This window comes from Thamnophis elegans, chromosome 2 (genome assembly GCF_009769535.1).
Source record: "Thamnophis elegans isolate rThaEle1 chromosome 2, rThaEle1.pri, whole genome shotgun sequence".
NCBI classification, from domain to species: Eukaryota; Metazoa; Chordata; class Lepidosauria; order Squamata; family Colubridae; genus Thamnophis; species Thamnophis elegans.
The window spans coordinates 11,075,228-11,334,787 of NC_045542.1; the positions used below are offsets into that span (position 1 = coordinate 11,075,228).

General features: G+C 43.4%; 4 protein-coding genes across 5 annotated transcripts; 1 reads left to right on the top strand and 3 right to left on the bottom strand.

Annotated features, from left to right (window-relative positions):
* Nucleotides 1-27,945: 27,945 nt before the first annotated feature.
* Nucleotides 27,946-117,849, bottom strand: GRIPAP1 (GRIP1 associated protein 1). The gene is made up of 25 exons (XM_032210288.1): nt 117,411-117,849; nt 114,125-114,191; nt 112,889-112,950; nt 111,688-111,714; nt 110,864-110,971; nt 109,036-109,192; nt 105,438-105,676; nt 101,923-101,970; nt 101,788-101,819; nt 100,266-100,313; nt 98,317-98,416; nt 97,295-97,372; nt 83,972-84,106; nt 83,134-83,229; nt 81,976-82,188; nt 80,848-80,961; nt 80,581-80,658; nt 77,101-77,196; nt 72,624-72,680; nt 70,320-70,419; nt 54,208-54,335; nt 51,243-51,371; nt 50,471-50,564; nt 37,583-37,737; nt 27,946-31,294 (listed from the first exon to the last, which is right to left on the bottom strand). The coding sequence occupies exons 1-25, from the start codon at nt 117,450-117,452 to the stop codon at nt 31,202-31,204; spliced, it is 2,496 nt and encodes an 831-aa protein (XP_032066179.1). The 5' UTR covers nt 117,453-117,849; the 3' UTR covers nt 27,946-31,201.
* A 2,526-nt stretch (nt 117,850-120,375) lies between these two features.
* Nucleotides 120,376-170,257, bottom strand: TFE3 (transcription factor binding to IGHM enhancer 3). Its single transcript, XM_032209575.1, is given in 11 exon segments — nt 120,376-122,181; nt 122,183-122,431; nt 122,514-122,661; nt 123,271-123,346; nt 128,895-128,951; nt 129,294-129,411; nt 131,672-131,761; nt 131,920-132,195; nt 134,053-134,266; nt 140,184-140,297; nt 169,858-170,257. Coding segments are annotated over 11 exon segments (1,626 nt in total). The 5' UTR covers nt 169,968-170,257; the 3' UTR covers nt 120,376-122,007.
* Nucleotides 170,258-222,790: 52,533 nt separating this feature from the next.
* Nucleotides 222,791-245,964, top strand: CCDC120 (coiled-coil domain containing 120). Of its 2 annotated transcripts, none has more exons than XM_032211253.1 (10): nt 222,791-222,900; nt 231,586-231,732; nt 231,839-231,972; nt 232,322-232,435; nt 233,799-234,021; nt 236,350-236,406; nt 238,016-238,214; nt 240,747-240,851; nt 242,242-242,940; nt 244,400-245,964. In XM_032211253.1, exons 2-10 carry the CDS (start codon nt 231,684-231,686, stop codon nt 244,488-244,490), a joined length of 1,671 nt encoding a protein of 556 aa, XP_032067144.1. In that variant the 5' UTR covers nt 222,791-222,900; nt 231,586-231,683; the 3' UTR covers nt 244,491-245,964. The 2 variants fall into 2 exon arrangements, with proteins under 2 accessions (XP_032067144.1, XP_032067145.1); XM_032211254.1 differs by having other exon boundaries at nt 231,611-231,732.
* Nucleotides 245,965-247,980: 2,016 nt separating this feature from the next.
* Nucleotides 247,981-258,855, bottom strand: PRAF2 (PRA1 domain family member 2). The gene is made up of 3 exons (XM_032209392.1): nt 258,623-258,855; nt 252,633-252,850; nt 247,981-250,452 (listed from the first exon to the last, which is right to left on the bottom strand). The coding sequence occupies exons 1-3, from the start codon at nt 258,844-258,846 to the stop codon at nt 250,313-250,315; spliced, it is 582 nt and encodes a 193-aa protein (XP_032065283.1). The 5' UTR covers nt 258,847-258,855; the 3' UTR covers nt 247,981-250,312.
* Nucleotides 258,856-259,560: the final 705 nt, after the last annotated feature.

Below are 259,560 nucleotides of genomic sequence, written 5' to 3' on the forward strand. Positions count from 1 at the left end.
AAACTACAACATGCGTCTACATCTTTATAAACAGTTTGAATTAAAAAAAAAAACCCCAACAAATTAAGGTGCAGGCAGGGGGACACTGGAAGGAGAGGGATGGGAATCAAGAAAAGAACATGACAAGACTTGGGACAAGAGGAAAAGGAAGAATAAGGCAAGTTTGAAAATGGGGGAAAAAAAACCTAGATCCTTGTGGGAAGGAAAGGAGGAAAGAAGGAAGGAAGGAAGGAAGGAAGGAAGGAAGGAAGGAAGGAAGGAAGGAAGGAAGGAAGGAAGGGCAAATTTAGAGAAGGCAGTGATCCTTGATGGAATGGTGGCAACTCGGAGTAAAGCATCAAATCTAAGATGCTGAAGGCGTGAAGAAGCCCAACCTAACTGGTATGTGGAGTAATTGGGGAGGGTTGCGGGTGGGGTGGGGAGGCTAACGCAAGGCTCTTACCCCGGAGACTGTCCGAGAAGCAGGCAGTAGCCTGACCACCGCAAACCCCGGTGTGTGGTAATGGGATTCGGGTCAGGAGGTGCCGAGCCGCCCCCGAGGACGCAAGCGACAAGGCTCCGGTTGCCCTCGGCGGTGCCGATCCTCATCGCTCCCTTCGGCTCGCCCGTCTGACTGTGCCGCGCTCCCACCCTCCGGGCGCCGCGTGTGTGTGTGTGTGTGCGCGCGTGTGTGTTTGTGTATCTGAGAGTGTGTGCGCGAGTGTGGGTGAGCTGCATTCGGCAGGGAGGGGGCAGAGCGAGCGGTTGGCAGCAGCGAGTGGCTGCATCGCAGGCGGCGGAGGCGCGCACCCCAGGCAAAGCTCGGGCCGGCCGGGGACCAGCAGGAGCAGGGAAGGGAAGACGCAGCCTGGGGAGGGGGGGCGGCAAGAGGCTGGAAAGACGAAGGCGGGTGGAAAGGAATGGGATGAATGGCCCGGAATGGAGGGAAGAATAGGAACAGGCATAGACGGAGGAGTTCAACAGGAGAATAAAGCAAAAAAAAAAAAAAAAAAGCCAGGATGGATATCGAGGAGAAGCTGGCGTTGAGAGAGAAAAAAGACCAGAAAAAGAAGCTTGCTGCGATCGTGTAGGAAATAAAACAAAATAAAATAAACTGGACATCTTAAGAGTGCATCGAGGGAGACCGGAATGAGTGTAAGAACTGGTTAGGACAGTGTTTCTCAACCTTGGCAACTTGAAGATGTCCGGACTTCAACTCCCAGAATTCCCCAGCCAGCGAATGCTGGCTGGGGAATTCTGGGAGTTGAAGTCCGGACATCTTCAAGTTGCCAAGGTTGAGAAACACTGGGTTACAAACTAGAGATGGGCAGCTGCAGGAGACAGGAAAGGGCGGGGGGGGGAGCTGGAGAAGTGCCCGATCAACAGATAGCACCTTCAAGCCACAGAAAAGTGCTTAGAGACCGGATGGCGGAAGGAGGCAGAAGGCCGGCATGGGCTAACAAGCAGGGCTGAAAGAAGCCTGGAGATCTGGCAAGCAGAAAGGACGCCCGGGGCCCCTTCAAACGCCTTGAGGAATCAGGCACCCCGTCCACTACCGAGGGACTCCCCCACGCGTCCTTCTCTTTCCCTACCCGCCTTTCCCCTTTCGCTTCTGCAGGAAGCCGTTTAGAGACCCGGGCCGTACATTCCCTTTTCCGACCGCAGCTGAGAGATCTTGGGCTGCTGTGCGCCAATGCTGCCCGCCTTAACGTTGATGAGCCTGCCTAGGAATTTCAAATTTGGTGCCATGCAGGGTAAGTACAAAGAGGAGGAGGAGGATCAGGGAAAGAGAGGACATAATCGCTACAGGGCGGGAGGGGCGAGCGTCTCTCAATGAATGCGGGCTGCCGCTCCTCCTTCCCATCACGCACGGAATCATCTCGGGCTCCTCCTCACAGCGCCCCCTCTGGAGATCCCGGGGAGCGTTGCTTGCCGGGTGCGCCGACCCTCTGAGCCCCCAGCTCTCTTGTAGAGCGCACCCCAGTCTGGCTGTTGGGTTCATACAGATTCCGCAAAATCGAAACGGGGTGACAAGAGCCCAAGAGGGAATGTTCTCCCTCTTAAGACTGATACCCTCCCCCCCCAAAAAAAACCCCTTCCCTGGGGAATGCTGGGAAAGGCTAGGTGTGTTTCAATATCCAAATTTCTTTTCTGGTATGGGAACAAAAGTACCAGTAAGGCCTAAACTGGCACAAATCAGGGACCTTCATGGTATTGGACCTGCGTACTTGAGGGACCGCCTGCTGCCAATTACCTCCACTAGACCGATTAGATCCCACAGATTAGGCCTCCTCCGAATTCCATCCGCCGGCCAGTGTCAACTGGCGACTGCCCGGAGGAGAGCCTTCTCTGTGGCTGCTCCGACCCTCTGGAACGAACTCCCCGTGGAGATTCGAACCCTCACCACCCTCCAGGCCTTCCGCAAAGCCCTTAAAACCTGGCTGTTCCAACAGGCCTGGGGCTAAAGAATTGTTGCCCCCCTCCCTGGTCTCGAATCGGTATGACTGTTGTGTTTTAATTATGCATTGTTTCTTATGTCGTTTTAAATTCTTTGTTTGTATCCCCCTTCCCTGGTTGAGTTGTGAGCCACCCTGAGTCCCCTTCGGGGGAAAAAGGGCAGCATATAAATAAAATCAACATTCAACATTCAAAATCAACTCTACATTTGTTTAAGTTCTTGATCCTGAATGATCAAGAATGAAATGAATGTTGAGAGGGTTTTTTTTTTAAATTTCTCTTCATCTGAACTAATACATACAGGCCTGGAGATTAACAATAAGTACAGAACACAGAGAAGGCAATTTTTTTTTATTAAGTTAATGTCAGGGTTGTTGTGGTGTTTTTATGATTTCTAACTTTTGCTGTTTTATTGATTTTTTTTTGTTTTTAATTGATATATGTTTCTCTGAGTGCCTCTTGGCAGAAACAGTTACTTGCAAGTGCAATAAATCAATGATATCTCTTCATCAATCTACATCATGCGGTATAAAATAGCAAAATAAAAAATAAAAAATAACCAAACAACTCTTGCAGTCAAGCAGTTGCAACTTTTACCACTCTCAGTTCTTCACGCTCTTTGACTAGGATGGACTCTCATTCCCCCCCCCCCCCATCACTTCTGAAGCCAACCCAACACACCCAATATGAAGATCATCATCTTCTCCTCCTGCTTAGTTCTCTGTGCTTGATAATGGCAAGCCTGTAACATAAATGAAAGGGAGAATTATTGCTTTATCTGCATGATAGGAAACGTGCTCTATTTATCGCAGGAATTCCTAGCAGGGCAACCATGGGCTATAAGATGCACGTAGAAATCTTTTTTTTGCATTGCAACATAAAAATGTTATAATGCAAAGGTGGCCTATAGCAAACCATCAGCATCATCTTTATTCTGAGGATTTCCCCGGGGCCCCACATGGGCCTCTTAAACTTTCATAGAATTAAAATGAAAGCTACAAGTATCCCAAACCATAGTTTGGAAAGTTGTTCATGTGGCAAGAAAATGGACAATATGAAGAAGTAGAAGGGGAAAGTCCTGCAAAAGTGTATGTGTGGGTGTGGAGGTGGGGGAGTAGAAGGGGCAGATGAGTAGGATGCTTTGTAGTCTATTTCGTTCCCTGGACAAAATCAGTGGCAAACTCCCTAGCAACTCTTTTGTTACCATATTCACTGTCAGGCCTGCAGTTGTATTCCTGTTAGGATCTTTGGCCTGCCACACTTTCTCTTATTTCATTATGCTGTTTCATTAGTATAGTTGATGGTAGGGAGGAATAGACAGGAGTAGGATTGTGGAATGTATTGTTGTCATTCTTTACTAGAAGCCAAGGTCATCTTTTGTCTCTGCACTTTTACACCTGACCGGAAGCAGCTGGGTGGAGATGCCAGCGTGGAAGAAGAAGATTGGACCATGTGATGGATTTGTGGGTGTGGGGACAAGATCATGAACTTTTAACTGGGTGGGATTCTGATGTAATTTCCAGAATTGGGATTAACACAGATGTGCTAAGATGTCTGCTTTATTAAATTGGAACTTTAAGGATCATTTTGCCTTGGACTCTGATTTAATTCTACATGATACTTGGAACGCTGACATTCACAACCTTTTCCCCATATTCCTAATATCCTTCTGTCTCCATCCCAAGGTTAGGGTTAGGGTTAGATGCTGCCTTTCACCATACTCTATTTCACATGCAATTCCCTGTCATCACAACAACACAATAGCTAGCATCCTCTCTTCCCCTGCCCCCATTCAAGGTGCTTGAATCTAGCTCCTTGTTGACCTGAGAAAATCCCAGCTGGCAGATGCCCATGAAGACATATGGCCTCTCCAGGAGAGGATAATAGCTTGCTTGGACTTTAGTTTCCTTTAACAGAAAGCTAAAATGTGAATTGGCTAGAACAAGGAAGGGAAGGGAAGCCTGGTGGATTAGGCTGGACAGATAGTTCATCATGCCAGCCGAAAGCCAGAACCACATTACCAACCTCAGAAGCAAAGAAATCCAATTTTAATGGCAAAGATATGGTCGAAGGAATTTGTCAGCAAAAACTGATGCGCAGAACTGTGTGTCCTGTCATTGTCTTGCTGTATTCTGTTAGAATGTGTCCTGATATCAACATCCCAAATATTCCTGTATGTTCAATTTATTTTACATATATTCCTCAATAGGGCTTACACCAAATCTACAAACGAAGTCAGTATTCTGCTCCCTCAGCTTCCTCAGAGAAAATAGAATATTTGCAGATGAGTTGCCTGCACCTCACTTCAAACCAAGAGGGAAATAGTATACAAGGAAAATAGCCGTATTAACTTTAATTGCATTTAATTTGATGATCTAAATCACTCACTCTTCATCTTGGTCTTGTTCAATTGATATGATATGTGTGCTTCTTTAAGTATGCCTAAGATTGCTACCTGTACAGTGGTGAGATTCAAATAATTTAACAACCGGTTCTCTGCTCTAATGATTTCTTCCAACAACCAGTTCACCAAACTGCTCAGAAAGTTAACAACTTGTTTCTCCCAAAATGGTTCAAACTGGCTGAATCCCACCACTGTAACCTGTGCCTTATTATTACAGCATAGCATGTTAGATGGAGGTAAGGAGAGGGAAGTGTGTAAACTTCAAAAAAAATGGGCCTATTTAGCTAATACAAGATATGGTTATATTGTTATGGATTATGAGACATCATGTCACATGTCCAAAAGAAACTACGTAAGAGCAAATAAAGATACTGGTGCTTATTAAGTAGCAGAAACAGGGGGAAGAAGAATGATCTAAAATTCCAAATAATGCACAAGGCTGTTCTTAGACTGTCTGTTTATACATCTTCTAGGTCGCTTCCCAAACATTTAAACTCTCTCCTTTAGGCTGGGAGAACCAGCATAAACACAATTACAATAGCAGGAGAAACAGTAGGAAAGCTTTCCTTTGTACATGATACCATCTCCTGTCCCCAAAGGGGTGGGGAGTTTTACACGCTTGAACGCTATTCCCCGTCGCCATCTCCTGACACCCAGAGATGTTTCACGCCTGCGTTGGTTCTCTCAGATCAAAAGATCTCTGAGCGTTTCACCTGGCCCTTATTTTTCTCTACCAGTTTAAAGCAATAGAACACAACATAATAAGTGCTGGAAAGGACCTTGGAGGTCTTCTAGTCCAACCCTCAATTCCCCCCCCAACCCTGGCTCCAGCAGAAGACCCTATATGGGCCGAGGTGGCGCGGTGGTTAAATGCAGCACTGCAGGCTACTTCAGCTGACTGCTAGATCAGCAGTTCAGCGGTTCAAATCTCACCGGCTCAGGGTTGACTCAGCCTTCCATCCTTACGAGGTGGGTAAAATGAGGACCCAGATTGTTGTTGGGGGCAATATGCTGACTCTGTAAACCGCTTAGAGAGGGCTGAAAGCCCTATGAAGCGGTATATAAGTCTACTGCTATTGCTATTGCTATATCATTTCAGACAAATAGCTCTCCAGTCCCATTTTTTTGAAAGCCTTCAGTGATGGGGCACCCACAACTTCTGAAGGAAAGTTCTTCCATTGGTTAATTGCTCTCAAGGTAGGAAATGTCTCCTTAATTCTAGGTTGCTTCTTTCCTTGGTTAGTTTCCAACCATCGTTTCTTGTCTTGCTTGTTGCTTTGGAAAATAGTTTCACACACACACACACTCACACTTGTCTTTGAAGGGGCCTCTCAAATATTGGAACAGTGTTATCACATCTCTCCTAGTCCTTCTTTTCATTAGACTAGACCAGTGTTTCTCAACCTTGGCAACTTGAAGATGTCCGGACTTCAACTCCCAGAATTCCCCAGCCAGCGAATGCTGGCTGGGGAATTCTGGGAGTTGAAGTCCGGATATCTTCAAGTTGCCAAGGTTGAGAAACACTGGACTAGACATACCCGATTCCTGTAACTGTTTTTCGTACGTTTTAGCCTCCAAACCCCCTAGCCAACTCTGCCTGAAATCAGGGGAAAGCGGCAGCCGCTGAATCATCGGCAAGTCGGGTATTGCCCTTAGCACGATGGGCCCGGCTAGAGAAGGGAAGGAAGGTGGGAGGAACGAGGAAACGCAGGACGCCCCGCGGCAGGGAGAGAAGGCGCCGCGATCGCGCGGTTCTTTCATCCCGATCGCTATAATAATCCGTTCCCCGCTCTGTCCTGACCCTGCGAGTCAGGCTACTTCAGGACCTACCAGAACAGCCCGACTGTAAAGGTCCCAACCGCGTTTAGGAAGAGAGGGTTCACCCTTCCGAACGAAGGCGTGGATGAGGATAAGCAAACCCGGTGACCCGCGGTGTGGAGGGGGGGGGGAACTGAGGTCTGAGGCCGCTTTCTGACGTGGTCGTAGCCACGTGGCGGGCCAAGAACTCCCTTAGGCTGCGGGGATGCCGAGGTTGCGTCGCATCTTTCGCTCCTCCAGTTGCAAGAAAGAAAGAAAGAAAGAAAGAAAGAAAGAAAGAAAGAAAGAAAGAAAGAAAGAAAGAAAGAAAGAAAGAAAGAAAGAAAGAAGAAGGAAGAAGGAAGGGGAGGGGAGGGGAGGGGAGGGGAGGGGAGGAAGGAAGAAAGAAAGAAAGAAAGAAAGAAAGAAAGAAAGAAAGAAAGAAAGAAAGAAAGAAAGAAAGAAAGAACCAACCAACCAACCAACCAACCAACCAACCAACCAACCAACCAACCAACCAACCAACCAACCAACCAACCAACCATTAGAGGCTGGTACCCAGCGCAGGCGCTTGAGACAGTTTGTAAATCAAGCGGAACGGGTTATTGTTTTTTTTGCACTTCGTCGTATCTGGGTGGTAAGACTTCCTATTTTCTTTTTTTAATCTCCTGGGATATTTTTCAGCCCAGAGATAGTAAATGCATCGAGACAGGAAGTCTTTACAAGTTTCCTCTTCCCCTTCCAGAAGGCCTTAAAAATAATAATGACAACCTTGCATTCTTATCTTCCAGACGTGCATTTCTGTATTTGTGGTTTACGGCCTGCTGGTTTCAAAATATAGTAAATAAATAATATCTCAGTAACTTCCCACAATACATTGCCCAGAGAGGAAAAGATCCCAATCACACATGGCTTCAAGCCACAGTTTGATTTGTCTTAATTTGGCTAAGCTAATCAGCCAAAGACAACTGTCGCTCTACAAGTCAGGGAGCCGAGGTGGTGCAGTGGTTAAATGCAGCATTGCAGGCTACTTCAGCTGACTGCAGTTCTGCAGTTCGGCTGTTCAAATCTCACCGGCTCAAGGTTGACTCAGCCTTCCATCCTTCCGAGGTGGGTGAAATGAGGACCCAGACTGTGGGGGCGATATGCTAACTCTGTAAACCGCTTAGAGAGGGCTGAAAGCCCTATGAAGCGGTATATAAGTCGAACTGCTATTGCTAAGTCAAGGGTGTGCAATTTTGGGGGGTCCTGAGGCCCACTGGTGGCACAGCCCATTAGCAAACTTACCTGCATTTCCACCACTTATACATCTTCCTTTTCCTGCCAGATAATCTTATCACAGTTTTTGACGGGATAAACATAAGCAGCTCTGGCTCTCAGTAACTTGCCTGCAAATCACTGTTTTCCTTTACACACATGATTATAGCTTGAGATTTAAATATTACCGTCTGTGCAATTTGAAAGCAAACATACATTGGTAGTCAGGAACGTGCTTTGGATGCAGAAAGATCCCAGTAGCGCATTCCCTGATACCTCCACATGAAAGCGTGAGGTAACAACTGATAGAAAAGGCCTCTAGGGAGGATCCGGGAGAATTGCTTTAATCAGGAAGTACAGTGCTGAAGTAGAGAAGCATACTTTGGGCTGTAAAAATGAAGATGATATCCAGATCATAGCAAAGAACTTGGAGAATTCTTGGTGTGGCCATCTAATGGTCTTTTAGATTTGTATAGCCCAGATATGGCTTCCTGGTAGATGGACACACTTGCTAGTGTGGGAAGTTATCATCCAGCCCTCTCCCAGAAAAATGAAATATCCTAGGAAATATTGAAAAGGCAGAATATTTCTCTGGATATCAAAAGAAAGAAACATGTTTTAAAAGACAGAATAGCTGCCTGTAGCTTCCTGCCCATCCCAACTGTTAATGGGCCATTAAATAAAATAAAATAAATAAATAAGAAGGCCAAGCTAGTCCATTTTATTTATTTATTTATTTATTTATTTATTTATTTATTTATTTATTTATTTATTTATTTATTTATTAGACTTATATACCGCTTCATAGGGCTTTCAGCCCTCGCTAAGCAGTTTACAAATTTTTTAGCAAATTGAGTCAGCAACTTGCCCCCACAGTCCAGGTCCTCATTTCACCCACCTCGGAAAGATGGAAGGTTGAATCGACCTTGAGCCGGTGAGATTTGAACCGCTGAACTGCAGATCACAGTCAACTAAAGTGGCCTGCAGTACTGCACCTTAACCACTGCGCCACCTCGGCTCTTTTACATAATAAAGACTTCTCCACTGCAGCTTCAGGGGGGATGGGAGTAATATTGGCCCTTTACTCAACTGACCACATGGCATCTGAGAACTCAACCAAACCTGGATTCAAAACACAGCCTAGAGAGTAGCCCCTGCATGGCCCCATGGGAGTCTGACAACCAATCAGAATACATTTCTTACACATTAACAGGAAAGAGAAAGGTGGGACTAAACAGGGTATAAAAAGCCTAGCAAGCCCCTCCTTCAGCCCTTCTCTTCTTCTCCACCAACATTGAAGCACGTGATCACCTTTTCTGTTCAGGGCTCAAGCCATGTGGCCCTGTCCAACAATAAACCATCTTTCCAAGCAGCCTCCATGTCTCCAGTGTCATTTTCCCCACTTGGAGCCAAACCCAGAAGGACATTTCTTTCATCACTAGGTTTGCATGTATGCAACCGCAGTTTGCTTTAGCCTTTTTTTAAGAGAGTGTGTCTAGTTCACACACAGTGTTAAGCCAAGTTAAAAATAAATGCCATCCACATTATGATTTAGCATTAGGTGTGAACCCTGGTTTATGATAAAGCAGCTTCCTGTCTTTTTCTTTCCTGGGTGTCTAGACTATATGTTGATTTTTACAGCTATGTGACCTTCAGATATCAATAGGTACAGGATTTTTTGCTTTATTGGACCTGTTAACTTCTATCTGGTGCAAAGCTGTGAAAGAAACGGAGCACCCTTAAAACATCTTATCCATTGTATGATTGTCAAATGATCAGGACTATAAATCCTACTAATTTTCCACATTGGGTACCTTTTTTCAAAGTCTGTCCTGCCGAAACCTGCATAGGAATAGTTCTCATTTAGAGAAATGAATGTAACTACTTGCATACAATTGCAAATTGTTGTATTGCTGTTACAGGTATAATAATAAAGTGACAAGACATGATGGTGTGGGAAGTTATCATCCAGCCCTCTCCCAGAAAAATGAAATATCCTAGGAAATATTGAAAAGGCAGAATATTTCTCTGGTTATGAAAAGAAAGAAACATGTTCTAAAAGACAGAATAGTTGCCTGTAGTTTCCTGCCCATCCCCACTGTTAATAGGCCATTAAGACGGCCAAGCTAGTCCCTTTTACATAATAAAGATTTTTCCACTGCAGCCCTAGGGGGGATGGGAGTAAAGGCATGATAATATTGGCCCTTTACTCAACTGACCACATGGCATCTGAGAACTCAACCAAACCTGGATTCAAAATGCAGCCTAGAGAGTTGCCCCTGCATGGCCCCATGGGAGTCTGACAACCAATCAGAATACATTTCTTACACAGGAACAGGAAACAGAGAGGTGGGACTGAACAGGTTATAAAAAGCCTAGCAAGCCCCTCCCTCAGCCCTTCTCTTCTTCTCCACCAACATTGAAGCATGTGATCACCTTTTCTGTTCAGGGCTCAAGCCATGCGGTCCTGTCCAACAATAAACCATCTTTCCAAGCAGCCTCCATGTCTCCAGTGTCTTTTTCCCCACTTGGAGCCGAACCCAGAAGGACATTTCTTTCATCAATGGGACAATGTATGTCATGTCAAAGAAGCAAGTCAACAAAGCAAAATAAGGGAAGTAATTGTCCCAGAAGAATTGAAATCCTTGGTTAGATGGAAACACCCAATCCCCCATTCCTCTACAAAGCTATAGTACTGCGGTGAACTGTTATAAAGTGCAGAGAATGCACTGAACTTTAAGAAATATCTTTAGTATGCCCTAACAATATGCGAGAAAGCCTTGGTTATTTTTGATTCCATACAAATAAACTAAGGAACCTGGGGTGACTTCATTTGATTCAGTAAAGGCCACGTTTGTTGATGGCTGATGAATAGCCAGGCATGCGGCCTGTTCATCTTTCCATAAAATCTGGGACCTAGTTGTAAGTAAATCTTTGCAGCCTCTAAAAATATTGTGTGTTGTTTCCATTTCAGAAAGGGCAAGAGAAATACGCTGATTTTGGAAAGTAGAGAGAGATTCACACGTAGCAAAAAGGAAAGAATGTAATGAGGCTCTTATTAACAATTGTATGAAAAGTATGACGCTTCCTTGATGCTTCTGCATCAGTTTTTTGGGTTGACAGACTACAGTACTCTTTCTAGGCTGCAGAAGTCCAAACCACCATTAAAAGACAAGATACTGAAAACACTAACTCCTTACCGCCATCTAGAAGGTATTTCATCACTGAGATACAGCAGCCCTATCAGTATCCAAAGCTATTATTTAAAGAACTGTTTATACTTCAACATACAGAATTTTGGGGAAAACCAATCTAATTTGAAAATGATTCATAAACCGGGGAGAATGTCCCCCCCCCCGAACGCCATCACTCTGCTAAACAAATAATTCCCTCAACACTGTCAAACTGTTTACTACGTCTGCATTACTATTAGTCTTAATCTTCTCATCCTTCCTATCACCCATCTCCTCCCACTTATGACTGTATGACTGTAACTTTGTTGCTTGTATCCTTACGGTTTATATTGTTTCCTAGTCAGTGGTGGGTTTCAAAAATTGTTGGAATCTACTCTGTGGGTGTGGCCTCCTTTGTGGGAGTGGCTTGCCACCCATGTGACCGGGTGGGAGTGGCTTGCCGCCCATGTGACCGGATATGAAGATGCCGACGACACTTGTCAGAACCACCTTAAATTACCTCTCACACAGCACTGGCATGCATAAGAATATGATGTAAACTTGTTTTTTAAAAGGCATCTTTGGTTTGCGTTAGAACAACTTCAACACACGCAATGTTCTGATTGCACCACAAACGCAGTAGTCATCCTTACCTTTCACAGAGGCACTGAGTTTTATAAATATGAGCATGATAGTGTAGAATAATCATATCCAAGGACCAATGGTGGGTTTCAAAAAGTTTTGGAACCTCTTCTGTAGGTGTGGCCTGCTTTCCAGGTCCACTGGTGGAACCTCTTCTAACCGGTTCGGTAGATTTGACAAACCGGTTCTACCAAATAGGTGCGAACTGGTAGGAACCCACCTCTGTTTCTAGTATAATTTGATTGCTTATTTGTACCCTATGACTATCATTAAGTGTTGTACCTTATGATTTGTGATGAATGTATCTTTTCTTTTATGTACACTGAGAGCATATGCACCAAAGATAAATTCCTTGTGTGTCCAATCACATTTGGCCAATAAAGAATTCTATTCTATTATAAAAAAGAACTAAGACATTATATTGCTTAAATGAGAGATGGGAAGGAGTTGAGCATAGTCAGAAAGTCAAGCTAAGAAGGGTTTTCTTCATTTGATGTATTAGGAACATAAAATATAAAATTGTTTTATCCCAGGGAAAACATTCCAGAGGGGAAGACAGCCAGTTGTAGGAATCACATGGTTGTGGTGAGTTCATTGTGAGCTTTATGTTATGGTTCTTTACCTGCTACTATCAAAATTTTCCTCTTCTGAAACATACAAATTCTTATGAAGAACCCATGTGCAGCTTTGAAATACGTCTGCAATGGTTCAAACCAGTGGCAAGAGCAACTATACCAAATATGAATTTCTCCTAAGGTGATCTTTTTCCCAGCCCATTCTTCTTCCTTAATAAACCTTAAATCAGCTGTTAAGTTTTTCACATTTATTTCTGTTGTTCAAGGCTTTTGGATTTACTAACTGGCATGGTGGGCAGAACTCAACGTGAAGAGTTTGTTAACATATGGTAGATAAGGAATTATTTCCTTACTTTCTAGGCTTCAAGACCAGATCTGGAAAAGCTAGATTTTTACGTACTCCCATCAAGAAACCAGGTTTACCTGTTGCTTTTCCTTGAAAGTGAAAAGTAGCCAATTGCTTGCAATCTATACTGAGAAATGTGCAGCTGCATCTCATTGACTTGAAAACCATGGTGTGTGTGTGTGTGTGTGTGTGTGTGTGTGTGTGTGTGTGAATAATACATGTGCAGCTTTTTAATAGGACAACCTTGCATGAAATCATCACCTCTTAACCTTTTCAAATCCCTCACTGCTGGAGTAGGGACAGAACTCTTAAAAATCTCCTGCATTGGAATGATTCAGCAGTTACACAACTTCCAAGCTTTTGCTCTCTGTGTACAGAACATTAAGCAAAAGGCACATGTAGAAGAAGGGGTGTTTCGGCTACCCACTAAAAAGCCATTGTGCAGCATGCCAACAAATGGAAGGAGCAGCACAACGCACCATGGGGCTAAGCCACTCAGTTAATTCCCAAGGAGGACGGGGAACAATCTAATGGGAATTCAGTATTAAGGTTGATCATTGGAATTTGCTATGGAAATGCATGTCTTCTTTGGGAAAGAGAAGTAGTGATAGAATTCTCCTTACTTGGCAGGCAAGGATGGTGGTGCCTGATCCAAATAAAGGCCAGTCTTTCTTAGGGAGCCCCAAGTTTGCCATTGAAGTCATCATGCTACACCGAGATAATAGATTCATTGGCTTTTTCCACTAAGCCCAGGCAATGGGCTACCTCACTCCAGGACCAGTAGTCCTTTTTAGTCTTCTCCTTCCCCCCACTGCCTTTTGATTGGACACTCCTGCATGAATCAACCTCTGAATCAGCACAGAGGGAACAACCAGCACTTAGCAGCAATCAATACCAGCTCTGCTCTAGCTAAGAGCTGTTCATTACATTGGCTAAAAGCCAAACTCTCCCTCCCAATTGTAAGGCAGGCAGGCAACCAAAAGTATCCCCAAAAGGACCTGTTTGGGATACTGGGCTGAGGCGGGGAAGGTGATCTCATTGGTTCCACCACAAAACCGCGGTAGACTAAAGCGCGCTCGATGAAAGCGCGTACGTGACGTCATCACAGCGTGACGAAAACAGCATGCTGTGAGCGGTAAACTTAAAATTAACGTGTAAATCTAAACATAACCCCCCCAAACCTAAGCCTAACCCTAACCCTAACGCTTAACGTAACCCTAAACCTAACCCTAACCATTAACCTAACCCTAACCCTAACCCTAACCCTTTATGTGAATCGGCTTGCTTTAATTTTATTTTAATTTAAATTTAATTTATTTTTAATTTTTTTTGTCGCGCTGCTGATGACGTCAGGTACGCGCTTTAATCGGGCGCGCTTTAGTGGACCGCAGTTTTGACGGGTCACGATCTCATTAGGATGGGAGAAGCATGAATCTACATGTTACACCCATCCTCCGCGAGCTGCACTGGCTCCCTGTTGGTCTCCGCTTCAAGGTGCTAGTCATTACTTTTAAAGCCCTACATGGTTTAGGACCTGGCTACCTGAGAGGCCGCCTCCTGCCACATACCTCCCAACAACCAACAAGATCACACAGGTTAGGCCTCCTCCGGGTGCCGTTGGCCGGACAATGCCGGCTGGCGGCCCCTCAAGGGAGGCCTTCTCTGTAGCTGCGCTGGCCCTGTGGAACGATCTACCCATAGAGATCCGGACCCTTACCACTCTCCCGGCCTTCCGAAAAGCCACCAAGACCTGGCTGTTCCGGCAGGCCTGGGGCTGTTGATTAATGTCCAGCCCCACCTAGACAGCATGGATGGTGTGTAATTTTAATAACTGTATTTTTACTCTTAAATTTTTAAATGTTTTTTATCTTGTTTCTGTAAGCCGCCCAGAGTCCTACGGGATTGGGCAGCATACAAATTTTATTACATTTCAAATTTCAAAATTAGTATTCTGGTTTACCTTCTGGCTCAAACAAGACTGCCCACTGTGGGTTAAAGACACAAGCATAGGACCAAAGTGATATGTTGGCTGTAGAAAAGGAATACTTGGACTTTGGCTTTTCCATCCTGAGTATATAAGATGGTATGAGACACTCAACTAATTTATGCTATTTCACTTTTAAAATAAATATTAGAGAAACTCCAGGAAAAGATGCTTACTCTCAATTATTATCAGGATGGCCAAACAGAAAATTCATATCAAGTAGCAATGTTCAGTCTGTATGTAGGCAGATGAGCAATACTTTGGCCTGATCAAGAAGAGCTCTGCTTATGTTCTTACATGGAAGCATAAACACTACATCTCTTCTGAACGCAGGGCCCCGTTCTTTGCAGTCACTCACAATATAGTATTAAAGAACTGAGTTTGAAAAATAAAATATATCATGCATAAACTGTCAAAAGATGGTGGGCTGCAAAGAAGGATCTGATCCAGTTCCTGTATGTTTGATAATACTGTAGAAGATTTAGAGCCATAAGTAGATTGAAAAATCCTAACTTGTCTCTACTATCTCCAGTTGAGGCTGGGAAATGTCTGAGAGAGTCACTATCAGCAGTGTAAATCAACTTTCCCCAACCTTGTGCCTTCCAGATGTATTGAACAACTGCTATCTGATACAGGAGCAATGGGTGATGTGATCTAAATTTGAAGGAAAATTTCTCAACTGGGAAATTTCATTTAAGTAGTACTGAACTTGACGAATCAGTGCTTTACCTCAATAAAAATGCAGTTCAATTGTTTGATAGCATAGCAGGCATGAAGGCTTTGCAAAAGGTGTTCAAACACCACATTGTGACTACATTATACCTACAAAGATCAGAAATGTGCAAGCAGTGGTGTCTCCAACACTGGAAGTCTTTAAGAAGATGTTGGATAGCCATTTGTCTGAAATGGTATAGGGTTTCCTGCCTAGGCAGGGGGTTGGACTAGAAGATCTCCAAGGTCCCTTCCAACTCTGCTATTGTATTGTATTATTGTATTGTGTTTCCTGTGGTTGTGGACGGAAGGGTTGGACTTGAAGAAACAGTATAGGAAGAGTGTTGACACTTGAACTTTGAGGTAAGAAAAGATTCCTGAGAATGAGCTGTGGTGGTGCAGTGATTGGAATGCAGTATTGCAGGCTAATTCTGCTGACTGCTGGCAGTTCGGCAGTTCGATCCTGACCAACTCAAAGTTGACTTAGCCTTGAGCCGGTGGGTAAAATGAGGGCACAGATTGTTGGGGAAAATATGGTGACTCTGTAAACTGCTTAGAGAGGGCTGTAAAGCACTGTGAAGCGGTATATAGATCTAAGCGTTAGTGCTAGAATACCATGGACAGCCAGGAAAACTAGCAAATAGCTCATCAAACATATTTACCCAAAGTTCTACTTGAGGCACAAATGCTCAAATTGTTCTACAGGTAGTCCTCACTCAATGACTGGTTTTACTACCATTCAAAGTTACAACGGCCATGAAACAGGTGCTTTCCCAGCTGTCATAAATTATAGATTGTCATGAAGAAAATGTATGTGGTCATTAAGAATTGACAATGACTTGATAGCATATGATCAATCAAATCACCCCATAAGTATCTCCAATTGAGACTTACAGTGTATTAATTATGCAATTATATTGGTGCCAAAATAATTGTAATGAGGTCAGACTTCATCTCAGCAATGGTTGGATAAAGTTGAACAATGCAATAAGTCAAATGTGGACCTTGCCTACTAATTTCTAGATTGAAATTAGCAGTTTCTGTTAACACTAAACCAAAACAATGTATATTTCAACCATTATATTCCAAATACCGTATTTTTCGGAATATAAGACACACCGGTAATAAAAAAGAAAGGTTATCTTATTATCCTTCAAGAACATTTTGAGAAGACCGTGATTTGGAAAAAATGGCCAATAAAAAGAGCCTTACAGAAACCAAGATGGCTGAAAGCTATCAGAGATGCCATGGATATGACTTTATAACACCTCAGAGAAAGCAGTTGCTGCCCAATTAATTTGGTAAACTGTAGTCCATTGGATCAAGAAGAGTTGGAAGTAACTGAACAATGACAGCTCTGTCCCAATTTTCTGCAATAAATCATACTCCAAATAGCTTATACAGTCGAAAAGTGCTGATTCAATTTTTATTTATTTATTTGTATCCCACCTTCATTTATGGGAATAAAATAGTCACTAGCATCGAGGCCCAGGAGACAAGGAGCGACTGGTGGAAGCTGGTTAGAAGGCAATCCCATCTGGAAATAAGGAGGAATTTCCACCCAGTGAGAAGAATTTGCCAATGGATTAGCTTGCCCTCTGGAATTGTGGATGTCCATTGCAGGAGATTTTCAAGAAAAGATTGGACAACGATTTTTCTGGGATGGAAGAAGGGCTCTTGCCTTAGGCAGGGAGTTGAACTAAAAGACCTACAAGTTCCCTTCCATCCCTATGACTCTATGAGGTCATCTTCCAGTTAAAGGGAAGCTGAGAAACTTCCTTGGGGAAGCTGCTCCCCCCCTTTGCGGTTTATACGTTTTATGCCATACCAGCAGAGGTGGGTTCCTACCAATTCACACCTATTTGGTAGCACCGGTTCGTCAAATCTACCGAACCAGTTAGAAAAGGTTCCACCAGTGGACCCAGAAAGCAGGCCACACCTACAGAAGAGGTTCCAAAATTTTTTGAAACCTACCACTGATCCTTGGATATGATTATTCTACACTATCATGCTCATGTTTATAAAACTCAGTGCCTCTGTGAAAGGTAAGGATGACTACTGCGTTTGTGGTGCAATCAGAACATTGCGTGTGTTGAAGTTGTTTTAACGCAAACCAAAGATGCCTTTTAAAAAACAAGTTTACATCCTATTCTTATGCATCCCAGTGCTGTGTGTGAGATAATTTAAGGTGGTTCTGACAAGTGTTGTCGGCATCTTCATATCCGGTCACATGGGCAGCAAGCCACTCCCACAAAGGAGGCCACACCCTCATAGTAGGTTCAAACAATTTTTGAAACCCACCACTGCATACCAGCCATATGGTTTATTGGCACTTCTGAAGAGAAAATGAAGAGGAATACAAAATCAGGATGCAGGTCTTGAACCCTTCACAGTATGCTTTTGGTCCAGCTCATTGATCTCCAACCACTGATAGAGGTGTGCTGGGAATTGTAGCTCAGTAGCCTGTCAGGCCTGGAAGCCATCTTTTGCATTGGGCCTTCCAGCCTTCTACATTTAATACTATGGGAAAATGGAGGGGGGTTATATGGTGTATGGGAGATAGTCATAATAACATTCCTTTCTCAGAGAGTCAAGGACATCTTGCCCTGCACCTGGAGGAGTGCCTGATTGGGCAGTGTGATGGACATGTGGGTGCTGGGCAGGGTCTTGGACTTTCATTTGGGTGGGGGAAACCTGGAAGCTTTCAGATTCGGGTTTTCCCAGATGTGCCAATATGGCATCTGTAATAAAATGGAACCTTGAGGAACTTCAAGCTTCGGAGTCTTCTTTCGTTGGGGGGTGTCACTTGGAACCCTCTGGGAACTGCACTTGTCTCTCTTTGATTAGGATTTCAAAGGACAGAAAGTGACCTTTGAACTAACCAATTGGTTGCCAATGAAATGAAAATGCTGTCAGCATGAAGCAGTTGATCCTTTTGACAACAGAATATTTATTCTACCATTACAATTGATTGAAGATCCTGGACTGTCTGTTTAAGGAAAATCGCAGCATAGTGTTTGATAGTAATCCAACTGGAAATGCCATTGGCATTTGGACAAGGAAGACTTGAGACTAGAACTGATTCTCCTATATAGTAAAGCATTTTTATGACATCCCAGCCAAAATCTGGGCATGGCTTTTTCTAGCAATTTCCGGTAGGCATTAAATACCACAGAGAGGAGCTGGAATCCTGTGTCAGAGGTCCCAGGGGAGAATAGTAAACCAGCAGCGCCTCCTCTGGGATTTCCTTTTCAGAGAAGACCAACATTATTGGAAAATTGTGCCTCTTACAGCTTTTCCTGGCAGAGCCCCTCAGGGAGATATTTCGTTCAACTGTGTCAAAAGCTGTTGAAAGATTAAGGAGAATTGTTGGTTTGCATTATCTCCATTTATCTTTCGGTATAGATTCTCCACAGTCAAGATAATTTCAGTCACATAGCTGTGCCAGATATTAGCCTGGTCAATTTTTTATCTTAACTTTGTTCAGAAAAGTCTAAATCATCCATAACTTTGGCTGAGTCCTCCGACCTTGACGCAAGAGATTTAATACAACTCCACTCTTCTTGTTCAGAACATCTCACATTCCTCAAGAGCTTCTGCACATGCACCCCCACACATCTTCTGAGGCCACATACCTCCTTTCAGTTGGTTCAGACTCTGTGACAACTTCCATTCTTTGATCTGATCCTTCAGAAGCAGCTCAATGTCAGGCTGATTATCCTGACTTTGATATGTCAGTTCTTGGGATTGCAGGCATCAAAACAACTGGCACAGGAAGAAGCCTCGTTCCCACCCCAAATCCTTCTCCATAAAGGTGGAAATAATGGAAGATGAGCCAAACTAGGAGAGAATAGAAAGGATCTAATCCAATGATATAGTAAAGGCTTACATGTGGAATAACAGTGAGTGCGTGGCTAGTCATTTAGAACAGTGTTTCTCAACCTTGGCCACTTGAAGATGTCCGGACTTCAACTTCCAGAATTCCCCAGCCAGCATTCGCTGTTGAAGTTGAAGTCCGGACATCTTCAAGTGGCCAAGGTTGAGAAACACTGATTTAGAAGACCCAGTATTAAATTTGTGGAATCTACATTTAAAATAATTTCTAGTAGCAATATAGGGAAATAGCCTGCAGGGTGACGGCAGACACTGCAGGAACATTATTTCAATAGAAAGGAGTGATAAGAGTTTAGGCAGGCAGATTTCTCAGCGGAAACATTCATTGAAGAGAACACTGCAAATAGGTATGGCTGTCATCTCCTGTTTAGAAATTCTTCGGTAGCAAGATGGTCAAATCATATCAAAACATCATTTTATTAAATCAAAGATTTGGTTTCTTTTAATACGAATTGCTGGCACACAGGTCATATCTAATAGTCCCTTGAGACACAGCATCTATGAGAATTGGCCAGAGAAAAGAACAATGATTCAAGTTCAAACTATAAGGATGGGGAAAGATTCATGAAACGGAGGCTGCTTTAGCTAAACATTCAGTGCATGGTGCCAGTCCTGGTTCCACCACAAAACCGCGTTCGACTAAACCACGCTCGACGAAACCGCGTAGCTGACGTCATCAACAGCGCGACAACAGCGCGGAGACAGAGGCACGCTGTAAACGCTAAACCTAAAATTAACCCCTAAACCTAACCCTAACCCTTAACCTAACCCTTAACCTAACCCTAAACCTAATCCTAACCCTTAACCTAACCCTAAACCTAATCCTAACCCTTAACCTAACCCTAAACCTAACCCTTAACCTAACCCTAACCCTTAACCTAACCCTAAACCTAACTCTAACCCTTAACCTAACCCTAAACCTAACCCTAAACCTAACTCGAACCCTAAACCTAACTCGAACCCTTAACCTAACCCTTAACCTAACCCTAAACCTAATCCTAACCCTTAACCTAACCCTAAACCTAACCCTTAACCTAACCCTAACCCTTAACCTAACCCTAAACCTAACTCTAACCCTTAACCTAACCCTAAAGCTAACCCTAAAGCTAACCCTAAACCTAACCCTTACCTTAAGTTGAATCGGCTTGCTTTCAAAGCGCTATTTAAAGCGCCTTTCTTTCTCCGTGCTCGCTGTTGTCGCCCTGTTGATGACGTCAGCGACGCGGTTTAATCGGGCGCGGCTTAGTCGAGCGCGGTTTTGTCGTGCCACGGCCGGTCCTATGCATCTGGGAACATCCAATGACTATTTATACAGAGAGATTCTTCAAAGTATTCCTTATGACCCTTATCTTAGTCATTATCAAAAGAATTGCTCCCATTTTGAAACTGCAGATTTGTGTCTTTAACGGCTGCCAGAAATTAGTAAATACAGCTTCTTCGCTATGACATAGAGAAAGAATTGTTTGTTATTCTGGTCTATTTTGCAGCTCCTTCAGGTATATTGGTAAAGTTATCTGTAAATAAATTAACACCAATCACAATCCTTGAACTACAGTATATTGCTGAAGACCATATTAAAGGCTCAGTAACTGATTTGGAGAAATGATGGCTTGACTTGGATTTGTGCCAGGTTTACAAAGAACTTGATCTGTAGAAGACCTTGGCATGTAGTAATTTGCCTGTTTTAAGCTTAGTATGCTTATTCCGGTTTATTCAATAAATAGGGTTAAACTATGGCATTAGCATGGCTGCAAATCAGCCCAGAGGGCAAAGAGTCTTCATTTAAGAACAGGGTCTGCAAGATAAACTGAACCACCAACTAGCCAACCACATTTTAGCCTAACGTGTTGTGCAATTTTTAGTTACTTAATAATTCAGTTAAGGAGTTTGCACAGCATTCATAGTAGGGGGTGGCTAGTTCATGATCCATGATTTTATGCGAGTTCAGTCCTTCTGTCTCTCCTTTAAGGGTGACTCTCTGAGGATGGCATTGTCCTGCTGCTGTTGTTTTCCCATAGCAGGCATGCAGATGTAGGTTGCAACCGAGCCTTGAGATTGTACGGATCCTGGTTGGAAACTCTGGGATTTGTCGTGCCATGTTAGAGCAGATGCGGTCATAAAATAACAACCATTAGTGAGTTTCTATGATCTCCTTTTTCAATCACCTTCGGTTGCTGCTGTTCTTTTGTTGTTGAAATGCCTCTTCTCATCACAAGTTTCTTTTTCCAGCAAATTGAACTAGGCATCACTAGGATTATAGTTATTGATTTCATCCTGGCCTGTTTTGAAACATTGATAAATGGCAAGCAGGGTAAAGAAGCCCAAAAAATAAATAAAATACAATGCCCCATTTAAACTACCAATCAGGGCTACCCTGCTTTGAGAGAAAGCCCAAAGTGAAGGTTTATTCTTGTTCTAAAAACTGGATTTCCTCTGATTTCTATCAAAGAATTCCTTGGCTAAAGGACATTTGTGGTTTGAATATTTCCTCTCTAGACTCAGTTCAAAGAGTTTCCCAATCAGGAATTTGTTTCCTATTACAAATATTTTAAAATGTAATTGAAGGGGAGGGCTGAGACTAGGACTGGAGAGAAATTTATCCAATTAGCCCTGTTGAAACATGCATAGAAACTCAACTCGGAGGACTCTATCCCTATTTTCTAAGAATTGCAATTTTATTCACGTTCAAAGTATATAACATCGATTTGAAAGAATTGCTAAAGTCTCAGTGTCCCTTCCTTGGTGAGGGAGAGAGGAAGCTTAAACTGTAATTAGTAGTTGATGAGGGAACTTTAAAATCATTTTTGTGATTCGTAAATGAAATATGTCAACAATGTCTCGCGCTGAGTCCCCGGTCTGCTTTCATCTATTCCTTATTGTGTGAATTTGTTTGGTAATACATCATATAACTGAAGCTTCTTCCTTTGTCATCTCTTTATCTTGATGCCCCAAAAAAGCCACAACACCTGCCGTTAGACAGAAGGGAATCGGATCTAATAAGGAAGAGGGGAAGGGGAATAAAAGGAGGCAGGGGCAAGGCCCACCGCCATCACATTATACATTCCAAAGCTGTGAAAACTAGGAATGTAGAAAGTCACCACTTTCCCTCTGGCTTATATGGATTTAGCTTCCATAAAAGTGATGAGTTCAATCTTCATTCAGTGATAAACTCTGCTGCAAATGAGTAAGAGTGATAACAATCATATGCAGATTGCCTTTCTTATCTCGCTGAACAAATGCAGCTCAACACTGAAATTGAACATTGAAAATGAAAAGACTAGGCCCAACTACCTGTGGAAGAAATTTTCAGAATTTAATTTTCAGAAATTAAATCTCACATCCCTGGTTGGGCTTTAAAACTTGGGAGCAGAAAGAATGAGGCCCCCCACAACTACCTATTCACTTTTTCAAACTTACACAGTCCAGTGCATTGCAATCTCCAGGGGAATCTGCCTTCATCAGCCTGGATAAGAGGCTCTCTGGAGTGCAGCAGCATATAAGCACCCCCTCCTCTCCACCCAAAAACTGAACTCTGCCATGAGGGTTAGCCAGTCTGTGGTATAACATGAACCAAGTCTTAGGTTTGGCTTCTAGTTTGACATAGGGCCATGTATAAAAATACTAGCAAGAATCAGATCTATATAGAGGCACCTCTGAACACTTGCACACACAAAATGTGCATCTGTTTAGGTGCTCATTTTCTTGCCAGCCACACAGCACTGCTTTGAAGACATCAGCCATTAATCCTAATTCTCCGAAAGTTGGGACCCAACTGGGTATTTCCCCTAGAAAATATGTAAGAGTGCATGCAAGTTAGCAAAAGGTTGCTTCGTTTTCAGCAGATTCCTGAGCTTGGCTTTAGCAGTTAGTAGATCTGGAAAAGTTTCAGCTGTTAATTCGTGCAAATCAAAATGCTAAGGTCACAAGAGCAGGTCAAAGCACCATTTTTTTTGTTTGTTTGTCCCTGACCAGTTGCCAATCTAAATGCACTCTATCAGAACAATTTTTTGTGTATGAAAATTGCACCCTCCAGACATGTTCGATTTCAACTCCCACAATCCTTAACTAAACAGGAGCCGAGGTGCACATCAGGCAAAAGTAATCACAGTTTGTGTGTTTGTGGCTCAGCTGTTGTATAAAGCCAAGCAGGCTTTATGGCTCATTGGGGGCAAATTATGATTGATTCATATAAATCATGGGTTATATGAAGTGTAGAATATACTGACTGTTGTAATACCATCAGCATTTTTCTTTCTTTTTCTTAAGCCAGGGTGGATAACCTTCAGGAGCTGCTGTGGTTGGGTGCTGAAGAAAGATAATTCGAACAATTAATCAGTGGAACAGAAGTTGCCTCCAGAAGTTGTGAATGCCCCAACACTGGAAGTCTTTAAGAAGATGTTGGATAGCCATTTGTCTGAAACGGTATAGGGTTTCCTGCCTAGGCAGGGGGTTGGACTAGAAGATCTCCAAGGTCCCTTCCAATTCTGCTATTGTATTGTATTGCAATTCAATGCTCGGTTTGTTGGGAAGGGGGGTTTCCTGGTATTTGGGGGGGGCTGTCATCCTTCCTTAGCAGGGATACCCGAAGATTGTGGGCTGAGGATTTCACTTGAATTTTGAGTAGCATGTGATATGCAGCTCTTCGAAAAGAACTGCATGGATTCAGAAAAAAAGAATGATTTACATTAACTGCAATTAAGAAAACCTCCAATCCATTGGGAGTCTCTGCAATCCATACTTCAAGGCTACATGCAGATTTAGGACTTCAAGGTCTGCACCTCTGCATCTCACTTTGCATCTGGGTTTTGTTTTTGCCTTAATGGGGCATTTGCTGATCATGGATGTCTGGTTAGAGGCAGCTCTAGGAACTGCAAAGCAACCTTGGGAGGCCACCTGTAGTCTTGGGGGGGGGGGGGATGTAAGCCATGACTTTTTTTAGCCAGAATTGCCAGCAGAAAGAAGTAAGTAACAAGACCTGAAAGTTGGCCAATGATGGTGCTGCAAATTGATCTATGCAGTCCAAGCTTTTTTCACAGCATAAAACCTGTGTTGCAGTTACTGGCTAAGATCAGCACTGCAAGCTGCTCTGAAAGCTTTGCTATAACCAGCAAAATATTGGGTGTCAAACAGGAGATCACAAAGCTAACTACCCCACCTGCCAAGCAGTGCGCTGGAGCAAGCAGAGAGAAGGGGCAGGAAACATGGACCCCAATTGTTATTTTCACTGTAAGTTTTTGGTTGACCCTGATCCAGCCATTGTTTTCCACAGCTGGATTGCCAACACCTAGTATGTTTTTGCATGCACCCCCCGCCCTTGTTTCAACAGAATTGTACCATCCCACCTTATCCCCGTGGCAGCTCCAGACCCCAGGCTCAAATATGTGAATATTTTTTTTTTCTCTCTCTCTCTCCATGGTCTGGATCAGAGGTTTTCTCCTGTAGCACACAAGTCAGTTTTCTCATCCTACCTCCCTTGACAGGTTGACGAACGTTCTGGCAGAGACTATCTGCAAGCAAAGAAAGGCAGGCCTGGTGACTGCCTTTACAGGCACTTAGCAGACTTGGGAGCAGAAAAATGGTTGGGTTTGCACAACACCCTAAATCACAAACTTGCCAATATCATTTTTGCCTAGAGGATTGTACAAATCCAGCTTCCATGTTTAATTTGTGGGTTCCTGTATTGCGGAACCCAGAAACTTAGACTGAGTAAAACATAAGCCAGCAATGAAGAGCAAAAATATAAATGTGTAATCTTTTCTTTGTCATTAATTATGTAATTACTCAGCTCTGGGGATTACAAACCCTCTGTAATGCTCAAGTTCAAAGGTCAGTTTTGTCAAAGAAATTCACACCTGGCACATCTCCCTTCCTTCCGGTACAATATATAGAATTGTACAACATAATAGTAGCTGCATCAAAAGATACAGCTACTATTAGGTCATGCCTGTATTAGAAAAAGCTTCATGTTAGTTTCAGTCTAGTTAGTGCTTTTATTCCCCTCCCTGACTGGTGGGTGTTACTTCTTTAGGGTGATACCCTTTGTACAGCAGCCCGATGCATAGAAATTAAGCACTATCTTCTCTGTGCAAGGAAAACACCCCCATTTCACTTTCTGTTCTGGCAGCACTGTGGTTAGAATGCCGTATTGCAAGCTAACGCTGCCCACTGCCAGGAGTTTGATCCTGACTGGGTCAAGGTTGACTTAGCCTTCCATCCTTCCGTGGTTGGTAAAATGAAGACCCAGATTGTTGGGGGGCAATATGCTGATTCTGCCAACTGCTTAGAGCAAGCTGTAAAACGGTATATAAGTCTAAGTGCTATTGCTATTCTGTTAAAAATGCAGGAAGGCTGAGAAAAAAATAACAAAGCATTTAAAATGAACAGCAGTGCCAACTTTTACTGTCTCCTCTGGCTAAATTATCAGATGAGGGCTTTCATGGCACTAAACTGCAGATCAAGCTCCTGATAAAAGGCATTGGTGGTGGATGAGGGCAGAACATGCTAATCAGTAGGATCCTTTGAGTTCAACCTGATTGGTGTGTGAATTTGCTATGAAAGTAACAACCCACCTGAAATATTAAGATTGGATTATACTGTTTACATGTCTACTAATGCTCACTATGACAAGTGGGTGGTGTGGACGGTTGCTATTTTAACTTTAGCTTACCACTGTGCCTAAAAATAAAAGAATTTAAATACAGTATACAATTTCCCACTAGACCTCAGACTGCTGAAATCTCTGGTTATATCAAAATGGGCATCCGTTTTTGTAAATTAAGACTCATCAGTGTTTACCAAGCACCTGCCCTAGTTTTAAGTCTCCCTGTGCAGAGCCTGTGAGTCCTTTTATCCACTTCTTGCTGCACCTTTCTCCTGTCATCTTCCTCATTTACTGTGCAGAGTGAGAGAGCTGGGGGGAAATTGTGTCCGATGAAGTAGGACATCATTGCATTTTTGGATTCATTAGTGTAGAGAACAAGAACTGATGGTGCTTCTGGTTTCTGTGGATGGCGCTGCTTATATATTCCAGCATGCATCAGCTACTTCCTTCACTCATAGAGCTTTTTGGGACAGAGTCAAGATTATAGCCGGTATTAAGTAACACATTTTGACATTCACCACATTCCAAGTCTTGCATTCCCCAAAGAATCTTGTCGCTGAAATCCTTACAATCTCCCCAGTGGGGTAGGCATTATCATCCCCATTATTATAGACAAAAGTGGGGAAAGGGACCGGATGTCAGAGTGCTTAGTGGAAAAACCACTCAGTGGAATCACGACTGAGAAGATATAAGGAAGGATGAGCAGGACGATGAAAAATGCTTCTGCCAAACAGCCAGCAATGCCATTACCAATTACACAGTTCTAAGGCCAAAGTTACTATCAGTGTCATAGACTTTCCGTTGGCAATTTTCCTCCAAGGATACTGTATTTCGTTTCTCCTAGAAGTGAGCAGCAATTCTTTTTTTCTGTCTCACAGAATTCAGTGTGAGAATCGTGGAGAATTGATTCATCTCCACCTGCATAGCCTTCCTTAACCCAAGTTGGGGTTGTTGTGAGCCTTTTTGCTATTATAGAATCTTCATTCTTTTTAAAAAGAGCACGACAACAGAGAATGTTAGGGAGAGACTATTTATATGTGCAAATCTCTATTTTAATCAGACCCCAATAGTTACATGAGGAGGGGGCACATTAGCAGGGGGGGGGAGGAAAGCATGCAACCAGGACTGATGACTACAATTTGCATCTTCACCGCAGCTGGCAACACCCACTCATTGGAATGTCACTGAGTTCCTGATGCATGGATAAATATTTCATTGTTGTTGTTCCCCCAGATCAAAGACCCAGTTTTATTTAGATACTCGGGGGCGTTGGAAGCAATGGGGGGAAAAAAGATGAGGAAATGCTTCTCAGAGAAATTCAGGCTTCTCAATTTCATCATCTGAAAAATCAACATTTATGGCTCGAAAAAGCCTGAAATATACAGGTTAATTTAATGACCGTGCTAAATGGGATTGGCAACTCTGGTCAGTGACATGGTTGTTAAGTGAGACATCACATGTCTTGCGATTTCACACCACTACCGTCGTTTGTCAAAAAGGGTAAAGGTATTTCAAATGTATGTTGGAAATGTCAATGTAAGGAGGGTCACCTTATCTCGTTTGGTAGACGTGCAAAAAAGCTAGAAAATCCTGGGTTCAAAGACAGCAATTCAGAAGATTTCGAAGATTAGCATTCAGTTGAAATCAGAACTTTTCTTCTTGGGACTGAGGGGTAACCAGTTGGAGAAAAGTCATGGAACATTGTTTTTATATATGAGAACTCCAGCAAGATTGTTGTGTTACAAAAATTTGAATAATTGGCAAGGCCTATGACAGAGGAATGCTAGTTGAAAATGATATAATTTGGCCAAATTGAATTGTTTTGATTAGAGAAAAGACAATAGCTACATTTATTGGTGAATTGAAACCCCTCATGGACATTTTGTGTAAAAAATAAAAAAAATAAACTTATAATTCATGGTTTTATGATTAGATATAAGAACCATGATTTATCTTTAAAGAGAGGTCAATTTATAATTGTCCTTATTCTGCTATAAATATTGGAAGCCATTCTTATATCTTTTTGCTTTCTTTTCTATTTTTCTGTTAACACTTTCTTTTTGCAATTTTAATTTTTCTTTACTTTTGTTTTTTTTTCTTTTCCACTCTTCCAGAAAAAGTATGTATGTATGTATGTATGTATGTATGTATGTATGTATATATACACACACACACACACACACACACACACACACACTTTTTAGCATATGTATCAAAATGGCTATCATGTGACAATGGGTTACTGCAACAATCATAAATGCACACTGATTGCAAAGCACCCAAATTGTGATCATGTGACTGTGGAAGGGGGGGAGATGCTGCAACACTTGTAAGTCACTCTGTCATAAGTCTGAGAACCAGTCATAAGGTTACTTTACAAGCATCATTTCTATGTCATAAAGTTACTTTTCTAGGACCATTGTAGCTTTAAGCAGTTGTTAAACAGGATAGTTAACAGAGGATTGCCTGTACTGTAAGAACAAGTTGCACTTGGGTTTGGAGTACATAGGCAGGTAGGAGAATATATGTTTTAGTTCATTCAAAAAATGGCTCATTTTGTTTCACCACTCCAGATTGAGCAAAGATTCTATTGCCCAGAAGCATTGAGAATAATTATTATAATTTCAAAAAAATAAAATCTTCAGTCAAGGATATATAGCTTCGTGAACCTCTTTCCTTCTCCCTAAATTGCTACTTTCTTGAGTCCTTCATTTGTGATCTGGTAAGTGGAAGAAAAAGCTCATGGAAAGCAAAAAATAATAATTTTCTTTTCTAAAACTAGATGTAAGGATGGGTTTGGGCACAACCTTCCATACAGGCAGAGAGTTTTGATTCATAGCCTTGGTCTTTGGGTTTCAAATTCAAGACCTTTCTGATAAGAAAATGACCCTGTGTTCCTTTAAGCCTCATGCCACTTGTCCCCCAGCTTTTGAATAAATATAAAAAGGTGAATTTGAAAAATGCTGAGATGAAATAAACTAATATTTCCTTATAGCAGAATTACTGAGTGTGATCCCTTCATGCACATTGGTGAGTACTTGGATCTTCTCCACGATCAAACTTTCAGCAGCCTCTGCCAGCATGTCTAATAGCGAGGGATGCTGGGGGCTGTAGTTAACAACAGCAGGAAGGTCACAGATTGCTTCTCCCCCTCCCCAAATTAAAGGCCCAAGAACCTAAGGGGAAAATCCTGGGCAAACCATTTCTTTAGATGTTTGGATTGATTTGCTTATTGCAATGAAGTCTGACAGATTCTAAGTTTCTTCTTAAATAAATGCTGATAAAATGAATCCATGTCATTTACTGCAGCCACAGGAAGGAGGGATTCACCTCCCCACCAGCTGTCCTCCTGAGTACCATCAAAGCTTCCTTTGTATGGAGCTCCCAGGGATGAGAAACTGCACAGGAAAGCCTTTTTTTGCCAATTCCCAAAAAGAAAGGCCCAATGTTATTTCCTAAGCTATCCTCTCCCCCTCCAAAATGCTGGATTAGCACTGAGTAGTATGTCCAAGGACTGGCCAAACAGCACAACAAGGACCCCAATCTTTTCTGAAATGCTCTACCAGCAAGCAGAGACACACTTTCCGAGCCCCAAACACCAATAGTCCTCTTTTGCCACAGAGCCATAGGTGACTAGGGCAGAGCTAAGAGCTACAATGAGCAGAGGATGGCAGAGACTCTACGGCTAAATCTGATCCGTGACCCGACAAATGCGCGCTGACAAAACCGTGGCGACAAAAGCGCACCCACAACAGCGTGCCGACAAAACCGCGCCCACAAAACCGTGATTAGGGTTTTTATGTTAGGGTTATGGTTATGGTTATGGTTATAACGTCGTTTTCGTGTCCCAATATGTTGTTTGTGGATGGCGCGCTTTTGTCGGCGCGCATTTGTTGACGCGCTGTTGTGGGCGCGCTTTTGACGTCACGGTGTTGTCGCCGCGGTTTTGTCGTGCGCGCATTTGTCACGCGCGCATTTGTCGGTGAACCAATCTGATCAAGGACCCAGAGTGGGGGATGGGCAGTCTTTTACCCACTGAGGTAAATCGGCATGTCTTTATTAGGCCTAGTCTTTGGTGGGTCATAATGGAAGCCTAAGGCCAGCTCAAGTCAGAGACCCAAATGGGTGGAAGCTCCGTTCTCTCTCTCTCCCCACACTGAATACCTCTTTTTCTTCCCATCCAGCGAGCTACCAAACAAGGAGCATCATCACATCTGCCCGAGCTCTGAACTGTCTGGTTTGAAATTAGGCCCAGGGCTACCCTTTGCCTACCCTGGGCTTAGGAAAAGGATGGGAAGATGGAACATGACCTTGGCCTGGGGAAAGACCTCTCCAATGTATGTCTACTAGAATAGTACCTATCAATTCAGATCTTTAAGCCCATTTCAAAACAAGGTTCACACAGAGTAAAAGCCACTCCCTTCCAAAAACAAAAAAACCCCAACCCACTATTCTTTGCATTATCAGTTACTCAACAGTTACTCGACTTGTACAAGTCACTGATGTGTTAAATAAACACAGGTTGCCTTTGCTCCACCTCTATGATAGGAAAAAGGGGCACAGTTGCAACCGTGTAAAAGTGCTTTTGGGCTGTATCACTTGGGCTGTCCGCCTCGCCTGCTGTCGAGAGGGAGGGAATCTTATATATATATATGAAACAGGGAGTTTCAGAACTGACCAGACATGCAAAATGAGGGAAGTGGTATGACTATGACTCAGAAGAAGCTACAGAATCAGAAATGCAGCTTGCAGAGTAGAAGGCAGGGAGAGAGGCTTTTAAGGAAAGGGAACTTTACTCCCAGGACTGCTATACGTTGAGAATGGATTATGGAGCTTTATTATGGCAGGAACACCACCACCACCTCCTCCTCCTCCTCCTCCTCCTCCTCCTCCTCCTCCTCCATGGGGCAACTCCTCAGGACCAGGGATGACAACCTTGGAAGGAGGGAGGCAGTTTCAAAACTGGCAACCTCGAAAAGAGAGCTGCAATGGGCCATGCAACTTTTTTAAAAAAGTGCCAACTGCAGAGAGGCTACTGCTGCCAGGGGTTCTTACGGGGCAGCAAAGGCAGGTCCACGAAGAGGCAGGCAGCGTAATCAGTAGGTGCATGATTCGAAAGAAATCAATCTGTTTGGGGGGGGGGAAGGCCTGAGTAGAACAGTGATGAAGGGAGAAGCTGCTGTTTGTGCTCCGCTAAGGGGGAAAGAGTAGCGGGGTTTAAATGCCTGCCCCCTCCGATAACAGTTGAAAGGAATGGTCCGACCAGAGAGAGGGGAGGCGGAAAGTTCCAATATCTCTACCCCTCCCCACCCACCCCTGCACACACCAGCAGCGCAGCCAAGGGCCAAGCACGGAGGACGGCATCACAGGTGGAACTGGGCTCAGACAGCATCATCCAGGCCAGGTTCAGCATCGGGGGACGGGACACACTCTTTGCTAAGACGGACAATCTCCTGGGAAAGGACCTCCAAATCCTGGAAGAAAGGGGGAAATTACATGTGAGGGAGCCGGAAAAGGAGACCAGGGCAAGAACAGGCATGATATCCAAGCGGGAGACCAATACATGTCCTGCCAAGCAAAATACGGGACGTCCCTTTCCAGCTATGCCCATTCGGCACAAATTCATCCTCCCAATTAAAAACTGCTCATTGATCGTCGTTGAGCTTGAATTCAAAATAAGTCTGGAGAGCAGCAAACCCAAACCAACACAGAGATAAAGAACCAATGGCAATCAATGTGTTTTATTAAGAGAAGAAAAGGGCGATTTGGATTGCAAAAAAAGCAACTTCTCTTAAAAGACCCTGAAAACAAGACCTTTCTTCCCCTTTTAGCACTATGGTGGCTCAGAAGCCTGGATCGTATGCATCTCCGATCGCATTCTCTCTTTCAGAGCGTTGGACACCAGGAGAGCTAGACCCACCTCCATGCCCTAGCTGGCATCTTCTACCATCCACTCTACCTGCCCTCAGCTTCTTTCCCAAATGCACAGTGCCCCCTACGGGCCATCACTGGGATCGCCCACACTACTATCTCTGTCATGTACCACCTTGTCCTTTCCCACCTATTCAGTATTTCCCTGCATGGCTGGCTTATCTGAAGGCTTCCTCCCAGACTAGCCTCTTGATCCTCAGTGACAGTGCCAAGATAGCATCCTTGTTCTGCCCCACACTGACTGCTCCACCAAAGCCCCAACCTTGAAACAGCCTGTCCTCTGAGGATGCTCACACCCCCCTCATCCCTCCCCATTTAGACACGGCTATAAATAGCCTCTTCTTTCCGCTGACATCATTCTTTCGTCCCCTTGTTCCATTAGGACATTGGAAAGATCAGATTCTACATCAAGCTCGTGCTGAAGGTTGGGGGTGGGGGGGGGGAACACCCCAATATGCTGCAAAGTCTTTCACTGGGGCGGGCTCTCTCTTTCTCTTGCCTCAGCACGTGCTTTCGGGATGAAAGCAGGCAAGCAGAAGACTCACCTTGCTAGATCTGATAGGAGCCTCTTTAACCCAGCAATCTGTTTCTAGCTACTGGAGGCAAGGAAAACTCTCTCAAACACAGAGGAAGAGCAATTGATTTTTCCCTGCCATCTGATCCTAGAAACTGATATTCGGAAGTATACTTCTTTTGAATATGGAGTATCCTTTGAGATGCCGTGGCTAACAGGAATGTTCTAAGCCACCTTGCATAAATCTGTCTGGTCCTTTGAAAAGACTTTCTCTGTAAATTTTACAAACTGCATGAATACTGTACGTGGGTCGGGTTTTTCTTGTCACTGCTCTTTTGGTGGTGGTGGTGTGTGTGTGTGTTTGTGTGTGTGTGTGTGTGTGTAAGCACATTCAAAGGGGATCTGAGTGCTCTTCTACCCAGACTCTTGCCTACCTATCTGAAAATCCACAGCAGACCACTTATATCATTGGGGGTGGGAGAAACAAAACAGACGGCTGAGCACTCTTTATAATCTGGCCTAGCCCAGCGGTGGGCGTTAAGTGACAAACAGCCAGGAAGTAGCACTCCTGCTATACCATCACCACTATGGCCAGAATGCAGATATCTCTCCTGCATCCCCATACATACTTCCAAGCTCCAAAAATTCCTCGCCCCCCCTTAAGCTACTCTTTCCAAAGGCAACTGCATCACCCAAGATCTCCTCTCTGAATGTGGGTGGTCACCCATCTGTGACACCGAGAGAAAGAAGGCTGGAGAAAATGCAGATTGCGGGTAGGAAGATAAAGAGTTCTTCATTCAAGGTCGCCAAAGTGTTCAGGCAGAAGGAAATTTGCTACTCCCTTAGCTTCCCTTTGGTGCCAAAGCTGGGCTCTTGCTGCCTCTCCTCCACATCAGTCACCTTGATCTGCAGCCTGAGAAACAAGATGAATTGCCAGGCAGCTACAGCAGCTGTGTATATATACTTGCTCAGGATGAAGAACATACAATCTCAGAAGCCAACTAGCAGAGAGTCTCTCTGTTCTTATTCACTTACCACAGTAGCCTGTTCCTCCCGTTAAGAGTTCTCCCCAAAGCTTCATTTTTCAAGAGTTACAGGCTGATGAGGATTTGTCCAACAAGCCCTCTGCCTCATAACAAGTATCTTCTCCCTCTCTGGTTCCTGGTCTTAACCCCTTTCCCAACCATGGATTTCTTGATAGTGTTGGATCAGAACTCCTACTGTTGCAGGAATCATGGGAGCCATCATCCAACATCACGGAGGAATTGATGTTTGGCAAAGGCTGCTGTAGCTGCCTTCAGCGTTTCTAGATTGGTTGTTTTTAGTGGTCCCTTGAATGTAGCCTGCTGGTTCCTCTTTGGATAAGTATTGTTCTACCCAGCCGCTTCTGTATTTTGTTTATGAGGAGTTGCTCCCGATCATTTGGGTTTGCCAACTTTATTTATTTTTTTTTGGTTTGGCAATTCTGTTTTTCTGAACGTGCAGAGCATTTGCTTTTAATCAGAAGGATCAGAAAATAGTTGCGGTATTAGCACTAGTGAAAGCCAGTATGATGTCGTGGTTAAGGTAGAAAACCTGAAAACTTTTGAGTTCTAGTTCTGCCTTAGGCACAAAGCCACCTGGATGACTATTAGGGCCAGGCACTCTCTCTTTCTCCATGGCACGACAAAACCGCGGTCCACTAAAGCGCGCCCGATTAAAGCGCGTCGCTGATGTCATCAGCAGCATGACAACAACGACCGCGGAGAAAAAAGGGCGCTTTAAAAAGCGCTTTTACAGCAAGCCGATTCACGTAAAGGTAAGGGTTAGGTTTAGGGTTAGGGTTAGGGTTAGGGTTAGGTTAAGGGTTAGGGTTAGGTTTAGGGTTACGTTAAGTGTTAGGGTTAGGTTTAGGGTTAGGTTAAGGGTTAGCGTTAGGTTTAGGGTTAGGTTAAGGGTTAGGTTTAGGGTTAGGTTAAGGGTTAGGTTTAGGGTTAGGTTTGGGGGGGTTAGGTTTAGGTTTACGCGTTAATTTTAGCTTTACCGCTCACAGCGTGCTTTTTTTGTCGCACTGTGATGACGTCAGGTACGCGGTTTCGTCGAGCGCGCTTTAGTCGACTGCGGTTTTGTGGTGGAACCCTCTTTCTCAGCCCTCGGATAAAAAGCAAAGGCAAACCACTGTATTTCTGAAAACGTCACCAAGAAAACTGCACAGGGTAGTTCTATGACAGGATGTCATAATACATAGGTCAGCCAACGGATATACATAGCTCGTATTTTGAGGAACTAACAATATGTGTCTACTAAACAGATTAACAGCCAAGCCAGCAAATGGGCTAAAATAGATGCTTCGCTTCAGCATATTTCATGTGCAGACTTCCTTCTAACCCGTGTCTACCCGTACTATGTCTTAAGAGCAAACTTTGCAATTTCTATATGAACAGTTAAAGCTTAATATCATGGAACCCTAGTTTGGTTCAGGCTTGAGGCCTACTTTGGTTCAGCCTGCCACCTTAGTTCAAGACTAATTCAAGGGCAGACGCGCACAAAATTATTATAATACAACCATCATGGCTCTAAGGCAGTGTTTCTCAACCTTGGCAACTTGAAGATGTCTGGACTTCAACTCCCAGAATTCCCCAGCCAGCATTTGGTCCTGAAAGATAGGCGAGCGCCATTCCAAAGGGACGGGTGATGGCCTCTGTTGCCCTCGGCCGATCGAAAGGGAGTCGGGTTCAGATCCCCAAATCCGGAGTGGCGGAGACGGGCGCCGTGAGACGTCCAGTGCGGTAATGCGACCGATCCCGGAGAAGCCAGCGGGAGCCCCTGGGAGAGTTCTCTTTTCTTTGTGAAGGGCAGGGCGCCCTGGAATGGGTTCGCCCCGCGAGAGGGGCCTGCGCCTTGGAAAGCGTCGTGGTTCCGGCGGCGTCCGGTGAGCTCTCGCTGGCCCTTGAAAATCCGGGGGAGAGGGTGTAAATCCGGGGGAGAGGGTGTAAATTCACTGGCTGGGGAATTCTGGGAGTTGAAGTCTGGACATCTTCAAGTTGCCAAGGTTGAGAAACACTGCTCTAAGGGAAGGGTGCCACTGATTATGTATAGAGCAGCTTCAGAATATTTTCCTATTATGGATGTTGGCACCAGGCATCTAGTTTAGGATTGCAATCATCTAGCTGAAAGGCAAAACGATAGGTACTTATAAAACCGAGCCTGCGAGGATTGGGCCTTCCTCTAGGTAAGCTGACACTGCAGTAGGAGCTTCTGTTCACAGCATGACCTTTGCTATCAAGGGCACTGTCTCCTTCTGAAGGTAATCATGCGGATCCCAACCAAAGGCAACCCCTCTCTGCATGTTTCCTTAAGACCGCAGGAGTGTCTTAGCTCACACTTTTTATTCCAAAGGAATTGTTCCAAATAACCCCACCTCCCCACCACAACCTTCCGCATTTTGGTTACTTTGCAAAGCCATTTAGCTTTCCTCACTACGACTTCCAGACGTCTTCAAATTGGTTCCACCACAAAACCGCGTTCGACTAAAGCGCGCTCGACGAAACCGCGTACCTGACGTCATCACAGCGCGACGAAAAAAGCATGCTGTGAGCGCTAAAGCTAAAATTAACCCCTAACCCTAAACCTAACCCCCTGAAACCTAACCCTAACCCTAACCCTAACCCTAACCCTAACCCTTAACCTAACCCTAAACCTAACGCTAAACCTAACCCTTAACCTAACGCTAAACCTAACCCTAACCCTTAACCTAACCCTAAACCTAACCCTAACCCTAACCCTTAACCTAACCCTAACCCTAAACCTAACCCTAACCCTAACCCTAACCCTAACCCTAACCCTTAACCTAACCCTAACCCTAACCCTTACCTTAACTTGAATCGGCTTGCTTTCAAAGCACTTTTTAAAGCGCCCTTTTTTCTCCGCGGTCGCTGTTGTCGCGCTGCTGATGACGTCAGCGACGCGCTTTAATCGACCGCGGTTTTGTCGTGCCACGTTCAAATTACCATTCCCAGAACTCCATGCCAGCCTGTTCAAAGGCAGGAATTAAGCCACCCAATATTCTTCAATTGTTCGCTTTACAACTCCTACGGGCTTTAGCCAGCATGGACAATAGCAAGTGTTTGCATAGGCTGAATTTCCCAAATCCCCAGACAGCACCATCCTGGGGAAGACCGTGCACTGCCCGAGGCCCCAGCGTGATGTATAAATGCCCGAAAGCTGTGAATGAGATCCCCAGGGACCTCCACACGTTTATCCCAAGTGATCATCTCTAATGAATAAGAAAATGGTTAAATACACGATTGGCGAGTGGCCATATGAATTATTTATAATTTTACCTACATTTGAATATGGTTAAAAGGAAATAAAACCCAAGGTTAGTTTCTATCCCAGCCTCATCCATAATATTTTGGAGTGTGGTCCCCAGCATGAATTGTCCATCTTTGCCTTGCCATAGAAAAGCTGCAGGTGTTTAATGTAGAACACTGTCGTTTGGGGGAAAATACACTCTTTGCTCTAACATTCCTACCCCAAATCCCGGGGTTTTCCAAATGAATAAATCGGAGCAATAAGTTCCTAGGGAGTTCTTCTCTAATGTCTCCCCTTTGGGAAAAGAACATTATATAGATACGAGAGAAGGCGTTCTTGGCTGTGGAAACCTACTTAGAAAATGCCTTCCTTGCAGAGTGCAGACCAACATTTGATTTCAGTCTTACTAAAGCCGAGGTGGCGCAGTGGTTAAATGCAGCACTGCAGGCCACTTCAGCTGACTGCAGTTCTGCAGTTCGGCTGTTCAAATCTCACCGGCTCAGGGTTGACTCAGCCTTCCATCCTTCAGAGGTGGGTAAAATGAGGACCCGGATTGTTGTTGGGGGCGATATGCTGACTCTGTAAACCGCTTAGAGAGGGCTGAAAGCCCTATGAAGCGGTATATAAGTCTAACTGCTATTGCTATTGCTAAAGCCTGTCTATTTATTCACCCAAAATGTTGGGTTGTTGTAGCTACAGCATGACCTTGATTCACCCTTTGCTTCTATGGGATTGTGGAGTTTGCTCTTAAATGATGTTGCTTATTTTACTGACTAAAGTCCCCCCGTCCTTGTTTGTATCACAATCAGCATTCATAAGAACCAGTTAGGCATCTTTCAGATAAATAAAATGAAATGTCCTGCATAAATGGCCATTTCCATTTCAGGGTTCCTGTCCCTTTATGTCTTTTGCTTGGTCCTCCTAGGTAGAATTCCTCTCTTCTTCCCCTTGCAGTTAGGTGGCTGACTCTGCCCAGTTCCTGTTTCACCCCCAAAGCCTTTATCTCCGGGGTCCACCTACAAACCTTCTGTAAGTGCATGTTTTTGGTGAGCTGCTCCTCCAGCATGTTCTGTAGCTTCTTGTTCATCTCCCGCAGGTTCTCATCTCCTGGCTTCACCAGATCTCGCAGGACGCTGCTTAGGCTACTTCGATCGACCTGCCCATGAGCCCCAGACACATCTGTCAAAGGGGAAAAGGGCAGGGAGGGAAAAAAAGGCAGTGACAAAGAAGTTACAAATGAATGTGTGTATGAAAGTAGTGGAAACGGCGCATCTGGGCTACCCCATTTGAAGAGCAAAAACAGAGGTCGTGTATCGTATTATCCTTCCTATGAATAACTACATTGCTTTCCTTTGTAAAAACCACTTCTTCCTCTTGAGAAGTAGTTTTTGAAGAACACTCCTTAGAATGAAGAAGATCATGACTCTTCATGAGTTTGTCATCCCCGGGAGAAACCAGCCTAATAATGCTATGGGAACAAGTTACCTCACGTACATCTTCAAAATTCTGCTTATGAAAATTCCCTTTTCATAAAGTATTAAAATTTAATATTCAGAGGGACAGAATCAAGATCACGTGAAGTGTTAATACCATTTTACAATGCCTTGGTAAGGCCACACTTGGAATACTGCATCCAGTTTTGGTCGTCAAGATGTAAAAAAGATAGTTGAGACTCTAGAAAGAGTGCAGAGAAGAGCAACAGAGAGATTAGGGGACTGGAGGCTAAAACATACGAAGAACGGTTGCAGGAACTGGGTATGTCTAGTTTAATGAAAAGAAGGACTAGCAGAGACATGATAGCAGCGTTCCAATATCTCAGGGGTTTCCACAAAAAAGAGGGAGTCAAACTATTCTCCAAAGCACCTGAGGGCAGAACAAGAAGCAATGGGTGGAAACTAATCAAGAAGAGAAGCAACTTAGAATTGGGGAGAAATTTCCTGACAGCTAAAACAATTAATCAGTGGAACAACTTGCCTCCAGAAGTTTTAAATGCTCCAAAACTGGAAATTTTTAAGAAGATGTTGGATAACCATTTATCTGACGTGGTGTAGGGTTTCCTACCCAAGCAGGGGGTTGAACTAGAAGACCTCCAAGGTATCTTCCAACTCTGTTATTCTATTCTATTCTATTCTATTCTAAATTGTATTGTATTGTATTTGGTTTATTTGTATGCCGCCCTTCTCCAGGAGGGACTCAGGGCGGCGAACAACTCAGGGGGGAAAGGGAACATAAACAACAGTACACATAATTAAAATACATGAAAATCACACAGCCATACCAGTTGAGAGGGGAGGGGAACTCATCAACCCCAGGCCTGCCGGCACAGCCAGGTTTTGACGGCTTTCCGGAAGGCCTGGAGAGAGGTGAGGGTCCGGATCTCCGCGGGGAGTTCATTCCAAAGGGCCGGAGCTGCTACAGAGAAGGCCCTCCTCCGGGTAGTAGCCAGATGGCATTGGCTGGTGGACGGAACCCGGAGGAGGCCGACCCTGTGAGATCTGACGGGTCTTTGCGAGGTAAATTTGTGTCTACCCACTGGATAGGGCAATCTTTCCCAGTTTGGTGATTTTTAGAAGTGTTGGATAACGGAGAACCTGCGAGTCCATGTCCATCCCATCCAGAGGATACCAAATTGGGAAGGACTCCCCAGTTATCCACCAGAGCTCTTTCCTTGGTGACCTTCCAGAAGTGCATAACCAGAGGTTTATTTTAAATGACCTTTGAAAAGAGGAAGATAGATGACCAACAAAGGGTTGGTTCTTTTTCCCCAAGCTTCTGAACTAAATGGATTGGTTTTTAGAGTTCTTTTATTCCTCTGAACTTGCAATGGTATGCAGGGATGACCTTGAAGGGCAGGGGGGAGATCAACTGCCTAGAGTCTAGACAATGGTCTGATAAATGAAATCTGAGTCTGAAGGAGGAGTGGTAGCAAAAGTGGCTCATAAAGGGACCCTTCCTAGTTTTCAGGAAAGTCAAAGTGAGTAAAAGGAGGAAGGACTTTTAGACTTGCAAGATTCCGTTATTGTAACCTTACAGTAAAGAGAGAGCTAGTACTCCTAATTGTGCTTCTTGTCTGGACTACCCCACAAGACTGAGGGGACTGTACATGGATGCATTTAGTTTATCGTTATCGAGAATGAGGATCAGAATCATGAGGAGCAAATAAAATCTGCTTGAGTAGTATCATTTAATTCCACAGCCAATTAAGAGTTGGTTCTATGATTCTAGAGCTGAGGTGGCGCAGTGGTTAAATGCAGCACTGCAGGCTACTTCAGCTGACTGCAGTTCAGCAGTTCGGCTGTTCAAATCTCACCGGCTCAGGGTTGACTCAGCCTTCCATCCTTCCGAGGTGGGTAAAATGAGGACCCGGATTGTTGTTGGGGGCAATATGCTGACTCTGTAAACCACTTAGAGAGGGCTGAAAGCCCTATGAAGCGGTATATAAGTCTAACTGCTATTGCTATTGCTATGATGATGTTGGGGAACCAATTCAGAGTGAGGCCACGAAAAATTACTCTTAGTTTAAGCAAGAACAAGTGAGGGAAAGAGGTAAAGTGTTTCATCTTTATTCTCAGTCCTGTTGACTTTCAGAAATGCAGCCAAAACGGAGAACTTGCAAGCAGGGGGCCAGCAATACTGTGGAATCCCCCCCCCCTCAACCTCCCACTGCCAATATTAAATGCTGCAATAGTAAATAAAACAGCAACAACTGTGATATCCATCTTTCAATTCCCCCTTTTGGAAGGCGCACTTATCTTCCAGTCGCCACCTCCCTGCGCCTCTAACCGTTACTCACAGCTCTCCTTCCTGGAGTTTGGGAGTTTGGATCTAATCTCATCAGGGATCTGACATGAATGTGGGGTCTTTCCATGTAGGAAAGCTGAAAGTTGTTCAACCATGAAATTAGCAAAGCAGCAGGAAAGAAATAAACAGCAGTCGACCAACCTCCTTCCCGCCCTAAGAAGCTAGCATGAAAAAAAAGGGCACGGGAATTAAATTGGGTGCAGGGTGGAGGGAGCCAACACATTTGCTTGCAATTTCACTGCTTTCGAGAGCCAAGAGACAGATAACTCAAAACAAAAGGGAAGTCTGTATGGCTCCATGACAGCCTAGCCCCGTGATGGCACGCATGGAACAGGTGGCAGGCAGAGCCCTCTCTGCAGGCATGCCAGCCGTCACCCCAGCCTAGCTCCACGGTGCATGCGCGCATGCCTCCCACTGGTCAGCTGGTCTTCCGGTCTCTGCCGTGCATGCAAAGGGGCGGGGCCTTCACCTATCTCCGCAGGTTCCCCCCCTACTTCATTTCTGCTGCCCGCATCAACCTGGAAGCCAAAACGAGGTGCAGGGGTACCGCATGAGGCCGCCCCATGCCCCGCTTTGGGCCTGGAAAGCCTCCTGCACACTGGAAGCTAAAACAAGGCATGGGGGGGGGGGGGGCTTGAGAGACCGCCTGCTGCCAATTACCTCCCAAAGACCCGTTGGTGCTCCTGTTTCCTTTCTTCCAAGACCAGTGGGTAAAGGCCTGCATGTTGCACCCTCCCTCCCAAGGCTGTAGAATACAATTTGCTGCCTTGATTTCCAAGACTGATGCTGGACTAAAGCAACCCTGACATCCAGATCAATTCTGCCTGTTCTCCCTTTCAGCCTTCATTAATCCAGCTGTCTCTCAATACCAAAATCCTTCCTGTCCCTTGGCTATGCTAGTAAGTGTTGCCATAAAGGTAAAGGTTCCCCTCACACATATGTGCTAGTCGTTCCCAACTCTAGGGGGCGGTGCTCATCTCCGTTTCAAAGCCGAAGAGCCAGCGCTGTCCAAAAACATCTCCGTTGTTATGTGGCCGGCATGACTAAACACCAAAGGCACACAGAACACTGTTACCTTCCCACCAAAGTGGTCCCTATTTTTCTACTTGCATTTTTACGTGCTCTTGAACTGCTAGGTTGGCACAAGCTGGGACAAGTAACGGGAGCTCACTCTGTTACGCGACACTAGGGATTCAAACTGCTGAACTGCCGACCTTTCTGATCGCAAGCTTAGCATCTTAGCCACTGAGCCACCGTGTCCCTCTACATTCACACAAAGTATGTATGTATAGTGTGTATGTATGCCATACATACACACAAAGCCTCAAAGAAGACATGGTGGCTATGAATCCTAGGTTTGAACCTAGCTTCCGTATCAAGTTCAATTCTCCTACTCGGCTTAGTGCCCATTGCACTTCCTGCTCTTCCATTTGTTCACTGGGTAACAATCATCGATGCAAGTTACAATCCACATGTTGCCATTTAACAGAGGCAAGCGCACACTTTTTAAAAATTAGTATTTGGTTCTCCAAAAGCTGAACTCTGAAATCCACAAAAACTATACATTCCTCTTTGGGTTTCTTACTCTGCACATAGACAAGAATCCCTACTTTAATGCCAATACCAACACCACCAACACCAACAATTACATTTTCTCTCCCTATTGTCCTTGCAGCTCATCACGTAGTAGCTACGTAGCAGCGTGCCTTCATTTTAAGAAGAGGAAAATCACACTTCTTAAAATGTCAAATTTGGCACCCATTAGTCCCTTTTGTGGGCCACGCTCATGAGCATTCAATGAAAGGGTAAGGCAATACCCATAATTTGCCATCCTCATCTGGAATATGCTGTGATACTTAAAAAGTTCTGCCAGCGTGTTAGGAAGCCTACTAGCAGGACTTCCTAAAATGTTCTTTAGGAGCATTTTTGTTCAAACCTCTCTTCTGTCAAATGTTCACTCACGGGAATGCAGGAGAGAAGGAAGGGGGAAAGGAAGGAGAGAAGGAGAGAAGAAAGGAGGGAAGGAAGGAGGGAAGGAGGGAAGAAGAAAGGAGGGAGGGAAGAAGGGAGGGAAGGAAGGAGGGAAGGAGAGAAGGAGAGAAGAAAGGAGGGAAGGAAGGAGGGAAGGAAGGAAGAAGAAGTAGGATTGTTGTAAGATAAGATGGATTTATGGAATGGTAAGAAAGCAATTTCAAGTATATTGTCAACTGTAGGGGAGAAAAATTGTTACAAATACATATTATTAATAACAGTTATGAGATCATATAATTGTGAATGTATATATGAGAAATAAAATTTTTTTTAAAAAATGTTCACTCACTTTATTGTGATCTTAACGGAAAAGGGCACACTTTGAACCGCTATACTCCAAGAGGACTATAGGATAAGATCGAATGGACTTACGCAATAAGGAGATAGATAGCTGCCATTAGACCAGTGTTTCTCAACCTTGGCAACTTGAAGATGTCCGGACTTTAACTCCCAGAATTCCCCAGCCAGCGAATGCTGGCTGGGGAATTCTGGGAGTTGAAGTCCGGACATCTTCAAGTTGCCAAGGTTGAGAAACACTGCATGAGACTATTGTGCTCTTATACTGCCACAAGTTTCCCTTTCCTCTTGCTGGCATTTGGTTTCAATGTACAAAATCTACAGTATCCATTATTTCCTCGCGTTGGCACAGCACATTGGGGCAAAGATCTGAAAGTGTTACAGGAGTAGGAGTAGTTGCATTTTAAGAAAAGACAAAAAAAAAAACCCATGCTGAAGCCTCTGGGGCACTGAAATCAAGTAATTAGAATATGGGGCTAGATTCCATTACAAAGATTTGAAGGGCAAATCAGGCTGCAAATGACCGTCCGATCAGGCAAAAGGGAAAGAAGCTGAAGGAGGAGGAGGAGGAGGAGGTGAAGGAGGAGGAGGTGGTTTGTATTTTTAGCATTCATGAAATATTCACTGGCTGAGTTGTGTGTTGCCAAGCTGAGGCAAAGGCGACCCTGCACAAGCTATTTATAGCTGACTTCTGTTTCATGCCCATAGCACAATTCAATGTGGATGTACAAAAAAACGTGCCCAAAGGATGCCCCCCCCCCCACAACACCATCACTTGACTATGTACTTGCACGGCTCTTCACCTGGGCATGCAGACTTTTTCTAAGCCCCCCCCCTTCTCCCTTGTGATCCCACTCCCACTCCTTTGCAGTTGTGATCCGCGCAAGCGATTGTGGGTGCACCTAGGTACACCCACGTTACACCTATCCTCCGCGAGCTGCACTGGCTTCCTATTGGTCTCCGAACACGCTTCAAAGTGCTAGTCGTTACTTTTAAAGCCCTACATGGCATCGGACCTGGCTACCTGAGAGACCGCCTCTTGCCTATTACCTCCCATAGACTGATTAGATCGCACAGACTAGGCCTCCTCCGGATTCCATCGGACGGTCAATGTCGGCTGGCGACCCCCCCGGGGGAGGGCCTTCTCTGTAGTTGCTCTGGCCCTCTGGAACGATCTCCCCGCTGAGATCCGGACCCTTACTACCCTTCCGGCCTTCTGCAAAGTGACTAAGACCTGGCTGTTCCGGCAGGCCTGGGGCTGTTGAATTGTCCAGCCCCATTTTAGGTTGTGAATGTTGCTGCAATTTTAAACTGTTGTTTTATCTTTTATATCCCCCCCTCCATTTTTATTGTAAGCTGCCCTGAGTCTTCTGAGAGTGGGCACACAAAACTAATACATAATAATAATAATAATAATAATAATAAATTATTAATAATTAATAATTAATAATAATATTAATAATAATAGTAATAATAATTAATAATAATTACATTTAAAACAGTTAAAAATTGACAAAATCACCATCAGTCAAATGCAAAAAGCCGCACTGCTTGGATCTGCACGCATATTAAGAAAATACGTTACGACGTCCTAGGCCCCTGGGTGGGGCCCGACTAGTAACCAATGCCAAATCCGGTGAAACAACTGGCCGCTGTGATACAATTGTATAATAATAATAATAATAATAATAATAATAATACTGTATCCATAAAAAGGGGCAAAATCACTGCATGTGAGGGAATTGAAATGCCCAATGGCCAATTAATTAAATGCAAAGAAAATGAAGCCTACAAATACTTAGGCATTCTGCAGTTGGATAACATCAAGCATGGAGAAGTAAAAACTATTGTCAGGTGAGAGTACACCAACAGAGTTAGGAAAATTTTGAAATCTAAATTGAATGGTGGAAATACAATCAAGGCCATAAATACCTGGGCAATACCAGTTATAAGATACACAGCTGGTATAGTTAACTGGACACAAGCTGATTTGGACCTTTTGGACCGAAAAACCAGGAAACTAATGACAATGCACTACAGTTTACATCCACGTGGTGATACTGATAGACTGTACCTGCCCCGAAAATCAGGTGGCAGAGGATTATTACAAGTGAAGCAAACAGTTGAAGAAGAAAAACATGCACTGGCTGATTATTTAAAAGAAAGTCAAGAACATCTATTAATCGAAGTAAAGAACAAAAATCTACTGAAGGCCCAACAGACAAAACAAGAATACAGAAAAGATGTGATAAAATCAAGAATGGAGAGTTGGCAGAACAAAGCACTGCATGGCCAATTTCTGGAAAAAATAAAAGATAAAGTGGACAGTGAAAAAACTTGGTTATGGTTAATAACAGGTACATTAAAGAAAGAAACAGAGTCACTAATCCTGGCTGCGCAAGAACAAGCTATCCGCACAAATGCCATTAAGGCCAAAATCGAAAAATCCTCTGATGATGCCAAATGCAGACTTTGCAAAGAAGCTGATGAAACTGTTGATCACATACTCAGCTGCTGTAAAAAAATCGCGCAGACTGACTATAAATTGCGGCACAATTCAGTAGCACAAATCATCCATTGGAATTTGTGCAAAAATTATAATATTAAAACAGCAACAAACTGGTGGGAACATCAGCCTGAAAAAGTCACAGAAAATCAGATGGTCAAGATCTTGTGGGATTTCCGTATACAAACCGACAAAATACTGGCGCATAATACACCAGACATCACACTGGTTGAGAAAAATAAGGTCACAATCATAGACATCGCAATACCAGGTGATAGCAGGGTCGCTGAGAAGGAACATGAAAAAATCGCAAGATACCAGGACTTAAAAATCGAAATTCAACGACTATGGCACAAACCAGCAGTGGTAATTCCAGTGGTAATTGGCACACTGGGTGCTATTCCAAAAGCACTGGAATTACATTTAAAACAGTTAAAAATTGACAAAATCACCATCAGTCAAATGCAAAAAGCCACACTGCTTGGATCTGCACGCATATTAAGAAAATACGTTACGACGTCCTAGGCCCCTGGGTGGGGCCCGACTAGTAACCAATGCCAAATCCGGTGAAACAACTGGCCGCTGTGATACAATTGTATAATAATAATAATAATAATAATAATAATAATAATAATAATAATAATAATAATAATAATCCACCAGTGGAACAGCAGGAAGAGCCTACGTGGCAAAGGTGCTCTCTAAGGGCAGTGGAACCTGTAGAGGAGGGGCTGACAGAGGCAAGAGACAATCAACCCACTGTGGAGCTAAACTGGGGGAAAACTGCAGGGCACACCCAGCAGGGGGAGCCCCAGGAAAGCAAGCTGTCAGGACAACATGCTGGTTTTGTGACTCGGTTTCCCAAATGATTTCCTGAATGATTTGCTGAATCCAACATTTTTTAAAAAGTTGGCTGCTGACTTCACATCCATTTTCGTGCATCATTCTTGGGCAGGAAACAGTTTCCTTTGGAGCACAACACCAACCACAAACCAAGGGAACTCTAAAAACCATCCTAGTGAGAACTCCTCCCCCGCCACACACACAAACACATATTTCCTTCCCTGGCTGTTTCATTCTTGATAGGAAGAAAAAATTATGTCTACAATGGCATCCCCTTAACCTTGTAAACAGCTTAGGTTCTCCACCTCTACCGACTTGATGCCGGAAGCATTATGGCCGCTAATCCTGATTTCTTCAGTTTCTGAACCTGTAAAATTCCTATTTTGTTAATAAGATAAATAGATCTCAATGGAGCAGGGCATTTTGGACAGTCCATTGATGCGGGTCAAATATTTTGTAATTGTACCCACTCAAGTGTGTGGAATATGGCATTAACCGAAACTGAAATTTAATGGATTGAGAGTATTAGCTTTGGCTTGGAAAAAAAGAGAGAGTAAAAAGCAGCTTCTAATCCTGCCAGCACGTTTGTGTGATTTTGAGCGACAGCACAGAATTGACAAGTTAAGAAAAGGAAGGAGGACTATTCAGCAGGATGGATTTACTTTGGTTAGGAAATGGGGCTTGTTAAGTCTCTCACAATAGCAGAGAACTATTGAAAGCCAAGCATCTATTGAAGGTCAAAGTGGCCACCTTTTCCTGATGATCATTCAAGATCATTGATCACCCTTAAATCTGTTTAAACTGTAATGCTCCAGAAAGGAAAACTCCGGCAGGGAGTGGATGGAAGAGAAGCAAATCAAATCTGGAAAATATCTGCAATTTTGTAAAAGAGAGTGTTCTGACCCCCACCTTGTCCGTTGAAAAACGAAAGCCAAACAGAACGTTCAAAGGAATATTTTTTATCAGTCCCGGCTCTTGCTGGCTGCGAGCCCAAAATAAACACAGATAAATGCTCTGGCAAAAGTCCTAACTCATAAACTGCTACAAAACAGGATTATATCAATCAAGTCACTTATCCAAGTGCTTTTCTCGATGGTTGCACACAAACGAAGAACGTTGACTAGAACAGAAATGGAACGTTGACTTCTGCAACCAGGGCGTGGCACCATCAGTCTTTTATCCGCAGGAGGAGATCCTAACGAGCCACAGCTGCTCGTTATCATCTCCTGTGAGTCCTCAATTGTTCCTTACGGTCAGCCCTTCTCCTGCGTGCATCCCGAAACAACTCACAGGAGGTTTCTGTGTCAGCCTCTCTCACTGATCCAAGGCTCAATCATTACCTGGGGACCAACTAGTCTCTCTGAGCCCTGCTCGGAGTCAGTACCCTGTCCAGGGTCCTCCGCCTCCTCCAGGCTTGACTCATAGGGCCCCTCGCTGTCAGAGTTTGATAGCAGCTCAAAGGCTCCTGCCGAGCCACAACAAGAGAGGTAGACTTCTCTATGGAGCTACTTCTCAATCAGTTAAGGTGTTTGCATACCAATGGGAGATTATGTCTATGTCATGTTTTTTATACGAATGCAGAACCAGTACATTAGCTATACTCATTCTAAAGCTTGTACTTTTCTCATCCGGTCTCATCAGAATCATAAATGAAAGTAGCATCAACCCAAATGCTTCAGAAACCAAAATCCTGTATCCTGAAAGACACATCACAAAAAACTAACTATCAATAACACTAAACAACTATCAGAAATAGCTTATTTAACCCAGCAGAATGATTGGAGTGAATGGCCTCCCTAAACATTCTCTGCACAGTATGTGGGTAACAGGTTCCTTTGTGCACTGTAATATCAACCACACATCAAGCTAAGCTACATATTTGATCACCAAATAAGAATATTTTTCAAAGAAGTCTGTGATATAAGAGGGCAGCAGAAATTAAGCAGATTTTTCCAGTCCTATTCATATAAGGATATCCAGGCAATGTGGCCCAGTGATCAAATCTGCAGAGTTCCATCGCTCACTTTCCAATGATTGTGGAACAAAGAGTTGTCGTAGGAAAAACGACATTTCCCAGGGAAGTTCTAAGCTTCAGAAATCCTGCGGAACTGACTACCCTTCCAAGTTTGCCATTGTGCTATAAAGGTTAGAGAGTTAAGAAAAAAATAAAACCTGTGGCTCTAACCCTCTGAATCATAGCATGCAGATGAGCAGGATAGGTCCCCCTTTCTCCCAAGCAGCTTCTTTTCCCCGCCACCCAACGCTTTGAAAACTTAAGAGCATCCTGAAGAAGGTCAAAGGAAATAATATTAGCTAAATATATGTCTTGGAACCAGCAAGTGCTGTTTGGATATCAAGCTACAGCCAGGCCATGCAAACAAAGAAGGGAAGTGTTAAAACATCTGAGTGTGCTTTTCCTTTTATACTACAAGATGGTTGAGTGGGAACAGCTCCTTTCCTCCTCACTTTGTCCGGGCCTTTGATGATGAACTAGGTTCCACCACAAATCCGCGAAGCCCTTATCCGCGGAGACATAAGCGCGAAGACTAATTCGCGCCGTTCGAAGCGCTAAGGAAAAACGCGACCCTACCGCGATGACATAATCGCGGAGGGCAAATCCGCGCATTCCCAAGCACTCAGTACCCTAAACCTAACGCCAAACCTAACCCTAAACCTAACCCTAATCCTAACCCTAAACCTAACACTAAACCTAACACTAAAACAAACCCCTAAACCTAATCCTAATCCTTACCTTAATTGAAATCAGCTTTCTGCGGCGGCGCCGTTTTAAAGCGCCCTTCTGTTGCCGTGCTGTTGTCGCGGCAGTGATGACGCACGGTGATGACGTCGCGGCTTTAGCAACACGATTTTATCACCGCTATTTTGAAGAGCGCGGTTTTGTCGTGCCACGGATGAACTAATATGTTTTGATAGCAGATGTTGCAGGCCTTGTCACTGCTGCAAAAGAAGGTCCCTAACCACTTGGCATCATCAAGTACACATTAAGACACACGAAAAAAATCTCTTTGGTGGGGCCACGTCGGGTGTGGAAGCAGCATCAGATGAATTAAACAATCTGAATCATTTATTTATCTTCTTGAGTCTACAGGCTTCTTTTCACCTCTCCTCTAGAAATAAAAAATTGTTGGATTTTCCTGGCACTAGTACTCAAGCACTGATTCTAGAAATCTAGAAATCTCTTTCAATAAATGTGGATGCTGGCAGAAGAAGATAGCATGCAAGATGGAAGAGAGCACAGTTAAGGTTGCTCTCCAAGGTCCTTCCCCTCCCGCCCCAGATTTATCTAGCATTATACACTCCATTCCAGATTTTTTTTCCTCTGCAGTCGTAATCTTTTTGAATTTAAACCTGCCAGATTCTTGCTTAATCAATTGGAGAGAAAGTGGAGGGATGAGGTATTCTTGATGACCCTGCATTTTTATTTTGAATTTCAGTGTTTTTATGTATTTTTATCAGTTCTGATGTATTTCATCAGTTCTGTGCCCAAGAGATAGAGTAGAACTATGCTTGCTTCATTTAATCCCTTGGGAATAGACTCTTTCTTCCTTACAGTTTAATTCTTCTAACGTTCACTTTCTAATTTTATGGGAATCTTAACCATTTTTAGAAAATACACTACAGACAGTTGTGAGATGCAAAGCTCCCATGTCACATTCCCCCTCAGCCATGATCAAGCCACAATGACCTAAGAATTTACAATGTCCTAGGGACTTCATAGGATGCAATCCTGTTGTGGCCCAGCAGGAGCCGTTGGAGCTGCCACCTGACTCCGACAGCGAGGGGCCCTATGAGTCGGCCCTGGAGGATGTGGAGGACCCTGGACAGGGTTCTGACTCCGAGCAGGGCACAGAGAGACTGGTTGGCCACCAGGTGGTGCCTGAGCCTTGGACCAGTGGGGAGGAGAAAAGGAAGAGTGATCCAGAAACCAACAGTGAGTTGTTCCTGGATGCACGCCATCGAAGAGCTACTCAGCGTCAAGAACAATTATGCAATTACAGGAGGTAATTGTGCTCAGCTGATGGTCATTAGGCTCCTCTCGAGGCTATAAAAAAGACTGCTTGTGACACGCCCTTCTTGCAGAAGTCAACGCTTTGACTAAAGAGAACGTAACTACCTTGGCAGGCTGGATTGCTGCCAAGGTCCTTCTCTGTTTGTTTTGCTTGGCTTTCAGCCACCGAGATTCTGGTCTTGCTAATTAAAGTGCATTCTAGTTAAGCTTGTCTCGGTTTTCGTTACTGAACGGAGGAGGGGGTCAGAACACAATCCTAAAATGGAACAAGAAGACCTTCACAGAAGCTCAACCAGACTGATATTACACAGGGAACATCACCTCTGCTTTCAGCCTCTACTCCCTCCTTTTTTCCTGCAACCTCAAATTTCTGGTTGCTTCCTCCTGAAGACTACAGTTCTCACCAATGCGGCTGTCCATCACATAGGTCTCAATAACGGCACTCTTCCGGCATAGGTCCTCAGCCATGGAGGCACTACTGACTTCAAGGTGCTTCACCTAGCAGAAAAAGATTGCATTACTTGTTACTGCCAAGCCTGCTACCCACAAGGCCAATGCTATTCTAAGAGCCGAGGTGGCGCAGTGGTTAAATGCAGCACTGCAGGCTACTGCTAGATCAGCAGTTCAGCGGTTCAAATCTCACCGGCTCAGGGTTGACTCAGCCTTCCATCCTTCCGAGGTGGGTAAAATGAGGACCCGGATTGTTGGGGGCAATATGCTGACTCTCTGTAAACCGCTTAGAGAGGGCTGAAAGCCCTATGAAGCGGTATATAAGTCTACTGCTATTGCTATTGCTATTCTTAGACTTGGGAATCATCTAGCTTCAAGCAATGTCTCTTAAATGTGGCAGACCAACATCTTTTCCCAATCTGCTCTCTTTATCCCGGACCTGCAAGGGTTGTCCATGTGTCTGACTTAGTCCCCCTAAGTTCAGAATTGGTATCTGTACTGACATTCTTTCAGAATCAGCTCCCCAGCCACAACCCTAAAAATCAAGGTCAGGCAACTCTTATCAGGCTTAGAAGACAAAGTTGGTGGACTCCTACAAGGGTCCTTGGGAAGGCAACTGTGTGCCTGCTTCCAAACTAGGTGGTCTATACTGTGGGAAGTCGAGGAAATACTGAATGGCCCAAGGGTCTCACAAAATCCAAACCTAAAACCCAGGTGATTTTATACCTTCTCCTCCAAGAGCCACTTCTCCTGCTGAACTTCAGCCAGCCGCTGGAAGAGTTCTGAGATCTCCTCGTCTGAAAGGTCGGCTGGCCGTGGAGGTTGCGACTGTGACTGTGGGCTTCCTGTGGTGGACTGCAAGTAGAAGAGGTAAAAGGCAGGTGTATCACTGCTCACATTCAGGCCTTTTACTACAGGCACAATTCAGTACATTTGCAGAACAACTCAACTTCCATCAAGCAGGCAAATCATTTATCTCGTGTTTCCTCTATACATAAACATCAGTGCTGTATATAAAAATAATTTTATAGTAATACACATGAAACATCCGGCTCCTACTACCAACTATCCTTTTCCATCTAAAGCATTTGAAAGCAGATTCTCAAGCGGTGGAGTAACTGGAAATTATGGACATTTATCATGTCTGGAAACTGCCAATTGAAAAAGGTTGTGATCTAAAGTTAAAGGGATAAGAACATGCAGTTTATTTTCCTAGTGGAGCTGTTATGCACACCTTTGGGAAAACATCATTAAGCTATTTGTCTATTTTTTCCAGATGAGAACAGAAAATAAATTCACTAGTAAGCTTATGGGGGGCTCACACGTTATACTTGTTGCAGTCAGTGAATTAAATTGGATGTAGGTGAGGTAGTGGAACTGCTGAACCGATGCCCGTGTTGTCGTAATGGACTGGGTCATTACCAATAATCCAAAATTCACCAGAAACACAGAGATGCTTTGTCTGTCTGGTGAATAAAGTTCTACATATTCTGAAGGGAGTTGCCCTCATCTTAAAAGTTTCAGGGTCGTAGCTTTCGAACTCTTCTGGACTGAAACATCTTTCTCTTGCTATGGTTCAATCTGATAAAGACACTCTCATCACAGTAATCCATGCCCTGGTAACTTCTCATTTAATTAGTGCAATGCATTATACGTTGGGTTGCCCTTAAGGACATTTGAGGCATTTCAATTAGAAGAAAATGCTGGTTAGAAGATTACCGAGTGAAACTGGGCAATATGAACATACCATGCCTGTACTTTATGGAGTGGCTTCCAATTAGTTTCTGCTCCCAAGTCAGGGTGCTGCTTAATCTATAAAGGGCTTCACCCTTAGATCTCCAGGATCTGAAGGAACTCTTCATCCCCCTATTTCTATTTGTATCCTAACATTCTTTCTTGGCAAGGCGGTTCTGGCTGCCCTTCTACCCTGTGGTGCAATAAAGGCTTACTAGCCTTTTCAGTGGTAGCTCCTCAGTTATGGAATTCCCTCCCCAGCTAGGTCCTTAAATATGCCAAAGATTTAATCCATAACCACATGCTGACATTTCATTTACTTGTTTGTAAAATCCTCTATTAACATCAAATCCTCATATCCTGTTTTAGCTGAACATCCATTAATATTTAATACCAAAAATTCCATCTTCCATGCAGTATAGTTTATTATCATTCTCCCTTCTTTATGTAATTATATCGTATATCGTAACATTTTCCCCATATTAGTTAACATTTAACTGTATATATTTTATTCTATTTTTTAATAGTGATAATTATTGTGATTAATAACCTTTGTATATGGTCCAAAAATATTTCCAACCTTCCCTTCTCATATCCAATTATTATTTATCATATCAACTCCACATTATATACATTACTATCAATATCAATTATTATTCAGCTATGTCTATTACAAATAAGAGTAATTAGATTTAGCTAATTTTAAATTGTATTCTTCAATCTATCAGCCTATGTCTCTCCAATAACAAAACCTTCTTAGTCCTATTACCATTCGCAGTTATGGAATTCCCTCCCCAGCTAGGTATGGGTGAGGCCGTGAGTGGGGCCATTTTTCATAATCTTATTTGCACTGCCATACAAAAATATTTTTATGCTCCCAAGCCATTTAACAGTGTGTAATTCCCGTTGAAGCTTTTAATGTTTTCACAGATTTTATTTCCTTTTATTGTTTTAATTATTCTTTTGTTGATTTCACTTTTTAATGTCATGGGTTTTATAAAATGTTTAAATATATGCTATTATTACTTAGCCTATTGCTCTTAACTGTTAATATAACTTTAATTATAAAGTGTCAACATTTCCCAGTTTCCAAATCTATTTGCAATCTTAGTGTTTCTCTGCTATGTTTAAAAATGATTAATTCCGTATATTTGCTATACACATTTAGGCCCTGATTCACGTTAAAGGCAGTTTAACAAAATGAGTCACGCATAGGATGGGAACTAGGAATCCTTCAATCAGCCTCCATCCTGCTTTTTTATTCAGGCTTCATTAACTTCTTTGCACTGACATAATGTTTCAGTAAAGTTTTGCTCTGATTTACTATTAGTGATTTTTGGTACCAGGTTTTTGCAGACAATACAAATTATGAATATCGGTAATTAAGCAACGTGTGAATTGCTCTAAACATCTGTGAAAGCATTAAATTTAGATTACACAAGAACAGATTTGAAAACAGGTGTGTTATTCCGATAGGGAGCACAGACTCCTGAAGCAAGCGTATACCCAAAACCATCCTATTCCTTAAATATTTAGGCTGAGTTTTTGTCCACTCGTGCCAGTATTTCGCATCTGGCTTCAGCTGGCTGACCTTGGGTCCTAGAAAAAAGAAAAGAAAAAAGAAAGAAAGAAAAATCCCTAAAAGCTTGAAGACGGCAACCCTGGTACTGCAGCGTCAAATGAAACTTGCTTGGGTAAATTACAACCTCACGCTTCACCGATGCAAGAAACGATGCGGCGCAGGAGCGACAGGGAAAAAAAAACCACTTGCCCTTCATGGAGAAAAGGAAAGAACTAGACAGAAAGGACCATTTCGGGAAACGTTGTTATTTTCTGTTGGGAAAGAGAAAATTCTCCTTATTTATGGGAATGAGACTCATCCCAGATGAAACAAGGCTACACCATTCAAAAACTCTGGTTTCTGTGGCTTAGAAAGCTGGGCTTCTGGACCTCTCACCTTGTTACTGCCAGCCACGGATCCTTCCTTCATGATTTCACGGTAGCTGAAGGATGAGATGCTGCTACTGTCTCCCGTCTGAGTCCGGCTGGGGGAACTGATGTCTGCCAGGACAAGATCCTCGATCCCTGGAAGGCAAAGAGGATGCTATGAAGGGAGATCTTTCTAGAGTCCAAGCTGCCCATGCCTGCAATTAGACCATTTGACCAGGAGAGAAAACATATCTAGATAATAGCATCTTCAAGAAAATTAACTCCATTCTGAATATTCTATGGCAGAACGTAGTTTCGCTTTTAAAAAGGCATCAACCAGCTTTGACTCTTTTTTAAGAATAATTTTTATTAAAGTTTAAAAATGCAAACGTAACTAATACAATTAAAATATATAAAAAGGAAAGAAATGAAAATGTTAAGAAAATATAAGAAAAAGAAAACATTAAAAAATATAAAGAAATGATTTCCCCTTCATAAGACAAGTAAAGACAATTTCAGGACTTTCCCTAACATTTCAACAAAAGATCTCTCCTTCCATATCTTATATTTTATCTATAGACAAATTATAAAGTCTTGTCATTCAGTCCTAATCAGCAAAAGTCCATTCAGAATTACTAGAAATAACAACATATGTTTTAACCTTAATCAAACAAATCATTCATATTTCCTTTCCTTTTAACATCATATTGTTTCTAAAAATGCAGTAAAAAAACTTCTTCCCATATCTCTTATCTATCAACAATCATTCAGACCTAGTATAAAAATCTATTAAGAAACAACAGAAACAATATATTAAAATTTTAATCTTTAATCTCTTCAAATAGTGTGCTGCAAGTTTATCATTTTCTCTATTTCTCCTCTCAGAAAGTCCTTCACAAATTCAACATGGACTAGAAATAATATCTACATTTTAATCAAATAAACCAACTTTGTAACCCATTATTTTAACCCCATAGCTTATCTCTTTTATACTAATACAATAAAAATATCTTCTTCCCATATCTTTATATATGGGAATATGTTTAAAGCCTCATCAGTGTTGGTTTAGAAAAACTCATTAAAATTACTAGAAAAACATATATATATATATATATATATATATATATATATATATATATATATATATATATATATATATATTAATCAGATAAGCCATGTTATATTTATGCTTTTAAAAATCTTGATGTTAATTCCCCTTAAAAGGTGTCTCAAAAGCTGATTTCTTTTCATTTTCTCCTTTCTCCTTATAACATCTTTTATAATACATCTCTTTTCTAAGTCCAAGGTAAGAAAATTGTTCAAGTCACTCTTTCTGGTTTGTTATTTGTGTGTCTCTTTTAGTTATTAAGATATCAGCCAGTTTCATTAGATTCTGAGTAACATCATTTTTCATATTATTTTTGTAACTTGTCATTACAAAATATCCTTGAATTTTTCCAAAGTCAAAATACTTTCCTCCATTCTGTATTAGTGGATCTCTTCTCCTTTAATTATAATCTTAACTTCTTTCTGGTTGGCCCAAATGCCTGATCTTCAAAATCTCTTACCATGTTTTTTTTTTCCTAGTCCACAACTTTTTCTCATGGGAAAATGTCTTACACTTAGATTCAAAATCTTTGTGTGTTTTAAATAGGATTTTAAATAAGCTGCAGAAAGGATTCATATAATTAATTTCAAAATCCAACCCATCTGGCTTCTTAGTCTGCTAATAAATTTCCACAGTCAACATTCTAATAACCTTTATTTCAGAACATAATTTTTTTTTCCGAGCCGGGGTGGCGCAGTGGTTAGGGTGCAGCACTGCAGGCCACTTCAGCTGACTGTTATCTGCAGTTCAGCAGTTCTAATCTCACCGGCTCAGGTTGACTCAGCCTTCCATCCTTCCGAGGTGGGTGAAATGAGGACCCAGACTGTGGGGGCAATATGCTGACTCTGTAAACCGCTTAGAGAGGGCTGAAAGCCCTATGAAGCGGTATATAAGTCTAACTGCTATTGCTATCTTAAATTTACATGAAATCTCTTTCACAGAGGATTAAAGAAAAATCATTTGGGGTGATGAAACTTGCCATTCTGAAAGTTCTTAACTTCCAAAAATATATTTCCTGAAGTGATTAAGAAAGGAAGTGATTGAGAACGGAAGTGGGCAAACCCAACGTTTGTTTGAAGGCTCTGTACCGCAAATTTGACTTTTCCTTGGCTCCCAGAGCTCTAAAACCCACTGGAGACCATTGCTTTATGGTCTCCTTGTGAAATGCTTATAGGTCCTTCCCTTTGTCCAAAAAGGTATTCTGAGGCATTGATTCTCCCAAGCCCTTGTTCTGCGGTGGTTATCAGTTTTGTAGTCTTATGTAGCCATCTTCAATAGGCCATTGCTTCCCCAGAGGTCAACCAGCATCAACTCTAAGATGCGATCATAAGGTCGCACAGACTAGGCCTCCTCCGGATTCCATCTGCCGGTCAATGTCAGCTGGCGACTCCCCGGGGGAGGGCCTTCTCTGTAGCTGCTCTGGCCCTATGGAACGATCTTCCCATGGAGATCCGGAGCCTTACTACCCTTCTGGCCTTCCGCAAAGCGACCAAGACCTGGCTGTTCCGGCAGGCCTGGGGCTGTTGATTTATCCAGCCCCATCCTAAGTTATGAATGTTGTTGAATTTTAATGTTGTTTTTTAATTTTTTGTATGTTCCCCCTTCCTTTTTATCTGTAAGCCGCCCTGAGTCTCTCGAGAGTAGGCGGCATACAAACCCTATAAATAAGTAAAATAAACTCTGATTAAATTGTCATTTTGGCTTTTTCATTTTTCCAGGTTTTGAAACAGAACTAGCTGGATAGAATAGTTTGTGGACATGTAAGAAATGAGATTAGCAGATTCTCATTCCGCAGCTTCAGGTACCACATGTGTCCTAGAAACAGTGAGAGTCTTCTAGATCTAATTACTAGGAATATGCAGAGTTCTGACTAGGGGGTTGTGATAGTATGTGGGAATCCCTTTGAGAGACGGAACGGAGAGCTAGAGACCGAAGAACTGGCACGTAAAAAATGTCTCTGCCTGTAGAAGGGGAGGATGACATGAGAAGAATTTCAGAAGGAAAGGAGGGGAGAAACACTTCCAGTCTTGCAAGATTCTGTTAATGTAAGCTTACAATAAAGACAGGACTAGTACTCCTGACTCTGCTTCCTGGGTGAATTACTTTGCAAGGGTAATGAGGTGATGCTCTAAATCCAGTCGTACACAGGCAAAGGATAACAACAGCTTTTGGGCCTCATGCTTCCACAACCCCCCAAGAAGTCTTCATACTCCCTCTACTGGTCTAAAATCCCAGTTCATACAAGCCAGGATGCTGTCTTCTTAAATATGCCATGTAGGAGTTAGTGGGCACAGGTTAGCATTAATTGTACTTAAGGCCAGCATTAAGATAGCTTGCATCTAATGCAGTATTTCTCAACCTTGGCAACTTGAAGATGTCCGGACTTTAACTCCCAGAATTCCCCAGCCAGCATTTGCTGGCTGGGGAATTCTGGGAGTTGAAGTCCAGACATCTTCAAGTTGCCAAGGTTGAGAAACACTGATCTAATGCAAAGGTTGCTAAAGAGAGTTGTGAATGGAGGCAATGTGTAGAGAAGTAACTCAGCCTGAATCCTTTCTGCTGCCCTCCCCTCCCTCCCATAAAGATTTCAGAAGTTTTGAACTGCAAGGCCCAAATTACTTTTTGTATGAAGACAACAAATTCTTTGTTCCCAGTCTCAGTTTGTGCATGTGTTGAACGTTCTACTTTAAAGCTTTCAATTTACACTTCTTTTTTTGAAAGCAACGTAAAATAAAGTAAAAATTAAAGTAGCAATTAAAAAGAAAAGAAAATAAACCAGGCAATCTCATTTGGAATCTCCCCTCTTTATAATTTTTTTTTAAATTGTTACTCTGGTACATCTAGATGAGCAGATCAGCAAAAAATAGTTTCAAGACAGATGATCATGTACCATCATATGATGTGCCATCATGTGGGGATGAAGTGTAACAAGGAAGTGAGTGAGACTATTTTTAAATGAGGAATCCTTAACATACTAAATGTATTATAATGTACTACCATGATCTAAATATACCCTGTTTCCCTGAAAATAAGACCTCCCCTGATAATACGCCCAATCAGGCTTCTGAGCGCATGGGCTAAAATAAGCCCTTTTCCAAAAATAAGCCCTCCCCGAAAATATTGCAACACAGCAGCAGCCATGAGGTGACCACGCTTGCCACCTCCTGCACCTCAAAAATAATAAGACCTCCCAGAAAATAAGGTCAAGCGCTTATTTCGGAGGTCTAGGAAAATAAGACACTGTCTTATTTGGGGGGGAAGAGGGTAGTTAAAGCTGACCTGCATCTAGTTTATCCCACCTTCTTATGAAAATCACTAGAATCCAAAAGAAATTGACCAGTAGCTGTTAGCTGAGCAGGTTTTTGCTATCCAACAGTTAAGATTTCCATTCAGTTAAGTTTGGATAATTTTGAGCTACCTGTCTCTAGACTTCACAATAAACTCGCCAACAAAAGCCTGCAGATGTACAGTATAAGAAAACAAACCCCAGAATTCTCATAGTTGATAATTCTGGAGGTTACAATCCAACATACTCAGAGGATATCAGGAGGACGTCTTAGATGGGAAATGAGCCTCCCTCTTGATTAGATTTATGTGCTTCTCCTCTCTTCAACTGGGGAAGTTCTGAGGAGAAATTCAATAGCTTCCACTTTTCTTTTAGACTAATTATGGTTGTCACATTACCTGAAATGGGCACTTTGTGATTAATCTTACGTACGTTTTGCCTGAAAACAGGAAGAATCAATCCATTGGCTGAGAAACCAAAGTTAAGCATAGCTCATTGTTCAGGAAAATACAGAATGAAAGCGGCGTAAATGGACCTGGATGGGATATTAAATTTATCCTGAGGTCCATAGACAGCCATTCGCCACCTCTTCACCACAAAATAACAAAGCAACAAGCATGCTACTAACAGTCTGGTGTCTTCACGCTCCTCCTATTACCATTTTCAATCCATTGTCAAGTGCCGTAGCTTGGGAGTTTCTGATACCTTTGAAATCTGAAAAGATGTTGCATGCTCTTTCATAAAACAACTGCCAAGAGAGGGAGGTGCTTATGCATTCACAAGGAGACTGCCATAGTGTACATAGCACACCACAAGACACAACTGATCGGGCAGCAAACAAGTGAGATTTATCACTTCTTTTCTCCTCTCACAATGCTTATTTGTTCCCTACAGTAGATGTGCATCTTGCCTCAAGACAGCTCCTGAATAGCAGTTCCTCTTCCTATTTTTCCCTAGAATAGCAATCTGTGAGGTTCACTAGCCTAAGAGAGAATGAGTGGCCTAAAATCACCCAGTTATCATCCCTGCTGGGGAGTGAAATAGAACTCCATACTCCTAGTTTAACCTTTTTGCCATTGTATCACACATGGGCTCTCTGTTCTTGCCTTGACAGCCCCCAGCTTAGCTTTGTCTGGCCAAGTTATCTAACTCTCCTGAACCAAGCCGCCAATATTATTTTTGTTTTCTATAAAAAGCATCCGGGACCTCTGTGGGGCCCAGAGATATGTCTGAAAACCCAATTTCTGACAATTTCCCCCATGGGCTTGTATTTCCTGGTTGCTGAGCACCTAACAGGTGCGTGCAAAACCTATAGTTCCAGGAAAAATATATTTTCCCCACACATTGCTAATGCAAAAGAGATGATAAAGGGACCGAGGGAAGAATTTCTTGGGCTCTGGAAGGAGGCAAAACGTAAAACTATTTCAGGGACGATACTACTTGGCTGTTACTTGGCTTTTGCCTAAAAAGTAAGGATACCTGTTAAAATACTTGGGTGAGCCTACTAGCCTTAAGGCACCATGTAGTAGCAGTAGTAGCAGTAGCAGTTAGACTTATATACCGCTTCATAGGGCTTTCAGCCCTCTCTAAGCAGGTTGCAGAGTCAGCATATTGCCCCCAACAACAATCCGGGTCCTCATTTTACCCACCTCGGAAGGATGGAAGGCTGAGTCAACCTTGAGCCGGTGAGATTTGAACAGCTGAACTGCAGAATTGCAGTCAGCCTCTAGCTAACTCTGTTATTCCACTGCAGGGGAGAGCTAATCTCCATCATTCTTCAAACCCATAAACCAAATTACCACAATTCATGGGTGGACTGTGTGATGTGCAGTGACTGTAACCAGCATGCATCCTGAATTTGGGTGTCAGGCTTAATCATAACCTACTGTGGTTAGGGAGATGGCAAACTTCCTTCTCCAATCTTCTTCAGAGAAGGCAGATGGCATGTGTGGCACACTGGCACATGGTACAGTTAATGTATTGTGCAAACCAACCTGCTATGTTATAGTGTAACCCATCTTATCCATCATACAAGAATGCTACGTGGATAAAAAGGAGAACAATTACTGCCAGTTTGAAATCAGGTGGGGGGGGGGAATGAGAACATGAATCTACCTCAGAAAATTGTACACATATATACACCGAAAAAGCAAAGGACGCTTTTTAAAAAGCAGATTGCAGAATGTGGCTTCCAATACAGACCATCTGGTGCATCACCCATCCACTGAAACAACTGAGCGAGCTTTCTTTTGCTTTTGAAAGGGGTGGTATTAGCAGAAAACAAGGAGGAAGCATCAAAAAGGGGCTTACGATAAGCAAGGTTAAAACAGGCTACTAAGGAGACCTGCAAGGGGAAAATCTGCAACCTTTGCTACCTATTCTGTTTCATACTGCTTAAGACTCTTCAAACAAGTGGTTTTTAAGTGTCTTGACTGCCAGCTCCCATCAGCCCCAGCCAGCATGATCTCTTTGCAGAAATATAGGCACATAAGCACATAAAGTACCAGGAAGACAAGAGCAGAAGCAGAACTCAGCAGCAGATCCTGATGACTCTTTACAGCGATAAAGAATGAGAGTTATGAAGGCCCTGATCCCATTCTATCCTTTTACCAGGCTTTTCTGAGGTGGCTTTAGGTAAGCTGGATTTCTTTTGCGGTATTAAGGAGGAATGGCTTCCCTTAAAGGCCTCACTTTGTGGGAGCACCACACACGCTCCCACAGGGACACCATCTCTGCAAGCTGGGTCATACAGCTTCAAGGAGAACAAAGGCAGGTTTGTGATTTAATCCCAGCCATGAATCCAAGCTATATGTTTTCTATTCTTTCCTAAACATCATGATAATAATGATAATAATCATAATCATAATCATAATCATAATCATCATCCTGGCTGCGCAAGAACAAGCTATCCACACAAATGCCATTAAGGCCAAAATTGAAAAATCCTCTGATGATGCCAAATGCAGACTTTGCAAAGAAGCTGATGAAACTGTTGATCACATACTCAGCTGCTGTAAAAAAATCATGCAGACTGATTATAAATTGCGGCACAATTCAGTAGCACAAATGATCCACTGGAATTTGTGCAAAAACTATAATATTAAAAGAACAACAAATTGGTGGGAACATAAGCCTGAAAAAGTCACCGAAAATCAGATGGTCAAGATCTTATGGGATTTTCGTATACAAACAGACAAAATACTGGCGCATAATACACCAGACATCACACTGGTTGAGAAAAATAAGGTTATAATCATAGACATCGCAATACTAGGTGATAGCAGAGTTGATGAGAAGGAACATGAAAAAAATCACGAAATACCAGGACTTAAAAATCGAAATTCAACGATTATGGCATAAACCAGCAGTGGTAATTCTAGTGGTAATCGGCACACTGGGTGCTATTCCAAAAGCACTGGAATTACATTTAAAAGTTAAAAATTGACAAAATCACCATCAGTCAAATGCAAAAAGCTGCACTGCTTGGATCTGCACGCATATTACGAAAATACGTTACAACGTCCTAGGCCCCTGGGTAGGGCCCGACTAGTAATCAATGCCAAATCCGGCGAAACAACTGGCTACTGTGATACAATTCTGTTGTTGCGATAATAATAATAATAAAAAGAACTAAGTTAGATACAATTAAAGTTTTGATTATTAGGGGGAAAATGTTATGATACAGGATATAGTCAAATAAAGGAGGGATAAGAATAACAATGTATATATAGATATGGGTATAACGTAAGGAAACTGGATGTAAACTTTAAACAGTGATTTGGAAAGGAGGATTAGAAAACTTTGTTATTAAATATTATGGATGTTTAGCTAGAATAGGACATAAGGATTTAGTGTTGGTGGAGGATTTTAGAAATAGTAATTGAAAGGCCAGTATGTGGTTATGTATTAAATTTTGGTATATTTTATGATGAAGGACGCTTAAACAATTATAGTCAAATGAAAATGGAGATATGATGATGGTGACATGTATAAATATTTGAGTTAAAATACTTAAGTTAATATGAATTATGTTTGTTGACTGTGGAAGAGATGCACGAAAGTCTTTTTGTAACCAACTGATACACTTTCTATAGCATGTAAAGAAGGATGTTGTATTTTTTAAATTAAAAATTAAAAAAAATATTTAAAAAAATTTAAAAAAGAATGACAACCATTTAAAGATAGAACATCAGACTAAACCTCACCCTCTCCTTATATCCCATCCCAGACAATCAACAGAAGCCTATGGCCATCTTTGTAGCTTCCTCCCTGCTTTTGGGTCATGTTCCATTGTGATATGTTTTGTATAAATTCTCCCAAACTTTGATAAGTATTGAAAAAGAAAGGAAAGGAAAGGAGAGCAGAGAGCAGGCAGCAGAGTCTAAATTTGATAGCATTTCAGCAAACAGAGATCCATTTTCTTCCCCCATGGCTCAATTAATAAGAAAGGCAAGGTCGAGGATGGAAAAGGTACTATTTCTTCTTTTCCACACTGACATCTACATCTGCCTGTAGAGACAGATATCCTATTACAATGAAGGGCACTGTGACTTCCCATCTAGACCACCAACCAGGTTGATACTGCATTGTTTCAGAAATTCTCTGCACCTCGTGTTCCTGGACCATCCTCTGATGGCCAGAAATGGGATTTTTAGCAGTTTTTCCAACCATCCAACACAACTTCAAGAGTTTCTTAAAAGAAGAGTTGCTGGGTGCGTAGGAAGTGAAAGATCCTACAGCAAACACAGCAGCTGCTTAGACTGGATGGTTCCTTTTTAATTCAGTCACAAAAATAAGAGACCTCTTTGGTGCTGGCAACCTGAAGCAGGCAATCACAGGCATCTCCCTAACTCTGACCCAGGCCTCAAACCACTGGTGGGTTCCTACCAGTTCGGACCAGTTCAGCTGAACTGGTAGTAGTTTGTTGGCCTGGGTCGCTGGAACTAGCAGCGACCCAGGCCTGCCACGCCATGAACCGCTTCGTCTTGTTTTTGGCTTCTGCGCATGCACAGAGCAATTTTTGTTGTACTGCGCATGCACACGCAGTGCACACATGCAGGGTGTGTCTTTGAGCGAACTGGCAGTATCGGCTGCCGGAACCCACCACTGCTTTAAACCACTTGTTCATTCAAGTACCATTCTTGGTTACTGATGCTGCAAAGGCCTGTCTTTCGCCACAGCTTAAGCTTTTCTTTTAGCAACAGGCTAAGCTGGAAGTCACTGTTATGTTGCCAAAGAGAGAAAAAGTCAATTTTATGCTGGAAAACTGGCCTGCCGAGGATGAGAAACATTTTCTGCTTTGTGCAGGCGCACCACACAAGAACAACAAAGAAGACATTCAGAATATTAAGAAAACCTTTCTTGAACTAGGAGCCCTAGAGGAAAAACAGCAAGGTTAAAAAAAACAAAACACCTTTAGTTTGTAAGTTGCCTGGAGTTCAGGAAAACTGTTTGCTTCAGCCTTACTTTAAAGAGGGAGAATTATACAGGCTGTTTTATACAACCAGCAATCCCTTTTGTAAAGCTGAGGGCAGAGCAATTTAGAATGGATTGATTTTTTTTTTTGTCTTTTAATGACCCCATAATTACATCAGGGTGGAGTTAGGGCAACTGAATGGAGCGAGTGTTTACTGGCCGGATGCCCTTCCTGTCGCCAATGCAGAGTTTACAGCTAATATTTACTCATTGTGCCCAGAAAGAGAAAATCTGCCACTACCTAGGATCGAACTGACAGCCTCTTGATTTGTGAGGCGAGAGCTCCACCTCAAGGCCACTGCACCAATCCTTTAGAATGGATTGATTGTGCTTTTAAAAATCATATTTTACAGTTCCAAGATCAATGTGCCCTGAAAACAGTTTTACCACCTTTCCCAGAAGACCCAATGACAAGATTAACACCGATGTTCCTCCAGCTGTTTCATAAGTATAAGCAGCAGGACCAATAAGCATGGCAAAGACAAAGATCGAAGGGCGTGTAGTTCAACGACAGCAAGAGGGCCCTGGTACACATAAATGATTTACTTCATGGATGTGGCCATGTGCAATGCAGTACAGGAGACACAGGTTTGGGCAAGAGGAACCCTTGGGAATGACTTGACTCTCTGGGTTGTGATTTTAAAAATCCTCTGCCACTTGCAAAGGCAGTCAAGAAACATGGCGTCTGGGCCATATCTGACGGAACCAGAGGTGGGTTCCTGCCAGTTCGCATCAGTTCGGTAGAACCGGTTCGTCAAATCTACCGAACCGGTTAGAAGAGGTTCCACCAGTGGACACGGAAAGCAGGCCACACCTACAGAAGAGGTTCCAAAAATTTTTGAAACCCAACACACACACACAGACTCACACAGAGAGAGAAAGAGAAAGAAAGGAAGAAAGAAAGAAAGAAAAAAAGAAAAAGTGAGAGAGAGATGAAAGAAAAAAAGGAAAAAGGGACAGAGAGACAAAAGGAAGGAGAGAGAGAGAGAGAGAAAAAACACATGGCCGGCAAGCCACTCCCACCAGGTCACATGGCTGGCCACTCCCACAAAGGAGGCCACACCCACAGAGTAGGTTCAAAAAAAAATTGAAACCCACCACTGGACGGAACTCTCTCCAAAGTTCTGAATACTGAGGTTGATTCTCCACGTTTTGAAACCTAACCATATCATTCATATATTACCAGTGGGCAGAGATGCCCAAATAAAGGGCTGCCCTACAGTGGTGGGATTCAGTTTTTTTTACTACCAGTTCTGTGGGCGTGGCTTGGTGGGCGTGGCAGGGGAAGGATACTGTAAAATCTCCATTCCCAACCCACTCCAGGGGAAGGTGACTGCAAAATCCCATTCCCTCTCGATCAGCTGGGACTTGGGAGGCAGAGCATAGATGGGGGTGGGGCCAGTGAGTATTTACCGGTTCTCCGAATTACTCAAAATTTCCGCTACTGGTTCTCCAGAACGGGTGAGAACCTGCTGAATACCATCTCTGCTACCCTAAGGAAATAGTCTCTTCCCCACCTTTGTTCATTCTACTTCAGCTATTATCCTGACTAGGCAGCCCGGCTCTGCTCCAATCCAAACCCATCATATCCTCTTTCCCCATTCAAAAAAGTGCAACATGGACAGATACAATAATTGCCCTTTCCAGCATTCTCTCTCTTCCCAGAAGACTCGCTGAGCTGATCTAATGTTTTAATGCTTAAGTTCCCTGGGAGCAATTTCAACTTGCCTGGTTCCCCTCCCTTCAGACCACGCACAGCTGGGACAGCCAGGTGTGTGACTGGCCGCTATACAAGCCGGACAGCTGGCTTCCTATTCCTGCGGTGTCTGGCAATTGGAGACAGCGTCATTTCTCCCCCCCGGAGTACAGCTTATATTCATGACGATGCTGATCTAGGAGTTCTCAAAACTTGCTTGCCGGTGCAAGTTCTGGAAATAGATGTGTATTTTGCTTCAAATATTTCATTTGTTCCCAGGATTGAATTCACGTCTTAAAAGCGATGTTATAACAGATGCCGATAGAAATCTACAAACTTGGACACGCTTTCAGGGAGGTTCACAGCTACAGGTGATCAGAGGACAAATCAGAATATCTGGTAGACTTTTAAATGCTTTGAGGAGGTCGGTCTGGATTTTCCCCTGACAGACAAAACAATTGTCTTCTCTCAAGGTTGTTGGAAAAAAACACTTGTGGAAAAACCAGAAGAGGATCTTTGCACGAAAAGACTCATGAATCCGATTCCTGATACGGATCACATATTCCTGGGCTGATTTTTTTTTAAAACCAACCTGTAAGGATGTATCCATGAGATTATTTTATAGACAGCCTTTGATCTATGAATCTCAGGGTTCTAAGAGAAAGAGAAATTTGACCCAGTGACCCTGCGATCTGCTTGCTCCTTTTCTACCCCATCTTACCCCAGTTTGGATCAACTTCTAGACTTAAGTCAAGGAAGTCCTCTAAAAACCAAGGTGGACTAAGCTACATGTTTTACCTGTTGAAATGCAACGGTTAATTTAATACCAACACGAACTAGTTTTTCGTTTACATTAGCTTGCAAAAATCTTACCTCCTATTCTTGGTTCCTGTACCTATGGCACACTTTGAAAGTGCTCATGAGATTCAAAAAGAAAAGTACCTGTTGTGGCCCAGCAGGTGCCGTTGGAGCTGCCACCAGACTCCGACAGCGAGGGGCCCTATGACGGCTCTGGAGGAGGTGGATGACCCTGGATAGGGTTCCGACTCTGAGCAGGGCACAGAGAGGCTGGTTGGCCACCAGGAGGCACCTGAGCCTTGGACCAGTGGGGAGGAGACAAGGGAGAGTGAGCCGGAGGCCAGTAGTGAGTTGTTCCTGGATGCACGCCATCGAAGAGCTACTAGGCGTCAGGAACAATTACGCAATTACAGAAGGTGACTGTACTCAGCTGGTGGTCATTAGGCTCCTCTCCAGACTATAAAAAGCTACTTGTGTACACAGCCCTCTTTGCAGAAGTCAACACAGGATTGAATGTCAGAGGACAGTACTGGGAGCTTGGCAGGCTAGATTGCTGCCAACCTTATCTGTGTTTATTGCTGCCTGAGTTTGTCTGAGTTGCTGCCAAGGTCCTTATCTGTTTGTTCTGCTTGGCTTTCAGCCACCGAGGTTTTGGTGTCTTGCTATTAAAATACAATCCAGTTAAGCCTGTCTCGGCATTCGTTACTGGACGGAGGAGGGGGTCAGAACAGGTACCTACTCTCCACATTACATGGTCATGGTTATATGTACACACTATGCTTCTCCAGTAACCCAGGGCAAAAAAAGTTTACAATATGATAGGAAGCACAGCATTCTTCTCCCGGAGAAGGTCAGGCCACGTGTTTGTGTACTTATTTGTTGTTGGTTTTTTGCAATGTTTCTGTACTGCCACAACCCAACACAATTCCTGGTGGCTTACATAAGAGCAATTAGAACAGTCAAAACAGAATCAATACTGAATTTAAAAAAAATACACCAGATCAGATAATACTACTCAACGATGTGACTAGCCTTCCAACAGCAATTGCAAACTGAGCCCTGTATGAAGCAACCGTGTTTTTACCGCCTTTCTAAAGGACTTCATGGTAGGCACCAAATACATCTCTAGGCAACGGCTAATGCACAGTGAAATTGTATCATAGAGAAACTCTGCTTCTGGATCCCTAGCTCACCAACCTCAGGCAGGAGGTGGGGGGGAGAGGAGGAGTGGGGAAACAGACCCTCCTTTCTTAGAAGATACGAGGCAGTCCTAGAGATACCAGGTAGCCAAGCCACATAGGGCTTTACAGCTTACAATTAGCCCTTTTGAATTACACCCAAAAACATATCAGAAGCCAATGCAGGACCAGCAAGAAGACCCTCAACACGGATATGATGGCTTACACATACTAATAAACAGCCAGCTGCATTTTGCACCAATTTCATTTCCCAGATAGTCTTCACTGGTGGCCCTAGGTAAAAACCATTGCAGTAGTCTAATTTCTAGTTGATGAGGGTGTGAGTTGCCTTCACCAAGCTCTCCCTCTCCAATTAGGGCCACAGCTTGCACACCAGCTGAAACTGGGCAAAGGTTCCTTTGATCGCAGCTTCTAACTGCAGGTCTAGTCTAACAGCAGCTAAGAATCCAGGGAAACCCACAAGCCATGGACCTGCTTCTTCGAAGTGAGTACAACCCAGGATAATAATAGGAGCTAAATAAGAGTCAGATTTTTAAAAATAAATAAACAGCCTTCTGTTGTGCCAGAATTCTGTTTGTTTCACTCCATTCAGCTCTGCACCAGGATCAAGAACGCCATCATATTTCCTGCTTGGTCTGAGATGGATATATATGTATATAACTGAGGCATCAGCAGCATATTAATGCATCACCCCAAATTAATAAGATAACCCCCTCTCATCTGCTTTTTTAAAAAATATGCGAAACGGTTAGATTTTCAAAATTAGGAGAAAGAAGAGGAAATGTTGCAGCGCCCAACAAGGAAGCAACCAGCTGGCCAGCCTCTCTTTCTCTACTGATTGGAAACACCCACCCAGGAAAGAGCAGAAACACCATACAGTGCCTCCCTCCTCCAGTCCTTGCAGATAATTCAGAAGTATATCATGGTCATTGGTACTACATGCTAAAGGAACCAAGAAGGACGCACTCTTCTTATCTAACAAAGCCAACAAAAGTCATTCATCAGAGTTAACCTGTTACATTTTTCCATTCTGTTTCCAGGCCTGAATCAAGACTAAAAAAAATATGTCAAGATAATCTACTTCTCTTAAAGTCTGCAGCTGATGCCTCCTCTACCTCCTCCCTACAAAAAGGAAGGTTGGAGATGCAGTGGAGGTTTTCCAATGCTTGGATCCAAGAAAGGCTTCTTTAACAAGAAATACGCTGCAGCTACATGGCAACTGGTACAACCCCTTCTCCCAGTGCTGATCGTCTCGTGAACTCAACTAGTAGAGTTTGCCCCACAAGTGGTGGATCTCCGTGACCCGTCAAAACCGCGTTCCACAAAAGCGCGGTCGACGAAATCGCGTATGTGACGTCATCACAATGCGACGAAAAAGATCAAAAAATTGAAATAAAAATTAAATTACAGCAAGCCGATTCACATAAAGGTAAGGGTTAGGTTAAGGGTTAGGGTTAGGGTTAGGTTAAGGGTTAGGGTTAGGTATAGAGCGTTAGGGTTACGTTTGGCGTTAGGTTAAGGGTTAGCGTTAGGTTTTTTGTTAGGTTAAGGGTTAGGTTTAGGGTTAGGTTTAGGGTTACGTTTAGGGTTAGGTTTGGGGGAGTTAGGGTAAGGTTTTCGCTTTATTTTTACATTTTTCGATCTTTTTCGTCGCGCTGTGATGACGTCACATACGCGCTTTCGTCGACCGCGATTTTGTCGTCCGCGGTTTTGTGGTGGAACCGTGGATCTCATGCCTCAGCACATCCTATATCCATCCCTTGTAGTTTAGAAGCCAAAATGAATCCCAGATAGCATTACAGAATATTAGCCAATCAACCTCTCCTATTCTGCCCACAGAGAGCTCAGATTTTTGCATATATGAGCAATTTTATTGGCAAACCATTGCAAAAGTAACTCATAGCAGCTGCAAATGGATCGTTGTGCCTGCTCTTTCTCCACAGGGAGCAAAGATAGAGAAAAGCTGGCATTTGGCTGCCTTTACCACAAAAGTCTGGGCTTTATGTGTAAATGTGTCTTTCAAAGCGAATTTCTACAAGTTCCCAAAATACATTTGGAAAAAAAAACCTGAATTAGTCATCCTGTTGAAACAAAAGGAATGCTTTTAAGGTCGTTGAATTGGAATTGGAATTTATCGCACTTATATGCCGCCCTTTTCCCTGGAGGGGACTCAGGGCGGCTCACAATCCAAGTCAGGGAAGGGGATACAGATAAGGGATAAAAGACAAACAAAACAATACACAAAACAATACGTTGAGTTTTGTTTTGAAGGCAAAATGACTTAAAAATAGGAATATTTCTGAAATGAGCAAATTGTAAACCCACTAAAACTATTCAGTAGTAAAGGGATTCTAGACAAGGGGTTGAAGTTACTCAAACAAAAACGTGCTTTCCGATACCAAAATTCAGAAGAAGAAGACAGCTTTGCATTTGAGAGTTAATGGCCCCAATGGCTTTCTGGACTACCGGCTGAATGACAACACTGAATATAGTGGTGATGGGGGGAAAAACCCAAACTCCTATATACACAAAGCCATTGTCCCCTCTCCCCTCTGCAGGCATGATGGTCCCCTCTTACCTGTCCTACTCTTGCTGTTGGTCAAGATTTCCTGCAGGCGCTCCTGAAGTTTATCTGCTCGCTTCCTTTCTAGATGAAGCTGTCTTTTGAGGTCCTTCAACTGTTCGGGGGAAGAGAGAGACGTGGAGGATATCAAGGTTGGATTCGCTGATGCTTAGTCCCACCACTGGCTGACCCATCCCCAATTTAGCCCTCTTTGTACAAGCTAAGCAAAGAAGCCTGCTATCCAGCACATGCATAATATAGGAAGTCCTCAGTTAGCTAACGTAATTGGGGCCAGGAACTCATTCGCTAACCGACACGGTCATAAAGCATAACGCCAACTTACAATAGTAGTTCTGGCCGTGCCAGTTGCAGTTATTAAGTGAATTATGCACAGTCATTAAGCGCAATATCACATGACTGACTTGTGACTTGCTGCTGGCTTCCCCACTGAACTTTCTTTGTTGGAAGGAAGCAGTGAAGATCACAAATAGCAATCATGTGACTGCAAGACACCACAACTGTCATAACTGTGCATCAATTGCCAAGTGTACTGCCACATGCCCATGATTGTGGAGGCACTACAAGAACTTTGAGGAACAGCCATAAGACCCCACATTCAGTGCCACTGTAACTCTGAATGATCACTGAATGAGGGGCCATTAAGCTCTACCTGTACTTCTCTTTCATTAGTATTAGACTACAATCACCTGTTCTACACAAAAAGATAATAGCAATAGCAATACCAATAGCAGTTAGACTTATATACCGCTTCATAGGGCTTTCAGCCCTCTCTAAGCGGTTTACAGAGTCAGCATATTGCCCCCAACAACAATCCGGGCCCTCATTTTACCCACCTCGGAAGGATGGGAGGCTGAGTCAACCCTGAGCCGGTGAGATTTGAACAGCCGAACTGCAGAACTGCAGTCAGCTGAAGTAGCCTGCAGTGCTGCATTTAAACACTGCGCCACCTCGGCTCTTAACTATAAGGCTTGTGAAGGTGTCATTTGACATTTCTGTAGGTACTACATTCATATTGGCGGACATGAGGAAATCTTGGAATCGCAACACTGCAATTAAGGTCAGAAAATACAACCGAGGCAGTTTTGAAGAGTTTGGAATTAGGCATTGGCTAGACATCTGCATGATTTAGCAATCTGCAATTGGTGGCCTGTACTGGATGGAAGGAAGAGTTTTCCAGTAGTGTCAGGACCATGAGGATATCATCCATCAGGGGAACCATCTCCAGCTTCTGGAATAATCTTTATTCAGGCAACTCATATTATTCTTTCTGGTTACTTAAACCAGCAACAGTGAGAAGAAGCCAGACCAGTAGGGCGTAAGAGAAGTGGGGATGACTCCATTGCAATTTAATGTGCTTAAGGTGAAAGGGTGTTGTGGCTCGGCAGGAGCCGTTGGAGCTGCCACCAAACTCCGACAGTGAGGGGCCCTATGAGTCGGCTCTGGAGGATGCGGAGGACCCTGGACAGGGTTCCGAATCCAAGCACGGCGCAGAGAGACTAGTTGGTCACCAGGTGACGCCTGAGCCTTGGATCAGTGGGGAGGAGACAAGAGAAAATGATATAGAAACCACCTGTGAGTTGTTCCGGGATGCATGCCATTGAAGGGCTACTCGGCGTTAAGAACAACTGCGTAATCATCAGAGGTGATTACGCTCAGCTGATGCTCATTAAGATCCTCTCCTGATTATAAAAGAGACTGCTTGTGCCAAGCCTTTCTGCAGAAGTCAACGTTAAGGATTAACAGGAAACAAACTTGGTAGGCTGGATTGCTGCCAGAGTTTGTTTGCATTGCTGCCAAGTTTTGTAGGACTTGCTGCCGGAGTGCTTATCTCTTTGTTTATGTGGCTTGCAGCCAACGAGAGTCTGGACTGATTAAAAAACATTCTCATTTAAGTTGGTTTCGGCATTCGTTCCTGGACGGAGAAGGGGGGGGTCAGAACAAGTTTGTTTTATTACCCTAGTAACAATAAAAATATTTCCAGAAAACCAAATAGTTCCTGTTTGCCAGGTTCAGAGGGCCTGATGTTTCCAACCTTCTCTTTTAACTGTGGTGGTAGACTGGAATTTAGCAGGCTTGTCTTAAACTCTGCCAGCAATTCTCAACCTCACATTTTCTTCAGATGTCACAAAGAGGATGGAACAAAAATGTCCTGTCCTGATAAAGTAATCTCAACGGTTAATTAGAAAGAGACAAAGGACAGCAAGCTGAGTGTCACAATAGCTCAACCAGCAAGACCAAGTATGATGTCCATATTCCTATACCCCCTCCCAATTTCCATAAAGAATCTCCCCAACTTACTGCTGCACTTCCTTTCTTCTCCAGGATCCGTTGCCCATCTACTGTGTCCTTCACTTCCTGCCAGAGAGACATGGACTTCATAAGTCAAAATGGTACATCTCATCTTTACAATGGCCCAGAGGTGGGTTCCTACCAGTTCGCACCTATTCGGTAGAACCGGTTCGTCAAATCTACCGAACCGGTTAGAAGAGGTTCCACCAGCGGACCCGGAAAGCAGGCCACACCTACAGAAGAGGTTCCAAAATTTTTTGAAACCCACCACTGGTCCTTGGATATGATTATTCTACACTATCATGCTCATATTTATAAAACTCAGTGCCTCTGTGAAAGGTAAGGATGACGACTGCGTTTGTGGTGCAATCAGAACATTCCGTGTGTTGAAGTTGTTTTAACGCAAACCAAAGTTGCCTTTTAAAAAACAGGTTTACGTCATATTCTTATGCAGGCCAGTGCTGTATGTGAGGTAATTTACGGTGGTTCTGACAAGTGTCGGCGGCATCTTCATATTCGGTCACATGGGTGGCAAGCCACTTCCATCCGGTCACATGGGTGGCAAGCCACTCCCACAAAGGAGGCCACACCCACAGAGTAGGTTCGAACAATTTTTGAAACCCACCACTGCAATGGCCCCTCTTTGTAAAGCAGGACCGCTGAGCTGCAAGTGATGGGATCTCTTTATCACTTTCATATACCAGGGCTGGGATAGAAGTTTCCACTATTCTGAAAATGTCATACTATGAAAGGGGAAAAAATGTGCCAAAGCTGCTTCCCCTAGCTTTATCTCCAATCCCAGTCACATTCTAGGAATTCCTTTTTCCTTTCCCTTAGCTGTTCTTATATTTTACAATTAGCCCATCTACCACAAAAAAGGGTACAATCACAAACTGTAGAAAGGCACAGAGGTGACTTTTGAGACGTGTGTGGCAACTTAATAAAGCAGAAGCTTAGCCTGGGAAAACATGAGAAAAAAAGCTAATTTCTATATGATGTTACTTCTTTTGGCAAGGACTCGAAAATAAATAACTGCACAACTTCTCTCAATTTGCCATTATTAGTTTGGAATTTTGTTCTAATAGTATTTTATCTGGATTTATTTTAGTATCTTTGTTCTTATTCTTAGATTTTACTATACAGGTAGTCCTCGGCTTATGACCACAGTGGAGCCTAAATTTCTGTTGCTAAGTAAGTCATTGGTTAAGTGAGCTTTGCCCCATTTTACAACTTTTCTTGCCACGGTTGTTAAGTGGATCACTGCAGGTGTTAAGTTAGTAAAACGGTTGTTAAGTGAGTCTGGCTTCTCCCTTGACTTTGTTTGTCAGAAGGTCACAAAAGGTGATCACATGACCCCGGAACACTGTGATCGTCATAAATATGAACCACTTGTCAAGCATCTGAATTTTGATCACATAAGCATGAGGCGGCTGCAATGGTCGTAAGTGTGAAAAATAAGTCATTTTTTCCAGTGCCATTGTAACTTTGGTCACTAAATGAACTATTGTAAGGACTACCTGTACTTCTTGTTCTTCTATTATAGACACATATAGAAGAATGTATTATTTCTATGGTATTATTAATATAATTATTTAATGTACTATTTCTCATCCGAACTAGACTGTTGTTTCTCTATATCATAATATATGCAGGTATACGCATAATTTAATATTTAATTATTTTATCATGTTTATGTAGTGTATATTGGAGGTGGTAACCCTTTGAGAGCTGTATGCAACAAAATTTCATTTTAATGAATGCCGATTACATTCAAAGTGACAAAATTAATCTATTATTATTATTATTCGCAACAACAGAATTGTATCACAGCGGCCAGTTGTTTCGCTGGATTTGGCATTGATTACTAGTCGGACCCCACCCAGGGGCCTAGGACGTCATAACGTATTTTCGTAATATGCGTGCAGATCCAAGCAGTGCGGTTTTTTGCATTTGACTGATGGTGATTTTGTCAATTTTTAACTGTTTTAAATGTAATTTGAGTGCTTTTGGAATAACACCCAGTGTGCCAATTACCACTGGAATTACCACTGCTGGTTTGTGCCATAATCGTTGAACTTCGATTTTCAAGTCCCAGTATTTTGCGATTTTTTCATGTTCCTTCTCGGCGCCCCTGCTATCACCTGGTATTGCGATGTCTATGATTGTGACCTTATTTTTCTCAACCAGTGTGTTGTCTGGTGTATTATGCGACAGTATTTTAGTGGTTTAGTGGTTTAGTGGTTTATTAGCATTTGTAGGCCGCCCTTTTCCCTGAGGGGACTCAGGGCGGCTCACAGAAAACCAGGGAGAGGGGAATACAATATTAAGACAACAACATATAATAAAAATAGTAAGCAACATTCATTCATCATTCGGGCTTCATTTTCATCATTTTGTCTGTTTGTATGCGAAAATCCCACAAGATCTTGACCATCTGATTTTCGGTGACTTTTTCAGGCTGATGTTCCCACCAGTTTGTTGCTGTTTCAATATTATAATTTTTGCACAAGTTCCAATGGATCATTTGTGCTACTGAATTGTGCCGCAATTTATAATCAGTCTGCCCAATTTTTTTACAGCAGCTGAGTATGTGATCAACAGTTTCATCAGCTTCTTTGCAAAGTCTGCATTTGGCATCATCAGAGGATTTTTCGATTTTGGCCTTAATGGCATTTGTGCAGATAGCTTGTTCTTGCGCAGCCAGGATTAGTGACTCTGTTTCTTTCTTTAATGTACCTGTTAACCATAACCAAGTTTGTTCACTGTCCACTTTATCTTTTATTTTTTCCAGAAATTGGCCATGCAGTGCTTTGTTCTGCCAACTCTCCATTCTTGATTTTATCACATCTTTTCTGTATTCTTGTTTCGTCTGTTGGGCCTTCAGTAGATTTTTGTTCTTTACTTTGATTAATAGATGTTCTTGACTTTCTTTTAAATAATCAGCCAGTGCATGTTTTTCTTCTTCAACTGTTTGCTTCACTTGTAATAATCCTCTGCCACCTGATTTCCGGGGCAGGTATAATCTATCAGTATCACCACGTGGATGTAAACTGTAGTGCATTGTCATTAGTTTCCTGGTTTTTCGGTCCAAAATGTCCAAATCAGCTTGTGTCCAGTTAACTATTCCAGCTGTGTATCTTATAACTGGTATTGCCCAGGTATTTATGGCCTTGATTGTATTTCCACCATTCAATTTAGATTTCAAAATTTTCCTAACTCTGTTGGTATATTCTCCCCTGACAATAGTTTTTACTTTTCCATGCAGAATGCCTAAGTATTTGTAGGCTTCATTTTCATTGCATTTAATTAGTTGGCCATTGGGCATTTCAATTCCCTCACATGCAGTGATTTTGCCCCTTTTTATGGATACAGTGGCGCATTTTTCCATGCCAAACTGCATTGAAATATCGGTGCTGAATACTCGGACTGTGTTTGTCAATGATTGGATTTCTATTTCTGACTTTCCATAGAGTTTCAAATCATCCATATATAGTAAATGCGAAATTTTTTCAACTTCTTTGGCTGTTTGGTAGCCTAATTTCATTTTTTTTTAAGATTACTGATAGTGGGATCATTGCGATGATGAAGAGAAGAGGTGAAAGTGAATCGCCCTGGAAAATTCCTCGCTTGATATTAACCATTCCGTAGATCTCATTCCCTACTGCCAACTCAGTTCTCCATTGTTTCATCGCCTTTTCAGTAAAGGATGTAATATTTTTGCTAATGCCAGTTGTTTCTAAGCATTTTATGATCCAATTATCATCATCATCATCATCATCATTATTATTATTATGTGTTTTGTTTAGATTCGGCTTTAAATGTGTAATAAATTTGATTGGTGGAGAAAGAAACTAAAGATTGCCTCAATTTCATTTTCCTTGGCATAAGACGGAAGGAAAGAGAAATGTGATTGGGCTTTCAAGATTTTGTTATTTTAGCCCATAATAATGAAGAGAGTTCTAGTGTTTCTTGTGGTGTCTGTTTCCTAACCTGGCCTACCTTGAAGAGCTGACAATAATCCTGTTGTCTAAACTGGGATAAGGGAATTCCTGAATATTTTTTCCTGATTATAGACGCGGCTACAATAGTGAATTCCCGCAGTAGGCGAAGGGTTAGATGATCTCCAAGATTCCTTCCAAACCTTGCGCTCTATGATTCAATCATTCTCCTGAATATGATGAGCTGTTCTACACTCAGAGGTAGCGGGCATCAGTTTCCTTCTCGCCAAAACCAGGAGTTTGGAAGCCTGAGTTCTTATCTCTCCAGGAACTACTGCAAAAACCTTAGTTTGAACACATGAATTGAAGAGGGACAGCAGCACTATCTGTCTATCCATGCCAGTGTACTGCAACCACACTGGAGGAGGAGACATAATTCAGCAGGTGGGCAAGTCCTGGCAGGAAGAGAGGGAACAGATGGTCGAAGGAAGTGCGTCCTGCCAAGCACTGGTTCCTGCAGGAAACTGGCAGGCTCTGGGCATACACACCTGCTTCAGCCGGTTGACTGTGTCCATGTGCTCATCCCTGGCTTTTTCAATCTCTCTCAGTTTTTCCTTAGTTGCCTCCACCTCTTGGTCTTTTAGCTGCAGAGGAAACAACCCAGTTGGAGCAGGAGAGATACGAGTAAGATAATTAAAAGGCAGAGGAAGAGTCCCATATTACTCCTCTTACATGAAAAACATCAGTGGCTGAGAAAGGACATTTTCAGGGGAAAAGCACAAACTGCATGACTAAAATCTGCTGTGTAAGCTGCTCTTCATCACTGCAGGAAAAAAGCAGCTAACATGTGAAAGGAGCCCAAGTGGCAGCAATGAAGAAAACTGGAGAAGCGTAAAGAAGGAGAAAGACTGTTGACATACTGCTCGCTCATTCATTCATTCAATTTCTATAGCCACCCATCTCAATAATTGTCCTTTCCAAGGGCTATGATCTGCTGCTCTGCACATTAGCTGCAAATACCCCATTCAGTTCCACAGCAAGAACTACTGTTAGAGCTGCTGATCATGGCATTTCAAGCTATATTTTCATTTATAATCTAAAGAAGTTTCAGGGAATCTTTTAGGAACTCTGACGGATGTTTAGTTAGTATGGTATGATTTTTATTAAAACAGTCCTGGTTATGTTCCATTCCTATCTCCACCCCTTGCCACCATAAACATGTGGAGAAGTGCAGGGATCATAGTGGGGAAACTCACCATAGCTAAACAGATTTCAATTTGTCAAGTAGCACCTCTCTTTCTGGAGCCAAAAGACCGATAATATGAGGCTGGTTCTGGGAGATAGGAGAATCAGCACCATGGTTTACACCAGTGGTAGTCAACCTGGTCCCTACCGCCCACTAGTGGGCGTTCCAGCTTTCATGATGGGCGGTAGGGATTTGCTGTAACTCTGCTTTATAAATTTTATTAAGTAAAGTTACTTCCCTACTTTATATATCACCATTACTGTGGAACCGGTGGGCGGTTAGAAAATTTTACTACTAACAGAAATACAAAAGTGGGCGGTAGGTATAACTACCCCTGGTTTACACAAATGTAACATTCAAGTTTAAGGTAAGCTCCCAAGTCCCCTTTAAATTATAATAACACTTAACAATAACACTTAGACATATCTAAGGAATTTACAGCCATCTCTAAGCGGTTTACAAAGAAAAATTATAGGCGATTCACTGCCTTTGCCAAAGGCTGTGTGCTGGCTGGGAATCCTGGGGACTGTAGTACTAAACATGTCTGAGGAAGACTGACATTAATCTACCTACCCGTTCCCCTATAGAACATACAAATGAAACACCAATAAAAAGTAGATTAAAATTCCTCCTCAGTGTTAGTTCAAAACAGTGGTGGGATTCAGCCAGTTCGCACCTATTCGGGAGAACCAGTTGGTATAACATTCTAAGCAGTACGGAGAACCGGTTGTTGGAAGAAATCTCATTTTGTTTTTTTTCCACTTTACAAGGCTAATCCTGTAAGGAAGGCAGGAAGGAAACATTCTGGTGTTGTTTCTAGCCTCATCTTTATTGCCCTGCTTACAGAAACTGCCTCTCCGGTTAACCCTTATTACATTGTAACAGCTAAGGTGAAGCGCCCATCAACGTGAGTGATGTTGCGTTGGCCACGCCCACCCAGTCACATGACTGCCAAGCCCCACCTACCCTGCTGGTCATTAGGGCAGAGAACCAGTTGTTAAATTATTTGAATCCCATCACTGGTTCAAAAGCACTTGAGCGTTTGTCACCAGTTGCCTCAGGAATACCACTTTTTAATTAAAGAAAAAGGCAAAGGCTAGTTGGAAGAACTGCACTTTCATAGTTACTGTTGCTGTTTTACCGATTTGAAAAGCTTGAACAAGAGAAGAACAGCAGGGAGTAGCAACTCAGAAGGCTTTTCCCCCCTAGACGATACTTGCCTCACCAAGGACGATCAGGGCATCTACCAGAGTTTTCCCAGGACAGAAATCTTACTTTAAATATGGACGTTTCCTCGCCCTTCTGACATTTGCTCAGGCCTAATCCCAGAGCAGTCCAGCCTCAGCCAGGTTGGAATATAAGATACAATTAACAGATAAATACTCACATCCTGCCTATTTTGAAAGGGTTTCAATGACAAAGTGCTTGGACTTGTGTTTACTGTGAAAGTCTTGAGCAGTTTGTCACTTTCCAGCCTTCCTCTCAGTGACTGTTTAATCAAAGGAAAGATTGATATCAAGGACAAGGATAACGTTTCTCCCTACATCCATCCAGTCATGGAATTCCTCCCCCCCAAACAAAGTCTATCTAAATTTGTGCTCTCAGACACCAAGCAAAAAACTTTTTATTTAAAACTCAAGCCATATTATGTACTAGTTCGATTTTTTTAATATGCTCTTTTAATTTTGATTTTTTTTTGACTGCAGTTGTAAACTCAGTCAGGAATCCAATTTGATAAAAACTAGTGTAAAAAGATTTCAGGGGAAAAAAATCACTTTCACATTAACGAAAGAGTGGTTCTTGAGCATTGCAGAAAAGCTCCATGGTGTAATTTTTAGAATTGGTATGTGTGGAGAACCTGTGGCCCTCCGGATTTTATGAATTACAATTCCCAGAATCCCTCACATCAGTCTCGCTGGCTGAGATTGCTGGGAAGTGAAGATCACCAACACTGAGGGCTGCAGATCCCCCAGCCATGTCGTACACTAGCCATGTCCAGAGAGGACCAGAAATCCATTAGACCCAGCAGCCAATCAACTGTAGGTGAAAGCAGGCTGCTCTTCACACCAGCCCCATATCAACCGATTGGTTGCAATAAGTGATACCTAAAGAGCAGAACAGACAAAACTCCTTAACTGAGAATTTGGCAGTGTTATGCCAGATGGCATGGAGGGAAACTTAACAGATTTAAGACAAGGAAATTTAACAGATTAACAGAGTTGGAAGGGACCTTGTAGGTCTTCTAATCCAACCCCCCGCCCAAGCAGGAGACCGTACACCATTTCTGACAGATAGTAGTCTAGTCTCTTCTTGAAAGCTTCCAGTGATGAAAGCTCCCACAACATCTGAAGGCAAGCTGTTCCATTGGTTGATTGTTCTCACTGTTGAAAATTTCTCCTTATTTCCAGGTTGAATGTCTCCTTGTTCAGTTTCCATCTATTATTCCTTGTCTGGCCTTCAGGTGCTTTGGAAAATAGCTTGACCCCCTCCTCTCCGTGGCAGCCCCTCAAATATTGGAGCACTGCTATCATGTCTCCCCTGGTGCTTCTCTTCACTAGACTAGCCATGCCCAGTTCCTGCAACCATTCATCGTATGTTTTAGACTCCAGTCCCCTAATCAACTTTGTTGCTCTTCTCTACATTCTTTCTAGAGTCTCAACAACTTTTTTTATAGTGTGGTGACCAAAACTAGATGCAGTACTCTAGGTATGGTCTTAAAGGAAATAAATAGCTGTCATTTCTCAAGCCTGGGGAGAAACAGACAATTCGCAGCCCCCAATACCTGTAAATCAGCTGCATGCTGCTCCTTACAGATTCTCAGGGCTTCCATGTGTTCCTGCTGGTGCTTCTCTATCGACTCCTGGGGAAGAGGAAGAAAACCAGAGGCTCAATAAAAGGCTAGAAAGGGAATCTGACAGGCCTATCCAGAGAATGCCACTTCTAATTTATGTCCCACTACCCAGGTGTAAAGCTGAATCAATAGACGCACAAAAACTGGATTTCTACAACTGGAAAGGAATTGCTATCCGTTTCTCTTCCAAATCAGTACCTCTGCCTCTTTAAGGCGCCGTTCGAACCAGCCCTTGGTGCCATCCATGGATTGGATCTGGAGCCGTAGCTCTTCCACAGTTTGTTGCATGGATTCCAGTTCTTGACTACGAGCCTAATGAAGAAGAGGAAGGAAAAGACTGCAGACAATCCCAAAAGCAGAGGAAATTAAAGACACCTAGAATGTCCTTTGTTCCCGGACCGGGAGGGGGGGGGGGGGACGGACATAACAAAGTTTCACTCTTTTAGCGTGAGAGCCAGGGGTGGGTTTCAACCACTCCGCGGCGGTCCGTGTGGACTGGTTGGTCAGTGAACCTGGAAGTAAGTAACTTCCGGGAATGCTGAAGGGCCCGCCCGCGCTCCTTACCGGTCTTTGAAGGCTTCTGCGCTTCCACGCAGGGACATGGCACATACAGCGCCTGTGCGATTCTCCGCGAGCAGCTGGAGCATCGTGCAGACGCTAAGATGCATGCGTGAACTGCGCGCGTGCACGAGGATGCCGCCGGCCCCGTTCCAACCGAACCGGTTGGAACGGGATAAGCAACCCACCACTGGTGAGAGCCAAAGCTCCCTTGATGGTTCTTCCTAGCAAAGTCTTACCAGTGATTTCATTTCTTGGCCCCAGTGTAAATGTGAATGTTAACAATCATAACCTAGGAAGCAGCTTACCTAGAATTTATACCTAGATCAATTTTAGGCAACCTTTTGCTGCTTGCTCCTTCTCATAAAGTTAGGGAGTTCTTCCTCCCTTAGAGCAGTGGTCCCCAACCCCCAGTCCGCAGAGTACCTGGCACCGGGCCGCGCAGCGGCCGGGGGCCATGATCGCTGCAGCGGCCGGGGGCCATGATCGCTGCAGCGCAAAGGCTCCTGGGCCGTGCGCAAAGGCTCCAGGGAAGAGAGCCCCGCGCTGGTACGCACGTGATATATAAACAATCAATGTGTCGTCGCGAACAACGCCCCCCCACCCCTGCGCGCGCTCAGCGGGCCACGGTAAAATTATCAAAGGCTGACTGGTCCGCGGCGATAAAAAGGTTGGGGACCACTGCCTTAGAGGATGTGAAATGCTCAATTTTCCTTAGGAAGACAGACCAAATTTCTGACCCTTAAACCTTGAATGTGGCCCCGGTACCTTCTCCTCCTTGAGCTGGCCACGCAGCTCGTCCTCCTGCCGTTTCTTGTGCTCGTGCAGCTCCCGCAGCTCCCGCTCATAGCGTGCCCTCACAGCCAGCATCTCTTTCTCGTGCTGCAGACGGAGGTTACCGAGCTCTTCCTTGTGGCGTCCCTTTTCTTGCTGGGTCTCAATGGCCATCTCATCCAGCATGGCCTTGCGTTTCTCTGCTGTCTGTGGAAAGGAGAAGGCACAGCTCAGCCCTATATCCCACTTCCAATACTTCCGCCTTCCAGGAAGTTTGCCTGTTTAGAAAGTTTGCATTGTGAGACTAAAATCCTTGGCTCCTTTAAAAAGACTAAGCACTAATTTCTGGTCTTCAGAGTTGCACTGAGAAATTGAAAGTCTATGGGCTCTTTCTGGAGAAGGTCAGGAAATCAGGTAAAAAATGGAACAGCTTTCTTAGCCAGCAGATACCATTTTAACAGGGACATGGTAGCTCAGTGGGTAAGATGCTGAGCTTGTCGCTCAGAAAGGTTGGCAGTTCAGCGCTTCGAATCCCTAGCGCCAGGTAATGGCGTTACTTGTCCCAGCCTCTGCCAACCTAGCAGTTTGAAAGCAGGTAAAAAATGCAAGTAGAAAAATAGGGACCACCTTTGGTGGGAAGATAATAAGTGTTCTGTGAGCCTTCAGCATTTAGTCAGGGCAGCCACATGACCATGGAGAACGTCTTCGGACAGTGCTTCGGCTTTGAAACGGAGATAAGCTCCGCCCCCTAGAGTTGTGAACGACTAGCATATGTGTGCGAGGGGAACCTTTACCGTTTTATCATCTTGCAATGTTCCCTTAGCTACTATTCTTCCTCCAATGCCCTTATCCCATTCCTCCTTGTCCTTTCCTCTATTCTATTTTGCTTCTAATTTTATAAACTTCATAATGAATCATAGTTCATTCAGAGTAGAAACTCATCAACTCTTTCTTGACATCCTCATTTAAGGGATTTTTTTTGCCAAACGGTAGTGTGCTTTGAAGACAAATGGGATCAGTTTAGAAACCTCGATGCAGAAAGGGAGAAAGAAGCAGGCCATGGCATGGCAATTCTTCTGCTCATATACAAGCATCAAGCCATGATTGAAGTTGTCTGAATGAGCCACAATGTATAACTCCACTCTAGCTTACCTTCCGTACTTCATCAAGCTCTTGTAATAATCTCTCCTTTTCCTGCCTGAGTTCTTGAACTTGCTCCATAAGACGAGTATTGCCTCGGAGTGACTCCTACAATAAAAGGTGAAGATAATGAAAAATGCTATCTTCTAAGACATCCCTTTTGTTTTATCGGCACCAGGGTTTTGTCAGAGGTGGTACACTGCCTCTGGCAGAAGACAATGACACACCAATAAACAAAGAAGATCCCCCACCAAGCAGCCCTAGCCTGATTCCATATTACTGGACTATCAACAGGATGATAGTAACCAGCTACATAAAACACTTCATCCCACTTCAATTCTACATCTAAGCCCTTGAAAGTAAGAGTGAAAACTTTTTCAGCTTGGGAATTTGTCGGGTGAATTACCCAGCCTCCTTTCACACTGACAAATTTAAAATAAGGTTCAGGATTAAAATACCAGTCATTTGAAATGAAAATATGTGGGATATTGGGGAGAATTTTGCTAACACACCCAAATGGGGGCCAGAAGTCAGGTAGCAGTTGGAAGACTAACAGGAGTAGGAGAAAGAGATCAGTAAACAATCAGAAGGCGAGTGTAAAAAATGCAATCATAGGCAAAAGGGCATGAGAGGTAGCAAAACAGTCCTCTCATGCTATATATATATTTAACTTCTTACTGCTTCTTTTCTCTGTGCCATAAAGGTTCAGAATTGGGGCATTTTGCATATTGTGCTCAAGAGTGATAGAAGGAAGGAAATACAGAATATGCAAATAGCTGGCTGGGCCATGTAAGCTGCAGCAGGATGCTTGGGCCAACAGGGCCTGTATGGGCCAAATGCCTTTGCCCACCTGCAATTGTGTGTTGAAGTCATCCCGCTGGGCAGCCAATGCCTCCTTCTCATTCTGACGCTGCTGCAGCTCATCTTCCAAAGCTGCCACCTGTTCTCGCATCAGATTCATTTCTTGAGTCTTAGATGTCTGGATCTACAGGGCAAGAATGCAGCAGGACGAGAGAGGGAGGAGAAAGTTTACAGACCTTTCAGAAAATCACATAGCACTATGACCTACCCTCCTGGCAACACTGTGGGTTCTCCTTTTCCTTAAAAAAGAAATACAACCATAGATTTCCGCCCCCCCTCCTCCTAACCCAAGCACATTTCCACACGCCACTGAGCTTTCATGCATTTTCTTCATTTTTTTTAATTTCACAAGAATATTTTTAATTCACTGTACGTGTAAAAATGAAGGGTGCTTCTTTGACGTTACCCCTTGCAGACAATCATCTGACTTTCCGCTTAATTGAAGTTTACAAACCAGCTTCAAATTCCACTGACAATAAGAATTATTATGATTAATTATAATGGGTGCACACACATTTCTTAACAACAGAACAATAAAATGAAATGAGAAACTGCATGGTTTTGCCACTGACTCCTAGTCTCCTAATCTTGGACAAGATTGTTATCTCATCTGTAATCAAACTCATTAGTTTAATCTCTATGAAAACCCACTGAAAATTATTTTGGATGCAGATGAATTTTTAAATATTTTTGAAGTGCAAATTAGCTTGACTTTTTCACTTTTTTTTCTTTTTCTGTTACTTAGCCTACATTCCAGAATGAGGCACTATGAAATTTATATAAATTATGCTAATTTGTAGTTGAATAAGAATTCTTAGCACCAGCACATTTTTATCGAGTTCGCATAGGATTATCAAAATATTCAGAAATACTGAGTGATTTCTGACTAAACAGGTTTCATTTTAAAAAGGTAATTTATAGATTTTATAATTGTGTTATCATGTATAACTTGCCTTTAAAATCTAAAACTTGGCTAATCAGAAATTGCTCTGAGCTTTTGGCCTATCGAAAAGAAAGAGTTCTTAAAGAGGTTTGTAGTACTTTTAAGCAGGAAATCTAGTGTAGTCCTTGCAATGTCATAGATTCCAAGGGTTTATGCCCATTTTTCTTTAAAAAGTAATTATTACCCAAAAGGTGCTTAAATACAGGTCACTTTCATTTGTGCAATAGCATCATACAATATTCTAACAATCTTTTCTCCACATTCTCTTAAACCAGCCTTGTCCAATCTACAGCTTTCCAGATGTGGCAGGAGTACAACTCTCATTATTTCCAACTAACATGTCTTACATCTAGAGTTTCGGAAGGATCAAAGTGCTGGAAGAAGTGACAGGTCTAAGGTAATGTGCCAATAATGGCAGGTTTTCATACAGCAGATGTGATTGTTGGCACAATCTATCCATGTCTTAAGCTAGGAAGAAAGGAATCTTGTCCTGTCATGAATGACAAATCTAGCATCTGGGATATTTTCATCTTCCTTATCATCATAGCTCCTAATCCCCAAGGATAGACGCAGACAACACAGAGAGAGAACGAGAGAGAATTACAATGCAATCTCAGTCACTTTCTCCGAAAGTGACACAGGCCACTTCACAGCAGGACAACACAACTCACTTTCCCCTCAAACACTTAGATGCTTCTTATTTTGAACAAGCCAGGAATTCCTTTTGTTTAAAGGCACAAAACAAGTAAAATTTGCAGGCTTCATATAGGCTTAACCTAGTTTGTTTGTTTGGGTTTTGTTTTTTTTAAAGAACAACAACTCTTCCATAGCCTAAAAAAAAGAAATCTGGGTCCCAAATCTTTCTGTGACTCAGTCCTGGGTTGTGTTACTGCCACTTTGATTGCAACTCTTAGCCACTCAAAAAAGATGCATGTTCCTGGGCTTAAATAGCTGCTTACCCTTGCTAAAGAGAATCACTGTGGTTGTGCACTGATGAAGTGAGGTGAATAAGTTCCTTGAACCAGAGTCAGTGTGATATGGAGTTAAAATACCAGACCAGGCTTGGAGATGCTAACATTTGAATTCCCAGTTATCCATGAAACTTAGAAGATAATTTGGAACCTGTCTATTCTTACCCTATCTTAACAGGAAATGTTGAAAATCCATGCACATCTCACACATACAGTATACTGCAGAGGTGGGTTCCTACCAGTTCACTAGAACCAGTTCGTCAAATCAACCGAACCGGTTAGAAGAGGTTCCACCAGTGGACCTGGAAAGCAGGTCACACCTACAGAAGAGGTTCCAAACTTTTTTGAAACCCACCACTGGTCCTTGGATATGATTATTCTACACTATCATGCTCATATTTATAAAACTCAGGCCCTCTATGAAAGATAAGAATGACTACTGCGTTTGTGGTGCAATCAGAACATTGCGTGTGTTGAAGTTGTTTTAACGCAAACCAAAGATGCCTTTTTAAAAAACAAGTTTACATCATATTCTTATGCATGCCAGTGCTGTGTGTGAGGTAATTTAAGGTGGTTCTGACAAGTGTCATCGGCATCTTGATATCCGGTCACATGGGTGGCAAGCCACTCCCATCCATCACATGGGCGGCAAGCCACTCCCACAAAGGAGGCCACACCCACAGAGTAGGTTCGAACAATTTTTGAAACCCACCACTGTTATACTGGATGAAGGGAGGAATGTAAATGCAATAAATAAAATAGGAATTCTTCACACCGCATTGTTGCTGGTCATTTAGTCTCCCTTATGCTGTAAAAATAGTATACATAACCCTCCCCCTCGTAAAAATGAATATTCACAGCTTTCAATTTCATCACCCTCACCACCACCTTCTACGTCCCCTTGACCACTTGGCTCAGAAGGCAGAACCTGGTACCTGTTCTAAGGCTGCAAGGTTGGTTCTCAGAGCATCGTTTTCAGACAGAATGGTCTCAACCTGTTCCTGGCTCTCCGCACTTTGGCACGCAACCTGAGGGCCCATGAAGGACAGGATGGGCGACAGAAAGGAAAGAAGGAAAGAAAGAATGAGAGGCGGGAGGGGAGGGGAGAGCAAAAGCAGGAGGGGAGGAGAAAATAAGGATTAAAAATAGAGCAAAACATGGAACTAGCAGCCTTGGGCAAGGGTTGCGATTGGTTTTTATTTTGTTTTTAGAGAAAGCAAGCTTGGAAACCAAATTTTAAAAAGAGACACATCAATTGCTATGAAAATAAAACAACGAAATGACCACATTTAATTTACACTTACAAGGACAAGGCACAGTTATTAGAGACTCAGCATAATCACCAAACCTGTTTGAGAGAAGAAGGAGGTTAAAAATAAAGAAAGCAAATTAAGAGCAGGGAAAAGTCCATGGGAGGACAGGAATCAAAGAGAAGAAATTGGAGAATTAAATAGAAAGGAAGAGAGTCATTTCAGTGTTACGTTCCTAATAGTAAGAGCTATGATGTATCAGGACAGGCCTCCTGGGTAGAAACACTCCCCCCCTTCAAACAAATAAGGGGAGACACCCCAAATTTAGCCAACAACTTACTGTATATTATGAGTGAAGCAATGTGTGCATTACTGTATTTGAAGGAAAAGGATTTCCAGAAAGTATTTAGATAAACTGTTGGGCCTTCATTAGGCCCTTCCACCCAAAAATTGACCCTCATTGTCTGTAATTTCTAAAGCAATGTTAAATTGCAGTGGGCCTGAATATTAAAGTATTGTACTATTAAATAAGGGAGGCTTAGTCAGGCTTAGTCAGGCGTACAAAGTATAAAGAGTAGTCAGGAGTGTGTAGTGGTGCTCAAGCCAAGAACAAAGTAGAACCAAGGTCTGTGATTGACAGGGGGTTAATGTTAGTGTTGAGGACTCGGGAAGTCCTCGACTTACGACCTGGTGGCTAACAACCAGCCAAGCCGCGCCCTGATTGACTAGGGCTTGGCTTGGCTGAGCGTGGGCCGCCAGGGGCGCGCTCATTGGCTTTCCCTGCTTGACAGCTCCGTATAAATAGCTGTCAAGCAGGGAAGGTGCTGAATCGCCTGTAAATAGTTACCTTGAATAAACCGTTCTCATTCTGGCAGTTCTGGCTCCAGTCTCGTCCTTCCGCCGATCCACTAAAGTTAGGAGCTCTGTATGTTACACTTTGACGCACAATGTCATTTTAAGTACACATTACTTTCCTCCGGCATGATCTTTTTCTATATATTTTCTACTCCCTCAAATATTCCACACACCCACATTTCAGACCACACTTGCTAAGAACCGGTGTGTTCCACCATTATGAAGTAGACAAATCGTAATCAAAGGAGCTAAATATGCTAACAGAGTTTTAACAGACTTGAAGAAAATCCCCAAATCCAATTCAAGAACTAGAGTAGGGAGGCAGTAATTGCTGCAAAAGGGGCCCAAACCAAGTACATATGCATGCTTATACTTTTCAGAGGTCCGATATTGTTCTATGTATCACATTGATTGCATGTGATATTCTAATTTTCTGAGATGGTGAATTTGGGGTTTTCATGAGCTGCATGCCATAATCATCACAATTATGACAAATCACAGCTTGAACTATCTTGCTTTGCATGTAATGAGTCTTATCTCATATATTAGTTTCACCTTTTAAGTTGCATTACTGAAATAAATGAACTTTTGCACAATATTCTAATTTTTCGAGTCTAATTTTTTGAGTCTAGTCTTTTTAATTATTTATCATCCTGATGATCTTTTTTGTTCCGTTTCCTAAAAATCTGATATTTCTGAAAACAATGAAATTCTCTATCTAACGATACATCCATTTTTCATCAATAATGCTGTTTTCATTACTATGTATATTTGGAAAATTAAACTAATATGAATGCACTGAATTGGGATTGACAGTCCATCCTGGCCAGAGGTGTATACTACAGAATGAATATGTTTTTGAATTAGAAGTTTGGACCAGTGAGAAAATACTAGAAATGGAGCCAAATATGAAGAACAAAGGTGCAAAAGAAAGAAGTGGAAAGAGAAGGATTCAGAAGGAATAAAACTCTTGGTAATGTATCTGATTATAATCCTGAACTAAGGAAGTCAGAAATTCTGATGTTTAGCTTTATTTATAACTTAAAAAATAATTATGTTATCAATAAGGAATAAATGGCAAAGAGGGATTTAACCACACATGAGCATGTCTCAAAAGAGCTTTTTCGAGAGGCAACTAGACATTAATAATAATAATAATAATAATAATAATAATAATAATAAGAAGAAGAAGAAGAAGAAGAAGAAGAAGAAGTGAGGAAAGCATTGGCAACAAGTGAGAAAAGCATTGGCAACAAGCAAATGCAAATATTAGAAATAACAACTGAGATGGTCAAAAATCGAGTTTAAAAAGTAAAGAATTGGACATCACCTGGAAATGACCAATTGCATGGTTTATGGCTCAAATATCTGACCGGTTTACATGCAATATTGGCCAGGCAACTGAATGAAATTTTACAAAATGGTCAAATTGATGAATGGTTGACAACTGGAAAAACATACTTAATTCAGAAGGATGCAACTAAAGGAACAATACCTGAAAACTACAGACCAATAACATACTTGCCAACAACCTTCAAATTACTCACAGGCATTATTGCAGATAACATTAGGGATTATTTGGAAACAAATAACATCTTGCCAGTAGAGCAAAAAGGCAACAAAAGAAGGAGCAGGGGCATAAAAGATCAGCTCCTAAATGATAAAATGATATTAGAAAATTGTAAGAACAGAAAACGAACTTGAATATGGTCTGGATTGATTACAAAAAGGTATTCGACTCATTGCCACATAGTTGGATTATAAAATGCTTAGAAACAACTGGCATTAGCAAAAATATTACATCCTTTACTGAAAAGGCGATGAAACAATGGAGAACTGAGTTGGCAGTAGGGAATGAGAACTACGGAATGGTTAATATCAAGCGAGGAATTTTCCAGGGTGATTCACTTTCACCTCTTCTCTTCATCATCGTGATGATCCCACTATCAGTAATCTTAAAAAAAAATGAAATTAGTCTACCAAACAGCCAAAGAAGCTGAAAAAATTTCTCATTTATTATATATGGATGATTTGAATCTCTATGGAAAGTCAGAAATAGAAATCCAATCACTGACAAACACAGTCCGAGTACTCAGCACTGATGTTTCAATGCAGTTTGGCATGGAAAAATATGCCACTGTATCCATAAAAAGGAACAAAATCACTACATGTGAGGGAATTGAAATGCCCAATGGGCAAATAATTAAATGCAATGAAAATGAAGCCTACAAATATTTAGGCATTTTGCAGTTGGATAACATCAAGCATGGAGAAGTAAAAATTATAATCAGGGAAGAGTACACCAACAGAGTTAGGAGAATTTTGAAATCTAAACTGAATGGTGGAAATACAATCAAGGCCATAAATATCTGGACAATACCAGTTATAAGATACACAGCTGGTATAGTTAACTGGACACAAGCTGATTTTGACATTTTGGACCGAAAAACCAGGAAACTAATGACAATGCACTACAGTTTACATCCACGTGGTGATACTGATAGACTATATCTGCCCCGAAAATCAGGTGGCAGAGGATTATTACAAGTGAAGCAAATAGTTGAAGACGAAAAACATGCACTGGCTGATTATTTAAAAGAAAGTCAAGAACATCTATTAATTGACGAAACAAGAATACAGAAAAGATGTGATAAAATCAAGAATGGAGAGTTGGCAGAACAAAGCACTGCATGGCCAATTTCTGAAAAAATAAAAGATAAAGTGGACAGTGAACAAACTTGGTTATGGTTAACAACAGGTACATTAAAGAAAGAAACAGAGTCACTAATCCTGGCTGCGCAAGAACAAGCTATCCGCACAAATGCAATTAAGACCAAAATCGAAAAATCCTCTGATGATGCCAAATGCAGACTTTGCAAAGAAGCTGATGAAACTGTTGATCACATACTCAGTTGCTGTAAAAAAATCACGCAGACTGATTATAAATTGCGGCACAATTCAGTAGCACAAATGATCCATTGGAATTTGTGCAAAAATTATAATATTAAAACAGCAACAAACTGGTGGGAACATAAGCCTGAAAAAGTCACTGAAAATCAGATGGTCAAGATCTTGTGGGATTTCCGTATACAAACGGACAAAATACACCAGACATCACACTGGTTGAGAAAAATAGAATAACGATAGATGAAATATCCAATTCATGGCTGATATGTATTTTTTCCCCACAAAAGTGTTTACTTAAAAAATAATAGTGTAAAATGGAATACTGCTTACTTCACTTGAAGTAGAACAGCACTTCCATCACAATGGCATAAAACACAAAACTGTCTTTACATCATCCAAGATGAAATGCCTTAGGGAAAGAATAAACAAAGAGGTAAAATAGATTTTACCCAATACCAAATTGGAAGAAGCCACAGTCAGTCTATGAAATCCCATTTGCGTACCAAAGCACATGGCAAAGAAGATGTAAGACCCCCAAAAAGTATCACTGGCAACATCTTACAATTGGTTTCCCATAGCAACTCATTGTGAGGACAAAGTTAAGTGAAACTGTGCCCAAAGAAACAGCATAGACTTAGGCAACATGTGAATCTTTAAAAGGGAATCAAAGAATATGGCTTTCAAGAGTAGAACTTGAATTATCAGGAGCCAACCTTTCGCCCCACCAACCCAGGGGCACACTGAATTTTGGTGGTATATTGGGGGGGGGGGGCTGGGGGTCATTTCCGTCCTACATATACCCATAGATATATAATTTTTATTAAGAATGTTCATTGGAATAGTAAAATCTAATACAATCTGAAGTTAAGGAAAGAAAAGAGAATAAAATAGAGTGCAAGGAAAAAGAAAAAAGAAAAGTAGAAATATAATAAAGAAACAGCAAAGATTCTTTAATTCTTAACATTATGATTAAATTATCTTCAGCTCAGGATTAAAAGGCAGATTCATCTGTCATTTTCAAACTTGTTATTTCAAAGATCTCTAAGAGCTTATAAATAGTTAATGATCAATTTCCAAAAGTGATTAGAAAATGAGGTTTGCTCCTTAGTTATTTTTGTTAGGTATAATTACTGATTGTATAGTTGTAGAGATTAATATGATTTTGCATTTAATAACTGCAGCTAGACTGTTGGTGGCGCAATACTGGAAGAAGGAAGATTTGCCTACTATTCAAGAATGGACATTGAAAGTAACAAATCTAGCTGAGATGGCTAAAATATCTGGATATCTTAAGGACCATTCAAACGAGAGATATAAACTGGAGTGGAAAAGATGGATTGATTATATTCAAAACAAATATGGGACTAAGAAATTTCAGATAGCTTATGACTAAAAAAACCAGGAATGATATAAGTTTTTTAGAGCTAGCCTAGCAAGGAGGAGTTAAAGCTCAAGTGAAAGATGTTATTCACTTTTTTTAAGTTTATTTTAGAATTTTTTGTTAAAGATTTATACCGTGAATTAGTTCTGGGAAGCCGGTCCATTCACCAGAGATAAATTACCTTTCAGAACAAAAAGTTGTAACTAGGTCTTTGTTGATCAAATATTAAATCAAAAATCAATGGGGGGGTCGGATGAGTCACTTTTATAGTAAGGAATAAGCCTGAAGCATTGCTCAAGAAATATTGGGGAGAGGAGGAACAAAAGGAGAACATCATAACATTTCTCAAGAAATTGAATAGCAAAATGGAAAGGAAAACAAAGAAATATTAAGACTATTTCATATTAAATAGCATCTGGGTTAAATAAGTGGTCTGAACTGTCTATTTTCAAAAAGAAAGAGGTTATCCAATACATATACTTTTACATAGGAAATTCAACATTTTACACCATTTAATGAAATTAAACCTAAGGTAGCAAGTTGTGTAAAAGAAATGAAGATTCTGATACAACATTCTCAAAATAGCATGGTCTCCAAATCTACATGTAAAACATGTTGAATGAATATCGTCTCTGGAGACACTTACAATGTGAATTTGATATATGAAGTTAATACTAACAAAGGAAACATACGAAAGAGAGAATGCACATCAAAATTCTTTTAAAAATGCATAGATGGTTTTGCATACATCTCTCTCTCTCCTATCTCTTTCCATCCCTCTATTTGAGCAGAGCAGTGGTGTTTTCCTAATGCCGACTTTTTCCAAAAGATTTAAGCCAATTGGATGGATTTTAATTGTTTTTATTTGCCATAGGTTGAGAGTGGAAAAAATCAGAATTTAATTCTTCTCCACAACCTTTGAGATAAGAAACATTTCTTCCCCTACCAGCATGACTTCAAAACCTGAAATTACTTCCCCTTTTCATTCAGAGATATCAAGAATGACTCCATTTAGAAAAAAAAAGAAGGAGATTATGAATGGAGAATCTTGCACTATAAAATAATTAAGTCCATCGAATTAAAGTTATTCCCATGTATCATGGGAATCATTTCATTAAAAGGGAAGGTACTAGCAGTGCTCTCCAGATTATTTGGATTATTCTCCCATCACTCAACCATGGCCAAAAATGAGGGATTATACAAGTATATTGTTACACTTCAACTCAGTACAACAATAAATTTGGCTTCTCTGCTCTCTCTATACTGGAATTAGTTTCTTCTTGTGCTGATAGAATATATATATATACAGCAAGCAGAACCTACATATATATCAATACTGTACTTTAAATTCTAGGGAGCTGGGATTTGTTCAGATAACAACTCTCATTAATTGCTACACTAGCTTCACTTTGCTTTTTAACTACTTAACAGCATTATAGATTTTTCCTGCGTTTTGCGGCCTGTAGGATGGTTCGCTGTTCAGCTCTGCTACTGATTCTGCAATAATGGATTTATCCGATTTGTATGCTGCTGAATCTATCCATCAGCATACAAATATGATGTCCATTCTCACATTAGTTTACATAATAACAGTGATTAAAATTTCTATGGTAAACAATGTAACTCCACAATAACATATTCAATGCTAAACAAAATAAAGAACAATAAGTCCCAATGACATTGCAATAGCTAAAATAGATGCTGGTTGATTGTAATCTCATTGCCATGTATAAACTCAGACAATATCACAATGTACAACTGTTAACTACACATACAATTTATATTCAACCAAGACACATACAAGAGAATCATCCACAAAGACCTTTCAGTTCTGATTCTCTTACAGGGGGTTCCACCACAAAACCGCGCTCGACTAAACCGCGTCCGACTAAACCGCGTCGCTGACGTCATCAAAAGGGCGACAACAGCGCGGAGACAGAAGCACGCTGTAAACCCTAAACCTAAAATTAACTCCTAAACCTAAACCTAACCCCCCTAAACCTAATCCTAAACCTAACCCTTAACCTAACCCTAAACCTAACCCTTAACCTAACCCTAAACCTAATCCTAACCCTTAACCTAACCCTAACCCTTAACGTAACCCTAAACCTAACCCTAACCCTTAACCTAACCCTAAAGCTAACCCTAAAGCTAACCCTAAAGCTAACCCTTACCTTAAGTTGAATCGGCTTGCTTTCAAAGCGCTATTTAAAGTGCCCTTCTTTCTCCGTGCTGGCTGTTGTCGCCCTGTTGATGATGTCAGCGACGCGGTTTAATCGGGCGCGGCTTAGTCGAGCGCAGTTTTGATGGGTCACGCTTACAGGGAGCATTGTAGAAAGACATTGCAGGGGAACAAACTTGGTGTTGGGGGGGGAATATGTGAATTCAGGTGCATAGCAGATAACTGTCTTCTACAATCTTCTGACATTTTAGCACATTAGCACAATTTTACATTTATATATGCTTATGACTGAACACAAAGGCATCATTCAAATGAAGAAAGGATAGCTAAGAGGAGTTCATTCAATAAAGCAATACATGGCCTTGTCTGAAATTGCATCAGTTTCAATATGGGGCAAGTGAATGATATAAACCAATTGGATACAGCATCTGTCTCCCCACTGAGGTTCCCCACTGAGACTCACAGGGCAGTGATACAACAGCCTCCTTGAGATGGAGAAGGAGTAGTTTTACAGCAACTTTCCATTAATTATATTTAATTCTTTTGGAGCATTACTTCAGCAACTGCCATTAATAGTGTTCATATTTTAAGTCCCAGGTTTCTATTTTTTTAGCTGTTGACTTCCATACATAGAGAAACATTACAATGTAATTTCATATTTAGGTTTTATTAGGTTCAGTTGGATTTACTGACAAGGAAGTATCTAGAGAAAGATAACCTCAACCCCATCAGCAAATCAAGATTTCTTTTATAAAGTACCAAGGAGACATTGCATGCTCTGCATTCAAAAATATACTTAGGACAGACAGACAGATATAAAATCATACTGGATCAACATAATTCACACACCCACACAGAAGAGTGTGGCAAAAATAGGAACAGAATGCCAATGTGCAACTTATTAAATTAAATGGAAAGAATAGCAGGCAAATAATTTGATGGAAAGTAAGATCACAGTGCCAAAAAACAACAGACGACTCTCTACTGAAGTGACTCCTTGAACAAATAGGGGCAGGTTGTATCAATATTGCAGCTAGCCAACCCATTTGCCAGTCAGCCCATATGGCTTGTTTTATTTATTTATTACCCACATCCTTATATGTGACTTATCACCACATGTCTTGGAGTGCACGGTCTAAAAAGAGCCATAAGATCACTACGGTGATTTTGAATGCCTGCAAGCAATCCCTGCCCCAGCCCTCCCCGCATCTCCTGTGGGGTCAGCACTTGAAGCAACCTCTGTCTACTTCGCACAGATTCTACCTGGAGGAAAGGAGCCCAGAAGTAGCAAGAGTTCAAGTCAGAGGTGGGTTCCTACCAGTTCGCACCTATTCGGTAGAACCGGTTCGTCAAATCTACTGAACGGGTTAGAAGAGGTTCCACCAGTGGACCCGGAAAGCAGGCCACACCTACAAAAGAGGTTCCAAAAATTTTTGAAACCCACCACTGGTCCTTGGATAGGATTATTCTACACTATCATGCTCATATTTATAAACCTCAGTGCCTCTGTGAAAGGTAAGGATGACTACTGCGTTTGTGGTGCAATCAGAACATTGCGTGTGTTGAAGTTGTTTTAACGCAAACCAAAGATGCCTTTTAAAAAACAAGTTGACATCATATTCTTATGCAGGCCAGTGCTGTGTGTGAGGTAATTTAAGGTGGTTCTGACAAGTGTCGTCGGCATCTTCATATCCGGTCACATGGGCGGCAAGCCACTCCCATCCAGTCACATGGGCGGCAAGCCACTCCCACAAAGGAGGCCACACCCACAGAGTAGGTTCGAACAATTTTTGAAACCCACCACTGGTTCAAATGTACAGAGCTTATATATGATAATCAGCACTCTGAATTGGGCCAGAAGCCAATAGCAACCAGGGTAACTCAAATAGGAGTTATCCTCTGAACTGGCTTATACTAGAAAGCAAGAAGGCACTTTGGAATCACTTCCCAGGGCAGCCCTATGTAAAGTAAAGGAGAGAAGTCTAGCTGAGCGATAAGGCACTGCCTTTGTTACCTCCTGATCCAATCAGTCAATCTGCCAGGAGCCAAGGCCTCCTTTTTTTTTTTTTTACATTTCAGGCTTCACTTAAGATGATTCATTCTAAACGTTTTAGATTCCTGTTAGCCTCAATCTCTTGGCCAATGATCAGGGATGATTAACAATTAGGGAAGTTTGGTTCAACCATCTACATAACTTTGGGCTGACCTTGGCCACAGTAGCATAGGAAAAAAACTACAAAACATAATAACAAACACAGATTATTTTTTTAAACTTCAAAAGGTCGCACATCTCCAGCTTTTATGACTTGAGAACATGTTAGAAACATTAGAAACATAAATCTTTGTCCATGCCTACAAAAGCAAAATCAGAGTTTCATACTGTCTAGAATTCCTAATGCCAAATGTACTCTAATAGCACAATTTATACAGGCCATATAATTCTGCTTCTTTGGTGGCAAATCTGAATCGCCTTATAATAAACTTTGAAACCATACAGCTCTGTGGCCAAAACCAGAATCCATTCAGGGAGCTCCCTGGGTATTTGTTACTTCTAATGCAATACACTTATCATCTTATTTCAAGAACAGGCACATATGCCTTTCATATGCCATTAGTTCCAGCAACTCAGTACTGCTTGAGACTGATGGGAGCTATAAACTCACCCCCACCCCCCAAAGCAAAAACAGAGATTAAATCCTCCACAAAGGACTACAATATCAGAAAGTAAACTTCTTGCCAAAAGTACAGTTTGAGGCAGATCAGAGATTCTTAACACATGGGCGGGGGGAGGGGGGGTGGCAGACAGGTAGAAGGCTCACTCACCTGGTCCTGCAGAGTCTGAAGAGCCAGTTCATGTTCTTTTTGACCACTCTGCAATTGGCCCTTTAATTCCAAGAAGCCCTGAGAAAGAAGGAAGGCATTTACCAGAGAAATAACATAAAGGGAAGATTTCACTGTTGCATTAAATTCCACTAGGATCACATCCTGGATGGAGACAGCCATGCCCATAAAAATTATCAGGTGGAATCAATAAACCTCAGAACCACTAAAAAGACAAAAGCACAGGAAGAACGGAGGGGGAGAATCCTATTTTCTAAAGCAGGAAACAAATGGCCCACTATTGTTAGCTATATTTGTGCTTTATCCACTTTAACAAGTCTGTGGCATTTCCTCCAAGAAATTTCAGGAATGGGAGTTCCATGAGATAGTAGAAATCTATCCGGTGAGTAGAACAATCTTATACATATGATTTATAAACAAGCAAACAACCCATCATATTTCTCAAGCTTCATTGGGGAAAATTGTGGCCCCCAAAAAGACATTCACACTTTATATACCAGTGTTTCTCAACCTTAAGAGGTGTGGTCTCACTGGCTGGGGAATTTTGGGAGTTGAAGTCCACATATCTTAACATTGCCAAGGTTCACAATCCCTGCTTTAGACACTGAAAAGCCAGAATTACTGTACAGATTAGAGCACCACCGCCAATCTTTTGGGCACCAGGGACTGGTTCCACGGAGAGAGAGAGGTTTTTCCACGGACCGGAGGGGGTGTGGTTTTGTGTGATGCCTGTATCCCGTGGATGGAGCTTCACTTGTTTCCATGGCCCGGTTTCTGGCATGTTGAGGACCAGTGCTTGTCCACGGAGAGAGCCAAAGCTGAAAAGAACTGGGCAAATACACAGCTAGGCTTTGCCTCAAGACCTCTCAACGGATAAAACTAAACCCTTTCAATGAAGAGGTTTTCTAGCTGATGCTTTCTAAATCCGACCAATCAGGTCTCCTTAGCCATGCCTTAAATGTGACTCAATCTGAATTACAGGAGAAGGAAAAAATGTCTTTTACCTGATTTGTGGACTGGAGTTCTTGCTGCAGCTTCTGGTTATGGAGTTTCAGAGATTTGAGCTCCTCTTCCTTCCGTTGTTGGATCTCCTCAATTTTGGTCCTGAACCGTGGAAGGGGAAATTTGTTTAGAGGGGAGAGAGAACTCAGAGACAATGTTTTCTTCTCCATAAGCTGCTCTGTTGCCTTTGGGTCATTCTGCCCGTCATTTCATTGTCCCTCCCTGCACCTCTCTACTCTTGCGGGAAATGCCTTTTTCATTCCCATCTCATCCACTCATCCCCATTTCCAGCTTCATTGTTTGTCTTCCCAGGCATGTGCTTCTTTTGCCACTTTCTCTTCAGCACCCATGACTGCAGCAAAAGCACTCGAACACCATGACTGCCTAATGCTCCAGCCCCGTATCCAGTTTCACTTTCGGTTAAAACCTGCACCCGGCTGATGGAAATTCCAACCCAAAAACATGAAGCAAGAACCTCCACTTTTCAGCAATGCTCAACTCTGGGGACTTTCATGCAGGGGTGAAATGCTCTGAAGTCTGCTACTGGTTTGCTTGCGCGCGCATGCACGCTGTTCACCTGAACTAGTAGTAAAAACATGCTACCTGTTCGGGCAAAGCGGTAGTTCCGACGACCAGCTGTGCGACAAGCACGATTTCTAATCACACGGCACAGCTGATCGTCAGGAGCTACCGGTTTGCCCGAACCAGTAGCATTTTTTACTACCGGTTCAGGCGAACCGGTCCGAACCGATAGCATTTCACCCCTGCTTTCATGGACACAGCCATGCTTTCTAAGCAGCGTAAGGAAAGTGGTTTGCCACTGCCTTCTTCTAGAGTACTCTTATTAATTCAGTGCTGAAATCTGGCCAACAGCTCTGAGCTTCCCAGATGGTCCCCATCCAAACTGTAATTAAGGCTAAGTTTGCATAGCACTCAAGACCAGCCAAGGTTAGCTAAGAGGCACAACACTGGAACTAAATTATGCACAGGTGTCTAATCTATTCTGTAGCGGGGTCTGCTTTACACAGATCATTTGTTTTTGCTAAATGGGTTAGAGAGATACACCAGCATTCTTGGACTTAGAGGCCCTGCCTCACCTACCCACACAGTATTAGATAGCTTTCTTCGGCTAGAATGTAATCTGCTATTTTATTATGAATGTAATTTGTTATATCATTATAGTATCTGAAAGCCGTACTGCATGGCTTTAGTAAATGCCATGAAAATGGGGCCAATGATCACTCAAGAGGCTGGAAGAAGGGGGAAGAGTCCCAAGGCTTTCTGCTTACTTAGCTGGGCCCACTTCAAACCTGTCAGGCATGAGTGCAATTCATTCCACGCCATCAACTGGCTTGCTCAGCGGAGTCCCATGGGGATCACTTTATGTAATGCTTTCACACTGCAGTGATTTCCTGATGATCTGGATTGTAATACTGGCGGCTGTTTCTCCCCCGCCCTCCCTCCCTCCCAACACCTTGGCTTCAAATGCCCTTTGGAAAGCTCTATTCCAGGGGTGACAAACTCAATTTCATTGAGGAAGGCATCAGGGTTGTGTTCGACTTCAGGGGGGGGGGGGCATGGATGGGGGGGGGCATGGACGGCTTGACGTCACTTGTGTCGGGGGGCGCCTGTGGTGCCTGAGCCCTCTGCCAGCGAAAACAGGCTCCCAAGCTCCATTTTTCGCTGGGACGGCCTCCTGCAACCCTCTGCAGAGGTTTTTTGGGGGGGAGGCGGTCCTCATGAGCTCCGTTTTCTCTGGCAAAGGCACCACGGGCCAGTCCTTTGCTGTTTCCACGGGCAAGCTCTAAGTACCCCGCAGGATGGATCCGACCCGCGGGCCTGGAGTTTGACACCCCTGCTCTACTCCAATCACTTGGTGCTTCTCAAACATGTGAAAAGTTCATTGTTGCACGGGCACAGAAGGTGAAATTCCAGATTGTTCAGCCCATACCTGCTATCATTGTAGAGAGCTTCTTTTTCTGTCTGAAGGCGCACAAAGCTAAAAGGGAGAGGAAGGGAGGCCAAGATAGGGGGAAGTTAAAACACAGAACAACAGAACAACAGAGTTTGAAGGGACCTTGGAGGTCTTCTAGTCCAGCCCCCTGCAACCTCACTAGGCAGGAAACCCTAATAAAAGAGAGGCCAAAGTTGATTCTCAAAGGGAAGCCGCCCTGCAGAACATATTAACATTCTCTCGGCAGTGGAGGAAGGAGCATTCTTCAAACTTCTTGAGATGATGGCAAACTTTCACTTGTAACAGGAACAGCAATCAAGCAGGTAAAAGCCTGGCTAGCTAATTCTGTCCTGTAATTCTGTTCTAATTGCGTTGCTCCCCTCTGGGAGGAGGTTTCCAAATATTTCTAGCAGGACTATGAGATTCTGTAACACCTTTGTTCCCTTTGCCATCTGTCTGGTAAACTCTCAAGATTCATTTTTCTCACCATCTTCATGTATATATACGAACTGGACTGTAATGTAACGCTTCTCTGCGTCATATAATATATGTATGTGGGTATATGCATAATTTTGTATTTATTTATTTAGTCACGTTAAGGCAATGCATATTAGAGGTGGAGACCCTTTGAGAGCTGTATGCAATGAAATTTCATTTTAATGTATGCCGATTAGTGTACATTCAAAGTGACAATAAAGCTATCTATCTATCTATCTATCTATCTATCTATCTATCTATCTATCTATCTATCTATCATCTATCTATCTATCCATCCATCCATCCATCCATCCATCTAGCTATCTATCATCTATCTATCATCTATCTATCATCTATCTATCATCTATCTATCTATCTATCTATCTATCTATCTATCTATCTATCTATCATCTATCTATCTATCCATCCATCCATCCATCCATCCATCTAGCTATCTATCATCTATCTATCATCTATCTATCATCTATCTATCATCTATCTATCATCTATCTATCTATCTATCTATCTATCTATCTATCTATCTATCTATCTATCTATCTATCATCTATCCATCCATCCCACCATCCATCCATTGATCCATATCTATCTATCATTTATCTATCTATCTGTCTATCTATCATCTATCCATCCATCCCACCATCCATTGATCCATTACCTACCTACCTACCTACCTATATATATATATCATCTATCCATCCACCACACCCTCCATCCATTGATCCATATCTATCTATCTATCTATCTATCTATCTATCTATCTATCTATCTATCTATCTATCTATCCATCTATCCATCTATCCATCTATCTATCATCTATCCATCCATCCCACCATCCATCCATTGTTCCATATCTATCTATCTATCTATCTATCTGTCTGTCTGTCTGTCTGTCTGTCTGTCTGTCTGTCTGTCTGTCTGTCTGTCTCTCTCTCTGTCTCTCTCTCTCTATCATCTAATAAGGAGTAAGCTCCATTCCTTATCCCAATATGACCAAGCTCCCCTCCCCACCCCCAAAACATACCTCTCTTGTTTCTTCTTAAGCTTCTCCATAAACTGCGTAAGAGAGAAAAAGCGGTAAGTTCCCACCAGCAAACCTCACCCTCTCACCACCTACTGTCTCCTGAGAAGGTTGACCAGCCATACAAATCTCTCTTACCTTGGAGAGCTCTTGCTGCAGGCGGGAGGTCTCTGTTGTCTTGTATGCCTATAGGACAGGAAGGAGAGGCAAACACAATGACCTGCCTCAAGCATTCAAAGTCTTTCATTGATCTGAAAGACTGTTTTCAACAACTCCCCACCAGGTGGTTCCATCAGACAACATCCATTTTAGGGCAGTGGTGAGATAAGGAAGAGGCAACGTCTAGGCCCGTGATGGCGAACCTATGGCACATGTGCCACAGGTGGCAAACGGAGCCATTTGTCAGGGCATGCAAGATGTTGCCCAGCCTTCTTTTGAGGTCATTTGTCACCCTCCGGGGGTTTCCCTAAAGCCTCTGGAGTGCGAAAAACCAGCCCTACGGGCAAACCGGAAATTCAGGAATGGACTTCCGGTTTGTTCATAGGACTGGTTTTCGGCCACCAGAGCCTTCAGGGAAACCTCCTGAAAACTCCGGAGGGCAAAAAACAGACCTATGGGAAACCTGGAAGTTTGGGAATGATGACTTCCGGTTTGGCCGTTGGTCCATTTTTTGCTCTCTGGAGCCTTCAGGGATGTGGGGGAGGCTGTTTTTGCCCTCCCCATGATTCTAGAAAGTCTCTGGAGCCTGGGGTGGGTGAAAAGAGGGGGGGGGGTGTTTGTCGCTGGTCGTGCAAATCTGCATAGGGTGGTGGTGGTTGCACGCATAGCATTATGGGTGTGGCACACCGGTGCACGACCACCCCCCCCCCGTGCTCCCCTCCCCCCCTTTGGCATGTCAGCCAAAAAAGGTTCTCCATCAGTGGTCTAGGCAGCTTTCTAGTTCAGAAAACTAGCATGCTGGGGATCATTTATTTTATCTTAAGCAACCAAAAGTTCACCTTCCCTCCTCTGGGGAAAAAATAAATAAAAATAAAGGCCTGCACTTGGGGACAAAGGACAAATCACAATGATCCAGAGTTTCCAGAATCCTCTCCTGCTTTCAAGTCTGTATATTATTCTTTACTGAAACATTCCCTGCCATGCTAACACTGGTGACTTTGCTAGCAACAGTTATATTAGATCAGCACCTTTCTAATTCAATGTAATTTAGCTATATTGTTAGAAAATGCATATGGCTGCTTATCTTACACGTTACAATAGTGGACAGTTCACACCAGCATTCCATAAAAACAGATAAATATAAATCCACAGATCTGCTTCCCCAAAAAGAATCATATATCCTGTCATAGTATCACAATATCCCATGATATCCAGATCTACTGGTCTCACTACCACCCTAGCCCAATGCCTGAGTGAAGAGCCAAGTCACAGTTCTCCAGAAGGCTAATAATTTTGGGGGCCCCATATTCCAGGGAAGAGGCCAGAGTCGGCTGCTATGGGTACAGGCTTCCCACCCCTCCCAGGAGTCTCCACGTGGCCTGTTTTGGATGCGAAGTAAGTGCAGGGCCCACACGGAGGCTCGGGGAGGGGGAAAATGGGCTTCCGGAGTCCGGGGGAGGCAGTTTTCACCCACCCAGAGGCTCGAAGAAAGCCTCTACAACCTGGGGAAGGTGAAAACACCCCCCGTCCCTGCCGTGGTGCAGGAGGCCAATTAGGCCATGCCAACTATGGTCGCGCCCACCCAGCAATCGGGCAGAGAACCCGTTGCTGAAATTTTTGAAGCCCACCCCTGGAAGAGGCTGTTCCAAAGGGCCATGCCAGCCACAAAAGAGAAGTGCCTCCAAGATCCCTCCATTTAAAGGAAGGGATCTGGAAATGGCCACCTTATTTGTCCCGTGACCTGACAAATGCGCGCACGACAAAAGTGCGCCGACGAAACCGTGATGTCAGAAACGCGCCCACAACAACGTGCCGACAAAACAGCAATTTCAGTTAAGGTAAGGGTTAGATTCAGGGTTAGGTTTAGGTTTAGGTTTAAGGTTAGGGTTAGGTTTAGAACTTGCGGTTATTACTTGTTCATTGAAGGTGCGCTTTTGTCGGCGCGCTTTTGTGCTCATTCGTCGGCGCGATTTAGAACTTGCGGTTTTCTTGCCGCAGTTTCGGCGGCACGCTTTTGTCGAGCACGCATTTGTCGGTCAACCTATTTGTCCTACAGATAACCTGGCCCTGTGCCATCAGGGCCATCTTTAAACATGATAACCAGCACCCTGAACTGCATCTGGAAGCCAATGAAGCTCATATAGCAGCAGTGTTAATATAGGTGAATTGCAAGCTCTTCAGAACTGTGCACTGCTGCATGCTGAACCAGGTACAACTTCTGGATGATCTTCAAGGGCAGCCCCAAGGTAGCACATTATAGAAATCCAACTGAGACGTGACTAACATCCAAACATGATATGGATATCCAGTTAGTATGAGCCATGGCAACTGGGTGACAAGCACTTCTCTGGTACTGTTGTGGTCTGTCAGCCCCATTCGCCCCTCCAACAGCCAATTCAGATGAGGAGGCGGAGTTGGGGGCCAGCTTCAAGGCAATCTGAGAGCTCCGAGGGGGAAGAGGGAATAGTGCTGTCCGAGATAGAGAGGGAGGTGGAGCCTAGGCTATCCATTAGTCTCCAGATGGAGAGTCAACAGCCCACAGGTCCAGAGGTGGCTGATGAGGAAGAGAAGGAACAGCGGTATCCCATGCCTGACACCCGGATGCGCAGAAGGCAGAGGAGAGGAGAGCAGCGGGACTCTATGGGCCGGTCCTCAGGATGGAAAAGCCATTGTTTCTAGCTAAGTCCTACCCTAGCTCTGGAGATAAAAGGCAGGGGGTGGAGACAAATAGGAATGGCAGACAACTATTCCATCTCCTGTCACGTGTGTGTGTGTGTGTTTGTGTTTGTGTGTGTGTGTGTGTGTGTGTGTGTGTATGTCTCCGCTGCTGAGAAAAGAGTGAATGCACCTTCCAGGACTTCTGTCATGAATGTGGTGAGAGAGAAAGAGACTCCTGGCTCTTGGTTGGAGCCATTTCAGGGGGGAAAGGAGCGAGCTTCACTTTCCACAGGCACTTAGATATTTTGTTAGCCTGCTGTGTGTGTGAGAGAGAGAGACTGTTTGATGGTGTTGCTGGTGCTTCCTATAAAGGGAACGTTTAGTTAAAAACAGTGTCCTTGTCGTGTTGGGTAGCTAGGTCAGAACAGATACTTGGAAGATAGGGCAGGTATATGGAGATGGAGAAATTCAATCTGGAGGAAGGATCCTATGATCCACTAAGATGCCATTGAATTGCCAGTCACGGGAACCCCAACCAGCCTAGCCTGTGGTGAGAAGTGCAGAGGGTAGACAATGTTTGACCACATCCCATGGACCACAGCCTCCTCAATCTGTGCAAGGGATTTCTTCTCATATCCTGAAGGCCAATACTAAGGTCAGAACACTCTGCCTTTCTTCCCCTTCCTTGAGCGCTTCCTTTGAAATAGCTGCATTTTATGCGCGGTGAGGAATGGCTCCCCGTTCCCTACGAACTACTTCCCAATAGCCGCAGCCTCCAGCTGAGGCAGAGATCAACATTAGCAAAAGGAGAGCAAGTATCAAGGAGTCCTCCTTACCTCGAGGCTCTGCAGCTGCTCCTTCAGCAGTATTTTCTCCTCCCTCTCGGTCTGCAGTTTCAATTCCACCTCCGAGAGAAGCTGCTGTGAAATGGCACTGCTACCGCCACTGTCAACGGCCGGCCGTTCTGAAGTCGTCTCTGGCACGGAGGGGCAAGGCTCCGGAGAACCATCACCTTTCCCGCCACCTCGGTTTTCTGCTTGCCGGGCCACTTCCTTCTCGTAGCGCTCCTGTAAAGCTGCAGAACAAGGGTCACCCATTCTGAGCAGACCACAGATTCCTTCTTCTGAATCCCTTTCAAATCTGTTTTTTTTTTTCAAACTTGGCAACTTTTAAGATGATAATAATAATAATAACAACAACAACAACAACAACAACAACAACAACAACAACAGATGCCATTAAGGCCAAAATCGAAAAATCCTCTGATGATGCCAAATGCAGACTTTGCAAAGAAGCTGATGAAACTGTTGATCACATACTCAGCTGCTGTAAAAAAATTGTGCAGACTGATTATAAATTGCGGCACAATTCAGTAGCACAAATGATCCATTGGAATTTGTGCAAAAATTATAATATTAAAACAGCAACAAACTGATGGGAACATCAGCCTGAAAAAGTCACCGAAAATCAGATGGTCAAGATCTTGTGGGATTTTCGCATACAAACAGACAAAATACTGGCGCATAATACACCAGACATCACACTGTTTGAGAAAAATAAGGTCACAATCATAGACATCGCAATACCAGGTGATAGCAGGGTCGCTGAGAAGGAACATGAAAAAATTGCAAAATACCAGGACTTAAAAATTGAAATTCAACGACTATGGCACAAACCAGCAGTGGTAATTCCAGTGGTAATTGGCACACTGGGTACTATTCCAAAAGCACTGGAATTACATTTAAAACAGTTAAAAATTGACAAAATCACCATCAGTCAAATGCAAAAAGCCGCACTGCTTGGATCTGCACGCATATTACGAAAATACGTTACGACGTCCTAGGCCCCTGGGTGGGGCCCGACTAGTAACCAATGCCAAATCCGGTGAAACAACTGGCCGCTGTGATACAATTGTATAATAATAATAATAATAATAATAATAATAATAATAATAATAGTCTTTATTGTCATTGTACATCATGTATACAATGAAATTGGTTTAGCCCAGCGGTGGCGAACCTATACGCAGAACCCTCTCTGTGGGCATGTGCGCCGTTGCCCCAGCTCTGTTTCAGCTTTCTGCTGTGCATGCGCAGAGTGCGTGGGGGCACACAAGTGCATACGGGGGCACATGTGTGGGGGCACGAGGGCATGGGCACATGCAAAAGGGCATGGGGCGCATTTGTGGGGTGCATGTGCCCACACCTTGCATATTGGGTAGGATGTGCAGACTTGTGCAGGGTGCACACGCACATGTGCCCATCCTTTGCCCTTTGGGTGCGCACATGCACTTTGGGCACCCAGTGCCTAAAAGGTTCGCCATCACTGTTTTAGCCTCTACTGGTGCAATCCATAGCAGAAAATACAAGACAATACAATTCCCAGTTTATACAAGTAATTGGGGAAAGAAAAAGAAACAAGTCATACATTTCCATATGTACGTGGAGTGATTGCGATTGTGTTTAGGAATCTGACAGCCCATGGGTAGAAGCTGTTTTTAAACCTGTTTGTTCGGCTGGCTATACTTCAGTGTCTTCTGCCCGATGGTAAAAGTGAAAAGAGACACTGGCCAGGGTGTGAATCATCCCTAAATATCTTCCTTACTCTGCTGAAACAGCGAGACCAGGCGATGTCATTCAGTGGTGTTAGAAGGCAACCAATGGTTTCCTGTGCCGAATCGATCACTCTCTGTAGTGCCTTCCGGTCCGCAGCTGTTAAACCAGTGTGTCATTCTGTTATACAGTATGCGAGATCACTTTCTATCGTGGACCGATGGAAAGAAGTCATCAGCCATTGTTTTAAAATGTATGGACCCACAATTCTTGAGGGCTGGAAAATTCAAGGAGTGAAGTCCACTCAAAGTTGCCAAGTTTGAAAAATACTGATTTTAAATCAAGGGCAGGCACTTTAAGGCGAATAGATCAACTTTGCCTCCCAAACTCTTTTTCCCAGCCCAGAACAGCCCTCCTTTTTTTCAAATCTGCTGATGAAATCCTGCGATAAAGCACCCAGTGATAGTCATATGATATTCAGTAGCTTTCATCAAAATTAGAAATAAAATGGCATAATAGCGGAGTTTCCAATATACTTATTGCAGCCATTTTTGTTGTTTTTAAATTTAGAAGAGATATAATTTTCTCTCCTATAATACTGCAACCTTTCATTTTACTATGAGCCCTTGAGGAAAAAAGGGAAACAAAAGTATGGGCCACAGTCACAAAAACATTATCTACTCTGGTTATAAGTCATACTTTATTCTGCAAAAAAAATATTTTCCCAGTCCTCACATGACTGATGAAGGCTCATTGAATCCTCCACATCATCGGTGAGTGATTATTGGGGAAATTCACTGCAGTCTTCATTGTTTTATGTTATTTCCTTTTTATGTTGTATCAGAAACAGAGGTGGGTTCCTACCAGTTCGCACCTATTCGGTAGAACCAGTTCGTCAAATCTAACGAACCGGTTAGAAGAGGTTCCACCAGTGGACCCGGAAAGCAGGCCACACCTACAGAAGAGGTTCCAAAACTTTTTGAAACCCACCTCTGGTCCTTGGATATGATTATTCTACACTATCATGCTCATATTTATAAAACTCAGTGCCTCTGTGAAAGGTAAGGATGACTACTGCGTTTGTGGTGCAATCAGAACATTGCGTGTGTTGAAGTTGTTTTAACGCAAACCAAAGATGCCTTTTAAAAAACAAGTTTACATCATATTCTTATGCATGCCAGTGCTGTGTGAGAGGTAATTTAAGTGTCGCCGCCATCTTCATATCCGGTCACATGGGCAGCAAGCCTATCCGGTCACATGGGTGGCAAGCCACTCCCACAAAGGAGGCCGCACCCACAGAGTAGGTTCGAACAATTTTTGAAACCCACCACTGATCAGAAAGTATTTGTTAGAAGATGCTTCCCAGATTCCAGCTCTTCTCAATTAAAAAATAAACAATTGGCTGATTGCCAATTGTTAGCAAATTGGCAATCAGCCCTAATTAAGACTCTTACAAGAACAAAGGCAAAGACTCCAGCCTCTTGGATTTCCTGCTCTTTCTTGCTTTTTCAGCAATTACCTTTCTTGAACTTACGCCTCCACTGCCTCCTTCCATGACTTGGCTGTAGATCTAAGCTTTGTCCCCTACTCAGTTCCAACATTTGCACATTCTGGCCTATTCATGGCATGCAGAGGTGGGGCCATAAAGCAGGCACCCCTTCAGAACAATTGCCAGGCTGAAGGATCAGATCAGCTCCCCGGCAATCTTCCCCACTGTGCTGTGTGGACTTGGATGCCGAGAGGTCTCAGCAGAGGTCAGCAGAACCTTTGGGGAAGGTTGCCCTAGAGTGCTCCACCTTGCCAACCTTCGCCCTGTCCAACTCCTTGGACTCTCCAAACTTCAATTTGAGCCCATACACTTGTATGTCAGTAAGAATGCTACCTGCCATGTTCTTCTGCAGGGCAGAATTCTCTGCCTGTAGCCTTAACAGCTCGCCATCCACGGAGCTGGCTGGGAACGTTTCTTCGCTGGCTACTGCTGTCTTCCCTTCCCGAAGAATCTGATTATCCTTCTCCAACTGCTCAATCTGCGAGCACAGCTGCATTTGAAAAACCAAAGGACTGCATGTCAGAGAGTGGATACATTTCCCAGCGCACTGAACAAAAAGCACAGATGATCCACCTGAGGAAAATTGGTCTGCAGCTGATCCCTGATCTTCATGGCAAGAAAAAGCCTTTGTTATGCCAGCTCCCCATAATAAGTCCCAAGACTGTGCTCTAAAGTGGGGGAGGGGGGGCAACCACCAGGATGCGGCCCATTACTGGGATGCGGCCTGTTTGAAACTGGGTCACCTGAGCGATAGGCACTTGAGTGGAGGGTGCTTGTGCTTGCACGTGAAGCTCCACTTGTGCAAATGGAGGGTGCTTGTACATGAAGCTCCATTCATACAAATGGAGCTTTGAGCACAAACACTCTCCATTCGCGCGAGTGGAACTTTGCACGCAAGCACCAACGCCCTCCATTCGTGAAAGTGGAGCTTCGCATGGAAGCACAAGTGCTCATCGCTCGTGTGAGTGGAGTTTTGCATGCAAGTGCTCCCCACTCATATGTGAAGCTCCATTAGTATGAATGGTGGAGCTGTGCGCACACGCATGCACCTGCCACACACACAAACACACACACACTTTGGGCTGGGAGACCAAAGTGGGAAGTTTGGGGACCAATTCTCTTTAGAGTTGACTCTAAAGGATGTAGTAATCTTTTCCTTTTTCAATGGCTTTGATTTAATGGACTAGAAGTAATCTAATAATGACAAGAAATGCATGGGAAGATTCCACCCCCCCCCCTGCTGATTAGCCTGCACTTTTCCAAATTCAATAAGCATGCAAACAGCGGTTGCTAAGAAAAGCTTCCCACTCAGAATGTCTTTTTTAATACCACACAAATGACTCAAATACCACATCGTGAGAGTGGAAGGAAAAAGAAAGAAAGGGGGGGGGGAAAAAACATTTGCAGCAACTAGACTTGTCAACCTGATAGGCAAACTACGATGAAAGATAAGGAAAAATAATTCTTCACATGCATGAAGAAGTTTGTTGGGGAGCTGAAGGGTGTATTCCTCCCACCCAGACTTTATATTTAGTATCTGCTTTGGGCCAGCTGTGGTAAGAAACAAAAGCAAAGATTAGAAAAGATAAGATTAACCATGGAGGCAAAGAACCTCTGAGACGTGAGCTGAAGATGCCAGATTAAAAATATTAAATTATATATGTAGTTAAATATCTTGTTCAACATTTTAGGGTCAATGTGCAAAATGTGTTTTGAAGGACGTAGGAGAGTGAACTTAGCACCTTTACAAGGTGTTTTCTCAGAACCAATCCTGGGGAAGCAAGTAGCTGCTTTAAGGGTCTCAGGATGGGCTACATTTGCACACCTGTGCCCTCCCATAAACTGTTTGGAGACTGAATCTGAAGCACTGCACAATCCTAATTTAATCTGCTTTGATTTTGAATGTAGATCCTGCACTTTCATAACCATGAAGATTTGTTTTCAAACTGAGGCTAGATAGCCATTTGTTAAGGTATTAGGCTCTGGATTTCTTCACTAGCCAGATGGTTGAATGTATCTGCCAAAATGATTCCTTCCAACTCTATGGTTCTTTGGAACTCTTTAAGAATTCTGCGTGGTTAATCAGCAGTGCTATTTCGTGTCACACAGCACCCCCTGGCATGACCCAGGTGGCATTGCATGGAGAACATGAATCCAGTACCTTGGAGAGCTCCTGCATGAGAGTGCTATTTTGCAGCCTGAAGTCATCCTCTTGGCTATGCAGTTTTCCCTGAAGCATTTCATTTTCACTAAGCAGTGCATCCACCTCCTACAAAGTCAACAAAATTGCATGAGATCCCACACACATAATCACTGCAAGGTTCACTTCCTTCCACTAGATGGCAGGCCCAAATCTTCAAGCAGATTGGGCCTCCTTTGCCCATCTCCTAACAATATTAGGAAATGTTCTCACCTACTACCTTCCTGCCATTTTTGCTATTCAAATTCTAGATGGTCCATATTATGCCATGGCCCTTAGTTCCTGATGGAATGCCAGCAGTTATGCAGTGGTTAACAGAGAAATTGGTTGCAAAATGTACCCAAGAGGAAGAACGGGTAAAAAAGAAGTGGAAATCATATTTTCTATTGCTTCTAGATCACTGTCAACTGTTTCTCTCTTGCATTTCCCAGACCAACTAAGAGGCATGTGCATATGAAAAGTCTTTTTTTTTTAATTTGGGGGCTTCTGAATATCTGCATTAAAATTTATTTGTTTATTTAGGAAATTCATCTGTCACCCATCTTGTATCCAATAACTCTAAATCATAGCTTAACAAAACCTGAGAACTAAGATTGCCCTGTTTGGTTTAGATTGCTTAAATTCTGTTTCGTCAGAAAGTTAAATTCATCTGGGAGAAGGAAAGGAAGACTTGCAGAGAAGTGAGAGGCAAAACAAAAATATTAGAAACAAGTGATGGCAGATAGTCTCGGTCCAGGGAGGACCGAGCTTAACATGGCAATTGATACTATATACTGACACCTTACCTGAGCTTTTTTACTCTTATTCAGAGCCTGTGAAAGAGAGAAAGTTGTTAATAAAGCACCAATAAGATTCAGGCACAGCGTCAATTGTACAACATTCTGATTTTTAATCCTGTTTATTGTTTACACTCCCAAATCCTATGAAGAATGAATACAAACTCCTGTAATTATAGATTTTGAATTTGGTTAACTCTTTTAAAATCCCAGTTGTGTCCTTTCACCGTTTAGGAATGGGAATGCAATATGAGAGAAGATTGTCCACAAGTATTATTGTACAACATTTTAAAACTCAAAATATTTGGGGTTTTTTTTCACCAATTAATGAAATATTTATTGTGCAAGAGAGTAAAGTAAATAAACTTCCCACTGCTTTCTAATCGGGATCTGATAAGTAAGCCTCTCACTTCTGCATGAAAAACAGAATAAGGGACATAATGCATAAACAATGCCAAATTCCTCCTATCCCAAACACTGGATCCAGGAAAATTTATGAGTTGCATATCTTCTTGGGGGAAGAAGTTCCTCCACGTAGGCTTCCTCGATGCTCTTGTTAAAATGTGGACAGGCATTTTGGTCCGGTCAACAACCTTTCAAGGATCCTAGTAGGCTCAACTGCATACACTCCAGAAGAGCCTGGCTCACATTAAGCCTGCCAGCAACTGTGTAACATTTCACTTACACCTTCCGTTATGAGATCCTCAGTCTCTCAAGACATTTGGAGAAGGCATGTTAGGAAAAGAAGGAATCAACAGGCCAGGCCATTTCAGGAGGCAAAGTGCAGATCATCTTCCTCTCTGTTCTCTCTCCCCCCCTTCAACCATTCCACATATAGAATGACCTCCTGCTTTCCATTTGCAGAAACATCTGGATCGGTGTGTTGTTTGCTAGAAATTTCCTGTTTCCAAGATCTGGTATAATCACATCTGCAAAATCTGCAGCTGGCCGCCATTTGAAACCAAAACTCAAAATATTTGAATGTAAAAGAGAATAGTAAGGAAGAGTTTGGTATCACAATTTTTCATTTTAAGTTATATGAGTTTTTTAGCCAGTTTTATCCAGAGTACAGTATAAAAAAACAAGAAATGTCCACTAATGCTCTGTGATACCTTGGTGATATTACCCTCAAAGGAAAATTACATTTTATACTAATGTACACCAACATGCATTTATACACCCATTGTTCCATTTAAGAGTCTCACTTTACCTTCTGAGCCTTAGCAAAGTCCTTATCTAAACAGGAGACCCGTTGTCGGAGCCCATTTATTTCTAAAAAAATCAAGATAAAAACAAATCACAATTAGGAAAATATTGTAGAAACAGAACACCTGTCTTTTGCCATCCTGAACATGTAGAATAAGATATAAAATATAGTATCTGACCCTAAATTTAAAAAAAAAAAACATTCTGAGCACTTATAAAATCTGTTACTAGCCCTCAGTTCTATCAGTCTCCCAAATGTAAAAGAATTTATGCAGCAATGCATACTTGCTTGGCCTTGTGAGCACCAAAATAAAAGACACATCAGACTTAGAGCAATAGCAATAGCAGTTAGACTTATATACCACTTCATAGGGCTTTCAGCCCTCTCTAAGCAGTTTACAGAGTCAGCATATTGCTCCCAACAATCCGGCTCCTCATTTTACCCACCTCGGAAGGATGGAAGGCTGAGTCAACCCTGAGCCGGTGAGATTTGAACAGCCGAACTGCAGAACTGCAGTCAGCTGAAGAGGCCTGAGAAGTATTGCAGCAAGATACACAAGGGATCGTTTTAATTATAAATTGATTTTAATTGATTTTTAAACACTTCAAAATGATACAGAACCATAGTCATATTAAATATGGGAAAATCAATAAAGGAATAACAAGAAGAAACAAAAAACTAAATGAAATCTTATTTTCTCTCCAAGAACCAGAGAAGATACAAGGAAGGGGGAAAGAGGTGAATGTTCTCACAGTAGTTTTCTGAGCACAGAATAAATATGTGTTTGCCAAATTCCTGAGAACTTTATTCTGCATGGAAGGATGTGGTACTGAATAGGCACCGAAGCCTTATTCTCAAACCATAGGAAATCTGTCTGCTCCTAAGATTTCATCATACATTGTCTGTGCATCTTCAGACATAACTTCACAATCAAATCGCTGAGAAAGCCATTTCTTTTAAATAGAAACTGAATTCTATGGCCAGTATTGCATTCTAGCTATTTCTTGTAACTTTTCATAGCTATTCGTTCCACTGCTTTCTTTCTACTACGCCTTTCCTCTGAATTCCAGATGTTGCAAGAATCATGCTAAACCAGCATGACTGAACCAGCACAACCATATGCAAATGTAAGCATATATGAATAGGTGCAGACAGTTTGATGCTTTCACACTGGGTACAAAATGTAATGGCTCAGATCATAGTGTCACTCAGGAAGTAGAATTGAGGAGAAAGTCTTACCAACTGCGTTCTTGCGGAGTTCATCAGAGAGCTGGTAATTCTGTGTTCGAAGTTCTAGTAACTGGGCCTACCGAGAGGGGGAGGGGGAAACAATTTTAATAAAAACCAACCTTACCGGGAAACGTCATATAGATGACTAGGCAGGATTAAGGCCAGCTTGGTTTTTAATGAAGATTAAGGCAGGAGCCAGCAGCCTCTTCGACAGAGATGCCTGCTTAGCTTCATGACCATTGTGGGGTGTGCCACATATCCATTAATTCAGATGTTGTACGTACAAACGTACATCTTTCCACTGAGAGTGACGGGGGGCAACGTCAGTTCTGCATGCTTTACTCCTGATTACAAAAAAGGATTCTAATCTAGTCTGAACCAAGTCTGGGAATCACTGCCAAGTCAAGCCAAGGAATTGAACTAAAGCCATGATGCATTGGGAGATTTATGCTTGAGATCAGGAAACCCAACAATTCATTTCAAAGCTTGGGCTCTGAACATATATTGTTTGAGATGCAGTGCATATGAGCCTTTTGCAAATTGTGAGCAACATTGCTACTAATTCTTAACTACTTTTAAAATAACTCTGTATTATTCCTGACTGACAAAACGAGATAAATATTAGTCCAGAAGTGCCATTACTGAGGAGGCTTTGAACCCAGTTATCCAAAATTCATCCAGTGAATCAGACTGGCTTTTAAGAGTTGGAGAAAGAGGATGCAAAGAAAATGGAAAGGCTTCTATTGCCCTGTATTATGATCTATAAAACTTAGTCTTATAAATTTGGTAGGGGGGCGGTATTTTCCCCACTTATTCTTCTACCCTTATAAGGCCTTGAAAACTACACTCCAAGTGAGTCTTCTATCAAACCTATCGCAGCATACGTCGTACTTCTAATTCTGGGCTGGCAATCACAAAGGTTAGCTGTTGCAATAACTAAGATAGCTAATATCTCTGCTCTAATTCTGCACCCTCCTCAGAACACCAGAAATTCTCAAGTTGTGCTGAACATATGAGGAAAAAATCCACATTAACCTGCTTTTCCCCTCTAGGAAGATATTTGTACTTCAGCACCAAACAAAAATTAAGTATTAACCGAGAAGTCTATGGAGATTCTCAGTCATCCAGGTCATGGTTGTCCCAAAGGTGCTTTTTCAAGAGGTAATTGGACTTTCAGAAAGTCCTATTAGCAGAGAGTTGCAAAGAACTCTGCAGGTATCAAAAACTAAAGGTAAAATATTTGTTTGAGCCAATAATAAGAAAACAAATAATTGGCCAAGTTCCACATGGCATTGCAAAAAATGTAGTGTCCACATATGCTGAATTTTTTAAAAAAATATATTATTAAACCTCTGTGCTGACTATCTCACCAAGACTGGTTACAAAACTGATCGACTCTTTCACTTGTAGAATTTTCTACCAGGCGCAAAAGATTAAATAAGGATCAGTAGACATTTATACTCTGCAGTTTTATCTGTGATCGCAAGACAAGAAATAAAAAGGAGGGATGGAACATATGCTCTCGCTGTATTCAATAGAACAGTGTTTCTCAACCTTGGCGACTTTAAGTCCTGTGGACTTCAACTCCCAGAATCCCCCAGCCAGCACAGTACAGCTGGCTGGGGGATTCTGGGAATTGAAGTCCACAGGACTTAAAATCACCAAGGTTGAGAAACACTGCAATAGAACATCTTGAACTGGGAACACTCTTCACTTTTTATCATGTTACAACTGGAAAAGGTGCAAAGGCAAGAGGAAAAAAGAAAGAAAGGACACTGCTTCCCTTGCAGAAAAGAGCTGAAATGGGTTCTCAGTCAGCCTTGAAAACAAGCAATGCACAGTAATGCAACTTGGGGCAGTGGGGTGGGTGTGTCTGTAAGCCTTAACTCTGTAAACGCAAAGACGCACAACGTAGTGCACACCCAATATGTTCAACTTCTATCACTGTGGTTCTGTAACTGGGATTCGTAATCTGAAACACCCAGACATTATACCAGGTTGGTATACAATTGAAAGAGCAGAGCTTCTTTAACACTTTTGCAAAAGGAGGGATGCTGAATAAGCAGTTTGTAATGTCGGGGATGGGGTGGGGTGGGGTTAAATGTCTCTGGAAAGATTCCTTCTCTTATACAGTCTCCCTAAAGCAGTGTTTCTCAACCTTGGCCACTTGAAGACGTCTGGACTTCAACTCCCAGAATTCCCCAGCCAGCATTCGCTGGCTGGGGAATTCTGGGAGTTGAAGTCCAGACGTCTTCAAGTGGCCAAGGTTGAGAAACACTGTTCTAATGTCAAGTTTCAATGAGTTCCTTTGTTTCACCTCTGGATCTCATATCTATTTCACGTTGCTTGCTTCTCTGTGAGCCACAAACTATCGCAATCTGTGAGCCACAAACTATCCAAGCATCTTTTTATCCTAGCTCAGTGTTTCTCAACCTTGGCAACTTGAAGACGTCTGGACTTCAACTCCCAGAATTCCCCAGCCAGCATTCGCTGGCTGGGGAATTCTGGGAGTTGAAGTCCAGACGTCTTCAAGTTGCCAAGGTTGAGAAACACTGCCCTAAAGAGACACCAGCCTCAGTTTCCTACCCCAGTAGAGTGATGACTAGCCAGTTCCGCATCTGTGGGGGTGGAGAGCAAAAATGAAACAATGCAATACCAACCAAGGGCTCAATGCCGGTCTCAAGTGAAGGAGGGGCGCGGCGGCTCTGTTCCAAGCCAACCTGATTTAACTAAGCCAGCCACCCCGACCTCTTAATGAATGAATGCAATTCCCAAAGGCAGCCTCCCACCGCCTCTGTCCTCCAGATGTGCTCAGCTGCTACAACTTCCAGAGGTTGCCCTGCGGAGGGATCCTGGGAAGTGTAGTCCAGACAGACCAGCTGGGGGCAAGGCTGGCTTCGGGCGCTTTAAACGAGCCTCGAGGTGTCCCCATAAGGTTCCAAGCGCGACTGCGGGGAATGTGCGCAAGGGACCCGGGGAAGCAGCTGCGGAGGGCTCTCCGCTCCTTACTCGGTTTTGCTCTAGTTCGTATGGGGGGGGGGGGGGAAGACGTATCCTCCAATGCAGAGCTCTTAGGATATGGCGCCCCCTCCTCCTCTCGCCTTTGCACCCCCGACCCTTCGCCCCACTCTCCGCTGGAAGAGCTTCCCGGGACCGGAGCCCACTCTTCCAAGGCGCGTCCCTTGCCCCACTCGCGCCCCTTTGCTCCGAGGATGCTTCACGGGTCCCCGCCGGCATCTCTCGTTTTGCCGCCACCCCACCCCACCCCCTTACCTCCCCAGCCAGCCAGACGCACCTGCATGCGCTCGAACTCCTCTTCGGACAAGGCCTGCGCCATCTTCCCTCCCCCGCCGCCGCCCCCCCGGCTCGGCTCCAGCTTGGTACGATCCAAAAGAGAGAGAGGAAGAAGGAATCGCCAGCCTGCCCCTGCCCACTCGTGGAGGAGGATGACGAGATAGCTTTAAGAAGATATCATAGAGGGAACAGGAGAGAGGACGGATGTTCGGAGAGACGTTCTCTCTCTTTTTTTTTTCTGCACCGGAGAGCGAGCGAGAGAGAGAGGAACAAGCGGAGCCGGCGGATTGGAGCTTGGAGACCGGAAGTGAAGAGGCATAGAGATGTGAGAGGGCACTAATGAAGGATGATTCACAAGCGGAGCTTTGGCGCCCGAGGAAGGAGGGAGGGAGGGAGAGACGGGGGTGGGTGTGAGTAAGAGGTGAAAGTGTAGTACTGCGGTTCGGATGCTCCCATAGAAAACAGAAGCCTAGAAAGGATCCAAATGTTTTCCCGTCGGGATCATAGAGTTGCCGGAAGTAGCTGTGATTGAGCTCATAGAAATAAGGGGCGCAGCCGCCCGCTGTGCCATATAGATGAAAGCGAAATGGCCGAGGAGGTGGGCGAAGGAGGCGACTTCGGAAGTGATCGAGAACAATTGAAAAACGCGCCTCCTCCTTCCTGGTGTGACGTCACAGTTATGCTCTCCTGCATTAGATGTAAAGTCGCCAGGAGGGGTGACAAGAGTCTCTTCTGCCTCCACTGGGGGTGGATCACATCTCGAGTTCTGTCTGGATCCTTTTAGGAGGAACTTCTGGCGTGGAAGCGCTTTAATTGGCAGGGTGCGCCTAATCGTATCGCCTTCAGCAGCCCCTCGCGATCTTCCTGGAGATCGGGAGGATGGAGGCGAAATCTTTTGCCTAGAAAACGGGGTGTTTCAAGAACTGCTCCCCCAAAACGAAAATGCTAACGGCTAAAAAGCCGCGCAGTGGCACTTCTTGCAGGAAAGAAAGCTGCAATCCTGTACCAACTAAATTGCGATCGAGGCCTCTTTCCTTCAATAACATTGCAAATGATGTAGAGTAGACCAGTGTTTCTCAACCTTGGCCACTTGAAGATGTCCGGACTTCAACTCCCAGAATCCCCCAGCCAGCATTCGCTTCTTCACATCTTCAAGTGGCCAAGGTTGAGAAACACTGGAGTAGACGAATGTGCTGCGAGGGTGATAATCCTAAATATATATACCAAACCAAATATTCTTCATGTTGTGCAAATGTTCACAGGGAAATAAAGTCTCTTCGGAAGATTCCTAGGTCTTATTTGATTTATACAAGACAATTACATCTGTTAAAGCTATTCATGCCTCATACTAAACCAGATAGACTTGTTTCACACAATATAAAATAAAGCAGGTGAAATACTATTTTATTTTTCAGTGAACAAATTAAATGGAAGCTTTATCCATGTAACAAGTCCCATTCTGCAGCTGTTCCCTCCCTCATTTTTGCCTTGTGATTGAACGTTTGAGGCCCACTCACTAATCCTATTAAGTGGATGATTATAGAGTTTGAATTTAATCTACTAAATTTTCCATCATTATCTTCTATTTTATCCATGTAATCAGTTTGGACTTTTCTAACTTTCCAAATTATAAACAATACATTGTGAACTCAAAATCTGCATTTTTTTTCTGTAAAGAATTCATCTATTTAGACTTTAGTCTAATAAATCCCTCTGGGAGGGCCACCACTATCTGAAATAATAGCCAATATTGGGAAGTCAATACAATATTGAGCAATGGCTTCTTCTAGTTATAATTTTGAATGGGTACCACTGCAAATAAGATTACCAGCCTTGAAAGCTATCTGATCCAGCCATTAGCAGCTTCTCAAAATGCATGAAACATACTTGCCATAAACATTATGCTCTCAAGGCAGAGAGATTCCTAATTTCTCAAGTGATACAAGAGTTTCAATGTAACTCTATTCCAAATTAGGACTTGCCTGTCCTTTGAAAACTTGCTACTAGAAGTTAATTTTATTAGCTTTATCATTCATTGAGTATATGGCAAACCATGCATCCATTAAATATGCATCCATTAAATATGCATATTTAATCCATTTAAACACAAAGTTATTCCTTGTAAACAGATAGTTTCATTTTGCCATATGTACCTTTCCTGCGACTTAACGGTTTCTTTTGTAAATAAAATATTTGACTCCTTGAAAGCCTGCTGACTCACAACATGTTGTCACATGACATATCACGATTTTTTTCCCTTTCGTGGAGGTGGTGTGGGCATGGCCCACAGGCTGCCAGTTTGACACTCCTGTGCTAAGGTCTAAAAATCAGGTCCCTAACCCTCAGTAAATAAAAACAAACAAACATGTTGTTTATGAAACATGCTTAATCCTTAATGGCTGGCGACAAAGCTTAATTTATATAATTTCTCTTGCACAGACTGTATTCATGAACTTTGATGAATGTATCCCTTATTTGTGAGAGTTTGAAGAGATAACGGACTTCATAAATGATCAGAAATTGATGCACTCAGCATTCTAGAATCACAAATGTGCATTTGAATGCCAAGTGTGACCTAAATGTGACACTGTGTGACTTAGTGACCCTGATTTTATTGAGTCTTTAATAAAAGCCTGGACAAAACACATCAGTTACAAAGATTGCATCTGAATTTTTTTGTTGTTCTGTTGCTGACTTCAGAACAGAATCTAAAATAATTGGGGTCAATTGGAAACCCAGAGATCAAATCACATTATTATCAAAGTGTGGAACAAATGTTTTCTCAGCCATCCTTTACGTAAAATAAGGTTCATAAATATAAGTCTTCACCAGCTTGAATTCAGATCCTTTTTTCCAGCATCAGAAATCTTAATTATTTTGAACACCAACCAGATACGGCTTTTAAAAAAAAATAAACTGAGACACCTTAAATTTTGCAAGACACAGTGATGAAACAAGTGGCATAATTGGCTGTAGAAAATGGTTGTTGTTCATTTATTTGTTTAGAAGCCTCTATTGGTAATTATTGGTAATTGGAAATGTTTAAACATACAAAATAAAACAATAGAAAGTGGTGTCTGGGTCATTAAGGATGTAGAATCCACAAAAGAAGAAAAATATTTTCCTCAAATTTGCAATTCTCCCCTTCTTTCATACCCTGAACAGTCCAACTCCATTCCTGTTAAGAAGCAAAACCACTTGTCCAACCTAATACTGTATTTCCAAGCTGATCTGTCCTCTGCCATCTTTTTTCTTGCCAACATGCTAAAATACCACTGTGCAACATCTCACTTACATTGACCACCTAATCCCATTTCCTTGTCTCCTGCTCAAGAAGATCTCAGATGAGAAGCTGGCCAGATACTCATAATTCTCCTTCCCAAATTGCTACCTACATTATCACATCCTCCTCTAAAGTTCAGTCTACATCCCGTGCATCTTCGGATTCCACCCCTCTTAGGAAGCTCCTCCCAGATTCAGTGATCCTTCCTGAAAAACAGAAGTGCCAAGCAACTATTTAAATCTAGACATTCAATAATATTGGAGGTCCAAGAGTTTGTGTGTTCAGATAACCTTTTGGAACAGTGTCATCATATCTTCTTAAGAGCATTCATACACATGGCAGTGACGAAGTTTCCAGTGAAGCCCAAATGATTGTCTTTGCAACAATTTTTGCCCATTCTTTTCAACACCCAGAGAACAGGGCATAGATCTGCTTCCAGTATTTTTAGTCTAACAAATCAGCAAACAGTTCTATTTGCTGGGTTTCTGCTAACATCAATCTGGTAAGCAAGAAATTAGTTTTAAAAAACCTGATTACAATTTAATTTATCTTACAAAAAACAGGGAAGGTGGCAATTAATTCATACTGAGTAGCCATGACTCTTCCATAATTACATGTGCAATTCCAAGAATGTTATTTACTTTTCCTTGCCCTGCACCATTGTCCAGTGAAGTTCCAAGAAGCAGTGTTGCCCCTCCACATGGGCTAGCCGCAGCATGAAGTAGAGTGCCAAGCAACTCAAATATTAAATGCGAAGTAGAAAGTGGCAGTTTAGTAAAACTTGGGAAACAATGACAGGAAAAGACTGAGATGTACAACTAAAGAAGTCCAATATCTATATAAAATAAAGCTCTCTCTTATTTAAAAAAAAAATGTTAGTGGCTCTCTGCTTTCCAAAAATGTTACGAAAGAAGTTCACTTTCCTCCTCTCCTCCTTTCCCAATTCTTCCCAAATTATATGCAGGAAAGATGCTAGAGTAAAAGGTTAAAGTGAAGGAATTAAGGTTTGCGATTTCATGCTCCTTCCACAGCATTAAAGCAACACCCTATCAAAATTTAGATAGGTACAGGAGATGCACAAGTTTATCACACTGCGCTTCTGAGCCTTAATGGGTGCAGTTAACATACAAATTGTCCTACAATTTGTAACAAAATTCTGCTTCTACCGCATTAAGAAGAAAGTTTGGTACTACACGATTTGAGCCCATCTTCTATAGGAAGAAAGCTTAACATGAGCCCCCTCCTTTTTGTTAAAGGGACACCTTTAAAAATACAGAATATTATGTAAGGAATGGTATTTCCAGAGGGTTCTAGCCTACAGCAGCTCCAAGATTTGAAGCTGATGAGTGTAAGCGACAGTCTGCAATGGGTCAGAACAAAACATGTAAAATGGTGAAGCCGTTTCCAGCTCTTCCATCCAAGGGCTGCCATCATGAATCATCTTCCATGCTAAAGCTGGAACGGCGGCTGCTGCCCTTTGAGGCACCAGGAGAGACAGAGGAAAGGAGTGGATCAGAGGCACCCAGTGGGGACAGTGCAGTCCCATCGTCCATGAGAACATCTTGCAGGGCTCCCCCATCAGATCCCAGTGCAAGACCCAGACCCAGCTCTTCAGCTGAAAAGGGGAGATCCAAGGACTCCGCAAATGGTGGAATTGGATCTCCTCCCAAGGACTGTGCCAGAAGGCCCTGGGTGGAAGTCAAAGGCAACCCATGCATCTGGACCTGAAGTTCCAGCTCCTGCGGAGGAAGTTACAGAGGCTTATGAGACTCTGGCCTGAGCTGCCCTGTCTCCATCCCATCCCCTCAGCAGCTCTCCTACCTGTACTCGTAGCTGCAAGCTGCGGTTAGCTTGCTCCAATTTACGCTGCCTCAGCTCCATCTCCTTGGAGCGTTGCTGTTCCTTCTGCAATTTGCGGATATAATCTACTGAGGCCTTCAGGATGGTCCCTTTATTCCAGCGCATTTCCCTAAAATTTGCAGCAGGGGGGAGATAAGAGGTCAGGGATTAAGCATCCTTAGATCTTACTCTCATTTGATTCTGTAAAGGTAATTTCTTTCAACTGGGCCCTACAAATGTGTTGTACTGCTAAACCTCCAATGTTCCCAGTCGGGCAAAAGACAACATTCAATCCTGAATAAACCTTTCATTTATATCAGCAGTGGGAACTGAACCATAGTCACTGTCTGACTGAAACAACACAGGCTTCTCAAGGTAATGAAAGTACAGCTACACTTTCTATATATATATTGTTTCTCACACCATTTTATTGCATTCATGCATTCAGTGTTATATATCACTAATTACTGAAGTGTTCACAAGATAATTTCTACACTTACTGAGTTGTGTTTAGTTAAATGGTTGTTAAATAAATTACAACTGGCTATGATTATTATTGTACTGTATAAATATAACATAGTTGACTTTATATCAAAATCAAATCACCTTTTAAAACATGTTACATACATCACTTAGAGAAACTCAGCAGAATACACAATGAAGCCTACACAAGCTTGTGTCCCTTTTGTAGATAAAGCTTATTTCGATTAACAAGTTGTCATCAACCTGTCATACTTACGGATCATTAGATTTGGGGATTAGGGTCCCCAATTCTTTAATTCGGTCATTTATGTTAAACCGCCGACGACGTTCAACTGCAAAAAGAGAAAGTTGTGTAAGAGGCAGAGGCCCCCTGCTTTTGCTACATCTATTAATAATAAACGCATATAATGTCTTAATTTTTCCAGCATCCAAATGAACCTCTCAATATTCCTTAGATAAATCGCCCATTATGCCAAGTTACCTTCAAAGTTAGGTATATATTGTGATTGTATGGAATTATTCTTGGGCCCAAAATTCAACTTCCAGATTCTTTAAAGGCAAAGGTTCCCAGCCTCATGGTTCTAAACATATATTTTGAAACACAGTATAAAGGCAAAATGTCAAAAATCTCAACCCACATGAATCTGCTTTAAGTTCTTCTGAGGCTGTTCTCCAAGGGCTTCTGTTATTCAAATAATGCCACTGAAAAGTAGAAAGGGGGGTTCTAAGCAGGGGTGTATCTTTAAAGAGAACTCAGATATACTGCAATCTTTTTCAAAGCAAGCAAAATATTTTATTTGCCCAAGTATTTTAACACTACGTTTTTAAATTGGGAGGCTGGCTCTTAGTAGTAACATTAAATTACAAATAATTTTGATCTGGCCTGAAACGATTAAATAGGGCAATGACAGACATATAACTATTCTTAAAAATAAAGATGCAAATTATTTCAGTGGCTGGAAAATAGGGCTCTCTTTATTCATCATTCATAATCAACAGGGAACTAAATTATGCACAACACAAACTATTCAGTGAGCCAGTTTAATGTAGTAGTTAAGACATCAGACTAAAAGTTGGGAGGTTGTGAGTCCTAGTCTGACCTTAGGCACAAAGACAGCTGGATGACCTTGGCCTAGTCATTTTCAACCTTAGAAAAGAGGCAATGGAAATTCAATTCTGAAAAACCTTGTCAAGGAATCTGCAGGGATTTGTCCAGGCAGACTCTGGGAATTGTGTATCCAATACTGATTGCTATTTTATTTATTTATTTTTAATTTATATCACACCTTTGTTATATTTATAAAGAACTCAAGGCAGTGAACAGATCTAATGTTCCTTCTTACTCCTATTTTCCCCACAACAACTCTGTGAGTTGAGTTGGACTGAGTTGAGTTGAGTGCCTGGCCCAAGGCCACCAAGCTGGCTTTCATGGCTATACTTTTATTATGTTTACTATTTACATTCTTAGCATAGGTAAAAGAGAATTTGACAACCAGACAAATTATTTGGGTATTAAAGTTTCTTTACCATGTGGAATGGGAAAAAGGATTAATTACCCTTAAGATTAGTTGTTCTGTTTGCTTCACCTAACTAAAACAAATGAAACAGGATATTGGTATCAATACCCCCTGTGGGGAGGTAATTGAGTAATGGATGTCCGGTCTCTGTTTTGGGAGATTGTGTACAAGGTTTACATGACACAGGAAGGGCGTCTACATGACACAGGAAGGCCAGGTACTTTGGGGTGATTGATAAGTTGACTAAGAGTATAAAAGACTGTAAACAACTGCCCTTCGGGGTTCAGATTTTGCTTGACCAATCGCTACTGAACCTTTGCGCAAATAAACCTCTCCCTCTGACAAAGAGCTGGTCTTGTCTCATTTTCTCCTACATAGGCTCTCCATTTTTATTGTGCAGAATGTTGCTTTTGTTAATTTATCAAAGCTGTATGAGCATTGCATTTGACACACGCAGGGCGTAATAGCTTTACAGCTGGTGTCCTTCTTTTTGGAAATCACAGGAACACTGATGTTTGACTGTCCTTCCAAAAAAAGACCTTTCATAAAAATGCATTATGTTGTCAGTACTTTCACCTCTTTTCCAATTCTATCAACAGAAATCAATTCAGGAATGTGCCATATTTCAACGAAGCACATCAGCTCCTTCCTGAATTTGCACACAGAATCTTTCCTGTGTTTGCATAAAATCTTGAGTTTGCACTGGCTCTTAAACACAGCTGAATGATAGGGCCCCAGGATCTAGCACAGAAAAATGTTTAACAAAATGCAACACTGGGTAGAGAGAGAAAAAAGAAAGGAATGTATCAAGCAATCTCCCCCCCACCCACCTAATGAATGATAGGCCAATCCAAAGCATCTCCTACATGCTGGCCCAGCTGCTTATTCTACCTCAGGCTTCTTCAGTGTTATATGCCTAGTAGCCATATCATTTTACTCTCTCTGCCACTTCTGGAATGCAGATGGTCAAAACCAAGATTTCCACAGTCTGCTCTCCACATGAATCAACTTCTTACAAGCCCACCTAGTATAGTATCCCTAGCTTCCAAGCCAACATCTGCTTAATTTAAAAGTCATTTTCAAATGAAGTCACTTGATCTTTGCTTTCAATAATAATGGATCTTAGATTACCTGGATCTTTCAGCTTAAAACCTTCACTGTTACTAACTTCACTATTCACTATGAAAAAAATTTCCTCAAGGATTTCCAAAAACCATAAAAGAAAATGTGTATAAGATGAGAGCCGAGGTGGCACAGTGGTTAAATGCAGCACTGCAGGCTACTTCAGCTGACTGCAGTTCGGCTGTTCAAATCTCACCGGCTCAGGGTTGACTCAGCCTTCCATCCTTCCAAGGTGGGTAAAATGAGGACCCGGATTGTTGTTGGGGGCAATATGCTGACTCTGTAAACCGCTTAGAGAGGGCTGAAAGCCCTATGAAGCGGTATATAAGTCTAACTGCTATGATGCATTGTTGGTATTTAACACCAGATAAGCTACACTATATTGCCAAAAGTATTTGCTCACCCATCCAAATAATCAGAATCAGGTGTTCCGATCACTTCCATGGCCATAGGTGTATAAAACCTAGGCACCCAGACTGTTTTTACAAACATTTGTGAAAGAATGGGTCGCTCTCAGGAGCTCAGTGACTTCCAGCGTGAAACTGTGATAGGATGCCACCTGTGCAACAAATCCAGCCGTGAAATTTCCTCGCTCCTAAATATTCCAGAGTCAACTGTCAGCTGTATTATAAGAACCTGGAAGTGTTTTGGAACGACAGCAACTCAGCCACGAAGTGGTAGGCCACGTAAACTCGCCCAACATCAGTGTGTGACCTCACAAATGCACTTCTGGAAGAACGGTCAAAAATTCCCATAAACACACTCCTGAACCTTGTGGACAGCCTTCCCAGAAGAGTTGAAGCTGTTATAGCTGCAAAGGGTGGACCGACGTCATATTGAACCCTATGGATTAGGAATGGGATGTCACTTACAGTAAGTCCATATGCGAGTAAAGGCAGGTGAGCGAATACTTTTGGCAATATAGTGTATCTAAGATGTATAAAGGTATGATAAATGAATGTTGGAAGTAAAGTAAAAGTAAAGAAGGGACTTTTTCTCATTTATGATGGACATGTAATAAAGCAAAAAAAAATGTGGACTATGATTCATATTTTAATACACAAAATCTTGAAAATGGAGATAAAGATGAAACCAGAATTCTTCCTTTTGGGCCTAATGGAAAAAGACCTGGAGAAAAAATTTGGAATTTTGATACTATATACAGTATGTTGACAGCAGAAAGACTATTGTATACACAAAAATGGAAGGACACTGCGATTCCTACCACGGGCGAATGTCTGCAGAAGCTGATGGAGTTGGCTAAAATGGCAAAACTGACTATTTTGATTAAATAAAAGAATATAAGTACTTTTGTTTCCACTTGGAGAGACTACTTTTGAAGTTTGTGCTTGAAGTGGAAAAGAATGAAACTTTGATTTTGGGTTTTACCAATTAGATTGATAGATTTTTATAGAAATGGCTTATGAAAAAACAAAAAGTTGTGATTTGATGCCAATGCCTTATTCTACTGCAACAGAGAAAGTCAGAAGTTAACGTTTCTTTTTCTTTTTTTCTTATCCTCACTTCTCACTTCTCTTCCCCCTCTTCCTCCCCACCATTTTCCTATTCACTTTCCTGTTTTGTATCTTATTTTATTCCATAACCCAATAAAAATGTTAAACCTGAAAAGGATTTCCCAAAAATCTTGATGCTACATAGAAGTTTAAACATGGGTTTTCATTTAGTTAAAGAGGTCTGATGTTTGGGAGGGCGGGACACAAAATAAATAATTTTTTATCTCACAAAAAAGGGAAAATAAATTCTTCTCCCAAGAAAGCACACAATACATTTTCTTTTCTCCCAAAAGTTAACACCCTAATTAAAATAGAGGGGGATGCTTAACTGATTAAAAATATGTATTTTAATATATTGCATATCGTTAAATATTACAAAAGGATGAAGAAAACAAGATACAAAAGACAGATGAAAAATAGAACCTAAGTAAAAAATATTGCGAAGGGGACTTTTGAATTCTCCCCTTCCCTCCTTTCCCAACCACTAGCCACTATTTAAATATTTATGCTAGGCTGTTAATATTTAATAGAAAACATTGGAGAATTTTGCTTGTTCAAGACATTTCATCTGTTGTTTTTAATTAGTTTCTTGACTCTTTTCCTGGAAGCCGTATGAATCAGCCTTGCTGTGTAATGTGTCATATATAGAGAAGTTGAGATTATTCTTACTTATAGAAGATTACAAATTTTTAACATACTTTGCCCTCTTATAAGTCCTTTCCCATTCTTTGTTTCTCTCTATCATAAAAACAGTACTTGTGACTGGTCTACTGGCCACACCAGCACCTTTATAACTGCTAATACAATTACGCTATTCAGAGATTGTGTCATTCTGTTATCAATGATGGATATCTTATTATACTATAATTTAAAATTAGAAAATCAAGTCCACTATCTTTTGAGTTCTGCAAAATTTTGAATCTTACCCTCAGGCTTTGAAAATTTAAGATGAGCAAGCAAGCAAATCAAACCAATTCTGCACAAAAATACTGACACCATAAACCAGGCTAATATAGAATAATTATATCCAATTTCACCAAATTTTATTACTGGTTTTCTTTCTCTCATTCTCTCTGGTTTGTGCACGCGCACACATTGATGAAACTCCCCCACTTGGAGGAGAAAAAACTGATTTGTTACATCCTGCTCATTTTACTCAGAATAAAGTCCTGCTGATTTGAAAGAGATTGGAACTTAGTGATCAAAGCACCTGCTTTGCTTGTAGAAATTTGTAAGTTTTAAGCTCTGGTGTCCCTATTCAAAAGCATCATGTAGAAGAGCAGAGGTGGCGCAGTGGTTAGGGTGCAGTACTGCAGGCCACTTCAGCTGACTGTTATCTGCAGTTCAGCAGTTCTAATCTCACCGGCTCAAGGTTGACTCAGCCTTCCATCCTTCCGAGGTGGGTGAAATGAGGACCCAGACTGTGTGGGCGATATGCTGACTCTGTAAACCGCTTAGAGAGGGCTGAAAGCCCTATGAAGCAGTATATAAGTCTAACTGCTATTGCTATTGCTAGATGGAAATCCGAAAAAACCAATCAGGGGAGATAGGACAAAACACCCCTGACCTCATATAACCCAGTTTTCTTTTACCAAAATGAGCAAATAAGCACATATAGAGGGGTCTCGTAGACATGAAAATGCTTTTGCCCCTTTTCTCAGTACTGAAATATCCATTTCAAACCCAAAATAGAAAGCCACGGATAGTTCATCCAAGACGTCACTCACTTAAATTGTGGTTGTCTTTCTTCTGCCTTTCCTTCAGAAATGCTTTGGTTTCATTTTCTGCAAAGGGGCACAAAATGAGACAGGAAGAATAATAAAGCCACCCACCATGTCCAGCCACTTTCTGTATGGGTCTAGAGACTAGAGGAAATCAAGATGCCAGATATGGTAGCATTATGGTGCCACACACCCCAAACCCTTCTTACAACTTTTAAAAGGAAAAAAAAATTCACTGATCTTTCCTCCTGTGTGGAGAAAGAGACATAATCTTCTAGCAGCTATTCGGGGAGCAAATCCTAAACTCTCGCTTCCTCTACCATAGTCAACTCTGATTATATCCCTGTGTTCATTCCTTGCAACATGCTCAACTCTGGCATGTTTCCAATTCCTCCAGTTAAGTACCTGACATCTCCCTCTTGATATTGGGCAGGTCAGCCGGGCAGGAGTTGCTGACAGTTACAGCTGGTTCCATGATTCCTGGGTTCCCATATACATTCAGGAGGTTTCCCGAAACTGGTAGCTGTGGAGAACAGAAAATAATTGAAAGGACTTCCAGGCCAGCAACTCAGGAAGGTTTGCTGTACTGTGAGATGCCTACTTTCTAATCTACCTTCTAATTGAGACCTTCTAATCTAAATCAGAAGGCGGTACCTGGAAACTAAGAGCTATGGGTGGACCCCAAAGGAGCTTGTTTCCCATTGAATGGGGTATGATTCTACATCTCCCCAGTCCAGTCCAACACTCTGTTCACTACTTCATGTTGGCTTAACTTAATGGCCAATAGGATGCTCTCATGAAGAAATAAATGAGCCACGGTGGCACAGTGGTTAGAGTGCAGTACTGCAGGCTGCTGACCGCCAGCTGCCAGCAGTTTGGCAGATCGAATCTCACCAGGCTCAAGGTTGACTCATCCTTCCATCCTTCCGAGGTGGGTAAAATGAGGACCCAGATTGCTGGGGACAATAGGCTGACTCTGTAAACCACTTAGAGAGGGCTGTAAAGCACCGTGAAGTCTAAGTTCTAGTGTTATTGCTACTATACTCCTTTGACATCGAAACAGAAGTTAAAAATATATAAAATGTAAAAACATCTTCAGTAACAGGTTAATTTTAGTGAATGATATTTACTAAAAATGCCTAAAAAAACGACCACTTGGAGGGGTCGGAGACGTACTTTTTAAAGCACTAGGGTTAAAATAAAAACATTTTTTTTAATTTTTATTAATCTTTTTTGTGTACTTGATTCTACTGCGTTAGTGAGGACAAATGACTGATATTTTCAAAATGGTTGTTTTTATAGCACTTTACTTACTTCTCACTATCTCTCAAACACATTTTATACCAAGCAATTAATCTATTTGGAGAGTGGCAGAGCAGTCATCCTACTAGTCTGGTGGATCAAAACCAATAGAGTATCTTATGGCACAGTGAAGACCTATGAGTCAAATAACCTTCCCACTTCTGGTTTTTACAGCAGCTTCCCCCCCCCCCCCACACCAGCTCTAGTTACCCAAGGTACAGAGCCACTAATGGGCACCAATCAGAGGTGGGTTCCTACCAGTTCACACCTATTCGGTAGAACCGGTTTGTCAAATCTACCGAACCGGTTAGAAGAGGTTCCACCAGTGGACCCGGAAAGCAGGCCACACCTACAGAAGAGGTTCCAAAGATTTTTGAAACCCACCACTGGTCCTTGGATAGGATTATTCTACACTATCATTCTCATATTTATAAAACTCAGTGCCTCTGTGAAAGGTAAGGATGACTACTGCGTTTGTGGTGCAATCAGGACATTGCGTGTGTTGAAGTTGTTTTAACGCAAACCAAAGATGCCTTTTAAAAAACAAGTTTACATCATATTCTTATGCAGGCCAGTGCTGTGTGTGAGGTAATTTAAGGTGGTTCTGACAAGTGTCGTCGGCATCTTCATATCCGGTCACATGGGTGGCAAGCCACTCCCATCTGGTCACATGGGCGGCAAGCCACTCCCACAAAGGAGGCCACACCCACCGAGTAGGTTCGAACAATTTTTGAAACCCACCACTGGCACCAACATTCTTTATTATAATGCAATAGATTCCACAAATTTTGGGCACAATTCCTGTATTTTAAGTAGGAAAAAAGAAAGTGGGAGGAGGTATAAGGTGCTGCCACTCCCTTAGGTAGTCCTCGATTTACAACAATTCACTTAGTGACCATTCAAAGTTACTACGACATTGAAAAAAGTGATTTATGACCATTTTTCACACTTACGGCCGTTCTACCAGCCCCAGGATCATGTGATTTACATTTGCATGATTGACAACTCGCTCACATTTATGACAGTCGCAGTGCCTGGGGGTCATGTGATCATCTTTTTGCAACCTTCTGGGAAGCAAAGTCAATAGGGAAGCCAGATTCACTTAGCAACCATGTCACTAATCTAACAACTGCGGGGATTCACTTAACAAATGTGGCGAGAAAAGTCGTACAATGGGACATCAAATTTCTCACTTAGCAGCATAAATTTTGGACTCAATTGTGATCGTAAGTTGAGGACTACCTTGTACTTTTCATGCCATCAACTTCCATTTGCTGAAGTCAAACTATGGCCTATGAAAATGTAAACCATACATTGGTCAGTCTTTATGATGTCGCAAGTTTTTTTTTTCCTATTTAAACCAAGGACATAAAATAAAAATTACTTGTTCCATCCTAATTTCCAAATCTAGGTTTCCCACCACCTCCGCTTTTCTTTAAGCATCCATATGTCTTTTTTTTTTAAAAGCAAAAACTACTCACAGTGCTGGGCATCTGCAAGCCACCATAGTTCAGGATTTCCTCATTGTAGCTGGATTCCAGGCTGATAATCTCATCAATGACATCGTCAATCTGACAGACAGGAGAGCATGCGGGATTAGATATATCTGACATTGCGGGGGGGTGGGAGGAGGCTACTGGTAATATTCAACAAGCAAAATGGAGGGAAATGGCAAAGAAAGGCTGTGGGAATAGGAGAGATGAAAGCAATAGGGGGAATTTCTACTCACTTCTTTCTCAGAATTGGAACCAATGTTGAGCATCGCCATAGGGCTATTGGGGGCACTGCCAGTGCTTCCTGCCACTCCCTGCTGGTGAGCCAAACCGGGTGCGGGCTCAGGACCTGAAACACCCTGTGGGGAGCAGGTGGGTGCTCCAGGGCTACTTCCGGTTAACGCCTGCGTTGACATCTTGCTCCCCATAGCTGTAGAAAGATACTGCTTGACTTGCTGTCTCTGTGCCTGTTGGATGTGGTACTTTGTGGGGTTCTCCAGGTGGGTTTGAACCTGAGTTCAAGTGAGAAAAAGAGGGGGGAAATGTATGAGTCAACCATCACTTGGGCAGTGCCATTCAATTATTTGCAGCTTTCCAAGCACACAGAAATCCTTGAAGGCAACGCATCAAACCTAGCAAGATGAAAGCCTACCTCTGTCCCTAAATGCTGGCAAATTGAATATGAACCTCACCCTCCGCTATGCACACAAATGCAATCAAATTAACAGAAGGAGCCAAGCTTATGCCTGTCAGGCCAAGACTGCTGTCCAGAGGTGGGTTCCTACCAGTTCGCACCTATTCGGTAGAACCGGTTCGTCAAATCTACTGAACCAGTTAGAAGAGGTTCCACCAGTGGACCCGAAAAGCAGGCCACACCTACAGAAAAGGTTCCAATTTTTTTTGAAACCCACCACTGGTGGGTGTGTAATGTCCCGCAGTTATCTACGCATTAATAATGATCTAGTATTTCCTTATACATTTTAGGGGCCTTTCCTTACATAATTGGTGTTTTCTTTCATACTTTTGGATTTCTAATTTCTGTTTCCGTTAGTTGGCAATTGCTAAAACGAATCCCACGTGAAAAAGTACTCAAAGCCTTCTTGATTTTAATTGTCAATTTATTTATTCCTGCACATTGTAATATTTATTCATTTACATATCTTTGTTTTTCCACTGTTGTGCAAACACAATTCCAGCAGCTGCTAACATGTGTAAAATTAAATATATATTATACTCCCTTTCAAATAGCCAACAAAATATTTCTGGTTTTAATTCCATATCTTGCTTTATGATTGCTTCTAACCACTAACTTCTGAATAGCTACTTGGACCGACCTAAGTACTAATTCATAATTTCATATCCGGTCACATGGGCAGCAAGCCACTCCCATCCGGTCACATGGGCAGCAAGCCACTCCCATCTGGTCACATGGGCAGCAAGCCACTCCCATCTGGTCACATGGGTGGCAAGCCACTTCCACTGCACCTGCAGCACAGCCTTGCATCGGAGGTACGAAAGCAAGGAAAATGGACATCCAGCCAGATTGATCTTAAATCTATTTTTAGAGAATTTGCCAATGTCTTTTGTGTTGGTTTAAATGATATTACAAATAGATGACATAAAGAACACTGACATAAATTGATGTCCTTTTCCTTTTGTCCAACAGGAGGACTAGATTCTCAGTAGCCAATCACCGCTGTCCCAAGGAATACCTAATGCACAGATCCCCCCACCCCATGTGGGCACCCTCCAGAAGTGTGTCCTTCAACTCCCAGCATTCTCTAGCCGAGATGAGTGTTGCTGAGAATTCCAGGAGTTGTGGCCTTCCATCCACCTGCTGCAGAAGGCAACAGGACTCTAAGTAACTCAGGAGCCAATTGCAACATGACACAAGGAATAAATAATACAGTTTCCTCCAACTCGACGGCCTTCCAGATGTTTGGTTGGAGTTCCTGTTCAGAGTGGCCAAAAATGTTGAACTCTGGATGTCCAATGTAATAAGATATACACTGTATACCAGATCAAAGAATGCAGTTCTCAGACTTTTGCATGGAGAAGGAAGCTATGTCACTCTGTCCCCTGACTACAGTGATATGGATGCAAGGAAATGGAATTGAGTGTCACTTAGGCCAAGCAGTTATGAACTAAAATAAGAGGAAGGGCAGAGAAGCTACCTTAGGGTTCCAAAAAGCCGTTCCAGTTTATTGTGTATCCTCTGTAAATATGAAAATATTTCACGTGAAGGAGAATCCCTTCCAGATGGCCTTTCAATCTCAAAGACATGGTACCAACTTCTTCTAACTACCTCTTTTTGCTAGGATGAAACCTGATTTCCCTCCAATGCAGTGTTACTTCCTGTTTTCTCTTACCTTCAATACCTCCACAGGCACCTGGGCAGGTGCAGGGCGAGTTAGTGGGCTCACAGAAATAGCCGGTGTAGCTGATGCAGCGGGTGCAGGAGTGAACTGGGCTGCCTGCTGCTGCTCCCGGCGTTCCTGTTCTTGCGTCTGTGCCCGCATGAGCTGCTGCCGGAGTAGAACCCGGGACGACATGTTAGGACTTTGAGCTGGGGCCCTTGGAGGGCTGGAAGAAGGAGAGAGAGAGAGAGACCAGCAGAATCACTTTGCTGCTCTGGCCAGTAAATTCTCCAAAGAAGCCTCACTGCTAAGAGAAGACCAGCTCCTGAATACAAGTGGGACATATTTTTTTAAATATCTGCACATTACTTACTTATATTAAGTAAGCTGCCAAGACTTGTCAGAACGTAGCATAACAGAAATGCAATAAATAAATAAAGCAGGCTATTACATTGAGCATAATTAGAATAGACTTTTGTTAGATAAAGCTTTCTTTCCACTAATGGAGCAATGATGCACTCAAATAGTTTACATAGGAAGTACATTATATATTTCCCGATGCCCACTAAAGGCAATTGTTGAGATAGGTTGTTAGGTTGCAGGCTGACAACAGCCATCAAGTCAAGGACCCAGCCCCTGAGAATATTTTGTTCAACGAAACCAATGGATCGCCCAACAAAATCAACCTAGAATTTTTTCTTGAGGCAAAAAACAACCAGGCTCAAATTATCTTATTTTGCATAGTATGTGAAGACCTAGCTCTTGGTCCAGGCTCCGATGCAGAGAAATGTAACACTCTCTACATGGGGCTGCCCTTGAAGAGCACCCGGAAGCTTCAACTGGTCCAGAATGCGGCTGCGCGGGTTGTCATGGGGGCACCCAGGTACTCCCATGTTACACCCCTTTTAGGCGGCCTGCACTGGTTGCCGGTTGTCTTCCGGGTGCGATTCAAGGTACTAATTATGACCTTTAAAGCGCTCCATGGCTTAGGCCCAGGGTACCTGCGAGACCACCTACTGCCACCGGTAGCCTCCCATCGTCCAGTGCAGTCCCACAGAGTTGGCCTCCTCAGGGTGCCGTCGGCCAGACAGTGTCGGCTAGCGGCCCCCAGGGGGAGAGCCTTCTCTGTGGGAGCGCCTTCCCTCTGGAATGAGCCGCCCCCGGAGCTTCGTATAATCCCCGACCTCCAGTCCTTCCGACGCGCCCTAAAAAGTTGGGTTTTCCAGCAAGCCAGCCTGGCCTGAACAAAACAAATCAAATTATTGATTATTGTTAATTTTAATTTGAATTCTTTTTTTAAAAAAATGTCTCATTGTCAATTTTAATTGAGTTTGGGGATAGCCTATTTAGTTTCTTTTTAACTTTTGTATTATGTGTTGTTTTTTTTAATGTTGTACGCCGCCCTGAGACCTTGGGAGAAGGGCGGCATATAAATCGAATAAACCTCAAACCTCAACCTCAAATGTGGAAGGAAAGAGAAAAAGAGGATGACCAATAAGCAAGGTAAATGGATTTAGTTATTGTGGGGTAAAGTCTTTTCAAAGACTTGAAAGACCTGGCTAGGGACAGATCCTCAGGGAGAGATTCTGTCTATGACTCTATGGGGTCGCTAAGAGTTGATACCAACTTGATAATACAGAATCAATCATGACCAAAATAGGCTTTCCCTAGGAAACTTTATTTCACAACTAGATGTAATCATAGCCAAGTGAAGGAGAACCCCCCCTCCCTCCTTCCATTGAGATCTACTAATAGATTGTTCTGAAGGAAGATAAGGTGGCAACTAAGAACTTCATTTGGAAGAAAATGCAGTGAGATAAGGCAATGTTATATTACTGTCTTACTTTCTTTTATTTAACTTGCTTTTTTTCTCCAAGGCAACATACAACACACACACCACACACACACACATATATTTAGCCTCACTGAGCAGATTAACATAGATGGAAAGACACTATCAGACCTTATCATGAATGGCTGTGCACATTTGAAATATTATTTATTTATTTATTTATTTCTACGATTTATAGGCCGCCCAATCCCGGAGGACTCCGGGCGGCTTACAACGAAGAAAAAAAGTAATAAAAAATGAAAATAAAAACAGGTTAAAATCAGCACACATACATTCGTTATGATCCGGGCTGGACCTCAACAATGAGGTCAACAGCCCCAGGCCTGCCGGAATAGCCAGGTTTTAACAGCTTTTCTGAAGGCCATGAGAGTGGGTAAGGTCCGGATTTCTTGGGGTAGCTCATTCCAAAGGGTCAGAGCAGCCACAGAGAAGGCCCTCCTCCGGGGAGCCGCCAGCCGACATTGTCTGGCTGACGGCATCTGAAGGAGACCCACCCTGTGGGATCTCACCAGCCGTTGGGAGGAATGTGGCAGTAGGCGGTCTCGCAGGTATGCTGGCCCTAAGCCATGTAGGGCTTTAAAGGTAATAACCAACACTGGTTAAACACTGTAACTCTTACCTATAATTCTCTAACCATTACTCTATTCTGGCTACTTCTAGAATTGCCAGAGACCAGTAGAGACACACATATGCTTCAAAAAACTTTAAAATCAAAGCTATTAAAACAGAGCTGGAGTCATAATTGCTTGAAAACAGAGAAGCTTTCCACTCTGTTCAGTCCCATCAAATGGAAAATGGGGGACATGTACATTAGAGCATACAGTAGGTTCCAGTTGAAAAAAAAAATTCAGAGGGCATTTAAAAGCAACACACTCTATTATGTATTTAGTTATATCGTTGTAAAATTGGCCCCTTTGATTACTAAGACTCTTGGCTGCTCAGAAATTGATAACAATATTGCTGCTCATAAACTCCAAACTAGGAAAAAGGCAACTGAGATATGGGATGGGGTGCCTGCATAGAATCTGGAATTTCAAAAAAAAAAGTGGGGGGGGGTTTGAAGGAAAAAACCCTCTCAAATTTCTCGGATGGGGAAGAGAATCTTGAGGGTTTAGATCAGTGGTCTCCAACCTTGGCAATTTTAAGACTTGTGGACTTCAACTCCCAGAGTTCCTCAGCCAGCTTTGCTGGCTGAGGAACTCTGGGAGTTGAAATCCACAGGTCTTAAAGTTGCCAAGGTTGGAGACCACTGGTTTAGATAACTATCATCATTGTGGTCAACCACTCAGTTGTATCTGCACCCTTGGCCATTCTATGGATCAGCACTCTGTCTCCCACCGCCTCCTTCAGCTCTGCCATAGTCATCCCGGTGAAACAGTAGTTCCTGTTGAAGCTGATCAGCAACCAGAGTGGCTTAGGGGTCAAATTCCTGTTTAGAGGGATATCTTTACTCAAATCAACACATTTCTTAAATGTCTCTAATTTGCTCTCCTTCACCTTTTCTGACGCTCTTTTAAAGTGTATGTGCATCGCGCGCACATTGCATTTCGCAGGATGTTACAATTCCACATATTAAAGGAAGAGGTACTCTAAACCCCCCTTTGCTTAAAATAAAACAGATGACTTTATTAACTCATATTTCTCTCTGGGATCTCATCTCACTCCTGTTTACAGCTGTAATTTCCTCAGGTCAAAGTCCTTTCTTTACTCTACTCCTCATAGTGTCCTATTTTTCCTGAAAGCAGAACTCTGTCAATAAGAGAAAGGAAAAAAACCTCCAAAAATTCCTGGGAGGGATCTGAAGGAACTTTTCCTGTAAATACTGCACATAGAACAGAAGAGAAGAGAATAACAGAATTGGAATGAACCTTGGAGGTCTTCTAGTTCAACCCCCTGCTTAGGTAGGAAACCCTATACTATTTCAGACAAATCTTATCCAATCTCTTCTTAAAAACTTCCAGTGTTGGAGCATTCTCAACTTCTGGAGGAAAACTGTTCCACTGGTTAATTGTTCTAACTGTCAAGAAATTTCTCCATAGTTCTAAGTTGCTTCTTTCCCTGATTAGTTTCCATCCATTCCATTTTGTCCTGCCCTCCGGTGCTTTGGAGACTAGCTTGACTCCTTCTTCTTCCTGGCAGCCCCTGAAATATTGGAACACCACTATGTGTCCCTTAGTCCACCTATTCATTAAACTAGACATACCCAGTTCCGGCAACCATTCTTCATATGTTTTAGCCTCCAATCCCCTAATCTTCTTTGTTGCTCTTCTCTGTACTCTTTCTAGAGTCTCCACATCTTTTTTACATCTTGGCGACCAAAACTGGTTGCAGAATTCCAAGTGGGGTCTTACAAGGCATTATAAAGTAGTACTAACACTTCGCGTGATCTTGATTTTATCCCTCTGTTAATGCAGACTATAATTATGTTGACTTTTTTGGCAGCTGCAGCACACTGCTGGTTCATATTTAGGTGACCATCCCACTAGGACTCCAAGATCCCTCTCACAGTTACTACTATTGACTTAGTATTGGGTATAAAGAAATGTACTGTGAAGCTGGGATAAAGTCAGTGGTGGGTTGCAGGCAGTACGCCCCGGTACAGGCGTACTGGAACCAGCCCAGAGCACGGGATATCGTTCAATACGATGCTCTGGAGGGCCCACCCTCTCGCCTGAGTTCCTTACCGGAGTTTAAAGGCTTCTGCGCAGGCGTATGGCGTGTACAGCTCCTGTGCAATGCTCTGCGGAGCGTCATGGAGGGGTTTGAAAGCATGTGCACGCCGCATGCCTGTGCGCATCCATGAGGACGGTGCCAGCCCCGTTCCAACTGTACTGGTTGGAACGGGATTTGCAACCTACCACTGGATAAAGTGTAACATGATACACAATAAAAAGGTAATTTGGCAGTAAGTACAAACTTGAAGGGTAACTTTGCTTTGCATTAGAGAATCCAACAGCTCATCGCATAGTTTGCCAAGCTAGATATCTTGATACATCAGCAACAAGTTCATGAAATATGGATTTTCCCTTGACTTGACTATTTTTCTTATTATTATTTGAATTGCATTAACAGAGTGGCCCCCAACCTTTTGGGCACCAGGGACTGGTTCCATGCAGAAAGGGTTTTCGGTAGACTGGAGGGGGCATGGTTTTGCATGTTGGCTGCATACCACAGATGAGGCTTCGTTTGTTTGCACGGTCAGTTCCTGGCATGCCACGTACCGGTGCCAGTCCATGGACCAAGGGTTAGGCACCCCTGCATTAAAAGACTGACAATTTTACTAAATCCAGAAGTTAACACGGATCAATCAAGGAACACCACCAATTTCTTTGGCCAAAGCTCAATCATCCAACCTTCAACCTAATTCTTACACCACAACCTTGCAACTACTACTACCGTTGTAAACTGCTTTATGATGGCAATATGCTGTAGTCTAAAAATGTTCATGTGTATTTAAACAAAGATGATTCCATTGATATCAGAGCTTCAGATAAAGAACAGAGAAATATCCAAGTTCTAAATTGCCATGGCTACTTGCTAGAAACTTGTGGAAATTCAATGCTTAAAATGCTACAAGAAAAGAAACTCGCATAATTAGAAGAGATCATTTGGGAAACTAAGTCAAACTCAATTTAAGAATGTTTGACCCATTTTAAAGTACAGGGGAATAAGGTTTTATTTTTAATATAAACAAAAATGCTGTATATTAAATGCTAGGCAAAAGTCTACTATGCCAATGGAAGTATCTGGCATTGCTTGAATTTTATGTAACTAAATGAGTGCAAGCATTGGGGGGAAAAATATGACAGCCATTTTGGTTGATGCAGGAGATTAACAAAAGAAACAAGACGCATTATTTATCTTAGCCTTAGCTTGAATTTCCTTACCTTCCTTTCTTTTTCTTACAGGTTTTCTTACCATCTAAAATCTCTTCTTTGTAAGTCATAATTTAAACTATCTCAGGTGGTCTCTGACGTTTAGCAGAAAATACTGTAAAACCTGAGAAGGCCAATGATAAATTAATGAAGCACCCACAATTAAATATGTTATTTCGAAAGCCTAGAATTGAAGGATTGTGTAATCTACCAGCAAGTGACAAGATAAAATGTGCCAAAAGGGTGAATGAACTGCACTTAAAAGAAAAAAAAGAAGGAAAATCCTCTCCATAATGTCATTTGATCTGATCAGAAATTGTCCTTCCCTTAATGTTATTCCACCTCCCTTGTAATTGATAAGCAGAAGGATAACAGCTTCACGGAGCCCCGCGACGGCTGTGCTTCGCTCTTCCTACCTGACACCAATGGGTTGGCTCTTGAGTTCGTAGAAATTCTCGCTGGTCAGAGAGAGGATGTTCTCCAAATCAATGTCAGCCACGATCCCAGACTCTGGAGGCACAGAGCTGAGGCTGTTTGAAAACACAGACAAGGATTAAGACACAATGCTTATTTCTCTTTGAACAATTAAGATTTATTTCAGCCAATAAACCGAGACTTAGATCCTCTAAACCAGAGGTCTCCAACTTGGCAACTTTAAGCCTGGTGGACTTCAACTCCCTGAATTCTCCAGCCAGCTCCAGCCAGCTCCAGCTGGCTGGAGAATTCTGGGAGTTGAAGTCCGCCAGGCTTAAAGTTGCCAAGGTTGGAGACCCCTGCTCTAAACCATTCTCTATGTAGCAGGAGACGTTGATGTTTGCTTAAAAACCCCGTGACATCCTTTCTTAGATAAAACAGACCTGCCAAGGCCACCCATTTTTTTAAAATAGTTGTATAACTGGACTACTGTAACACACACCACATGGGCCTATCTTTAAAAATATTCTTTGGTCTTCAGAAGTTAACTGCTGAGAGAGAAAAGAAAAGAAAGAGAAAATAAGATGATGTCACAATAGATGCTTGGGATGGTAAATAATACAACCCAAACTGTATTCTATAATCTCTTAAAGGGAATAACAATAGTATAAGATTGGCAAAGAAAAAGAAGAACCATGTTTACCTGGAATTGTATGTATATACAGCACATTATAGACAAACAATATTTGGTTATAAATAGCTAATTGTAAAAAGGGAAAACACTAACTGCAAAGAAACCAATATGGAACTGCTGTATGATACATGATGGAACTTATTGTTCCTATGTTGTCTTAAGTCATGTGCTTGTTCTTGTTGATGTGTTCTTGTTGATGTGTTTATGTGTGTAAAATAAAAACTTTTTTAAAAAAAGAAGTTAACTGCTGCACTGTTACCTGGGAGAGACCACCCAGTATTATTCCAACCTTGTTGAGTCTATATTTATATGTTTGCTTCTAGCTTCAAATTCTTATTTTGAAAACTATTCTTGGCTTCAGGGTCTATGATTTTTAGTTACCCTTGCCCTATATCTAAATTCTTTCCCCACATGCTATAATCAATGTCAGAGCTGAACTCTTCCTTCCTGTAGCATCTGAGGTTCGAATATGTGCCAGAATAGGGCTCCTGCCCTGAGGATCATCCCTAGACAGACAACACACAGCTATTAAATGCAGGTGAAAACTTGGCTGTTTTTTTTAATGGATTAATTACCGATCCATTTGTTTGTTTGGATATCATATTGCTGGTGATGTGACAAGAGCACTTTCATTTTCAAAAAAACAGAAGTGCTTCTTGTCTATTTTTAGTATTTTCATGAACTAGGACTGTGTTGGCGAACCTATGGCACGCGTGCCAGAGATGACACACCAGAGCCCTCTCTGATGGCAAGCGTGCCATCACCCCAGGTCAGATCTCCGTGGTGTTTCTTTCGTGAGCTTCGGTTTCCCTGCAAGCAACGAAACAGAAGCTCATGAAAGAAAAAGATCTTACCTCTTGCCACGCTGCCAATGTTGGGATACCCCACCTCCCACCAGCCATCTGGTCTTCGGGTCTCTGCTGTGCATGTCCGCACATGTGTGCAGCAGTGGTGGGATTCAAATAATTTAACAACCGGTTCTCTGCTCTAATGACTAGGTGGGTAGGCGGGGCTCAGTGGTCATGTGACCAGGTGAGCGTGGCCAACTCAATGTCACTCACGTTGATCGACGCTTTGCCTTAGCTCTTACAATGTAATAAGGGTTAACTGGAGAGGCAGTTTCTGTAAGCAGGGCAATAAAGATAAGGCTAGAAACAACACCAGAATGTTTCCTTCCTGCCTTCCTTACAGGATTAGCCCTGTAAAGTGGGGAAAAACAAAGAAATTTCTTTCAACAACCGGTTCTCCAAACTGCTTAGAAAGTTAACAACCGGTTCTCCCGGATAGGTGCGAACTGGCTGAATCCCACCACTGGTGTGCATGCACATCCATGCATGTGCGTGCGCATGTGTGGGCATGCACGCATCCACGAACCTTTCAGTTTAGGCATTCCGTGTCTAAAAGGTTCGCCATCACTGAATTAAGATAACTAGCTAGCAACAATAATCCGATACATTACAAGTTTGAGATTATTATTTTTTGCTCTTGTTATTTATTTGAGGGGTATTGATTATTTTAACTGTTTATGCTGCTGGCCACCTTCATTTTTCTTTAGCAGGAAAACCAGACTTCAATAGTAATAGTTGGTAGCAATCCTTAACAGCCCTTGCAACTTTCAATTTCCTTGGCACCATTTTTACTTGGCAACTATCCCCAGACTTTGAATAAATAAAAACAGTTCCTTGTACCTGCAAGTCACACTCTTGGGCCATAAACAAGTACAGGGAAATTTCCCACAATGAAAAGGAGGTTGCAGAAATACAAGTGGAATGTGATTCAAAGGTTATACTAAGCATGACCCCTCATTCATTAAACATTCATATCTGAAATGTATACATTTATCTCAACCCTAAGATCATCAACATACCGTATGTTTCAGGAAAGAGCGTGATTTACCCAAATGTGGTCAGAGAAAATATTTTTTTTTACTTCCCAAGCATGATTTTTAAATTGTGACAACCAGTAAGCCCTTCACAAAGCTTACTAAAGCTTAGCTTCATACTTTGGGACTTACACCTTTTACAAAGATGGAACGGATTTTGTCTTTTAGCCGCAGGATGTTTTATTTCCAGGAATAGGGGACTGAAACCATTGTTTCAATGTTTCTTTTTCTCTGCATGATTTGGCAAGACTTTAGTGCAATGTTAGCACAGTTCTGTATCTGATTACATCCAATTAACATCTTCCAGATGATTTAAACATTCAGTTTAGGACTGGAACCTGGTGTAGAAATACTAAGTACATCCCCTCCCCCTTTTCCTTGGCCCTTCCTGCAATTTTTTAAAACTATCTGGTCAGCTGTAGAGTTCTTTGAAATTCAGAAGCTTCCACATTGTTTCATAATCCTTCAGTCTCATAGACATATTGTTACAAATTCAGAATATATATATATTCATGATCAGCTTAGCCGTTACCTGTTTTGTAAGTTTCCAGGAATGGCCTTACATGTTTTGCTACTTGAGACATTCAAATCCCATGATTAAAAACTGGATTAGTGTCTAAAGTTCACTTTAATATTAGCAACGGGTCTACATTTTCCCCTGCATCTGGGGACAGCAAAGACGGGGCCAATGAGATGATCCATCCGCCCTGACTTCCAAGCTAGCTGCTTATTTCAGCTGCTCAATTAAACAGTCTGTTGATATTTGAAAAATCCCAGATGATTGGAAAGATGATTGTTGATTCAGTCACCTCAACAATTATTTCTTTTATACTTTTATCAACCTCATATTTTGCCTTTCATTTAGGAGCTCAGGGATTTTTTGTATACAACATTCTTTCTTCCTGCTTGTCTCCGTAACAACAACTGCACAAAGTAAGTTGTATGGGGGGGTGCAGTTGGCTCAAAATCAACAAAATGAGCTTTCCTGGCTGAAAGAGGAGCAGAATCTGCATTTTCCCCCATGCCAGCCTAACACTTTGACTATTATAGCATACTGCCTCTGAGGTAATTATTGTTATTAGCACATATCAGTCTTAGCAAGAAAATTATCAAGCGGATGTTTTATTTAAAAAAAAAGTCCATACATATTTTATTAATAACAAAATACTGTTTATGTTTTGATAAGCTATGATGTGTCTCTGAAGGGATGGATGTAGCTATCTCTGGAATTTATGGTTTCTAGTGTCAGCCCCAATGGGTAGAGCAGATCAGAAAATCCACTCTACAAGAAGGCTAAAACTATTTTTATTGAGATTGACTATAATTATCTTGCAAGTCTGATTGAGCTGTACCTCCCTCTCCTTCTTATACTTAGTGGATTAGGGAGGCGTCTTCCTGAAGTGCGGCTGAATATTATTTCACTGTTCTGTACTTTTAAAAAAAGCCTTTTTCCTAGGTAATGGTTCTTGCGCTACTCCAGTGTTTCTCAACCTTGGCCCACCTGAAGATGCGTGGACTTCAACTCCCAGAATTCTCCAGCCAGGTTGAGAAGTACTGCGCTACTCTATCGAGATAATTTGCCTTACTCTCTACACCTAAAAAGCTTCAAACCTGCAATGCATAACATGCCACACCCAGGACAGCCCATTCCAAAATATTTAATCAAGAACGGAAGAAGAAAGAGAAAAGAGTTAGTGTAAGGTGGGTGTGTGGTGGGTGGGTAACAACCTGTCTATTTGCTGAAGACAAGAGCTTTTTAATTGAAAGAAACAACTAAGGAAATTGGCAACAGTATACAAGATGATGAAGAGCTGCAAAAAAAAATAATACCAGAAATTAGAAACTGTCATTAAAAATGAAAGCCCTGTTGAGATATTTTAAAGGAAACCCAGATTGAATTGACTTCTCGTTATAATAACTGATCAGGGTAGCTTCTTATAAAAAACTAATATATTTCCATTTCCATGTTCTGGGGACAACTCATGAGGTTTTTTTTTTTCTTCAGTATTTACAGAAATGTCTGTAGAGGCACCTTAGTCCACTAAATAGGATTCTGATCTTAGAAATGAGGTTCTTCTTGCGTCCGGGGACCACAATGGTGATTATGCAAATCATTGAGAGACCGCCTGCTGCCAATTACCTCCACTAGACCAATTAGATCCCACAGATTAGGCCTCCTCTGAATTCCATCCGCCAGCCAGTGTCGACTGGCAACTACCCGGAGGAGGGCCTTCTCTGTGGCTGCTCCGACCCTCTGGAACGAACTCCCTGTGGAGATTCGAACCCTCACCACCCTCCAGACCTTCCGCATAGCCCTTAAAACCTGGCTGTTCCGACAGGCCTGGGGCTAAAGAGCTGTTGCCCCCGTCTCGAATGGTATGACTGTTGTGTGTTTTTAAATTATGCCTTGTTATGTGTCATTTTTTTTTTGTCTGTATCCCCCTTCCCTGGTTTGAGTTGTGAGCCGCCCTGAGTCCCCTTCGGGGGGAAAGGGCGGCATATAAATATAATAAACAAACAAACAAACAATTGTTGAGTTATAAATCATCCGGTTGCCTGAATTCACCAATTTCATCTCCTAAAACCTCTGAACCTGGAAACTCTGGGGTCCCAGTTCAGAAAGGCTGACCTGCCCTTACTGCCCTTATGCTAAATTATTGGATCTCACATAGAGTTTGGATTTCAGATAGAGTTACTACTGTACAGAGCTCACGAGGGTGCTTTTCTCGCTGTTGCCCTCCCCAGGGACAGAAAATTGGCCCCAGAGGCAGGCAAGAAGACAAGTAATCATTTAAAACTGAGCCGTGAGACTTCCTTGTCCTAATTTAGAACTTAGGCGGAATTTGTGGTAACTCTTTCTAGCCAAACATGGTGGAAATGAAAATGGAGATTCCTAATCTGGAGAGAAGAAATTGTGCAACTAGCATGATAAAAAGACCTCCTTTCTCCCAAGAGCCAAATTTGAGGAAGTGAAAAAGATCTCAGCTAGTGAGCTCTGCACAACCACACACAAAAATGCCTGTATCAGAGCCTTAGTCTTTAGGGAAGAAGCAGAAATTGAAGTCTTCTAGCACAGGGGTCCCCGTTGTGGCTCGGTAGGAGTCTTTGGAGCTGCTATCAAACTCTGACATAGAAATCTCCTGTGAGTGGTTTCAGGATGCTCACAGAAGTTAACAAGCAGCTGTGGCTCGTTAAGGATCTCCTCCTGCGGATAAAAGACTGATGGTGCCACACCCTAGTGGCAGAAGTCAACATTCGTTCGTTCCATTCCGTTCCCTGCCTGCCCTAGTCAAGCAATAGCAATAGCAGTTAGACTTATATACCGCTTCATAGGGCTTTCAGCCCTCTCTAAGCGGTTTACAGAGTCAGCATATCGCCCCCACAATCTGGGTCCTCATTTTACCCACCTCGGAAGGATGGAAGGCTGAGTCAACCCTGAGCCGGTGAGATTTGAACCTCTGAACTGCAGATAGCAGTCAGCTGAAGTGGCCTGCAGTGCTGCACTCTACCCACTGCGCCACCTCGGCTCTAAACCTGGTTTGCTGTGAGAGTGTGTTTTTGCATTTGCTGTTTAACTTTTTGCCAGAGAATTTATCTATGTTTATTTTGGGCTCGCAGCCAGCAAAAGCCGGGACTGATAAAAATATTTCCTTTGGCCGGCTTCGGGGGGAGGAGCCTGCCGCCGTCGGGAGCTCAATGAAGCTCCTGTCAGGATTCTGGTTCGTATATCTTATAAGATCTATAGATATCTCCCCTTTCTGGCAGAAAGGGGCAGGGAGAAGGTCAGTCGTTAGGATCTCTTTGTAATTCATAGCTTTTTTTTGCTGTGAATGGAGAAGAGGTTCAACATTAGCTGAGCCTTTACTCCGGCCAGTTTTCCGCGCTGCCTTTTTTGCAGCCCTAGGCAGATTGCCCCCCCCCCCAGGACAAAGCTAAGCTATTTAAAAGTCAATCCGGGCGGGGACCATTCCTGAGGAATTTCTTCTATTACTATCTAAAATACCAGCTTCAATTTCGCAAAAGGCTCCCTTTCTTTTTTAGCTGCGTCACAAGATGGCGATCTCGTAGCTTTTGTGTTTGATGTGACGTACTTAGTCAGCCCTACCCTCCTGAAGGCTTCTCCGTACTAATTGCTAAAAGATTAACTGAGGGGAGCAGAGACTTTGATTTTTGGCTCGCTTGATTGCTTGTCTTTTATTTTTACTCTGGAATGGCTCCCAAATCTAAACAGAAGCGCTTCCTTAATAACATATCTCCAAAAACTGCTATGAAGCCGCTACCCTTGCCTCCTACACCCTCCACGGGAGATTTGTTAACACAAGAATTTCTTCTCAAAACGCTTAATGATTTCAGACAGGAAATTAATCAACTGATATCGGATTTATATGATCAATTTGATGCTAAAATTGCTCAGGCAAAGAAGGATATGATCGGAGTAATGACAGTCATGACAGATTATATTGCTGAAACGGAGGACAAATTGGAACTTTTGGAAGAAACTAATCTTAATTTGATATCCAAAATTCAAACGTTACAACAGGAAATTGAAAATGCTCAAAAACAACTTGTCATGATAAATTATAATAAGACTGCCTTTGCAATTAGAGTTAGAGGATTGCGTGAAAACCAACAGGAGAATTTGAAACAGATCTTCTTTGAGGCTATCAGCCGCTTGGTGGGAAGTCCGGGATTTAACTTTGATTGGCAGATTCAAAGAATTTACCGCCAGAATTCGTGGGTAGCAAAACAGCAACAGCTTCCGAGGGACATAATTATATACTTTACCACAAGGGAATCCAGAAATGAGATAATACAGAGGCTTTACAGCAAGAGGTTGAGAATTGATGGACAGGACTTGATTGTTTTTAAAGAGATACCATCTCAAATATTAAGAACAAGGAGAGAGTACGCTTTCTTAACCGAAGAACTCAGAAATTCTCAGATTCCATACAAATGGGAAGTCCCAGCCGGTATTACAGTTACATTTGGCAACCAAAAACACCGCATTAATTCTGTCTGTGAAGCCCGAGAATTTTACTACGAGACCCTGAAGGCGGGACTTCCTGATTCATCCGGACCTGGAGAGAGACAAGGAGAAGGAGAAGACAAACAGCGAGACACGTGGCTACAAGGCGGAGGGTGTTGCTTTCCTCTTCCGGAAGGGCAGAAGACTAAAGAATAAAGACTTAGTGATGTTCTTAAAGCTTTGTGATTTTCGTCTGGGATAAAATGGGAAAGTTGTATATCGATGATGAGACATGGAGACTGAAAGAAGCGTTGCTGATTGTGGACACATATTGTATATAAGATTTGTCTGAACTCTAACTAAAATTGCACATGAATTATTTTCCTAGGCGAGGAGAGCGGAGATTGCGATCTTTTTGAGTTGTGGTCTGGGACGAACGGAGTTGGGAGGCGCGTGGGAGAGGGAAGGGTAGCGAAAGCTTAATTAGACTACCTGGGGCTAGAATGCAAGCTGATGTTTGTTTGAGTTGCTATTTCAATATAAGGTCAAGAAAGATTGGTCGGAGAGTCTTCAGGAAAGTGGAGTAAATATGGGAGGAGCAATGGATGCGGATAAAATATATATGTGGATATGGATAAAGGCAGGGTGGAAGGTAAAAAAATTTACATGTGGAGGTGGGTAAGGATAGAAAGGGAGGTGTTGGAAATGAAAAATGAAAGAAGTACTTGAGTTTAATGGTTTTATAGAAAGGTTTGGATATTCGGATAAAAAAGAGATAAATTAAAGGTCTGAATAGATAGACAAAGCAATGAGACTTTTAGTTGGGGAATCCTAATTGATCAACTTACCTGGCTCTAATACAGTTTGAAACCCTGCAAGTAGTAAAATAACCGAAATTTGGAATGAGCTACATTGTTTAAGATTTACAGATAATGGGAAGCTGTGTTAACGTAGTGGGTTTATTGACCCTTCTTGTTTCTCCTTTCTTTTTGTGTGTGTGTGTGTGTTTTTTTTATTTTGATTTCCTTGATTTCCTTTGTATTTTTTACTATTCTCTTTTTTTTTTCTTTGGCTTTATTTTTATTTTATTTTTTTAATTTTAAAGTTAGCTGGCCTTATTATACTCAAATGCTTGTTAAAGAATTATGCCGGGTATGGGACCTGCGAAGCCGTAAGGGGGTTAGGGAGGGGGGATTATAGGGGGGAGGGGGGAGGGTGGAATTACAGTTTCAATTCTTAGAACAATAAGAATTCACTTGTATACTGCGGCTCGTTTTTCTTTTTTCTTTTTTTCTTTTTCTCTTTTAAAAAAAAAAAAAAAAAAAAAAAACTGAAATGTATGGATACACCAAAGCGAGGAGAAGAGGGAAAGAGGAGGGAGAAGTAAAGAGGGAGTGAGAGGGAATGTAAGGAGGGTGAGATGGAGGGAGGGGGAGATGTCTGAGGGGGAAGGGAAGTAGAAGAGGGGAATGCTGGAGGGGTGAAATGAAAGTTGGAGGGGGAGAAGAGAGGGTGTATGGGGGAATGAAGTGTCATGTTGGGGGTTTTTTTTTTTCTCCTTTTTTTTACGCACAGTATATAAGTGATTGTATAAAATGAAAATGAAATGAAATAAATAAAATGTATTGAAAAAAAAAATATTTCCTTTGAAGTTCTGTCTGGCTGTCATTTCTGAACGAGCAAGGTGGGGGGTCAGAACAGGTCCCCAACCCCTGGGAGAGGGCCCTTACAATGCCCTGGCCTATTTGGAACTGGGCCACATGTGAGAGGCCGGCTGGCGTGCACACACAGTGTAGCTCAACTCCTGCAAGTGGTGGGCCAGCGTGCACACGCATGCAGCTCAATTTGCAGTTGAGCTCTGTGTGTGTGTGTGTGTGTGTGTGTGTGTGTGCGTGTACACCGGCCCACCACTTGTGCAAGTTGAGCTGTGCTGCACACCGGCCTGGCACTCTTGCGGCCCAGTTCCCCTCCTCAATCTGCAGGGCCACCAAGCCGCAAAGGCTGGGGACCACTGTCCTAGCAGGCAAACAAGTGGATGAAATCTCTGAATTCCAAGGCTGGGCTTGGCCTTCCTCTAAACCACTTAAAAGGCCTGATTTCATTCAGAGAAATAGTTTTTCTCCACTCTTACGAAAAGCCAGGCTTAACCTTTCAAACACATGCATCCAAACACTTCAGACTGTAATCTTTGCAGCACCCCTGAAAGTTACTTAAGGAGAAGTATCTGGTGCTGGTGGAGCAAAGATACAGCCAGCAACCACAAGGCGAAGATAACATTTGTGCCAATGATCCAGAGGTGGGTTCCTACCAGTTTGTACCTATTCGGTAGAACCGGTTCGTCAAATCTACCGAACCGGTTAGAAGAGGTTCCACCAGTGGACCCGGAAAGCAGGCCACACCTACAGAAGAGGTTCCAAAAAATTTTGAAACCCACCACTGGTGCTTGGATATGATTATTCTACACTATCATGCTCATATTTATAAAACTCAGTGCCTCTGTGAAAGGTAAGGACGACTACTGCGTTTGTGGTGCAGTCAGAATGTTGCGTGTGTTGAAGTTGTTCTAACGCGAACCAAAGATGCCTTTTAAAAAACAAGTTTACATCATATTCTTATGCAGGCCAGTGCTGTGTGTGAGGTAATTTAAGGTGGTTCTGACAAGTGTCGTCGGCATCTTCATATCTGGTCACATGGGCGGCAAGCCACTCCCATCCGGTCACATGGGCGGCAAGCCACTCCCACAAAGGAGGCCACACCCACAGAGTAGGTTCGAACAATTTTTGAAACCCACCACTGCAATGATCCCTTGATTCAGCCTGGCAATTACTCTTGGGCCATAGATCGGATTGAACACTCAAGAATTGCTGTTGAGATCATAAAACCATTGACTGAAATGATAAGACTCTCCATGACATTTTGCCACTTTGTGAAAGGCAAGAATCAACAAGTTTTAAAAATCATTTCTGAGCATAATTCACAAGGCTGGTTTTACTCTATGCAGATTTCTACAGTTTGGAATCAAGTACCTACAAAACAGTATGTGTGGACTTAAACCTGCCCATTCGTTCCATTCATAAAGGGCGCGATGCAAACTGTCTGATCTCCATGACAAAATATTGTCTGGTGTTCCATGTCAGGCAACACAGCACAGTGTTTGCACACATGTGCAAACTTTCTTGTGCCAGAAAAGTTAGTTGCTGAAACTGTGATATAGTACCACTGTTATTTGCTTTTTTAAAACCTTGGATAACTGGAAATGGGAGTGGGGAAGAGGGGTGGGGAAGCAAGACACAGGAGAATAGAAATTCTTGAATGTCAGTGGGAAGAATGTAGACTGGAGGAGTGGGGGCAGGATCACCTTGGAGAAAGAAGCAGTGAGACCAGATTTAGCCTGGGAACAACCAAATGGGATAGGAAGATGAAGTGAGACTTGGAAAGCCCTCACAAGAGAAGCAGAGAAATAAATAGACTGGGGCAGATATTAAGGAGAGACAGCAGGGAAATAGATTGTGAAAATTGTTGGGTTGTAGAACTGGGGCAGTGAATTTCAAGGACAAGAGAAGAAAGAAAGACATTCGGAGGGCGGTCGTGATCATGGACTGCAAACGTATTTGTTTCCATTGTCTCAGTGCCTTTCTCTGAAAAGCATGTTTTGTGACTCACGGAACAATTCATGAGAGTTATTTTGTGGCTAAGCCCCTAATTCAGGGGTAAAATCAACTTACCTTCGCTACCGGTTTGCAAAGGTGAGCCTCTGCGTACGTGCAGGACAGTGGTGGGGTTCAAATAATTTAACAACCGGTTCTCTGCCCTAATGACCAGCTGGGTAGGCGGTTCCACCACAAAACCGCGGTAGACTAAAGTGCGCTCGACGAAAGCGCGTACGTGACGTCATCACAGCGCGACGAAAACAGCACGCTGTGATCGGTAAACTTAAAATTAACGCGAAAACCTTACCCTAACCCCCCCAAACCTAACCCTAAACCTAACCCTAAGCCTAACCCTTAACCTAACCCTAAACCTAACCCTATACCTAACCCTTAACCTAACGCTAAACCTAACGCTAACCCTTAACCTAACCCTAAACCTAACCCTAATGCTTAACGTAACCCTAAACCTAACCCTAACCCTTAACCTAACCCTAACCCTAACCCTAACCCTAACCCTAACCCTAACCCTAACCCTAACCCTTAACCTAACCCTAACCCTAAACCTAAACCTAACCCTTACCTTTATGTGAATCGGCTTGCTGTAAAAGTGCTTTTTAAAGCGCCCTTTTTTCTCCGCGGTCGTATTTGTCGCGCTGCTGCTGATGTCACGTACGCGCTTTAATCGGGCGCGCTTTAGTGGACCGCGGTTTTGACGGGTCACGGGGTAGGCATGGCTCAGTGGTCATGTGACTGGGTGGTTGTGCCCAACTCAACTCACTCACGTCAATGGGTGCTTCGCATCAACTGTTACAATGTAATAAGGCAGTTTCTGTAAGCAGGGCAATAAAGATTAAGCTACAAACAACACCAGAATGTTTCTTTCCTGCCTTCCTTGCAGGATTAGCCTTGGAAAGTGGAAAAAAACAAAACGAGATTTCTTCCAACCATCGGTTCTCTGAACTACTTAGAAAGTTACCAACCGGTTCTCCCGAATAGGTGCAAACTGGCTGAATCCCACCACTGGTGCAGGACCTTCTATGCATGTGCAGAGCATCAGAAATGGGACCTGATGACGTCCGGGTGGGTGGGCGGAGCCTCCCACCACTACCACTACTGGTTCGCCCGAAACGAATAGAACTGGCTGAATTGTACCACTGCCCTAATTCCATAGATGACTCTTGAAGATGGAAATCCCTGTTTTCTATATTGACAGTACACTGACAAGTAAGGCTAGAGTGCAGTCAAGACTGAAATGGCACCTTAGAGACCAACATATTTATTCTGGCTAATGATTATGTGTGCTAAAATCTATTTCATCTGAGTAGCATAGAGTTTCATACATTGCAACTGAATTTATTCTGCAATAAATCAACTTATTCAAAGGTAAACCCTTGGTTTCATTAGCTCACTAGTGCTCAGCCAGATCTGGAGTTCCTTTCCATTGTGCTCAGGAATTTTTCAATCCTTGGCACTTTTCAGGAGGATTGGAAATCTGGGTCTTTTGCCACCTAAAACATGTGCCCTTCAAATCAATGCCGCTTTCCTGGTCACTGCAACATTTATACCACCCTTAGGAATACCTACCACAAGATCAGATGGCTGCTGGAGATGATCTGTGGAGAAAATGCTCTGGAATTCAGAAGAAAAGTAAGAAATGTGTTCCTGCCATCGCCCATCTCAAGCATGGAGAAGCTGTTTAGTTTGAAAGGAGCAATAAATGGCCCATTGGACATTGGCATGGCAGGGCTGGAAGGACTGCTCTGCTGCAAGCATTATCCAAAGCTGTGTGGAAGGTTGAGATGTGCCAGGAATGGGTGGTTCTAATGTTCCCATTCCGGTTCATGTCACCATAGTTTCTTCCTCTAGTGGAGATGAGTCAGAGGACAGCTCTTGAAATGTCTGTGCATCTTTCATAAGACTGAGAGTCTGCATCCACAAAGACTACAGCCTGGCAACTGAATGGGAATATCTCTCCAGTTGTAGCTCAGGGACCTACAATAAAAACCATCTTGATCTCCAGACAAGTAGATCCCGGGAAATTCTTGACATTCCCTTGAAGAGGGGTGTCAAAGGCAGAAAGTCTGCCACCAGCAGGGATCCTAGAATTACTGGGGCTCTTACAAATAGATTTAGGTAGGAGACCAAGAGAAAGCTATGGCAAATCTAGACAGCATACTAAAAAGCAGAGACATCCCCCTACCAACAAAAGTGGGCATAGTCAAGGCTATGGTTTTTCCAGTTGCGATGTATGGCTGTGAAGGTTGGACCATAAGAAAGGCTGAGCACCAAAGAGACCTTTGAACTATGGCACTGGAGAAGACTCCTGAGAGTCCCTTGACCGCAAGGGGATCAAACCGGTCAGTCCTAGAGGAGATCAATCCTGACTGCTCTCTAGAAGGCCAGATCCTGAAGATGAAACTCAAGTAATTTGGCCACCTAATGAGAGGGAAGGACTCACTGGAGAAGAGCCTAATGCTGGGAAAGATTGAGGGCAAAAGTAGAAGAGGATGACAGAGAATGAGGTGGCTGGATGAGTTCGGGAGTCACCGAAGCAGTAGGCGTGAGCTTAAATGGACTCCAAAGGATGGTAGGGGAAAGGAAGGACTGGAGGAACATTGTCCAGGATGGGTCGGACATGACTTCACAACTAACAACAACAACGAGACCAGCAACTAAAATTGCACATTATTGTACATATAAAGACAACCTGAAGCTTTGTTCTCCTGGATAGGCAAGATAATTGCCTCTCCGATTACCCACCTGTATATCATTTTATACAGCTAGTAATCTACTCACTTTCTGATTTATCACATCTGTTCATGAAACCGTCATTCATTTTCAGGGCTTTAACAACTGTTCTTTTCAAACCTATCAGATAGATTATATACATTAACAACCTCACCAAAGAATTATTGTGATAATCCTATCTTGACTAAAATGTCAGTGCTACTGCATTTCGTCTGAGTTTGTTGGTTTCCCAACAAATGATTTTAGGGAGGAGATAAACCAAGTTGCAGGAATCCACCAACCTGCTGCCCTTAAATTGTCCTGCAGTAAAATTGTAAAGGCAGCACCACAAACTGATTCCTTACACAGGCAGAATAGAATTCAACCATCAGAGGAGCAACTCAAGTTATGCTGTCATCCTTTTCTCCTGACTCAAGGACTAGCAGAACACAGATTACCAGAGCTATAGGGAAGACCTCAAAGATGACAAAGGCATGCTCAGCAAAATGTCCATTTGCTAATGTAAGAGGATGACGACTGATTTATTGGGAAGAGATCCTGGTGGCCTCTTTCTTAGCTGTAAATATGGCATTACTTTCAGTTAGTTGTGATTCTTAGTCCTGAAAATACAGTGTACTCCCTAAAAGTAGCATAGGAGCAGAATAACAGAGTTGGAAGGAGCCCCCTGCTCAGATAGGAAACCCTATAACATTTCAGACAAATGGTTCTTCATTCAAAACTTCCAGTGTTGGAGCATTCACAACTTCTGAAGGCAAGTTGTTCCACTGATTAATTGTTCTAACTGTCAGGAAATTTTTCCTTAGTTCTAGGTTGCTTCTCTCCTTGATTAATTTCCATGCCTTCAGGTGCCTTGGAGAATAGCTTGACTCCCTCTTCTTTGTGGCAACCCCTGAGATATTGGAAGACTGCTATCATGTCTCCCCTAGTCCTTCTTTTCATTAAACTAGACATCTCCAGTTCCTGCAACCGTTCTTCGTATGTTTTAGCCTCCAGTCCCCTAATCATCTTTGTTGTTCTTCTCAGCACTCTTTCTACAGCCATGATGGCAAACCTATGGCATGCGTGGCACCGAGAGCCATCTCTCTGGTGGCCAATGTGCATGTGCACACCGGAAACCGGAAGATTATCTTCCCGGCGCGCGTATGTGCACTAGGCGGCTGCTCTACTGATTTCCGGTGCTCCCGCACGTGTGAAGATCAGCTGGTTGGTGCGTCAGAACCCGGAAGAGCAATGGGCAATGGCTCGCATGCCCAGAGAGATGGCTCTATGTGCCACTTCCGGCATGCTACATGTTCGCCATCGAAAGAGTGCTGAGAAGAGCAACGAAGATGATTGTTTGAGAGAATGCGCTCCCGTTTTGGCACTCGGTGCTGAAAAGGTTCGCCAACACAGTTCTAGAATCTCAACATCTACATTAGTCAAACTATACATATACACGTAGTCCATGACTTACAAACATTCGTTTAGCAACTCTTTGAACTTACAACAGCACTGAAAAAAGTGACTTACAATTTATGGCCATGTGACTTGGGCACTTGCCAACTGGCGTGTATTTACAATGTGTGCCAGGTCCAGAGTCATGCGATCACTGTTTGCAACCTTCCCAGCCAGCTTCTGACAAGCCAAATCAATGAGGGAAGCCAGATTTGCTTAACGAGCACATGATTCACTTAACAACTGAAGTGGTTCGCTTAACAACTGTGGAATGAAGATTGCAAAATCAGGCAGGACTCATTTAACAACCACCGTGTTTAGCAACAGAACTGCCCATATCTGACCATTGAGAAATGACCTGTCAGCAAAGAGAGCACAGCAATGGAAAATGGTACCCCTAGCAGTAACACTCTTTCAAGTGGGGACCAAAAGTGCCCACCCTTCCTTACAGCAGGTAAGCCTAAAGATCTTGAATTGAATCTGGAAGCCAATGAGTAACCAGTAATCAGTGCAAGGAGGGGAGGGGAGGGGAGGGGAGGGGAGGGGAGGGGAGGGGAGGGGAGGAGAGCAGAGCAGAGCAGAGCAGAGCAGAGCAGAGCAGAGCAGAGCAGAGCAGAGTAGAGCTTTATTTGGCCAAGTGCGATTAGACACAAAAGGAATGTGTCTCCAGTGCAGAAGCTCTCAGTGTACATACAAAATAACAGAGTAATAATAATCATAATAATGATACCAATAAGAGGAGGTAGTAAAGAAAATGAGATGGATGATAATAATACTACAGCCATACTACATGAGTAAATTAGCTTAGACAAAGACAGTACAGTGGAAATTAGGTGTTCAGCAGAGTGATGGCACGAGGGGTGAGGGGGACCTGTCTCTGTATCTAGTTGAGGGGAGGAGTATCCAGGATGGGTTGACCTTATCCTCTCGTTGATTGGACTGAGTCAGATAGGTTTTTTGGACACGCCCTGGTCTACCAGGTACCGCCCAGTTATCGACTCAGTCCCTCAACTGGACGGTTTGTCCGATAAATTTGGAAAATTCAAAAAGCGAAAAATCAAACTGTCTCCAAGGGTCAGACAAGGGTTGAGCGGTGAGCCGCGGCTTTTTCAAGTGCCGCGGAGCGCCTGCGCCGTTTCTACGTGGCCACAGAATCGATAGTAAAAAAAATTGAATTCCACCATTAGGTGAGGGGGGGGCACTGAGGATCAGTTTGTAAGCACCAAGGGGGCGGTGGACTGAAAAAGTTTGGGAACCACTGGTTTAGAGTGAAGAATTTCTGGAATGATGGTACTGAATGCCAAACTACAAAAAGAGGATTCCCTGGGGATTCAAAAAGTTGCAAGTTGTAGTGCAGTGCCATATTGACAGCATCATCTGCCAATCTGTTTGCACGGTAGGTAAAGTGCAAGGAATCTAACAGCGGACCCGTGATAATTTTTAGGTAGGCCAGCACTAACCTTTCAAAGGCCTTCATAACTACAGATGTCAGAGCAACTGGCCGATAGTCATTCAGCTCCTTGAAGGCTGTTTTTTGGGGGAATCAGGATGATAGTAGAGTGTTTAAAGCAGTGGTAGTCAACCAGAGGTGGGTTCCTACCAGTTCGAACCAGTTCGGTAGAACCGATTCGTCAAATCTACCGAACCGGTTAGAAGAGGTTCCACCAGTGGACTCAGAAAGCAGGCCACACCTATATAAGAGGTTCCAAATTTTTTTGAAATCCACCACTGACAGAGAGAGAGAGAGAGAGAGAGAGAGGGAGGGAGGGAGGGAGCGAGGGAGGGAGGGAGGGAGGGAGAGAGAGAGAGAGAGAACACATGGCTGGCAAGCCACTCCCACCAGGTCACATGGCCAGCAAGCCACTCCCACAAAGGAGGCCACACCCACAGAGTAGGTTCAAAAAATTTTTGAAACCCACCACTGTAGTCAACCTGGTCCCTACCGCCCACTAGTGGGCGTTCCAGCTTTCATGGTGGTCGGTAGGGGTTTGCTGTAACTCTGCTTTATAAATTTTATAAAGTAAAGTTACTTCCCTACTTTATAAATCACCATTACTGTGGAACCGGTGGGCAGTTAGAAAATTTTACTACTAACAGAGATACAAAAGTGGGTGGTAGGTATAAAAAGGTTGACTACCCCTGGTTTAAAGCAAGAAGGAACATAACACATCTCCGGTGATTTATTAAAAATGCGGGTGAAGATGGGAGCTAATTGATCAGCCCAGGCTTTCAAGCAAGGAGGAGTTATTCTGTCTAGGCCTGGTGCGTTTCCAATCATTTGTCTACGAAATCTTTTTCTAAGATCACCAGAAATGGGAAGCTCAGTGGGATGGAGATAGGGGTAGATTTGATTATTGTTGCTTTTTTTATGAGATAGGGAACGTAGCAATAGATGACAATGATGTCCTCTCAAACCTACAGTAGAATACATTCAGGTCACCTGCCAGTTGTTGAGTTTCTTCAGTAAGGGAGGGATGTCTGCTATACACCCCTCAGAGAGGGCCCGCAATTTGGGGGTCCTCCTGGTTTCACAGCTGACACTGGAACACCATCTGTCGGCTGTGACCAGGGGGGGCTTTGCCCAGGTTCGCCTGGTGAACCAATTGCGGCCCTACCTGGATCGGGAGACACTTCAAACGGTTACTCACGCCCTTGTCACCTCTAGGCTGGATTACTGCAACGCGCTCTACATGGGGCTACCCTTGAAAAGCGTTCGGAGACTGCAGCTAGTCCAGAATGCAGCCGCGCAAGCGATATTGGGTGTACCGAGGTACACCCATGTTACACCTGTTCCCCGCAAGCTGCACTGGCTACCAATTGGTCTCCGGATGCAATTCAAGGTGTTGGTCATTACCTTTAAAGCCCTACATGGCTTAGGGCCAGCGTACCTGCGAGACCGCCTACTGCCACACACCTCCCTGCGGCCGGTGAGATCCCACAGATTGGGCCTCCTTCAGATGCCATCAGCCAATGTCGGCTGGCGGCTCCCCGGAGGAGGGCCTTCTCTGTGGCTGCTCCGACCCTTTGGAATGAGCTACCCCCAGAGATCCAGACCACTGCCCACTCTCATGGCCTTCAGAAAAGCTGTTAAAACCTGGCTATTCCGACAGGCCTGGGGCTGTTGACCTCATTGTTGAGGTCCAGCCCCGATCAGATCGAATGCATGTTGTGATTTTAAATCTGTCGTCTTTTTGTCTTTTTTATTTTTTACTATTTCTTTTCCTCCTCTTTTTGTAAGCCGCCCGGAGTCCTTTGGGATTGGGCAGCCTATAAATTTTATTAATAAATAAATAAATAAATTCTTCAGGCTTCTCCACACATTTGCTGGTTCATTAGCTGAGAACCGATTCCTCAGATTTTCAGAGTAGCCTCTCTTTGCTGCCCTGATCACCCTTGTTAATACATTCCTGGCCTGATTGTACAACATCCTATCTCCTTTGCTGTACGCTTCCTCTTTGGCACAACGTAGCTGCTTGAGCTCAGCTGTGAACCAAGGTTTATTATTACTATATATGCGCAAGCTCTTGGTCGGTACACACATGTCCTCACACAAAACCAACATATGATGTCACAGTATCAGTGAGTTCATCCAAGTTTGTGGAAGCAGTTTCAAAAACACTCCAGTCTGCGCAATCAAAGCAGACTGTGATTCTAACTTTGCCCCCGTACTCCAAGACTTCACTGTTTTGACCACAGATTTTATAGGCAGGTACAAGGTGCATCATACAATGATCAGAGAGGCTCACAGATGCTCTTGCTAGACAGCAATAAGCTTTTTTTTTTTAACATGGAGTAGCACAGTGGTCAAAAATGTTTTTGCTTCTAGTGAGACAGCTGCCATGTTGAATGCATCTGGTCAGTTCTTGTCTTAGATTAGCACGGTTAAAATCACAGGGTGTCAAACTCAAGGCCTGGGGGCCCAGATCAGAGTGCTTAGATCTGCCCCACCCTGAAAACTTGAAGGGCTGGCCTGCAGTGCCTCTGCAAGAGAAAAAGGAGCTAAGGAGGGCTGCGTGCGGCCCTCCTGAGTGCAGTTTTTGCTGGAAGAGGGTTTGCCGGAGGCTGTTTTCGCTGGCAGAGAGCTCGGGCCAACACAGGCGCCCCCAACACAAGTAACATCAAGCTGGGCACTCCCAACCTGGCCATGCCTCCCCCCGCCCCGGAGGTCAAACACAACCCTGATGCAGCTCTAAATGAAATCGAGTTTGACACCCCTGGCTTAAAACAATGAGAAGGGGGTCTGAATATTTCTATTGTGTACACAGAATTTGATCAGCTAGGATTTGCAACATACTGTTTATGCAAGCATGGGATGGTATATAACAGTGATGGCTCCTGTGCCAAAAGCAGGGGGAGCACAGGGGGGTCGTGTGCGGGAGTGCCACACCCATAATTCTATCCAGTGCGCACCATGTGTGACCTTCCCCACTTGCATGCGTGACCCCTCCTGCACATGCACATGCGACCAGTGCTCCCCCCGCTTTTGGCACAGGTTTTTTTGCCCTCTAGGAGCCTGGGGAGCCCTCAACCCTCGGATGCCCTCCGGAGGCTTCAGGAGCTTCCCTGAAGCCTCTGGAGGGTGAAAAACGGCCCTATGGGGAATCCGGAATTTCGGGAATGGTGATTTCCCGTTTGTCCGTAGGGCCAATTTTTGAGCTACGGAGCTTTCAGGAGGCTTCCCTGAAGACTCCAAAGGGCGAAAACCGGCCCTACGGGCAAACCGGAAATTCAGGAAAGGACTCCCGGTTTGCTCATAGGGCCGGTTTTTGCCCTCCGGAGCCTTCAGGGAAGCCTCCTAGAGCCTTTGGAACGCGAAAAACGGCCCTACAAGCAAACCGGAAGTCTATTCCTGAACTTCCGGTTTGCCCATAGGGCCTTTTTTTTGCGCTCCAGAGGCTTCAAGGAAGCCTCCGGAAGGTGAAAAACGGCCTCAAAAGAAGGCCGAAGTCAGCTGGCCAGGTTCGCCATCACGGGTATATAAACACCAACCAAGATGAATGAAGAAAACTCTCATGGAGCATAAAAGGGCTTGCAAGTGATGAATAGTGTCTTTAAGTCCACATCGGAAAATTTATTTAGTACTGTAACATTGTTACACCAGCGGTTGTTAACATAGAAGTATGTTAACATAGAAGTATGTTAGTATAGAAGTGTTATCCAAGGAAAATGAGGTGCATTATTAACTACAGGTAGTGTCAACTTACAACGGTTCACTTAATGACCGTTCAACATTACGATGACACTGAAAGAAGCGACAAGACCATTTTTCACACTTACGACCATTGCAGCATCCTCATAGTCACATGATTTACATTTGGATGTTTGACAACTGTCTCACATTTGTGATGGCTGCATTGTCTTGTGGGTAGTGTGATCCCCTCTTACAAGCAGTTCTGTCAAGCAAAGTCAGTGGGAAACCAGATTTACTTAACAACCGGGTCACCAACTTAACAACCGCATGGATTCACTTAACAACTCTGGCAAGAAAAGTCGCAGAATGGGGCAAAATTCACTCAACTGTGGCCGTACATTGAGGACTACCTGTAATTAGAATCTTGCCTTGTGGACCAGCAATTATTGCAGTGTTTCTCAACCTTGGCGACTTGAAGATGTCCGGACTTCAACTCCGAGAATTCCCCAGCCAGCATTTGCTGGCTGGGGAATTCTGGGAGTTGAAGTCTGGACATCTTCAAGTCGCCAAGGTTGAGAAACACTGAATTATTGTCTTCTTGGCAGCCTTTGTAACAACCCAACCAAGAAATGACCAAGGCATGAGTGACCATATTGGGGATTTAAGAACGGTCATAATTGAGGCCCAGGATGGAGTTGTGCAAAGGCCGTCAGAGCCACAGCTGCCACCTCTTTGAGCATTGGCCATTAATGTCATATCCCTGATACAAAGGCCACGAAGCCTGCCTGTAGAATATGATCAGGTTTTGGTCTGTGTCAGTTTCATGAATATTTTATTTACTGAGGCTTCCTAGAGAGTTGGTACAACTTAAGAACAATTCAATAATTCATTCATTCTCTCTCCCGAATACATTAATAAAATTGTAAGGAACGTTACATACATGGCTTTCTTAAGCCCTTTTTATTATATACTTTTTATTATAGGATATTTATATTATCATGGTCGCAAGAATCAATTAAGTTACTTCAATCAATTTAAGCTGTTCCTAAATAAACGGCATTTTTAAAGATAAATAATACGCGTTTCATATAATTACTTGAAAATATATCCAGTATGTAGATCCTTTTATTGGAAAAGTTCTCTGGAAGAATGGCTAATTAAATTGAAGAGCCATATAACTGAATAATTAAACTGACAGCTAGTTTGATCTACTCTAGTGGTTAAAAAATCAGACAAGAAACCAGGAGATTGGGTGTTCTAGTCTTGCTTCAGACATGAAAGCCAGCTGGGTGACTTTGGCCAATCACCAGGAGATGGTGAGTTCTAGTCCTGCTTTAAGATATGAAAGCCCACTGGGTAACTTTGGACCAGTCACTCTCTCTCAGCCCAATTCACCTCATCAGGTTATTACTGTCGGAAAAAGAGAAGGAGGAAAGAGTATTAGGTATGTTCACTGCCTGAAGCTATTATAACAATAATAAAGGTGAGTTATGAATAAACAAATAAACACAAATAAATTGTAGAGCTATGCATGAATATCTAAAATACCTTTGTATTTAAAAAGTAAATCTGACAAAGAATTTAATTCTAATTAGAAATCATTCTTGAATTACAATTCCACCTACAGAAAATTTTGGTTGTAGACTTTGTATTTTAATTTGAATTACAATTTCCACATAGAGTTCATATTTTGTTTGCGATCTACAACCTTTCCTTCATTTTTTGAACTGCGTTAACCAAGCATTTCAGCTCAAAATTCAGCAATATAAAATGGGTATCAAGAATCTTGTAATATCATAAACTTTCAATGATATTGTGGTTTTGCTCATTTAGATTTGTTGTTGATCTGCCTATTACCTGCAACTAGTTCTTCTATTTTTGCAATCTAACTTTCATATTCTTTAAATTTTATAAAGCAATAAAATGAACAATAAAACAAAGCATAGATAGACTTCAAGCCAGAGTCCCATATTTATATATTCCAAAGATTGCCTGTTTTCAGTGAGTTTCTCTCCAAGGACTGCATGTATGAATAGAAACTTAATCCTGTCCTGAAACACCGTAATCACATTCCAATATTTTTAAAAAAGCACTTTATAAAACTCCAGGCAGTTATCCTAGTTATATAGGCAGCATTTACCATTGTCCTTCCAAACACAATTATGAACTCTCTCATGTTCACTCAACAATTAGAGACTCACTAATCCACATGTCATAGTAGAGCTCATAAAAGATGTGCAAAACAGATAACTCGCACTCTGCAAAGTTTATCCTTAAAACAAAGATATCCTTCTGATTATCATCTGCCTTGAAGTAAGAAACAACAGCAATGCACAGAACTTGGTGAATAAAAAGTCTCTTCATGTTCCACTTCTGAAGACTCCTCACTTGAATTGCTTTTTTGATTTAATTGAAAAGTCTAGTCTCCCATTAAAATGGGCAATTTATCAGATATTTATCTATGATAGGGAGCCTCCCAGAGTTGGTTTGAAGACGGTGGCTATATAAATGTTTGCAATAAATAAATATATGAACTGGAAAATCAAAATCGAAATCTTCATGAGCTCAGACGTAAATAAACAATGGCTTTTTAACACTGCCCTTAATAGGAATTTGCTTTTCTCACCAAAACTAACTGCTTTTATACTGCAAAGTTGGACATAGATCCATATCAGCCCTGCCAGAAGCAAACTCGTCTCATTTATGTCAATAGTATACTGTACAGACAATCAATCAGACTGTTACATAATTGCTCAACATGAAAAAAATATTATTAATATACAGCACTTTGGAGCAACTGAAATGTTTCCCATACTGTACAGAGTCTGCATATACTTGCAATAATTTCATTTCCTTCTGGAGAAAATCTGTGGGGTGCCTAAGAAGCAATGCCAACTTAATGACACATACTCAAATCAGTTCCGCAACCTTCCCCAAAAGCATGTTGAAATTAAAACCCCAACCTTGGGTGTGTATGAAAAATTACTGAAACCCCAACAGATCTACAGGATATTAGAACAAAGGCTGTTTTATCACTTTCTCCATATTATTGAAGGGGAGGGTAAAGTTATTCTTGAATTTGGAGGAGGAGGGGTAAAGCAAGTTACAGTTCAACCCATGTAAGCCCTATGAAATTTACTTCGTAGGAATTTACACTTGAACTTCGAATTAGCTCCCCAGCAAAATTATCAAATCAATACAGGAGCGACAACAGATTCCTGAAAACAGCAAATTCCCTTCTGTCCACTTTCAAGAGATCGACTGATGGAAGAAGAGAACGCGCTGAGCCGCCCCGCGCGATCTTGGGCTTATCGGCTTCACAAGCGAACCATCCCGAATGAAAACAGGTTTATTTCGAAGCCGCTTTAAAGACAGCTGTACTGCACGAATTAAAACGAAACCCCGTGCAAAAGAACCAACCAAACCACCGTTTCGGTCAAAATGCCACGCTGCGTCCTTGAGATCGTTTCGTCTAAGTTTAGGCATCCGGGAAGGGGGAATTGAGAAACTGAGGTTTGGGTTTTTTTGGTTACTTCTTCCCCCCCAAGATTGTTAACGCCCAAGATTTCGGAGGAAAAAGAATTAAAAAAAACCTCACCCGCGAGTTCCTAAAATACGGAATTTCCCCGTTTTGTCTCAAGGGAGCGCATAACGACGGGATGCAGGGCGCGGGTTGGGAGAGAGTTTCCTAAAACCGTGAGAACCAAGGCCCGGAATTCGCTCACCTCCTCCTCCTCCTCCTCCTCTCCAGCCGAGCTCTTTCCCCCGCCCTGCCTCTGCCTTGGACTGCGCCACAGAAACGGCCCGTCGCAAGCGGTGGGGCATGAGGGCCGCCGGCAAAGTTTGGTGATCCCCCCCACTTTTCGCGATCCTCGCTCTGCGCGGCCAGCGATCCCGGCTCGCCTCCGACTTCCTCCCCCGCTTTTAGGCCTCTGCAAAGTGCTTGTTACATTTCCTGGTATGGGCCAGATCGGAGAGAAGCCTTTCAAAACACCGGCGTCGTCTGAACGCGTGGAGAGCAAAAAGCAGCCGCCGGATTTTATTATTATTATTATTATTTTGCACTCGCCGCTCCGCCGGACCTTCGAAGCCGCGTCCCTGCAAAACATGCAGCGGCTCCGCCTCCACCCCCACCACCCCTTTCTCGGTGTGTTGATCCGTGCAAGAAAACACCAAATCCTCGCTGCGCATCTACAAACGCGCCCTTGTTTTGGAGCTATTAATAGCCTGGCCGTGGAGAAATTACGCGCTTGGAGACAGGAGCAGAAGCTATTCCGAGGCGCCTGTTTGCCACTAGGGGGCAACCCGGAGCCTTCACTTTCGGCTCGCCAAACCCCTTCCTCTCGCCACTGAACGCTCAGTTTTAAAGGAGCCGCGCCAGAATTCCCGGCTATCGTTCTTTTCTTGCGGAGGGAGGAGCGCGATGAGAGAAATGGGTTTTCCATTTCTCTCATCGCGCTCTTTAGTAGAGACACAGGCTACATATCTGAGATGCAAAATCCAAAAGAGGCAAGACTTCAAATAATGTGACCCTGAGAAGGAGAAGCCTCTGATTATGATGGCTGTTAATAATTACAGAGTGGCTTATTAACCTATAATCGCCCAAGACTGGGATACTAATCTTTTGCATATGCTAGCTGGGAATTATTACTATTCAATTATAACTAATTGCCGGGACAAAAAAAATACACACTCAATAGTATTAACAATATTGTAACACATACTCTTATTCAATTCATTTTTAAGGGTGGGGGGAGGCTTGGAGAATTACAAACAAAATATCTGCACACCACCCTCAAATTATCAAGAAGCTCCCTGCCTATTAGTCTCCAAAAAGAAAAAGTTATTTCAGATATTAATGCCTCATCTAGACAATCTATTGCTGCCAGTCAGATATTTTTCTTCCAGTGTTTTTTGATCTGCCTAGAAAAAAAGGCAATAATCCACAAACCATATCTTAATACCCTCTAAATACTGAAAAGAACACATGCTGAATTGGGAATTATGAAAATCGGAATCCAGAACCAGATGATGTCAGCACATGGCCGTATTTCCCAGGAGAATGGCCCATTAACCTTCAGACTTCACTTCTAAGTAAACATGTATTAGAGCTGCTTTGTTAGGGAATTTCAAGGGCTTTCTAGCTTGTACTATAGGTGTAGCATACAACTGGATTTTTTACATGCCTCGCTAGGCAGCAAGATACATTACAAAGGATCTGAGCAGACCAGTCCTTGCTAGATGTGCTGACACTGATTTCCAAGGAAGTATATGCTGTATGAAGAATCAGAGATTACAGTACTTTCGTCCCCAGGAAGACTTTATTCAGAAGAAAGTCCTTACATGATCAAACAGGCTTTTTCCTAAGCATGGGCCTGAATAAATCAAGTTTAACAAGAGATATAGTTATACATTCTGAGTGCCTAGCTAAGATATTCTACTGATAAGATGTGGATAACTGAACAAAATACATGCTTGTTTTGAATCAGTTTTTTCTCTCTGCTCTGATATGATTTTCTTAAAAAAGCATGGCAGTTATAAACTATGTCAATAGCACTGTGGAAAAAGTGATCAACAGGCTGTAGGGCATTTTCTCCACTGTAGAGGAGTTCTATAACAACAGGAATCCTCCAATGCTGGAGGAAGTAATTCCTTCTCATTACCACCACTATAGTTATGCCATTTTGGTGTAAAATACATAGCTTACATGCAGATACTCTCAGCTTCTATTTGCAGCCTCACCAGTTAAACTAACCAAAGATTCATATCACAAAGATCACTACCCTATCTCTGTAGTCCTAATGTCAGCCTTACATAAGTATTAGGGGGGCTTCTGAACAGGATGAAGTAAGTCCTTGATGCTTTCCTTCCTTCTAAAGTATCACTGCATACAGCAGTGGTGGGTTTCAAAAATTGTTGGAACCTACTCTGTGGGTGTGGCCTCCTTTGTGGGAGTGGCTTGCCACCCATATGACCGGATGGGAGTGGCTTGTCGCCCATGTGACCGGATATGAAATTCTGAATTAGTACTTAGGTCGGTCCGAGTAGCTATTCAGAAGTTAGTGGTTAGAAGCAATCATAAAGCAAGATATGGAATTAAAACCAGAAATATTTTGTTGGCTATTTGAAAGGGAGTATAATATATATTTAATTTTACACATGTTAGCAGCTGCTGGAATTGTGTTTGCACAACAGTGGAAAAACAAAGATATGTAAATGAATAAATATTACAATGTGGAGGAATAAATAAATTGACAATTAAAATCAAGAAGGCTTTGAGTACTTTTTCATGTGGGATTGGTTTTAGCAATTGCCAACTAACGGAAACAGAAATTAGAAATCCAAAAGTATGAAAGAAAACACCAATTATGTAAGGAAAGGCCCCTAAAATGTATAAGGAAATATTACTAGATCATTATTAATGCGTAGATAACTGCGGGACATTACACACCCACCAGTGGTGGGTTTCAAAAAATTTTGGAACCTCTTCTGTAGGTGTGGCCTGCTTTTCGGGTCCACTGGTGGAACCTCTTCTAACTGGTTCAGTAGGATTTGACAAACCGGTTCTACCGAATAGGTGTGAACTGGTAGGAACCCACCTCTGGCATACAGTGAAAAAGATTTACATGTTAGTTTTTTGTTCTTTCTACATTTCATAAAATGCACCCATCCACATCTCATCCCCTTCCATCAGGTGCCTTATGTAAACCTAATAAAAGACAAAAAGAAAGTATTTTTTTTCTTTTTGTACTACAACCATTTTTGCATCCTAGATACCAGGACTCAAGACTGATCTGAAGACACACAAACAAATAAAAAGCTCATACGTCATGCTTCTATTATTATTGTTATGGTTTCTCTCAAGGATTAATGGGAATAATATGGGACGTATGGGAATAATTTCCATAGCAACAATTTTCATGGGAAGTAAGTATAGGACATTATTATTGATTTATTATAGTACTTCTTCTATAAAGGTAATTTAGGTGAATGGGAAATCAGATGGAGCTCCACCCCAAATTAGCCAGCAAAATTCCTGCATCCTTTTGTAATTCTCTAAGTAAGAAAAAGGGCATACGTTGGAAAATGGACAGAATAAGTACTACAATAAATCCATAATATTGTCCTATACATATTTTATAGGAAAATTGCTGCCGTGGAGGTTATTCTCACATGACTGTACATCAATCTTTCACAGAAATAATCAAATCTCACCAGGTCAGACTGCCAGTCATTTATGCCAGCCAAGAATTTTCACATCCCAAGTTATCCTTACTCTGTGTGCCATCCGCTCTGGAAGTGTTCCATTACAACTCCATTCCCCATTCATCAGTTTGCTTTTGATGATTGAGGATGATAGAGATTATAGTCCTACATGCACAGAGATTAGGAAAGCCATAATTCCCAACACAGTTCCCAATGAGCTTATCCAGAAAAACTGATTCTAGCATTGAGAAGCCAGAAAATAGACTGCAAATATTTTTGATTTTCTAAACAGGGAATGAATAAATTGTGTCCTTTTTAATGCAATAGGACTACAGCTTCAATAATTCCCAGTAAACATGGGCAATAGCAAGGGGTACGAGAAATAATAATTTAGTAACATGCAGAGGTCCACAGAGATTTTCCACTTCTGCCCTCCTCACTTGTTTTGATTATAGCTGCTTTTCAAACCCCTTAAACTATGACTTCCCCCCATAAACTCAAATATATTAGCAGTGTATATGGGGATGAGGATGAGTTAGGTTTCTGACTTTTTGGTCCAGGGAACAAGTAAAAAAAAAAAAAACAAGTAAGAATTTGAAAGTCAATTGGTAGGTGAGGTTCAGTTAAACCCCGATTGTGCTTTTCCTTAGGAAAAAGTCGAGATCAGCATTTAAGAAAAAAAAAAACAGAAGTGAAAACTAATCTCAGAGGGAGCAGTCAGCAAAATAGAAGGAAACTGAATCATTAAGACACTTCACCCGCCATCAAAAACACACAAACATACACATTGTGATTTTCTGCAAATTCAAATCACAGGACTAGCAAAATACCAGCAGCTGAACACTGAACTTTTAGATCCCTATCTAGCTTGGATTTCCCAGCTCAGCAACAAGGGGCTAGCAACTGGAGGAAGGAGGAAACTGAATAGTTGGAGAACAACAACTTTGGCACCTGCTCAGAGGTACTTTCCCTTTTTCTTGTTTTGCTGGCAGAGATGGCTGGTTTCTCACGTGCAAGCTGGGCTATTCTGCTAAACCAATGATGAGCTGAACCAGAGTCAAGACCATTCTGTACAATATCTAAAACTGGACTGTAAAGGAATATAAATTCAGGAGTCAGGAACTCTGCCAATCAACTCAACGGTTGGTACTGAAACACATTAGTGGGGCGCGCACATTCTTTTTCCTCCCTTTTCTCCATTTGGGGAGGGGGGGTTGAGGGGAGGGGAAAAAGAAAATCAGAAATCCTGGCTCGGCACTTCACCCCTTTCCCCAAGCATCCATCCTCAACCAGCTTTCTTATGCCTCCTTCCAGCCAAGAAAGCCACGGAACATCAAACATGTCTAAAAACCCAACTGGCTAGAGTTTGCGACTTTTCCTTCTGCCTTCAAACTCCTATCTCCATCCTCATCCTCTTGATGGACGGGATAAAAGCGATTGAAACCCGCCTCCACCGGAGAACTCCGGTCTGAGAAGCCTGTTAGAAAGTAACAGGGAAAGAAGAGCCTTCGGGGTAGGGATTTTACATCCGTGCCAACGAAGCTGCTCCGAATGATCCAGGTTCCCATCCCAGGTTGTCATTCCGAGCAAGGAGAGAGGCCTCGCGCGCGGGTTCTCGCCGAGGTGGCGCAGTGGTTAGAGTGCAGCACTGCAGGCTACTTCAGCTGACTGCAGTTCGGCTGTTCAAATCTCACCGGCTCAGGGTTGACTCAGCCTTCCATCCTTCCGAGGTGGGTAAAATGAGGAGCCGGATTGTTGTTGGGGGCAATATGCTGACTCTGTAAACCGCTTAGAGAGGGCTGAAAGCCCTATGAAGCGGTATATAAGTCTAACTGCTATTGCTATTGCCTAAGCGCGGCTCCTTTTTCTCGGAATCCTCCCCATTCCCGCTACGGGCAATTCCGGTAACTCCGGGGAGTTGGGAAGACGGGGGGGCGGGCGGGGGAGGAGGGGCTCTCGTCTCACCTGAGCAGCTGGAGGGCGTCCGTCGAGCGTGGGTCCTCCACTAACACGTAGACAGTGGCGGGGGGCGGCTCTGGGTTGGGGGGCCGCTCGCTCGGGTCATGGGACATCATTCCCCCGCCCCACCTCCAACCGGAGCCTTCCCGGAAAGCAATCGGAGACTCTCACTCGGTTCGCGGGAACGAAAACGGCTCGGGATCCAAGCGCGGTGCAAAAACACGTTTCTCTGCAAAGAGGAGAAACCCAGGCGGCGGCAAGCGAGGGACTGGCGGGTGGTGGTGGTGTTGTGCGCTCCGGAACGAGGCGCAGAAGCAATCAGTAGCAGCGCCGCCTCCTCCCAAAGAAGCAAGAGGAAAACATCCAGCCGGAGGATTGCTTCATTTTCCGGCTGGGGAAGAGAAAAGGGGGGTCGGCGGAGGAGGGGAAATCCACGGGAAATGACATCAGAGTGGGATCCACCCACCCGTCTAGGAAAGGGATAGGGCGGCGTGGGGCAGAGTCTGTCTTGAACGATTAAAAACCAATTCTGCCGCCTTTATTTCCTTATCGTAGCTCCGCGCAGAAGGAGCGGGGCAGGTAATCCGTTGAGTAAAGGGAGACCTTGTGGGAAACGGATAACAGCATTAACCAGCATTAACCTAGATTCCCGCTGAGCCATAAACTAGCCCCACCTTGCGATCGTAATCTGTGAGCCACAAACTATCCAAGCATCTTTTTATCCTAGCTCAGTGTTTCTCAACCTTGGCAACTTGAAGATGTCCGGACTTCAACAGCGAATGCTGGCTGGGGAATTCTGGGAGTTGAAGTCCGGACATCTTCAAGTTGCCAAGGTTGAGAAACACTGTCCTAGCTTATATTGCATAACACTGCCATGCCCGGTTAGGTTCGGTTATTTATTGATTAATATACTATTATTTTTACAAATAACTCAAGGAACATCAATCATATCTAATACTCCTTCCTCCTCCTCTTTTTCCCTCTTGGGTTCAAAACATTCTTAAAGATCCATCTCATCCAGGGCACCCTTTTTTTTTTTAATTTGTTTTTATTTTTAAACATAAAAAACCAACATTAAAAAATTCTCATCCATTACATACAGCATGTCGTTTGGTTACAAGTGTTTTTGCATCCATATTCTCAATTACATTTACAATCACAGATTTTTCATCTAATATAACTAGGTACCTCACTTTCATTGTACAGTGTATATTCAGTTACAATTAATATATTTTTCTCAATAAACCTAATTCCCTTACATTCTTGATTGTCTGTTTAATAACAATATACCTTTATATAATCACCTATCCCGATATGAAAAAAAATTAACAACCATTTATATTTGTATATCACTGTTTTCAATTTTGTATAATCCCACCAATCAACTATCGAGTATGTTCATTATTGTCCTTATACATCATACGTTCAAACAAAGATGTTATTCCTTTATTTTTCGACAAGATATTCTAAATAGTCACTTCATATATATACCCATTTTTAATTACTTAAAAATTACCTTTTATTTTTGAACTATTACCATCTGGCAGACGGTACAGGGTAATAAAAACAAGGACAAATAGGCTGAAAAACTGCTTCTATCCCAGTCAGTAGTAACCATATTGAATTCTATGGTATAAGTGCAATACCGGTTTTTCAATTTCAATTCTATAGAAAGTAAAGGATGTATGTTTGGGAGGAAGCTAATTGCTTCCATTCTCTGTCAATCGACTCGTCACAAGAGTCCATCACGACAGAAACCCAATATTTTTACTGTTGCCTTTGTTACATTTGCGTTTTATTTGTGCTGATAAATAAATAAAGGGAGACTAGTATAGATCTATTTCAAGCTATTTAGCTCTCATCAGCTAGCCATACCCTTACTGGGATTCGAACCTGGGCTATATTACATATTAGGCAGACATCTTAGCCATTAAGCCACAGGCTCTGATCTGTTATCAGCTGAGCCAGGGAGGAAGAAGAAGAAGAAGAAGAAGAAGACGAAGAAGAAGAAGAAGACGACGAGGAGCCGGAGGAGGAGGAGGAGGAGGAGGAGGAGGAGGAGGAGGAAGAAGAAGAAGAAATAGACAAAGTTTCCAATGAATAAAGTTAGCAACATGATCATGACACTGCTAAAAATCAGTTTGTGAAATTTTGCTGCAGCCACTGATCAAATGGTCAATTTTGTTATCCTATCACTACAAAGATGTCATTTACGATTGTTTGTTACATGATTAATTTTTACTTTCATGCAATTATCCGCAAAGTTATTCTTGAGCTGCTAAAAGAAAGTGTTCGATTTCTCTCTTTAACAGTCTTGATCTCAACTCTTAAGTGGAGTTTTTAATCAGCTTTTCCTTCAATAGCCTTCAAGTATTGAACATGCATTGGCGTGTTCTTCCAATTAACAAATGGGTTTTTGATTGTTTCTTTTCTATACTAATTTTCAGAAGCTTTCTCTGATTGACTTCCTTCAACAAAGATTCCTCACTTTTAGCAATAGCAATAGCAATAGCAGTTAGACTTATATACCGCTTCATAGGGCTTTCAGCCCTCTCTAAGCGGTTTACAGAGTCAGCATATTGCCCCCAACAACAATCCGGGTCCTCATTTTACCCACCTCGGAAGGATGGAAGGCTGAGTCAACCCTGAGCCGGTGAGATTTGAACCGCCGAACTGCAGAACTGCAGTCAGCTGAAGTATCCTGCAGTGCTGCATTTAACCACTGCGCCACCTCGCCACTTTTCTTAATATGCAAGCCATGGTTTTTTTTTCCCTCCACAATTTGTTTCACCTATAGGAATCCTCTGGCCCTTCCATTCTTCTTCCATTCCAAATCATCACTTTTTGGGTGTAATAGAGTATAGTAGATTGTCTTCGGTTTTCTTGTATACTGATCCAAATTATCAGGTCTCATCTGGATCCAGTCAACTCTTACTGCTGTGTATGATATAATGTGGACTGCTCTGATTGCTTTAATGATCTTTCCAGCCTTTAGCTTTGACTTCAAAATTCTTTGAACTTGTTTGATATATTTAGCAGAAGAACTTTCTTTGACTTGGTTCTGGAGTAAATCAGAAGCTTCCAGAATTCCTACATGTTTGTATGTTTCTCTTGGGCTATTGCCTTTATCGAATCTTTATTATTAATAAAGAATTCAGTTCAGCACTCATTTTTCAAATAATTTTAGATCATCCACATAGGGCAAAGATGATTTTTTTTACTCCTTTTTTATCCAGGTCACATGCACAATTGGTCTTGTTCAAAATTGTTGTCAGTGCCACCACCAATAGTACAAAGAGTAAAGATGTTAATGAATCATTTTGAAAAATTCCATGTCTAATTTTAACTTCTCCTAACCTTTCCCCATTGGACATTATTTGCCAACGCTTCATTAAAGTATTCATAAACTGTGAAATGTTTCTGCTCATTCCAAAATGTTCAGGACCTTTCTCAAACCAGCTATGTGTAACAGAATCAGATTTTTTTAGACTATCCAAACCTGTTATGGCCCAGCAGGAGCTGTTGGAGCTGCAAACAGACTCTGACAGCGAGGGACCATATGAGTCGGCTCTGGAAGAGACAGGGTTCTGACTCGGAGCAGGGCGCAAGAGAGGCTGGTTGGCCACCAGGTGGCGCCTGAGGCATGGAGCAGTGGTGAGAGCCGAAGGGAGTGTGCTCATGACATCAGTCCTTGGAGTAGTGATGAGGAGACAAGGGAGGTGGTCCTGGATGCCCGGCAACGCCGGGCAGATCGTTGGAGAAAACAGCTACGCAGTTACAAAAGATAATTGGACTCAGCTGGTTGTAATTAGGCTCCTCTCAAGATTGTATTTAAGGAGGGACTCGGGGAGGAGTCTGATTTGCAGGATTCAACTTCATTCATAACGCTGGAGAAGCTGTTATCTGTCTATGTTGAAGTCTGAGTTGCTGCCAAGATTCTTATCTGTTTGTCGCAAAAGGAGATCACATGACCCCAGGACACTGCAACCGTCATAAATATGAGCCAGTTGCCAAGTATCTAAATTTTGATCACATGATCATGGGGATGCTGCAATGGTCATAACTGTGAAAAATGGTCCTAAGTCACATTTTCAGTGCCGTTGTAACTTTGAACAGTTACTAAATGAACTATTGTAAGCCAAGGACTACCTGTAATTATTGTCCTGGCATAGGTCCTCAGCCATGAGGCACTATTGACTTTGAGCCTCCCTCCCTCCTTCTCTCTCTCTCTCTTTCTCTTTCTCTCACCCACCCACCCATCCAGTGGTGGGTTTCAAAAATTGTTGGAATCTACTCTGTGGGTGTGGCCTCCTTTGTGGGAGTGACTTGCCACCCATGTGACCGGATGGGAGTGGCTTGCCGCCCATGTGACCGGATATGAAATTATGAATTAGTACTTAGGTCGGTCCAAGTAGCTATTCAGAAACTCTGGCATTGAAGCATGCAAGTCTTAAAGCTGTCAAGTTACAAGATCCTTGCCAGTGGTAGGTTTCAAAAATGTTTGGAACCTCTTCTGTAGGTGTGGCCTGCTTTCCGGGTCCACTGGTGGAACCTCTTCTAACCGGTTCGGTAGATTTGACAAACCGGTTCTACCAAATAGGTGCGAACTGGTAGGAACCCACCTCTGCACCCACCCATCCATCCACCTCACAGGATGGTTGTTGTTGGGAAAATAGGAGAAGGAAGGAGCATTGGGTTTATGTTCCCCATCTTGAATTATTTATAAGAAAACAATGAAACTGGGATTTTAAAAAAATCTTTAAAAGGGGTATAAAAGGCTTGCTTTGGCAAGGAAAATTAGAGCAAACAAGTCATTGTATGTGAGTTAAGTGGCCATATAAATGTATTTAATAAATAAACAATTGCAAATATATATATATAGCCGGTATCTCAGGGGAAAAAAATAACATCGCTTGAGTGCAGTAGGAATGAGTTACTTTAGAAGTGTGCGTGGTAAAACAAGAACTGTCAGAGGGAGGAAGGAAAGGGTGATGGATGAATATACATTAGATACAAAAGTGTGTGACGTGTACAAAATATGGACTTTGAGGTCATTAGGATAAGGGTCACATAGAGTGTTTAAATGAGGAGCAGATTGCAAAAGAAGCATAGAAAGGAAAAATCAATGGGTCAAGAGGAAAGAAAACATTTTAAAAAATCACGATTGGATGGAACCAATGAGATTCTTAGGAAGAAATGAGCAACAGATTTAAAGATCAAACAGCAGTGTACTAAATGGTGCGTGGATGTCATTTTGCAAGATGGTTTTGCAAGAACAGGAGTTATGGAATGGTATAAACCAGCCATGTCTCTTTCTCTTACCTCATGCCTTTAATTTCTTTGATGTACTGGAGGTAATCCTTGACTTACGACAGTTCATTTAGTGACTGTTCCAACAGTACTGAATAAAGTGACTTATGACTGTTTTTCACACATACGACCATTGCAGAATCCCCATGATCATGTGATCAAAATTCAGATGCTTGGCAACTGTTTTATATTTATGATGTTTGCTCTGTCCCGAGGTCATGTTGATGAAAGAAATGTCCTTCTGGGTTCGGCGCCAAGTGGGGAAAAAGACACTGGAGACATGGAGGCTGCTTGGAAAGATGGTTTATTGGTGGACAGGACCACATGGCTTGAATCCTGAATAGAAAAGGTGATCACATGCTTCAATGTTGGTGCAGAAAAGAGAAGGGAGGACTGAGATGTTGAAAGTCCCTGGTTTTAGCCCCTTCTCTGGCCTTTGATCTTGAGCTTGTATTCTGATTGGTTGTCAGACTCCCATGGGCCCATGCAGGGGCAACTCTCTAGGCTGCATTTTGAATCCAAGTTTGGTTGAGTTTTCAGATGCCATGTGGCGAGTTGGGTAAAGGGCCAATATTATCATGCCTTAATCCCATCACTCTGGAGCTGAACGGGAGAACTCTTTATTATGTAAAGTGGACTAGCTCAGGCTTTAATGGCTCATTGACAAAGGGGGATGGGCAGGAAGCTGCAGGATGCTATTCTGTCTTTTAAAACATGTTTCTTCCTTTTCACACAAACAGCTGAGAACTCAACCAAACCTGGATTCAAAACGCAGCCTAGAGAGTTGCCTCTGCATGGGCCCATGGAAATCTGACAACCAGAAACCAGGAAGCTGCAGGCAGCTATTCTGTCTTTTAAAACATGTTTCTTCCTTTTCACATCCAGAGAAATATTCTGCCTTGTCAATATTTCCTAGGATATTTCATTTTTTTTGGGAGAGGGCTGGATGATAGCTTCCTACAATGTGATCACCTTTTGCAACCTTCTGACAAGCAGTCAGTGGGGAAGCCAGATTCACTTAATAACTGTGTTCCTAACAACTGCAGTGATTCACTTAACAACTGCAGCAAGAAAAGTCGTAAAATGGAGCAAAATTCACAGGCGTTTCATTTGGCTACATAAATTTGGGGCTCAATTGTAGTTGTAAATCGAGGACTACCTGTATTTTGAATTCCATTTCTGTGTTTTGCCATACACAGTTTACTCTGAAAGGAAACAGTAGAATGGCCACGTGAGCACCTATCTTCTGCAGCAGAAAAGCTGTAGCTGTCTAGATCACAGGTGGGTTGCTCCCAGTTCGGCCCAGACTAGGAGCTGAGGTGGCGCACTGGTTAAATGCAGCACTGCAGGCTACTTCAGCTGACTGCAGTTCTGCAGTTCGGCTGTTCAAATCTCACCGGCTCAGGGTTGACTCAGCCTTCCATCCTTCCGAGGTGGGTAAAATGAGGACCCAGACTGTGGGGGCGATATGCTGACTCTGTAAACCGCTTAGAGAGGGCTGAAAGCCCTATGAAGCAGTATATAAGTCTAACTGCTATTGCTATTGCTATTGCTATTGCTAGTAGTGGTGGTGGGAGGCTCTGCCCACCTGCCCGGATGTTGCGTGCGTGCGTGAGCGCTCACAGAAGCATGCCCAAATTATTAGTAAAAATATTGGCAACCCACCACTGGTCTAGATGCTATAAAGTTACACTTCCAGTAATGATCCCAATCTCCCTGTCCAACAGTGAGGAATGTTGGGAATTTTAATTCAGAAACATCTGGAGAAGTTTCCTATCCCGTAGTACAGCAGAGGCTGAAAATGCCTGGCCTATTGATAGACCTGGGCTACCAAGTCTTTCCATTCCTACCAGTGGTGGGTTTCAAAAATTGTTCGAACCTACTCTGTGGGTGTGGCCTCCTTTGTGGGAGTGGCTTGCCGCCCATGTGCCCGGATGGGAGTGGCTTGCCGCCCATGTGACCGGATATGAAGATGCCGACGACACTTGTCAGAACCACCTTAAATTACCTCACACACAGCACTGGCATGCATAAGAATATGATGTAAACTTGGTTTTTAAAAGGCATCTTTGGTTTGCGTTAAAACAACTTCAACACACGCAATGTTCTGATTGCACCACAAACGCAGTAGTCATCCTTACCTTTCACAGAGGCACTGAGTTTTATAAATATGAGCATGATAGTGTAGAATAATCATATCCAAGGACCAGTGGTGGGTTTCAAAAAAATTTTGGAAGCTCTTCTGTAGGTGTGGCCTGCTTTGCGGGTCCACTGGTGGAACCTCTTCTAACCGGTTTGGTAGATTTGATGAACCGGTTCTACCGAATAGGTGCGAACTGGTAGGAACCCACCTCTGATTCCTACCTATATCCCCTTCCTGCTAATTGTTCTATTTTCTCTCATGCCCAGTTGGTTCCCAATTGGCTGAGTATGGAGAGATTAGTTCTTATCTCCTCCATTGCACTTCTCAGTTACAGCAAGAAAACAGCTTCAGAAGTAACATCCCCCTACAGAGGAAAAGAGTTTCCTCTTTTTAAGGGACAACTAATTGCCTTTCTGTGCTACACACGCCAATGGGTGTGCATGCAGAGATTGTGAAAGAGAGGCCTTTGGCTCATTGACTCCTGTGACTTTTGCCTCTGTTATTATCGATATATACAATAGCTCTCAAAAGGGCCTGCCGTCCAGGAATTCAGGGAATTGTAATCCTAACATCCCAGAGAACTCACAGGCTCCCTTTGGCTGGACAGGTTCAAGGAGAGGCCAGCCTAAACACTCCCTTCCAAGCCCAGAACAACAAGACACAATAACAGTTTTCCCCCCGAACGCCAACACTCTACTAAACAAATAATTTCCTCACCACTGTCAAACTATTCACTAAGGCTGCATTACTATTACTATTAATCTTCTCATCATTCGTATCACCCATCTCCTTCCACTTATAACTGTATGACTATAACTTTGTTGCTTGCATCCTTACGGTTTATATTGTTTCCTAGTATGATTTGATTGCTTATTTGTACCCTATGACTATCATTAAGTGTTGTACCTTATGATTTGTGATGAATGTATCTTTTCTTTTATGTACAATGAGAGCGTATGCACCAAATTCCTTGTGTGTCCAGTCACACTTATAGCAATAGCAATAGCAGTAGACTTATATACCGCTTCATAGGGCTTTCAGCCCTCTCTAAGCAGTTTACAGAGAGTCAGCATATTGCCCCCAACAATCTGGGTCCTCATTTTACCCACCTCGGAAGGATGGAAGGCTGAGTCAACCCTGAGCCGGTGGGATTTGAACCGCTGAACTGCTGATCTAGCAGTAGCCTGCAGTGCTGCATTTAACCACTGCGCCACCTTGGCACCATTGGCACCTTAGCCAATAAAGAATTCTATTCTGTTCTGTTCTATTCTTTTTTTTAATTAAAAGTTTTAATGAGTTTTACAATTATATACCTTTCCCCTTCCCTCCCTCCCCCATCCCCTCCCCCCCGCCCAACCTCCCAGAGCAAATACAGGGTATAAACATTTAGCAACCATACACTAAAATAAACTAACTAACTTTAGCATCGTACCTTCACTTATACTTTAACTCCCCTTTTGTAAAGCTAACTTTAGATAAGTTGTAACATTCCTTGCTCATTCATTCATAAGCTATCTGAAATTTCTCAGTCCCATTTTTTTTGAATATAATTAATCCATCTTCTCCATTCCAGCTTGTATTTCTCATCTGAATAGTCCTTGAGGTATGCTGATATTTTAGCCATCTCTGCTAAATTTGTTACTTTTAACGTCCATTCTTGAATGGTAGGCAATTCTTCCTTCTTCCAATACTGCGCCACCAACAATCTTGCTGCCGTTGTTAAATTCAGAATCAAATTAGTCTCTATAACTGTACAATCTGTAATTATACCTAACAAGAATAACTGAGGAATAAACTTTATCCTCTTTTTAAGAATATTTTGAATAATCCACCATATTTTTATCCAAAATGCTTTGACTTTTTTACAAGTCCACCATATATGATAATACGTAGCGTCAACACAATCACATCTCCAGCATTTCGGTTGTAAGTTTGAATATATACAAGCTAATTTTTTAGGATCTAAATGCCATCTATAAAACATCTTGTAAAAAATCTCTCTCAGGTTTTGGGCTTGCGTAAATTTTACATTTCTTACCCATATCTTTTCCCATGTTTCCATCATCATTGGTTCGTCAAAATTTTGTGCCCATTTTATCATACAGTCTTTAACTAGCTCTGTTTCAGAATCTATTTCTATCAATATATTATATAACCTTTTTATATGCATTTGACTCTGGTCCCTAATTTGTTTTACTAAGTTATCCTCATTTTGCATAATACCAATTTTCTGGTCTTTTTTTCATCTGGCCTGTAGCTGTCCATACTGAAACCAGGTTTGGATTACCCTTTCCTCTTTTAATACATTCAGAGGTTTTAACTGTAGTACACCTCTTTCTATGGTAAGAAGCTCTCTGTATGTGGTTACATCCTGTTTTTGTTCTATGCTTATATTCTCTATCGTGTGTCTGGGTACTGCCCACATAGGTATCTTATCATTTAATTTATATTGGTATTTTTTCCAGACACGCAACAGAGCATTCCTTAAAATATGACTTTTAAAAATCTTATCCACCTTCTTATCATATATTAAATAAGCTGTTCTATTCTTAAAATGGGGAAAAGGCTGATGAAATGGAGCCCCCACCATGCTGAATAATAATAAGGATGGCCAAGAAGAAAATTATATATGATAGCCATAACATAACAATAAAAAAAACTGAAAAGGAAAGTAACTGGGTTATCTATTCTTTCTTCCCCACTTTCCCAGTGTGCCACCATCTACCATTATTGCCCTTCTGAATCTTGATCGAAGATATTCCTCTGCTGCAGGGGTGGATTCCTGCCAGTTCTAACCTCTTCTATAGAAGAGGTTCCACAAATCTGCAGTGCCATTTAGAACTGGTTCCAGCTCCCTCCCCCTGCACATCATCAAGATGAAGAGCGAGAGGAGGAATTCTGGGAGTTGAAGTCCACAAGTCTTAACACTGTCAAGTTTGAACATCCCTGGTTTTTTTTTCTAAAAGGTTAGGGGTGCAAGGCTCTTGTAACTTGACAGCTTTAAGACTTGCGCGCTTCAAATGCCAGAGTTTCTGAGCCAACATTTTGGTTGCTAAGCAAGAGCGTTGTTAAGTGAGTTTTACAACATTTTACAAGTTGGCCATGCCTACCCATTCACATGACTGCCAAGCCACTGCCACTCGGTCACATGGCTGGCAAGCCACTCCCACAAAGCAGGCCACACCTACAGAAGAGGTTCTAAAAAAATTTAAAACCCACCACTGCTCTGCTGTATGTCTGTGGGGATTCTCAGGCATCCGTCATAAATGTCTCAAGAGGTGCTTCTTCAAAGGGCAATTGGACTGTGTGTGTGTGTGTGTGTTTTTCCCCCTAAGGAAGAAGAAGAAAACGTTTCACTTCTCATCAAAGAAGCTTCATTGGTTATCAGGGGGTGGGGTGGGTGGTGGGTGGGTAAGATGGAAGGCTACATACTGACAGTGCTTCTCTTCCTCTGCTCTTAGAAAGCGTGTAAATGCACCTGCAGTTCCCAGGTGGCTCAGAAGGGGCCGCTATCGCACTAAGCTTGCTCTGCAAACGCCCACTCTCTCCGACAGCCTCTGTCCCCGCCGAGCCAGGGAAAGAAGACGGGACGCGTTGCAGATATCGGAGCTTTGATTGCAGCTCACCGATTGGTGATTCGCAACAAGGGCCCGCTTGGCAACACGGGCAGGCAGAAGGCAGCGCTCCCAAGATCAGCAGCTGCTGTTCCGGGAATCTTGGGCTGGGTCTGGTTCCCCTCCCTGCAGGCGGGAAGGAGCGGCTTCCCAGGGGAAGGAACATCTGCCGTCTGCGGGTGTTTCGGAGGTATTAAGGGCTCTAGAACAGTGTTTCTCAATCTTGGCCACTTGAAGATGTCCGGACTTCAACTCCCAGAATTCCCCAGCCAGCATTCGCTGGCTGGGGAATTCTGGGAGTTGAAGTCCGGACATCTTCAAGTGGCCAAGGTTAAGAAACACTGCTCTAGAAGGCTGAAATCGGTCTAACCTTTTTCCAGGTTGAAACCCTCTGGATGCCTTGGGACTACACTACCCAGAATTCCCACCCACCGCACCCTAGGGTCCCAGTATTTTTTTTTTCTTTTTTGGAAGATTTCTGTAAATGCCATGTCAGTATTATTAGAATCCTTTCCAAAGTTCCCCTCCCTTCAGTCATCTGATCCTGAAAGGTAAAACTTCCTTTGAGCTGTAGTAAGGTAGCAGAAATAACCCAGAAGCCGAGGTGGCGCAGTGGTTAGAGTGCAGTACTGCAGGCCACTTCAGCTAACTGCTATCTGCAGTTCAGCGGTTCAAGTCTCACTGGCTCAAGGTTGACTCAGCCTTCCATCCTTCCGAGGTGGGTGAAATGAGGGACCCAGACTGTGGGGGCAATATGCTGACTCTGTAAACCGCTTAGAGAGGGCTGAAAGCCCTATGAAGCGGTATATAAGTCTAATTGCTATTGTACAGAAAAAATTAATAAACACGCTGCCAGGAGCCATAGCCAGAGAAAGCCACACATGTAGCCAGGAAAAGGTTACACTCAAACATGAGATAATAGGATTGGGAAGTTGGGGAAAAAACCCCAAGTCTAGCAATGACCAGCCAGAATAACACAAATCCCAAGATAACACAAACATCATGACTATTTACATAGAACAGACACCTTGGTGTAAGCGCCCAACAGGAAAACACCCTCCTCGTAACTTATGATAGGATTAGCCCAAGGACAAGACACTGTTGAAAGGAATGTCCTTCTGGGTTCAGCTCCAAGTGGGGAAGACGACACTGGAGACATGGAGGCTGCTTGGAAAGATGGTTTATTGTTGGACACGGCCACATGGCTTGAACCCTGAACAGAAAAGGTGATCACATGCTCCAATGTTGGTGGAGAAGAAGAGAAAAGGGCTGAGGAAGGGCCGTGCTAGGCTTTTTATACCCGGTTTAGTCCCACCTCTCTGTTTCCTGTTCCTGTGTAAGAAATGTATTCTGATTGGTTGTCAGACTCCCATGGTGCCATGCAGGGGGCTACTCTCTAGGCTGTTTTGAATCCAGGTATAGATGAGTTCTCAGATGCCATGTGGAGAGTTGAATAATATCCCTTCCCCATGCAGCTGCAGTGGAGAAGTCTTTATTATGTAAAGTGGGCTAGCCTGGCCTTCTCAATGGTCTATTGACAAAGTGTGGATGGGCAGGAAGCTACAGGCAACTATTCTGTCTTTTAAAAGCATGTTTCTTTCTTTTCACATCCAGAGAAATATTCTGCCTTTTCAATATTTCCTAGGATATTTCATTTTTCTGGGAGAGGGATGGATGATAACTTCCCACAACACCGGGCGGACGAAATCCGAAGACAAGAGAATCAAGATCAGAACAATCATCCGGAATAAAATAACTTTATAAAATCCAAATTTACACAATACCCTAAAGCAAGAAAAACTGTATAAAAGGGGAAACCAAACTGTATATGGGATGCTGCAGACCCGGGAACAACAGAGCTGTGTCTCATCCTTCCCGTTCTTTCTTTCTTCAATAAAAACTCATAACTTCCAGGCAGCTGTCTTCACGAAACTTTCTTTTAGCGTCGATGGTGACTCCCGGCTGGAAACGGACCAGAAACCCTTTGCCTTTCAACAGAGCAAAGCTTGATTCCTGGTGATTTACACGGAACTATCCATACTGTTTTCTTAACAGCATACAGAAATGTTTTGTCCCTGCCTTAAGGGATCTTCTCCTCCCCTCTCTTCCCGCTTTGACCTTTTCCTGCCAAATATTAACTTGGGCTAATCCTGCTTAGTTTCTGAGATCTAATCCTATGCTACTATATTCCCATTTTCCATCCCCAATGCATAGATATTACTGAAAAGCTGGCTTCAAATTTCTTCATTCAGGTGTAAAATCAACCTTGGAAGGCATGCTTTCTCAGTCACAGCACAGGAGAATTGTTAAAAGAGTATAATCTATTCTCCTGTTATATATTGTTAATGTCTTGTTTACTTGGCCCACTAAAGAATAATGTAATAACACTGAGTGGGTTTGCCCAACAGGTAAACCTTGTAGATGGGCTAGTGCTGGAGTGCAAAAATTTGAGAAATAGAAGGACCTAGATTTATAGAAAGATTAGGATGAATAAATACAGTACAATAGGCTAAGTTATTCCAGTTTTGCAACGTGGATTCTTTATTACCAATACCTGCTTCAGGCAACACAACCCAGCCTATACATCTCTAGATGCATAAGATTGTAATCAGATCAACTGCCTAATAGAAACCAAACAATAATAAAGTGCAAACAGGAACACTTTCAGATGAAAGTGTGTGGAAGAGATCATAAACTATTGATGTCAAATAATCTGCTGTGCTTAACCTGTATGGAACAGAAGATAAAGAGCTAGGGAACTGCATATCGGATTTGGCCCTTGAGGTGCTGAGATGTGGGCCACGGGGCCACCCTCTAAACAGTGTGGGACTGGCCCGTGGGGCCTGTGCCAGCGAAAATGGCACCTGAGCTCAGTTTCTGGCTGCGACAGCCTCCTACAACCTCTGCCAGCGAAGCCCTCCCGAGCTCCATTTTCGCTGGCAGATGGTTTTGCAGGAGGCCTTCACAGCCAGAAACTGAGTTGGGACCCTGTTTTCACTGGCAGAGCGCTGGGGCTGCTACAGGCGCCAACATGAGTGACATCGAGCAGGACATGCCCACTTTGGCCACACACACTCCGCCCCCCCACCCTACCCCTGAGGTCAAACACAGCCCTGATGCAGCCCTCAATGAAATCGAGTTTGATACCCCCTAAGCTAGAGGAAGAGATAAGAGATGTTGTAAAAATTGAAGCTGAAAAAAATATTCCCAAAATTACAAAGTGGAAAAAAATTGCTTTTAAAACAAACTGCCTTGATAACCAAACAAGAAGAAACTAGCAAAATCATAGAAAATATTATTGCTAAGGCAGAATTCTCATGTATAATCACAAAAAAGGCTACTGGAAGCAAAAGAGGTTAAAATAAAAATGAAAGACAATAAACAGTTTTACAGAGTAACAGAAACATTTGCAGGAAATATATTCAAGAATTAGCTCCATCGGAAAGGAAATGCAAGAACATGCAAGAATAGACCATTTGTCAAATATGCAAGTAGTAAGCATAGATGAAATACCCATTGAACTTTTTAAACCTGCGTAAGAAGAGAACATTAAAATGCAAACAACCTAAAGTTAACAACGATGGAGAAAGACTTTGTGGCTGGAGAATGGAAAAGATAAGTGTATATGTGGTGAAGAAAGATGTAAGAGCATTTACAAATTATCAAGCCACTATGCTAATTTCTCTCGCAAGCAATGTCTGACTTGATTTTACAAAAACAGAAAAAGAATAAAGGCATATGTATATATAGAGCGAGCCTAACTACCAATACCAAAGAAAAGGGACTTTAGCAAAGTGTGCAAGCTATTAATTTCAAATGCTAGGAAAATGATGTTTAGGATTATCCAATAAGATTAGAGGCCTGCACTTAAAGGGAAATGCCAGATGTTCAATCTGATTTTTGAAAAGGCCAAGGAACAAGACATGTTGCTGCTGATGCATGTTGTATAATTGAGGAAAGTAAGTAATACCAAAAAGAAGTCAATATGTGCTTCATTAATTATAGAAAAGCCTTTATATCAACCATGTGGGATGTCCTTAGCAAGACAAGAACTTCAGAACATTTCATTGCCCTCTTATGAAACATGACGTATACAGGACAGGAAGCACAGTACAAACAGCTCATATAGAAACGGACTGACTCCAGATGGACAAAGGACTGAGTCAAGGCTATTGTATTGTTGGAAGAAATGTCCTTCTGGGTTCGCCTCCAAGTGGGGAAAAAGACACTGGAGACATGGAGGCTGCTTGGAAAGATGGTTTTAATGGTGGACATGGCTTGAGTCCTGAACAGAAAAGGTGACCACATGCTTCAATTTTGGCAGAGAAGAGAAGGGAAAGGAGGAAGAGAAGCTGAGTCCCTGATTTTATCCCCCTCTGGCCATTGATCTTAAAATTGTATTCTGATTGGTTGTAAGACTCCCATGGGCCCATGCAGGGGCAACTCTCTAGGCTGCGTTTTGAATCCAGGTTTGGTTGAGTTCTCAGATGCCATGGGGCGAGTTGGGTAAAGGCCCAATATTATCATGCCTTAATCCCATCACTCTGGAGCTGAAGGGGAGAACTCTTTATTATGTAAAGTGGAGTAGATCAGGCTTTAATGGCTCATTGACAAAGTGGGGATGGGCAGGAAGCTGCAGGCAGCTATTCTGTCTTTTAAAACATGTTTCTGCCTTTTCACATCCAGAGAAATATTCCGCCTTTTCAATATTTCCTAGGATATTTCATTTTTTTTCTGGGAGAGGGCTGGGTGATAGCTTCCTACAGTATGATAACTATACATTGTGGAGATTAGATTGGAAGAAGATGAGCATGGTTTTATGTTGTAATATAGTTCCTTGTGTAGGTATGGGTCACCCATGGCCCAGTTCATACCGGGGCATGCAGAGCCACGCTGAACCACACAGGAGAAAACAAACTCCTAAAACTCCATAACATCCTGATAGTTCATAACATAACATCCTGAGATGTGCCCTACCAATGACGTCCAGGATTTGACCATATATAGACTGAGCAGTAGATTAGAAATTGTACTTTTACAGGCTGTCTTTACTCACATGCTATTGCTCCTCCTGTCTTTGTCCTATCTCAATAAAAGGGGCTCTCAGACCCCCAATGTGGGTCGCTCCATCCCGAGAAAGTTCGTGTCCTGTCTTTTCTCAACATTGGCCTCATGGGCGAACCACGGGAACGTTACAGTTTTAAAACTGGAGAAAGAAACCTCAATAACCTTGCTATGCTGATGACACTACCCTGTCAAAGGATCTTGTAACTAGCAATGAAAGCCAAAAGAGCACAATGAAAATTAAGGGAATAAGATTAAATATAAAGGCCAAAACAATGACAACAGATATAGCAACCAGCTTTAGAACTATAGTGAAGACACTGAAAGGATGGGTAGCTTCTACCTTTTAGAATCAATTATCAACAGTAAAGAAACCAGCAGGCAAGAAATATTGTTCCAACTGGCACTTGGTAGGGTTGCTATGAAGGCCTGGAAAAAAGATTTTGCGATGTTATTATGGGCCTTTATCTACAAAGATCTTGACTTGCAAGCCATAGCTTTCCCTGTGGAGAAAAGAAAGTCTGTGGAAACCAAATCAAAGTTGGACTTTGAAGAAGAAGAAGATAGAAAAACTGCTGTCATCTTTGAACTTTGGTTTTGGAAAAGACTCTTGAGAATAACATGGATAGCTAAAAAAAAAACACTATGAGCAATAGCAGTAGCAATAGCAGTAGACTTATATACCGCTTCATAGGGCTTTCAGCCCTCTCTAAGCGGTTTACAGAGAGTCAGCATATTGCCCCCAACAATCCGGGTCCTCATTTCACCCACCTCAGAAGGATGGAAGGCTGAGTCAACCCTGAGCCGGTGAGATTTGAACCGCTGAACTGCTGATCTAGCAGTAGCCTGCAGTGCTGCATTTAACCACTGCGCCACCTCGGCTCTTAGAGAGCCCATAATGTTGGGAAAGGTGAAAGTAAAGGACAACCATCAGCAAGGTGATAGGACTTGATTATGATGGCAATGAATGTATCATTACAAACATGATTCAAATTTTTTACTACCGGTTCTGTGGGCGTGGCATGGGCATGGCATGGCTTGGTGGGCGTGGCAGGGGAAGGATACTGTAAAATCTCCATTCCCACCCCAATCCAGGGGAAGGTTACTGCAAAATCCCCATTTCCTCCTGATCAGCTGGGACTCGGGAGGCAGAGAATAGATGGGGGTGGGGCCAGTCAGAGGTGGTATTTACCGGTTCTCCGAACTACTCAAAATTTCTGCTACCGGTTCTCCAGAACTGGTGAGAACCTGCTGAATTCCACCTCTGGTCTATGTGGTTGCTGAGAGTTGATACCAATCTGCTAGCACATATGTACAATACGTATGTGTTCTGACCCCCTCCCCTTCTCCATCCAGGAACGAAAGCCACAAGCAAACGTAAATCAGAATACTGTTCAGACTCTTGTTGGCTGCAAGCCCAAAATAAACAGAGATAAGCATTCTGGCAGCAAGTTAGGCAGCAAATGCAAAAACAAACTCTCACAGCAAACCACTTCTCCAAGTTGGTTTCTCTGAATCATGAACGTAATCGAGAACGTTGACTCCTGCAAACAGGGCGTGGCACAAACAGTCCCTTTTATAATCAGGAGAGGATCTTAATCAGCATCAGCTGCTCGTAATCACCTCCTGTAGTTACTCCGTTGTTCCTTCCAGTCGAGTAGCCCTTCTCCTGCATGCATCCTGAAACAACTCCCAAATGTTTTCCTGAACATTCCCTTTGATCCAATGCTCTGCCGCCACCCGGTGGCCAACCAGTCTCTCCTCGCCCTGCTCGGAGTCGACACCCTGTCCAGGGTCCTCCACCTCCTCCAAGGCCGACTCATAAGACCCCTCGCTGTCGGAGTCTGGCGGCAGCTCCAACGGCTCCTGCCGGGCCACAACACGTATGTATGTACATATTCTTCTGAGGACCCTTTATAATGAACAGGAAGCTGTTGTAGGAAATGAATTTACAACTGAACATTTTATCATTTACAAACAACAGAGCTATTAGCTAAAGTTAAAAAAAAGATCTGGAGGAGTTCACTATAAAATTAATAGGATGAAATTAATATAAATATGATTAAATAAAATAATAAATAAAAATGAAAACCCTTTAATATTAAGACAAATAAAATGTCAGCCACTATGTTTAGTGAACAAGTGAGCAGTGAAGAACAAAGGTAGCGGTTTGGGGTTTTTTGAGGAGGGGCTGAAATAGATATAAATGGACAGTGTGCTGAAAAAGTGAACAAGAGACGCAAGGAAGGTAATTTCCAACTTACACAATAAAATGTGTAAGTATAGGTATATTTCTATCACAACAAAAATTGGAATACAAAAGCATTGGTATTTCTAATGAAGTGATTGACTGGATAGCTGTGAAAGTTTGACATTGAGAAAAAATTGACAGAAAGGATACTGTATATACTCAAGTATAAGCCTAGTTTTTCAGCCCACTTTTTGGGCTGAAAAAAGCCGCCTCGGCTTATACGCGAGTCAGTGAAAAATTTGCCCGAAATGGAGGAGAAAAAGGGGTGGGGCCATGCCGCTGGGTGACACTCGTGAATGGCCCGGTGCCCCTGTGAGTTTCCCCTCCCTCTGTGTCAGTTTGCCGCGCAGTGCGCACCGCACCATCCCCCCTCCTCACGTTCTAATGTAATGCAGGGCTGTCTTACGATTCCCCTTCCTCCCCCTCCTGCCGCTCTGCAACGATGTCCCACCTCCTCCTTGTTATGGCAAGCAGCCACATAGCGATGTCCCACCTCCTCTGGTACAGTGATCCAATGATAGGAATCACTGTGCCGTGTGTCATAGGAGGCGGGACATCGCTCCCGCGGCTGCACGGGACATCATCATCACAGCGGGACATCAGCATCATGAGGTGAGTGAAGTATTTCATTGAATACACCGCTAGTTTACTGTTTTTCTTTGAAATAAATATTCAAAAACATTATTGGTATCTATTTTTATTTTTGAAATTTACCGGTAGCTGCTGCATTTCCCACCCTAGGCTTATACTCGAGTCAATAACTTTTCCAGTTTTTTGTGGTAAAATTAGGTGCCTCGGCTTATATTCGGGTCGGCCTATACTCGAGTATATACGGTAGATTCCTTTGAATTATGGCCTGGATTTTGGGTTTATAGGCAAGAGCTCAGCAGAATTTTCTGAATTCTCAGCATCGCCTTCTTAGACTTTAAGGCTCAATAAGAATCTTTATTGGTACTAAGAAAAAGCCACTGAAAGAGTTGATTACTTTCTGATAATGTGAAGGTACAGTTCCCTCTAGCTCTCAACTCCCATACGGGAAATAGTTACTGGGAGTACAGTGGGTTAAAGAAGAGTCAATCAATTCTAGATCAAATCGTTTCCAACTGCTGCTTTTAAATGATTTGTAATAAGTCCCCCCCCTCCCTATCTGCTATCTAATCATCAATGAAGGGGCCAACCTAGCATGTAATACTGAGATCTGGCTGGGTGCAGAAAGGAGGGGTGGCCCTTTAAGAGATATACCCAGTTGGATTCCACATAGGTCATCAGCCAAAACTCTGGGAGGAGTTAAGGTTTGGTGACTGTCATCTAGGAATCCCTTATGGCTTTTAGGTGTGCTGCCCTACAGGTCACCGGATGTGAGACTCTGTTTATGAAGTTGGGCTCTAAGGATTAGTTGGTAATGGTACTATTGTACCAGCCTTCCTACTACACAGCAACCTGCTTGGCTGAGCAACATGTGACTGTTGTTTGGCTTGGTGGTGGAGTTCCCTAGACTTACACTCTTGGGGGATTTCAATCTGCCTTCTCTAGGAATAAGATGAGAAATGGCTTGGTAGTTCCTCCTGGAGTCCCGACTCCTGCTTGAAGAGCAAGAGGTGATCACCACTGAGAAGTCTTCATATTATGTGCTAGTTACACCATTCCTGAATTTGGGATGTGTATGTGTGTCACAGTTACTCATGCCATAGTCAGCTCCCAATTGGATGACTGCGATGTGTTGTACCTGGGTCTGCCCTTGAAAAGTATCTGGAAGCTTCAGCTGGTGCAAAAGACAGTGGTACAGGCAATTATATGTGCTTCTAAAAGAGCACATTACCCTCTTGCTCCGTGAGCTGCATAGGTGTACAATTATAAACAGCTAAAAGTAAACCATCATATGTATGTATGTATGTATGTATGTATGTATGTATGTATGTATGTATGTATGTATGTATGTTTGTTGTGGCCAGGCAGGAGCCGTTGGAGCTGCTGCCAGACTCCGACAGCAAGGGGTCTTATGAGTCAGCCTTGGAGGAGGTGGAGGACCCTGGACAGGTGTCGACTCCGAGCAGGGCAAGGAGAGACTGGTTGGCCACCAGGTGGCGGCAGAGCATTGGATCAAAGGGAATGTTCAGGAAAACATTTGGGAGTTGTTTCAGGATGCATGCAGGCGAGGGGCTACTCGACAGAAGGAACACTTGCGTAATTGTAAGAGATGATTGTGCTTAGCTGATGCTGATTAAGATCCTCTCCTGAGTATAAAAGAGACTGTTTGTGCCACACCCTGGTTGCAGGAGTCAACGTTCTCATTCACAAATCAAGAGAAACCAACTTGGATAAGTGGTTTGTGGGAGAAGCCTGTTGCAGTGCTGCGTGAGTGCATAGGACTTTTTGCCAGAGCGATTAGCTATTTGTTTATTTTGGGCTTGCAGCCAACAAGAGTCTGGACTGATTAAAACATTCTTTCGTACGTCTGTTTTGGCTTTCGTTCCTGGATGGAGAAGGGGGGGGGCATATATATATATGAAAAAATTCTGCTGAGGTCATTCAGCAATAAAAAAAAATAGCATCAGATGAAAATCCAAATTCCCCTGGCCCAAAGCCATGCCTTTAAGACCTTCAGAAAAGCAGGCAGGATTGAAGCTGCTTAGATCTGGAGGGGAATGGTTTTTTGTAGGCAGCAAAATGACAGAGAAGTCATGTCTCTCGACTCCTGCAAGATGACATTGCTTAAGAGATGGGATCTGGAGAGCTCTGACCTTGTCAGATCTTATTGGTTGAGCAAAAATGATTTGAGATCGGCAGTCCCGCAAATAACATGGTCTCGTAAACTAGATTCTCGAATATAATTCCAATTTACTCATTTGCATCCCCATTTGTTTTATTTAAAATATGTTTAGTCTGCCCATTATCCAGCAGATCCCTTCTGTAAACACTTTCAGTTATCCAGCATACACTGGGGAAGTCCTATTGTAATCCCCTTACATGGGAGAAAGTACAACTGAAATCAACAGAGGAAACGTTACAATAAACAAACCATGATACCAGTGTGGTTGCTGGCCTAGCAAAGATCGGTTAGTATTTTTTTAAATAATAGCATTAATTATGCATTTAGAAAAAGCAGGAGTTCTGAGTTTTCTGGGAACATTTTTTTCCAGAAAATTAAAATGGTGAAAATTCATCAATGAACCTTTTTAAAAACCATATACACACATATCACAAAGATGTAGAGTAGCTTTTCCCAACCTAAAAAAAATCTAGAACCCTCCTTCAGGCATTTTGGGGCACAACTTGATGATACTGGGTGGGAATTATGGGAGTCAAAGTCCAACACATCTGGAGGGCACCAAGGTAGAGAAGGCTGTTTCCTCTGGTTACAACTTAAGAGTGTGTTTTGCTTTTGCCTGGGTCTCTTTTATTCATTTCTTGTGTATTTGTGTATGCCTAGCTGGATTGCAAATTGATTTGTGTACGTATGTATTGAACCTAATGTGTTAAAATAAGAATGCACATGAAAATTGTCCCAGCTCATGACTGGACTGAGCATAGTCAGCTACTTATGCAGTTTTATCCAGCACAATCCACCCAACTACAGACCCTCCGGCAGAGGTGGGTTCCTACCAGTTCGCACCTATTCAGTAGAACCGGTTCGTCAAATCTACCAAACCGGTTAGAAGCGGTTTCACCAGTGGACCCGGAAAGCAGGCCACACCTACAGAAGAGGTTCCAATTTTTTTTGAAACCTACCACTGGATAGAGGGAATGAGAGACAGACACAGACAGAGAGGGAGGGAGGAGAGAGATACACACACAGAGACAGACACACAGAGAGAATCACATAGAGAGACACAGAGGGAGGGAGGGAGGGAGGGGCAAAGAGCCCCCCCCACACACAGACTCACACAGAGAGAGAAGAGAAAGAAAGGAAGAAAAAAAAGAAAAAAAGAAAGAAAAAGTGAGAGAGAAAAAAGAAAAAAGGGACAGAGAGACAAAAGGAAGGAAAGAGAGAGAGAGAGAGAGAGAGAGAGGGAGGAAGAAAACACATAGCGGCAAGCCACTCCCATCAGGTCACATGGCCGGCAATCCACTCCCACAAAGGAGGCCACACCCACAGAGTAGGTTCCAAAAAATTTTGAAACCCACCACTGCCCTCCGGATATACTAAGTTACAACTCACATCATTTATAGGCAACAGAGAAGATACCTTCTTGGAAAAATCTTACAGAGCACATTTATGCCACTTCTAATGATGCCTTGGGGACACTATGTAATCAATGATACCTTGGGGGCATTATGTCTGATATGTCAGTCATTTGTCAGATTATAAACTAAAACATTTCAGCTAGTTACTGGAGCTATATATACTGTGTGCATGTGTTTTTATTAAAACAACTTTGTGCCACGTGTTTTTAGGGGTCTGTGCATGGACTCGTATAGGCATACCTACCATTCGTTTTTCCTGTTTTTCAATGCAATTTGCTCTTGACTTATTAATTATTTCATTTTCACAAGATAATAGAATTACACGGTCGGAGAGGAGATCTGCTATTCCAGCCCTGCCTATTTGTCATCTCCAATGGCTATCCAATCTTTGCTTGGAAGCCCCCAGTGCCTGAATCCCAGGACTACAGGAAAGAGGGGGTTCCACTGCTTGACACCATAATTCTCAGTCAGAAAATTCCTCATTTTGAGTAAAAATTTCCCTCCTAAAGCTTTTACCCATTTTCCTGCCTTTCTACCCTTATGTGCGATGGAGAATAAATCCACACCTTGTTCCCTGAAATAGACTCTCGGATATCGGAAAAGTGCTTTTATGTTCCCCATTATTCTATTCTTACTTGGATTAAACAGCAACGGCTGTTTATTTGTGGCTCCTGCAAATCGATCATCTACACGGCCACAGCCAGAACTTGTTAAAGTTCTTAAAAACCCGCCTAGGGAGTCAGTTCAGACATGCTGGATTGAATCCACACCATACATGAAACCTGAAACCCGGATTAACAAACCATAAGCACTGGACTAGAGGTGGTATTCAGTTGGCTCAGACCAGTTCAGGAGAATTGGTAGTGGAAATTGTATGTGGGCGTGCCCACCCACCTATTTAGCCACGTTTTTGAGGCCAGGCGCATGCGTGGATTGTGCGCAGGCAGCAAACCAGTGATAAAAATAAGTCAAGTCCACTACTGGACTGGACTCACTTAAAATATTATTCCAAAACAAATGAAAATGATGGCTTGACTGACATGCAACATTCCTGGAGAATAGATGGATTCCTAGGCTTGCAGACGTACAAACTCTTAACCCTCTTCTGCAGAAGGAGAAATGTCAGATGCTGCTCCAGTGGTGGGTTTCAAAAATTGTTTGAACCTACTCTGTGGGTGTGGCCTCCTTTGTGGGAGTGGCTTGCTGCCCATGTGACCGGATATGAAGATGCCGACGACACTTGTCAGAACCACCTTAAATTACCTCTCACACAGCACTGGCATGCATAAGAATATGATGTAAACTTGTTTTTTAAAAGGCATCTTTGGTTTGCGTTAAAACAACTTCAACACACGCAATGTTCTGATTGCACCATAAACGCAGGAGTCATCCTTACCTTTCACAGAGGCACTGAGTTTTATAAATATGAGCATGATAGTGTAGAATAATCATATCCAAGGACCAGTGGTGGGTTTCAAAAATTTTTGGAACCTCTTCTGTAGGTGTGGCCTGCTTTCCGGGTCCACTGGTGGAACCTCTTCTAACCAGTTCGGTAGATTTGATGAACCGGTTCTACCGAATAGGTGCGAACTGGTAGGAACCCACCTCTGTGCTGCTCTCATGTGGAACAAAAACCAGGATTTTTAAGCTAAATAAGCCATCACGACCTGATTCATAACTGAGAACCAGTTTTGTGTAATGGCAAAGGAGACCGACTCCTAGTCCAGTGAAAGCCGGCTGGGTAGCTTTGAGCCAGTCTGTCTCTTTCAACCCACCTCACAGGGTTGTTGTTGTAGAAAGCGTTTTAGGTGCAGTATGTTTGCTGCCTAGAGTTGATTAGATTGATCGAGCCGAGGTGGCGCAGTGGTTAAATGCAGCACTGCAGGCTACTTCAGCTGACTGCAGTTCTGCAGTTCGGCTGTTCAAATCTCACCGGCTCAGGGTTGACTCAGCCTTCCATCCTTCCGAGGTGGGTAAAATGAGGACCCGGATTGTTGTTGGGGGCAATATGCTGACTCTGTAAACCGCTTAGAGAGGGCTGAAAGCCCTATGAAGCGGTATATAAGTCTAACTGCTATTGCTATTGCTATAACATCTAATAACAATCATTAACATTCAACTTACCAATCAAGGTAAGATAAAATGAATCCCACTTTGGCTTAGCCCACATCTGTGCACGGAAGGACCAATGGCTTGTCCATCCAGTGAAAAAAATTCCAAAGGCTCATCATATCTCAAACCCATGAATAAGATACACAATGAAGGGAATCTCATTCCCACCTCACTGTCAGAGAGAAGGTCGTTTAGATTGCAGCCTTTTTGTGATCACAGCTTCTTGCTAACTAAAAAGGTTACAAAGAGTTGGTTGGCAATAGACTGGCGTATAATCAGGTTGACCACACTTTCCCAGTTAACCAAGATTCAATTCTGAGCAATTCTTTGGGAAGATTGGGTGGGGGGGAGCTTAAATTTAGGGCTGGGGATCAGGACGGCACTATCGTGAATAGTGGCAAGACGGAGGGGAAACTGTTGGCAAGACGGAGGGGAAACTGTTTAACGAAAGCGCCCCAGACTTTCCAGATAAATTTGCAGATTTCTGCAAATATTTAATAATGGTTGGCTTGTGTCCCTTAAAAAAAAAAACTGCAATTCCCAGGTGGTCAAAACTGAAAGGAAGAGGGAGCCTCTGAGCATACGCAGCATGCCCCCTTTCCCCCCCTCCCTCCGCTCTGGGTAAGAAACCCCCGCCTGCCCCCTTCCCTTCCCACCGGCACTCGTGGGAGATAAAAGACGGAAGGCGTCTTTCAGGTGCGAAAGAGGGCGTGTTAAGCCTCCCGAGAAGGGGAGGGAAGCCCCCCGCTGAGCCTCGGCCCTCCGGCTCTTCTTTCCCCTCGCGCGATCGCTTCCTTTGAAGGAAGGGAAGCCCACCTCCGCCTCCCAGCCCCGTCCGCCTAGCACACCCCGGTACAGCACGGCTCTATGCGGATCTCCTTCCAGGCGCCGAAGGGTTAAGGCAGACGTCGGGGAGAATAACGCGCGCGCGCTCACTCACACTCACACACACACCGAGACATCACACCATACGCTGGAGGTGTGCAGCCGACAGCCACGCTAAGCTACAGCCGGTTTGTGTGTGTGTGTGTGTGTATGTGCGCGCGAGAAAGCGGGAGACATAACATAGACAAGCAGGCACCGCGGCGAGAGGATGGGGAGCCGTCAGGGGCAGGACGCGAGGAGGTAAACAAACAATAACCGCACCCCCCCTACACACACACAGACACACACACACACACATAACACAACACACACCCTCCCTCCCGCCGCCTTCAGTCTCCGGCCGCCTTCTATGCTGTCCTCCCCGATCCCCCGCCTCGTTTCGTTTGCCTGATCAAAACCCCGAGGAGGGGTGGATTTTCCTCGGCCGGAGCCCACCCAGCGCCCTCAAGATGAGGTCGAAGAAAGCTCCCTTCCCCGATTGGAGATGGGGTCGGTGTTGGGAGTGAAGATCCTCGGCCGGCTGTTACACACACACACACGCACACACAACACGGACATACACACACACACACGCCTCTTCTTTTCTTCTGCCCAGCCGAGCTCTGGATGGCAGAAAAATCAAACTCCACTCGCTTATCCAGAGGGGGAAACCCCCCCCCCCCAAATCGCCGCCGTCTTGGGGAGAAGCGAATGGTAGGTAAGGAATCCCGCCCGGGATTTGGGCAGAGACAACGGGGAATCTTGGGCGGCGGGAGGGTGTCTGCTCCTATTGTAGTTTGCAGCCCTCCCACCTTAAAAGTTTGCAATTGGGGGAGCGAAAAGAGGGAGGAGGTGTGTTTTAGCCCTTGGGCCGGTCCTACATCCATGTTCTTGGGGCCTGGGGAGATGGGGGAGGAGATTGAAACCACACAAAGGGGGCGGAATTGGGCTGGGGGGACCTTTGGCCTCCATGGGAATTTGCTAGCTTTGAGTCAAGGAAGCTTTGAAGAGTGATTGGGGTGAGGGGAGGGTCAGGGAACAGGAAAGGGCTTGGCTTAAAGCCCTTTTTATTTTCATTTTAAAGCAGGTAATCATGGCAATGTACCTTTTTTTTTGCCCCTGATGTCCCCATTTTACAGATGAGACCTTGGCAAAGAAAGATAGGGATTTGCTGGGCACCTCCGGGATTCACAGCAAGGTTGTGGCCCAGAACGGCCTATTTCAATGCAGCAGGGAATGTCCAGAGGATGGGAAAGGGGCAGCATGCAAACTCAGCTTGGGGGTGGGGGGGGAAGTATTTAACTTTTCCTTCCTCTGCACACCAGCCCTCTCAAATTGTGCTCTAGCACCATTCCAGTCTTTTGCAGGGCAGACCAGCATCTCACATTTCACAATGACAATTTTGTGAGCTTCTGAATGGATATCATATAAGGGCAAGTTGGCTTTGCTTTCTCACAGGGAAGGACCTCCAAAGGATTTGTGCTCTGCATGGGGCAGCCCTTGAAGAGCATTCAGAGACTTCAGCTTGTCCAGAATGCAGCCGCGCGAGCGATTGTGGGTGTACCCCGGTATACCCACGTTACACCTATCCTCCACGAGCTGCACTGGCTGCCTATAGGTCTTCGGATACGCTTCAAGGCGCTAGTCGTCACTTATAAAGCCCTTCATGGTATTGGACCTGGGTACTTGAGAGACCGCCTGCTGCCAATTACCTCCAACAGACCGATTAGATCCCACAGATTAGGCCTCCTCCGAATTCCATCCATTGGCCAATGCCGACTGGCAACCACCCGGAGGAGGGCCTTCTCTGTGGCTGCTCCGGCCCTCTGGAATGAGCTCCCCGTGGAGATTCGGACTCTCACCACCCTCCAGGCTTTCCGCAAAGCCCTTAAAACCTGGCTGTTCCGACAGGCCTGGGGCTGATGAGTTCCTGTCCCCGCTCGAATGATGTGGCTGTTGAGTGTTTTTAAATTGTGGTATTGTTTTGTCCATGTCTTTTTTTCCATTTGTATCCCTCCCTCCCCCCCCTCCTGACTTGGGTTGTGAGCCGCCCTGAGTCCCTTCTGGGAATAGGGTGGCATAGGAATATAATAAATTCAATTCAATTTGATTTACCATCTGGAATCAACAGAGGGCAGAGGCTTCATTAGAGAGATAGATGACACTTTGGGTGACTTTGAGGGTTCTCTTAAGTAGATTCTGTGGGTAACCTCTTTCCCTGCTTCCTCCAGTACAGAACTGTGGCTCGGTCTGGGCTAATAGCTCCCTGGCATGAGCTACCTGGAACCCCAGAGCTTGAGTGAAAAAGCATGCCATAAATAGCTTTTCACTTTCACACTTGGCAAACAACCAAGTGAGGAAGGAAATCCCACCAATGAACGTTCACACTCTCCTTACCTGAGATGTGTCTACCTTTTTTGGAAGTCTTTTGGTGCTATTTGGGGGAGGAAATCTCTTTAGAAACAAACTTCAGTGAGCAGTGCAGTTTGTTCACTGGAGGCAGTGACTCCGAATGCCTTATGCAAGATACTGATTGTGTATGTTATTTTACTTCAAATGATCTTAGGAGGAAGCTCTTTGGATTATTACAGGTGCACTGACTTTATTTCAAAATAAATGAGCCATGTGCTGTGTTTTTGGAGGCTGTTCTGTCCATTTTGCTGCAAAGGCCCTTGAACATCTGTCCCAAAGGAAATGCCACTGACCCTGATGCCAAATCTGTGACATACACACTCCCAGACAGACAAAAGCCATCTCCTATCGCAGGATAAACAGGAACCAATTAAACACTGAATGAGTGAAACAAAACAGAAATCGGTAGGAGAGGCATTCCAGCCTGATATCAGGGGCAAAACAATGGGACGCTGTGGGCCCAAAGCTTACATATCAGAAGGGTGAAAAGCCTGGTTGAAAAGGAGTATTCCTTGTCTTTGCTTCCTGTTAGTTCGATGTCTAGCAGGATTAATGCTGTCACTGCTGGAAATTCAAACTTCTGAGAGTTCTTCCTAATCACAAAGCAATAGCTGGCCCAGTGCATGCGAACAAGGAATCAATTCTTGCTAGACTGACCTAGTTTAGTGTATCCTTCCCACTCTTCCTTGTACCCCCCAAGTGGCTTAACCAGAAGAAGCTGTGAGAACTGGGAAGGAAACATCAGAGTACTTGCTTCACCCAATTATATCAAATCAAACCAAGAATCTTGAGCATTTGCAGGAGGACCAATATATCACAGCATAAATTGGGTCCTCAGCTGAGAAGCATCTGCAACGCAAAACAGGTTCTCCAAGGTCCAAAGGGGGATTAGAAGCAGTGATGATGTCAGTGTAAGGCTTTCAGTAGAAGCATAGATTCTGCTCCGTATAATTCATTACGTGAGGCCTCAGCAGATCTCTTGGAAACAAGACACACAGCTGTATCTAAAAATGGGAAGAGGGAGAATCTACAAGGTCTATAGATGTATATAATCTTTCTATGATTTCCTTCATAAAATTATTAACTGTCCCACAGGAAGGGACTTCAAAACAGGAGGTCCAAATTTGAAAAAAAAAGCAGGGGACTTTTTGTCACGATAGCCAGTTCCTTACAGGATTGCTCCGTTCCTCTAAAGAAGTCAGGGAAGGAGGAAGTAATTTGCAACAGTTGAGTAACTATTTGATATTTATTTGCTTTGGGGAGAGTGCTGCGAGTTTGGGATAGGGTCTAAATCAAAGGATGCTGCAGTCAACCTGCCATCTGGCACCTTGAACATTGGCTGAAAAAGTATTATTAACAGGGAATTTTTTTAAATGTACCAAAAAGAGCAAGATGAATTGAGCAGAGAATAGGCATGCCATCACATAAATGATTTTTGTTTCTTTCAAGAGGGGAAGTCTGTCTCAGGACGTAGGATCTGACATTCTGTTGGTTTTCACACGCTGATCTCTGTGACAGTATTGTGTATTTACCCATTGCATTTTTTGTGTGCAAAGTGGAGATTTCCAGACTCCAGATCCACATTCCTTCATCCACCCTTCCCTTCTTTTCCCTTTCCAAAGTCTCCTGCATCACAAGAGGGTTGGATGGGGCTGAGAGCCAGGAATCCCACAGCTCTTGAAAGAGAAAAGAGACCTGGCCGCTGAGTAGATTAAAAGCTGGACTTTTGCCTTGCTGTGAGAAAGGATTTAAGGAGTTAAGCCCTCCAACTCTGTCAGTAGGGAGCTTAGCCCAGCTCAGTCCAGCTCCTGGGAGGGCCCAAGGCAAATTATCCTAGAAGGGTCAGGTGCTCTTCGTTCTCTTGCCAACTTTCTAATCCCCAGCTTCTGTGGAGAGAGAGGAATGAATGGGAAGCAGGCCCAGGACTAGGAGATGGAGAAGCTTTCAGCTGCCTTAATCTGTTCTCCCCTCCAGTCACAGAGGGCAGAAATTTAATAGCCCAAATATTCTGCTGAAAAAATCCTCAGACTTACAAGTCTGGGGAGAGATGGTTTCTTTCTTTTTTTGGCACTACTCCTTACTTTCCTGCATAGTTGCCAGAAGTGGGTTTCACACAGTGGTGGGATTCAGCCAGTTCACACCACTTCGGGAGAATCGATAGTTAACTTTCTGAGCAGTGAACTGGTTGTTGGAAGAAATCATTAGGGCATAGAATTGGTTGTTCAATTATTTGAATCCCACCCCTGTTTTCACATAATTTTACCGCTGGTTCACCACGCACTGAAAATGTGAGTGTGCGCATGCCTTTTGCGCATGCGTGGGGCCTTCCATGCATCCGCTTTGCTCACACACGCAGCTTGCATGCATACACACAGCTTAGAAAACGTGGCTAAATAGGACAGCATAGCGCCAGGAGGATTGGGCTGCCCTACCCACAGATCGCCACTACCGGTTTGCCAGAACCAGTCTGAACTGGCTGAATACCACCACTGATAGTTGCAAATAATTAAATCACGTCTGGGCATCCCAAAAAGGTGTGGGGAAGGGAAGGCTGACATTTCACCAAAATTGTTGGATGAAAAATATAGCTGGAGTGGGAGCTATTGGGAGGGGATCTATACCTCTGCATACTTGATTTCTGGTTTATTGTTAATGTAGTCCACCTTCTCTTAAGAGATATAGATGTTATATCATGCCATGCCCTCATATCTAAGGGTTTACAATTCACGAGGGTGGGTGGGTGGGTTTCTTTATTTTTTACACAGAGTTTATCTTATATGGTGTTTTTATGGTAGACATTTACCAGAAAGGTAAACCAGTGATTGGGTTAAAATGGCGGTTGATTTGGCAAGCTTTTTTAATCTCCTGTCTAGTAGCGGTAATGTTAATTTCTTTTAAAATATTACAAGTATTTTACTTTCCTTGGGTCCTACCTATATGGCCAAGTTTATTACTGTAATTAAGTGCTTTGGGAGCAGAGCAATCAACATTTTTGACTCTTTGTTGGGAAAATATGGATTGGGTGAGGGACAAAATTGAATTTGTACACAGTTGGTCCTCAACTTGCAACCACAATTGAGCCCACCACTTCTGATGCTAAGCAAAACATTTGTTAACTGAGTTTTGCCTCACTTTACTATTTTTCTGGCCACATTTGTTAAGTGAGTCGTTATCAGTGACGTGCGGTGAGGTTTATCGCTGGTGAGGCAAGTGGGCAAAAGCCCCCCTATGTCTGCCAGCGGCGGGGCTTTGGCGCGGCTTTCCGAAAGTCCTGGCAAAGCCCTGAAGCCCCGGCGCAAAAGCCCTCTATGGCGGGTGCGGCAGCATGGCTTTAAAATCCCAGAAGCCCCGAAGCCCTCAACTCTCCTCCTGTCTGCCATGATGAAAATGTAAAAAATGTCAAAAGAAAAAGGCAAGAGCTGCTGAAGTAAGGCTGGGTTAGCTGCTGCCAGAGTCCCCAATGGATGACTCTGCTTAACTGTTTAAAAGAAAGCCTCTAAAAAAGTGCCCTCTGCAGGAGGAGGCGAGAGAACCACGTGCCTCCTTTGCATAAGGAATTTTTCGCCTTTTAACCCTTGCTTAACTCTGCTCAAGTGATCATAAAGATAGACTAAATGAGGCACGGAGTTCTCCCGCCTCCTCCTGTAGAGGGTGCTTTTTTAGAGGCTTTTTTAAACAGTTAAGCACTAAGCAGAGTCATCCACTGTGACTCTGGCAGCAACTAGCTCAGCCTTTTTCCTTTTAACTTTTTTTTCTTTTCATGATGACAGTGGTGAGGCCCTGCCTCCCCTGATTTCACGTCACTGATCTCTATAGTTAAGTTAGTAATACGGTTGTTGAGTGACTGGCTTCCTCCATTCACTCTGCTTGTCAGCAGATTGCAAAAGGGGATCCCATGGCCCAGGGACACTGCAACGTCATAAATATGAGTCAGTTGCCAAGCATCCGAATTTTGATCGCATGACCATGGGGATGCTTCAATGGTCATTAGTGTGAAAAACAATGGTAGCTCACTTTTTTCAGTGCTGTCGTAACTTTGAATGGTCACTAAATGAACTGTTATAAGTTGAAGACTCCCTGTACATGTCTAGCAAGACTTAAGGGACTTGCTTCATCCTTTAAAACAACCCCTTGAAAAATGGGGCTGTTTTCAAGTTAAATTATACTAGCTTCATTGAATATCTTGAAAAAGCCCATTTTTCTACTTCTGGGAAGAATATAAGAGGCTCAAGGCAATCATTTTGCTCTTTTAAACCTCCTGAAACATTCCTGCTCCTTTCCATTCCTGTTGTATCATTAATTCACTTATTTTCTGAGGTCCAGAAATGAGGACCTCATCCTGTGGTTCCTGGAAACGGCTAAGAGCATCATCCAATTGCAAGAAATTTGCCAAAGTGCAGACATTTCTTTGGTACTTGTTTTGCTTTGAACAGCAAATTTTGACTAACAATCTCAGATTATTGCATACAAATCAGCGCTAGAGACTTATCAATACAGGTAATCCTCAATTTACAATCACAATTGAACCCTAATTTTCCATTGCTAAGTGAAACATTTTGTTAAACGAGTTTTGCTTCGTTTTACAATCTTTCTTGCCATAGAGATCAAGTGGATTGTTGTAGTTTTTAAGCTAGTGACGTGGTTTTTCAGTGAACCTGGCTTCCCCATTGACTTTGCTTGTCAGAAGGTCGCAAAAGGGGATCACAGGACCCCAGAATACTGCAGCCGTCATAAATATGAGTCAGCTGTCAGTCGTCTGAATTTTGATCATACGATCATGGGGATGCTGCAATGGTTGTGACTGTGAAAAATGGTCATAAGTCACATTTTTGGTTTTATAACTTCAAACAGTCGCTAAATGAATTGTTGTAAATCGAGGACTGTATTGATATAAGACCAGGTCTGTTATTCAGGATAGGGAAAATGGATCAGTTTTGAGCCCATTCATTTCTCACACCTTATAGTTGTTTGATTCGGCTTCTGTGCGGATTCATTTTTTTTTCTTTAAAAAGTCACTACTCAAATTTAAACATGTAATTCTTCTAATGTTTGGCTTTCTGCGTGCAATCTTAGTCTGATAATGTATTTTCGCATGCAATTTCCCTAGAATGCCCTTTTCCCCACGATAGCTGCCGCAATATATGCTTTTCCCTCGCTCACAGGCATTTTTGTAAATATTATTTTATGGGAGAATTACGGGACTCAGCATGGTACAAATGTCAAAGGATAGCCGGGCTGAAGTCTGCCTTGTGTGGGAAATATTGAAATAGCTATGTTCACCAAATTAAGTCTTTTTTTTTTAACTTGCTGAGAAGATTTTTATAAAAATAAATACAGTAACTTTAAAATAAAAAGTAATGAAATAAGGTTAAGAAGGCTCAACTATATCCATAGTTACCTCTTCTGTGCAGAAGTGTTTTTCTGTAAATAAGTTTTTCTACCTAAATAAGGGAAGGAGCATACTTTTTCCCTTTCGCCTTTCAGCCCCAATCCAGGAGCCTTCACAGGCAGTTGCTTTCACAACAAACAAAATATGAATGTAACACTCTTCTGTGTAGCTAATTCCTTTTTTTGTGATGGGCATATACCGTATTTTTGGGAGTATAAGACACACCTTTTTCCCTCAAAAAAAAAAAAGGCTGAAAATCTGGGTGTGTCTTATACACTGAATACAGCATTTTTTGGCCTCCGAAACCCCATCCCCTTTGCAAAAACGGCAGTGCATAGCCTTTAGGAGGCTTCCAGAGTGCTCCTGGCGGCTGGGGAGGGCAGACATGAGCGAAAAATGGCCCATTTTTTGTTCAATTTTGCCCCCCCCCAGCCCCCAGGAGCACTCTGTAAGCCTCCTAAAGGCTATTCAAGCCTTTTTTAAAAAAAAAAAAAAACAGGCCCATTTTTGTGAACAATGGGCCGTTTTTGGGAGGTCCGCAGAGTGCAAAAACTTTTTTTTAAATTTGCCTCTTCAAAATCTTGTGCATCTTATACTCCGGTGCGTCTTATACTCCGAAAAATACGGTATATATCTTTGAATATGGATAAAATGCAGAGCTTTAATTAGCAAAGCTTTCTACTTGATGGTGTGTGTGTGTGTGTGTGTGTGTGTGTGTGTGTGTGTGTGTTTCAGGGGTGGGTTTCTCGCCCCGTTCCAACCGGTTCAGTTGGAACGGGGCCGGCGGTGTCCTCGTGCACACGCGCAGCGCACACATGAGTACTAGCATCTGTGCGATGCTCCAGCTGCTCCTGGAGGATCGCACAGGCGCTGTATGCATCCTGCGCATGCATGGAAGCGCAAAACTCGTCAAAACCGGGTAAGGAACGCGGGCGGGCGGGTGGGCCCTTCGCCGTTCCCGGAAGTTACTGACTTCCGGGTTCGCCGACCAACCGGTTCACGGGGACCGCTGCGAACCGGTTGAAACCCACCCCTGGTGTGTGTGTTACTGTGGGTAGATGCTATAGAGCTCAGGCAGATCTGCAATGCCTACAGGTGGCTTTGCAGGGGCTGTGGGTGAGCCAGGCGGGACTGCGACTGAGTGGGTGGTCCTGTGGACAGATATATGCTACAGAGTGCAAGTAGACAAGATGGCGGGTAGCTGCTGGGCCCTACAGGTATCCAGGTAGTCCTCGACTTACAACAGTTCATTTAGTGACCATTCTAAGTTACAACAGCACTGAAAACAGTGACTTATGACCGTTTTTCACACTTACAACCATTGTAGCATCCCCCATGGTCATGTGATCAAAATTTGGAGGCTTGCTAGCTGACTCATATTTTATGACGGTTGCAGTGTCTTGGGGTCATATGATCTCCTTTTTTGCGACCGCCTGACAAGCAAAGTCAATGGAGAAGCCACTCCACTTAACAACCATGTTACTAATGGTTCACCGACAAAAGGGCGAACGACAAAACCGCACCCGACTAAACCGCGGTGACAAAACCGCATGTTCTAAAGCGCTCTGACGAATGAGCGCTGAATTGCGCCGACAACAGCGCGGCGACAGAAGCGCGCTGTAAAACTAAACCTAACCCTAACCCTAAACGTAACACTAACACTAACCCTAAACGTAACGCTAACGCTAACCCTAACCCTAAACGTAAGCTAAACCTAACCCTAACCCTAAACATAACGCTAACCCTAAACCTAACCCTAAACCTAACCCTTACCTTAAGTTAAATCGGCTTTCTGCTGACGCGCTGTTGTAAAGCGCCCTTCTGTCTCTGCGCTGTTGTCGCCGCGCTGATGATGTCGCGGTTTTAGCGACGCGGTTTAGTCGGGCGCAGTTTTGTCATTCGCCCTTTTGTTGGGTCACGGTTACTAATATAAGAACTGCTGTGATTCACTTAACAACTGTTAAATAGTGAAGGACTGGCCTGTGGTGCCTCTGCCAGGAAAAATAGAGCTTGGGAGGGCCATGTGCAGCCCTCCCGGGCTCCGTTTTCAGCCGTGACAGCCTCCTGCAGCCCTCTGCCAGCAAAAATGGAGCTCGATGATCTCCTTTTTCCCTGGCAGAGGGCTGCAGGAGGCTGTCGCAACCAAAAGCAAAACCCGGGCGGGCCGCGTTTGGCCTCACCGAACTCTGTTTTCACTGGCAGAGGGCTGCAGGAGGCCATTGTGGTTGAAAACAGAAGCCAGGCAGGCCGTGCGCGACACACACCTCCCGGATCCGTTTTTGCTGGCAGAGGTCTGCAGGAGGCCATCGCTGCTAAACATGGAGCCTTGATGAATGACATTGAACTGGCCATGCCCCCTGCCCCCCCCAAGGTCAAACAGAACCCTGATGCAGCCCTCAATAAAATTGAGTTTGACACCCCTGGTTTAGGCCCTGTGTCTATTTTGAAAATTCTCTGCAGGCGATTAATGTAGATGTGTTTTTAGTGTATCCTTCCCTGTCACCTGCTTCTTACAAAAGAAGTAAGAGGATGTATTTAAAAAGGGGAAGAAGAAAAAGAGGAGTGTATCACAATGAAAACAGAATATTTGTCCCCATTACTTGGACTCACTTGTACCATTCCATAATGAAGTACTCTCTGTGGGATTTTAGCCCTTGGCAGAAAATTTCCTGGCTTATGAGGAAGAGATCCTGAAACCAGTTTGCCTTTTGCTCCTTCTTGATAGCTACTGAGTCAGCAGCAGCTGTAGTATAGTTGTCTTGCACTGGTGACCTGCAAGCTCCTTGTCTCTTACTTTACACAATGCTTGTCTTTGTCCCCAGGATGTGTAAGTGTGACCATATGCCTGAAATTAGGAAGCAGCAAATGTATGGAAGCATTGTTAAGCTGCAGCTGTTTCTGAGATGGGTAGACAAAGTTGATAGTATTATTATTCCTCTCCTAGACAAAATGATTCTAGACTAGAGGGATTGTGTTGTGTTTTGTTTTTGTCTCTTTGGTGAGATCAAGGTAGCGTCGATGATCTTTCTTTCTCTAGAGGGGGAGACTCACTGCTTTGCTGACACTGGTGAAATTTATGATGAAGGCATTTGTAGTTGGATCTCCCATATCAGATCCAGCAATATTACTTTAGCAACTGGCATCTCAACTGCTTTGGGTGTCAGAGAACCCATTGATTCCCAAAAAGGGCATCCAAACCCCTTGCCCTCCCCTGAATAAAAATGGCTACCATCTCACATACCGTATTTTTCAGAGTATAAGACACACCAGAGTATAAGACGCACAGAGGCAAATTTTTTAAAAAGTAGGTAGGTAAGATAGAGGGATAGAGAGGGAGAGAAAGAAAGAGAAATACAATAGGTAGGTAGGAGAGAGAAAGAGTAGTTAGGTAGGTAGATAGATAAAGGGATAGAGAGAGAGAGAAATAGAGAGAGAGAGAGAGAGAAATACAGTATGTAGGTATGGAGAGAGTGTGTGGTAGGTAGGTAGATAAAGGGATAGAGAGAGAGAAATGGAGAGATAGAGAAATACAGTAGGTAGGGAGGGAGAGAGTAGTTAGGTAGGTAGGTAGAAAAAGGGATAGAGAGAGAGAGAGAAAGAGAGAGAGAGAGAAAGAAATACAGTAGGTAGGTAGGGAGAGAGAGAAAGAGTATGGTTGGTAGGTGGGTAGTGGGCTAGAGAGAGAGAAATAGAGAGATAGAGAAATACAGTAGGGAGGGAGGGAGAGAGAGTGTGTGTAGATAGGTAGCAGGGACGTGCAGTCAGGGGAGGCAGAGCCTCACCACTGTCATCATGAAAAGAAAAAATAATGTAAAAGGAAAAAGGCAAGAGCTGAGGTCAGGCTGAGCTAGTTGCTGCCAGAGAAGAAAAAGAATGAAGGAAACTTTCTCAAAGGAGAAAAACAAATGCTGTTGCTTTAAATCGGAACTGAGCATGCCTGGCTGTGGAATTCTGTCAGTTGAAGTCCACAAGTCTAAAAAAATTTGAAACCCCTGTGTCAGTGCCTCACCAGCCATAAACCTCACCGCATGTCACTGGTAGGTAGATAGAGGGATATATAGAGAGAAATAGAGATAGAGAGAACTACAGTAGATAGGTAGGAGTTTCTGCTGGCACAGCACTTGATCAATGTAATTCTCATCAATCAATTAAAGAGCTTTCCAGAAGGAAAAAAAAGTTTTTGCACTCTGCAAACCTCCCCAAAATGCCCCATTTTTCATGAAAATGGGCCTATTTCCACCCCCAAAAAGACATAAATAGCCTTGGGGGGGCTTGCAGAGTGCTCCAGTGGTGGGGGACAAAAACGAGCAAAAAATGGCCCATTTTTCGCGAAAACGGGCCCATGTTTTGTCAAAAGAATGGCATGCATAGCCTTATGGAGGCTCATAGAGTGCTGCTGGGGGCTGGGGGGCAAAAACCAGCCCATTTTTTTTGCTCATTTCTACCCTCCCCAGCCCCCAGGAGCTCTCTGAAAGCCTCCATAAGGGTATGCACGGCCATTTTGGTGAAGGGGCAGGGCTTTGGGAGGCAAAAAAATTGCTGTATTCGGTGTATAAGACGCACCTAGATTTTCAGCCTCTTTTTTGAGGGAAAAGGGTGCGTCTTATACTCCGAAAAATACGGTAACTGCAAAGCCTGTGAAATTCAGCATTCATGCATGAAGTCTACACGATCTGGACATTCTTGTAAGAGCTCTCCAGGAATCTGGTAGATCTCCTGAGATGGTGGCTGCTTTTGATTCCAAAAGAATACCGTATTGGGAGGAGGTACTCAGGCCATCATGTGATGGTATCAAGGACCTGAAAAGGTGATGCACCTCTGATCTGTTTGAGCTCTTCCAGCTTGATGTCTCTCCAGATGTTTTGGAGGGCAATCCTTAATACCTCCATTCTGACAGCAGAAGGCCACTTTATCTACTTTGCAATAGACAGAGGAATGCTTCAAAGGGGAGAAATGACTGCTTCTGAAACTTGTTTATACTCCAAGTGGCCATCTCTGCTTGCAGGAGATTGCTATTTATAACTGATCTCTCAACGTTGGCTGCACCAACTCTCAAGTCGGAGGAGAATGAGGGAGTAGTGGCAAAAGAGGCCCACTCCATTATTCACCATGAAGGAAGAAGCTTGTAAGGGAGGATTCAGAGCAGATTTGATTTTTTTTGATGAAGCAAGTTTCCTGTAGCAGGAAAACCCCAAGCACTGCACTGCAGTATTGTATAAAGAAACTTAGCCAGGAAAGATTTATTTCACATCAATTCTTCTCCAGCCTTTTATTTTCTTTTTGTTCTCTAGTTGAAAGAGTTTCATATGTGACTTCCTCATTTCGTGTGGCTTCTGCACTGGGATTCTATGTCACAGACACAGAATTCTATATCAATATCGTTTTTCTTAAATCAGCAGGCCAAACAGCACATCCTTGTGATTTACTCAGAGCTCTTAGTGTTGTGCTGTAGGAATTGTGTGCCGCTTGGAAGTTTGCAAACTTCAGTCCATCTCAGTCACAAAAGTGGCCTTTGGAGTTTAATGAAAACTGCAAGGGCAACAGGTTTTGGGATTGGACAATTACAGGACATGCTATGATTATGTATATGCTTTGAAGGCAGGGCCCATAAATCATGAACAATGTGATAACAGTCTCCCCCATCTCTTTTTCAAATTTGCCTTGCAAAACAGTGGAATTCCAAATCTCTTATTCATGTCTTTATTTTCGGTCCCTGATAATGCCTGTGTGGTGTTCTCAGAGGCCCCCTTGCAAATTTGAGCTATCACTTTGCTTTCTTTTTTTGCTTGTCATTGTTCTGTTTCAAAAACCACAACTGCAATGGGCAGCAGTGAAGTGCACTTGAGATCACAATGTGGTTATGCCTCCAAATAGAGCACCTTAGGTTAATGTTACCAGAAATAAGAGCGCTTCCGATATTTTTGCTCAGACCCTTCGGATGTCAAATAGACGGCATTTTCTCAAATGTATAAGGCTTTCTTCTCCATCCTGGTACCTTTTATACTAGGATCTCTGGGACTCGTAGTTCCAACCCATCTGCAGAAGGCCAGTTGGGCAAGGCTCTGGCGTAAAGGCTTCTGAATTCAATCTCGCAAACTTTAATCTTTTTTGTAACCCACACCTGGAATGATTGTGCATGAATTTTTTAATTTCTGTGCTGGGTGGCCTGTGTGGCTGGGATGATTAAGCAGTCAGTCTTCACCGTCTTCCCCTTGACAATAGCTGCAAAGCGCTACGTCTTCCAACTGGCAGGCACTTTTGTTGGTTCATCCGTTTGCAGGCGCTGTGGCTGTGACTCCACCTTGATCTAGTGTTATAAAGTCAGAGATTGAACATATTGATTTGACTTACAAAGACTGATATATGTTGATTTGGTGCTAAACTGGGGTTCCTTTAATCTGATTTACACCTGGGGCTAATCCATGATTTATTTAATCATGGTTTACTGAATAAAACACAGTAGGGTGGATTTGTGCAACCCACCATATCACAAACCCTGTTTTACAGCGCCACGATAGCTGTGTTCATATAATGTACTCAACTTATGATTAGACAAAAGCAAGCATGGCTAAATGTGATGTGTAAAGCCACTATTTCTGATCTTGCAACAGGCAGAATTCCTAAGAACAGCATATCATGCACACCATGCTCCTAAGGCGTATTGTGGTGATATGCATGGGCAAAAAAAGAAAAAGAAGAAAGGTAACGTTGCAAAAAAATAGCCTTTATTTATTTTGAATTATAACTCAGGATTCAAGTTACGAACTATGACATGGTTCCTTGTCCCAATTCCGTCCCGCCCTCCCCCAGTGTAGTAGTAGGTGGAGTAGGTAGTTGGTGGACCTATCACTTTGTTGCAACAAACATTTTGAATAAAGGAACTGCAGATGGGTTGGACACCTTGACTGTAAGTACTTTTGATGCAGGGGTGAAATCTAGCAGGTTATGCCAGGTTCTGGAGAACCGGTAGCGGAAATTTTGAGTAGTCCGAAGAACTGGTAAATGCCATCTTTGGCTGGCCCCAGAGTGGGGTGGGAATGGAGATTTTGCAGTATCCTTCCCCTGGAGTGGGGAGGGAATGGAGATTTTGCAGTATTCTTCCCCTAGAATGGGGAGGGAATGGAGATTTTGCAGTATCCTTCCCCTAGAATGGGGAGGGAATGGAGATTTCGCAGAATCCTTCCCCTGGAGTGGGGAGGGAATGGAGATTTTGCAGTATCCTTCCCCTAGAATGGGGAGAGAATGGAGATTTCGCAGAATCCTTCCCCTGGAGTGGGGAGGGAATGGAGATTTTGCAGTATCCTTCCCCTGGAGTGGGGAGGGAATGGAGATTTTGCAGTATCCTTCCCCTGGAGTGGGGAGGGAATGGAGATTTTGCAGTATCCTTCCCCTGGAGTGGGGGGGGGGAATGGAGATTTTGCAGAATCCTTCCCTTGGAGTGGGGAGGGAATGGAGGTTTTGCAGTATCCTTCCCCTGGAGTGGGGAGGTAATGGAAATTTTGCAGTATCGTTCCCCTAGAATGGGGAGGGAATGGTGATTTTGCAGTATCCTTCCCATGCCACGCCATCAAGCCACGCCCACAGAACCGATAGTTTAAAAAAATTAATTTCACCTCTTCTTTGATGCTTTTACACAGTTATACAGTGACATTACGTACTGTTGAGTTTTCGGAAACAGAAATGTAGTTTCCTTCCCAAAGGAGTTTATATCTGGACGTGGAAGAGGCAACAGGGGAAATTGGGGGAGGATGAGGAAGAGAAGAATTAAGAGGGAAGAATGTAAGCAGATCCACCCAGGAACATTTGACTAGTGCTGTTAGTAGCAGACTGTTTGTGTGAAGGGTTAGCGTGTGGGTTTGTTGTTTTATGGCGATGCTAGGGACTGCCGGGATGTGTTTTGCTAGACATGGCAACATTGCAGGTGAAGATCGGCTTGATTTTATAAGCACTCAATGTTTCAGGCGGGTTTTCTTCCTGCAAGAAGTACATTAATCACTAGGGGGCACTGTGCTGCAAGTCTGCTATTTCCAACATCTGAGTCTGTCTCCCTTTTCTAGAAACTTTGCTTGATAAGTACTGTATTTCTGTGTAGGTAGGAATTATTCTGAATATTTTAGAGTTACTTTCTTCTGCAGACAAACTGCAGCTGTAAAGAAAACAGTGCCTCATCTATACCGGTAGATTAGAAGCCGTGAATCATGTATTCCAAATAAGATTATTCACTTTTCTATTTCAAATACATTTACTTAAATCAAGGATTATAATTTGTATTCTGGATACCTGGAAATGGGGTCCCTGGAGCCCCTCCAAATATGACTGTGTTTAGAACATCCTAAATTCCAGACACTCATGAGATGGCAGCAAAGAGACACAAATAACTTAACAGCTTTGCGGCTCTCCAGCAGCCCTGCTATTCAGAAGCCCAGATCTGATAGCCTAACTGCTGTATCTTAATTCTTGATGTGACAGAGATTAGAAATAATTAATGAGGAATAATTAATTGCATGTAATTAGTTTGCATCACATTTGCATTCCATTAAGAATCCTTTTTATCCTTGTCTTAACCATTTTTAGAACATGCCCCTCCCTCAGGTCTGAGCCCAGAAAAAGATGGATGCAGCCCAGGAATAACTCATAATCTTCTGCACCAGACACAGCACTGACCCCTCAGAAAGCAATGCCAAAGCACAGGCTTCATTGTAAATGGAAGCCATTTCTCCTCCCAAAAATCTAGAATTGCTTTTGTGGAATAATTGAAATTTGTTGGCTGAGGATCCTGTAAGATCCAACATACAAATATCTCATTTCCTGCCATAAGAATAGATTCACCAAGGACATACACCAGATACACTAGAAATGGAATCTCTTCAAGTGGGCAGATTTGTGGATGGGCAAAAGGGTCACTTACCGTATTTTTCAGAATATAAGACGCACCTGTTTGCCTCAAAAAAGAGGCTGAAAATCTGGGTGCATCTTATACATCGAATGCAGCATGTTTTGCCTCCCGAAACCCCACCCTTTCACCAAAATGGCTGTGCATAACCTTATGGAGGCTTTCAGAGAGCACCTGGGGGCTGGGGAGGGCAGAAATGAGTTTCCCCCCCAGCCCCCAGTAGCACTCTATAAGCCTCCATAAGGCTATGCATGCAATTTTTTTGACAAAAACCAGCCCCGTTTTTGCGAAAAATTGGCCTTTTTTGCTCATTTCCCCCCCCCCCAGGAATCCTCTGCAAGCCCCACCCCTCAAGGCTATTCACTCCTTTTTTTAAAAACGGGCCTGTTTTTGTGAAAAACGGGCCATTTTGGGGAGGATTACAGAGTGGAAACCCCCCCCCCACCTTTTTGGAAAGCTCTTTAACTGATTGATAAGAATTACATTGATCAAGTGTTGTGCCAGCAGAAACAAAGTCTTAGGTGCTGCAGATTGTCAGCGATTCCCTTCTCCAGTATATGGATAAATACACCTGGAAACATCTACATACCTACCTACTCTCTCTCTTCCTACTTACCTATTGTATTTTTCTCTCTTTCTCTCTCTCTATCTCACTATTTACCTACGTACCTACCTACTCTCTCTCTCCCTACCTATCTACTGTTAGGTGCTACAGATGGTCAGCGATTTCCTTCTCCAGCACATGGATAAATACACCTGGAAACATCTACCTACCTACCTACTCTCTCTCTCTCGCTCCCTACCTACTTACTGTATTTCTCTTTCTCTCCCTCTCTATCCCTCTATTTACCTACGTACTTTTTAAACATTTGCCTCTTCAAAACTTTGATGCGTCTTATACTCCGGTGCATCTTATACTCCGAAAAATACGTTATCTCCTATCTTCCCTTTTTTCCAATCTTTAATTGGTAGGCATGCTGAGGTATAGTTGCTGTTTTTACTGGTTTGGAGCTTTTCTGTTTATTTATTTGCCTCTCCACCAATCTAGCAGGAGCATGCATCTTCTCCCTCCTTTTAGCATAATTAGAATACGAGAAGAATCTCTTTTGCAAAACAGAGGATGAAAAAGAGTTTTCGGTGAGTCAAAAGCTGGGTTTGATGCATTGGGCAACCTCCTTCCTAACCAGAGTGCTGTTTTGCAGCCATGCAAGTGAAGGATCCCACTATCCCATTTCTGGAGATGAACCAAACTGCCCATCTTGTGGCCTCCTTTGTGGTCAATGTCCTCAAGGCCATGCTGGACAATACATTCTCCTCCTGCAAATGGAGGAGTATCCTGTGGGAGTACATGGATTCTGATACTACCCTGCTACAACCCAGGAAATGTATTGGTATGTGAAATGTGCAATGCAGCTAGAATCACAGATGTTTTCTATTTAACCTCTCCCCAGCGCTTCCTATCAAGAACCATTCCGAGGATGCATTATTTTGAAGGAGAAGGGGAAAGGAGAAGCGCATTCCAGGAAATGAACTTCATAAAACCCACAAACAATTTGTTCATTTGTGTCTGCTCGTCCCATTCTTTCCGCCGAGTAGCACAGTAGCAGCACCTTCCCTTCGGATGTTTTGCTCCTGGCTGGTTTTTTTATTGCACAGTTTTGCTAAGTCCTTAATCATCCTGGAAGCTCCATTGTAGGCAACAAGGGTGAGGAAAAGAGGAGGAGGAGGAATTAATTTGGTAGTTTAGTGATTAAGGCAATAATTAAGACAGGAGCGCTCATCTGCGCTATAAGCAGATGAGAGAAGAAGATGGGATAACACAGAGAGGAAGAGGCTGTGTAGACAAGCATTTGCCTTGTCACTGCAATTCAGCACATGATGACTGACGTCCCGACTGGTTGTGGTTATAGTTTTTGCTTCTAATCTTCATCCAACCTTCTTTTCTTGCCATCGTTCCTTTGGATCGTTTCATACTTTCGTGACCCGTCAAAAGCGCGAACGTCATAAGCGCGCCGACAACACCGCGGCACTAAAACCGTGATTTCAAAAGCGCGTCGACAACAGCGCGCCGACAGAAGCGCAATTTCATTTAAGGTAAGATTTACGGTTAGGGTTAGGTTTAGGGTTAGGTTTAGGTTTAGGGTTACGTTACAGCGCGCTTCTGTCGGCGCGCTTTTGTCGGCGCACTTTAGGGCTAATTAGTCGCTCATTCGTCACGCGGTTTTGTCACCGCACTTTACACACCGCGCTTTAGTCAGGCGCGCTTTTGTTGTGCGCGCATTTGTGGTGGAACCTCATGCTTTAACATTCCTGTCTTCCCCTGTCCTCATTTCAAGCCCCTTCCAACATTTTCTCTAGAACAGGCTTCTATAGTGCTCCTTGAGTTATGACCAGAATTGACCCTGACAATGTGGTCATAAAACAGATCACCACAATGACCAGACCTGATTTTACAATGCTTTTTTTGTCGTGGTTGTTAAGCTGTGGGACAGTTTTTGCCGGAAACTACAAGTAAATGCTGCTTTCTGGCAAAACTTGTCATAAATCACAGTCAATTTAACACAGGATACCGCAAACAGCAGTAAAGACAGGCAGTCACATGACCACAGGTGGGTAATATTGTAGTATAAAAACTGGGGCATAAGTAGCCTAGGGGGTCTGTTGTAACTTTAAATGGTTGCTGAATGGCTAGTCCTAAACTAATTGTAAATTGAGGGCTACCTGACTGATGGCTCTCATATTTGTTACGCTAAGGCTCACCATGAGAGAGTTAAGTGACTCAGCCATTAGGAATTTACCTGACCCAAACCACTCAGTGTATCTTTTCCACCTCTGTGGCCTCCACATACCTTCGCCTCTCATTGGCTTTAAAATTTGACAATCCTGTTTGAGGCTGCTGGGAGTCTAGAATAACAAGCAATATGTTCTAAATCTAAAATATTGCAGGAAGTCCTGTTGACTAAGAAGTGGCTGGAATACTAAAACTGGTAATCTAAAACTGAGGAATGAATCTTTTCACCAAATTCAGAAGACTAAATTCCATTTTGCCTTACCTACAAAAATGTAGGGGGGTTTCTAAATTATTTGACCTGTGAGCACATTCACATCACTAATTGCTAGTTCCTAACAAAACTGTTATCAGTTTTAAACACATCCAAGGCCAAGCCATTTTTTTTTGCCAGTGCTTTGAAAGCTGACTGCAATAGATGTTTCTGCATCATCTATTTGTCCATGGCTTACTCAATACTTTGTATTCACACAATAGACTGAACTAAGTATCTAGAGGAGCTGGTTTGGACAACACGCAAGATTAAAATCTGGTTAGAGGAAAAACCGGAGACATCAGGATATGTGATATTTCTATATATTAACATTTCTTGGTCTAACGTCCTTGGAAGGGGATTCATAGCTTTCCTATCTTGCATTTTATTCTCACCTGGCTGGCAAATAGACAAAGGGAAAGGGGGACTGGCCCCGGTGTTATGGTAAATTTCATTTTCAAGTGAAAGATTGGAAGATACACCCCTCTCAGTCCCATAATACAATTTTGTGTTCGTTGGGTAATACTTCAGCCCTCTGAACCCCAGTAAGTTGAACCTGTGAACAGAGAGCAGAGGCAGAAGGGATTACCCCAACTTTATGTGTTATAGGGCTGGGGTGTCAAATTCACGTGATGTATCAGTGACTTCCCACCCCCCCCCTCCGCTAAAACAGGGTGGGTGTGGCCGGTGTGTGATGCATCTATAACCCCTGTTATAGAACAATCAACTGCAAAGAGGATCTTGTGTGAATAGGATTCCAGGTTGTATGATACACACACTGACACTTTACCTATATGTTTGAACCCCAGGAGATGGGTATGCTACTGCATGTTCAATTTATTAACAAATACAAGGCCCACGTTTGGCTTTTGTTTCTACATCAAAATCCACACTTGAGTTTGAAAATTCTAGGAGTTGTATTCCACCGTATTTGGAAAGGGAAAGAAAACTCCATGGCACTGTCTATTTTTTAATATATACATACATACATACATACATACATACATACATACATACATACATACATACATACATATATAGTTGTATTTGTGCTGATAAAAATCTAATATATATATGTGTGTGTGTGTGTGTGTGTGTGTGTGTTTTGTATTTGTGCTGATAAATAGATAAAGGGAGACTAGTATAGATTATTTCAAGCTATTTAGCTCTCATCAGCTAGCCATACCGTTATTGGGATTAGAACCTGTGCTGTATTACATTTTAGGCAGATGTGTTAACCACTAAGCCACAAGGTCCTCCTCCGTTATCAGCTGAGCCAGGGAAATAGGTATGTATTTAGTGTCACAACCCCTGATATGCCCAAATATGGGAGGAAGCTTACTGCTTCCATTCTCTGTCCATCAGCTCGTCACAAGAGACCATCCAGACAGAAACCCAATATTTTTACTGTTGCCTTTGTTACATTTGTGTTGTATTTGTACTGATAAATAAATAAATAAACACACACACACACACACACACACGTTGTATTTGTGCTGTAAAATCTAATATATGATAATGGATAAAGAGCCTGTGGCCTAATGGCTAAGAAGTTTGCCTAGGATGTAATATAGCCCAGGTTCAAATCCCAGTAAGGGTATGGCTAGCTGATGAGAGCTAAATAGCTTGAAATAGATCTATACTAGTCTCCCTTTATTTATTTATCAGCACAAATAAAAAAACATATATATATATATATATACACACACACACACACACACACACACACACACACAAATATATATATATATATATATATATATATATATATATATATATATATATATATATATATATATATATATATATATATATATATATATATATAAACCTGCAGGGCAGGAAGCCAAGAATGCAAGGAATCTGATCTCATCCTAGGCTAAGGCAAACACCCAGCATAACAATACCTTGTGCTGGGTCATACCATTTGCTTACAATGCAGGGGGAGCTGAGATAGGGCACTGCTAGAAGTGGAGTGGAGCCTAGTGCATTAAGTCACTTGGGAGTTTTTATAAGAGGAGTATATAGTCAAATTCACAAGGAAATTGCATCCTCACCTTGAAAGTTATAGGTTTGTATGGGATAACTAGAGATATTTGAAAGACTTGTTCACACTCTTTGCATTGATTTTGGTTTCAGTGTGGAAAAAGTTTCTTTTTTTAAAATTTATGTTATTCTCTGCAAGGATCCCTCTTCCCTGTTATACTGAAGTTACAAGATGTAGAAGAAAGATCCAGTGCTCTGTTTCCCCACAAATTGACTAGGAAATGGTTTACTAGTTAAGTAGTTTATAGTTACCTTTTACACATTTCCTAATATGCCTGTTCTGTACTGGAATTTGAAAGAGTATCAGTGGGCAGGGAGAGGTTAAGAGATTCAAGGGGAAATATCCATGTCCTTGGACTCCTCAAGAGTTCCACCAATTTCTGAAGGCCGCCTGGGATGAATCTACCTTCCCTTTTCCCTCCCCCCTTCTACAAAATATCTTGTCTGAGAGCGACAAGGTCTTTCGCCTGCTGAACTGCATCAAAGGGCTTGGTGGCTTTCTGCCTCTGGTATTTGATGCCTTTAGCTCTGAGGGTGGGCCTCTAAAGGATCCTTTCTGTTAGTTTGACGCTGAGCGCTGCTTGATGGCTTCATGTTTTTACACCACATCTCCAGCAGAAACAAATGGTAGCATCCTAAAATGGTTGAATTATACATTGTGCCACACCAGGAATGTGCAAAGCTAACAAACATCATCTTACAATAAACAAGGAGAAGCTAGGCTGGAACTGATGCTTATTTTTTCAGGATGTATTTTTTAGTGGCGGCATTCAAACAGGCATGTTTATAACTTGACATTAATTCTTTGGCTTTAGAAGTCTGCCATTTCAATCAGTTGCCTCTGTGGTTTAGCTCAGGTTAGTCAGAATAAACTGGCAGAATCCTGGATTATGACATTTTAGGCTGTCCTGTTGATGCATATTAAAAACCCTAAAATTGGATCCATGCCTGTAACAAATCCTTATAGCAGCCAAGCGTTCCCTGATAGGTAGCTTAATTAGGTGCAAGAATATTAACTACACAATTTAATCAACTTTTTCTGAAAATACACCTTGGAGTCAGTCTTGATTTCTGGCAACTGCCTGGACTAACCCAGGCAGTTTTCTTGGCAAGATTTTGGAGGTAGTTTGCTATTGTCTCCTTCCTAGGGTTGACAGAGAGTGACTGGCTCTTAAGTCCGTGATGGCAAACCTGTGGCACGCAGAGCCGTCACCCCAGCTCAGCTCCACTGCGCATGTGCATGTGCCTCCCGCCAGCCAGCTGATTTTTTGGGTCTCTGCCATGCATGTGTGAGGGGGAGAACGTGCGAGAGATGTTCATGCATGCATGGGGAATGGGGGGGTGTCACATGCATGCATGTTGGGCGGTGCACGGGGGTGCACACCCCCAGCCTGTCTTTGCTCCCAGGAGACTGCAGGGGGGGGCTACTAGGCCCAAAACAGGGTGCGGGAGTGTGTGTCGCACACGCATGTGGGGGTGGGGTGGTAAAGTGGGGGGTCGCACATGGATTGCATTATGGTTTCGGCAGCCAATGAGAAAAAGGGTTCACCGACAAATGCACGTTTGACAAAACCGCGCCGACAAAACCACGGGGACAAAAGCGCAAGTTCAAAATTGTGCCGAAGAATGAGGACAGAAGCGCGCCGACAACAGCGCGCCGGCAACAGCGCATTCTTAACCTAACCCTGAAGGTAACCCTAAACGTAACCCTAAACCTAACCTAACCCTAACCCTAAACCTAACCCTGAACCTAACCTTGAACCTAATCCTGAACCTAACCCTAAACTTAACCCTTACCCTTACCCTAACCCTTACCTTAACCGTAATGGTGCTTCTGTTGGCACCTTTTTGTTGGTGCGCCTTTGTGGGCGCGCTATCGACGTCGCGGTTTTATCAACACAGTTTTGTCGGTGTGCTGTTGTCAAGCACGCTTTTGTCGGGTCACAGAGAAAAAGGTTAGCCATCACTGCTCTAAGTCATCCAACCAAAGGGGGAACTCAGGGTCTTCTGGTCTCTAGCCCAATGCCTTCACCACTACTACAAACTGACTCTCCAATCAACCTATTAGCAATCTCTGTGAAGCAACTTTAAGTAACGTAAGGTAAAAGAAGGTTTTGAAAAACAGGCTAAACGCTAGCTAATAAACCAATAAAAAACACCCATAAAACAATATAGGGGAGTCACATATTGCTCCAGGGTTTGTTGGAAAAGATAGGTGGTCTACAATTGCACAATTGGGACCATGCAGATTTCAGCACAAGCTAATTCCAAAGACAGGGTCTCCAAGAAAATGTCTCTGGGCTTCCATAGGATGCTTGGATTTGTTAATGGAACCTGAATCATACAGTGGTGGGTTTTAAAAATTGTTGGAACCTACTCTGTGGGTGTGGCCTCCTTTGTGGGAGTGGCTTGCCACCCATGTGACCGGATGGGAGTGGCTTGCCGCCCATGTGACCGGATATGAAATTATGAATTAGTACTTAGGTCAGTCCAAGTAGCTATTCAGAAACTCTGACATTGAAGCATGCAAGTCTTAAAGCTGCCAAGTTACAAGATCCTTGCCAGTGGTTAGTTTCAAAAAAAAATTGGAACCTCTTCTGTAGGTGTGGCCTGCTTTCCGGGTCCACTGGTGGAACCTCTTCTAACCGGATCAGTAGATTTGACGAACCGGTTCTACCGAATAGGTGCGAACTGGTAGGAACCCACCTCTGGGATCATACCAACTCTGCCAAATCTTATAGGACAGCTGGAGAGAGGGGATTGCACTTCAGTGTGAAATAATCAGCCCATTCCTAAGAATATGCAATCAAAGCTCCTACCTCCAAGGTTCCAGAGTCATACATACAAAGTCATAGGATAGGAGATGGAGCCAGCTCCTCAAAACGATTGTTTTTGTTTTTCTCCTTGTAGGAATGTTCAGATGCATCTAAAGAGGCATCTAAACACCCACACCCACCCGCACCCTAAAAGCACCCATCATCATCATAAAGCAATAAATTGGAGAAGCAATTAAAATGATGAAAATAGCCCTTGGACAGCTCAAATAAGATTGCTTGTGAGCTAATTGCAGCAGCACACACACACACACACACAAACCAAGAGCCTAGTAAAATACAGGTGAAACTTGAAAAATTAGAAAATCGTGCAAAAGTTCATTTATTTCAGTAATGCAACTTAAAAGGTGAAACTAATATATGAGATAAGACTCATTACATGCAAAGCAACATAGTTCAAGCCGCGATTTGTCATAATTGTGATGATTATGGCTTACAGCTCATGAAAACTCCAAATCCAGCATCTCAGAAAATTAGAATATTACATGCAATCGATAAAACAAGGATTGTACATAGAACAATATTGGACCTCTGAAAAGTATAAGCATGCATATGTACTCAGTACTTGGTTTGGGCTCCTTTTGCAGCAATTACTGCCTCAATGTGGTGTGGCATGGAAGCTATCAGCCTGTGGCACTGCTGAGGTGTTATGGGAGACCAGGATGCTTCAATAGCAGCCTTCAGCTCTTCTGCATTGTTCAGTCTCACGTCTCTCATCTTTCTCTTGGCAATGCCCCATAGATTCTCTATGGGGTTCAGGTCAGGCGAGTTTGCTGGCCAATCAAGCACAGTAATCCCATGGTCATTGAACCAGGTTTTGGTGCTTTTGGCAGTGTGGGCAGCTGGAAAATGAAGTCAGCATCCCCATAAAGCTCATCTGCAGAAGGAAGCATGAAGTGCTCCAAAATCTCCTGGTAGACGACTGCGTTGACCCTGGACTTAATGAAGCACAGTGGTCTAAAGTCCTGTTGCTCCTTGGTCCAAAGTCCTCTTTTCTGATGAGAGCAACTTTTGCCAAAAGCACCAAAAACTGGTTCAATGACCGTGGGATTACTGTGCTTGATTGGCCTCTCCATTCTTCCTCCATACTCTGGGTCCTTGGTTTCCAAATGAGATGCAAAAGTTGCTCTCATCAGAAAAGAGGACTTTGGACCACTGACCAACAGGACTTTGGACCACTGTGCTTCATTAAGACCAGGGTCAACGCAGCCGTCTATCAGGAGATTTTGGAGCACTTCATGCTTCCTTCTGCAGATGAGCTTTATGGGGATGCTGACTTCATTTTCCAGCTGCCCACACTCCCAAAAGCACCAAAACCTGGTTCAATGACTGTTGGATTACTGTGCTTGATTGGCCAGCAAACTCGCCTGACCTGAACCCCATAGAGAATCTATGGGGCATTGCCAAGAGAAAGATGAGAGACATGAGACCGAACAATGCAGAAGAGCTGAAGGCTGCTATTGAAGCATCCTGGTCTTCCATAACACCTCAACAGTGCCACAGGCTGATAGCTTCCATGCCATGCCACATTGAGGCAGTAATTGCTGCAAAAGGGGCCCAAACCAAGTACTGAGTACATATGCATGCTTATACTTTTCAGAGGTCCAATATTGTTCTATGTACAATCCTTGTTTTATTGAGTGCATGTAATATTCTAATTTTCTGATTGTGGATTTGAGGTTTTCATGAGCTGTAAGCCATAATAATCACAATGATGACAAATCTGAACTATCTTGCTTTGTATGTAATGAGTCTTATATCATATATTAGTTTCACCTTTTAAGTTGCATTACTGAAATAAATGAACTTTTGCACGATTTTCTAATTTTTCGAGTTTCACCTGTAGGCTTCTGCCTGGTGTTGAAGAATAACCACTAGGCATCTGTCTCTGCCTTGGTGTCCCAGAGAAGGGGGACTCTACTAACCAGCCTTGAGCCCAGGTACCTTAAAAGTTTTATTTTCAGTAAAACTGAGCATTCAGTTCAGAAAGTAGCCTGTGAACTATGGGCTGGGAGTTTAAATGTGTCAATTCTCATTGGAAACTATTTTCAAGCTCATGGTTGCAACAATAGTCCTGAATGTAATAATATACTAGTATATTTTTAAAAAAATATTACTCTGCCCTCACCCAATCTCTTCTGTTGGACACAGCTGGAGGGCACCAGGTTAGGAAATGTAGCTGAAATCACTGGGAGGGGCAGGGAGTTGTCTTGGCCTTTCAGCATTGCAAGGTTTTATAAGTGTGTTCCTGAATCCGGATTTGTGTGCCTGGGAACAGAGGTGATATCTGATCAAGTTTCTGCCCTAATAAATATGCTGGCACTTAGGAAGCCAAGCCATTGCACTTGTTGGTTTTAAACCTGTTACGCTTTTAGCATGTGGCACATTTGCATGTATAATAAATACAATGTGTTTTACTGCCCTGTAGAAGGATTTCACAGGGTTTTTTTTCCCCCTCACCCCTTCACTGTTGTCTGTTAAAAGGATGGGGAGGGGGGCGTCCCTTCCCTTTGGGTTGCTTAATTCGCTTCCTAGGCTCCCCGGCATTTTTTTCTTTAAATGGTTGAAGTTCTAGACAGGGAAACGAATCAATGGCGAGAGGCGCTCTTAGTCTGGAAGTAAGGAAGGAAGGTTTCCACGCCAAAGGGCGTAACAGGAGTAGCTCCTGGCCCTTTGGGAACTCGGCCTCTGGGCAGCTCGTGGCAAGGCAAGGGTTAAAAGGAGCGGCCCCTCCTCCCTCGCTTGTTGCTCTGGAGCTTGATTCGCCGTCTCCTCCTCCGCAGTCACTTCGGTTTTGCCCAGCGCTTCAGCTGGGCAGTTTCGGGAGTGGGAAACTGAGCTGACCCCCCTTCTGCCGTTACGAGCGGCGGCTCTCGGCTCAAGCGGCGGAGGTAAGTCGGAGCTTTAGCTGCCCAAGGTGTCCGCGATCCGGGGGAGATCGCGATTTCTCTTGCAGGAGTTTGCCCAAAGTTTAGCCAAAGTGGTTTGGTGGGGCCGGCAAAAGCGCGGTCCGATCCAATTTACTGTGGGGGGGGGGCGTGTTGGGGTTGGGTAGGAATAAAGCGTCTTAGTTCGAAAGTTCCCGGAGTTTCCCCCCTCCCCATGGCGGAAAGCTCCCGGGTGGAAGAATCGGCAGCTTCCCCCCCCCCCCGTCGTTTCCTGGTGGAGGCGAGTTTGCGTGTCAAGGGAGGCAGGTGGGTGGGAGAGGAAGCTTGAGTCCCAGCGCGCTCGGGAGGTTTCGATCCGGAGTCGCTCCCTCCTGTACCAGGAAGGCCGGTATTGTGAAGTGGGCGCGCTTGCAAACTTTGTAAGTGGGAGGGATGGTGGGGGAGATGTTAACTCGCGCCGGGGCGGTTGAAGCTAACCCGAAGTGCATCCAGATAGGCGACTGGTGGTGACCCATCAATGAGGCTGTATGCCGCGTGGAATTTGCATCCATAACCCTCCATAAAAAATAGCTACTGCTTCCGTCTCAAGTCACAGCATCATCACCTGATTTCTCTCTCAGGCTTGTGAGTGACCAAACCTTAAGAAATCTCATGCATTTTGAGGCTGTCCTTGGACGGTGTTACAATCAGTCAGGAATCCGATTTTAAAAAACGATGCAGCTAAGAACGGCTTAAGGCACTGTTTCTCAACCTTGGTGACTTTAAGTCCTGTGGACTTCAACTCCCAGAATCCCCCAGCCAGCTGTGCTGGCTGGGGGATTCTGGGAGTTGAAGTCCACAGGACTTAAAGTCACCAAGGTTGAGAAACACTGGCTTAAGGCTTTCTCAGGGCTGGGGCGTGATGAAGCCAAGGTCACAGGGGCGCTGTAGAAATATTTGTGCTCTGGTTTGGGTGCAGCTGGAGAGTGGGGCCGGGGGTGGGGTGGGTGGGTGTTATAGTGGTGAAAGATTCTCTAGACAGGAAAATTGTATTTGGTTTTCTTTCAAGATTTGTTATCTAGAAGAGATAACAAATGCTTTGCTTTAATTATGGTTTGGCCCAGTCTTAGGGAATATTGCCGGAAAATTGAGGGGTGGTGGGGGAGGAATCCTTCTGCGTTGCCTTTGGTGAGATAGGCATACGACTTCGATAAATGTTTTAACCTTTTTATGGCAGAGGAGATTTCATAGATAGATATTAATGTTTATTTGCTCTTGCTAAAGCCAACTGGAAGCAATTGCCTGGTTGGGATGGATTAATTGTCTCTATTTTCTATAACCTCTACTTCACCCAACCAGGACATTAAACCATGAATCAGAGTCCCCATTTGAATGTAATCATGTTTGCTGGTTTTAAGCAAAGCTTCCTCTGCTTTGGCCCCTTTACCTCACTTAAAGAGTAATTATAGCTACCTAACATGGCTACTGTAAAGCCATGGTAGCCACTTCAAATGTTGCTATGCTACAACTCCAGCCACTCTAGGCCAGTGTTTCTCAACCTTGGCAACTTGAAGATGTCTGGACTTCAACTCCCAGAATTCCCCAGCCAGCATTTAGGCCATTGGTGTCCTAGAGTCCACTCCTGAAGCCTGACCAGATTATGCCGATCATGCAGAAACTTGGTTGGAATCGCATCTCTGGCTAAATATAGTTAAGTAGTGGGTTGTATAAGCCATAATTACCTGTGTAATTGAACACATGAAGCAATGAAACCCTGTTTTGCAGGTCACAGGAGTTGGGTTGATCCAATACACTGTTGAAATCAATGAAGTTCCAGTATCATTTAGTGCAGTGTTTCTCAACCTTGGCCACTTGAAGATGTCCGGACTTCAACTTCCAGAATTCCCCAGCCAGCCATGCTGGCTGGGGAATTCTGGGAGTTGAAGTCCGGACATCTTCAAGTGACCAAGGTTGAGAAACACTGATTTAGTGCAATCCATATGGCAGATATAACTACTGATGTGAGAAGTGCATTCTTTTGTGCATCTCTCCCTCCCTCCAATTCTCCCCAAAGTTTCCTGAAAGGAGACTCGAGTCTTTCTATTTTAGCAGGAGGGAAACTGAAGACAAGAAAGAGTTCATTCTTCCAGACAGAGAAAGATAGACAGCTGGATTCACCTTGCTTGTTTTAACTCGGGGGGGGGCTGTGTACACAATAGATTGAACCCACCAGTCTGAGGTTACCAACCCACTAAATCAAATACTCCATAAAAGTCCATGAAAGCCGCCAAGTGAAACATATCTGTCTTATGCAGCCTTTGTTTTTTTCATCTGAATTAAGTGGGTTGTGTGAACCCACCAACCAAATTAGTTGCTAAAAAAGAAGCATAAAGCACAGATTTTATCAAACTGCACTGTGCTGGCAAAGGTCACGACAGACCTATAATTTGTCCTTTGTGCAATACGAAGACCAGCGTGAAGTGGCAGCAGGTGAAAGAAAAGTGGGCTGCCATTCCCCTTAGTCATTAAACACTTAGGGGCATCATTGGCTGGGTGGAATCTCTTGGGCTCCCCCACTTTTCAGGGCTGAGATGAAGATGATAAGTGCTGCGAGGAAAAAAAATCTGAGCCCCTTGCAGGGTAAGCAAAGATGAGAACATCAAAAATCAAGAGGTGACCAGGCTCCTGATGGGAAGCAAATGAAAATACTTTGGAAAAGTTTAGTTCTGTACGTTTGCTTCAAGTCAAGGTCGAAAGAGTCCTTTTGAGCTAGCCAGAGAATTGGGATACCTGCATTTGATCAACAGCCTTCAAGAGAACCAATCCCAGGGAGCTTAATTTTGAGTGTAATACAGATAGACCTCGACTTACTACCGTAATTGAGCCCAAACTTTCTGTGGTTAAGTGAGACATTTGTTAAGGGAGGTTTGCCCCATTTTATGACCTTTCTTGCCTCAGTTGTTAAGTGAATCACTGCAGTTGTTAAATTCGTAACCCGGTTGTTAAGTGAATCCGATTTCCCCATTGACTTTGTTAAAAGGTCACAAAAGGGGGGATCACGTGACCCCCGAGATACTGCAGCTGTCATAAGTATGAAACAGTTGCCACGTGTCTGAATTTTGATCACGTGACCATGGGGATACGGCAAAGGTCACAACTGTGAAAAATGGTCATAAGTCACTTTTTTCAGTGCCATTGTAACTTTGAACGGTCTCTAAATGAACTGTTGTAAGTCGAGGACTACCTGTACTGGGGCTTAAGCCTGCTTAGATCTCTCTCTTCCTCGTTATGTTTTCGAGTTCCTTCTGCATGTAATGCACAGAATCTGACTCTTGGGGCACAGGTGATGCCTCTGCAACTGGATGCAATGTGCACAGCAACCACCGGATGGCAGTAAAGAGTGTGCCATTATTGTAAGGCAACAGAGGACTGTTTCACTTTTGGCATTCAGGGATGCGCTGAAGTCTTGAAAAAAGGATCTGGGGCTAAAATGAAGACTTGATGGTCACTGAATTTTGTCTAGCACTCTTGGAAATCAATAGTTCCAGAAGCAGAGCAGGGGGTGGGTTTGAGGAAATTGCTATCTTGCTGACTCTAGGAGGATGTGTTCCTGCCTGCTCTGCTTGACTCTTGTCTGGGGATTAGGTGAACTTTTGCTGCGTGGCTGCCAGCCAAGATGACGTGACCAGGTGTTGTAAGGGTTTCCGGGGAAGGGCTCCACCTACTGAACTCTACACCAGCATTGTAGTCACCCTGCAGGAAATTCTTTCACTCCGGCTGGGTTTCACACCTCACACATTAAACTATAATGCCCCTTTTGTTGCTTTGTGAGAACCTAGTCAAGCAGTTTATTCAGTAGGCTACAGTTCGGTAAACTGGTTTCATGCAGCGTGCAGATACATAACTGTGGCTTAATGCAGGCTTGTATTCGGATTCCACACTGCTTATCTTCGTTCTCCTCACCCCTGCTCTGTATGCAAAACGGGAAGAATAGCAATAGCACTTAGACTTATATACTGCTTCACAGTGCTTTACAGCCCTCTCTGAGAGGTTTACAGAGCCCGCATATTTCCCCCCAACAATTTGGGCTCTCATTTTACCGACCTCGGAAGGATGGATGGCTGAGTCAACCTTGAGCCGGCCAGAATTGAACTGCTGGCAGGGAGTGGTCTGACTGACTAAATTCCACATGCCTCGATCATACAAAATAAGCTGAATTCAGGCATTGCATTAAGCCAGTGTTTCTCAACCTTGTCAACTTGAAGATGTCTGGACTTCAACTCCCAGAATTCCCCAGCCAGCGAATGCTGGCTGGGGAATTCTGGGAGTTGAAGTCCAGACATCTTCAAGTTGACAAGGTTGAGAAACACTGCATTAAGCCATAATATGGTTTACTTGATTTTGGATTAGGAGACCCAAGCCCACACAATTATGGCTTATTTATTAAGCCAAAGCAAAGCAACCTGTAATGCAGAGCAATATATGAACTCAGCCATGAGATCTGATCTTTAGGCTCCATAATACCCAGATAGCTCCTGCTCATGGTTGGCAGATGTCTGTTTGATTTCCCTAGGTTTCGCTTACTTCCATTTCTTTCTTTCTTAGTAGAAATGGAGCAATATTTAATAGAACAGCACTAACTTCTGTCCTGGCTCCCAATAGTCAACTTCCTTATCCACTCCCTGAGAACTATCACTGGGAGGGGTAAGAAGGAAGGTGTTGACACTAAAGAGTCATAGAAAAGGAATTGGCTGTGCTAATCTCAAGAGCCTTGGAAGGGGAAAAAATGTCAGTAGCAAGGCTGGTTCCCCCTTCACTTTTGGTCCCCATATTGTTTTGTGGAAGTATGGCTGGACGATCTGCTCACTAACATGTAGAAATAGCAAATGTATGCTTATGCATATCTGCAACAGAGGAGGAATTATGGCTGCATGGATTTGTAATTGCTACACCTTGTTTTTAAGTGCTAGAGGATTTGCAGGTAACTTTCTCAAGCTTGGCAACACGAGGAGCTCTGAATTATAGTTTCCCCACTCCATAGCAATTGTAGGTTGAGTTTGCAATGGGTAATGGAAGTTGTGGTGGAGCACACATGAGCGACATGGAGTTGAGAGTGCTGGAACTTTAATGGTGAGATATAAGGGCAAACACTTAACCTAAAAAATGGCACATTCTACTTTTAATTGGTTTCAGTATTTTAAAATAAGCAGCACAACAATAAATGTATTATGGAAAGGAGAAAGAACACTGAGAAAGTTGATTGAATTTGGAAATGTTACAATGCATAATATCGAACATTTGTTAGGCCCAATTTATAATTTTCTTGTGAATTGGGACTCAGAACCCAAACATATCAATGACTACAATTAAATGCTACAGAATTGGAACACAATTGCAGATATACAACAGTGGGAACTGTAAGAGGAAAAGAACATTAAATTTACCTTGTGTATTATAGACAGAGGACTGGTACAAAATGTTTTACTGCTGATACATCATTCCAGCCTTAATTGCTAAAATGAGTTATTTCTTTTCTGGGAAAGTGATGGAATTGTAATGCTTGGATCATTTTTCCTTTTCATTGCTTTGCAATGTTGCAAAGCTCAGCCACACTGGAAAATTATTTAATATAAAATGGAACAAATTGTGAAAGTTGTAATCCCATGGCATTCTTAATTTTTTTTATTAAATTTCATTCAGCCCTATATTTCTTCAAAATATTCTGAATTGGCATTGTATATGTTAATGTACATGCTTTTTATTAGAAAAGATGCTTCATTCCTCTCTTTGGAATGGGAGTATGCCTCAATGTCTAAAATAGGTTCACATTTAAAACCTAAATCTGATGTAGAATTTAATTCTATTTGAAAACCATTTCTAACTATGATGTTGTACCTAGAATTGTGCCACATTCAGACTTAAGGTTTTCAAGTTTATATTTTAACTACAGATAGTCCTTGGTCCTTGGCCATTCAATCAGCGACTGTTCAAAGTTATGATGGGGCTCAAAAATGGTACTTATGACGGGTTCTCATAGGTCCAGCTATCACAGTATTCCTGCAGTTACAACATTGCAGCAAACTCTGGTCCTGCGGTTGTGATTTTCAGTGTGTGCTACCATCATCTCACAAACAAATGCAGTGGGGAAGCCAGCAGGAAGTCAGAAGTTGTAATGATGTGAGGTCCTTGTTTAACAATCTACACAGTCCTCATTTAACAGTGGTAACTGGGACTGCCATAACTGTCATTGTTAAGCAACACAGTCAGGTAACATCACACTTTACAACTTTGTTTAGTGACAGCAATTCCAGTTGTTGAGCTCATAGAGTTTCTCTCTCTCTCTTTCTATGTAGTGACTTGAACAGTGTTGGCCAAAGACCTTTAGTTTAAAGTTTATTGAGACATGTTTTGATTGGAAAATGGATATGAAATGGCTTATACTACCGGTATTATATGCTGTAACAATGTATTAGAATATGGTTAGTTCAGATTCGTTGGGTAGCCACCCATATGTCACTGCTTATATTTGATTCTTCACCTGTTCTTTATATTTTCACAAATTGGTACTTATATTAGAATTACCTTTTACTGATAGTTTAAAAAAAAAACAGAATTAAAAAAAAAAAGATAGCATAGGCAGGGCCAGACTACACTGGACAGATGCTTCTCAAGCAAGTCTACCTGATCTGGAGATTGTTCTTGGTGTGCTTTATGGCAACAGCTGTTCATGGCCTCAGCTGTGACTCGAACCTGGGTGGTTTTCTGGCCCTGCTCTTGCCCTGGACTCCCAGCTGGCTTGGCTGGGATCGGGTCTCACCCCGAAAAGCAGCTGCAGCCTTTGGCCCCAGCACAGAAATTGTGTAAGGCAGCGACCAGCTGTCTCACTGCCCCCAGACTTCCCATGGGGCTTGTTTGCTGGTTGAGTTGGTAGTGAAGGAGGAGGAAAACAGCAGGAGGCTCTCTTGCCTTTTTCTGCCCTGGGCTGGGAAAAAGGGGCAAGAGTGCAACTCTCAGTGGCTGTGCAAAAGTTCTCCGTAGGCCTGAAATGACCAGGGCTGTTCCCATCAAGAAAACTCATCAACATAACAATGCTAAAGAATGTAATGCATGCAAATGTCTATTTAAGTTGAGAGCACAGTGCCAGGAAGGCTTGAGATTGGCGAATCTTGCTTTTGAGAGTATTCTGCTTCGAGTGTAAAACCGGTTTTGGTATGTTGGCATTTGAAGTAGGAAAACTCTCGTGCTCTTCTCCTTGCCGGAAAAAGCATTCATGTTTTCACAATACCATATCTAAAAACAGCAGCCCCTTGCATATATGATTTCTGGGGTAATTCACATGTAGTCCTTGACTTATGACCAAAAGAGGGCACCTGGGATTTCCGTTGCTAAGCAAGTGGTTGTTGTTAAGTGAGTCGTGACTCATTTTATGGCCTCTTTTTTGCCATGGTTGTTAAATAAATCACTGCGGTTATTAAATGAATCACAGGAAACGAATCCAGCTTCCTGGCTAGACGCCAAGCAAAGGAAGGGGTGATCACATGACCCCCAGCCGCCGCAGCCATCATGAATACATATTGCAGTAGTTGTCCAGTGCCTGGATTTTGATGTCATCAAAATGCTGTGGGGGATGCTGTGACTGTTGTAACTGTGAGGAGAACTGGCTGAGAGTAATTCTTTTTCAGCGCCATTGTATCGGTCAACGCTTGCCAAACAAGTTGTGGATTGCCTCTATGGTGCTTAAGTTTTGGGTGATTTCAAACATTTTTTACAGTCCCATCGTGCTTGGGTTTTTTTGTGTGTTGGGGGGACTGTTGGAAACATCTCTGGAAGGAGCCAAATTGAAAAAGATGGACAAAGACGCATTCCTCCCTCCCTCTACAATTATAGGCATAACACAAGTGCCAATTAAAGCTAGTTAACATGCTGCCTACAGTGCAGTCTTTCTCGTAATAAACATTCTCCAGATGCCTTAGGCCTACACTTCCCAGAATTCGTAAGTTGGGTAAAGCTTCCACAGAATCTTCTCCCGGGTGTAGCTGCCACCCACAGGCCACAAAGATTGGGTGTGAATGGTTGGGTCCTTCTCCAAGCTCTTGAACGCAAGAGTTTTGAGTGACCTGTTGCGAGTAGTTGAAGGCTACAATTGACAGGAATCTCAGTTTGCTAAATTTTGTTGGTGAGGGGATGTGTTACCCCCCCCCCCCCCCAAACTAGAACGTTATAATTCCAGCATTGACGCTATGCCTTGGAGGATTCAATAGAACCCAGGTTTGGTAGTGCAGTTTTCCATCATTGGCTCAGCAGTCAATGCTCCTGGGTCAAACAGTAGAAACTGCATGTCATCTTCGACTAGCGATTCTTCCCGAGCCTCACATCCTCCTGTTCTCCGTTCTGGCTATGGGAGGTTCAGTCCAACATGTCTGAATGATATCAAGTACTCTTTAAGAAAACCTCTCCCAAAAAACAGGAATCTTCCATGACGTTTTTATTTATTGATCTCTGCAGCTTCCTCCTTCCTTAAAAGAGAGCTCTTCTGAGCACACAATGCCACTCCAGTCCCTGCCTGTCTCTCTGTGGTTATGCATGCCCTCTGCCTCAGTCTGGCAGATTTCCTTTTGGCAGTATCCTGCCCTCTGCTGAATGACTCACCTTGCCTGGGCCAGCAGAAGCATATTCCCTTTTTATTCCTCCTTCCTCTCCCTTTGACAGTAACCGTCTGCCGTCCTCCATCTAGGAATTCCCCATGGGTCTCAGAGCCAAGTGATTCCCCTTGGAGGCCAGAGAGAAGGTGAACTTCCCCAGAAGACATGGAAGTGAAGGGGCAGCTGATAAACTCATCCAGCTACAGCTCTTCAGGTAACCCCCCCCTTCCCTCCACCACCTGTTCAGCATCCTTTCGGTGACACGCAGTGAAATCTCAAGCCTCACCCCTTGCTCCTCTGCTCTGCCTTTGCTTCTGCAGAAGCCTTGCAGCGAGAGCTCTGTCCTCGGATTCGGCTGGAGCGGGTGCAAGAACTGCTGGAAAAGCAGAAGTCTCTCCAGCAGGTGCTCAGCCTGCGCCTGAAGGAGCTGCGGCGGGTTTGCCTCCTGGAAGCGGTGCGTAACCATGGCGGGATAGGAAGCCAACGGGAGGGAGGGAGGCAGCGGATCTGCTGCTTTGAAGAGCTAGACTTTCCCAACCTGGAAAAGTTTATCATGTTTGTTAGACCATCATATCGCCGAGCGCTGGCCAAGTCCAGGGCATCTGGAAAGCACTTGGTGGGGTAGGTGGAGGTCTGCAGCCATTCGCTGGCTGGGGAATTCTGGGAGTTGAAGTCCGGACACCTTCAAGTTGCCAAGGTTGAGAAACACTGTTCTAATGTCAAGTTCCAATGAGTTCCTCTGTTTCACTTCTGGATCTCATATCTATTTCACGTTGCTTGGTTCTCTCGCCTCTCAATATCAGGAATTGACTGGAAAATTACCCCCAGAATATCCTCTGGAACCCGGAGAACGGCTGTGGCCAGTGCGGAGGAGAACAATAGTGGCATCCCGAATTGCCCCTGCCTTGAAGAATGAGGTGAGCAATCAGTCTTGCGCATAAGAGAATGAGGCAGCCCATCAGAGGTGGGTTCCTACCAGTTCGCACGTATTCGATAGAACCGATTTGTCATATCTACCGAATCGGTTAGAAGAGGTTCTACCAGTGTACCCGGAAAGCAGGCCACACCTACAGAAGAGGTTCCAAACTTTTTTGAAACCCACCACTGGAGCCCATGCATCTCTATTGCATGTTGGACTTTGGGGATGGTCTGATGCTGCATCCCTATCTTTTTATTTATTTATATATAAGGTTGACTCAGCCTTCCATCCTTCCAGGATTGGTAAAATGAGGACCCAGATTGTTGGGGGCAATAAACTGACTCTGTAAACTGCTTAGAGTGGTCTGTAAAGCGGTATATAAGTCTAAGTGCTATTGCTATAAGGGACACGGTGGCTCAGTGGCTAAGACGCTGAGCTTGTCGATCAGAAAGGCCGGCGGTTCGAATCCCTAGCACCGTCTAACTGAGTGAGCTCCCGTTACTTGTCCGAGCTTCTGCCAACTTAGCAGTTCAAAAGCACATAAAAATGCAAGTAGAAAAATAGGAACCACCTTTGGTGGGAAGGTAACAGCGTTCCGTGCACCTTCGGCGTTTAGCCATGCCGGCCACATGACCACAGAGATGTCTTCGGACAGCGCTGGCTCTTTGACTTTAAAACAAAGATGAGCACCACACCTTAAAGTCAGGAACGACTAGCACATATGTGCAAGGGGAACCTTTACCTTTACTATTGCTATTGCTATATCAAATTTGTGGACTGACCATTTCACTTGCTCTGGGCGGTGTTCAGTTAAAACCTTAAAACATAAACATATAAATATGTCTTGTTACGGTTCCACCACAAAACCGCGTTCGACTAAAGCGCGCTTGACGAAACCGCGTAGCTGACATCACAGCGCGACAACAGCGCGGAGAAAAAAGCACGCTGTGAACGCTAAAGCTAAAATTAACACCTAAACCTAACCCCCCTAAAGCTAACCCTAAACCTAACCCTTAACCTAATGCTAAACCTAATCCTAACCCTTAACCTAACCCTAAACCTAACCCTAAACCTAACCCTTACCTTAACTTGAATCGGCTTGCTTTTAAAGCGCTATTTAAAGCGCCCTTTTTTCTCTGTGGTCGCTGTTGTCGCCCTGCTGATGACGTCAGCGACGCGGTTTAATCAGGCGCGGCTTAGTCGAGCGCGGTTTTGTCGTGCCACGCTTGGTACAATATATTATGTGTTAGCATAATGTAATATATGTTGATAGTTTATATGTTAACATAATATAGGTTATTATAAAATCTTATGCGTATTATATGCATGCTATATATAACCATATAAATGTTATACTTTAGGAAAACCCTTCGCTGGAGGAGCTGAGCCAGGATCTGGCCTTGCAGCAGCAAGTGGCTGAGGCTGCCCGACGGCTAGCGGTTGCCCCCGACTTAACAGTTGATCAGCGCCGGCGGCGGCGGCAAGTCCAGGCAGATGCTGCCCAGCGCCTGCGGGAGCTGGAGGTGCAGGTAGCAGAATGCCGGGTGCGACTGAGCAAAGGGCCCCTCCAGAGGGCCGCCCCTGGTGAGTTATGCCGATTGCTTAGCTGATTTCTCAGCTGCTGTTTCATTGGCTACAGAAATGCTAGGCAACCTACTGGAGTGTAAAAACATGGTGCAAAAACACAAGCGAGAGAGGAAAAAGGAATCAATAAGTGATAACAAAAACTACAAGAACCAAACAAAATTGAATTGAATTGAATTGAATTTATTATATTTTTATGCCTCCCTTTCCCCTGAAGGGGACTCAGGGCGGCTCACAACCCAAGTCAAGAAGGGGGGGGGGGTACAAATAAGGAAAAAAGACGAACAAAACAATACCACAATTTAAAAACACACAACAACCATACCATTCGAGGGGGGACAAAAGCTCATTAGCCCCAGGCCTGTCGGAACAGCCAGGTTTTAAGGGCTTTGCGGAAGGCCTGGAGGGTGGTGAGGGTTCGGTGAGTCTCAAAAGCAGGCTCCTATCCATCCTGCTGAAACAGTCCTTGTGGCTTTTTTTAAAAAGCACGGAGGGGTTGGGGTTGAGAGCTTTTGATGGGGATGCTGTTCCCCAGGGCAGAGGCAGCTCCAGGGAAGGCCCGTCTCTTAGGCCACGCAAGATGGCATTGTTGTAACTATGAGACCTTTTAATCCCTTCTTTGGTTCCTCTTTTCTAAAACGCAAATATTCTTATTCTTCCCCTAGATCCGCAATGGCAAACCTACGGCAAGCGTGCCAATGGTGGCATTCAGAGCCCGCTCTGTGGGCATACGTGCCATTGTCAGTTGTTCTTTGCGGGGCTGCAGCACTGTTTTCAAGCCATTTTGGGGGGCATTTTTTTTATTTTTGGGCCCCCAAATGGCCAAAAGAATTGGCATGCATGTGCCGGCTAACTGGTCTTCGGTTTTCCAATGCTCCAGCACATGCACACGCATGCATAAGAGCCAAGGTGGCGCAGTGGTTAAATGCAGCACTGCAGGCTACTGCTAGATCAGCAGTTCAGCGGTTCAAATCTCACCGGCTCAGGGTTGACTCAGCCTTCCTTCCTTCCGAGGTGGGTAAAATGAGGACCCAGATTGTTGGGGGCAATATGCTGACTCTCTGTAAACCGCTTAGAGAGGCCTGAAAGGCCTATGAAGCGGTATATAAGTCTACTGCTATTGCACACACATTCCAGTTTTGGGCACTCAGTGCTGAAAAGGTTAGCTATCACTGTCCTAGATACTTCATTAGAAAGGCTGGCCATTTAGCTCAACAGGTTGCTGCAGAGGGACTCAAATTCTGTGGGGAAACAACATGCTCCAAAGAGGAGCCTGGGGGAAGCTTCATGACAGCAATGATGGAGCTAGAGGGAGATGGGATTGTTCCTCTCCTCCATGTTGGAATTCCTGCAGATTGACAGCCAACATGGGGTACTGTTGCAAAACTTTTTGGGATTCTTTTTTTAAAGACTTTGAAGATAAACACATTATTTTAGTGGTGAAGGTGTTGAATGGGAATATAGAGACCTGGTATTTATGGTAGTTCCTCCTTAGGCCCAGAATCTCACCGGGTGATATTAAGCCATTCACTCTCTTGCTGTGCAACCTATCTCAAAGGATTGTTGTTTAGGGACAAATAAGAGGAGGAAGTACTTATGTATGCCAACTTGAACTTCTGACTGAAAGATGGGATCAGAGGTGGTATTCAGCAGGTTCTGACCAGTTCTGGAGAACCGGTAGCGGAAATTTTGAGTAGTTCGGAGAACCGGTAAATACCACCTCTGACTAGCCCCCACCCCATCTATTCTCTGCCTCCCGAGTCCCAGCTGATCGGGAGGGAATGGGGATTTTACAGTAACCTTCCCGTGCATGCCCACCAAGCCACGCCCACAGAACCGGTAGTAAAAAATTTTGAATCCCATCACTGGATGAGATGTGCATCAAACCAATTAAAAAAGCCTAACACATTCGACAAATTGAAAGTCTTTTAAAAATCTAGTTGCCACCCAGAGAACAATTTGAAAGGGCATTGAGTGTTCTGTGGAAGCATCATGGTGTTATGTTCTCTTCCTTTTTGAACTATACTTGCCTAAGCAGTGATGATTCCTCTTAAGTTGGAAAAGGTATCTTTTGCAGCAACAGCAGCCTAAATGATAGGGGAATCACGCTGAATGAGTGGCACAGGACTCACTATCGTTTAGCTGATGTATTACATCAGTGGGTCTCAACTTTGACAACTTTTAAGATGTGTGGACTTCACATTCCAGAATTCCCTAGCCGGATGGGGGGAGTGAAGTCCACACATCTTAAAAGTTGCCCAAGTTGAGAAGCACTATTTTCTCTTCCCACTTTTCTCATCCTTTTCTTCTTTGTTCTCTCTTTTGAAGAAGAGGCATTTCACTCGGAGAGCAGCTCCCTCTCTGAATCAGCCAGCCATGAAAATGGTAAGCATGGCCTAGTTGTCATTCTTGGGTCAAAGAAGAGTGTTTGATAGTCTGGGATAAGCAGATACAAACATTTCCAACAGATAAAATGGTTTGAAGAGTCAACATTTCTTGTCATTCTAATTCTTGAGGGATACTGAATGAGGAGACAAAGATGCTCTACAGAGGAGCAGAAAATGACTCTTGGCCAACCAATGGACCGGTACAAAACGACATGGGCTGTCCATGTGTGCATGTGGTTGTCTCATTTAATGCATGTTTTGAGAGAATATAAGGCTGGTATTTTGCCTTATAGTTATGTCTCCACCTGGAGGGAAGAATTTGGAGAGAGTTACTCATGCTTTCTTAGCACTCTTAGGATGGATTACTGCAGTGGTTCCCAAACTTGGCAACTTTAAGACTTCAACTCCCAGAATTCTTCAGCCAGCTGCAGCTTTAAGACTTGTGGACTTCAACTCCCAGAATTCCTCAGCCAGCTGCAGCTTTAAGACTTGTGGACTTCAACTCCCAGAATTCCTCAGCCAGCTGCAGCTTTAAGACTTGTGGACTTCAACTCCCAGAATTCCTCAGCCAGCTGCAGCTTTAAGACTTGTGGACTTCAACTTCCAGAATTCCTCAGCCAGCTTTGCTGGCTGAGGAATTCTGGGAGTTGAAGTCCACAAGTCTTAAAGTTGCCAAGGTTAGAGACCTCTGGTCTAATTCTGGGAGTTGAAGTCCACAAGTCTTAAAGTTGCCAAGTTTGGGAACCACTGGATTACTGCAATGTGTTGCATATGGGGCTATCTTTGAAGACTACCTGGATGCTACTATTAGTACAAAATGCAGCAACCTTCCCGCTGTAGTAGCATTATTGCAGGCACAGGGACAGTATTGCCAATGGTCTTCTGACTATAGTTCAAGGGACTGCTTTTAAATGGTAAAAGTCTGCTTTTCGGTGTTAAAACATGAACTTTTGGGTGGCAAGGGACAATATTTTTGAGCCATTCCTTGACTCCCTGGAGATCAGGAGGGTCGTTCTGTTAAAAGAGAAGTGTGAAAACAGTTATTTCATAGAGCTTTTAATCTATAATGTTTCTGGAATTTTGGACGGAAAGGGTGGATTATTTTTTTATGGTATTAATTGTTTTATATGTGAGGTCAGTGGGGTATAAATATTGTAATAGGTATTCAAAACAGAATTTGGGAGTTAATTTAACCATCATTTGGGGTCACGGTTCTTGATTTTCATGATGGCTTATACATAAAAGGCAAGAATTATCCAACGCCACCTTCAAAGCACAGGATATAAAAGATCCCTGGGTTTTTAGAAGAACAAAAATAGTTTAGAAACTCACATAGGTAACTTGGACCTCACAGCTTCTTATTGTACTTCCTGTACAATGCTGATACTTTTATTTAGCACCCTAGGAGTTTCTCCCATACTTTAGTTGTGTATATGTCTGTCCTATAGACATGTTGATGTCTAGAAGTTTCTCCAGGTGATAGTTGTTTGTTTAGGGGGAAAAAAATCCAGAGTTTTGAGACTATTGAGATTTTAATCGTGGGGGTGGTTCTATTTTGGTCAAGATGGAGATGTGCTTCTATTCTATGTACTGTCTTCTGTCCTTAGATGACCCTCGCAGCTTCCATCCCTCCAAAGTCTCCAACCACCAGGCAGCTTTCTCAGACAGATCATCGCCTCCCAAGGCCCGAGATCACCTACGTGCCATCTCTAGTAGTCCTGACCGCCGGCCAGGCTGGAGAATTTTGCAGCCGGATCTGTACAGCGAGGGCAAGGACCGCAGGAATTCTGTTGCCAGCCCTACCAGGTTATTTTTCTTTATTTTTATTTTTATTTATTTATCACATTTTTATACTGCCAATCTTACCTAAGTGACTCTGGGCAGTTTACAATAAAAAATGTATTATTACAAATTTGACTAAAAGAAGCTCACACAAGGTTAAGTGCCCCAAAGAGAATCTTGTGATTAAAAACTGAAAACTCTGATTAAAATGAAAAACTTCTAACATACACATACACATGACATTTGTTTCTGAGCATTTGGAATTTGAAGACCCCCACCTACTTAATAATTAGTAATAATAATAATCTACGGCAGGTGGAACTGGAATGAACAGTTCAAAGCGGATTTCTCTCACTATTTAAATCGCGTACTTTACTGAAATTCAGCCAACTACATACAGCACATAATGTATGCAGCAATTCATCTCATCCTTGGCTACCTTTAAGCCCCTATGGACTTCAACTCCCAGACTTCTGCATGGCAGGGGGATTCTGGGAGTTGAAGTCCACGTGACCACGTTAGCCAAAAATGCCAGGAAGCTGGTCTGAGCAAGTGGTGTGGGGGTGATGGGGGAGGGGCTGACCTTGTCAGCATTGATTGTTTTGTGTGGGCTTAGAAGCCTATTTACATATGCAAGAGAAATGAGCTGATGGAATTGCGGGATGTAATTATTTTAATATTTTGTTTACAAAATGATTCCTGACCAGCTTCGCAGGTGGTAGGGAAAAGAAGTGATAAAGACTAGATTCTGAGGGCCTGTGGTTTATTTTGATAGGAGGACTTCTATTTTTTACCTTTTTTCTTTAACCGTACAGAAGAATATGGAAATCTGCTACGTGGAAGGATTGTTCAAATAACACTGTCCTGGGAGTTTTCTGCCTTGCTCAGTTGGCTGTGTAAGCTTGGGCAGAGGTGGGTTCCTACCAGTTTGCACCTATTCGGTAGAACCGGTTCGTCAAATCTACCGAACCGGTTAGAAGAGGTTCCACCAGTGGACCCGGAAAGCAGGCCACACCTACAGAAGAGGTTCCAAAGTTTTTTGAAACCCACCACTGCCACACACACACACACACACACACACACACACACACACACAGAGAGAGAGAGAGAGAGAGAGAGAGAGAAAGAGAGAGAGAGAGCGAAGGAAGAAAATAAATAAATAAAAAAGGAAAAAAAAAGAAAGAAAAGAAGTTGAGAGAGAGAGATGAAAGAAAAAAGAAAACGGGACAGAGACAAAAGGAAGGGGGGAGAGAGAGGAGAGAGAGGAGAGAGAGAAGAAAGAAAGGAAAGAAAAGAAAGGAAAAGAAAAGAAGAAAGAGAAGAAAAGAAAGAAAAGAAAGAAAGAAAACACATGGCCGACAAGCCACTCCACCAGGTCACATGGCCAGCAAGCCACTCCCATAAAGGAGGCCACACCCACAGAGTAGGTTCCACAAAATTTTGAAACCCACCACTGAGCTTGGGCCATTGTGTCTAAATTAGGAGCATGGCTGGCTGGGGAATTCTGGGAGTTGAAGTCCACAAGGCTTAAAGTGGCCAAGGTTGGACACCTCTGGTCGAAATTTCACTTACGGTTAGGAACTAGAGTGGAAACTGGTAACTACAGACAATAAGGGAAGGAGTAGAAAATCCCATCCAGCTGATACCTCTTCAGCTCTCCCTAGAGCCGTGATGGCGAACCTATGGCCCTCGTGCCCGAAGTAGCATGCAGAGCCATGTCTCCTGGCATGCATCGTATTGCCTGTTCCTCTTCTGGGTTTCTGGCATCCATGCATGCGCGGCAATCAGTGGGCCTTCGTTCGTGCGGCACTGCTGGAAAGTGGAAGAGCTAGTCTTCCATTTTCTGGCGTGAACATGCTCGCTGGCCAGCTGATTGTCGTGCGCCCATGCATGCCAGTAACTGGAAGAGTAGTTGGCTGGTGCACATGCATGTGCCAGAAACCAGAAGTTCATTTTCCAGTGTGCACATGCCCCCTGGGCAGCTCCTCTTCCGGGTTGCGGCTGAGGCGAGCATGCACGCTCCGGGTTCACCATCACTGTCCTAGAGCTTGTTTTGTGAAGATAAATGAGATCCCAGTAAAAAACATAGAGGGAAAAAGGTCAGCTAAGGGAGGGCAACTTTTAAGAGCTGAGGTGGCGCAGTGGTTAGGGTGCAATACTACAGGCCACTTCAGCTGACTGCTAGCTGCAGTTCAGCGGTTCAAATCTCACCGGCTCAAGGTTGACTCAGCCTTCCATCCTTCCGAGGTGGGTAAAATGAGGACCCAGATTGTGGGGGCGATATGCTGACTCTGTAAACCGCTTAGAGAGGGCTGAAAGCCCTATGAAGCGGCATATAAGTCTAACTGCTATTGCTATTGCTATTAAGCTTCTTCTACCAGCCAAACTGAGCTGCTTGCCTTTGTGTGACTCAGCTTTCGGAGCACATTTTTTTGGAAACTGGGAATCATCTTCTTGGTCTAAGTTTTTGCCCATGTGTGAGCATGCAACGTGGCTTTTGAAGCACGAAGAGCCGAACCCACTTATTTAAAAAAGGATCCTTTTCTGTTTATACAGCCCCAACCGCACTCTCCCCAGGAGTATGTCCAGCTTCGAGGGCCGGAGCGTCCCAGCTACTCCAGTATTAGCAAGAAACGCATGCAGCGGGACTCACCAATTAAGGTAGCACAAACCCCTTTTCTTCTTTCCTTTTCTTCTGATTTGTTGGGTTGATCGTAGACGGCTGGCCTACTGGCGATGTTTGTTTTACTATTTTTTTCTATGCAGTAACTAGCAATTTGAAGCCCAGTAAATTGTTGCTAGACGTTGTGTCGAACTGCACTTAACCGAGGCTTTAAATTCAGGGGTGGGTTGGACAAGGAACCCAAAGGGATATTTGAGGGAATTGGCTGCGGGTAGCAGGAAAAGGACAAGATCAGTTTTCAAAGAGCCTGCCACACTAATTACGAAGACAGCAGTTGCCTCTATTGTTTTAGTCTAGTTTGCCTCATCCAGAATCTTGCAAACGTTTGCTGTCTTTGTAATCTTTTTAAGACACGTATGTACATGGGAGGAACATGTTTCTCCCCCCCCCCCCACCTCCAAAGTGGAATGTTTCTGCTTAAACTTCAGTGGTGGGTTTCAAAAATTGTTCGAACCTACTCTGTGGGTGTGGCCTCCTTTGTGGGAGTGGCTTGCCGCCCATGTGACTGGATGGGAGTGGTTTGATGCCCATGTGACCGGATGGGAGTGGCTTGCCGCCCATGTGACCGGATATGAAGATGCCGACGACACTTGTCAGAACCACCTTAAATTACCTCACACACAGCACTGGCCTGCATAAGAATATGATGTAAAACTTGTTTTTTAAAAGGCATCTTTGGTTTGCGTTAAAACAACTTGAACACACGCAATGTTCTGATTGCACCACAAACGCAGTAGTCATCCTTCCCTTTCACAGAGGCACTGAGTTTTATAAATATGAGCATGATAGTGTAGAATAATCATATCCAAGGACCAGTGGTGGGTTTCAAAAAATTTTGGAAGCTCTTCTGTAGGTGTGGCCTGCTTTCCGGGTCCACTGGTGGAACCTCTTCTAACCGGTTCGGTAGATTTGACGAACCGGTTCTACCGAATAGGTGCGAACTGGTAGGAACCCACCTCTGTTGAACTTCCTACTCTGAGCATGCCTCAAATTTGGAAGGAGAAGGCTTGGTATAGCATTAGTAGTAATACTTTGGTAGTAATTCAGGCAGAGAATTGAGAACATACCATCCTCTTCTTCGGAGGGTGAGGAATCTTGAATTGCCCCAGTTGTGCTGGATGCAAACTAACAATAGAGTTATCTAACCCAGTCCACTCCCCTGACTAAAACAAGTGGACTGAAAAGGAAACGAAGCTAATTTGCACCCTGAGATGCAACAGGCAAAACAACTTTTCTGTAGATGCATATTTGGGATGTGCAAGGGGTTCTTACTCCCCCTCTCTCAATTATGCATATGCTTGCAATTCTTTTTTCACAGCTGTCCAGCATAAAACTAAAAGCAATAATTTCACCCCTACTTCCTCCTAGGTCAGAGGCCCCATCTCTCCACTCCCGCCAGTGGTCAGGCAGCCACGATTCCCAGCTTGGGCCCCCTAGCCGGGACACCAGTGCTGACAGAGCTTCCCTCTTTGCTGCTCGGACCCGTCGAAGTAACAGCTCGGAGGCCTTGATTGAACGAGCCCCTTCAGAAGAGCCCCTCCTACCCACTGCCCCTCCGTTTAAGAGTGCCGAGGCCCTGACCCCTTGCATCTCTGGCCGGACCCCTCGCCCACCGTACAACGATCTCCTGTTGGACTATTACCTAGAACGCCGGAGCTGTGGGGGTGGTGAGCATTTGTCTCGCAGAGACGGGCCTCCCCAGCTAGAGTGGGGAGCCTTTTCCGAAAGCCCGCTTCAGCGCCGAGCCCGACCCGCGGCCCGCACTAAATCCTGCGGGCCGCTGCTGCCCCCACAGTCCCGCGAGGTTGGTTATGGACCCGCCTTGCCTCCTCATCGCAACTTCCACAAAGCGCTTGCTCTGGAGGGGCTCCGGGACTGGTACTTACGCAACGCCGGAGTTACCCAGCGGGGGGCGCCAGAGAGACGAGGACCATCTCAGTCTGTACATCAGCACCTGCGTGGCTACTGTGATCCGGGACCCTCCAACCCCGACGTGGGATATTACGGGGGGCCAGGAGGTGGACTGCCTCACTCCGTGAGCTACGCAGGGCAGCCACTCTATGGCAGGTATGCAGCCCGGTTCCTTCCTTTACCCTGACAAGCTCAGCGGGCCTGCTCCCCTTTCCCTCACTTGCCTAAGGCCAGCCACGTGCCTCTTCTCTCTCTGATCTCCCCACTCTTTCTTTGGCGTCACTCCCCCTTTTTCAAAACAACTGGTGCTTCTCTGGCATTCTAAACTGGAAGACCTGGGTGAGGAAGAGAAGGAAAAGGAAGGAGGCAGGTAACCTTATAAAGCAGGTTTCCCTAAGTCACCTCCCCTCTGCTGGCTGGGGACAATGGGAGTTAATGTCTCAAGCAGGGGTCTCCAACCTTGGCCGTTTTAAGACTTGTGGACTTCAACTCCCAGAATTCTTCAGCCAGCTGCAGCTTTAAGACTTGTGGACTTCAACTCCCAGAATTCCTCAGCTTTGTTGGCTGAGGAATTCTGGGAGTTGAAGTCCACAAGTCTTAAAGCGGCCAAGGTTGGAGACCCCTGGTCTAAAGCCTCCAGAAGGCAGGCAGTTGCAAGGCTGGTTCTTTGTCATGGCTGACCTATTTAATGAAGCAAAGGAGACTAAAGTTGTGATTACTGTAGGGCAGTGATGGCGAATCTTTTTCGCCTTGGGTTAAAATCGCATGCACTTGCATGCCCACCCCTATAATTTAATGGCCCCTGAGCCGTGTCACCTGTCCTTATGCATGTGACCCCCTCCCTCGCTGCCCCACGCATGTGCACATGGCTTTCTAGAGAGCCGAGGTGGCGCAGTGGTTAGGGTGCAGTACTGCAGGCCACTTCAGCTGACTGTTATCTGCAGTTCGGCTGTTCAAATCTCACCGGCTCAGGGTTGACTCAGCCTTCCATCCTTCCGAGGTGGGTAAAATGAGGACCCGGATTGTTGGGGGCAATATGCTGACTCTGTAAACCGCTTAGAGAGGGCTGAAAGCCCTATGAAGCGGTATATAAGTCTAACTGCTATTGCTATTTCTTGGAGCCTGGGGAGGGCAAAAACGGCCCTCCCCACCCCTCTGGAAGCCGGAAATGGCCCATTTTCCAACTTCAGGTGGGCCTGGTAGATCCGCCCTCCCCAGCCTCCACAGGCTTTCTAGGAGCTTGGGGAGGGCGAAAAACAGCCCGACACGGAAAAAGGAATTTGGTTCCCGAACTTCCGGTTTGTCCATTGGGCAGTTTTTGGAGAGGGATGCCTCCGGAGGGTGAAAAATGGCCAAAAATCAAGGGCGAAAATCACGGGCCAGCGCGTGCATGCGCGCTGGAGCTGATGGGGCAATGCCTCGGATGCCCTCAGAAATGGCTCCGTGTGCCACCTGTGCCATGCCAGGTGTATTGAATTCAAAACAGGAGACGAACCAGAAATAAACACTTTCACTTGTTGCATGATTCCTTTCTTCCCCTTTGTCTAATTCTTTCTTTCTCTCTCTCTCTCTCTCTCTCTCTCTCTCCTTTCTTCCTGTGCTTTACTCTGCTCAGACCTTTCGTGGACCTGATTTATCTGGAAGATTCTTCTGGCCCTTACAACTTGGATTCCACAGAGCACCCAACCCCAGGGACGTTGGTTTGATCCCCCTCTTCTCCCATTTTTTTCCCTAAGGGGATTTCTATCCGGAGTGCTGACTCCTTTTGTTTATCTTCCCCCCCCCCCCGCTGGTGCCTCTCCTTTTGGGTGTGAGGTACCATTGTGGAGATGGGGGCTCCCTGCTGGCAGGGTAGGTCTCCACTTGTGTGAGGGTGGGTTGTTGCATGTCACACTGGACACAGGATGGGGGGGGAGGGAGGAGCGTGTCCATAGTTCTTCCTACAATTGTTAACCCTCCCCCATTTCAGACTCTGAGGGGGGGTGGGCGTGGGGGGGGGGGAAATCTGTGTTTACTGTACTACTTCTCCATAAAAGGGTTTTTCCCGCTGTGGGTGGCGCCCTCTTGTGTTCACTGGAGAACAGTGCACCGTTACTGCCATGGTGCTCCGTGTCGGGGTCTTAGCGTTGATAAACCCTGGAATGTATAAATGGAGAGGTTTGTGCAATGTGTGTTTCTTGTGAAATGTTATATAGCACACAGACCTGTCATCTTGCTAATGAACATCAGTCCTGTAAAAAGTAGAAAGAAGAAGAAAAAAAAAGAGATCTATACCACTCCTGTTGCCCTCACTGTGAAAAAACCTAGTTTACTCTTCGATGTATTGTCCCTTCCTACTCGTATCCTGCTCTTGCAAGAGCCCTGAGCGAGGACAAAATGCGTAGAGGTTTGGGAGACATCTGCAGGATCCACTGGATGACCCTATTTCATGGCCCTGACCTTTTTCTTCTAGCAGGGGAAATCCACCGTAGCGCTGGATAGAGGAATGCAGTGATTAGCTCCACCCATTCAGTTCAGTTATTACCTCTCCCAGGGGGAGGGAGCAGGAGAGCCCAGCTGAAGGCGCAATGCAGTCTGATCCATTGGGTGGGCTATGGGAAAGGCCAGCCGCTTCCGTGCATGTATCAAAGCCCAATTCTCACTGGGAGTGGGTTGCCCCCAACTGTAACAGGAAATGCAACCCTTAATTTTTCTAAAAATATGGCTACTTTTCTGCCTTCTAAGCTGGACCGGTTATTTTCTCCTGTATCCTTCACCTGACGTGCTTCCTGCCTTCTCCCCCAATTTTTCAAAACTGGAAGGAAACATCTTGCCTTTTCTCCTTTCGCTGTAATAATAACCATGATCATCCTCATAATAATTGTAAGATGTGTGATGGTTTTCCCCTCTCTCAACAATTGCACATAAAAGGGAAAGTCACTTTGTTTAAACTCTGTGCCAATGGAATCCAGGTCATTCTGGAGCAGAGGGAAGGAGGGAGGTTGAGAGAATCCAAGAGAGGCTCCGGTCTTCTCCCCCTCCCCTCCCCGGCTGAAGGAACAAGGGCCATGCGGGAGTCACTGTGTCTTGTGTGTCCTTTTAATATACACTAATGTATAGATTATATATGGGGATCTAAATGTAAAACTGAGCACTGTGCATAAGGGAGAGAAGGTTTCTATAATAAAGATTGTAAACGAGGCCCGTGATGTGTGAACGCTTCATGTTGACATCAGGATCATGGTTTAAACAGCATTTGATCTGTGAGCATAAAATTTTACTTAGTAACTGGAGCACTTTGGGGCTGTTTCAGTGTGACTTGCCTTGAGGAATTGATATGAAAATAAAGCAGATAGAAATGTGCCACAAATGCCTCAAAAGTTTTCCTCCTGGAGGAAAAATGGCTAAAAGAATCTATGCCCATTTCATTTGGTTAGGATCATCAAGGGGTAACATCGACAAGGAGGAACCCACTTTGATTATAATAGAAGAATTGAGTAATGCACACAGCCTCCGAAAGAAGAACGTGTTTTTAAAAGTTTCCAGCTCACAGGGAATTGGATGGACAGCAGTTGTGTAATCCTCTTAGATAAATGTCAGGGCTTTGCAAATCCTTTGCCTTGTAGTTGGGAACATGCAGGACTGTGTATGAAGAAGCTTTTTTTTTTGAATCAGTAAAGCTGCCCACATCTTGTGTAGCTGCTTTGAAAGTTGCTCCCGACTGTCTCTTTCAGGAAAGGCGCTGCACTTGCAAAAGTGGTTGTAGAGCAAAAAGACAACAAATGCGAGGCTTCGTGTGAAACTGTGTCATGAAAATCACAAGACTTTTATTTCCCATATGCAGAGAGTTTAAACGGGTACACTTAAATTGTACAGTACTATTTGTTTGGTTTCTGAGAAAAATGTAATGCCGTGCTGTTCCCTTATCTCTCTCTTTCTCTCTTGTGTGCATCTGGATCTGAATGTTCACTGTACCCACTGGGGCAATGATTCAAAAAAGACCTGTGTACGTTTTTTTTTGAAAAGCCCCTTTCATCAAATTTGAGGATTTCCACATGAGGAGCAGTCTTCAAAGTTGACTCTTCTGCAGTAAAACTGCATTTACATACAGACCACAACACCACGAAAAGCTAAAGTAACACTTTAAACCTTAATCTAAACTATCATGATTACAAACGATTGAAAACCTTTCTCCAATTCTATTGCTAGTTGGAAAGACGTCCTAGTGATTTCGGCACGTATAAAAGTATAAAAAGAGAGGGAACCTGCAGTTCACCTCTGTAATCGAGCCGAGGTGGCGCAGTGGTTAAATGCAGCACTGCAGGCTACTTCAGCTGACTGCAGTTCTGCAGTTCGGCTGTTCAAATCTCACCGGCTCAGGGTTGACTCAGCCTTCCATCCTTCCGAGGTGGGTAAAATGAGGACCCAGATTGTTGTTGGGGGCAATATGCCAAGACTGTAAACCGCTTAGAGAGGGCTGAAAGCCCTATGAAGTGGTATATAAGTCTAACTGCTATTGCTATTGCTATAATCAAGAAGCTTAAAGCCCCAGAGACATTTGGTGAAAGCAGCATTCCCCATCCTTCATTAGACTGTTTGATGGAGGGACACTCTTCACTGCCAGATTCATGATTTCTCCCTGGCAAAACTCTCCACCTCTGAGAGATGAGCCAATGGTGACAAAGTCACTTTCCATATCAGATGTTTCCCTTTTAAGCCTGGATCTCTCTCAGTAACCCAGGAAGAAATCCCAAAATGAAAAGCAACGATCCCTTCAAACTGCAGCTGTACACATTTTGGTTCCTTCAACTTCAATTAGGGCAGTGTTTCTCAACCTTGGTGACTTTAAGTCCTGTGGACTTCAACTCCCAGAATTCCCCAGCCAGCATAGTATAGCTGGCTGGGGGATTCTGGGAGTTGAAGTCCACAGGACTTAAAGTCACCAAGGTTGAGAAACACTGAATTAGGGGGTTGGGTTTGAATTTTCATGTTCTACATGTGAGGAATGCAGCCTCTAAAGCAGGGATCTCAAACGCATCTCATCACTGTGGCGTCACATGACATATCTGGACTCCTCCCCCTTTTGCTAAACCGGGCATGGGCGTGGCCAGCACGTGACGCATCCGGTCCGGGTTTGACGGCCCTGCTCTAAAGAATGAGGGAACATTCATAATCTACCATTGGGATTATGTATCAATACTTGTTACATAATTCTATTGCTAGGATAACCAGTGGGGTGCCTCCTGTTGGGTTTGATTATACTCCATACTGCCTAAATAATGACCATATCGTGAGAATTCCAATTCCAGCTGCCCCAGTTCGAGCAAAGTAATGTCTACCTGATTTAACAACTCTTAAATTTTCCTCCATATTAAAGTGGGAACCGAAAGGCTGAGCAAAATCGGTAACTCACTTCAAGAGAAGTATCCACTGGCTTCACCCACTGTTCAACTGCATTTTTATCACAATGGGTTGTATGAATACAGCTGAAGTGGTTAGTTTATGGTGCAAATATATTCTGAAAATCCAGAAAGACTTTTTGCTGTACACTTGTGTAAGTCAGTTTGTGGTCCATACCTTACAGATTTTGAAGTATGTTTTCCCTTCAGGCTCCACCCAAGGGACTTGGGAATTGTACTAAATACATGAAAAGCCAGTAGTCTAATGAGATTTGATAGCTGAAGTGAGCTATTAAGGACCCTGGCTTGGGAAGAGAAAAAAACACACGAGAACTAGCTAGCAGATGTCATGAGACACAAAAATTAACATCTGGCGTATTACACCTATTCTACCAAGTACAAAGGCAAGTTGAAACTGCCCATATACAGTTCCAGATACAACTCCCCAAATATCCAGCCAGCCCCGCTGATCACTTAAGGCTGAAAAGACTTGAAGGAAGCAGCCTAAGCAGTCAAAGTTTGATCAGAAGTGGAGTTAATGATTGTTATATCCTGCTAATAGCAAACAAGGACGATGCCTTTCCTTTAGAAGTTCTCCCAAAAATCCCATACAGGAAGTATAAAAGAACCCCTTTCCTGCTAAATGATCATAAAAGCTTAGATGGAAAGTCCTTTTTAAGCTATACTATGTGTTTAATTATTGCTTCTTCCCATCATTTTCAAAACAGCATGATGAAAAGAATATGATCAGTATTGGAACATCTCATTTGTATGTATTGTATTCTACTTAGAACTGTGCAGAATTGGTCTAATTCTCTTAAATTTTGTACAAGAACCCTCTGAATTCCAAATGACTTGAGTAGAGAGGATTGTTTGGACTCGCACATAACGCAAAGTCAGATTTTAGGATTATGATTTGTGATTATGCTTTACACATCCTATCCTACCATACTGTGCATTTTAATCTAATCTAAAAGCAAACAAATTGAATTGCACTTTATTGCCATTCATGAGCCAGGACAACGGTTTTGAAGTTTCTTGATTTGGTCTTGCAAAGAGACAAAAGTTCTTTTGCTTGTTAAATATACTCAAAAGTGGGGACAGCGTCCCACTTTTTGATGTCATTTTGTGGGGGTATTTTTGTACATCATCATAGTCTCCTTTACCAGCACTTGAGTGTTAGCCTTCCCTTTTGCTCAAAAGTATTCCTAAAAGAATTCCTTAAGATTTGTAAATGATTAGCCTCCATCATCCATTCAAAGGTTTAGCTAAATCTTCTCCAAATTGCCTTGCTCCCTTCTACTGCCAAACTTCATCCAAGTTGCTTTACTTGCTGCCTCCATCTGAACACCAAGAGCCCAAAACCTCTACAGAAGTCCAAGAGGAAACAAGATAAATATCCATTCAAACGCCCCCCACCCCAATTTCAATCTCAGCTCTGCTATGAACATATGGGGGTGGGGGCGAGGCTGAAGCATTCTGCTCTACAAAATCTCAGCCTACTATGTGCAATATAGGGATAAATGATACTGGCCTAAGTAATGGGGTTCCTACACAGAGTAGTCCTAATACTGTTTCTTAAGCCCTTACAGCAGTGGCATTATGCAAATAATAATACACTGAAAGCCCGTTAATAATCCAGCCATCTACAGCCTCCCGCAATTCAGGAAATTCCCAGCTAACTGGAGCATGTGGAAACTCTCATCTCAACATATCTGGATTGTACCTTGCGGGAGAAAACTGAATTAGAACAACACTGATTTCATTTGGTTCTGATCTCAATTTTTGTCCTTCTCTCAACCAGCAACTGTGTATTCTAAACCAACAATTTACTACGGAAGGTTTTTTCAAATTCTAGTTTTCTTTCTTTGTGATTCCTTCCTTTCCAAAGCAAAAAAAAACCCAATATGGATTCCAATGGGAAATACTTAACATTAAACTGGAAGGTTAGGCTGATTTCAGTCCATTTCCTCTCTTGGCTGTTACCCAGCCGCAGGTCAGGAGTTCTGCTGAGTTTGATGTAAGCTAGAAGCTACTGTATCTTCCACAGGAACTCACAGCCAGATTGCTAGATTGAGGCAAGCAGAACAAGCATCTGTTGGAGGAAGGAAAGAGCAGTTCCAGAGGAAAGGGAAACCGATGCTGATGGTCTAGGATCCAGCCTCTTGCTCTTGGCCCAGAGCTTCCAGGAGAAGCCCCATCGGTGTTCGCTTGAGTCCAATGTTCTCGATTTTGTTCTCAATCTTGTTTTTAAGGCTCCGCAGACGCAGGGAGGCATGGATGAGGCTCACTGCAAAGGAAGGGGGAGGGTTTTGCTCATTGGTAACACAGGAATAGGCAGAACAACCTCCTCCCGCTTCGCACCAGAAACTCACACTGCCTATTCTCCCGAGGGCAACAGAGCTATCCTTCCGAAAGGAAAGTCAGTCTGCATGAATTCCTTCCCGAGGAGAAGATGCAGGGTCGCAGATCGGTTTCAGTTTTATAAAAGGGAGCTTGGGAGGAAGAGAGCCAACCAGTGTTTGCAAACCCAAATAAGCTTGGAAGCCAAGCTGTCAGCTTTCAGTTCCCGGTTTATAAAACAAAACAAAACCCCTCTCTTTTTTTTTCCTGCTCAGAGCATGGCATATAATAAAGGTAAAAGGTTCCCCTCGCACATATGTGCTAGTATTTCCCAACTCTAGGGGGCGGTGCTCATCTCTGTTTCAAAGCGGAAGAGCCCAGCACTGTCCGAAGACGTCTCCGTGGTCATGTGGCTGGCATGACTAAACGCCAAAGGCGCACGGAACGCTGTTACCTTCTCACCAGAGGTGGGTTCCTACCAGCAGGGCCGGACTTTCCTATAGGCTAACTAGGCTTCAGCCTAGGGCCTCAAGATCAAGAGGGGCCTACATTCAAATTGTTAGCAAAATTAAAATTACACTATTCTAAAAACAGTGAACACTAAAACACTGAACCGAAAATAAGGAGAAATTCTACGCATATGACTAATAAACAAACATAAAAATCTATTGGTTAAAATCGTTCCAGTGCCGCAGCAGTTGGGGAGCCCGCCCACGTTCCCGGCACCGGCGGTCGGGCAAGAGGCGTGGCCGCTCCCAGTAGCCGCCCCGTCGACGCAGAGCCCACCAGCGGCCAGGCAGGTGAGGGCGAGGGGGCCGAGCCGGGCAGCTGAGCGCAGCAGGGGAGGCAGCTGGCCTCACTGCCTTTGCCGCAGAGCAGAGCCGCCCTCCGTCGGGAGGCCAGCTATATATATTGATATATATTGATATATCACAGTAATGATGTATTTTATTGTCTCTCATGTAATTTACTAACTTAAAAATGGGAGGTGAAAGGGCCTCATAAGTGGAATAGCCTAGGGCCTCTTTTCATCTAAATCCGGCCCTGCCTTCCAGTTCGCACCAGTTCGGTAGAACCAGTTCGTCAAATCTACCGAACCGGTTAGAAGAGGTTCCACCAGTGGACCCGGAAGCAGGCCACACCTACAGAAGAGGTTCCAAAATTTTTTGAAACCCACCGCTGACACACACACACACACACACACACACACACACACAGAAAGAGAAAGAAAGGAAGAAAGAAAGAAATAAAAAAAGAAAAAAGAAAGAAAAAGTGAGAGAGATGAAAGAAAAAAAGGAAAAAGGGAGAGACAAAAGGAAGGAAAGAGAGAGAAAGAGAGAGAGAGAGAGAGAGAAAACACATGGCTGGCAAGCCACTCCCACCAGGTCACATGGCTGGCAAGCCACTCCCACAAAGGAGGCCACACCCACAAAGTAGGTTCGAAAATTTTTTGAAACCCACCACTGCTTCTCACCAAAGATGGTCCCTATTTTTCTACTTGCATTATGTGCTTTCAAACTGCTAGGTTGGCATAAGCTGGGACAAGTAACAGGAGCTCACTCCGCTACACGGCACTAGGGATTCGAACCGCCGAATTGCCGAGCCTTCTGATCGACAAGCTCAGCGTCTTGGCCACTGAGGCACCCTTTGGCATATAATAAGGGGGATTAAAAGCAGTGACACCTGAAGGGCCACAGTTTCTTCACTCTGGTAGATCAGGCAGCTGGTTTTAGTGCTTGAAGCCTGAACAAAACTCTCTCCCCCTTCTTCTCTCTACGTGAAGCCATGTGCAGCACATGGGTTGCAGCATACGATGGGGAAACCAGAGCTGCTCCTGGCTGCAGGAGCATTTGGCAGCAAACTACTTCTGTGTTTTCATTTTGATCCTTACCACAGGAAAAAGAGAAACATGTTCCCTCCTCTTAAAGGGGATCCAATTCTCTTTGTTTGCATGCCTCAACAAAATCCACCCTTGAAAAATTCTGTCCACCCCATCGTCTGAGCATAAAGCATGTGTTCTGCGCAAGCCTAAACAGATTGGGAAGAGACACAACAGACGCAAGGAACAGCAGGCATACTGGCTGCACCGACAGCCTTCCCACGTATACCCCAGCTGGGTATACTCACACATTATGGGCAGAGCGATGAAAATCAAGAAGGTGGCCGAGCCTTCGAAAAGGGACACCAGGAAATACGCAGCGCCAAGGATGGCAAAGAAGCAGGTGCCAGGGTAATTCCGCCGGAAGCGTCGTACGGGGGGCTTGTTCTCAGCTGCCCAGACGAAACCTCCAAACAGCAGGCATACGAGTAGGCAGCTTAGCAGAATCAGCATGGGTTGGAAGTACCTGCAGAACGAGACCCCCCCCCCCCCAAAGTCAGTCTTCATTTCAGCCCGTATGGAGATGCCATATGCAATCCCGATGTGCATTCAATTCAGTGGGCGGCCCACTCTGAGGCCCTTCTGTAGCTGCTGATGGTTTGAGATCTCCTAAACACCTGGAGTGAGGGAGACGGGTGAGGAGCATAGTTAGGGGCCTGGATATCTCTCAGCTGAGAGCCCCTCTAGTGCAGGGGTGTCAAACTTGATTACAACGAGGGCCGCATCAAGGTTGTGTTCAGAGGTGGGTTTCTACTGGTTCAGCTGAGTAGGTAGTAACTCGGCCTGCCACACACCCCCAAACTGGTTCTCTGGGCAGCACCATAGGCGCCGCCATCTTGGTTTTTTTTAGTACTGCGCATGCACGCATCAAGTGCGCGTGCACTTAGCAAACAGGCAGTAGCAGCAGCAGCTGGAACCCACCTCTGGTTGTGTTTGACCCCGGAGGGCTGGGGGTGGATGTGGTCGGAGTGGGCGTGGCTATGATGGTTGTGACACGGGACTCCTGTCCGAGCGGGGGCACCTGTGGCAGCCAAGGCAGAATTTCCCTCAGACTCTCACTCTCATTATACTCTCCTTCCTTCCTTCCTTCCTTCCTTCCTTCCTTCCTTCCTTCCTTCCTTCCCTTGTCATTCTAATTTCTTCTTCCTTCCCCTCTTTTCTTATTTTTCATTCCTTGTTCTCTTCCCATCTTCTCTTCTTTTTCTTTGTCTTTCCTCTTTCCCTTTCTCCTTTCCTGCACACACTGCAGCTCTGGGGCTGCAAAAAGCCCAGGTCGGCCCTACCGCCAGGCCAGGCATGCCTCGCCGGCAGCAGGAATTCAATTTCAATTTCAATTTTAATGGATTTGTATGCCACCCAATCCCGAAGGACTCCGGGCGGCTTACATAAAAACAGTTTAAAAACAAAATACTAAAAGAGTTAAAATACAGGACAGAGCAAATTAAAAAAAGGACACAACATACACTCGATCTTAATGGGGCTGAAGCTCAATCAGAGATCAGCAGCCCCAGGCCTGCTGGAACAGCCAGGTCTTAACAGACTTTCGGAAGGCCGAGAGAGTGGGGAGGGTCCGGATCTCAGGGGGTAGATCGCTCCATAGGGCCGGGGCACCTACAGAGAAGGCTCTCCCCCGAGGAGCCGCCAGGCGACATTGTGTGGTCGACGGCACCCAGAGAAGGCCCACCCTGTGAGATCTTATTGGGCGCTGGGAGGTATGTTGCAGGAGGCGGTCACAGAGATATCCAGGTCCTAGGCCATGTAGGGCTTTAAAGGCGTGGCACGACAAAACCGCGCTCGACTAAAGCGCGCCCGATTAAACCGCGTCGCTGACGTCATCAACGGGCGACAACAGCGAGCGCAGAGAAAGAAGGGCGCTTTAAATAGCGCTTTGAAAGCAAGCCGATTCAAGTTAAGGTAAGGGTTAGGGTTAAGGTTAGGGTTAGGTTTAGGGTTAGGTTAAGGGTTAGGTTTAGGGTTAGGTTAAGGGTTAGGATTAGGTTTAGAGCCAAGGTGGCGCAGTGGTTAAATGCAGCACTGCAGGCTACTGCTAGATCAGCAGGTCAGCGGTTCAAATCTCACCGGCTCAGGGTTGACTCAGCCTTCCATCCTTCCGAGGTGGGTAAAATGAGGACCCAGATTGTTGGGGGCAATATGCTGACTCTCTGTAAACCGCTTAGAGAGGCCTGAAAGCCCTATGAAGCGGTATATAAGTCTACTGCTATTGCTATTGCTATTGCTAGGTTTAGCGTTAGATTAAGGGTTAGGTTTAGGGTTAGGTTTAGGGTTAGGGTTAGGTTAAGGATTAGGTTTAGGGGGGTTAGGTTTAGGGGTTAATTTTAGGTTTAGCGTTTACAGCGTGCTTTTTTCTCCGCGCTGTTGTCGCGCTGTGATGACATCAGCTACGCGGTTTCATCGAGCGCCCTTTAGTCGAACGCAGTTTTGTGGTGGAACCCTTTAAAGGTGATAACCAGCACCTTGAAGCGTGTTCGGAGACCAATAGGGAGCCATTGCAGCTCACGGAGTATAGGTGTAACATGGGTGTATCTAGGTAACCTGGAAAAGCAGAGCGCAAGGTGTGGACAGCAACAGTAGCTGGGACTGGACTTAAGCGCCTGGGCTTCCTGGGGTATGACAGGTAACCCCAGAGCCCTTTTCAGGGGCTGTTTGCTGCCCTGTAAGGCAGGATGCAAGATGGACAGAAGACAGCGATGGGGAGATAGGCAGGATTTAGAAGCCGTCCCTTGACAAGGTTTGGGGGGGATGAAGCCCAGAAGGGCTTGGAATGGATTGGCTGCTTATGATTGGTGGATTTCACTTAGCAGCAATGGGAGGTGCTGGGACTGGCATCACTAAGCATGTCATGTAACGTAACGTGCTTTACGTCCACCTCGCTTAGTGACAGAAACTCCATTCCCAATTATGGCCCTATAATGAGACCTACCTGCACTCCAAGGGTGTTAACTACAAACACAAGCTCTTCGTCCCCACCAGTACTTGAAGTGGCAGGCGGAAGACCACTGTTATTTCAAGCGGCTTAGTGACACATCTTCACATTAAGAAAAATTTAGAGAAGTTTAGATCTCGTTCCCTGCCTGGTTTTTTTTTTTAACTGAATACAGAAGGAGAAGAAATCTCCATGTAGCTTCAAAGCTTTTCTTTTCTTGAAATATACTTTTTTATTTTCCATTTTCATAACATACAATCACATGTATACTATTACATAGCCAATATCCTATTGTATTAAGTAGTAATTACATCAGTTCCTCTTGTCATCAACACCCAGAAAGATAAAAACCTATTATTAGCTCTTCTGCTCTCCATACACCTCTTTCTTCTACCTCTCTCCTACCTCCTTTCTTCCCGCCAACATCCTTTTCTACTCTACTTCCCCTTCCCTTCTCCTCTCTCTACATTCCACTCCTCCTTATCCTCCTCATCTTCCCCCCTTACCCTCTCTCCTATCCCTCTCTTCCCATCTTTCTTCTCTCCTCTGTTTCCCACTCTTCCTCTTATTGGTGTATTTCAGCTTGTGAGCAAACTCCATTCTATGTTGATGGTATTTATGCTTCCATATCAATATACTTAACATATCTTAGTTTTAAAGAAAAAATAAGAGAAGACAGTATACATGTGCAATCATATTACATTAAAATCTAACACCCCTCGTCAAGCCTAATATACATCCCTCCTTCCCACCCTCCCCCCCAGCCCCCCCCCCCAGCCTTCCCTCCCCCGACTTCCCAGAACCCATACATGGTATAAATCTTTAATGCTTTTCTTGCTGTGAAAGTCTCAGACTTTTGATTCCTATCCCAGAGCCATGTGTCACCCAGTCAAGGACAGTCTTCAGACCATAACTTACAGAGCCTTGAACTCATGGTGACAGGTTTTGATAAAAAAAAACCCTCAGGGTTGGCTGTTGTTTCCCTGGAGCTTCCGCATGGAACCTAGGACTGGGTACTGTGGAAATTGACACTCATGGCGCACCTCTGTTATTAAGGAGCTCCTAGAAGCTTATAAGAGATTTTAATATTATCCTGCTTGGTATGTATGCCTGTTATCGTATGTTATGTTTGCTTTAGCTCAGGGGTAGTCAACCTTTTTATACCTACCGCCCACTTTTGTATCTCTGTTAGTAGTAAAATTTTCTAACCGCCCACTGGTTCCACAGTAATGGTGATTTATAAAGTAGGGAAGTAACTTTACTTTATAAAATTTATAAAGCAGAGTTACAGCAATCCCCTACTGCCCACCATGAAAGCTGGAATGCCCACTAGTGGGCAGTAGGGACCAGGTTGACTACCACTGCTTTAGCTAATAACAAAGTTTAAAATCTCTTTATTTACTGCGGTTCATTGTCTCTGGTTCCAAAATAACCAATGGCCTAGGCACCTGATCACTTGGCCAAACACTACTGACTAAAATTGTCCACTAAAGAGCAAAAACACCATAAAATCTCAAAGTCCACTGAGAAAAAGGCCATATAGGGGACAATGACCAAAGCTCTTTCAGTCACATGCCTGAGCCTAAACTTTTTATAAGAGTCCACACAATTCCATTTTTGAAGAGCTATGAAAACATATTTTCCTCCTTAAAATGTTGGAAATGCGAATCAATACACGGAACATATTACCATTTATGGGGGACCTGTGAGGAGGCTAAATTTTTTTGGAAAAGGATCAAAAATTGGCTGGAGGCTATAACAGTGGTTAAAATACAACAGAAACCTGAAGTTTTTTAATTAGGAATAATGTCTGCGAAATACAAAAAAGAAATCCAGTATTTAATACTACATATAATTACGGCCGCAAAGATTGCCTTTGCCCAGAAATGGAAAAGCAAATTAATTCCAAGCGAAGATGAAACAATAAGAAAGGTTATGGATTGTGCTGAAATGGATAAATTAACAAAAGAAATCCAGGGAAAAGAAGAATCAGAATTCTACCAGATATGGGATAAATGGTATAGGTGGATGGAGGAAAGAAACAAGAATCAATGAAGGAATATAACAAAACTCAAAAAATAATAGTTATGAGTAAAATAAGAGGGTTAAGAATGGTGAAATCCAAATGAAATACAATAGAAGGGGAAATAATATAAGGTGAGCAGTATCGATTGATAATTGCTATTAGAAAGAACAGGAAGCTCCTGTTTGTATTGTATTGTGTAAATGTGGTGTACGTCTAAGTTTTGTGTGTGTGTATTTTACATGTTTGTTAATAAAAAGAAAAAAAGAAAAAAAAGAAAAAAAAGAAAACATATTTTCCAGGGCAGCATTTGCAGATGCTTGAAGATTCTGCTGCCTGGGGACACATGAGGGTTATCTTGCTGTTACAGTTACATTATGGACGTTCTCGCATTGTACTTTTAAATTAGAATAAATTTACCAAGGACAAAGCTCCAATTTGCCATCTTCCAGATGTGTTATGATTACAACTTTGGTTTCTCATTTGTTGGCCATGCTGGTTCTATCACCCCATCTCGGGGTCATTAAAGACACAGAAACCTCTTTTGCATTGGACCATCAAATTGTTCAAAATTGCAGAAGCAATTAAAAAAAAAGTGGCAATTTTTCCACTTACATCACTTTTTCCCCTCCCAAGACTGATACGGAGATTATTCCGTGTCCCAACTTCGGAAGATGAAACCCCTTCTCCTAAAGGAGCTCCGATTTAAAATCAGGTAGTCCTTGACTTATGACCACAATGGACCCCCAAATTTCAGTTGCTAAGCGAAACATTTGTGAATTTTGTCCCATTTTACCACCTTTCTTGCCACAGTCGTTAAGTGAATCCCTGCGGCTGTTAAATGAATGACACTGTTGTTAAGTGAATCCAGCTTCCCCACTGACTTTGCTGATAAGGTGGTCACCAAGGTTGATCACATGATCCCGGGATACTGCAACCGTCATAAATATGAGTCAGGTGCCAAGCATCCAATAGTTTAACTATGGCACCATTGAAATAGTCGTAAGTGTGGAAAACGGTCCTAAGTCACTTTCTTCAGTGCCGTTTTAACTATGAGTGGTCACTAAGTGTTGTAAGTCGAGGACTACTTGTAATAGTAAGGGGGGGGGGAAACACCCTTTCCCATCTTGGTTCTGCCCTCCGCCTCCACTAACCAAGCCTGCCTATTGTTCGATATCCGAGTCTCCCCTGCACGATCCTCGCCCCTCGTCGGAATTGGCACGATCGGACTCTCCTCCCGGCCGTGCTCCGCCCGCCGCCGTGGCACTCACCCGCCCAGCAGTAGCCCCGCGCCCAGCAGCAGCAGATAATTGCTCTGGTAGTACAGGAGGTTGTTAATCACGCGGTTGTGCCAGCGCTGCAGGTCCCGCACGTCGGGGGCAGCCAAGCGAGTGGAGCCCAGGAGAAAATCATCCAGCACCCGAATTGGGGGGAGCCGCACCTCGGACATCTTCGCTGGCTTGGGGCGAGAGGAACTACCACCCCCACAATGCATTGCGGCGATGGACCTGCCAGCAGGAAGACGTGGAGGCAGGAATGTGCCGCGGAGGAGGTGGAGCAGGGCGTCGTCCGTAGCGGCCGCTGGAGTTGCTTTCTTTTCCTTGGCTTTAATTTAATGGCTTCATAGCGGTAAGAAAAATGCAGCTCCTCCAAGGAAGCGTTGGGGACTTCTGCAAAGACCTGCAGGCAACTGTAGAAACTACTCCTTTACTGATACAATAAGCTAAGCTACCTGAAAACCCCGGCGTGGTTTTGGAAAAGAATTGGGAGGGGCCAAATAGATGAAAGAAAATGAGATCTTTTGTGTGTCTTTCTTCTGCTATATTATCTAAAGATTAAATGGATGAGTGGATCAATGACTCCAACACCTTGCCAGATGCAAAATGCTTTATTACAGCATCTCCCAGAGAGGACCTCTATTTCAATGGCTCCAGTAAAACAATGTCCACCACAGTTCCACTATGGGGTACCACTAGGATTTTTTTCAGATTTTAAACCAAAGCCTACTTCTTTGATACGTGAACATGTTGTTCTTTTGGCCTGTTTTTGGAATAAGTCTAAAAATCTTGGCTTTTCTATATTGCAGCTCTTCAGATAAATGGAGACAAGCGTTGCATCTCTCCATTGCCTTCTCCTCTCCACCTAAGTGCCTCCAATGTGTTTTTCCTTACTGGCCCTTTTATCATCTTGACTGCTGTCCTCTGAAAAT

Coding starts and splice junctions, on each gene's coding strand:
- GRIPAP1 (XM_032210288.1), bottom strand. CDS start 117,452: ATGGCGCAGGCCTTGTCCGAAGAGGAGTTCGAGCGCATGCAG. Junction 111,715..112,888: donor ACTTTGCTAAGGCTCAGAAG/GTAAAGTGAGAC, acceptor TCTCTTTCACAG/GCTCTGAATAAGAGTAAAAA. Junction 84,107..97,294: donor TTCAGACTCTGCAGGACCAG/GTGAGTGAGCCT, acceptor CTTGCCCTGTAG/ATCCAGACATCTAAGACTCA.
- CCDC120 (XM_032211253.1), top strand. CDS start 231,684: ATGGAAGTGAAGGGGCAGCTGATAAACTCATCCAGCTACAGCTCTTCA. Junction 231,973..232,321: donor GGGTTTGCCTCCTGGAAGCG/GTGCGTAACCAT, acceptor TCTCAATATCAG/GAATTGACTGGAAAATTACC. Junction 242,941..244,399: donor GGGCAGCCACTCTATGGCAG/GTATGCAGCCCG, acceptor TACTCTGCTCAG/ACCTTTCGTGGACCTGATTT.
- PRAF2 (XM_032209392.1), bottom strand. CDS start 258,846: ATGCATTGTGGGGGTGGTAGTTCCTCTCGCCCCAAGCCAGCGAAGATG. Junction 252,851..258,622: donor GCGGGGCTACTGCTGGGCGG/GTGAGTGCCACG, acceptor CTCGTTCTGCAG/GTACTTCCAACCCATGCTGA. Junction 250,453..252,632: donor CATCGCTCTGCCCATAATGT/GTGAGTATACCC, acceptor CTTCCTTTGCAG/TGAGCCTCATCCATGCCTCC.